Genomic DNA, 287,274 nt, shown 5'->3' with positions numbered 1-287,274 from the left:
TAACTCCTCACCCACAGAGCTGTCGAATAATAACTGTGAGTTGTTTTCAGCCCCTAAATGTGTGGTGATTTGCTACAGTGGCTACAGAAAACTAACACGGTAAGGAAGTGATCAGCTGGTCAAATCACAATCCAAGCCTCCGTATAATGAGAATAAAAATTTTCCAGTGGTTTGGGTGACACGGAGGTCACAGGGACTTCGATCAGATTAGTTCGCTGGGCATGAAGGGAGATTTAAGAGGACTGAGGAAAACATGGGAGGGGAGGAGTAAAACCTGGGGATAGGCCAATCTTGGGAGGAAACAGTCTAGAACAGGAAGCTGAGAAATGGGGTAGAGGTGAACGTGGCCTCAAGGGAGAGTTTCTGTTCTTATTCTTCAAAATGAGGAGAGATTGCCATGTGCTTGCATGCTGATAAGAATGGTCCCAGAGAGAAGCAGAAATGTGATGAAGCAAGTGAGTTGATTCATACATGGAGTTTGGTACCCCGTCCACCCCGAGGTCTCTGCAGCCAGGGGCAGAGGTGGAAGGTGACAGAAAATGCCTCAACGCAGCCTTTCGTGGGATACAGGATTCCTCCAACAACGGGGAGACAGGATCTCGTCTTGGGCCACTCCACTCTCTAGGTTGGATTCTGCAGTCCCTTGACCCATCCATCCCACATCTTATATTCTGGGAGCTGAAAGGTCTCTGTGGTTTCTGTGTGTAAGTTTTCCCGAGCAGCAAGACTGCATCTATCCCATGTTTTTGTGTCTCCCCAGCTAGCTCAGATACCAAACACAGAGGGCATTTAATACGTGTTTTACTGAAGGATGGTAACAGGCCACCTCGATGAGCGCTCACTACGGGCTAGGGGCTGTACCAACCACAGGTGTGATCTCACATAATCCTGACAGCAGCCCAATCACCCCCATTTCCCAGGCAGGTAAACTAAGGCTCAGGTAGATTAAATGACTTGTATAAAGTCACATGGCTGGCAAATGGCAGGGTTGGGACTTGAACCCAGGCAGCCTGACTCAAGAGACCCCTCTTATAACCAGGATACCACATCGTCTATCATCTAAAACAACTGAGTTGTGTCAACTCCAGGTGCTAGAGGGACACGGTGGAAGGGGACAGAGGCTTTCCTGGAAGTGACACCTGAGCAGGGCTTTGAAGGACAAGGAAGTCTTAGCCAGTGGAGAAAGGCAGGAAGAGAATTCTAAGAGAAGAGGAGAGTATGGCAGAAGGCACCAAGGCGGGAAGTGCGTGCTTGCTGACTAGAAGCTTCCCGAAGCTGGTTCCAGCTTCCGGTGGCATGAGAGCGAGGAGTGGGAGGGAGACGAGGGCGAGGGAGGCAGCGCCTGGTGCAGGGAAGCCTGGCAGGTGCAGCCAGGGAGCACAGGCTGAATCTGGCAGTCAAGGAAACCACCGCCCCTGTCCCCGTCCCACCCCCGAAGGAGCCTGGTATAACACTGTGCAGAAGGCCCGGCCCCCACCAATGGTGCTGCGGTCCGGAGTAGCCCACAGGCCCGGAGCAGAGAGCCGGCGGCAGCAGCATCCCAAACCGGACCCCAGTCCATCACCCGTACAGCTGCGTCTGGCCTCCAAGGCTGCTGAGCAGTCAAGTCCATTTCAGAAAAGCCTGTGGTCAGGGACCAAGGCCCAAAGGGGGCAGGGGCAATGTCAGAGAAGTGACCGGGGGCCAAGCCTCTGTGCTTCTGCAGACAAAGGAGGAAAGCAAGCCGAGGGATGGGGACAGCATGGACCACCTGGGCCGTTGGCCTGGGCTGCAGCCCGGGCAGCCGTGGGGATAATGGCTCCTTTTGTCCTGCACATAAATTCTCCAGAAAAGAAAGGAGTCCAGGGCCTGCTCCTCCTGCTTGCACAATGCTGGCCGCCCAGGTCCCGCAGTGGGGATCTGCCGTGATACGCGGGGAGCATTCTGGCTCCTTCCCTGTCTCGGTCCTGCCAGGAAGGCGGAGTGCGGGCCGGCCATTCTGCAGGGGTTGGGAGTCTGGGCTGAGGAGCAGCCTGTGTCAGGAACTTTGTTTCATAGCCTTGAGGAAACCAAAGGGCGGTGTGAAGCTCTGCGCTGGAGAGTCCCAGACAGCCGCTGTGCAGTGCCTCTCAGCGCCTCCCCCTCCCCCGCTCCCCCCACCACGTTCAGCAGACTACACAGGCTACAGAACATCTCTGCGGGCAGAGGACGCTGGGTTCCAATTCTGACATTGCCACTTAAAACGCCAAGGTATTTAACCTGGATGAGCCTCATTTTCCTACTTGTAAAATAAGTATAGTGATGCCTACTTCATAAGCTGTTAGTAGGCATAAGTGAGAAAACGTATGAAGTGTGCCTAGCTCAGGACACAGCCTTCCAGAAAGCCTCGGTGAAGGTGGACAGTACCGTGGGTTATCTGCTCTGTCCTTGCATTCCTCCAAGGATGAGACACTCACTGCCTGTATTCCATATTGGGACCAATGGAAAATCTATCTCTTTTATGCTCATTGATACTGAGGATAAACAGGAAGGGAGCCCATATTTATTAAGCATTGGTTCCATACCAGGTATTGTTATAGGTGACTCAGAAAGACTAGGGGTGTTGTCCAGCGCCATGCAGAAGAGTGACCAGGGCTTTAACCTGAGTGTGTCCCACACTCTGTGCCATGATACCACAAGAGAACTCCCACACGTGAAAACAGCTTGCATGCCTCCTTAACGTCTTCTCTTCTCCAGAACCCTTGACCTCTTTCCTCTGAGCATGTTCCAATTTGTCACTGTTCCTCTTGGAAAAGGCAGCCTCCAGACACAATATTCCTACTGTCTACTGACCAGTGCAGGATCAAAACACACTCTCACTTCCTTTATTCTAGGTGTTATGTTTATGCTACCAAACTTAAGAGGATGTGGTATTGGGACCATCCCATCATTCAGCCTATGAGAATAATATGTCCCTGTGTTCTGAACCCTTTGTAGGAGTGGCTGCAAATCTTCATTGCAGAGAATAGAACCATTCAACTAGTTTAAGCAGTCAAGCATGCTATGTTTGGTAGCTCACAGAATCTCTAGCAGGCTGACGATTCTGGCTTAGAAGGGACAGAGCCAAGAACGATTCACTCTCTAACTACCCTGACCTGGCTTCTCCACTGGCGACCCTGCTGCCGTTGAACAAGGAGGACCACGCTCACATCTCTGGTGCTGGCCTGGAGTGCTGCTGTTTCTAGAACATCTGGAACCCGGAGCTCTAACACTCAGCACCTCCTTCTTCCCCTCAGCTCCTTCTAACTGAGCCTCTGGGGCCTAACATTGTGGCAGTTAAATGAGTTAACACATGCATAACCAGTCTCCAAACGATTCTCACCCCCCCCCCCCAACCCCCAGTATCCTTGTCCTTGTGTAATCCCCCTGACACTGGAGAGGACTGACCTACACAACCTGGACAAATGATGGAGAATGACTTTGGGAACTAAGGTCATAGAAGGCATTGTAACTTTCTTGGAGCACTCGCCCTAGGGGAAGCCAGTTGCCCTGACCCAAGAACACACACAGCACTCTGAAGACGTCTACACGGCGAAGAGCTGAGACGTCCCACCAACAACCACAAACACCAGGCATCAGGGGTCACCTTCTTAGAAATGGGTCCTCCAGCCCCAGTCATGCCTTCAGATGACACAGCTCCAGCCGACCTCCTGGCTGCAAATCCATGTGTGATCCTGAGCCTGAACCAGCCAGCTAAGCTGTTCCCAGACACCTGATCCACAAAAACTGGAAGAGATATAAAATAAAACATTGTTTAATATCTGTTGCTTAAGTTTTGGAATCTGTTATGGAGCAATAGATAACTAACACAATACATGCAAAGACTTGGAACCTGCCTTGCCCTGGTCAGCCTTCCTTCAATGGTATCAGCATTTTTATCCTCATTCACATCTGTGCCAAATGTCAGAAGCCATCCCCTCACAGCCTGGGGAGTCTGGGAGATGGGAAACGATGATGATTTTATACTGAACCCTCTCAGCCACCCTGTGATTAGGCATATTCGAGTCTTCATCTTATGGATGATGAGAGGTTGAATCACTTACCTCGGGTTCCAGGAACAATGGCCCAGGATTTGAGCCCTGGCTGTGTAGCTCCAGCCCACCAACCGACGACGCACAGGGTAAGGCAGGCGCCAGGGGAAGCTGCATCGCACGGTGAGGAGCTCCCGACTTTGTGAATTGCCATTTCCGGTCTCTGTTGGGATGGCGTGTGGAAGCTGGGGACCAAGCAGAGGCAGGAGGAGAGAGAAGCCAGGAGTCATTACTAACTATTGGGGGCCCAAGGAGAAATGCTTTTGACGCCAGCACACACATCTCCTCACCGCCACCTACAGGGCAGAAATGTCACAAGGACTCAACATGCTTCAGCTGGTAGGAAGAATACGGAGCTGACCACCCCTTATAAAAGATTTTTCTGGATTAAGGTGCTGGCTATCTGGGTACTTCTCAGTTCTCCCAGGAAGCCTCTGGGGCTACCTTGAGGCTGGGCTGCCATCCTTACTCCCCAAGGCTCGGCCTGCGTTCTTTACCACATCTGAGCTGCCACTGTAGGCTCTGGTCTCGGGAGTGCCCTCTCCCCGTTCCAGTGCCGACCCTGGAGTGAAACTCCAGCCCCCCCCTGACTTCTGTGCCATCCTCCAAACTGCTACCTAAGGTCCTGATTGTAAGGCCTTCTTGCTCGTTGCTGTGAATGAGGGCGCAGTGAGAGTTACAGTGGAAAATTTCAGGAATTTACAGTGTGGAGTCAAGGAGAAAATAACAGTTTGAAGACAGACCACCTAGACCCAAATTCTGATAAATCACATCACTGATATGGCCTGAGGCAAGTGATACAGCTTCCCGAACCTTCCTTTAGTCACTCGAATATTAAAGAGGATCCTTTGGGAAGGGCCATTCAGCAAAAGCTATCAAAATGTAAAGGACACACACACTCTTCTACTACTAAGAAACTGCCCTACAGAAATACACTCACCAATTTTCATCCATCAGGAAATAGGTAAATAAATTATGGAGCTCCCACAAGATGGAATTTCTTGGCAGCTGTCAAAAAGAATGAAGGGAAAAGAATATCTTAACAGCTCATTTCTTCTCCTCCAGCGGGTTCCTGTGCAGTCCCGCCTTTGCCCCCCGCTGCCTTTCTTGTTGCCTGCAGTCGATTGTGCCTTCTCACTTCCACCCTCACAGCCAGCAGAGCACCCCCCAAACCAGTGGATGCTCCACAGGGAGCTGGCAATTCATGGAATGGCTCCGAGCTGGGGCCATGCTGTTCGAGAGAATGTCTCCTGACCTTTCTGAAAGCAGCGCTCTTTATAGACAAGCTGGTGGCAGAGTGGGCTGGGGAGCCCAGGTCTCGCAACTCCTAGCCCAGCCCTCTCCTCCGATCCCTGGCTCTTCCCACGCTCACCTTTGCTCTGCTATTGGAACAGCCTTAACTGAAGTTTCTGCTTCAGCCTCTTCCCCTCCAGTCTGTTCGTGCGGCTGCCAGAACCACCCTCCCGAAGCACGGCTCTGCCTAACCCTAGTTCCCTCCGGTTACAGGCGCGCCCACCCGCATCAGCGCTGCAGACACAGAGCTCTCCCAATCCCCCTAATCACCTTTAACAAGAGTCTTGGCTCCAGCCACCTTCATGCCAGCCTAAGGCTTCTATTGCTTTTGTTTAGAACATTTTTTCCTCCACTTATGAAGTTCCTCTCTCTCTCTCTCCCCCCCCTACCCACCCCCACCCCGCCCCCGCCCCTTCCTTGCTGGGATGCTTTGCCTATCTTTTCATACCCATATCACACTGACCCTCTAATGCCACCTCTGGGAAGACTTCCCAGATCACAGTCACTCCTCCTGCCATTCTGGGCTGGCTCAGAATTCCCGGGACACCATCCACAGGACCGATGTGCCTGTGAGACGTGGAAAGTAGTCACGACCATAGTGGATTTCCTTCCAAGTCCTGCCCCCAAACCCCCAGGGAACCTGGCACTTCATAGGTAGCAGATGCTCAATAACTACTTGAAAAAAAAAAGATCAATGAATAAACCAGGGCAAAGGATTATGGCAGGAATAATTTCCAGGTGGATGAAAGAGGAAAGGAATGAACTGTTGTGAATGCATGAAAGAAGGATTATAACTGAGCTCAGACTCTCATGGTCACCGGACCCTTTTCCCCAGACAATTGCAAGCCAACAGTGCCAGGACCCTGCCTTGGTCAAGATAATCCAGATAATTTCCCTGGGGTCCCATGAGTTCACGCCAGCAGAGAAACAATACAACAGTAGCTGCAGAAAAGGAAGTACAGAAAGCCAGGTACATAGCAATATGGTCAACCTCACTTGTGATTTTAAAGGATATAATTTAAAATAAGGCAATTTTTCTTATTAAATGTATAATCCTTAGCGGGCAGAGGAAGGGAACAGTCTCGATAGTGTGGGGGGGGGCTGTTACCATGCCCAACATTTATGGAGGTCAATCTTAACGTTTAACTTTTAAATATGTTTAGCCTTTGATGCAGCAACTTCACTTTTAAGAATTAATCCCAAAGAAATTATTAGGCAAAGAAGACAAAGACTTATGTACGAGAATTTTTCTTTTCACAAAGAATGACAAACGCAAAACAATATAAAAGTCTATAACAGTCTAGTTAAATAAATTATGCTTCATCTACACAATGCAACAATCAGACCTTGTACAGTTGTTAAATAGAACATCATTCTGTATAGGCAGAACATGATGCTCCCGTATCATAAAGAGGCAAAAGCTGAGGAATAATGATGTCTTTTTATTGATATATGTGCATATGTTATTTGTAAATAAAAGAACTATGGAAACCTATACACCAAATTGTGAAACGTATACACCAGGATAGTGAGAAGAACTGCTGCTTTTAATTTTACACACTTTTGCAGCTTTTGAAAAATAATCATTGATTACTTTTAGAATCAGAAAAACTTCTGGCGAGCCCAGGATGCAGCAGGAGGCATGTTGGCCTGGACCTCCAGCCCCGGCCCTGCTCCTGCGGCTCCGGCTGCTCCCGCGGCTCCGGTCCTCCGTGCGTCTCTGCCCAAGGACTCAGCCCCTGGGAAAGGCTGCCCAGCCCGCTTTCTGGAACAATTAAAACAATAGTGTTTTATACAGCAACGTCAGGAGCAACTTCCAGTATAAGCCCTGGGCTCACTTCAATCCCTGCTTGAGGTGGCAGAGTGTGGGAAGGCCCACACCTCGGGGAAAACCACACAGGGTGGGCCCTCAGGGACAGCTTCCTTTTCTGCGTCCTTGCCCAGCTTTGTTCCAAGGTCACAGTGCCTGTGGCTGCTGCCCTTGTAACTCACCAGCGTCATCCACCGCCCCAGGGTATGAACTAATAAGGCCCCGGCAGGGCTCCAAGTCAAACAGAAGAGAGAGGAGAGGAAAGAGTGTGCTTTTAACCCCCAAACTCCACAGGAAAGGAGGCAATGTAGTAAAAATCATTTGCTAATGTGTGATAATTGTTGTATGCCAGACACTGTGGAGGCTAAGCCTTGCAGTCAGGGGCTTTGAATGGAAACCTAACCCCTATGAACCTTAGTGTTTTGTTTTTTCATCTGTGAAATAATACAGTAATGCCTAGTTCTTAGGGTTGCTGTGCAGAATACATAGATTAGGCATGTAAAAGACTTACCTCCGCACCTGGTGGATAATAAGTGATCAATAAGTAGTCATTGTTATACTATTCTTGTGGTGGCTACACTTTGACATACAGAGGGGGACCTGCCTTTTTTACTTACCCTCTCATCACGCCAGCTGGTTCACTCCAATGGGGACAGTGGTTGGCACCACTGGGCTTTTCCTCAACACGCAAAGGACCCTTTCCGAGTACAGAGGAGCGCAGGCTAGTTAGGGTATCGGGCTGGGGCTCGCGCTCCAGGCTACCCCAGGCTCTCTCTGAAAGGCGGAAGAAGAGCTGGGCAAGGGTGATACCACAGCCTCAAAGGTAAGTCTTATGGGTCGAACTGTGTCCCCCAAAAGATGTTAAGTCCTAACCCTAGGACCTGTGAATGTGATCTTATTTGGAAATGGAGTCTTTGTAGATGATCAAGTTAAGATGAAGTCATTAGGGTAGATTCTACTCCAGTATGACTTGTGTCCTTATAAAAAGAGGAAATTTAGACACAGAGGCAGACACACACAGGGACAACACCAGGTGAAGGTAGAGGCAGAGGTTGAAGTGATGCATCTACAAGCCAAGGCAGAGCCAGGGTTGCGGGCAGCCAGCAGAAGCTAGGAGAGAGCACAGAACAAATCCTCCCTCCCAGCCCTCAGAAGTCCTCAGGTTCCAGAACTGTGAGACAATAAATTTCTGTTTTTAAGTTATACATTTGTGGTGCTTTATGGCGGCAGCCCTAGCAAATGGATACGGTGGGGTACAGGGAGAGAGAAAGGACCCCTGTCTCTTGCCTGCTGTGTGACCAGCTGTGTGACAAGTTACTCTCACTGAGACTAGTTCCTCTATTTGTGCAATGAAGTTAACACCAGTGCTACCTCATTGAGGCTGAGTGAGATAATGCCTGGAATATACCGATGTGCAAATTAGTCACCTTGGGGGATCGTAGGAAGGGGCCTTGAAATTCACTTAAAGTTGCTTCACAACTATCTTTTTCCTCCCATTTGAAATTCTAAACTCCTTGTGGGCAGGAAATGAGTAATCATGTAGACTCCCAGGAACATCAAAACAGCTCTGTCTCTGAATCCCATAAATGCTCAGCAAACACTAGTTACTCACTAAGGTGGGTTTTATATCAGGATTGTATTAGAGTAAGTTCTAGAGGAGATTTTGATGTTTTTGCACTCTCAGTCCTGGATGCCACACGTAAGGTATTCAATGAATATTGATTGATTGATTGATTAGGACTGAATGTATAAATAAATGAATAAAATTTATGGGGCACATGATTTTGTCTGTAGTACAATTGACTCTATTATAATTTAAAAATGTTTATTAAAATAATTAAAAATAAATAAAATAATAAAATAAAAATAAATAAATAAAATAATAAAATAAAAATAAATAAATAAAACAATTGAAATTGTTTATTAAGAAACAATTTTAGCCAGTGCTTGCTATGATCTCTGCACCATTAACAGATTAAAGAAATTAAAAAATAATAAGCTAAGGATTATTGAACACTACTGTGTCAGCTTCTGAGCTCCGTGCTGATTATCTCTCGCATTCCTTATGACATTATGGAGTAATTGCAATGCATAGCTTTCTTTTGCAAATCAAAAACCTGGCTTCAAAGTCACTGCAAGGAAAGGAGACTCAGAATTTAAACTCAGGAAGTCTGATCCCAGGCTCCACTGTTGATCACACGCTCAACTGTTGTGCTCACTCCCTTCCTCTTACTGAGAAAGTGGAACCCTGTCAGGCTTGAAATCTAGTTCTAGAGCCACTGTTAGGCCTGGCAGAAACCTTGAACAGCATCAATTAAATATATTTTAAGAAAAGAAACTGAGAACCAGGAAAAAAATGTGACCAGTCTTATAATAAGAAAATGGCGCAACGGGGACTCAAACCCAGGGCTTCTGACCCCAGACTAGGGCGCCTTGGTGGGAATGAGGAGTTGGGCTGCAACTGGCCATTCGCCAAGGTCCCTGATTCTCCATCCCACAAATGAGCAGGAAAAGTCGGGGAGGTGACCTTGGCCAGGTAGCTAAGTTAGTTGGAGCATCGTCCAGTACAGCAAAAGTTTACGGGTACGATTTCTGGTCAGGGCATATACCGAGGTTGCAGGTTCAGTCCCCAGTAATGGAGCATACGGAAGGCAACCGATCAATGTTTCTGTCACATTGCTGTTTTTTTTTTTCTCTCTCTCCTTCCCTCTCTTGTTAAAGTCAATAAACATATCCTTGGGAGAGGATAAAAAAAAGAAGAAAGAGAAGTAAGAGAAGTCAGGGAGGTGTGAAACACTGGCTGCCAACCTTCTCTTCCGTCCCTGGAGAAGACTTGGGACAGACTTGGGCTGGGAAGGCTTCCCAGCCCCACACACCTGACTTCCCCTCTTCAGGAAACGTACTCCTTCTCTTCCCGCCTCCTCTGAGTGGGAGTCTTGCCAGGCTGGGCCAGGTGCAAACAGCATCCTGTGAGCACAGGTAACTGGGCTTTATTCTGGGTGATGAGCTGGGACATGGACGTTACAGTCCATGGGCTCTAATGATGCAGAGAATCGTAAGGCATGTAACCCTGTTCCTAAAGGAGACAGACAAAATGATCCGTATTTACTTAGCCACAGCCAGAGGAGGCTGGAACCAATTCCACTGGAGCCCAGATGGCGCCTTTCGGAGCAGGGGAAGGACACTGATGAGGCTTCCTCATATTTCACCACGGGGTGTGTCTTGCACCTGACTTCTCCTCGTGCCCCACCCATGCCCCACGTGGCCGAGCCTTCTGCAGCCCCACAGTTACGGCTCTGGGTCAGGGGCTGGAGCTGGGGCTAGAGAGGTCTGGGCACAGTAACCTGACACCTGGTTCCCCTGAGAACCACCCATGGATGTCCTCCCAAAGACCTGGGGGTCCTCACAGAACTTTCTAGAAATAGCAACGGTCTCCTTAGAGTCCAAACAGCCCCTGAGCTTTCAGACAGCTGCCAGCATCTGGACTTAGTGTTCAGGGAAACACTTTGCAAGAGCAGCTGTTACATGGGAGCTTTGGTGGGTCACTTGGCATTACCTAGTTATTTTCCACTCACTAGAGAGGCAGTTTGGCTCTGACTGGTGGATGTGGTTTCAGTGCATCTAACAAGAGACAGAAAACGCTAGCACTGAAATGGATCCAGGGCACAAATGGCTGGGTTGTTGACACACTTTCTTCCATTTTATGTGTTGGGCTTCCACACACATAAGTGTATTTGCAAAGAGAGATCAGATACTTGCAAGTTAGTAATAAAAGTGTTTATCAATTGGTTCAACTACTCATTACAAAAAGAAACTGAGGCCTAGACAGAGAAAGGGGCTTGTCCAAAATCACGTAGCTGGTGTCTGAGGCAACAACGGAACTGATAGGACCCAGCCATACTGGGTCCCAATGAAAATGGATGCAACCTGTTTAGTGGTGTCTAAAATTTCAGCGTTAGGAATTGCTACATATTTTTTTCATACTGTTTGATAGCCTTATTTAGGTATTTAAATAGTAAAATATCTTTTTATTATAAAAATTTTTAAAGACCAAATTTGTTTATGAAGTCTTTAAAAGTTCCCTTTTGCACACCCTTATCCTCTCCCTAATAACTGTCCATCCCCCCGGCGTGTCCAGTGTTAACAAATGGCATCAAATTCTTCCAGGCTTTTTCAGTATAGTTAGTAATACATTTATAATATGTGATTGGGTTTTAAAATACATCATATACTTATATAACATGTTATAAATATAGCCATATATTTAAAAAACAATTTATATATCACCTCATTTAAAGGTACAAAATCAAATTATACTGTTTTGAGACTTCCCCTGTTCTCATAACCTTGTATCTTGGAACTCTTTCCATGTTGGTCCTTCTAGAATCTTGACGTCTGATCAGTGGCTCCATAGTGTCCACTGTGTGAATGTACCTTAATATAAATTTAGCCATTTCTCTATCTTCAGACATTTGGGTTGTTTCCTATATTTTCCTATTGTAGTCACAACTGCAATGAACTTCCTCGTATGTAAATCTCCAGGACAGGAGCCAATGTTTCTGCAAAATTGTTATGTAGAAGTGAAAAATGTGAGATAATTTGTCTAGAGAAGGTCTTACTTTAACTTATAATGAGTCACCTTAATGTTGTCCAGAGCTTTCTCTTCTGATCCTCCTTTGCGGGCCTTCAACAGCCATGAATTTTTCACCTAGAGTCGTCACGGCAACCCTGGGAAAACAAAGCGAGGTCATTTTACCAAACAAGACTGTGGCCAGGATTTATTAGCTAAATCCAGGGCCCAGCTCTTGTCCTCAGGCCAGATGAGCCCCCCCCCCCCATGATGTCCTCTGGCCCCAGCCGATCCCAGTTTTCATACCTGTGAGATGGGATTGGGGACCGCAGCTGCCCCCAGCGATATCACCAAGGCCCCATTGGAGAACGCCAGTAAAGCACAGCCGTCGCTGGGTATTCTGCCTATCCCCATCAGCCAAGAGAATTTTATCCTAATTGCTTTCTATCATTTGCATGACAAAACCAATAGGCTTATATTTTTCATTTCCAAATATAAAGCTATACCATAATATTGAATAGGCTCTATCACACCCAAGGGTTTGATATGTCCTCTCTCCATTACCCCTGTGACTGTCAGCTTTCCCAGACTGCCAAGTCTGAGAGACCCCAAGTCAAGAAAGGATCCTGTCCCATTCCTTCCTCTTTTTGCACCTGTTTCCAACAGAGGAAGAGCTACGGGTTTCCAGCTGCAAGGTTAAAATGGAAACAGGCAAAAGTGCAAGCAAAGGGTTCAATTTCCCAGTAGCTGCAGCTGTCTAGCACCCTGAGCTATTTTTAAAACCCTTTTCAGAAACCCCAGTGCTTGCAATGGATCTATTTTTCTTAACTGCCAAGAGATAATGCTTAAAAGGGATAACTTGAAAATATTCCACGGTCCTCATAAAAATGACTGAAATAGATGGTGTATAAGACAGCCTTTGTCCAGAGTGGCAGAGGAAAGTGAGATGAAGTCTTTTAGACCCCAGGGCAGCCCTGCCGCGGCATCTACCACTGACAACCGTGGCTTTGTGTCTTGAATGTGCACTATGATCAGAAAAGGCAAGAAAACCAAACAGTAATTGTAAAGAACATCAGAGACCTGACATTTAAACCAGCCATCCATTCCAGGAAACGAGGGACCCCAAAATAACTCCCGAAGAAGTCCCCTCAACTTGAGTGCTGCCTTATTGGTAAACCTGTCCAAACTGTCGAAAATTAAATGAATCTTATTTCTGCCCCTTGCTCCTGAATTTTCCCTGCCTCGTTTGGTGGAATCACCAGCCCTGCAATTACTGGTGTTATAAATTCAGGAATCGTCCCCAACTCTGCTTTCCTTCACCTCCTACGTCCAATAAAGTCTTGCTAATACTGTCTCCTAAATAGTTCTGAGGTCGTATTCCCTTTATATCCTCACAACCATTGCCCTGGTTCAAGCTTTTCACCATCTCTTTTCTGGATGCTTGCAAGAGCATCTTATCTAGTCTCCCTGCATCAATTTTTGTCCCTCTTCACCAATTGACATTGGGATTTTCTTTTTTTTTTAATTCCAAATCTCATTATGTCACCTCTTGCTTAGAATCTTTCAGTGTTTAATTGAACTCAGAAGACAGTCCATACTCTTTAGCGGGGCACACAAAGGCCTCATTTGCCCTGCCCACGGTAATGCCTTCCCTCAACCCTGCTATAATCTACCTCACGCTTTATGTTCTAGCACCATCGACCTGTGTAATTTTGCACATGCCATATTATTTATTCCTCATGCCTTTGCTAATGCCATCATCTCCCCTGCCTCAAATGTCATTCATCTTTGGTTTTTATCAGGCACTATTTTATAGACATATAGCATGAATATAACAAAGAAGGACACGTTCTAAATTTAGAGTTTGATGCATTTTTGCAGAATGGACATACCCAAGCAATGATTCTACAAATTAAGGATTAGAACACCATCAGCACCGCAGAAGCTGCCGCCTGCCAGCTCCCAGGCCCCTTTCCCTGAAAAGGAGCACATATTCTGACTTCATTCGAAACTGATTATTTTTGCCCAACTCTAAATTTTATTCAAATGGAATTATACACTGTATGCTCTTAAAAAATCTGGTTTCTTCCATTTAATATTATTTTGTGAGATTCACCCATGCTGTTGCATATGGCAGCAGTGTGTTCTTTTATTGCCTTATAATAGTCTGTTGTATAAATATACCACAATTTATCTATTCAGTCTAACATTGGCAGGAATATGCACGGTTTCGAGGTTTTAGCTATTATAGAAGTACTGCTATAAATATTTTTTACCTTTTTTTTTTTTTTTTTTTTTGGTGAACACATGGATGCATTTCTACTGGATAGAATTGCTGATTATATGATAAACACATATTTAGTTTTAATAGATATTGCCAACAAGTTCTCCAAAGCCATTGTACCACTTTACATCCCCACTAACAATATTGAGAGTTCTAGTGGCTCCATATATTTGTCTACACTTGGGATTGTCAGTTTTTAAATTGTACCCATTTTGCTAGATTTTTGAAACTGTGTCTGACAAATATCTGCCTTTGAATCAGAGTGTGTAGATCACTTACACTTAATGTAATTATTCATATAGTTGGTTTTAAGTCAACCATCTTGTTATTTGTATTTCATTTTTCCTATCTGTTCTTTGTTCCTGTTTTTCTCTTTTCCAGCCTTCTTTTGGATTATTGATTATATTTTAGGGTTTGCTCTAGGTTTTATATTATTCGTCTTTGAGTTAGCAATTCTATTTTTAAATAGTGTTATAAAACCTCATGTATAATGTAAGGACCTTTAAAAAGTATACAATCATTTCTCTTACTCCTGTTTTCTTTTTTAATTGTTGTTCTTTTATTGTTGTCATACTGATGCTTCTACATAAAATCTATGTTTTTGGCTTAAAAGCCAATTATCTTTTTTTAATTACACAGAAAAAAATTCATTTTTATTCACGTACATATTTATCATTTCTAAAGCTCCTTATTGCTTTGTATAACAAGTTTACAAATGATACCACTCAATAAATGTTTGCTGAGTGAATGAATGATTGCATTTTAAGTAAATGAAGGATGGCCCTAAGCCTCTTTGAGACTCCTGTTTCTTCATCTGTAAAATGGATAAATAAATATCTTTTGGCAGCTGTCACAAAATTGCTGTGAAGAGCAAATGGAAAAATGAACTACTGGAAGTAGTTTAGTACCCTGGGAAATCATTTAGCCTGTATATCTTCTAATATTTCTTTGCCCTATTTTCTCCCTTTTTGTTTTGGGACTTCAGTTGCTTGCATTTTAGACCTTTTCACAGTATTTTATATATTTCATTCTTTTTTTGTTTTGTATTTTATATAGTTTTACTTCTGTGTTTAAAGTTGGATATTTCTTATTCTCCTCTCTTCGTTTACTAATTATCTTCTATCATATCAAATTTGCTATTAAACTCACCTATTAAGTTTTTTTTAAGATTTTTTAAAAATTTATTTATTTTTAGAGAGAGGAAGGAAAGGAGAAGGAGAGGGAGAGAAACATCAATGTGTGGTTGCATTTCACACGGCCCTTACTGGGGACCAGGCCTGCAACCCAGGCATGTGCCCTGCATTGGGTATCGAACCAGCAACTCTTTGGTTTGCAGGCTGGCGCTCAATCCACTAAACCATAGCAGCTAGGGCTAAACCTACTTATTAAATTCTTAATCTCAAGTATTGGACTGTTTAGTTCTAGATTTTCTATTTGATTTTTTTCCTGTTGATCCAATTCTCCACCATGCCATCACTCTCTTGAAAAAAATTGGTAACAGTTATTTTAAAGACGATGTTAATCGCAAAGTCTGGATCATCTATGGGTCCAGACTTTCTGTTGTCTGATTTTTTTTTTCCTTTGTGTTTTAATCTTTGGGTTCCCTTTTATTAGGATATCTGGTAATTTTTAAAATGAAAAGCTGGGAATTCTCGTGAAAAATTGTAGAGAGTCTGGATGATGTTATAGTTCTCCAGAGAAGCTTTACTTTTCTCTTTTGGATACAATTAGTATAGGAACAGTCTCCCTTAATCCAGTCAGAAACTGAAATGGTTTGAGTGTGAATTTGCTTTTGTAAGGCCTGATCTAGTTCCAGTTGCCTTTACTCTTAGGACGTCGACATTCAGTGGTCTCATGCAAAGTCTGGTCTATTTACCAGGGCCTTTTCTTTCTGACAGAACGTGAATTCTCCCAATCCCTTGAGACTGACAAAAATTTTGCTTAGATATTAAGACTTCTAGCTGTCATCCTCTAATTGACTTTCCTGATGAACTGCCAGTACCTTCGGGGAAAGGTGGTGTACAAGATCACTCACTTCTCTACAGCTCCTCCCTGTCTACAATCCTGTTCTCTCAAGTCCTACTTACCTTGGTTGCTCTCAATCCTTTTAAACAGCTGTTTTTGTTTTTTGTTTGATCGATTGTTTGGTTCGTAATCTAGCCTTTCTAGTTGTTCTTGACAGGAGAATTGGTACATCATAAACCACTATCTAATGCACAGAAACAAATGTGTCCCCACCCTCTTCTCAACTTTAGTCTTAGATACCATTTCACCAGAAAATCTCCCTTCAATATTGTTCACCCAACTCCATCCTTCTCTTTTGATTCCTCACCCCCTTTATCTATAATCCCATAGTACTCTTGTGTGTGTCCCACACCGCATGTAAACCATTGTTTATAATTACCTGATTTTATTTCTCTCTCCTTCTTCCACACTAATCCATGAGCATCTCCAAGCCAGGGACTAGAGTTTATTCATCTCAGTATCCTCCGTGTCTAGTACAATGCCTAGCTTAGAAAATATATGCATTGATATGAACTGAGTTGGTTCTCCCTAGATATTCAGAAAAGTATCAAAAGCCAACCAAACCCACCAAAAATGGGATTTCCTTGACCCTAGAAGCTATGACCAGGATTTCCAGACTCATTCTCTTGGCCTCAGTCCCTTGGGTGTCCCCCCACTGGCCTTAAGCACATGTCACTAAAGCTCAGGCCGTACGCCCTATCATTCTGAGTCACCACCTTAGAAAGGTGGTAGTGATCCACCCAGACAAGTCGCCTTTCATCTCCAGACGCCTGTGCTGATATATGAGTCAGTTATACCTTTGTGCTTGAACACTCAGACTTTGAAGCTAGGTAGGCTGGGTGCCAGTCCTCCCTAAGCTACTCACAAGCTGTGTGATTCTGGCAAGTTAATTAGCCTCCCTGTGTTGATAAGGAATTAACATTCATAAAGGCCTTAGAGCAGTGTCTGTCACAGAGTAGCCATTAGTGTTCTGCAAGGGTCAGATGAACTGCAATGTAGGTAACCTATGAAATACCATGTTGTTCATTACCCTGATGTCTTAGTGGCATTATAATGAAGTCATTTTGCCTGGTGAAGAGCCATTTACCAGTCAGGTTTCAGTGGGTGCTACCAAATGACATGTTTAACTAAAATATGAAGATTCAACCTTATACTGTTGGCTTCTTCCGCTTGCTAAAAAAAAGAGAGAATGAGAGAGGTATTTTCCGCCCCAACATTTACTCTGAATGACTCATGTATGAGAATTGAGATTTTTCCCTGTAGTTCCTAAAATCTATTAATCAGAAACCTAGAGTATTAGCCTACAGCCGTACTACCCTGAACACGCCCGATCTCGTCTGATCTCGCAAACTAAGCAGGGTCGAGCCTGGTCAGTACTTGGATGGGAGAAACCTTAGAGCATTAGATGTTTCCCCAGCCACAGGCTGCGGGCAGACAGGGCCAGAGACAGCAAGGGAACAGCTGAGAAGGAGTGGAAGGCTCCAGATAGCACGGCATCCTCTGTGGCAGCTCTCGACCCCTGGGGCTCCACACCCAGGACAGGCTGCACTCTGAAGGTGTTGCAGAGGTGGGGACCAAGAGATTGGGTCTCTCTGGGACCAAGACGTTGACCAGCCCAGAGGGGACTTGGAATGAAGTTCAGAGGAGTTAGCAGGACAGGCAAGAGCAAGCTGGCCGAGGCCTGAGGGGTTTCAGAGTCGGACCTCACCAGAACGAGCGGCTCCCTGACTCAGCGCAGGACCACAACTGTGCCTGCTGCGCGGAGAGTCCCAGAGGGAAAACCAGGCTTCTGACTCTGGCAAGAACACCCCCCACATGTGGGAGGACCGAGAGGGCCACGGGAGGGTCAGTGGCAGAGCTAGGAGTTAACGTGGCATCAGGCAGGGGTTGGCTCAGAACCAGACCAGAGAAGTCAGCAGAAGATGCTGAAGAGAACTGCTAACACCTTAGCGGTCAGAGAAACACCCCTAGGGTATTTGTTAAAATGCAGATTTCCAGGTCCTGCCCTCAGAGAGTCTTTGTGTCCAGACGGGGTCCAGGGATCTGCTTTTTTAACAACCACCAAAATGATTTTAACATAGAGGGATCCTGGGCCACATTTTGAGAGAGCAGTAGGGTCTCTTTTGCTCCAAGGCTCAGGTTCTGGCCTCTGGGTAGGAGTCCTGCTGTGTGTCAGTGGCGTAGGCACACAGGGGTTGACAATAACTAGCAGGAAGTCAAAGACAGGCAGGGCAAGCAAACCAACAGCCCCCCTCTACCTTGGACAGCTGCGCATGTATTCTGTGCCTTTGTGTGAATCCAGAAAATACCTCCTGTGGGCAGAGGAACTTGATAAAAGTGACTGTTCTTCTGGGTGGAGAGGCCAAACTCAGGCTTGGGGAGCAGAGACAGGGTGGGATTCAGGGCCCACTTGTCCTCTTGGCTGGGCAGCCTCATAGGACCTGAGGCAGTAAGGCTGGGTGGCCCTTTGGTCCTCTTAGTCCCTGACAGGTGGCACACGCAGAAGCTCTGGAGGCCGAGAAGGAACACTGATAGGACCGGAGGAACCAGAGGCGAGGGTCCATGTTCAGGAATCAGTCAGGACTGAGCTCAAGTCTTTGCTATATTATTCACTGGTCACACGGCCAGGAATAAATTTCCTGTCCTCTTACTACCCCTCAGGAACTCAGTGTATAAAACAGAAGAGCATTGTTGCCCATCAGTGAAATGTGATCAAAGCCAAGGCAGCATTCAACCACTGTGGGGAGCTTTCAGTGAACATCCGTAGCGCCCAGTGACCGCAGGAGGTAGGCAGCCTATGCCTTTCCCCGCACAACCTCACCACCAGGAGGAATGCTACAAAGGAAGCAAGTAGAGACAGCGTTCTGCCACAAACACAACCAGTAGAGAGGCGCAAATACAGCTGCTCCGGAAGCTCGGCAAGGTCCCTGCTGTTTATCCTCAGACATTCCATCAAGTACGTGCTAGAAAGTTGTCTCCAAGGCCCATGAGGCCTGGTCTGGAGGTGCCCGAGGCAACAGCAGAAGCAGAGTCTGAAGTCCAACAGGTTCTAAACAGATCTCCCACCTACAATTACATTGAAGAAAATCCAAACTACTGTTATTGCTAGAACCTTTTCATTCTGCTTTAGTAATTTTGGTTTTAAGTAGTTTGATGGTATGTTAGGGGTACCAGTGGACTGGTCTGAAGTTCCCTCCAGAACAGGCATGGTTGTGCACAGCTGTGGGACGAGCTCATGTCTCCAGAATAAAAGGGACGCCTCAAACTCCACTGAGAATTTGCTTAAAGGTTTTGCTTAAAAAGAAAGAGTGGTGATGAACAGTGAATCTTTCAGACAGGGCCAGCTATGGAATTTGTGGGACTCATTGCAAGATGAAAATGTGAGGCCTCTTGCTCAGAAAGCAAAAAACAAAAGCTTTCACCTCCCATACCAGCCCTCTACCTGTCATGGTGTCTGAGTTCAGGCTGCTCTAACAAAATACTGCAGAGTGGGTGGCTTAAACAACAAAAGTCTATGTTTTCACAGTTTTGGAACTGGGAAATCCAAGATCAAAGTGTCAGCAGATTCAGTTCCTGGTGAGAGCCCTCCTCCTGGCTTCCGGACAGCCACCTCCTTGGCACGTGTGAACGCTGCTCACTTTTTCTTGACTTATAAGGATACTAATCACATCACGTAGGTCCCACCCTCATGACCTCACCTAAACCTAATCACACCCCAAAGGCCCCATTTCCAAACACCATCACAGTGGGAAATTAGGGCTTCGACATAGGAGTTATAGGGAGACAGAGATGTTCAACCCCTTTGGCTCGGGGAAACTTCTGGGCATTGCAGGCCCTCACAGGCGCCTGGAGCAGATGCACCCCACCCAACTGCACACCCTCTCTCAGCCCCTTCCAGGTCAAAGGGCAGCTGCAGTGACTGAGTCAGGGCAGAGGAGCGAGCTTCTGAGAACCCATGCCAGGCAGGTGGGAGGCAACGGGAGACTCCGGGCCCTGTGTCATTGTCCCTTCAGACTTGGCTATCAAAGCGCTGCAGAGCATTGGGCCCCAAGTGTGGGACCTCCTGCTGAGTGCGGGGCCCCGTGTGCACTGGTCACTTGCCCTGATGCTGGAACTCAGAGAACCCAGATGGAGGGAATTCAGCATCACTAAGTGAGTCTTTCTTTCACTCATTCAGTAATCCCAATAAGTCAATGGCATCTTACCCTTAGCTGGTGCTCAAAAATATTTAAACACTGGGATTTTGAAAGTTCAAACTATTGAAAATAGGCCTAGATATAGGGAATCCATGCAAAATCCATGCAAAGTCAAACACTCTAGATCAGGGTTTCTCGACCTCGGCCCTGGTGACATATGGGACAGGGTAATTCTTTGTGGTGGGGGTTGTTCTGTGTATTATGGGATGTTGGGCAGCATCCCTGATCCCGACCCGCTAGATGCCAGCAGCACACTCTCCCTCCCACCCCCTGTACCTTCATGACAACGAAAAATGCCTCCACTTTTTGCCCAATGTCTCCTGGGGGACAAACGTGCTCCTGGTAGAAAACCGCTAGTGTAGAAGTGGGCACTTTTTGGGTTCTTTCTCTTATGTTTGGTGAACAAATTATAGATTATATTCCCACATTTAAAAGTGAAATTCTGGTGGGCTATTTCTATGGCACTGAAATTTTTTTTTAACCTAAACGTCGTCTGTGCTAAAACTGCTGCGCCTTCTCTGTTATCCAAACACTGCGGCGGCATCCTATGTCAGCGGTTTACAGGAGTGGAGAGAAGCTATCATTTTGAGGAGGAAGTGCAGAGTACCTTTCAGGATATTCAACAAAGACCCACTGATGGAACTGCCATTTAATCAGCACTTGATTGCCAAGGTTTGGGGAGAAGCAGATGTGTCCATATCCAGGAAAAAAAAAAAAAAACAGTATGCAAAAATCATTTCTATTTGGCTTGAGGAAGCATGCTGTGTTTTTGTGTTGGTTTCTTTTTGCTGCAAATCAATGGAACTGGGTTTTGTTTAGGCCCATATGGAAATACAAGAGGAAGCCATCTGGTCTCATCAGAATCTGAAATTCAGCTAGAAGACAAAAGGTCAACAATTTGAATTTGACCAAAGAAACATTAGTGAACTAATTCTCTCCTCTCCTACTCTTTGAAGGCTCCTTGGAATAAAGAGAAGGTTATAAACCACTTCTTGGAATGAAGAGACAATTAATAGAGTTGAGATGGGACAGGCACAGCTGGCGTCCCGTTCAGACCTCCTGCCTCTCTGGGCGCCTGTCCCCACATCTGTTGGCTAACTGAGCACACCTGTAGCTTTCCTCCCAGCACTGCCCTCAGGTAATAGACAGAGGTGGGCATCTAGTTTCTTTGAGCTGAGCTGGGACAAACTGAGGTCTAATTTCTGTTCCAAATTCCCCACGTGATCGGGGTGAGGCTGGGATGTCCGCTGAAGTCACGCCCTGACCTACCTTTTTCCCCTTCCTCACCCTGCCACCTTCACGCGCTTACTTGCTTCTCCTGAGAGTTCTTTCCTGATGAATCAGTTACTCCCAAATCCTTGGCTCAGGGTCTGCTTCTGGAAGGAACTGGCCTAGGACACTTCCCTTTTACCCACAAGGCCGTGAGGGAAGTGTGGGCTGTCAGGGTCCCAGGTGGGCCTGAGCCACACGCCCAAACCAAGAAGACGTGGTTTAAGGTCAGGGCACCAAGAAGATCTTAGGGCTTTGAAATATTTTCCCATTTTTCAAGCACTCTCTGTGTAGGGCCAGAGCCAGAGAAGGAGCCTGAGCCGCACCACGGGGACTTCCCGCGGAAGGATGAAGAGGATTCTAGGGTCCAACGGAAGAGTGATTACTGAGGAAAGTTTAGTCTGAAACTCATGCCAGAGGAAGAAGACAAACCTTGAACACGGGGCCTGAAGCACAGAAGGTGGGCACCAGGGAAACCGCCCGACCTGCCCCGAACTGGGAAGGCCGGTGAGCGTCCGAGCCCGCGGCAGCCCCGATCGGCCAGCTCCAGGGTTCATGCCCCTCTTCTTATGGCCTGTCCTGTGCGCCGTGGGATGTTCAGGAGCATCTTTTGCGGGTTGACAAGAGCAATATGGCACTGCGGTGAAGAACACTGGTTGGAGTGTTGGGCACATGGTCTGAATGCAGACTCTGCTTGTATGACAACCGACGAGAAAGTTAGGCAAGCTACACACCTCATCACTCGGATGTGACCGTGGAGGCAGCAGCGGCACCTAGGTCATGGTCATTGGAAGAGCATGAGATCATACGTGCATAGTGCATAGCTCTGGATGACTGGCCCCAAACAAATAAATGTTGAATGAATAAATGAATGACAAAAAAAAAAAAAAGATGATGTGAATGGGCAATAACTGGGGGGGGGCGTAATGGGGTATATACATCTGTCACAGAATATCTGGGTTCAAAACAATGTGTGGCAGCTACTTCCCAATCCCCAGCCCACCTGGGGACTCCGGGAACTGGTGAATGCTATTCACCGACCACGTCACATCCATTTCTTGCTTCGTGTGTTGTGTGGGTCCAGAGAAAATGCAAGAAGTGGCCCTGGTGAGTCATCCCAGGATGGCAGGTAATGACACAGCATGGAAATGTGCTTCCTGGGCCCCTGTTTAAGCTGACTCTTGGACCCACGTGCTCTTCCAAGCCTGACCACCAGGCTGAGCTTCCATGTGAGGCAGCCTGCATGTCAGGGACACCTTCAAGGGGGTGACATAGGACATAAGTGTCAATATTGGGAGTCAGCATGACAGCCCCAGAGAGCCAGTTGGAGGGTCCAAGAGAGACCCTAAGCTGGGAGGAAAGTCCAGCTTCAGCCTGGCCCCCTGGGGGGCTCCCGGGCATGAACTGCTCCACAGACATGGTGTCTCCTTGGCTGCAGAGGGGCTGGGGGGAGGGGGGGATGGAGGAACCTCCCAGATAAAACGATTCCTGGTGGCTGAGGACAACTCTCCACAAAAGGGGACCGTGGGAGCATTAGCAGGCAACACTCACAGCAACTGCGCGATGATGGCTGCGTTGGCCTTGCTGAGGAGCGTGGGTGGGGCACCCACCACACCCACTACAAATGGTGATGCGTGCACTGAGTGGGAGTCACCACGAGAGGCTTCTTTCCTCCCACCGGTGAGGTCTGACAACTCAGGATTTCTAGAAGAAACCAGTCAAAGAAGGAGGGAACGTCTTTTCTCTTGTTGGGATTTTAATCAGACACAGCAAAAGCTTATGCGTCCAAGTCTCAAGGCAAGTGTGAGAGTCCTGGCCTTGGCTTCTCGTCTCAAGCCCAAAGCACTCGCTGGCATGGCCTCAGCACCCCCAGGAGCCCCCAGGCAGAAGATTCTGCCCCCACCAGCCTCTCTCTTCTCTGGAAGATGGGCTTCTCGCTCTCTCTCCCTCCCTGCCCCTCAGGTGCCCCACTCAGCGGTGGCCTGGCAGCCTTCATGGAAGAATGTCACTCTGGCCTGGGGCCCGGCCTCAGACAAAAGCCCTTTTGGAGCTAGGCCTGTATCCTTGGGCTGACAGGACCCTACTCGCCTTCCTGCTGCCGACTAGCGAGGGCAGCTCAGTTCAAGCCCCTTGAATGGATGGTCTCCGCAGGCCAAGGCCATTTCTCTGCTCAGGAAAGAAAATGTGTCTGAGCCTCTGCTGGCCTGTCCTTGGCTCTGGGACAAATAGCTGACTGCCTCACACTGAGGAAGGAAGGAAGATGAGATGTCCCACCAGCCAGAGACCAGAGGCCGGGAGGCCTGCAGATATGAGTTCACTGGGGGTTGCAGGAGGGGGCCCGGGGCCTGAAACAAAGCCAGAGCCAGAGCCCAAACAAGCCTTCACAGCCAACCCTGACTCTGTCCAGGGCTGGGAGTCAGAGCAACCTGAGTCTAAATTCTGGGCTCTGCTACTTGTTAATGGTGCAACCCTCAGCAGCTCATTCTAGAACCTTTGTTTCCAAGCTTCCAAATGTGGACATAAAAGGATTACTAAATAGATAGAAATACTCTGAGAACAGGTCCTAGTTTTCTGATTATGAGAAGAAATACACAGAGAGAATCAAGAAAACTAAAAAAAGTGTAAAGAAATGTATAAAACTAAAATGGTTGAAATGATACTAATAACTAACTGTATCATTTCTTTCCAGTCTTTTTTGCATTCATGCACGTAAGTGTGAATGTTGGGAATCAGAACATTGGAGCCCCTCAATGTGTTTTGTTTGTTCCTCACAGATTTCACATTTAATACATACATACATGCATAAGAAAACTAGCACTTACCTTGTAATTACTTGTTTTGACGAGTAAATGAAATAGCATAAGCTCCTAGTACAATGCCTAGCACTTCCTCAGCAAGCTGACCTTCTAAGGCTACGCCATCAAACTGCACATCTACAGCCTCTTTTTTTGGCAGGGGGGCAGCATTTAACCTGTTTGGAATCTTCCAGATGTACCCACATACCCTTCTCAACCAGGGTCACTTAATGCTGCTCATTCTTGTCCTTCTACTTCAGGACATTTAATGCTGCTCATTCTTGTCCTACTTCAATCTCTTTGTGATTCTAACTATTCCTTTTGAATCTTTCTCCTGGCTTATTTCTGGGAGACCATCAGCTGTGGTCTCATCCGGACCTGGAAGTACAGTTCCCACCCAACGCTGGTCAGATGTGGCCACTGAAGTACGGGCGTGGCACTGGGTGGGGGGAGGGCTGCTTGTTGATTGCAGGCTCATCTAGAGAGGGAGATGGGCCACTACGGGACTTTCTTGGAACATGGTCGTCCAGGCCACTGTGGCCCTTCGTGGCCGCCAGTCCCGCTTGCGTCCGCCCCTAGGACATGGGAGATGTTAGCGGTGGATGTGCCTCAAAGATCAACACCGTCATTTTAGGGGTGGAAAGATGGACACTCAGAGGGGTGAAGTGAGTACGGAACTGGGATGTTGCCCAGGCACAGAAGCAGAGAAGACGGATGATCCCCTCCTGACATCACCCGCTTCCTCGCTCTGCCCTCACCTTTTCCTTCTATACGTCTTGGATGAAATCTTCCAAATTTCTTGGATTGAAATTTGGGAGGTTCTACCAGGCGTAATTTTAATAGCATTTCCAGGAAACAAAATTCACATCCATCTGGAATGTCAGAACCTCATGTGACCTTATTTGGAAATAGAATCTTTGCAGATGTACTTAAGCAGAAGTTAAGCTGGATTGGAGGGGACTCTGGTGTAATGACTGGTGTTCTCATAAGAAAGGGGAAATTTAAACACAGATGCGCAGAGGGAAGACAGCCATGTGAAGACTGAAGCAGAGATTGGAGTTACGTGCCAAAAGCCAGGGAATGCCAAGGGTGGACAACAACCAAATTTCTGGAGGAGGCAGGAAAGACTCTTCCCCAGAGCCCTCCGGGAGAGTGTACCCCTGCCAGTGCCTTGATTTTGGACTTCTAGCCTCCAGAACTGTGAGAGAATAGTTTTCTGTTGTTTTAAGCCACCCAGGTTGTGATACGTTGTTACAACAGTCACAGGAAACAGAAACACCCTCTTAGCCTGGTGTCCTCTTCCATTCCTTGGTGAAGGAAGAACACAACTCTCAAGACACACTGATTTCCACAAACGTGTCATGAGCTGGGTCCACAGCTCCATCGGATTTACATTTTAAAACACAGCTTCCATGAGGATGATGAAGTTGCGTGAAACAGGATCAGATATCCTCACAAATGGAGTTCTAAGTCCAGCTCTGCACTCAGCCCCTACAAAGACTGCATCCTCACCTCCATTTGCTGGATGCCTGAACCAGGGCTCGAGGAGTCTAAGTGAGTGGGGCAGTGTTGCGCAGTGCCTGAGACCATGGGCTCTGGCCTCATAGATTCTTCTTCCTCCACTTCATCATTGGCCATATGACCTTAGCAAGCCTCTTAACCTATGCGCACTTTGGTTGCCTTGATTTTAAAATAGGGATGATAATAAAATCCATCTCCAATAATTTGCAATTTTATAAGTACGTTCATGGAAAATGCCCAGAACAGGGTCTAGCATCTAGGAAATACCCAGTTATTTTAGTCTTGTCACCAGTGCCGAAAATGATGTGTTTCTGAGGGACAGAGGCAACATTTGAACCCAGATCCATCGGGCTCCACAGAATGTGTTGGTTCCATGATTCTGCGCTGGGGAAGGAGCCAGAAAGCTCTGGGTGCCTCCTTCATCCACAGACTTCCTCTCAGCAGATGGCCCAAGGGGGGTTGTGCACATGATGCCCTGGCTTGATGGGGGTACCCCACCCAATCAAATGCTGCAAGCTGGATGGCGACAAAGTCTCCAATTGGAAGCTTTCTTTGGGAAATAGGACTGTTGGAGCTTGTGGAGAGGAAAGGATGTTCCAGCTCAAGCTGTAGCCCAGATGAGGCCGAGCCAAGTGAGGCCAGCTCTTCATTCCGGTCTTAGACAATGAGGTGTCTGTGCGTGTCTGTGCGCGTGCATATGTGTGTGTATGGTGAGAGGATGCGGAACCCCATGCCCCAGGCTCACGCCATCTTTGCGACAGCCACCGTGGCTGCAGGCTGCCGGCACATACCCGCCCTTGCCGCTTTGAAGAGCCCAAACAATGTCTGCCTGAGAAGTGATGTAGACAAGTGTTACCAGCTCGGGCTTTGGAACACAAAGACCAGAATTAAAATCTTTACTCTGCCACTTGCTGGTTTGGGAACATGAGCAAGACAACTGTGCTGAGCTTCTGTTTTCTTTTTTTGTAAGAAGGACATGATCATTGACCCAACGTCATGGAGCAGGGGTGAGGAGCAAACAAGGTCATGTCCAAAAAGCATCAAGCCCAGAAGCAATGGGTTGGCCAAAAGGTCTGTTATGGTTTTTCCATTCAATGAAACTAGTAGTGCTTAGTTGTCTTAACTTCATTCGAAACAATTTTGTTAGACTGTATTGTGACAGCTGTCATATCAGCATGCACTTAAAAAAGTGTATCAAAATGGGTGAAATTATGTGCAGACATTTTAGTGTTGAATACTGAATAAAATATGCAACATTTTCAAAGTATGATGCCCTATTATTTCAAGAAAGATAAAAATACAACTGAAACACAAAAAAGATTTGTGCGGTGTATGGAGGAGGTGCTGTGACTGATCAAACGTGTCAAAAGTGGTTTGCAAAATTTCTTGGTATTACTGCCATTTTGGCCAAATAATTCTTTGCTGGGGGGCTGTCTTATGAGCAGCACCCCTGGCCTCTACCCACTAGAAGCCAATAGTGGGAGATAGCTGACATACTCAAAATACCTAAATCAATAAAGTTATTGGCGAAAATAAAAATGTCTTTTATTTTAGGGAAAAAACTAAATGAACTTTTGGTCAGCCCAGTACCTGGATTCAACACATTGATGTTCCTCCGATAATGGTGTTGATGAACATGAAGGTGAGAGAAATAGGGGAGGCTGCTATTTCCACAACCACCCACATCTGGCCAGCCCCCGACCATGCACCCTTCCCATAGTCTGTGGGGGAAATCCGAATAACACACTCTAGCCCTTTAAGTTCCTTTGTAAATTCCTGCTTCTCTTGGGTGTTGGCAAACCCCTTCCATTTGGTTTCCCCTGGAAATGCTGTTAAAATCCCAGCTGGTAGAACTTCCCAATTGATACATAAAGACCTCCTTGGAGAAGGTTGATCCTAAAGCCGGCATCTCTGGTAAACACGGCCCTGTTGTGTGATGTGTGAACAATGACTGCATCTCTTTGTTCTGTGTCTTTTGGCTGACTTTCAATTCATGAGGAAGTATCTGTACTGAAGCCAATCTGAACTGATTTTTCAAGCGAAATTTCAGGGGACAATGTGCCAGGTGCCTCAGAGAGCTGGAGTCTGGTGGATTCTGTCATCTGCTCACAATAACCTGAACTCACGTTTGGATGGGGTGAGCGTTTCTGAAGCGCTGTAGGTTCACATTTGGTATTTAATTCCATCTTCCCAACAACCCTGGGAGTCTGATCTTGTTCTCACTTAATTTCCCACTTAACAGATGAAACAATAAGAGATCAAGGGATGTGCCCAGGCTATGTATGTTCTACCTGGGTGGTCTGGAAGTTGGACCCAGGATTTTACCTAAAAGCATTATTTCAATAGTTTAGTGAATATCTACTTTGTGTCAGGTATGCAGTATCACGCCCTGGGAATACAGAGATAACTTAGGCATAGTGAGTAGCCCGGGTAGGAGGGGAGACAGGTGTGGAAACCCCAGTGTGATATACATTGTAATATACACATGTACACGATTAATCACCCATTCCCTAGCCCTAATCTCTCTTCAACACTCTCTCAACAGGCTCTCAAACCCCTGAGACAACCCCCAACCCCAACCCTCTCAAAAAACCCTGCTCTTATCAAGATACCAACAACCTCAAGTTGCCAAATTCAAGGGTCAATTCTTCACTCTCATTGAACTCAAGTTCTCCAAAACAATTGACATGGCCGACTCCTCCTCTCTTTCTTCTTAGGCTCTTGTAACAGCAAACTGAGTTTTTACTTCACAGAAAGCCAAGATTCTTTTCAGTCTTCTTTGCTTTTGTGTTGATCTATTTGTAAACGCCAGAGCACCCGGGGCTCGGGTCGCCTCCCTTCTCCTGCCCACACCCGCTCTCTCCCTACATTCCCTTGGGGTCCGATGGCTACAAATGCTATCCCTGTGCTGATAACTCCAAGTGCTTATCTCCAGCTTCGATCACTCCCCCAAGTTCAAAGCCCACATATCCATTTAGCTCACTGATATCTCCACTTTGGATGTGTAATAATCATGTTAAAGTTCACTATAAAGTGAGCATGCTTAAAACAAACTCTTGACTTTCTCCTCTGTACCTGCTCCTCCATTCTTGCCTATCGTGGTTCATGGTGTCATCGTTCCCCCAGTGACTCAGGTCATGCTCGACTCCTCCTCATAAACCGCATCCACTCTATCAGCAAGTCCTGGTGGTACAGCCTGCAAACTGTCTTGAATCCACTCACTTTTCTCCATCTCTACTGCTACCACCCTGGTTCCACCATCGTTATCTCTCTGAGACCAAGGAAATGGACTCCCGGTTCCTATCTCTGTTCTTGCTTCCTGTTAACTCATGGAGCAGACAGATAGACCTTTTCAAAGATGTAATGTGAGCACCTCATTCTATTGCTTAACACCCTCTACTGGCTTCCATTGCTTTTATGAGATTCAAACTTCTCAGCGTGACTTACCAGGTTTTTCATGATTTCACTCATTTCTTCCTCATTGACACGCATCCTGGCTTCCTCACTACCCTCCGGCCACAGTGCCCCAGGGCCTTTGCACTCGCTCCCCCTTCTGCTTGAAATCATCTCCCACACATCTCTATTCTTACCATTCTTTCAGATCTCAACTTAGGAAAGGTCATGTTCTGCATCTTGGTCTGGGTGCTGAGCATATGGGTCTGTCACTTCATGACAATTCATGTAGCTGAACACAAAATTGTTGCACTTCCCTGTATTATGTTTTGCTTCAATAAGAAGTTTTAAAACAATCATAATGATTCCATCAGAACAATTCCTAAGAATGAATTTTCTCTATTAAGGCAAATTATAACTTTTTGGCAAATGGCACTCTTGTGGGTTTGGTTGAATTGTGTCCCCCTAAAGGATATGTTGACACCCTAACCCTAGGCACCTGTCAATGCCACCTTATTTAAAAATGTGGTCTTTGCAGATACACCCAAGTTAAATATGGTTACACTGGACTAGGGTGGTCCCTAAATCCCTAGACTGGAGTCCTTAAAGGGAGAGGGTGGCTTGGAGACATACAGACACAGAGGAAGAAAGACATGACACAGAGTCAGGGAGATTGAAGTGACACAGTGACAAAGCCAAGATATGCCCAGACTTGCCTGCAAACACCAGAGGCAAGGAGAAAAGCATTGTACAGACTCTCCCTCAAGCCTCTGGAAGAAACCGCCCTCAACAACTCTTGATTTCTTACTTCCTACCTCTCAAACTGTGAGACAAGAAATGGCCATTGTGTTAAGCCTCCTAGTTTGTGACCATTTGTTGTGGCAGTCCTATAATACAAGCACTGAATTCCAAGAAAGACTACTTTTTGATCCCCACTCAGCTTCTTGGTAGAAAAGGTAAAGAATGTTCCCAAGGGCTGGTCACGTTGGATCGTTTTTTGATAACCCTCTTGTTTCCAGCCAAGCCCAGGTCACCCTCCTGTCTTTCCACTGCAAATGACTCAATCAGTCCATTTCCTGGGCAGGTTAGTGCAGAACCTGGAGACAGAGGAGGGAGGAGAAGGTGAGCAAAGGGAAAAAACATGGCACAGATGTCTGTCCCAGCTCTCCTGGGCTACTAACGTTAGGCAAAGATCTTTCCCTTTTGGCTGCATTCCTTTGTCATTACATAATAATTGAGGATTAGTTTATAAAATGTAGACAATATAGGAAAACAAATAAAATAAATACTACTCAAAATCCACACCCAAAGATAACCATCATTCACATTTTGGGGTACTGCCTGCCAGAGCGTCTTCTTTGCATATTATTTTCTTTTTTATAAGAAAAATATCATCCTTCCCTAAGTGACTACATGTCTTCTTTATTCTTTTTCTTTCTTTCTTTTTTGATAAATACAGATTTTTAAAAATACTCTTGAGACCCATTCTACTGCCCCCACACACATTTCTGTTTTTGTTTTTCACTGTACAGCCCTTGCCCTGAGCCCCTTCCTGGGACCAACCCATGCATTCAACACAAGGAGCCCATTCTTTCTCCTACCCTGAGTTCACAACACAAACAGTACAAGGGGAAAAGGGTGTTTTCCAAAGGCTTCTTTGGTGTGGTTGTTGATTTTTCCCGCATGTATTATACTATTTGCTTTCTCTTTTAGACCTCAGGTGCTGAGAGTTGCATTCATTACACTGCTCCATTCAAGACATGATTAGTCTCAACATCACGCAACGAGCTTCTTGCTTTAGTATGTTCCTTTCCACGACAAGTCCCCCCACCGCCACCCCATTAACATCCATCCTAATATGTTTGATTTATGTCCTGGAATGGATGGCTTCCATTGGCACCTCCAGATCCACTCTCCATTTCTCTTGGCCCAGCTCCGGGTCCGGGTCCGGGGCTCATCTGTAGGGTGACCAGCAAATGCTTGCCCTATGGCTTCTGATTGCATCCGACCAATGGGTAGCACTGCCAGGAGATCGAGAAGGATCCTCTTTCCCCTCCCTGCCTGAGAGTAAGGTCCTCTGCTGGGGCGGGTATGGGCTGCAATCCCCACAGCTCCTAAGAGGCGACCTTCTCCAGGAAGCTCTCTCAACTGATTTAACCTCATGCCTACGGCACAGCTAGGTCAATGGCTATTTCTAGCTCCAGGCATGTTGCCATCACTGGTTGCTTTTCCTAACCCTGCCCATACCTTTGTAAATAGTCCTTTTATTAATTCTCCAATGATGCAATATGTGTGTGTCCATCTTTTCCTTGCCTAGAGCATGCCAGATAGTAACAGATAGGTATTTTTGTAAAATAAGGAATGTTCCTCTGTATGCACACTGTGTGTGTGTGTGTGTGTGTGTGTGTATTTAATGAATAGAATATTACTGTCCTCTGGATCTCATCCCATTTCATATTTATTTCTTGTACACTCTTTCTGTGGTCTGAATGACTGTAAATAACCCAAGTTTTTGCTTCTAACTGCAGCACAGCAATTCCTCCCTTCCCCCGCCCACCAAGCATGCTTTCTTTCATTTCCGCAGTCCCTAGCGAGGAAGTACCCCTAACTTTCTGCAACATGATGCTAAATGCAAATTTTTATACACTTCTCATCCAACATTTTTCAGTTCTTTCCCTGGTCTTGGTTTTGAATTTTATGAGCAAATCTCATTGCATAAACCTCAAGTCTATGTTCCTCAGTTAAAGTGACCCTAAATTCATAAAAGGTGCTTTAAAATGTTTTTTTCCTACAACAGTAATAAATTGTGTAATAGAATTAAATGACAGGAGTCACACAGGCTACCATTTATTGAGCACTTTGTATGTGCCAGGCTCCCCCAATGGCCTGATAGGAGCTTCCGCTCACCAGCAGCATGGGGGGCCAGCTCAGACTGCCTTTCAAGGGCCAACTGTTAATTTTCAAGAATTTTGCAAGCCAGTGACTAAACACAGCAATTATTAAAAATGGAATTATGTAAACTCATAATTACATACATTACATTAGAGACAAATGTAATAAAAACTCAACACTCATCAGTTCCTAATTATTTTACTACCTGTAACTATTATCTAGGCTCAAATCATGTCTATTGTATCTGTACAGTGTAAATATTACATAATGGTGCACATCTTTTTCCAATACCACGTTCAAAGGTGTTACCTTGGTATCTTGAAATCAGCTGTGGTGGGAGTACTTGTACGGTGGAAATCAGCAAACACTAAGGACCAGGAATAACCCGTCCCCAGAGCTGGTTGGTAAACACACACCAGCACATCACTGCACTTCACCCTCACGGCAGCCCAGTGACATTGTTATTGCTGTTTCAGTTTACAGATGAAAAAAAGTGAGGTTTAAAAGAGATAAATAACTACCCCAAATCCTGAATCTAGTGAAAGTTAGAGTTGAGCTTGGAAGGATAACTCATAAAACTGCAGGACGTGCCCACCAAGGTATTGTAGGAGGACAGGGAGCACATGGCAACCGAAAGGCAGGATTTTGTTGGGCAGCATCCTGCTCAGACGAGGAAGCTCTGCCTCCCCTCCTCTCTTGCCGCATGAGGACCTCTTTGTGTTTCTCCCTGCGCTGCTTTATTTTCTTCTCTCTGCTTCTGTGCACCCACTTCTGCCTCAGGGTTCCCAAGTTCTTGATTTAAGAACCTGTCCAGGCTGACTAGAATGGCTGTGCCAGAAAATACCATGTTCCTAAAACAGGATCTGATCGGTCCAGCCTGGGCCACGTAGCTGCCCCTGGTTCAATCTATGAGTCCAACAGGGCTGCTGGGCATAAGGGAAGTGATGTGGGGAGAGGTGGGCTGAGCAGACGCCAAAAGTGTATCTCCCGTCTTACTGGGACCCAGCCAGAGGGACCTCTGGGATGCCCCTCGCAGGCGAGCAGAGTAATAGGATAATATCTCTCACTCTTCTCATTCTTAGAATGTACTGACATTTAATACAATAGCCCAGTGAGGTGTTTGCTATTATTGACATCACTCTCACTTTACAGATGAGATAACTGAGGCACAGGAGCTTGAGAAGCTTGCCCAAGAGCAATCGTTAGTGAAGGGCAAGGCCAGGGGTCCAGTCCAGCTGTCTGTCTTCAGTGCCGCCACTCTTACCTGCTACGTCACACACTGAGCCAGCCGCTCAGATCACCCAGGCTGACCTTTCAGAGCCATTGGCAGGACCAAATTATATAATAATGCCTTGGAGAGCCGTCCAAGTTCTACAAAAACAGGTCCCTCCTCTGCTCCCGCGCTGTCCTTTACGCCGGAATCGAGGCAGAGATGGGGCACGTTACAGGTCAGCCGGCCCCCCGCTCTTCCCCACCATTCCCAGGGGGACAGTCACCCCTCTCCTTAAGCCATGTCTGCAGAAGGACCCTGATAAACTTGAAACACGCCACTTAAAAGAGGCAGTAAAGCTTTTATTAGACCAACGGCCAAACACCTCCGCTTTCTGCAGGGAGGGCTTTGAGGGAGCAGAAGGGGGGCGGGAAGCCCTGCTTTGTCCATGAGGGCCAGTGGGGGAGGCAGGGTCGGAGAGGGGTCTGGGGCGAAGGCAGAGGCTGCCTTGTGGGACAGGCACCCAACAGGAAGTGGCATCCCGTGCCAGCTGTGTCTTGTCAGAATCACCACGAGCGGAGGGAGCTTCCTGTTGTTCTGCTGGGGACCAGGCTGTTTTGGTCTCTTCTTTGGTTCACCAGGTGGCCTCCATCGACCCTTCAACAATACCCGGAACGTGTTCTTTCAGGACAGTTCACCTGCCTGCGGCAGCCACCAGGGAGCCGCCAGTGGGGATGCAGGTGTGCAGAGGGAACACAGGCAGACGCACACGCGGGACTCCCTGCCTGGGCTTCCTCAGGTGCCTTCACTTCCGTCTCTGTTCTTGCTCCATTGGAAGTTGTGCTGTTGTGGGAAGAGCCTTCCCTCCTGCACGTCACTTGACAAAATAAACTCCACACCCATCTGCCTGGTGGTCAGGACTCCCTCCTCCTCTACTTCTCAGCACCCCTGCCCTCTCCTTACCAACAGGGACATCGCCCCCTTCCCCGCTCCCAGAGCTGCATGCAGCGTGGCTGACGGCCCGCGTGTCATTTCCTGCCTTCACAGAGGGCGTGGAAGCCCGAGGAGGGCTCTCAGGTGAGTCTTTTCACGGATGCTCAGTGAGGCTTTTATTTATTCACTGTCAGATTCTTCTACCCTCCTCCTCAAAGTTATCTTTCAAACCTTCTCTATCCCTTTTACTCAGTCGAGCAACAGGGAGAGCGGCCCTAGGAACAGCCTCGAGCACGCCAGGCACTTTACTCACCATGTCTATGAAATCCCAGCAGGAGGGGGCATTATCTCCATTTTGCAGAAGAAGAACCTGAGGTTCAGGGCCACTAAGTGGCAGGTGGCAGGTGGCAGCTGGCAGGGGGTGAGCAGCAGATCAAGGTTCAAGTTTATGGCTGCCTGCCTCCAAAGCCCCTGCTACTTCCCATCTGCTCAACCTCCGCACACTCACTTTTGGTGGACTTCACCTCTTTCTTCAGCAAGAAAATTGAGACCGCCGGGTGTAAACCACCTCCACTTCCCGCTACCCACATCTCAAGGCTTCACCCGGCCCACTCACCCTCACCTCCCTTCCTGTTGCAGAGGATGAACGTCTCAGTGCCTCACTGAGTCCAGCCTCCCCGAGCTCTTGCTCAAGCCCACCTGCGCCAAGATCCCTGCTGCATAAATGACCTCCCTTCTCTGGTGCCTTCAGCCTCCTCTTTCCAGTGGATTTCCCTTCAGCCCATTAACGTGCTCAGGTCTCTTCTATTATTTTTCAAAAGAAAAGAAACAATCGAACAAACAAAAACTTGATCCTGGCTCCTCAAAAAAGTTAAAAACAGAATTACCATATGACCCAATGATTCCACTCCAAATATATACTCAAATGATTTGAAAGCAATTAAACGAACGCTTGAACAGGAATGTTTACAGCAGCACGCTTCACAATTGCCAAAAGGTGGGGGGGAAAAACATGCCCCCCCCCATACACGGATAAACAAAACGTGCTGTATCCATACAAAGCGTCTCCCTATCTCCAGTCTTGCCCCTCTCGATCCCACCCCCAACGCCGCTACTGGCACGCAAACACCATCATGTCATCCCCCTCCAAGCCCCCTTTGCCTTCAAATCCAAGTCCAAGTATGTGGGCAGTGCAGTTCTTCATGATTTGGTACCTACCTCTCTACTGACGCTCACGGTGTCCTTAAAATTTTGGAATATCCAAGTGCTGTCCTTAGTTATCTGCTTACCCAGTGGTTTTCTCGCCTCTGGGTTTTTGCATGACATGCCCTCCTCCATCCCTGCCCACCCTTCTCATCTGGCGAACTGGGATCACCCTGAAAGGTTCCATCCTAGCGTCATCTGCTCTAGGAAGGCTTCTCAGAACTCACCACCTCTGTGCACCTGGAGTTTCCCCTGCCTACCTGTGTCTTTGCACTTTGTGTAAATCACTGCCCCGCCTCCACCCACTGCCCGCTTTGACTGAGCAACAGGAAGGCAAAGACGGTTTCTTATTTGATTTGTTATCTCCAGCATCTAGAACAGGGTCTAGCACATAGGTCCTCAGTGTGAATTTATGGAAGTGAACGCTGAAAATTAATTTTAGTCACCACTGTGTCCTTACACATCTTCCCAGCTCAAGCTCTGCGACTTACAGATGCAGCAGGGGGTTATGAATGCTGCCTCATCCCTTCTGGGACAAGGATCATATTTTATACTCTCTGTACCCTCTGCAGCCAATGGCCCAGAACCTTGTACATAGTAGGGACCCAACAAGTATCATTAAAAGATCTAGGAATTGTTTTGTAAAATCATGGGTTTTCCTTTTGATTTTAAAATGAAAATATGCTTATTGTAGAAAATGTGTGAAAAATGCAAAAGTCTTAAGAAAAAGGTAAAAATCACTTATAATTCCTCAACCTACCTTAATGTGGGAATGGATTTCCTCCCTGTCTTTTCTGGCACAAGCTCATGGGGAGCAGGGGAGCGCAGGCGCACATACGTGTCAAAGTCCCGCTCTCCCATAGTTCTCCTGGTTAACTGACCTTTAGGGTGACTGCTTTGGCCAGACCTAACTTTTTAACCCTGTGGGAAAAGAGGAGAGATCAGAAATAGTGGATTCCCTTGATTTCTGAAAACTTAACCCTTCTATCCCCCTACGTTGTTACATTAGCAGGAAAACAAGCACAATGTAGCCTATATGCAGCTGAGAGCCTGCAGTTAAGAAGCTGAGGCTCTATCATCAGAAGCCTCTTGGTAAAGGAAGTGTACTCATTTGGGACAGGGCTTAAGGAAGTGCCCAGCAAGGTAAGGGCCCTGGAGGGCTGAGCTCAGGCCCATGTCTCTGAGGAAAGTGCCACAGAAGGCGGGAGCTACCTAAGAGAGGACACTGAAGGGGCAGAGTCAACATCACAGGGTGAGAAGTTTGTTTCTGGTGCAAAGCAACAGCTCCCATTTATTGAACACATGATGTGGAATGCGTTGAGATGAGAGCCAGCTTCTAAATGACACCCACCACCAACCTGATCTTTTCCCCACCCAGTTTTGAACCTTTGGAAATAATAGAGGGTCTGACTGGCAAAGATCAAAGGACAGACCGGTGCTGGAGAGCTGGGCTTGGGTTTAATGGCAACAGTAGATGTCCTTTCACCAACCCGACAGCTGGCCCTGGGCAGGGGTGGGAACATGCTGGCCTTCCCCTGTGCTAAGCTTCCCCCCAAAGACTTAAGGTAGGGAGGATCAAGGCAGAATGCGTGCTTCCAGCAGCAACTGCACCCCAAAGGAAAAGTGGATACGGGGCACAAGGACATACACCCATTTCCTCCACCCCAAAGTTGCCAGCCTGTTCATTCACTCCTCCTGCTCCAGCAGGGAGAAGGCTTCAGTGAGGGGCCATAAGGAAGCCAGGAGCGACACATACATTGTTGTCCCTCCATGTGGAAACATAGAACAAGGGGAAAGAAGTTCCAATAAGAGGGCTTTAATTATTGTAGCTCTGTTCCGAACATACCTGTAAGGAGGACATTAGTATCTCCATTTTCAGGTGAGGAAACCGAGAGGGGATAAGTAAGAGCACAATGTCATACAGCCAGCAGCCGGTGGAGCTGGGATTTGATGCCAGGTTTTCCACCCCAGGACCTTGATTCACTTCCACGTTCCATTAGGAACCCCGTCCATTCAAGCAGCCCCTTCCTGTCTGACAGCCCCTGCCGACAGGCGCGCAGGAACCATAAGCATGGCAGTAATAATATATTCCTTTAAAAACTTGGTTAAAAATTTAGAATAGGGAGGTGTTCTCGTTATTGTGATCAAGCAGGTGGAGGCCCTCGTTAAGCGGGACTTTGGAAAATAGATGGGATTCCCATGGATAGTTTCTTTTTTGCTTTTCATTATTCTGGTTTGCTGGGTCATAAGAATCAGGCCAGGCACCCATTTTCCTCTTGTCTCATGTGTAGATTTCTGAGTATTTCTTTAGTTTTGGTTCCAGGATCACTGATCTGGGGCAGGTTTCTTATACTTCCCGAGTTTAAGTACCGTCCTCTATAGAATGTGATCGTGGTAAAGACTAAATTACACGGAGTCTACGGAAGTGCTTGGGTGGCAGTCTTGCTCAACCCCTCTCCCTCCGTCTCTCCTGACTTTGAGTCAGTCATCACCCCTGACGCGGCTGCTGCCTGAGAGTGGTGCTGGCAGCTGCTGGCCCCCTGCCCAGAACCCGCATTTAAAGCCCCGCTGCCAGTCCCTGCACAAACATTACCTCGCCTCTTACAAGGGTGGAGACAAGCTGTTGTCTTGATGTGATTCTCCCATGAACACCTGCTGCTCTGCACAGTGAGGCATGAAGCATGTTTCTCTTCTTTGGAAAAGGAGAGCTGGTGACAGCGTGGAGCTGAGTCCCAGGAAGAAGATGCTCCTGGGTCTCCTGACTTCCCCACAAAGGACCATGTGGGCTCGCCAGTCCCTGGGCTGGAGGATGAAGCCGGCTGGCCGAGGCTTCTGGCCATCAGAGCTGGGCGTGTGTACGCATGTGCGCGTGTGTGAAAGTTTTGTGCTTGTTTGTGGGGTTTTATGGTGATCACAGGAGATTTTTGGACTGGATCAGATCTACCCAGGTTTTTGAATAGTTTCTCAATGTCCAAAAATGACCTCTGGAATTAATTCCACCTTCTAAGGTTGTTTGCCCCTTCTATATACAAATAGCTCCTCTTCCTTCCTTCCCTCCCACCTCTCAGCCCCCAGGCCATACTTGCTTTGACTACGGAGACAAGTTTCATTTTTATACCTTCTGCTTATCATCTGTCCACAGCCCTCAACACACACACATCCACTCTGCAATTGGCATTTTGACAAACACATAAAAGGTAGCCATTCAATAGGTAATGAATGAATGAAACCAGGGTAAACTTAGACGGTCTGATATCTTTCTGAAGCCAAGGAGCCCAGTGACAGTAGAAGATAAAATGGGAGTTGGGAGACCTTGTATCCGTAGCTCAGGCAATAGATGACGATGATGGTGATGTAATAAGAGCTAACCTTTATTCATCACTTTGTGTATTCCAGGTACCTGTAAGGCTCTTTCCAGCCACTTATAGCCTTAATCTTTACAACAACTCTTTAAATAATGATCCTTATCCCCATTTTACAGATGAAGGATCTGAGGCTTAGAGAGGTTAACTTGCCCAAGCTTCCCCAGCCAGTATATTGGACACAGCTCTGGCTCTCCTGGCACCCAAGCTTTTCCAAGTGTGCTACCGCCCCTGCCTCTCCTTGCCCTGCGTGACTATGGCCAAGTCTCTTCCCCTCTCTGGGCTTCACTGTCCTCAGCTGTGAAATGGAGGCAGGGGACAAGTGACGTGACAACTAAATTCCCTATTAGAACTCTGTTTCCACGAAATTAGCAGCAATACCAAAGTGTAATCCCTCCGGTGCCTGCAGCTTTTACAGCTCATAAAGCCCTCCTCATCCTTCTCATTAAGCAGATCGCCTTGGAAACGAGATTTGCCTACACAGTTAGACCAGCTCCCCAGAGTTGTTGCTCCAGGGAACTCTTCACGGCGGGCGGTTCCTGGAACGGGCCTGTCCCTGCTTCCCCTGAGGTCCTAGGAGGCGCCGCCTGTCTTCCTACTCGGCTTTCCTTCTCAGAGGTCCTGGCCCGGCCTCCAGCTTAGAGTGGTTAGACCAGTGAAGCCACCCGCTTGCACAATCCAGCCAGGGCAGGGCCAGGGCCTGGGCAGTGTAGGGCCCCTAGGAAACATCTAGTTCTGGACAGAAATGACGTCAGCAGTTCTGAGAGGCTGCACTCACCCATCCCTGGGGGCTGCCGGAAGGGATCCATCATTTGTTCTGTGTAGTTCACCCACCGTTCATTCACCAAACACGTACTGAACGTCCGTGACGAGGCCTCATTATGCTAGGCACTTAGGATGGTGCCCTTCTCTTAAAGGGCCCATCGCTGGGGAGAGAGTGGAGAGCCAGACACTCAGACAGAGGAATCCAACACAACGCAGCACTTTCTTTGGCCATGGGGCCCTCGAACATGGCATACCCTCTCTGAGCTTCAGTTTCCTGACCAGCTAAACGGGATTAATAATATCCCATCTTTTGCCTCACCTTCTGCATCTCCCCACATTCTATAGACCACTCCCTGCTTCCCAAATGCAGCAAACACTTACACTCCCATCTCTTTGGAGCACTGCCCCTCTCCCCTGCCTTCTCTCCGCCTGCGATAGCCTTTTCCCAAGAACACCTTAAAAATATGCACTCAGTCCCAGCACCTAGCACAGTCTCAGGTGTAGCAGAATATGAATAAATATTTGCTCAATGGATAAATCTCACAAGATCAAGTTTCTCCACTTCCCTTCTCTCTCTCCCTTAGCCCTGATTTCCCTGATCTCGCCCTGATTTCCAAAGGCAGAACAATGACTTATTCTCCCCATTAAACTATAACATTCACTATGAACAACACAGAACATGGGTGTTTAGTAAACATTAGTAAAAGTGAAAAACAAGTTAGTCAGGAAAAGTACTATTGTCTTCATTTCAATTATGAGTCTTAGGTTCTGAAAAATCACAAAGAACTTCATGAATCATCCTGGAAGGTTAAGCGACTTGCCCAACCGCACAGGCCCCGGGAAGCCTCCTTTCCTGACCTGAATCTGAGCTGTGGGACCACAGCTCCCCTAGGCATTGAAGAAAAGAGCATATTTTGTAACTTCTAAATACATGTTTTCCAAGCTGTCAGAAATGGGGATGCATTTTTCTTTCTTTAATGGTGCCTAGAATAATGGTGAGGTAGCTTACAGGCAATTTGTCCTTTGATTTGATAAACTACGTTATTAGTCATAACTGGAAAATCTGGAAGCAATCCACATTTGGCAGCTACTGATTAAATAAATGAAGGCGCTTTTATGCAGTTGAATAATACCAAATAATGATAAATGCTGTTAACAATTATGATTAATTATAAATCTTGTGTATGTTTGTGTATAGAGAGAAGCCATTTGTGACATGTTGCTTTACTAGTCAAACGTGGCTTCCATCTGATTCCATTTTTGTTTGAAAAACAATTCTGGATAGATAGCCACCATGGTATAGGTGGGAATCACGCAAAATAGTAGTGAGAACACAGGTGTTCTTTTTTCACAGCTGAGTTCTCATTACCTTGGAAGTAGCTAATTCCAACACTATTGATTTTGGGGGGATTTTTTTTAAAACCTTATTTTAAAATAATTTCTGACTTACAGGAAAATTGGAAAAATAGTACAAAGAATTCTTGTATACCTTTCTTGTGCATTCCTCTCTCTCTCTTGCTCTCGCTTACCTGTCTATATTTGTGTTGACATAGTTATTTTATATAAAACATCTGAGAACAGGTTACATATGCCATGTCCCCCTACCCCTTAGTATTTCAACGTGTTTTTAAGAACAAGGATGTTATCTTACATAGCCACAGACTCATTAGCAAATTCCAGAAACATAATATTGATATAATAGTTTTATCTAAGCTACTATTCACATTCCAACTTAATCAATTTTCCCCATTATGACCATTATAGGACTTTATTTTCTCTTTGTCTAGAGTCCACTTCAGGACAGTGCATTGCATTTAGTTGTCTCATTTTTTTCCCCCTTCTTTATCTGGACCAGTTCATCAGTCTTTTTTTTTGTCTTTCATGACATCAACAGTTTTTAAGAATAGAGGCCTATTATTATTTTAGATTGCCCCTCAATTTAGGTTGTTTGATATTTCCTTGTAATTTGATTCAAGTTATGCATTTGGGGTGGGATGTTATATAAGTGATGCTGTGTCCTTCTCAGGGTATCCCTTCTAGAGACATAAGATGACTGCTTGTTCCTTAATGGTGATACTGACTGTTACCACTTAGTTATTGCATGCCTTTTCTGCGGAATCGCTTCTATTTCTCCTGTTGTAACTAATAAATAATTTTTGGGAAGATAGTTTGAGACTCTGTAAATTTCCAGTTTCTTACTTTGTCCCAACTCCGAATTTAAAATCCATCAATGGCTCTTACTTGAGTCAATTTTTTACTATATAGTTGCAAAAATGATGATTTTTGTAGTGCAGTTGCACCTTCTACATTTATTAATTTACAAAGAGCTTCTCCTTTATTTATTTATTTGTTATCAAAATGAGCTATAGAGTCTCATTTTGTTCAATGGGTTACAGTGCATTCCTGTCCATACGTATCCTGATGCTCAAAACTATCCTAGGTTTGGCCAGCAGAAGCCCATTTGAACCAGCTCTTAAGTCTTTTTGACATGCTCCGTGATCTCTTTGTTTGTCTGAGCGCTTCCTTCTGGCCTTCCCCTCTGGCCCAGCAAGATGTTCCAGGCTTATCTTGTACCTTCTGTGACCCAGTCTTGGAATCAGCCATTTCTCCAAGGGGACTGCTTGCATTTAGTGGATAATGGCATTTAGAAATCAAGATCTGAGTGCATACAGCTGTTTCATTTTTCTTCTTTTCAGTTATTTGTATCTTCTATTTTATTTATTTCTTATTTTAAAAACATATTTTACTTATGTATTTTTAGAGAGAAGGGAAGGGAGGGAGAAAAAGAAGAAGAGAAACATCGATGCAAGAGAGAAACACGGATCGGTTGCCTCTCATACATGCCCCCCCTGAGGACCAAACACGCAACCCAGGCATGTGCCCTGACTCGGAATCAAATCAGCAACCTTTTGCTTTGCACGGCAACACCCAACCAACTGAGCCACGCTGATCAGTGCTGTATTTGAAAACACAAATAAACACATAATTCCTTACAATAAAAAAAATTGAAATTATTTCTACATCAATTTTAAAGAGAAGATAAAACAACTGAAAGATAGTGGGCTATTACCCTGACCAGCACAGCTCAGTTGGTTGGAGCATCGACCCATAAAAAAGGCGCCAGTTTCCATGCCCGGTCAGGGAACATACCTAGGTTGCAAATTCTGTCCTTGGTCAGACAACTGGTCAATTTTTCTTACATTGGTGTTTCTCTCTCTCTCTCTCCCTCCCTTCTCTCTAAAAAATCAATAAGCATGTCCTCAGGTAAGGATTAAAAAAAAAAAAAAGATAGTGGGCTGTTACAGATCCCTTTGGGAGCACAAATTCCTTGGACCCATGAGAACAATTTTTATCTGCCGACTTCGTCAAATGCCAAAGGAAGGAGCTCCGAAACAGAACCTGGCCCTGGAAGTGACAGTGTGGTGCTGTCTTCAAAGTGCAGGGAGACACACAGCAGTCCTCGATGGGGAGAACTGAAGGACCAACCCAGAGCAGAAAGTGGTGCGCTAGGCAGCAAGCAGAAGACACATTCATCCAAACCAACCACAGACAGGAGAAGAGGCTGTGCTCTCTTCTGACCCGGAACTTCTGCAGAAACCTGGCTGGCAGGCCGGCAGCTCACCACCCCCACCTCCCGACCTGCTGTACACTCGTCCCATCCCAGCTCTGGGACCAAGCAGAGCTTGAAGGAAGAAGGATTTGTTGTCCAGGGGCTGTGAATGGTCATGTCTGTTTAACTATTTTAATTAATTTTTGATATCCTGCCAACATGATCGACCCCTGCCTTTTGCCAAGAGCAACCAGCTGGGACCCTTTCTGTTCCCTCCCAAAGAAACCCTGCTTGACCCATGGGGACCTCTCGGCCTGAGGCCCAGCTGTGGCCCTGAGTGACTGCTCCACTTCGGTGTGATCCCTGGCTGGAATCCTGAAAGGATAAAGAGTGGTGGCAGCATCTAGGGACAGCCGTCCTCAGCCTGACGGACAGTTGTTAAGGACAGCATCCCCTCCCTGGGCCACTGCACTTCTTTCTACTGGGTCAGCCAAAAAGTATGTTGCCTTTTTTCCGTACGATGGCTCTAGAAGTGCGTATTTGTCTTTAACTTCATGCAAAACAATTTTGTTAGATTATATTGTGACAGCTGTCATATCAGCGTGCATTTAAGAAAACTTATCAAAATTGGTAGATTTTTGTGTAGCCATTTTAATATTGAAGATGGAAAAATATATGCAACATTTTCAGCATATTATGCTTTATTATTTTAAGAAAGGTAAAAATGCAACTGAAATGCATGAAACAGTTTGTGCAGTGTACGGAGGAGGTGTTGTGACTGACCAAACATGTCAAAAGTGGTTTACAAAGTTTCTTAGCACTATTGACATTTTGGCCAAATAATTCTTTGCTGTGGAGCTGTCTTATGAACCGGAAGATGCCTAGCAGCGCCCCTGGCCTCTACCCACTAGCAGCCAATAGCAGGAGATAGCCGGCATCCTCAAAATGTCCAAATCAATACAGTTATTGGTAAAAATGGAAACTGTGTCTTTTATTTTAGGGAAAAAACTAAACGACCTTTTTGGCCCACCCAACAGTTCTTTCGAGAAGGAACGCACGTCCTGGACACTCTCTTGCTGTTTCTTATCCGGGGAACTCTCATGCTTCAAGGGTCACGTCTCCTCCCATGAGAACCTGCGCTGCAGACTTACTCGCGCCCCCTACCTTGCACCCCATCACACTTTGCCTGGGCTCTTTATAGTGCTGTTCACATTGCTTTGTCATCGGGTGTCACCTTGACTCTCTGTAAGCTCAGGAGGGCAGAGGCTGTGTCTTTTTATTCTTGGAGCCTCAGCCTCACACAGTGTCGGATAATAGAGTTCAATAAACACTGCTGGGAATAAATGAGTGAGTGAGTGAATGAATGAATGAAGAGAAGTTGAGACACTACCACTGAGGCTGAGCAAGGCAGCTCAGGCAGAATGCATACTGGGATTCAGCGATTTGTTTTGAGACAAAGCTGAGGGACTGGCCACCCAGTTCTAGGGCACCCTCCTGGCTCCCTGCCCCAGGCAGTCTCCTTCACCGGGATTTGTTTTTCTCCACATCTTTCTATCTGCTACCCTGTTTATCATTTACTTGCTTATTCTCCGTCTCCCCAACATTGCCGCCTTCCCTCGGAGCCTGCTTCTTGGCTCGCAGCTCTACCCTGGCCCTGGCCCAGCGAGGGGCACGTACTATCGGCCCCGATGATCTGTGGTTTCTCTTTCCACGGTTTCAGTTACCCGCGGTCAACCAAGTTCTGAAAATATTTAATGAAAAATCCCAGAAATAAACAATTGATACATATTAAATCTCACACCGTCCTGAGCGGCGTGATGACATCGCGCGCCTTCCCGCTCCCTCCCACGCAGGACGTGAATCACCCCTTTGCTCAGCGTCGCCACATTGTACACACTCCCTTCCCGTTAGTCAGTTAACAGATTGACTGTCGCAAGGACCACGTTCACATAACTTTTATTAAAAGATATTGTTATAATTTTTCTATTTCATTATTAGTTATTATTGTTGTTAATCTCTCACTGTGTCTAATTTATAAATTAAACTTTGTCACAGTTATGCATCTATAGGGAGAAAGATAGTATATGTACGGTTCGGTACTACTCATGGTTTCAGGCATCTCCTGGGGGTCTTGGAATGTACCCCTCTCAGATAAGGAAGGACTAATATGATAGGAACCTTATAGCTATCTATCAAGTGATGAATGAGGGAATGAATGAATGAATGAATCCCTGCTCCTTCTGAAGACCTAGGTTCTTCCCTCAAGGCATTGTTTTTGCCCATGTTACAAATGGCATATTAAACTTAAGATGCATCCCTTCCTAGGGGCTTTTTAGAGGTGACAATGACTTCCAGGTCTCTCTCCCTTTCTCTTCTCACAGCTTTCCCCATTGTCTTCCTCCTTCTATCTTGGGTACAAACATTCCCTGAGCACCTACTGTGGGCTGTTCATTGTCCTGGCTCGCGTCTAGTCTCCTGATGAGATCGCTAATGGAGGGATGCCAGAAAGAAGGCTGGAGACACGTGGGCACGGGCAGGTAGGCTCCTTTACCATATGAGCTCGTCTGCCTTGACTCAAGACCAGGCAATTCTGTTTTCTGAAACTACCTGGGAGGCAGGTTAAACATTAAGTAGTGTTTATACAGTAGCATCAAGCATGGTAATGTCTAGCTTGGAATGTTCTATTCAGTGTGGAAAAATATAGGTATTTGAAATTCTTGCAGCAAAAGTGCTAAAGCTGTTTTAGATAAAAGACTGACAAATCTGTGTCACCCCCTCTGAGGTACATGGTGACAAATGGGGGGAAGAGAGAGGGTCCTCTTGACCCTCTTCTTCTTGAGAGTGAAGTAGAAAAATACTTCTCTGAGGATGGAGGGGAGAGGAAGGCTTGTATTTCACTGGTCAAGGGACATTTTTGGTCCATTATACATATTTTCATCACTTTATTCTGATTATAAATTAATATGTGCTAAGTTTGAAAAAACAGAAAAATATAAAGAATAAAAGTAATCTCTCTAATTACCCCCAAGAAAATAGACTGGCAATATTTTTGGCATATTCTCTTTTAGTCTCTTTTCTAAGCATGAGATCAGTTGTACATATTTGAGATCATGCTGTTGGTATAATCTCATCGCTTGCTTTTCTCAGTTGGTATGCCACAGGTTTCCCCTGCATAATTAAAAAACACATTAAACAGGAAGAAAGTAAGTTGCAGAATAATACATATAATCTGATACCAGAAAAAAAAAAACACAGTCCAAAATAAGAATATGTATATTCAATGCACATGCAGAAAGTGCTTTTGTAAATTTCTGAATGGACACGCTTCAAACTCAAAATATTTCTGGAGCGAGAGGGAGAAGAGACTGATGCAGGAAAAGAGGGGATATCAGTTTTACCTAAAATGATCAATCTGAAAAGGGAGAGGGAGATTCAAGTTTGCAAGTATTATGTATATAATGAAAATTATTTTTTAGTTAAACTTTATTATAGTCACTATTATATTGTTTAATCTTATATCATAAGGCTGTACCTTATTTTACTTAACCTTTCTTTTAAGATCTGACATCAGGATTGTTTCAAATTTTTAACTATTCTCAGTAATTTTGTGGTGAGCCTCTCTGGGTATGAATCTTTGTCTTAATTGCAGATGATTTCTTTTGCATGAATTTCTACAAGTGGAATTCTTGGACAGTGTTCATCCCTTTACGCTGCTCCGAGCGCTGCATGTTAGTGTGTACCTCCCCATGCCCTAACCAGCACTGAGGATTATCAATTTTTTTAAATATTTTTATTTTTAATTGTATTTATTGGGATGACATTGGTTAACAAAATTATAAAATCATGTAAGTCTCAGGTGTACAATTCTATACCCGAGGTGTACAATTCCATAACACATCATCTGTATACTGCATTGTGTGTTCATCACCCCAAGTCAAGTCTCCTTCTAACACCGATTATCCTCCCACATCTTCATAAGGATTATCAGTTTCTGAAATTATTATTAATTTGGTGCTGACTCAGTTAATTTTAATTAGTTTTCTCTCTTAATAGAGGATCTAAAACTTTTTAATACATTTATTAGTCATTTTCCCTGGGTAAGGATGTTTCTTTGTGGACTTGAAGGGAAGACAAAAGACAGAAACTCTTATAGGAGGGAGCAGTAGGGATACACATTGCACAGTGTTTGTTTTTATTCTTAGAGTTTTCTTCCTTTCACTGTTTGGGAGAAGAAGTAGCTGAGAAAAAGCAGCTTGGGGGCCAGAAGAGCAGGAGCGATGCCATCTATGAGTCAGCCTGAAGCTCATAAAGTTAATCTTCCTAAATTGTGGGTCTGGTTGCATCACTGACCAGCCCACGCCTTTATCTCCCTATCAGCTATCCCAAGAGAAGGGCCTTCTCAGTGGATCCCAACCCACCTTCTCAAGTATGTTTCCCCCATTTGAACAGAACATGTCCTCCATTTGATAAACATCCTTGAATCACACCACCCAAGTCCTGCCTCTCTCCTTCCCTCACGTTGGTATTCCCTTCAAGACAATGCTCCCTCTGCTTGACCCCCAAAGGCCACCTCTTCTTCAGTCGTGCTTTCATTCACCTCCTTAAACTCAAATGACGTTTCATTCTTTTGGACTTCTATTTGTTTTTGAGGCAAGAGTTAGAGCCAACTTTCATTCAATCCCTGACTTGTTGGGCTCTCTGGCTTCCTACAGGTGTGCCTCGGGCAAATTATTAAAGGAGTTAAGCCTCTGATTCCTTCTGCATAAAATCAGAAAATTAAATGACATCATGTGAGTATGTGAGTAAAGCATCCACTCTCACTGGCACATAGTATAATATAATGTTCAACAGAGATGAATTTCTACCTTATGTTGCCTTGCCTTTGAGTGATGAATGATACTTGCATACCATCCCCAGCCCCTTTCTAGAGTACATACATGGTCTTCGCAGGAAAAAGCCCAGTTCTTGTATGTCTATGTGCCCTCTACGCCATAGCATCCAGCACAAACTATTCAATAAACATATGTTGAATTTGTACAAGATTAAAGGCAAACCAATGGGAATTTCCCTCAGACTGAAATTTAATAGATACATGAAAGAAAACTGCATAGTTTCTGTAATAAACTACTTGAGAAAGTAAAGAGAAATGAATGAGTGTGAATTTGGGCTCCAAGTCTAGATTGTCCACTTTGGCTGTACGACTCTGGAAGAACCATTTACTTCATGTAAAAACCTTAGTTCTTGTATCTGTTCAGGGAGATATTAATAGAACTTACCCCACAGAGCTCCTTGAAAGGAGGAAATGAGGTCATACATAGAGTGGACAACACCAGGTTCTCAGCAAATGCTCAAGCAAAGCTAACACTTTATGGGTATAAAAGAGAAGAGATTGACACATGTATCTCATTAGTACATAATTTTTTAAAGTCCCTAAGAATGCTCTTTAATAATAGTATTTGTTTAAAACTAATGTTTTTAAGAGAAATATTTTTTAAACAAAGGAGGAAATGTTTTAGTTAACAATTGTCTGGCGTTGATGAGAGTGCCATAATGTCATCGTCTTAAGTTTACAGAAAGTCTGTATCATGCAGCTGGGATGGCAAGCCCACAGCACGATTTCATTGTCATTATTCATATACTGAGCATGCACGGTGTGCCAGGCATTTACCAAAGCATATGCAAAGTGCAAGGGCAATAAATAAGAAAGGTTTCAAATTAACTATTCCTTATTGTACAAAAATTGTAAAAGAAAAGTCCTGAGATTTTCAGATTTATAGTTCTTCAATATGGGAAAGAAATGGAATATTTCTCAATTGTGTGCATTCCAAGGAACTGGATAAAGTCGAGAGGGAAATTTGGCTCTGAATTTTTAAGAAGAGAGGATAGAGTACCCAACTTAACCATCCATTTAGAGGAAGGAAGGAAGGGAGGGGGGGCCATGTTGTCAGTAAGCAGGTTTCTGCTCAAAAATCCTTCAATGGCTTTCTGGTCACATTAGGAAAAATTCCAGCCTCTAATGTGATGTAATGGATAGTGTTGGTTGCCTACATAATATTCATTTTCCTGTTCCCCTTTCCCAACTACACCTCCATTTATACATGTGAACACTTTTCCCCGGTTTCAGAGAGAATTTGAACTGTCTAAACCCTCAGTACATAGCAAGCAATCTCTGATAATTGTCACTGGCCATCATTGGCAAAGAAATCTATTGCTCCAGCCGCTCTTGGCAGCCACCTTGTGAGCAAGAGGAGGACCAGGCTGAGAATGACAGGGCAATGAGCTAAAAGTTCTGGCTCCAATGAACCACCAACTCTGAAGCCACCCACCTTTGAACTTTTTGTAACGTTAGGTGAGAAATTTCTTTATTATTAAGTCAGTTTGAGACTAGGCTTTGCGTACCTGGCGTCAACCAAGAGCACTCTAACAGGAGCACATGCTTCAAGGCCTTCATACATGGTACCTCCTTGTCCTGCCATGTATCTTACCACTTGATCTCAATGCTTCCAAGCCGTCTTCTTCTTTCAGTTCCTCAAATGCGTCTGTCTTTCCTCCAAGCCTTTACATGTGTAAGTCCCGCTTTGGCTGGGTAATTCCTACCAGTCCTTAGGCCTTGGCCTAAATGTTACTTTCTTTGGGGACTCCCCTAACCTTTATGATCTTGAGTTGATTTAGATCTGGGAGATAATTACCTATTATTTATCCAACCTTTTCATTAACAGTATTAATTTTTTGAGGCAATGCTTCATGGTGAGTTAATTTACAGATTCTCAACCTGGGTTCAAATATAGGCTCTACTTCTTACCAGCTGGGTAACAGTATGCAAGTTACTCAACCCTGTGTTCCTTAGTTTCCTTATACATCAAGTGGGGATAATAGTACCTTCCCTGTACGTGTATGGGGACTAGGAGGGTTAAGTGGATTAATATGTCAAAAAAGCACACCAGCCTAGTACATAGTAATGATTGTCATTGTCATTGTTGCTAGTGGCAGCCTAGCAGGGAGGGAAAAGATAGAAAACCTAACCCAAGACCTGGATCATCAAACAAACAAGTTTGAGGCTTAATATCTGTCATGTTTCTCTGGGTTCATTTTCCCACCTGTGAAAGGAATAGTATAAACTCTGTTCTGTCAACTCTATTCATTTTTTTCATGAATATTTACTGAGTACTAGTCCTTTTATCATTATAAAAAGTCCCCATTTATTTCCGGTGATTTATTTGTTTTAAAGTCTATGTTGTCTGACATGAGTACAGCCACTTCAACTCTTTTATGGTTGTTTGCATTATCCATCTCTTCCCATCCTTTCACTTGCAATCTGTTTTTATCTTTGAACTTAAAGTCTGTCTCCTGTAGACCGCATACAGTTGGCTGCTTTTTTTTTTTTTTTCAGTCCAATCCAATAGTCTCTGACTTTTGATGGGATTGTTGGGGCTTGATTTTTAGACTCTGGAGATATTATAGTAAATCTGAATGTTGAGCAAAAGGACCCAGTGGAAGGAGAGGTGAGAGATGTAGGAAAGAAGAATGAATAATGGAGTAGGTCCTTGAGAGGGTAAACAAGGAGAAAATCCACAGCTCATGTGAAGCAAGTCGTCTCTCTTAGGAGCAATGAACTTCCTTCCTTTATGGTAACAGAAGGGAAATAGGAACAAACTGGTACAGATGCAGGGCCTTTTACAAGTGTAAAGATGGTAGGGAACTCAGAGCATTCACTTCTGGTGGTTTCTATATTCTCTTGTGGGAATCAACAAAGATAATCTAGATGGAAATACTTCAAAAGCATTAGAGAAGTACAAAGGGAAATTTTTACTTATTCAACCCTTATCACATAGCATAGCGTAGAGCTTTGCCTAAACGAGACCCCAGGACAGCTGGGTTTTGACAGGGTTGGACTCAGGAAATCAGAGGCAGGCAGGGAAGGTCTGGACCAGAGACCGTGGTCTGCCTGTGACTTGGACCAAAGCCAGGATGGAGAAGGCAGCGTGGAGAAGAGGCTACTGTGGATTTGTGCCTGATTCCGTTTTTTCTATGGGCCTAGTCCTGCTGGCAGTGTCTACTGGCTCTGATAAAGGGAGATTCTGGATTTGCCCCATCATTGCACAGGGTGCTGTCACATCCACAGCTAGATATTGCTGATCATCCAGGTAGAGTGACCCATGGCCATGAGAACTTGGAACGGACAAGCTAATAAGCAAGCCTCAAGCAGGCTGCATCATCTCATCATCCTGCCTGAACTATGCAATCCTGGGCAATCCTCACTGGCCCGAGGGGCTTCCCATTCACTCAGAGCCTGTCCCATACTCTGATTCACCGTGTCAGCCAGTGGGAAGACAGGAGTCTGTCTGTGCAGACAGGCTGAGCCGGAAGAACTCTGGCATAATGGGTCTGCATGAAAAATGTTGTTTTTCCTTCTGTCTATTTGAATTGTTTTGACAAAACACATACTTACGTTGAAAAGATAAAAATATATAATTTATTCATATGTACAATTTTATTTTATATGTTAAACTTATATACATAAAGTTATTAAGTATTGTCCTGTGAACACAAAGGCAGAAGGGGGAAATAGAGTTCAGGTGCTCTAAGGTCCTAGGATTTGGGGGGAGGTAGTAAAAGTACTTTATATGAAAGTACACTTTATATTAATAGTAATAAGTCAAGGATGCACATTGAAATATCTAGGGTAACCACTAAAAGAATGGTAAAAAGCATATGTAACTAACTAATAGAGGAAAAAATGAAGTAATAAAGAAAAAATAAAAACATAAGATAAATAGAAAACAAATCATGAAGATTTAAACATGAACACATCAGTAACTATATTAAATGGAAATGGATTAACTATTCCAAGCAAAACTTGAAGACTGTCCGATTGGATAAAAAGAAAAACAAAGCCCAACTTCATGCTGCTACTAGAGGTATATAAGAACACACTGAGCCCTGGCTGGTGTGGCTCAGTGGATTTAGTGCAGGCCCGTGAACTGAAGGGTCACCAGTTCAATTCCCAGTCAGGATACATGCCTGGGTTGCTGGTCAGGTCCCTGCGAGGCAACTGATTGATGGATCTCTCACACATGGATGTTTCTCTCCCTCTCTTTCTTCCTCCCTCCCACTCTCTCTAAAAATAAATAGATAAAATTTAAAAAAAGAAGATGAATATCCAAAAAAAGAAGACCACTGAAAGGCTTAAAGGAAATGGATTGGGGAAGACAGAAGACAGACTACATGAACACTAAATGTAAGAAATCTGGAACTCAGAAAGTGTTGTTAAAGAGAGAGATGGAAAGGACCTCTCATAATGGTGGAGTGGAGAGCACAGCCATCCCCTCTACAACTATAAGCAATTATAAAACAGGACAAAAATATTAAAACAAGTCAACCAAAGGCGCTTCAGGCGAGAATGGCCGAAGTCTATGCCTTCTTGTATCCAGTACATCTCCAGCTCATTTCTGAAGCTGGTCAAGGAAACCAGCAGCTTTGTTGCCATGAGAGTGTGGGCTTGACTAAGGAGGCAATGGGAGCAAAACCCGATGCTTTTCCAACACAAAGTGATGGGACTGGTTGGGAATGGACTGGGAAAGCTGCCGGCTTCGTTGTCCCAGTTCAGAACATAGGAACAAAAAGCAGATGGGAAGGACAGACAAACAAATACTAAAATAGTAGAAATAACTCTAAACATATAAATAATTACATTAAGTATTAATGGACTAAACATAATACTAAAAGTTTCAACCGATGTGCAAGGTACTACGAGGAAGATAGGGTTAGAGTTTTGGAGTGAGCCAGGCCTATATTTGGACCTCAAATCAATCACTTAATTTCCTCAAATGTAAAATGGACATACTTCTAGTACTTCCTTCATAGGATTAAGTGAGATTATCGGTGTAATATGTTTACTATAGTGCTGGGATCTAGTCCATTTCAATAAATATGGATTCCTTCTCTTATAACCTAACATAACAAGGAGACAATGGGCATCTCACTAGCTCCTGTTCGCATAGGAAAGCTGGGTTCATCTAGAACAGGGGTGGGCAAGCTACAGCCACATGTCATATCTAGACTGCGACCTGTTTTTGGAAATACAGTTTTTTGGAATACATCTATGTCCATTTATTTACAAGTTGTATATGGCTACTTTCATGTAATAACAGACTAGAAACCGTATGGTCCATAAAGCCTAAAATATTCACTATCTGGCCCTTTACAGAAAATTTGCTCATCCCTGATATGGAACATAATGATTAAACTTTGCTTCCAAAATCCCAATCTGGTTTTCATTATTGAGACATTTTATGCCAGATTTTTGCTATTAATACTTTTAATTCCATTTGTTTAGCATTAGATAAATCTACTTATCACAGAAAAAGTAGTGAGGATTATTTGCATGTTCACTTAATGACAACCACAATCTCCACTTGCTATCTGATATCTCTAAGCCTTCTGCCTTTCTTTGTAGCCTTTTATTTGTGGTATCTCTAAAAATTACAATAGAATTGTTTAAAGTCACTTAAATCTACCGTCTTGTTCATCATAATCCTTTTATATGCCTTACCTTTAGAACTCCTGCTTTCATATTCTTATTTAAATATTACTATATTGCATCCATTGTGCAGATGAGAAAACTGAAGTTCAAAGAAGTCCAGGCATTTGGCAAACAGTAGGCACCGAAGAGTGTGCTGACACATGGTCTTGTACTCCAACCATCGTTATCACTTCATAGACAATCTGTTCCCTAACACTTCTAGCTGTATTGAAGAAGAATTAAGGCACCAAGTGTAAAGGTAGTGCAAACTCTGACCTTAGTAAGTAAACAAAAAGTATGGAAGCTCTTAGAAATAGAGGCTCTATCATATTCTAAAAAAAAAAAGAAAAATAGAGAACTGGGTACTTAATTCTAGTTAAGTACTTTGAATGATTGGTGTGCAATGCTATAAAAATTTACAAAGCAGGAAGCATGCAATGCAAATCTACTAGCGTAACACAATAAACACCATCTGAGCAAACCTCCCTTGTCCAGAGAAAATTCTCTGCACTATACAAGCACCCAGCAAATTCAGCTGGTAATTGTAAAGGTCTGCAGAGTGCCAATCTGTGTCTGAAGCCTGGAGGGAAAAGAGCGGCCGAAAGACAGCCTGAGAGTGACTACGCCTTCAGAGAACTTGATCTAGGAGGGAGCTGGATAGACACCACACATACACACCTGCCTCAAAGAGGAGACAAGGGACTTGGTTAAAAATGGAGGGACAAGGGACATCTGTTCTGGGAGTTCAAAATATTTTATTCTGACTTGGGTAGGATCCAAAACAAACTTCCCAAAGGAAAGAGAATTGGAGTTCACCTCTTTGCTAGGTATTGCTCATTTCCCCTTCTAGATCTATCTCCACCCCTCTCCATTATGCTCTGTGCCCCAGGAGGCTGACCCTCGTGGATTGCATCAGTAGGTTCCCCGGCCCTTGGGTTAAGGTTAGGTTTGGACAATCGGTGGCTTTAGCAGAAGATAGGAGGGGAATAAGAAGACAGAGAGGTTGGGCTATTCAGTGCCCAGCTCCCATGCTTCAGACCTTGGGATGGCCTAGTCTGGATTCCTCTACCAAGCAGCACAGTCTCTCCTCAGGTGACTCATTCTCTCCAATTCAGGAAACTCTTCTTCCTCTGTGCCCTTGAGACCCAAAGGTGGCCATGGCTCCCTGCTGCGATGGCCCCATGGCTTCACTGGCCCTCCTTGGTTTCCCTAAACTCTGCCCACATAGATGAACTGATCCCTTGTTAAACTCCCTTCAATAACTCTTGTAGAGTGTGTCATCTGCTTCCTTCTGGGATCCTAGGATACATCCTTGAAGAAATCTTAATAGCTATACAATATACTGCTTAAGACTACGGACTTTGGAGCCAACCAAAACTGTGCTGGAATCCCAGTTTCACTTCCTACAGGAATTCTGCTCCATCAGGTCCCCACAGAATAGCATGCTCAATCCTGGGTGCCCCAGTTCCAGGAAGATACAGCCAATTGGTGTGTAGTCAGGGGGAAGGGGCCCCCTGACTGTGCCCCATGGGTAATGGCTTAAGGAACTGAGAGCGTCTGGTTCTAGGAGAGGGGACTCAGGGCACATGGTATGATGATGGTCAGCTACCTGAAAGGCTGCCAGCGCGACCTGTTTAATGGCTCCCAGAATCCAGAAGTTGCACAAATGAATGGAACCCACAAGCTGAGAGATGTCAATTCAGTCTAAGGAAGAACTGTTTAAGAGTCAGGACTGTTAATAAAAAAACCCAAAAGTTTCTAGAAGGAACACACAAAACTATTAGCAGTTGTTACCTCCCAGGAGGGGGACGAGGGGGATGTACCATTTGAAATTACCCTTGTGCACCCTTTGAAAATGTTTTTAAACCATGTGCGTGCATTACATTTATAATGAAGAAACAAATTTAATAATGCAATACAACGGAAAGAAAACACAGGTGGATTTTGTCAGCTAAGGTATTGTGGTTGCAAGCACCAAATTCCAATTACAGCTAATAAGCAGAACAAGTCAAAGAAGGATTTAATGGAAGGATGTGCTTGCTCACAGAATTGAGGGGAAGGCTGAGGAAGTTCAGGGGCCCTTGAGTGAGCTGCTTGAGGCTCTCATGGGTCATCTCTCTTTGCTGTCTCTTGGTTCTATCAATTTTCTGTCTTGGCGTCTCTAGGTACCAGACTCAGATTCCTCTGAGAGACAGATTGGCATAACTTGGGGTCATGTTCCCACCTCCTCACTGACTGACAGTCCCTAGTAGAATGACTTGAAATGGGTATAGGCAGTTGCCCAAAAGAAATCTGGGAGGCTATTATCAAACAAGATGGAAACGATGCTGGCAAAACCAAGATATCCATTACATGGGTTTATAATAAATGGAGTTAACTATCTCATAAGGTAGGGAGGTCCCTGTATCTGGACATATTCCAGACAGACTGGAGCACTTGGTGACAAGGTTGTAAAGGGATTTGGCATCTAATGAGGTTTGAATTGCACCACATCAATATCCCTACGGTTTGGGGAAATGCTGTCTTTTAGAAAGGACAGCTAGGGCCACGCTTCTATAGTCAATGTACATTTCAGACCCTCTTCATCCGGAGCCAAGCAGAGTAGAGTTATGTTCTCACCCATCTCGCATAGCGCATCTGTCTTTTGTCCTCTCTGTTTCAGCCCATTTCCTTGCACTTCTGATACTTCTCATTTGGTGACTTTGAGGATTCGATGAGAATATCAAAGAGGCCTGTTTTTGGGGGTCCCACTTCATATCACCGCCAGGACTCAACCTTCACAAACTGTGTGACCCTGAGAAAATTACTATTTCCTCCTCTGTAAAATGAAGATAATAATAGTACCTACCTCCTGGGGCTGTTGAGGGAATTAAGTGATAGAACGAAAATGATTGTTAGAGGGCCTGCCATGGAGAAAGGGCTCAAAGAACGCTGGCTCGTCCCCTTCCTCCTCCTTCTCCTGGTATCCTCATCAACAACATTATTATTATTAAAAAAGTTCCAGAATTTTGCCACACATTTGCCAAAAGTGACCTGGAAATACACTTTGCACTCTGTGAAGAAAGGGGTCACACATCCGATTCATTTTCTAAATTCTTGTCCCCAGCGGAGTTCCTGGTGCATGTGGGTGCTTAATAAACATATGTAACTGAGGGAGTAAATGAGAGAATGCATGACGCAATTAATGAAGTTTGGGGAGTAAGGATATTTCTAACGTGGGGCTCTGTTGAGGTTCCAGAAGAAGAAAAGGAAGTCAGAAAAAGAGAAATACCCTTGCCAATTGTTTGACGGGGTTAGTCAACAAGCGAGTCACTAACGGACTAAGTGGGAAAAGCAAAGTCCCTGGGACCACCCCATGACCCCTTGGGGGAAACTTGAAAGTTTATCCATCAGCAGGACCCCAAGGGACCATTTTGTCCTGATCTGGGTTTCAGGGTTGAAAGAACATGATGGAAGTTTACAGAGTGAGGCACTTGAGTGATCTATTTTGGAGGAATTGTCTGGAGAGAAGAAAATGAGAGCTGCCGGTAACCTTTGCACGATCGCGTTAGGCGGGGAGGGGGTGATTCTGGGACATCCTCATAGCCTGATTTTTCAGGCCCGGTGCGCTGCGGGGTCTCATGCGAATTAAGGTTGGAAATATAACAACGTGACGGTGTGTGAGACAGACTACCAAAGGAAGAAGAAGTGCTCATAGTAAAAAGACTCTATGTCCTGTATGGGAGGGGATTTTTATTTTATTTTATTTTTTTATCACAGTTTGCATGCAACACTTTTTTCTATTAGTGTTAAGTGTACAGCACTTCTGGTAAATTAAGTGCCCGCCTGGCGCCATAGGTAGTTATTACAATATTACTAGCTACGTTCCTTGTGCTGTGCTTTCCATCCCTGTGACCATTTTGTAACTACCAATTAGTACTTCTTAATCCCATCACCATTTTTATTACCAGGATGGCATTTTTCAAAGTAAACTTATCATTAAACTACACCAGATATAGAGAAAAGTGATAAATCAGAAACGTCTCAGTCCATGAACTTTTAAAAGTGAGCGCGCTCTGTTACCAGCACTTAGGTATGGAGGGGAGTGTTAAACGTAAATGTTCATAAGGACCACGTGGGGCAGTTGGCAGGGAAGTTGGTGTCCTGGCCCTACTGTCCGGGACTCTGATTCCATATTTTGTTGCCCAGGAATCTGCATTTCCATGTGCGCCACCAGATTCGGGACCATGCTCCTGGACATCCTGGGCTTTTGGATGAGAATCAGCTGCAGTGTCATGTAGTCCTGGAGCTGGAATCCCACCTTTTCCCCGAGTGAGCACTTGATCCTCTCACAAGGAAAGTGGGTCAGTGGTACTCACAGGTTTGTTTTGAGAATTAAACAAAAAAATGCAGGTATATCCATGGAAGCTCTTTAGCATGGTGCTGGGCACATAGTACACACTCAGTAAATGTACCAAAGCAAACCTGTGCACAAAAGAACGGAGTTGTCCCAAGGTCTTTGTGCCCAGCAGCTGCTAGTAAGGCGCGCCATAAAACAAGACTAAGGGGAGCTAAGAGTTAGCAACATAGGCTTGGTGGTCACACACCGTGGGGTGTGAGTTTGAGTCCTGGCTTCACCACTTACTAGCTGTGTGACCTTGAGCAGGTCGCTTAATGGCTCTGACTCAGTTTCCTCATCTGTGAAACAGGCATAACAGTTGGTTACTTCACAGGGTGACCAGTGGGGATAAAGTGAGATGACCGACTAAAGCCTTCATCCCTGAAGCCAAGTCCTGGCCCCTGAGAAGAGCTCGCTACAAGTTGGCTCCTGCTGTTATTGTAGCTGCAGCTGAGCATGTTCCATTCCTTGGTAATGGCAAGGTCCACCTCAGGAACAGCCCAAGGGCAAATAGCTACCTCCTGTGATAACAATGTAACATGACTCCGGGTTGAGCCGTGTAATAAAAAGGCTAAGGACTGGACATTTATTACTAGGCCAAAGTGTCACTATCCTGATTATGGGGCAGGTGGGGCTGCTCAGGAAGTTCTTCAGTGTTTATACCTTTCAGGTGGTGGAGGCAGGACCAGAGTGAGGGCGGAGGCCCAGCTCTGTGTGACAGCTCCTTTGACTTCCGCCAAACAGAGGCTGGAATTTGAATTCCTGAAGAGGATGGGGCATCTTACTATTTCCAACTACACTTTTCCAGCGCTCACATCTCGGGGCCTTGACTTTGAAAATTGCTTTTTGGGGGGTCACCACAATGTGTTCCATGGGGAACAAAATGACACTGGCCAATTCCCCAAGGGCTGGTGCAGAGACAGCTTACCAGGTCGAAGGTGGAGGTCTCCTGCCTGCCTGAGGTCACACCTAGGATCAGAGGTTACCTCGGGTCAACCAGGTCTCCTGGAGCAGGTCAGTCACCCTTCTTTAACACTCCTGAGCCCAGCTCTGTGTCAGGCAGTGGAAGCACAAACCAAAGTACAAGATGAGTTCCTCATTCTTGGGAGCAGAGCTGCCTTGCAGAGTTGTGCCGGTTGGATGCTGCCCAAAGCCATTTGACCAAGAAAGGGGAGGGGCTGACGTCCAGCCTGCCCTCTGACTACATGGGTCATGCCCGCTGCAGGAGAAAGGGTGCCTTATTAATAATTTGCACAAAGGCGCTATGTAGGCTCGTGATACCTTTCTTGAGTAGGTCATAGTGGCTGACACAGAGATATAAATAAAAGTGCATTTCTATTTAAGATGAAGAAAAATAATTCTACTTTTTCATTTCAAGAGTGGTTGAGAACACCAATGGGTTGAGAACACCAAATGTTATCTTGTTAACAATGCTCCGATAACAATGCTCCGAGATAACAATGCTCCGAGACTGTGTATACATCAGACTACAGCTCTGATGACGCCCTAGTATAACCTCCTTGCACTGCAAGCTAGCTGTGTGATCTTGGGGAAGTCGCTTTACTTCTCTGGGCTTCATTTTTCTCATGTGTAAGACGAATCACTATTGCGGGTAAAAATGATGCTCGTGTTCAGCAGACCTAGTGGATAAGCTTCCCCTTATTCCTTCCAGCTCCCACCTTCTCTGAGCCTGTGTCCCACCACGCTGCAGCAGGCAGAATTGGTTGAGCGTGAGGTGACCGTGAGGTCAGGGAATAACGTCGTGATTCCTAACCTGAATGCAATGGCATGGTAGAGGGGCGTGGCAGCAGTGGCTTGGCGCTCCTGTCCCAGGGCTGAACTGACTGGCCCTGGACACTTGCCAGTTATACACACAAGCTCACGGGGATAAGCGCTGACGCTGTCCTTTTTCCTCACTGAAAATTTGGACCAACTGACCCTAAGAGGTTTCCCCATGGTCAAGTCACTAAATGTCAATGTTAAAGTCAGTAAATGTCAAAGCCAGCCTCTAGCCAGCCTGGAAATTCTGTCATCAATAGGCTGTAAACGCCATTGGTTAGGATTTGCTGTTGGTGCAATGACCTACTTAGTAGGTGACTTCCTTCTCCCCTCACTCACTCTTCTAAAAGTCCGCTAAGCTCCGGCTCTATGTCAGGCGCTGTGCTGGGTGCTTGGGATATAGAAATGAATAATGGGATAGAGAATAGACCCCTCACATTCCCAAACATACCACTAATCACAAACAATTATCTGGAAACCAAGGGGAATTTCAGGCTGTGAATCTTTTTCAGGCTAGTAGCTTCCAAACGCGCCAAATGCCATCTTAAGCAGTGGCCTGCTATATAGGGAAAAACAAGCCCATTAAGGTAACTGGAAGCAGGCAAAGGAAACAAATAACTTACAAAAATGCAAAAATGCAACAGGAGTTCCCTGCCTTGGCTGGCATTGTTTTTCACAGACATGACTCAGAACATTTTGCAGCTACCCACGTACATTTCCTTCTGTTCCAACTGAAGTTTCAGCCTCACTGCCTGCAAGCTTGTCTGAAAGCCTAGTGTGGTCACCGGTGGTTGAAGCAGAACCGCAGAGGCTGGATTGCTTGGTCTGCGACTATCAGATCTCAACCATAATGTTGCTCTACGCCTAGGCAGGGTTTCTTTGTCCTAGATTCCTGATTACTTATATAGCAAACTTTAAGGTTCTCAAATGTCTCTTCCTCCCATGGGTGGGGCTGGGGGAGTGAAGGGCGCCCTTCCACGTTGGGATGGGCATGGGTGGAAATGGATTGGAGCTAACGTTTAGCCAACACCTACTATGTGCTCCACTCAACGGCCTTTTAAAGGAGAGACCCTTGCCCTAGATTCACAAATTAAAAAACTGCTGGCTTGGCAGATGTGTGTGAGTTGCCCAAGCTCACAGCCCCACTGATAAAAAAGAGCCGCCACATTAACAGCTAGCATTGCTGAGCACGTCCCATGAGTTAGGTCTGTGCTAAGTGCTTTTACAGACATTATTTCATTTTTTTTTTATTAACTCTACAAGGAGGGCAATGCTATTATTCCCACACTACAGATGAGGAAACTGATATCTATACAGGTTAAGTAACTAGTCCAGGGTCATATGCCAGTAAGTTTGGAGGAAGGATTTGAACTTCGGTCATGGAACAACAAGTCACAGATTCTAGACTTTTTTTTGTTTTGTTTTGCACAAGCTGGCCTTGAAACCCCCTGTCTTTACTTTGTGGGAAACAAATTTAATTGGATTAAAAAAATAGAAACAACAAACAAACGAAACACCTACTGCAGAAGGAAAACAACCAGTGTACCTAGTTAATACACTTCTCCCTCACTTCAGGCCTAGTCTTTCAAGATCTGGCCTAAAGCTCATGGGCCAATTAATGCAGATGGTCTAGTTGTGCTGCAAATCCATGAAGATCAGTACTGGTACATTCCTCATGGAACTCTCAAGTAAAAGGAAGTCAAAAGTGTATGGCCAAGAAAAAAAAAGTTGAGAGAATGAGCCCATTTGCATTTTTGTAAGTTATATGTTTCCCTTCTTTCATTGAAGTATGCTTCCAGTTACTTCAATGAGCTTGTTTCTTGTAGGTTGCAGGCAACTGCTTAAAATGGCAGGTGGCACTGACTGTGGGCTATAGTGTAGAAAGAAAAGATGTGAAATTGGATCTCGGCTCACATTTCCTAGTAAGGAAAACAGATTTTAGACAGGCAACTCTAACAGCAGTGATATAATTACTACTATATCAGCCATCAAATCCTGAAAGAACCCAGAAGAAGGAATCCTAATAGTCAATGGAAGAAATGGAAAGGTGTCACTAAAAGGGAACATTTTCCTAGACATCAAATACAATTTTCTTGTTTTAAAACAAGTAGCGAGCAGGCCTCCTGGCACCCATGCCCCTTCCCCACTGGGTCGCAGCTCTGTGCCCTGGATGGTGCTGACCCCACCCCTGTCTCTAGCCTTGTGTCCTGGCTACAGACCGGGGAGGTCCCCTCCTTCGCCTTGGGTTAGGCTGAGCGCGTGGTCTGAGTCAGTCTAACCACAATAAAGCTCAGGACTTCTGTTTGCTGGTTTCAAGCTAAGGCTCTTCTTCCTCTCTCTCTCTCCTGATGACACATGTCCATGAGGCCTGGAACCACCAGGGAGGCCAGGCCAACGGCAAAGCCGACATCATGAGGGCAACCCGGCGGAATGGGGCCGGAGCCCCGGTCTACAGTTTGCATGCTCCTGGGCACTTTCAAGAATGAGCCGTGAGGAGTTGGGCTTTCTATTTGTCACCCAAAGCGTTCCAAAGATACGCATAAAGTGTTCTACCTTTAATATAATCAAGAGCAAGTATCAGTTAGGGGAGAGGGTTACTGGTTTCAAGGAGAGAAAAACTAGCCCAAACCAACATGCCAAGATGGAATTTATTCGTTCCAGAACATGAACAGTTTGTGAGTGAATTGGGCAGCGGACATGGCTGATACAGAGTTCAGACACCACCACAGAACTCACTTTCTCCCCATCTCACCGCTCAGTTCTGCCCTCCTTCATGTGTGGGCCTTAGTCTCAGACCAACCCCCCTTCCCAGTTGCAGGATAGACCTTAGGACCTCTCACATTCAAGGCCAGTAGGGATTGGAAATCCCTTCTTCAGAGCTGTCCAAGCAACCCCCTGGGGTTTTCTGCTTGCGCCTGGCCTGAGTCCTGTTCCCCTTCCTGGACCAGGCACTGTGGCCGGGAGACTGGACTTCCCAGGTGACTGGGGCTTTAGTCCCATGATTCACCACTGGAACCAATGAAAAGGTCAGCTTCGTGCAAAGCACGTTACTGAAAGTGGGGGTGGGTATTTCCCCCCAAAACTAAATCAGGCAATGCGGAAATAGGCCACAAAACAACAGATGTCCCTGACAGCTCACTTGAAAATGCCTCTCAACCAACATTCCTAACATAACACAGATTTGCGACAGGTGGGCTTAACAGAAAAGTGTGTTGGTCATGGCTAAGAAGCCCTTTCCTGCGCTTGCCAACCTAAAACCCAGAGTAGTTTCCCTGAGATTTTTGTTTTTCTTCCATGACATGTATTCATTCTTTCAACGCATATTTTCTTTCTTTTTTATCCAAGACAATTTTTTCAACTAATATTCTCTGAGCACTCATGACAATAATGGTAATAGTTATCAGACTTGCTAATGACCTCACAGGTATTATACACACATTATCTCATCTAATCCTTACGCTGGCTCATCGGCTTTCAAACAGGATGATTTTACCTCCTTAGGGGACATTGGGCAATGTCTGGAGAGTTTTGGTTGTCACAATGCCAGCGGTGCTGCTGGCATTTCATGTGCAAAGGTCATGGTCACTGCTAAAAACCCTGGGATGCACAGGACAGTCCCTCATGGCAGAGCATTACCCAGTCCAAAATGTCAACAGTGCCGAGGCTGAGTACCCTGAACTGTAGCAGCTCATGATGCCATCTCCAGTGTCATGGATGCAAAAGAACAAAGCTCAGAAAAGCTACACGGCTCATCCAGGCTTACACACGGCAGGAAGAGGTGGGGCTGGGACTGACACCAAAAGACAGTGCTTTCATCTAGTGCTTGCCAAACTTGGGATGGAGCTCCCTGTCCCTCCACCCGACGCTTGCCCATTTTAAGTTCTGGTTCAGTGGGCCAGGGCCCCCAGGAATAGGTACAACAGAATCACAGGGGATGCTGATGCAAGCTGCCAAGAGACGAGCTTTTGGAGACCCCTGCAAGACACAGGGACTAGGGACACTGATGCGGCGCACGTGCAGCACCAGGCAGTGGGGAGGCGAAAACGCGGTCTCTGGAGGGAACAGACTTGCAGGCAGCTATGACACAGCTACCTTGGGATGGATGCATCATGATGGGCATCTCACTCCTGCAATCTTTGCACATGTTTCCGCTCTGCTCGGAAGTCCTTTCTCCCTCTCTGTTCAAGCTTCTTATTGTCTTGCTCGTCTAGAGAGCTTCTCTGACCTCCATCTCTACAGTCCGTTTTAGATGGCCCCCAGTCCTGTGGACAGAATTCTGCTTTTCCGCTCATCACACCACATGGTAATCTGTAATGCATTTGGCTGCCTCTGTCACTAGACGGTAAGCTGGCTGTGGACGGAACCCGCATCTGTGCACCCAGTGCTCGGCTGCTGGCTACTTCAGGAGCCAACAAACTCTTTCCATAAAGGGTGAGGTAATAAATATTTTAGGCTTCACAGGCCACGTCTCATCACAACTACTTAACTCTCGTGTTGTAGCACAAAAACAGCCATAGAAAATATGTAAGTAAATGTTTGGCTGTGTTCCAATGAAACTTCGCTCGCAAAATCTGGCGGTAGGACAGAATTGGCTGTAGATCGTAGTCTGCTGATCCCCAGGGTATTATCATGTCCTGTCATAGTAAGTCCTCAGTGTTAGCTGTGCATGTGGCTGCTCAGCAATCCCCAAAATACGTCTGCACTCCTCAGCCGCCCCTGCAGCCAGATGTGAGCAGGCGAGTAGATTCTAGCCAATGAAAAGTAAGTGGAAGAAATATTCCGGATTTCTTGGAAGGCTGTTTAAAAGGAGCCGGTTTGTTTGAGAAGAGCCTCTTTCTACCCTTCTGCTTTTCCATCTTCCCCCCGACCCCACCCATGGATGGCCCCAGCAGCCATCTTACACCATGTTCTGGTTTTGAGGAAGAGGCCACCACCTAGGAGAAAAGAGCAGAAAAATAGGAGCCTGAGCTCCTGATGACACCAAGGACCACCATACCTGCCCTGCACGGCCACACGTAGACTTTTAATGAGGAACGGATAAGCTTCTGCCTTATTTAAGCCGCCTTGTGTATTTGTGTTGTGATATGCAGGAGAGTCTAATTTTAACTATATGCCAGCACGTGGAAACGGCCAACAAATATTTGACCAGTGAAAGGAATGCCTGGGGTATAAGCGAGCGCTGCCCTGGAGGAAGTTAATTTTGCCGGGTGGGTGGGGAGTCAAGGAAACAAACAAACACCAGGGCCTCCACAAGCCTTTCTGCGGCTTAGCACCCAGGATGACTCAAGTCTCTGGTCTGTTCCTCCCGCTGCCTTTCTTCCTCCCCACAGGGGACTTTCCTTTTAGAGAGGCCAATGTCAACCACTTTATCTCTGGGGTACCCTCGCCACAAAGTTAATTGCTTGTGAAGAATTTAGTTTCCTGCAAAAGGACACACTGCTCCCCATTGTTTGAATGCGGGTTTACCACTATACACCAAGGGAACGCAGCCAGGAGAATTCCCAAAATAACAAAAAGTACTATATCTGATATAGGCTGAGGAAATGTAACAGGTCCTTATTGTCCTGGTCCCTGATTTGTCAGCACGTGGGTGGTGCATGCTGGGGACATAGAGGCAAGACCAGGCTATGGCGTCAGGCAACCTTGGATTTGAATGGCGAGATATTGGCCAAGTCATGTGATTTCCCTGAGCGTCAGTTTCCCCATCTACAAAAGAAGTCAATAGGAACTTTCTCACAGCAATCCTGTGAGAATTCAATAGTGAAAGGGAGTCTGGCACAGCAAAGGAGTCCAAATTACAGTTTGGAAACTTTGTCTGCCTGTTATCCTGATGATCAAGGTTGAGGTGTGGCGGGCTGATAATTTAGGATTTGGGTGGATCCTGCCCCTGCTTTGGAAGGGCAAAGTCTTCCAGCCTTCAAACTGAATGCTTCCTTCCCTTCCTCCTTTCTGAGCCTGTCCTCACACAATTGCACTTCCTTTTTATCCCCCCACCCTGCTTTAAAGTGATAGCAGAACAATTCCCAGAATCAGTAAAAAAAAAATCCCCAGCTTTTTCTTTTTCCGACATTATTTCAGCCAAGCTGGAGTCCTGCATGAGCATCCAGTGCCACTAGGACATTCACAATGTCACACTTACTGGCCAGGTGTGTTCACTTCTGATGAACGGGGGTGGCCTTGACATGTCTCCAACTAAGTAAGTGGTCACAGAACACTTCAAACCTGGAGCCCCTTTCCACAAAGGTGGCTTACAAATGCAAAATAGTCCACATCCCTGGAGATGTCTGAAAAAGCTATTAGTGCCATGCCTGGGAATGGAACAACCCAAAAAAAGCTGCCAGCAGCGAACAGGATCCTGCGGCATTCAGTGTGTGCGAATTGGGTTCACGGAGAGGCTGTAAACTTAGCACCGCTACCTGTAAATGGTGTCAAGGAGAAGTGCATGACATGAGCTCCAGAGAGAGGGAAGGGAAGGGGACCTGCCGGTGATGGCTCTTTGGAAGCATTCATGGCAGAGCCTCTTATTGGGGAATAAAAACAATATACCCAAAAAGAAAAGGGAGCCAATTATGGATATAGATCTGGGTGGGAAAGAAGCGAATGATCTCTTTTCTAGCACCTGTTGAAACAAATGGTCCTTGTCATTCTACAGGGCATCCAACTATAACAAAAGACACGTTAGACGTCAGGTAAATACGAATAAAAGTCTGATGGAGGCAGGGTAAACAAATGACTATTCGTACATAGGGAAACCTTCCTCTTTAGCTGTTAACAATAACTAGAGAGAAAACGGGGTAAATTCAATCAGGAACACTGATCCAATGTGTATGGGATGTTGTGTTAGGCTCCGTGCAGATTAGATAGAAGCCATTCATTCATTCACTCCACACATACCTGTTAGGCATGTATTCTGTATGAAGCAAGGAGACAAGTACATGGCCTCTGCCCTTATACAGCTGACAGTGCAGAGTGTGGAACTGGAGCAGTGAGCAGTCCAGGTTCAGTAGTCGAATCACCTTGTGTACAGTCCTAACACCACTACACCAGCTGCATGATCTTGGACAAATTACTGAAATGCTGCCACATCTCAGTTTCCCCACCTGCAAAAAGGGGGCGCCACTAGCACCTCCCTTGTGCGGGCAGGGAGAGGCTCAGATGAGACAATACTCAGGATGCGTTCAGAACAGAGCCTGCCATTCACTGCGTTTTAGTTGTGGCGATAGCTGCTGTTTGTCGCTATTACCGCAGGCCAGAGGGGGAAGAAGGGCCACCTTGAACAAGTAATGACAAATTCCCTGAAAACTGGGAAGGAGAAGAGCAGAGCTGCACCTGTGGGAAACACGCACCACGAGGAACTAATCTAAGGGCTAGATGGGTGGTTGGTGGCAGTTCTGGACTAGGACACAGCCCCCTGGGTTCTGATCTAGCTCTTTTCCTCAGCCTGGCGGAAATATACTCAAAATACAACTACAGAGGAACTTTTGCCCTCAAACTAAAGTGTAAAAGCCAGTGAGCCATTGTAATACACACACCAGCATTACCTATCAGATGGCCATGCAGAAGAGGGATTTCCAGAAGCTAATGCCAGCCCGAATGGAAGTCAAGCTCTGGAGTTCAGTGGACCAGGGCTTACACCCTAGTTTCACAAGTTCAGTAGTGTCGCGACGTTGAACAGTTATTTGATTTTTCCAAACCTGAGTTCCTTTCCCTGTTAAGTGGGGTTAATAACATACATTGTAGTGTTACTGTGAGGACTAGATGTTCAAGAAATAGAAGGCTTTGTGTTTATTGCTATTATTGTTTAATCTGATGCCCAGTTTACTGGGGGCACTTATTAATCATTCAGTTCTGTATTAGTATGTCTTAAAATTGGGGTCATATGCATACTGTTCTGCAGCTTTCTTTGACACTTAGCATTTTTCCAAGCTACTACTTACAGACAGTACTTTCTTCTCTTTAATGTAATAACATTTCAGGGACTCCACATAATAGGCATTGTGCATTTTAGATGGATTTGGGTTTTGCACATCCCAACAGCAGCTACAACTATTTGAAGAGAGTGTGAGGTGTATGAGTGAGCCGTACTGTAGCTCTGATTTATACTGTGGCAATAAGTGAGGACCCGCCAAGCGAGAAAAGCAAAGGCTCTTCATGCTGAGCTTGCCATAGCAAGGGAGTCTGCCACTGTCACTTGCATCATGGCAGAGACTCGAAGTCAGGCAGAGGAGTAGGAAAGCTTTATGAGGAAGGAACCGGGGGCTTTGGGTCCTGACTGGAGGCTGTTGACATCAGGAAGCTGGAGGCGGGCTCACTAGAAGCAGGACATCCTATTGGCTAGAGATACATGTTTGACTTTCTCTGAGCGATCCTACATTAGACCAGGGACAAAAATGAGGGAAGCTGTTAGTTGTTAATCCTGGCCATTTGGCAGCATTTTTTACTGAATTATTGTTTGGCTTCCTGGATCATCACGGAAGACAGCAGCCTGGCTTCCTACAAGTCTGACTGACAGCACACTGGTGGCCTGGGGGACTGCAGATAAGGAGTTCATTTCCGGGGCAGCCTGCGGGTCAAAGTTCTGGTTTTTAAAAAAAAATATGATCTGGCCCTTGCCCGTTGGTATATTCAGTCTCTCAGTACCCAAAGTTAGGTTGTTCTTAAGGGTGGTGTATGGAGCCCTTGCAAGAAATTCCATGAAGGTCTCTCTCTTCACAGCCCACAGAAAGGAACCCACTGCTTTAAAATAAAAACAATGCTGGCATGTATCCTGGGACTTAAAGGCTTTGGGGGATAGCAATCTTGCTTGGACATCTGTACCCCCAAAGGCCAGATTATTGCCAGGCATGGAGCTGAGTATTCGGTGGGTAACGCCCTTCTTTCCTAAGTCAGAATAATTCAACAAAATGGACTTAGCTGTGATGCTCTGGAGAGACGGTGTGCCGTGCTGTGGAGGGAGATTTTGAATTAGAAGTCCTGGATTCTGGTGCTACTCTGCTACTTCCCCGCCATGTGCCTTTGGGAAGCTGAAGAACCCCCAGCCTGCTTCCACTTCTGGAACACAGGTCCAGCTTAGCCCTTTCATATCCATCTGTCTGGGGGACAAGCTTTGTGGAAATGCTTCATAAACTGTGTCGAGCTATGCAAATGTAAATGAATATTATCAGGGTGATAGAAATGTTACTGCCTGGAATCATGCATCCAGTATTTCATAGAATCCATGGATGGGATTCTCCTAAAAACCATTCCCCCTCCGGCATTGTTCTCAGCCAGGCTTCTGCGTGGGCTCTTACTCGGTCAGCTATTAGGTCTTTGAAGCAGCACACAATTTTCAAGTAAGTTATTCAATTAATCATTTCTGTCATAACTACGTTGTCCCTTTGGATTAGCTGCTGCTAGAAAGCCATCGCAGCTGGTGGAGCGGCCCTAACTCTCTGCTCACCCGACAGATCAAATGGCCTCAGGGGCCGGGGGATGGAGGAGCCCAATTAATGGCCAAATGAATAGTAAGTGGGGAAAAAAGAGAGAGCCAAACGGTTTGTTACTGTCACTGTTTACCTCCCCTTGCATGGCAAGGTGGTCCAGTAATGCCGCCGCCGAATGGGATTGCTACAGATTGAATCAAAACGCTGTTGATTGCTATTTAAAGGCCCCCGGGGGAAATTATTCAATAAAGGACCTTTCCATTTTCATGAATGAGTCCCCTGATAGGACTGCTTTGTCTAAATTTGAATTTTTACAATCTAGTTTTCAAATTATTATGCATTATAATATATACTAAACTACAAACATAAATTATATTATCAAATAGCATATATACATATGTGTAGAATACATAGAATGTAATTTCTATAGTAATCATAGTCACTGAAACGCAGTGGCTAAGAAGTACATGAGTCATGTGGCTGTTTAAGTTTCTCCTCTGAGACACAATGTTTAAAGAAACATGGTTCTTTGACTATAAATCCTTAAGAAAGTTCCCCTCAACAAGGGAAAAAGATATCAGCTCAGGATAACCAAAGTATTTCAAATAAATAGTTAGGACCAATGAGGAAATGAGTTGCTGTTTGAAGTGCTAAGCTGCTTGTCATAAAAATTTAGATTGTGGGGAACCACTTTGTGGAAATCCATTTTCATTTCATGATTGGGCTTGAATTTTTCAGAAAATACAAGCCTATTGGAGGTGTGAGATGGATAGGCCTCCTATTTCAACAAGTTTAGGTTAAAATAGCTTAAGAGTGAAGCAAATATAAACAAGTTTTGGGGCAATGCAGTATTCATGTGGCAGATGGTAACAAGCTAATGGGCACTGTATGCCCTGCTTTGTTTAGCGACGGGGGTTCCCGCTGTCTGTGTTTGTATGTACAGTTGACCCCTGAACAACATGAGTTTAAACTGCCAAGCTCCACTTACACATTGATTTTTTAAAAACTTATGGTATCGATAAATACAGTACAGTACTGGAAATGTATTTTCTCTTATGATTTTCTTAATAACATTTTCTTTTCTCTAGTTTGCTTTATTCTAAGAATGCCATAGAAATACACCAACCATACAAAATATGTGTTCATTGTCCGTTTGCGTTTTCCTTAAAGCCTCTGGTCAGGAGTGGACTATTGGTAGTTAAGGTCCAGGGGAGTCAGAGTTATGTCTGGATTTCTGACTAGGCGGAGGGTCAGTGCCCTACACCCAGTTTTCAAGGGGAGGCAGTAAGCATCCCCCGAGGGGACTTTCTACACTCACGGCACCCGCCCCCTCGAGCAAATAGCACCAGTCCTTTCCCTCCTCTCTTTTTCCAGGGGTTTCCAGTGCATGAACATACACATACCGACAGAGGCAGACGCACACACCTCTATATCTAAAGCCAACAGGGAATCCCTCAAATCAGAGAGCCTCAAATCAGGCCTGGAGGTTAGCCGGAGCCACATCGAAGCCACCTTTAACATCCTTGGGAAGGGACTAACCCTCTCATTTTACAGATGAGGCAAGTGAGGTCCTGTGAGGATCTGCGACTCCCCTGGGATCACACAGCCATTTAAGCTCAGGTGTAGATGTTGTTTCTTCTTCCTCCATCTCCTGACGGCCATCGGGCATCGGTGGGGGAGATGACTAGGTAGTATCGTCCCTGCCCTGGGGACAGGGAGCCAGGGGGTGTTATGTTCATCAGTTGGGTAATGCTTACCATTACCTTTGAAGCTGCGGCATAGGATTGCAGGTAAATATCATTAGCCTCTGCAAAGTAATGTCTCCCTGCACAAAACCTGTTTTCACTTGTCGCCGGCTGCTGGCAGCTTGTAGCCGTGAAGATTGCTCCTGAGCTCCCGCTCACAAGCACCATTTACTCACAAGCTTCAGACAGTAGGAGGGCTGGGCCCGATTCCTATTATTAAAGACAAACAGACCCATTATTAAAAGTAAACAGGTAGAACTGCTTTGAAACAATTGATTAAATGTCTCCTGGCTCAGAGGCTTAAATTCATCCCAGCGACCCCCAACAACACCCCCCTTACTGAAATCTAAAGAGGGAATGCCAGCAATATCTTAAGAACAGCCCCCTAAGTGCCTGTTATAGGTTAGGCTTGGTGACCACATACTCCCTATTCCTTGGCATTTGTAAGTGGGCTTTATAGTTAGCATTTTACCAGCAATGGCATCGGCTGGTCAGGTAATTGCTCATGGAAACATTAAGATTTGAACTTGAATCTATGACTTCCAAAACCCACCCCCATTCCACCCTAGCACATTGCCTCCATTAAAGACAGGATTCCCATGCCCCTGTCTCTGCTGTTGATTTCAAAGAGAAGCTCAAGGCCCAGGAGAAAGTAGCGTAGAACTGCCCTGGTAAAACCTCCCGAAATTGCAGGCATCCTTGTGGGGCTGCTAGGGAGAGAAAAGCCCTTAAGCCACCTAAGCGATTAAAGTGTAAAGTAGGCAGACTATAGACGCCAAATTGCTGGCATTCAGCACCTTGCCCTAGTGCCTGCCTAAGTCTTATGCCATGTTCTATACTCTGCTTTCCGATAAGCCAGAACGCAGCTTTGCAGGTCCAGAATCTCAGCCCTGCCAGTGAATCTAGGGTTAACCGACCCTGAGTGACAGGCTCCTGCTAGCCAAATTTATAAGAGACAAATGTGTAGACAGAGTGTTACTTGGCTATTGTAGAATTTTGTTGACCTGGGAGTCTTAGCGCTAGAAACATCTAAACAATGACATTGTTCTAAAATGAGATTTTTAAATGTCTAATGTCATGCTATTGTTAGAATCAAGAAGCGATCTGCTATGGCAGCTGTGCTAGGTAACAGAGAGATTTACTGCACCACCAGTGACTAGTTGGGGATGACAAAGCAGCCAAAACTCTTGAGGCAGATAGGTGATGTCACCGTTATGAATAGATTGACAAAGACTCCATCAGAACGACTTCATGCTGTGAAAAACCCCATGAATTACATGGAATTTTATTAAAAGATCCATTTACTGGAAAACAGCGTGACGGTTTCTCCGAAGGTGACAAATAGTTTTTCCACATGACCCAGCAATTCCACGATAGGTAGATAAAAAAGAGACTTGACAACATATGACCATGCAAAAGCGCATACACCAATGTTCACAGCACCTTTGTTTGTAATAGCCAAAAAGTGGAAACAACTCCAATGTCTATCAATGGATGAATGGAGAAGCAAAATGTGGTGTAGTCATACAACGGAAAATTATTCAGCCGTGAAAAAGGACAACGTACCGATGCAGGCTCTTACATGGATGAACCTTGAAAACATTATAATAAGAGAAGGAAAGCAGACATCAAAGCCCACATATTGTAGGACTCCATTTATATGAAGTGTCAGACAGGTAAATCGATAGCGCTGAAAGCAGGCCAGTGGTTGCCTAGGCCTGGGATGGGGGTGCCAGGCGAGGAATGGGGGTCACTGCTAATGGGTGAGGAGCGGCTTTGCAGGCTGATGCTCTAACGTGAAAATGTTCTAAAATTAGTTGTGGTGATGGTTGCACAATTCTGTGAATAGCTAAATATTACTAAATTGTGTTCTTTAAAGAGGTACATTTTATGGTATGGGAATTATATTTCAATAAAGTTATAAAGCTGCTTTTTATTAAAAAAAAAACAACCTATGTACAACTGAGCAGGAGGTGATTGTCTTGGATATTTTCCATTACTTTTCCCACCCCCCGTCCATTCTCCAGTCTTTGCTTTGCTCCCCAAAAGCGGATCCTATAGACTGTTTACCCACAGGCTCTGTTGTGCAAGTGATCAAATAATTTATTGTCCAACCCGGGAAACTTTTGAGAATGAACAAAGGAGGTCAACAAACTCTCCTGTGCCAGCCAGGGGCCCTGGTTCTGTTGGGGTTCGGTCCCTGCGCTACGGAGGGCCCTGCGCTTGGAGGCGGGCCTGCCCGGGCAGCTGCCTCTCTGGGTTCCTGCCCCGCCCCTGACCTTGTCCTTCAGGCCCAGGGGTGGTGATGGCTTTCCACCTCGGCCCCAGGAACTGCACTGTCCCCCTGGTTTCCCTAGACCCTGCCCATGTCCTTGCAGAGAGTTTCTGTCTTAAATTTCCTCCATTTTCAGTTGCAATGAACCATCTGTTTCCTGCTCATACCCTCCTGACACAAAACTCCAGATAAACAGCCTGAAAGAGAAATTTGAAAAGAAAAGTGTGGTCAACACAGTGACACTGCTGGATCCGACCTTCCGTCAGTCCCTGTGGATGTCTGTTAGTTCTGGATAACAAGCCCTGATAATAAGCGACTTCACTGCACCCCCCCTTTAAGGACGCTCCAGGAAATGCAGTTAAAAATAATATATTGCAAAGGGTCTGTTTTGCTACTTTGTAGGAAACATGTGTTTAGTACGAATTACAATTTTCACTCATAACCATGAACCGAATGCAGAATTTAGAATATCTGCCTAAATGTGTGTATTTTCCTGTGTATTTCCACTTCAGTAGAATTTATCTCACCTTCCAAGTTAACAAAAAAAGATGTTTTATGTCCATTTATTTTATGATGTTCAGAAGCATCAAATTAATAAAAGTTTAAAAACTGGAAAAAAACCCCACCCAATTTTCAGTATGAGAATTCAGGATGAAAACATATAGTCTTTGGATTTATCCTGTTCAGAATGGGCTGTGCCACCTCATGTCTGAGGATTCGTGTATTTCATCAACTCGGGAAAGTTCTCCGCCCATGTCTCTTGGCACCGCTGCCCTCCTCTCCCTGCTCTCTCACAGTGTGCTTTATCCTTATCCTATCCTTCGTGTCTTCTAACCTACTTTTTCTATTTTCTACCTTATTTATAGGTGCTTTCTTCTGATCAAGAATTTTCTTTTCCCCTCTGTGTTGATTCAGCTCCCTAACCTGTCCCTGTAGAGTCCCAATATACAAAGTGACTTCAGTGACTGTGTTTTTCATTGCTAGTCCGTCTATTTAATTCTTTTTTCACAATGCTTCCCCACCTTTCAGTGTCCCGTGTTTCTGCATCCTTCTTTGATATTTTAATCATTCACAATATATTTATCCCTACCAGACTATTGGATTAGCTTTAGTTCTTGCGTGTTAAATCATGATGTTAGTTGCGTCTGCTGACACTTGACCATGATGAGTAGACTGTTCCTTGTACAATTTATAATTGTGAATTGTGAGCCCATTTCAGGGGCCTTTATCTGTGGGAAACTTATGAGGACTTGACTGAGGGTGTGTCCCCTCAAAGCCATTTCATGTTTGCTTCTGCCAGGCTCCCCAGGATTATTTAGGCCAGGGACAAGCTTTCGCATCAGTCTTCACCGTGGGCATTTGGGATCCAGTCAAGGTTGGGCAAATTCATACCCCAAGCAAAGGTGTGGCGCGGGTCTCTGGTTAGAAATTCTCAGCAGATAATTTAGACCCAACCCAGAGCCCAGGTCAAGACGGTTACTCTTCTGTGTCAGCTACCAGTGCTGGTGGGCACATTGCTTCCTGCTCCACCTGCCCTTGCAACTGTGCGACCGTGGGTCCTGACTCTGCTCCCCGTTGCTCTTCCCTCCTTACATGGGCCCAGGGCCTCTGTTTTCGGGTTCTCCTTCGAACATCAGCTTTCGCACATTCTCTTCTGGTTTTTAGCTTCCTCTTTGTTTCTGGCCCCTAAGGATTTCCCTTCTTTCTTGCTAGTCCTGCCATGGAATTAACAGGGTTCTGATTATATTTTACCCAGCATGTCTACATGGCTGTAGCAGGAGGGAGTTTCAGAGTATAGAATCTGCATCACTACAGAAACTGGAAGTCTCCTTTCCATTGTGTCTACATTGCAAAATGTTGGGTTTTGTGTACGTGTAATATTTTCCATTTTTAGTTGAGCTCCGAGGCCTCTGATTGATTAGAAATAACTAGGTGTTTTTCAATTGCTTCGCATGGTATGTTAAAGGTTTTCTAAAATAATGTTTTTTCATACTCTCTTATTGCTACTCTAACCAGAACTCACATCGTACTTACAAATGTCCCTTTTTCTCATTGTGCTGGTATGGAACAGAAAGAGTTGAGTTCCAGAGGAAGGTGAGATCGGATCCTGGGCTGCTTGTTCCATAATTTGCAGGGGGGATGTCTGCTCCTCTCCGAGTGCCCTTCGCAATATCAAGGTAACTCAGGAGCTAAGTGAGCAGTCAGCAGGCAGCTTAGGAGAATGTAGAGGAGGAGAAGGAAACTCGATGTTCCTGGGGGACGGGAGCAGCTTGGCACAGGGTAGGTGCTCAAGAAACATCTCAGGAGCGGAACTGAGCCACCCCTACCCTCCTACAGAGCAGCCGCATTTTCCTGATGGCCTGGATCCATCAGACAGGCTCCCAGAGAAACAAATTCTTCTGTCTTCTTTCTCTCTTTCATATCTTCCCTGTGAACCAAACCCCACACTTAGGTCTTGCGATCACAGGCTGCTTGCGGCTTGTTTGCAGAGGAGTTTTTAAACATTTAGAAATTTTAAAATATTTTGGTTTGGGGGAAACTTCACACCAAGATTCAAAGTTTCAGTTCCTCTGGAAAGACTGGAACATGTGGTAACTGAGGGCCCCCGTTCCCACTTGGCCTGGGACTGGGGAGCAGGTAAAGAACTTGTCTCCAGATCATTATGGTTCCTCCACTGCCGATGAACTCACGCCTGACCTGCTTCGCACAGGTACGCTGTCCGACGCCCGTGGGCACAGGCTCATGGCCCTGCTGTTCCAGCACCACTTTGCCCCCAGCAACCAGTCTGTTCGTGAGGACACGCCTCCTTTCATCAGTTTCCTGACCCAGACACACTCTGCGCCCTGAAGTTACACCTGGCGTATCCTAGGCCACCGTCCACAAACATGTGCAAAACACGAGTCACTGTGGCAGATATTATCTATCGATTCATGCTAGTTTCATTTTCAAAAGGGGATTCCGTTGCTAAATTTGTAATACTTTATGTATACTGACAACTCATCGGTTTTTCTAAGAGATCTAGTGGCTCTGAGCTCATAAGGAATTTTGCTTCTAGAGTAAGCGTAATTCAATTTTATTTCATAGATGAGCCATGGTAACGATCAATACATATTAGTAGCTAACTTTTATTGAGCCGTACTGTGTGCCAAGGACTAGACTAAGTAATCTCATTTAGTCCTCGCACAGCCTTTGGAGTTAGCACTTCTGTTATCCATCTTACAGGTGAAGAAACCGAGGCACCGAAAGCTGGGAAGTGAAGGGGCCAGAATTCAGACCTCGGCAGCCTGACCCTGAGCCTCCCCTCTTAACCTCTCGGAAGGCTCCTCTAAAGCAAAGTCCCTCCCTAGGTGCGGGAGTTTCATAGACAGCACCTGAAGTCTCATAGCAACTCTGGGGGCGTGGCGGGGGGGGGGGGGGCTGCTCACATAGCAACCTGGCCTCACATCGAAGTCACCTGAGGGGCTTCGAGAGCGTTCCGAAGCATGAAGCAAATATAATGAGTTAACATTTGGGGAAGCTAATGGAGGGGGAATGAGAAATCTCTGCCCTACTCTAGCAGTGTTTCCACAGGTCTGAAATTACGTCCAAGTTAAAAAATTAGAAGAAAAAAAGAGGGATAAAATAATATTAGTTGATTTGGGACAATTTTTACAGAAGTCATTGATAGCAAGAAGTGTTAACAGGATGTGTAATAGCAAGATCCAGAAAAGGGAGTGTGTGATCCCTATTTTGTAAAACAAATAATGACAAAACACACACATATCCTCCATCGCCTTATGGGAGGATGGAATAAAATGTGTGTGATACATTAAAAAAAGGTCTGGGGCCCAGTCTTTAATTGTTTAGGGTTTGAATGTGTGGGTACTTCTTCTAAAGTTCCTTAGATAAGGATTCTTAAAATTGCTTCTTGTTGGAATCATCTGGAAAGCTTTAAAATGTCTTGACACCCAGGGCACAGCCCAGATCAACTAAATCAGCCTCCCTGGGAGGGGAGCCAGGCAGGGTTGATTTAAAATTCCCCCAGCGGATTCCAATTGCTGCCACGTTTGGGGACCAGGCAGGGTGCTCGATGCAGCCAGGGCTGAGAATCACTTCTGGGAAGGAAGGGAACTTACGTGTGTAGCCCTCCTATGTGATAGGCATTTGATATCGATTTCAGTCCTGGGGACAGCCCATCATTTAGGAACCACGGCAGAAACAGAGGCTGGCTCCGGACACCGAGCAGCCTGCAAGAAGTCGGGGAGCGAGGACACGGCGATGGACATCTTGACCCACTGTCCTGCTTTAGGAAGACATCGTTGCCTCCCACTCCTTCTCAGGATCGCAGGGGGTGAAATTCCTCTGGTAGAGATTCATTCCTTTGGATTCCTCCTTCTCGGAGCTATTAAAAAATAAAAACAAAACAAAGCAAAACAAAGTAAAAACTTCTGGGAGAAATTACATGTTAATCGGGTCTCACCGTCTGCCCAGGGGGTGCTGGGTGTTCCAGACAAACAAGAAAGTTAGAGGAACGCTCAGACATGGGGAAAGAATGTGTGTAAGGGGTGTAAATCAGATCTTGTCATTTTTCTGCTCGCAGTCTCTCCGTTCACCAGCCTGACCCCAGGCTTACTTGAAACGCCAAGTGTTGTCCCACCTCTGGGCCTTTCCTGCCTGGTGGAACTTTCCTAGGTCCCTTCTCAAGATGGTTCGGGATGCTTCACTTTCCTGTGGAAGAGAGGCGTCCGCTCCTCAGTCCTCGGCCAGCAAAGGCCCTAGGGAAAAGGAGACAGGAGGGGTGTGCTTTGCCAACACTGCTAAGGTTGGGTGTTCGGGGCCTTTGAACTTAGGTGCGTGGCAGGAAAGCTGAACACCGTGTCCTTTGGGCTAAGGGAACCAGGTGGGCAGGAGGCTGAGTAGGAGTGAGCCCTCGGGCACGAGAGTCAGGAAACCAAGGCTGAAGTCCTGCCTGCCACTTTCCAATAGTAAAATGAGGGCCAGTATGACAACCTCCTTCTTAAGGTTGTGGTGAGCATCAAGCATCGTATACTTAAAGGGCCTACGTTGTACACGGCAGGCCCTCGGCACTGTCGGAGGGGCGGCATACCCACATTAGAGGTTACCACGTGCCCTCAGGGACCAGCCCCGGGATGAGCCATGCCCTGGCCTCTCCTCCTTCTTTTTAAAAATTTATTTCATTGTGGTAAGACCACAACATGAGATCTACCCTCTTAACACATTTTAAAGTGTACAATTGTAAGTACACGTTGTACAGCATAACTCTAGAACTTGTCTTACGTAATTGAGACTTCATGCCCATTGATTAACACCCACCCGAACCTCTTGGCAACCACTGTTCTACTCTTTGATTCTGAGTTTGACTTCTTATTAAATATTTCATGAAAGCAGAATCATGCAGTATTTGTCCTGTGACTGACTTATTTCACTTAGCATAACGTCCTCAAAGTTCATCCACGCTGTTCCGTATTGCAGTATTTTCTTCCTTTCTAAGGCTAACAATATCCCATTGTATGTATATACCACACTTTCTTTACCCACTCATCTGTCATGAACACAAGCTGTTCCCACATCTTGACTATTGTGAGGAGTGCTGCAAAGACTCCGTTCATAAGATTTGTTGAGTGCTTATTTACTCTATGCCACTAACTGCTTTAAATGCTTTCCATAGTCTAGGTGAAACTCGGAACAGCCCTATGAAGTAGATGCTATCTTTATCCCCATTTACAAATGAGGAAACTGAGGCCCCGTTAGTATGGCCCAAGGCCAGGCAGTTAAGATTATAAACTGGAGTTTGAACCCAGGCAACCTGGCTCTAAAAGCAGCGATCTTGATCACTACAACATCTATAGTGCTAAAGTCGTAATGACGACAATGATTGAGAACAAACTAAGCATCAGGCACTGGTACTGGCAAGGGGAAGATGAGACTTACGCATCCAAGTGATCTTGGGGATAGGATCTAGCATCAGCTAATTCTAGAAGTGACACACCTCTTAATGATTTTTGGGAGAGAGGTAGAGAAGGGGGGTTGTGGTTAAGAGCTGGGCAGAGTGGCCCAGGGGAAAATGATGTTCTGAGCTATAGTATATATCTCTGTGTGTTCCTTGGATTCATGCAGTTTTTCAAAGCCAGAACTTTTCCTATCACTGAGTCTGACACAAAGTCTATAACATTTTACTTATGGTTTCTTTTGTATTGTCCTTTTGTTGTATTTTGTGCTTCAAAGGGTCAGCTCAGGAGTCAAGGGAACAGCTCAGAGTTAGGTGTTTATGTTTTAAGGTCTTTTAAAAGCTGCTCATTGGGCTCCCCGCCTTCTTGACTATTTGATGTTGATCTAAATGAGGGAGCTTGTCTGTGCAGTTCGGTGGAGCTGCAAAAATGAACCACCAGCTCCCAAGTCAACTTGGTCACATTTGCTCTCTTTCTAGGTTAAACCTCCCGACAGGGCTCTCTGCAGTTATACCAGCACCAATGACCTCAGTGGACCTGAAAAACAACCGTCCGAGCCAAGGGCAGTCAGCAATAATGCTCTAAAGCATTTTATTTCGCAGTGGCAAACCAATCCACTTTTCCAGCCTCCTGCAACTTTATTGAACTCCGCATCCCGAAGGAGGACACGCCCCGAACTCTCCTTAAATGACATATTTGGCTCTTTGCAGTCGTGACTTGGCATTGCAGTCCTGATATCACAGACCAGGCCTATTGTGAGAAGGTTGCGGCTGCAGCGGCGGCAGCAGGAGCAGCAGCAGAAGAAGCAGTTTTCTCTCCCTACTAAGCGTTCATTACACGTTGGGCACTGCGCTAAGCTGGCCAATGTGATCCCCGGGAAGCGTCGGGTGCACCCTCCGTTCGGGGCGCTCGCAGCCATTGTGGTGTGGATGTTCGCCTAGCCGCGTGCTGACACGCCCTCTCCGCGCTGCGACCGGCGGGCTGGGAAGAGGAAGGTGCCTGGTGCGTGCTTGGAGGAGGAAGCTCCAGCCAGGTTGGGATCCCCGCTGCACCGCCCGCCGGCTCCTCTCTGCGGCCCGCGCCCCACACGCCTCCAGGGCACGCGCTCCCAGCCCCGCCCGCATGCGCGCGCTCTCCCCGCGCCCCCGCGGCGGACGCACGGCCACGAGCGCGCGTGCGCCTCTTGGAACGTCCCCGGGAGCCGAGCCAGACAGAGCGCCTGGGCCGGGAGCGCAGGAGTGAAAAGGAGGCGTCGGCAGCGGCTGCGAGCAACAGATCCGTCCGGGCGCTGAGAGCTAACCCGCTCCGCTGTTGGGCGATTTATTTTTGGTTTCCGAAAATTTTATTAATTTAGAAAACCTTGCATTTTTAAATGGCGCTGGCCCCGGGTCAGCGGGCGTTTTTCTCTGTTTCAAGATGGGCTTTGCCGTTTCCGTCTTGGGCACCAGTAGTGGTCTGATTGTCAGCCTTCTCCGGGCATTTTTAAGGCCAGGAGCCGAGCGCTGCATGTAGGAGAATCACCCTACGGAGCGTTTTGGCTTTTAAAATTATTGTTATTATTTTGGACAGAGAACAGTCGATCTCAGGCACTTAGTCCTCTCTGCAGGAGAGGCTGCGAGTCTGAGGTGGGTCGCTCGGAGGGTGAAATTCCTCCCGGGGTGAGCGAGCTACGGTCCCGCGCACAGTCCAGGCGGCCCAGAGTGTGTGTCCTGTCCCTGCCGGCGCCGGGAAAATGGAGGCTGTGATTGAGAAGGAATGCAGCGCGCTCGGAGGCCTCTTCCAGACCATCATCAGCGACATGAAGGTAGGTCTCCGGCCGCCGCGCGCTGACCTGGCCGCCGTGCTTCGCCTCCGCCCCGGGCCAGCCGCCCGGTCCTTGTCTGCGCTGTGGCCGGTAGCCACCTGCGGGAGCGCTGCGGCCCGGGTGTCACCTGCTCACCCTTTGCGCCGTTTCGTGCTCTGCTGGGTCACTGGGCGGGCGGCTTCTATGGAGGTGTTTATTGCCCCCTGCCCTCTCCCCGCTCATTGTCCCAGGGGGCGACCCACCCCCCCGCCTCGTTTTCCCGGAGGGCTCAGGGCCTCGGCTCCAAGTTTTCCATTGTCTGTTGCTGGACAGAGTGTGTTGCGACCCGCGTAGGCTGGATGCCTGGGCGGACACCTGATTCCCTGGGGTACTACGGGGAGGGGGCGCCTGGCGCGGTGGTGGGGGCTCTGCCCAGCCTCGGAAAGGAGCTCTTGGCCTAAGAGCCTAGTAGGGAAGCTTCCATTTCCCTCTTTGGCTTTCAGATCCACCTGGGGGGATCTGAGCAAATTAGGTATTAATTAGGCTGTTCCAAAGCTTGTGAGAGTGTGCGTGCCTTCCCTCGGCCCTCCCCCGGGGCGCGGAGCAGAAGTTCCCAGAGCAGCCTTGGAGGGGCCCCTCATTTCCCTAGCTGAGACTCCCAGCCTGAAGGCAAGATCGGGGTCCGACAAACAACTGTGTCTTTCCCCCTACGTACCCAGCACACACAGACTCCCGGTTTTTTCTTGAAAGGATTGTGAAAATTGTGTGTTTGTGCGCGCGTGTGTGCGCGCGCGCGCACGCACACGCGTGTGTTGGGGGCGGAGAACAACACCCTGGCTTTTTCCTGTGAAGGGTGGGACTGAGGATAACCTGATCCTTGGATGTGAATATACTGGTGCAGACAGACAGACCAGGGCTCCGTGTTACTCATCCAAAGGAAATATATTCAGCTTTGCGAGCTGGCTGGAGGTGGAATTTGGGGGCGGTGGGAGGATTTTTTTTTTCCATGTATATTTAGGGAGCTTCTCTTTGGCTCTAGCCCAGCCTCAGTTTGCCTCAACAGATCCGGGGAGGTGGTGTTTAATTAAAAGCTCAGCTTCCAAAAGGAGTGGGCAGGTTTGGAAGCTGTGCAGCGAGTGGGTGTGGACAGCCCCTCTTCAGCCGCTGCTTGGGTGCAGGGAGGAGCTTTTGTCTGATGAAGTGTAAGGTTTGGAGAGGATTTGGCCTTGGAGATAGACTTTGGGAAGGAATGTTCAGCTGTCACAGGCTGCTTCCCCCTTTTAGAACCAACTGCCACCTTGCCCAGGGTGAACTTTTCCAAAGGTGCCTCTGTCCTGGTCTTGTCTATTTTGAAATCCTTCTACAGAGCCTGTGCCTTTTGTTAGAAATTGACATTCGTGTAGCATTATCTTCAAAGATGCCCCTCTTGTCCAGGAATGCCTCTAATCCAGCCACTTGGAATTAGATTATTCCCTGTTCAAAGGCAGCCCCTTGCATTCCTCTGCCCCCAATCCACCACTGAAGCGCTCTTTCAAGACAAAGATTGGTTGCCTCCTTGGACTCTTAAGAGAGTATTTCTGGTTAGTTTAAATTCTACACGCCTTATAATCAGACAAGATTTGGTTTGAGGCACATTATTCTTATCACTGGGGGAAGAATTTGAGGTGGGTTGGTAAAGTTGAACCCAGTGACCTAGTAGATCTGCCCGCTGCAGTCCCAGAGTGTTTGCATCCGGAGTTCTTTCTCTTTGTTCCTTAATCCAGAATCTCGGCTTGGTTCTTCCCATTTACCGGTTTGAGCCCAAAGCCCTTCTGAAGGTAACCCAGCAGAGGGCGGGCCCTTCTGCTTTCCACCTGCCGGCCCATGGCTGCCCTGCGGCATTGTGGCCCTGGGGGATCTGTGGGGCTGAGTTGGCAAGCTTTTTCCCTCCGCAAGATTCCAGTTCAAGATAAAGGCTTATTTAGTGCCTCTTCCGTGCTAGATCTATAGTTTGTGGTTCCTGAGTTCTTTCCCTTTCAATGTAGTAGCATTTGTTCAGCATTCTGTGGGAAGACACTTATTTTAAAGGTTTTTGTTTGTTTTGTTTTGGCAGTCAAAGATTTTTAAAGGGAAGCAGAGTGGAAGACTTAAATATATGCCTCGGGTCTGCGGAATTTCCGACTTCTGGGGAGTAGAGAGATAAGGAAAAGGGGGGGGGGTCTGATTTCCAGGATTGTTTATTCATCAGACAGTTGCTGAATATTTTCAGAGTTTTCTTCTTAAAAGAATTCTTCATGGGTTAGATAGTGACATTTTAAAAGGGACTTTTAAAATTTGGGCATATAGGATAAGCAATGTCTAGTATGCATATGCATGAAGTTGCCAGCAATTAAAGTCAGTTTTTAATATCTGCAATCAGCTGATTTTCTAATGACCTGCTTATCTGCTTTTTTCTCTTCTTTGAACTCCCATGATGGGTTTGTAAAGCCTTTGGTCCTCTTTCCGTTTGCTTTGAAGGACAAGTGTAAATGTTGGAAACCCATTTGGAATGCCACCTTGTGGAAATTTTTAGGTTATTTTCTAGGAAGTGTTGTTGGACACGGGTGAGTAAAGGTAAGGAAAATGGCTTTTCTAGTAGCATTTGATTCTCCAAAATGAACAGTAGCACAGGAAAGGGTCCCTTTCCTCTTTGGAGGACAACACACACACACACACACACACACACGCACACGCACACGAAACGGAGTAACGTCAAGGCCTGCTGGCATCCATCTTCCGAAGCCAAAGAACCTCAAGACATCGAAAAGCTAGATAGGATTCTTTCTGCTTCCTTGGAACGATCCTTCATCTGGTTAAGTCCTCTGCTGTCAGGATGTGCATTTCATCCTTTTCGGGGGAGAGAGGGGTGTAGAGGCAGCCCTCACTTTTCTCCCAGCGGGATGCAGCTGTTAAATAACTTATTGATTCCTTGACGAGAGGAAACCTTGTGTTTTTCCCCTTCCTTCCACCCCACTGTGGTGGTGGTCAGTAATGAATGGTGGTGTGCAAAATCGCTTACCGGCTGCCTTTCCGCCCATCCACATAAATCAAGTCATCTGGCGTGAGTTGATCCCAAAGGAGAAAGGGGAGGCCAGAGATTCATGTGGCTGGAGGCGAGGGCCCATCGCCTGCTTGCCTCGGGGAGCAGCAGGCTGGAAGCGAGTGTGTGTGGGAAGTCAGCTGACTGACCTCTGATGTTTAGGTGCTGCTGGCTGCACTAAGGGGGCCCTGGGGTCTTTTTGAAGTTTCCGTCCAAGTCCTGGGAAGAGACAGGCTAACGGTTGCCAACAGCTGATGATACTTTTTTTGAATTGCGATAGAATTGACAAAGAACTTTATATCACTTTCAGGTGCACACCGTACTGATTGGATGTTTGTATTTGTTGAATTGAGTATTTTTTCAAAATGTAAATACTTGAATCAGCAGAGAAATCGGTGATGATTGGGGGAGCTCTCAGGCCCCGGAGACACCTGCCAAACTTGGGGGCAGCTCACCCTTTGGCTGCCTTTCTTCTTTTAATAATTAACTTTGTTTAAAAAAAACACTTGGATGCTAAAATCAAATATTTTTCTTAGCCTTGTTGCTCAAGAATCAGCATGTTGAGAGCAGAATTGGGCCTGATGTGGGAGAACTTAGTACTAGGTCGGAGAGTGTGTTTGGGGTTATATAATGTGACTGGGAGTGAAAAAAAACACCCAACCACACCTTGAATTCCCCACCCCAGGTCTCACTTAGCGGTGTCCTGTTACCAGCACCTGCGCTGAGCAGAATAGGGGCCTTGTTCAGTTCCCCTCCGCTGCCTCCACCTCTGTTTGCCGCCAGTATCCTCTCGCCTAAGTTCTGCCTAAAATTAGAACTGCTAAAGGGGCTTCTTGAATTCCATGGAAATCTTTTTGTGGTTCAAAGGCACGTCATGATATTTTCCCTCACTTATCATTAGATCAAGAATGTGGGTAGTGGGTCCAACGCTGGATAATGATTTCAGGGTTGTTTTTTCCTCCCAGCTTCTTTGGGTTCCTATCAGAAGAAACGTTTACTTTCTCAGTGTTCATCGAGGGCCTGCTGTGCGGAAGCCTTTTGCTGGGCCCCCGGGAGCCAATGATCCACAGGGCCTGCCCTGGGAGAGGTGCTTGACCTGTGGGCCGTTAGGAGCGGACATTAGATCCAGTGTGGTGGCCGCAAAAGGCTTGGAGTCCAGTCGGGGGAAGGGCATTGGTTGGAAGTCCCTGCAGGACTTCCGAGGACTCTTCACCAAAAATATTTTCTTTAGGAAGATATTGAGAACCCAGCCAAGGCCTCGGCCAGTGGCCTGGTGCTCTGAGAGGTGGGCCGCTCTGTAAATGGTGACCCACAAACGCAGGACAAGCAAAGCCCTTGTAAAGCACACATGGGCCCTATGTTGGCTTTCCCTTAGCTAATGTCTGTGCTTGTCCAGGGTTTTACAGCTTCCTCAGTTTGAAGAAAAGATGTCATAAAATCCACAGCAAGGAACTGCCCGGAATGGGTGCCTGTTCAGAGATTTAGGGCCTATTCTATGTAGATCGATCTTTTTGGCTTTTAAGACACAAATCTTGTTGTCCAGGTTTGGAAGGAAATCGTTTTTTTGATCTTGGCTTGAGTGTTTCTGTGGAAAAAATCCCTCGTACATCATATTTAACCAAATAGTTTAGAATTGAGTTGCTCTGTGTTCTGAAATTCCTCAGTCAGTAATGCCCCAAATGCAGAAAGGTCAGTCCTAGGTCATCGTTTGTATGGAAGGTAAGCTGAATTTGAATTTTGCCTGAACTGAGCTGTCACTCAGTTCTTAAGTGAGGATCATGTACCCCAAATTCTGTAGTATTTATTAAGCATCAGTAGAGCTGCAAGTAGCAAGTTCCATGCTATGATTTCAGCAAGTAAAGATACAGAATTCCCAGTTAACATTTGAATTTCAGATCAATATTGAACAGTTTTTAGTATAAGTATGTCCCACGCATATTATGTCTTCTCAGCTGCTGACCTCTTGGCCTCTGAACTCCCGTTTTGCATCTTGGGGATAGGGAAAAGGAAAAAGCTAAAATGATATCTGTCAACTTGGCTAGCTCCTTTGAGGTTATTAAAATGCATGGAGGGTGAAAAGGTTGAAACTATTGATCTATTATCTGTGATGTTCATCTAGGCTTTTTCCATCTTCCCAGAGATGGGTGAGAGCTGGCAAGGTTGCTTCTGTAGCAAGACCTTTAGATGTTAAACACTGGGTGTGAAAAAATGAGATCATTTCAAGTTCACCATTATTTCTCGGAACTGCCTTCAGGATACTTTCCCCTAAAACCCATGCCTCTACAAAAACAAAGAAATACCCCTCCCCAAACCAAACAAGAGTCAATGGACCGATTTAGCTGCCTAAGACATCAGACAAATAGTATTTGGGGCCCCTTCCCTGATGCCTTAATCAGTTTAACTGAGATTCACAGATTGCACTGCTGATAAGGTCTTATTAAGTAGCAAACCAGAAGACAAATGGAATAAATTAATTGGCTGAGCACTGAGGAAGCCCATTGTATTTGATTGCCGATGTTCTCCCTCGAATGAGCTGGAGACTGCAGAAGGCTTCATCTGAGTATGTGCCCCCCGCCCCCCACACGCACAAAACGCCAAAGAACAAAACCCAAACCCACCCAGTGTAGATTCCAGAGCAGCCTGCCCCTCATCAGTGTCTCCCGCCCCTCAGCCTGTGTTATCTCTGCTGCTTCCCAATTTAAGGTGCTCTGGCGTGTGCATGATAAGGGGGTGCTCAGTATTCTCTGCATGTAGTGAACGGGGGCAGCAAGGAACTGTGCCGGGCACCGTGCTCAGTGCTTGGTGTTTATGGATTCATGTCATCCTCACGTCAGCCCCACTTTACAGATGAGAAAACTGAGGCTTGGAGAGAGAGTCAGTAACTTGTCTAAGGCCATGGTGAGGTAGAGTGGTGTTTGGACCTCGGCCTATTTGATTCTAAGCTGGAACTCTTTAGAACATGCCTAGGGTAGAGAGAGGGCTGTGGATGTATCTCTAGAAGACAGCATTTCACTTGCCTGCTTCCTAAAAGAGGCTCAAGAAAGAAGCGAGGTCTTATCTCTGTGCCTCTAGCCCAGACCCACCCTGGAGGTGTGAGCTGGAGCTGAGACGCTGTCTGGATGCTTGGGGGGCAGGCGGCTCCCAGATGGCTGTCGCTTCTGTGGAAATCATTCAGTTTATTGTGGCTCCCCTCCTCCTTCTACTTACCAGTCTTGTCTAACAGATAACCTGGCATTCTCCATTCCTCTTCTTTCCCTGGGTGTGTAGAGGGGAAAGAATTCTTTGGGCCAGGTTCTGGCGGTCGCCCTTGGCTCCCGTCCTTGTCCCCAAAGCACCTCCATGATGGGTCAGAGGGCCACATTTATACATCAGTCCCTGAGGCAGGGCCGCTGTGCAAGCCTGACAGCCCCTCCTAATTATAGGAATGGAATAAGTTCACCCGAAGTTCAAATGGCTCCTCAAAGATAACTCCTTACCTTGAACTCATTTTGTGTCCAGCCCTGGAACTCCCTTGTAAAGAAGCTTTCTGTATTTAATTATGTGCCCGGTAGCCCTCCAGATTGGGTTGAGTTGGTAGAGCCATTATGGGTCTGTGTTTGAAGAACTTGATGGGATTGCCAAAAAAAAAAAAAAAAAAAAATTCCTTCCTCTCTGGACTCTTGGCACATACGGCCTTGGTCATAGTTTCTAAGTGGTTTTTCTTTTCCTGTCTAGTTTAAGTGGGTGAAAAAAAAATCAATTGAGTGCCTTTTGAGCTGTGTGTCTTTTTATTTGCTTTCTTTCCCTTAAAGAATTTGGCCAGCAGTACAGTATTAGCTTGTGCAGCATCAGCAGCCTCCTGGAGGCGGATGGCAGGTTTTGCCCGGGACTCCCTTTCCTGCCCCCGCCCACGTGTCAGGTGTGTCCGGGGCGGGAGGAGTGGGTCTGGCTAGAGACGCTGGCTCTGGGCAGGTGCGCCCCGTTTGGTAGAATGGGCGTGGTTGCCGGGACAGGTGCATTGGGTTCCCCGAAGCTGTACAATACTGATGCCTGGACCCTGCTCCTCAGAGGTTCTGGTTCCGTGCCTCCGTGGTGCCTTCCTGGGCATTGTGATTTTTAAAAGCACCCCCAGGCAATTCTCCTGTCAGGCTGAGTGAAAGTGTTTTTAGATGGTTGTACAACAATGCGAATACGCTTACTAGTATTGAACTGTACACTTTATGGTGGGGATGGTAGGTTTTATGTTAGGGTGTGTGTTACGTGCCCCTGAGTCAGCACTGATTCCTGGTGACCCCAGGAATGGGGGTGTCCTGTCCTCCCAGCTTGCTTGGCTCCTGTGGACGCACCCCTGTGGCTTCTTTTCTGGAGTCACTCCATTTCATACTTGGTCCTCCTCTTCCTGCTCCCTTTGATTTTTCCCAGCATTATTGTCCTTTCCACAGAGCCCTGCCTTCTCAAGGTATGTCGGAAGTAGGACAGCATCAGCATTGTCATTTTTGCCTCTAGTGATATTTCAGGCTTCGTTTGCTCTAGGACCCACTTTTTCGTCTTTCTGGCGGTAGGGTGTGTGTATTGTATTACAAATTAAAATAAGAATAAATTTATTGTGAAATGACATTAAAGTAAATGAGTTGACATAAAAATCACAGAAAAAGCACCTTTAGAATACCTGGGCTGTTTTTAATTGGTATGTGAATAGTCCCGTCCAGTACGATGTTTTGCAGTAATGGCAGTCATCAAATACAGTAGCCAGTCATCACGTGGAACTCTTGAGCACTTGCAGTGTGGCTGGTGTGACTGATTTTTCAATTTTAATTTGTTTAAATTTAAGTAGCCCTATATGGTTCGTGGCCACTGTATTGGGCAGTGCGGATCTATAATATACCATCTAAGTAAAAATAGGTGTTTGCTTTCTCCTTCCTCCCGGCCACGTCATTGCCTCTAAACCCCTCCTGGAGAAATTGTAGAGCTGCTGCTGGCCTTGGAGTCAAAGCGATAACAGGTTTTAAGTCCTGTGGGCAAGTCGCTGAGTCTCTCTGAGCCTCATTTTCCTGTTCAGTCAAATGGGTCTGGCACAGTTACCCACCTCGGGGGGGTTGTCACAGGGGCTCTGAAATGGGATAGTGCTTCCGAAGGGGCTCAGCTGTTAGCTGCTGCTCCTCTTCCGTCTAGTAAGACGAGGATTGAAGAATTCTGACTTCCTCAAATCAGTGTAGTAACTGTCTCCACCACTTCTTCGAGCAAACACTACCCCACCCACCCCTCACACTGCTTGTACCGAGAACTTGCAACGAAGCTACAGGAAATGGAGAACTTGAGCTTTTTTTCTTGCTAAGTAAATTACTCCTGAGTTCATTATAACCTCATCTGGCTCAGCGAGGCCTCCTATTTGCATTTCTGTATTTGCAAACCCACCTCCAGAATAGAAGGGGAAGGGAGGACTGGATGCCTGCCTGAAGTCCCTGGGGCAGTTAATTTAAGGCTTAAAAAATACATATTTTTAAAGAGATGTTTACACCGGGGTAAGGAGAGAGAGAGCCGTTGCTTGGGAGGGCCAGCATTTTCTGTCTTCATTTTTTGACTCTCTCTTCTTTTCCTGGAGTGACCCCAGGAAAGTGGCCTCGTTTGTCTCCCCCCGCCCTGTTGTGGCACCTTCCTACCGGAACTTCTGTCTCTTCCCCAGAGTGGGCCTTATTTGGGTTCTTCCCGGCTGCCTACCTGGTGAATGTGGCCCAGCCGCCTCAGCCTGGCCTTCAGGGACCCTGTGGCTTGGCCCTGGCTTCTTAGATCACACCTGCGCTCTGCCTCCTTGCTGTGTGCCCAGTGCTCCCCAACCCGAATTCCCTGGCTTTTTAGATCACACCTGCGCTCTGCCTCCTTGCTGTGTGCCCCATTTGGAAGACCCTCTTGGCCATTGTTGCCTAATGAAATCTTTCTCCTCCTTCAAGGCCTCACCAGAAAGTTGTATCATCTCTGGTCCCTCTTCTTTTCACCAAGACAGATAAGATACCCTTAAGGACTTTTCATATTCTGTGGTGATTTTACGTTTAGCGGTTGCCCGTGACCTTTGACATCTGGCTCTGACACTTCTGTGACTCTCTACAAGTTACTCCATCTCCCTGAGCCTTGAGTATCTTATCTGTAGAATGAGTGCGATAATACCTCTGCTCTGAAAGTTGTTGAGGCGAAAATGAGAAAGTCTAGGTAAAAGGCTTAGCATGAAATAATTGCTACATACAACACTCTGTGTGTCTGCCTCAGGTACCCTCGTAGTTTCTAGCAGGGTACCCTGCTGATAGCAGCACTCAGGTGTCTCAGAAAATGCAAGAAGCTTATGTCTCCAGTAGAGACAAGACTGAAATGATTTTTAAACCTGTCAGTAACTTGAGGGAACACATTACATGTATTCAGCTAATTGATGACGTGCCTGCCACACACCAGGCACCGCTGGGTGGTGGGGATGCACCTGTGGACAAGGCACGCACAGCCCTGACCCGGAAGCTGCATAGTCTAGAAAAGGAACGACAAGGAATTAGCAATCAGTGTGGTCAGCACCATGACAGGTGTCAGCCTAACATTTGCTGGGAGAGTTGGGGAGGCCGTTGGTACAGGTAACACCCAAGCTGAGAGCTGAGTTTTATTTTCCTTATTTCACAAGCATTTTAATGGCACAACTAGGCATATTCTAGGGCTTTACTCATAAAAACCCTTCATCCCACAGCCCAGGGAGTTAGTTATTTACTGCTTCATTACCATTTCACAGAGGAGGAAACTGCGGTGCAGAGAGGCTAAGCCATTTGCTCACTTTATAAAACCAGTAAGAGGGGTAGCTGGGATTTGAACCCAGGCAGTCCAGCTCCAGAATCTGTGCTCTTATCCACCAGACTGTTGGACGGTCTCTCATGGCATATGCAATATTTTAGGATTTCGTTTTCAGATCCTGTAATGGATGTGTTTCATTGATCTCTTTGATAACTATTCTGTCTATACCATTAGGACTCTGGATGAACCAGATACAGCTTAAAAAATCTAGGCTCTTCTCTGATTAGCTACAAGAAGCTCAGGGGGCCTCCCTCTATTTGAAGAGGACTTTGATCCAGCCAATGACATGAAATTGTTGGGCAGTCGACTCACCTGACCAGTGCCTCTAACTTGTCCGCAGAGGGGAGTGGGTGGGGTGTGAGACCTAAGGGCCTAACATGGTGTCCAAGGTGACAGCCACATGCCACATGTTTGTTTTGCAGGAGAAACCCCCTCCCTCAGCATCATCCCAGTAACCGGCTGTGCACCCACATGACTGAGTGCTAAACAGGAAGGGGGATATTTGCAGCAGGAGGCTGACCTGCTTCGAGATTATTCCCAGGGAGAAAGACCTCAGTTGCCCAAGGAGGCCTGACTTGCTTGAGCCTGGATCCTGCAGCTGCAGCAGGCGTTAAGGAAGTCTTTGAGTTTGGTTTAATGGTCGCTCTTTGTTTTGAAGTGATTGTTTACCGAACCTTCAAAGCCAGCTCTCCAGCAGGATGTGATCCGGGCCTGAATAATTGGATGAGGCACCCCAATAGGAAGCAAGTAGCAGGGAGCAGAGCCAGGAGTAGCTCCTCGATGGCCAGGCGTTTGGCATCCGAGCACTGGGAGGCGGGGCCGCTCCTGGAGGGCCTGAGGTCATCTTGCAGCCAGAAGTAGACCTGGAGCAGGGGTCCCCTGGAACCTGGCCCCTTTGATGTCGGGCTGGCCTTAATTAGGGACACCCTAATTAAGTCACTGAGGAGGAAGCTTTTTCCTTAAAATAAATTAGCAAATGTTTTGAGAGCATTTCATGAGGGATTACTTCTCAAAGATTATGCAAGTAATAGAAAGTTAATGGAAGACAAACTAAGAAACCTCAGCTCAGTAAAAAATCAAAGTCACCCTTAGCTACTTGATCACAAAGTGGGTTATGTGCACACATTTTAGATGAAGGTTCACGCGGCCTATGCTGTGCCAGAAATTTCTTTGTTCGCTTAGTTTTTCACTATACTGCCTTTCCATATATGTAATTAAAAGCTATGTCAGTTTTAATGGCTGTGTGGTGTTGCATTGTTTGGTATGCCTGTAGTTAATTCATTTAGTCGACATGTGTTTGAGGACCCACTGTGTGCCAGGTTCTCAGTTACATGCAGGGGATACAGCAGTAAATAAAATAGATGCAAATCCTTGCCCCTCTGGAACTTACATTCAAGAGGAGTGGGGACAGACAGACTGAGTAAGTCACTTTTCTTGCAGATTAGAAGGACTGCATGCATTGGGGGAAGAGAAAGCAGGGACTGTGTTGTTGCTTTTAAATAGGGTGGTTAGGGAAGGCCTCACAGAGCTTATGAAGCATGTAGATATCAAAGGAAGAATGTTCCAGGCTAGGAAGACCATGTGCCAAGGTCCTGGAGTGGGAGCCAGTTTTGTGCTAATTCGTGTTTAGGCCGTGGCCAGATTTTGATGAATTATAAGCAATGCTGCCATGAACATATCCTTGTAGTTACACGTTGCTAGAGTTTCAGGATGGGGCAGTGTGATCAACTTGTCACATCAGCTCCGGGGAGCAATGGCCTTACAGCACTGGGCACAGTTGATGCGCCCTGCCGCCTCCCAGGGCTTCCTGAACACCCCCAAGTCCCACGCCGGGCAGCTGCGAGTGACACCAAAAAGGGCACTAACTGTGTGTTCCTTCCATATTCATTGCCATCTGCTGACTTCTGTAGTCAGGTCTCACCTGAAGGATTTATCCGGGGTCAAACATATGTGCTTTTCATGGCCTTTTGGAACCCACTGCCAGCGCCTTTGAGAAAAAGTGCGTTGCAGCTCACAGCCCCATGTGTGAGTGCTCATCGCCAGGGATGGCGTCTCTCGGAGCACTAGGACTGATAAGCGGCCGAGGCCACAGCTTCCAAGGCCCCCGAGGGACGTGGTGTTTCATCGAGTGCGAGGACGCTCTCAGTTCTTGCTGCCTGTGGCCTTAGAGAGCGGAGCATGAATGTGCCCTGGCGAGTAAAATGCCGATTCCCGGGCCCACCTGTGGAGATGTGTGTTGAACAGAGCTGGGGTGGGTTCAGATATCTATACTCTAGTTTTAGCATGCATTCCCTGTGAGTGTCTGGTAGGTGTGCTGGGATTTTACCATGAAGAGGTAGAAGAAGGGGTGGCTCTTGGGCCACCCTGAGCCACCAAGAGCCTCCTGCAGCTCCTGAAGTGAGGAGGGGGGATCTCCCTGCTCTCAGATCGCACCTGCGTGGAGTGTGTTTTAGGTGAACAAACTGACTCCTGTGCCTAAATGTTGCCTGACCTCTGAACCTGCTTTTCTTTGTTAATCTTGTTTCTTTTGCAGGAATCCTTCCTTCCCCCCTTCTTTGCTTCCTTCTTCTTGGCCAGGAAAATTCTCTTTTATCCATTAAGACCTAGGGGAGGCGTCCCCCCCACTCCTAGAAGCTTGCACCAACCCCACCTCCCAGTACCTCATTGAAGGCTTTGGGATTCGCGGCCGACATGTCCGTGTTTGCTGGTCTGTGGATGGCCTACACCCTGCTTGATGCTTGTGCATAGTAGGTGCTCATTAAATGTCTCAGTCAGGGTGGCAGGCATTGTATGCCGACTCTTTAAAACAGCCATCGCCAGTATTTATGGAGTGCTTGTCACCCTTATAAGCACTCGGATGGTTTCACATACTCTCATTGTCATCCTTTGAGGTGCAGACTAACCATGGGCATCATCTACAGAAGGAGACAGGGCAGCACCGGCTGACGAAGTGCCTCAGCCATCCAGTGGGTAGAGCTGACGTGGGCAGGCTGACTCTAGAGCCACGTGCTAAGTCCTAGACCCCACTGGTCCTTTGGGACTGTGGAATGTGGCTGCCCTTGGGGTCCTGTCTCCAGGAGAAGGAGAAGGACGGTCAGTGGAAAGACGTCAGAAACAGAGCAGTGACTGCTGAAGCAGCAAACACCCTCATTGCCCATTTTCTTGACGGCTGCCTGGGAGTCATTTCCAGCATTGGGGGGGGGGGGGTGCGGAGGAGGCTCTGTGTGGCCGAAGGTGGCAGAGCACACAGGTATGCGCAGGGCAACACGGCCGTGCTCGTGCAGGATCCCCTCCAGGGTTTCGGGTGCTGGTGTATCTGCTCAGGGTGCTGGAGGGATTGCCTCCATGAAGAACTGATGCCTCCGAGGCAGAAGCAGCTGTGGAACTGGGTGGAGGCGAATCTTGAGTGCGGCACGCGAACGTGGACTAAGGGTAACAATACTTGACCTTTTTATAGGGTGTGCAGGTCACCAGTAATTGGCTTAGTGGACATTCATAAACAGGAGTAAGCAAATGCAGCAGAAGCTTTGGGCTCTAGAGTGGGACAGAGGTTAGAGGATGATAGATATTTTTCATTCCAGAGCGCGTGAACTGGACATAGATGTTACTGACTAGCATGTGGGTGAGAGAGCAGCCAGACCCTGTGCTGGGTGCTTAGATAGTGAGTCCCCAAGATTCCAGTTGTGGAGAAGCAGCAAGTTTTAGGTGAATCTGGGGAACAATTTTATTTTCAAAAGTTCTGGGCAGCCCTGGCTGGTGTGGCTCCGCGGGTTGGGCACGGTCCTGTGAACCAAAAAGTCACTGGTTCAATTCCCAGTCGGGGCACACGCCTGGGTTGCCGGCCAGATCCCCATTTGGAGAAGCAACCAAGCGATGTTTCTCTCCCTCTCTTCTTCTCTCTCTAAAAACAAATAAATAAAATCTTTTTTAAAAAAAGTACTGGACAATCTTAGGGAGCAGTTCATGAAGTAAGTGAGGTGTGAAGGCAAACCCTTCGCTGATCTTTGGGAAATTATTTAAGCTCTCTGTGCCTTAGTTGCCCAGGGAGAAAGGGGAGTGTTTAATGCCCTGCCCTGCCGCCTGCCCTTCCTGGGTGGTTTTGTACCCTCTCCAGTACGTGTGAGGTGAGATGGTGTGCTTAACGATGATCGCGAAACACGTGAACTCCTAGATGGCTCCAGATGGCTCTCTGAAATACTAGAGGAAATATCACGGCAGTAAAGATGGAGGCAGGGGTGAGGGTGGGGTGGGGTAAGATGAATTAGGAGAATGGAAAAGAACAGGGGTTTCATTTTCAAAGAAATGGAGATCGTGGCACACACACCAGTTTTGCAGAAGTTAAAAGACAGAACCAGAAACCTTGCTGCAGCCGGAATACCCCAGGGAAGCCCAGGCGACTTGGTCGCGTTCAGGCCGGCGCCTCCCCGGAGACTTTGCTGCAGGGATGGAAGTGTTTTATGTCTGCACTGTCCAGCACTGGAGCCGCTAGTTGTGCGCAGCTATTGAGCACAAGAGTGAGGAGCTGAATGTGTAGTTTTATTTAATTGTAACTAGTTTAAATTTATGTAAAAGTCCACCTGGCTAGGGGCCCTGTTATTGGAAGGCTTGGGGTAGATGAAGGGAATGTTCCTTGGGAGGAAACTTAAGAAGTAAATACTACTTCAAAGGTACGGTTGATATATTCGTTCATTGTTTGAAAATTTTATTTCACGTGGAGACCTACCCCTACGTGAGAAAACAGGCGTTCTGGGCCTGGAACCGCAGCACCGGGAGGAAGAACGAAGCTTGATGTCCTTGTCTTAATGAGGGTGTCACTGTTACAAATGGGGCAGTTTGCGAGGGGCGGATGGATGGAGGGAGCACCTTTTGTGGTTCAGTCTTCCTTTTTATAGGCGTATTTACTGCTGGTGAGCTTGGGCAAGTGGGTGAGGGTGGGCGTGCAAGGAAGCAACCATTGATTATCTCCAAGGCTGTCATCCACTTGATGGACAGGGATAATTAGTGGATTAGGCAAGCTCCAATCAGAGAATAAAAGCCCAGGAATGGCTTTTATGATGGATGGGCTTACACAGTGCCTTTTATCAGAGGATCTTGGGAATCCTGCGTCTTGCAGGATGGGGTGGGGAAGGGTGGTTTTGGGGACAAAGCTGAGACAGGCATTCAGGGGCCCTGTCCTTCACCGTGCACACCCACTTCTGGGAGCCGCAGGTCCCTGCCTGGCAGTAACAGACGCAGGGCGTCCTGAGGAGCTTCTGTTTAGGTCAGACGCTTCCTCCTGAAGCTTAGCTTTTTCATTTCCCCAGAGTCTGAGCTCACCAAAGGGTGTGCCCAGCGGAGAAAGGGGAGGGAGGCCGTGGGCCACGTTCTCCATGCTCTCCCAGGGGGTCTCCCGCAGACCCACGGAGGGACCTGGGTGCAGCAGCAGCCCACAGAGAAGCCCCAGACAGGCTGTCCCGTCTCCTGGCAGAAGCAGACTGGTTCCAGTGTCTACAGAAAACCCAAAAATGTGATAAAATTACCCATAATCACAGCACTAAGGATGGCACTTGTGAACATTTCCAGTGCATTCCTATGGGGCCTTTTTCTGCACGGAGGGCTTTTCTTTGTTTTGTGTTTTCTTCTTCACTTGGTCGACATTCCTGGGGTGACATTCCAGCTCCCTCAGGCCACTGCAGTTGTAATCGGGGGTTGTGTGTTTAGGGGGTCCCCTCCTGAACAGTCTACACTGTCTGGGCTCCTGCGGGACCCCAGGGGGAAGCTGGACCCAGCCTGCCCGCCGAGCAGCTGTCTGTGGCCCTGGGGCTGGACTAGGAGCTGGGGCTGTTCATCGTGCTGCTTGCATGTCCCAGAATCAGGGTAGCACTTGAGTCACCAAGTCGGGCAGATCTGGGGTCAAATTTCAGCCTAGGCCACTGCATGCAGCCTCTGTGGTCCTCAGTTTCCTCGGCTTGGAAATAATAGCAGTACTTGCCTCAGGGAGCGGCTGTGAGCCTGTAATAAGAGCGCACATCAGCCTGTGCTCCTCAGAGTGAGGCTGGGGCCGCGGCGTCGCTCCAGTTAAACAAGGCACATCCAGGCCCCGCCTCAGACCCGGGGAGTCGGAACCTGTGTTTTTACCAGAGCCCCAGGTTTGAGAAGTGCTGATGCAAGTACCTGGCACCCAGCCACCGCCTAGAAAATGGTGACGCTTGATGATGGTGGTGACAGTGATGCTTGTCACGGTGGAAAGAGGAGCTTCAGGGGTTACCTGTCCTGTCGGATACCCAAGCCTTGCGTTCCCGTCAGCCGTAGCCGTGGGTGAGCCAGCCTTTGTCTGGAACCCGTGGACAGCACAGAGGACGGGATTGGATTCTCTCTAGCTTATCCCCCGCTGAACCTAATTCTCCTCCTCCTGGGGGGCTTCTCCAGCCCTTGGACCCCTCCGAAATTGCCCCTCCTCCAGCTCCCGGCCCTCCGTGTTCCCTGTGGGGCTGCGCGGGTGTCTGATTCCCTCAGCTGTCCTCGGTCGTTCCGCTGTCACAGCGGGCTGGCCTGGGAGAGGCAGGTCCTGCATTATTTATGGGGCACGTTAACCAGCCATGCCGATGAGTTACACAGTTTATTCTTCTGCTCCGTGTGTGGGATGCCATCCGGGGTTTCTGTTTGATCCAGAACAAAACAAAGCAAAGCAAAGCAAACAAAACAGAACCCCAAGCCAGAAGGCCACTGGCTCAGTCCTGTGCCCTGCATAAGGCAAGGGGCCTGCTCGGCCTTCTGGCCATGGGCGAAGTGGAGGAAGAGGAGAAAGACCCAGGGGTGTGCTCAGAGCTCAACATTCAGGGTGGCGGTGGGGACTCCAACTCACAAGTTTGTTTAGGTGGCCACCAAACTCTTGAGGAGTTGGAAGTAAGACAGGCCCTTTTCCTCAGAAGTAAGAAAATGGCTTCATTTTCTTCCCCACTACCCAAGGGACCAGCTTGCTGTCAGCTGCGGGACCCTGTAGCCAGGTCCTCTTGTCACCTGGCTGGTTTGGGACTTTTGTCACTCAGCATGTGGACGAAGGCCCTACGGTCTTCCTCTGCGGCCCCATCTGTAGTACGCTCTGGACCTTGGCCTTGAAGGCTGCTTGCGGTCACCCTGCCCACCCCACGCATCCCCCGCTGCTCCCAGCATAAACGCTCCACTCCGGGGGTGGCCTTTGGATGGAACCCGCTTGGGTCCTCTCTGCCCCCCTGTCCCCAGTCCTCAAGCCCACAGTTCAGTGCGGGGAGACTCAGGCTCATAGATGGTGAACTGCGTGATGCAAGAGAAGCAGGTGCATCCGAGAATGCTCTGGAAGAGGTGACACTTGAGCTGCCTTGTGACAGCTGAGTAGAAGCTTTCAAGACTGTTGAATCTCCGTGGAGGTTAGAAGAGAGGACGGCCAACAGGGGTGGCGTGTGTGGTGTGGGGCGCATGGGGCCCCAGGTGGCTGCAGGGGCGTGAGATAGAGCCTATCTTCAGGGAAGCTCATCTCTCTCTCCTTGTGGGACATGGGGACCGTCACACCGCCTGATTCAGGGAGTCCTCTCCCTGCTTGTCAACAAACCTGCTTTCTCTTCCCGTTTCTATAACGGGGGCTTTTCCTTTCTCTCAGAACCCAGTGTGATCTGAGTTCTGTTTTCAACAGCTGCCGAGGGTTCGACACCCGCCTCCTTTCCTCTGCAGAGAAACTCAGTGGCCCCAGCGGGAGGGGAGAGTTTTCTCCCCTTTGCCTGTGACTTTGGCCTTGGCCGAACCCACGTGCTCGGTGGGAGTCTCATTTCCTTAGTTTGGGGTCTGTCTGAAAAATGGTGGAACCTTGGTGTGTTCTGTGGTGAACCCCATGGTGGGGTCTGTGTTGAGACTTTTTCACAGCTCTGGGCCTGCCTTCCTAGAGAGTTCCTCCAATGTGAACCCAGTCAGAAACGGCGGCCCAGGAGGCGACTTTCTGGGACTTCTTGGGGGGCGGGGGTGCAGGCTGGAGGATGAAGGACGGCATTGGAATGGCTTCCTGTGGGAGCCCCTCAGGGCCTGCAGAGCAGTGTCTTGACTGGCAAATTTCTTTTAAAATGTAGCTGTGATTTCCTTCACTGAGCCTGGCAGTCCAGAAGAACCCCTGGTTTTCTCTCTGTGACCTTTTCTCCAAGTTCCTTTTCCCTCCTTTCTCCCGCCCTCCAAGCTTTCGGATTTTTGTAGTAAAACTGATTTCAGGTGGGTAGAAACTTTGAGAGAAACTTTAAAAAAAAAAAAAAAATCTGGAGCAACCCAAATCATCTTGCCTTTACATTTTCATAAGATTTACACACTTAAAACCTTTTTTTTCCCCTTAAACAAGGAGGTTTTTGTCTTCTGTTCTTAGAAGTTCTTTTTTTTTTGTAAAAAAAAAAATCCATTAAATTATAGATTGCTTAAAAGAGGTAGGCCTGACACTTTGAAAGACTGTCAAATATCGTTAAGGCAGGAGAGAGCTGCTTTTGGCAGGCTTCTCCTGGCTGAGTGGGCGTTCGTGGGCGGAGAGCGTGTGCTGCGCCCCTTGACTGGAGAGGGGACCCTCCTTTGGCTGCTAATTTGGTAAAGACTGAAATGAGGCTCCAAGTGGGGGCAGGTAAGTCGCTTCTGAAGTGGTTTGAGCAGTCGTTTTCGGGCACATTCACCCCGGGTAGGAGTACTCTACCCATCATCTCCTCAGGAGTGGCAGCGACGTCGCCTGACACTGTGCACCCAGCTGCCTCCGTCTGTTGTGGCTGTCGCCGCGGTTAGCTTACGGTGGGACGCGCACAGCGCACCTGCGTACAGTTGGTTCTGTCCTTAGGACCAAGAATGAGGGATCCCAGCCTGGATGGACGGTCTGTCTTAGGGAGTTTTTAACTTCTCTCCCGACAGCCTGAGAAACGCTTGGATTAATCCTCTCAAATGTGTCCTGAACACCCACTGAGCACTTTTATGTCTGACCTCGTCTATTCCTCATACCAACCCTGCAAAGTAGGGACTGGCCCCTGTGCGGAGGTCGAGCAACTTGCCCGATGTCGCATTGTAAACAGGAGAGTTAAGATTCAATTGAGGAGACTGAACTCTGGAGAGAGTGTGTGAGTGTGTGTGTGTGTGTGTGTGTGTGTGTGTTTAAATCTTCACCTAAGGGTATATTTATTGATTTTAGAGAGAAAGGAAGTAGTGGGGGGTGAGAGAGAAACGTTGATCGGTTGCCTCTCAGCTGTGCCCCAACTGGGATCCAACTTGCACCCAAGGGATGTGCCCTGGCTGGGAATCGAACCCTCAAGATTTTAGTGTGTGGGGGATGACTTTCCAACCAACGGAGCCACCTGGCCAGGGCCTGATTTTGTGTTCTTTTTCCTTCGTATGTTCTTGCAGTGTTCTGTGATGTCAGTGTTCAATAATGGTGATGGAATGGTTTTTCATTAGTGTTTATCGTTGTAAGGAACAGGCCCTGAGAGGGAAAGTGACCTTACCGAGTCATTTACTGGTAGGACCCTGGCTAGAATTCAGGGCTCAGGGCTTCCTGCAAAGGCCTCTCAGTGACTGTGCCTGACCGTTTTCTTAAGAAACATGGAACCTCTCGGTGACCTTCTTTTGGGGGGTCCCTGGGTGGGAGCGGTCGGTGTTGGGAGAGGAGGAGGTAGCTCTCACGTCCTTTGTGTAGATGTGGGGTGATGGTGCTTTTGGCCAGAAACTGGTGGCCGCTGCATCTGAACATGGGCTTTTCTAAAAGCTTCTCACACTGTCTTGTGGATCAGAAGGAGGAGGAATGGCTAGATGGGGCTGTCATTGGTTGGATGAGCTCTTGTGCTCTTAAGGATGCTCACTGATGCCCGTCTGTCTAGACAGAGATCCCCCTGGCTAGCGGACTCTGATCTCAGCCTTTACCTCTTTCATTATTTGGGGGTAGATGTAGAAGGGCTGTTCATACCTGGACTTGGTTGGCAAATGGTAAATATATCAGATGTCAAAATTGGAGCTTCTCACAATGTCTTGATGGGCCTGGAATGGTGGTAGCCTGAGCTCTTGCAAGGTTTCATTCCACATGAGTTAAAGTTATGCTCTTGGGTTGAAGAACTGCCCCAAGGGCACAAAGATGGGATGGAGGCTATGTGGCTTAGCAGCAGGGTGACAAGATCTGCGCCTGGGCGTTGGTGTCAGTAGCTCAGGTGTGGCTGCCTACGGGCCTCCGCCAGGAACCAGTCAGACGGGATCCCTGACCTGGGGAGCTCAGCATCCCGTGGGAGCAGATTGCAGCTGGAGGAGTAAAGCTGAAGGCTGGCAGTGGCCAAGCACGTCTCAGATGCACGGGTGCGGAGCTGGTGGTTGTGATCTAGCAGCTTGTGTGCCAGAGAATTCAGGGTTTGGATGGGATGTAAGTTCATGGGGCTGTTGTTGCCAGAACCTACCGCTAATTTGATCTTAAATTTTGTTTATGTAACGACTTTTAGTGCTTTTATTAAAATGATACATGATCTTATAAAAAAAACAACAAAACAAACAAGCTATGCCAGAGAGGAAAGTACAAAGAAGAAAGTGGTACATTGGTCCAAATCTTAACTCCCAGAAATAATCTATTTTAATACTTGGTTGACAATTTCCTCGATATCTCTCTGCACATTTTCAGACAGACTTGAGAGCTAGAGATACATATATACAAAGGACTTTTGTAACAGAGTCCTTTGTATTGTATTATATTTTCAAAATAAAAATGTATTTAATTTTACTTTCATTTAACAGAAGGATTGAAACTGAAGTGAAGTAATACCAAAGATATTGCTAAACTTCCTAGAACTGTTTCTGCACTGAAAGAAATGAGTTTCTCAAGACATTCCTCTAAAGCAGTGGTTCTTAACCGGGAATGATTTTGCCCGCAAGGGAACAGCGGGCCATGTCTGAAGACACTTTTTGTGGTCACCGCCAGTGGCATTTGTGAATGTCATGGGCAGCTAGTGAATACAGGCCAAGGATGCTGCTAAACATCCTACGGATAGCCCCTTAAGAAAAGAATGATCTGGCCCAAAATGTAAGCAGGGGCAGGGGTGAGAAGCTGCTCTAAGGGTAAGAAAAGACGATTAACATTAGGAAGGTGAAATTAGTACGTTTGAGCTCAGCTGCAGTTTTAGACTTTTGATTGGGCTTCCGTAATGAAAGACGAGATGACTGACTTCATTATATAGTTTTTGCCTCTTGTTCATAACAGAAACCAAGAGGTGGCCCATGTTGTTTTTACCATGTCAAGGTTCGTAGCATTTTCATTCTGTCCTGCAACTCTTCACTCCCCAGGTGTTTAGTCGTAATTCTATATTTAAATGATTCGGCACCAAACATAACTTCCGTAACCATGGTTTCTGCTTCTCTGGGTTTGTTTTGCATTGCCACTTGGTTGGTTGGCTACTGGATCTTAACATGAATGTAATGTGTATGTGCAGGGAGGTGTCAGACCCCACCCTGGTTTGGCCCTGGCAAAATTGCAACTGCAGGTTTGGGTTCGTGTCTGAGCACCAAGCTTAGCAGAAGAGCAGAGAGACATGATGCAGTGTTCCCAGGTCTCGGTGGGGATGTGAAGCAGGGTCCTGGGTAGAAATGGAATTGAACTTGAGGGGACTGAAAGAAGGAAAGCTGTAGGTGAATGTGCTGGTTATCCTCCGTTCTTTGAAAAGCCTTGCACGTGGAAGCAGGATTGGTCTGACCTCTGAAGTTGCCCAAAAGGTTAGAACTAGGACCGCATGGATATGTATAGAACAGGACACCAGATACGGGCTGCTGTGGGAGGGAGCTGAGTTCACTGTTAGCTGAACTGTGCTGGGGAACCATCTGCTGCCATGTTGTAGGCAGGGGCTGGGTTCGAGCCGACAGCGGAGCAGCTATATTTGGGTAACTTCCCAACCTTGAGATTCTGAGAGTCTAATGATGCTTCCCAGCGGTCCCTTGTCCTGGGGTGGAGCCCCAGGCACTCTGGTTCCTTCGTCCCTGCTGTTTGGGATTAGAGGGAGAACAGCCAGGGCCATGATTGGGTGCTCAAGGCATTCTGCACATCTAAAATTTGGGCCCACCCTCTATTGACTCGAAAAGTGATGCATCAACATACATATTAGATTCTGTCCAACTTAATCCAGGTGGTGTCTGTAGTGTTTACTGGATTACAGGGACGGAGCCCATTGTACACCCATTCCTGAGCCAGTGCATTTATATGTAACCTGGGCAGCACACAGTAGACTGCAAAGGAAGAGAGCATGCAGATTGTTCCTGCATCATTGGCATTGGGTGTTGTGTTATTCTCTTAATCAGATATCTACCACAGTGTCACTTACTGATTGATGGCTTTGTTTTGTTGTAGGGGAGCTATCCAGTTTGGGAAGATTTCATAAACAAAGCAGGAAAACTACAGTCCCAGCTTCGGTAAGTAGCAGTATGTCATCCCTGGGGAAATGGTAACGTCTTTAGACAAAGGATGGAATAGGATGACCCCAAGATGCAGATGGGGGTTAATTTTGGGAGTGTCACAGATATAGAAGTGTGTAGTGAGTTCTAATTTGAGCATTGTCATTTACTAGCCATATGTCCTGGCCTCTGATTCCCCATGTATGGAATTGAACTCATCTGCTCTGTCTCCTTCCACAGGAATTTTGAGAGTGAAATGGGGTATTATATGTAAAGTAGTCTGGGCAGCATTTATACAGCACTCGCTGTGTACCAGGCATATGTTAACTTAATTAAATCTCCCAAACCCAAGAGCTAAGTACAGTCTCCTTCCCCATTTTACTGATGAGGAAACTGAGGCACAGATAAGCTAAATAACTTATCCAAAGGCACACAGCTGGTAAATAACAGGGATTTGAATTTAGGGAGTTTGGTTCCAGAGTCCATTCTTACAAAGAGTTTAAAACGTGGTGTTGACCGTTGTAGAATCTTATTTACATGAAATGTATAGAAAAAGCAAATTTGTGGAGGTGGATATAGATTGGTGGTGGGCGGAGGCGGACAGGAGACAGGCTGTCGGTGGGCCCGGGGGGTCTTTTTGGGGTGATGGAAATGTTCTGAAATTGGACAGTTGTGGTGGTTGCGTAACTCTAAATTTACTAAAGAACTGTTGAATTATGTACCTGAAAAGGGTGAATTTTTATGGTATACAAATTATGCCCCGATAAAGCTTCTTAAAAAAATACGACTTAGTGCTATCCGCCCCCAAGGGGCGATTATTATTGTCTTGTGCTTGTTCATGTGTCACTTGTTAAGAAATAGAAAATATACCTACATCTTCTTGTTAAAACGATATGCTCGAAAATCAGTGGGAAGAAGGGGTGCTTTTGCACTTTGTGGGTGTTCCACGAGGGATGGGACATTGACAAAAGCAATCAGTTTCATGTCCCTCGATCATGGGATATGGCGATGACCTATATTGGTGGGAGATACGAGGATGATTTTCCAGAGAGCAAAGCAGGTAAGTACTTGTTAGGATCCAAAGCTCTGCGGGTGCCAGAGAGGACAGAAGGATGGCATGATGCTCTTAGGCCTTCGCTTATGGACGCCGAGGGTTACGGATCAGAGTCATGGCCGTAGGACTGGATGTAGGATGGCTCCCCTGGAGATTAGGAGCGAAGAACTGGGGAGCGGTGGACCTTTTCCCTTTCAGTCCTGCACCTTCCGGCGGCCTGGGGTTTCCATCCGCGCACCTGGGATTTCCAGAGCTGTGAGCGGGCCTCCCGTTGGACCGGGGGCTCTGGAATATGGCTCCTTCTCCGCTTGTCAAGTCCTTTACCATTTCTTTGCTTAAGAACTTGTGATTACTTGATGCCAAATTGGATTCAGACTCCTGGATTCAGAATGCAAGGCCCTTCACCTTCTTTATTAGTTACGGCTGCACCCCCACCTCTGCCACTATTATTGTTTATTTCAAATAGGTTAGCCTCCCTCCTGTAAGTAAAACAATAAACACTTAAGTTTTCCACACCCCTCCCCTCACCCCCATACTTTTTCTTATCTGGCCTCATTTAATTGTTTGGCAAGCTTTCAGGGTTGAACCAAGGAAAAGATTCCCTCCTCTTTTTACTAATGAAGAAGCCAAAGCTTAAAGCAATGAACTGATTACACATATTGATACAGAGGAAGACTTAGAGCAGTGTTTCTTAGCCCCGTGGGTCCAAAATAGAATACATTTTATGTTTTTAACAACATTTAGGCCTCCTGCGCACAGGGACCATTTCTTTATTTTGTCAAAGGACTAGTACGCGGCCAAGGGCCCTTCAGGGGCCTCACACACGTGGGGCAGTCTTCTGTGTTTGAGGAAGGATAAAGAGAAGACTGTGGAGGAGGCATGTGAGCCCAGGAGTGTTTAAGCTGATTCACTCCTTCCTGCTGCCTGTGGCTGCTTGTTTATTCTGTCCCGTTGGAGAGGGCTAAGATGGCTTGTGACAACAGCAGACAGTGAAATATGACTCATTGGGAGGCAGTGTTTAAAAGCTCGTAATTCGTCACACTTGACCACCGTCCTCCTTTTCAGTGGAGCCCTGGTGACGCGTGACGCGCAAGGCACCCCTACAGCGGGCTCATTAAATGTGGATGATCGGCGTTGACTTGAATGAGAATAATTCCAGCCACTGTGTCAGATAGTAATTATAAATCAGAATGAGCTCTTTGTAGGTCCTAGGATGTCTGATAAAGCCAACCTTCCCCAGGGTTTGCTTGTGATGTCAGGTCTTTTAAAAATGCGCTTCACGGGGCTATTTTTTATTTTGGTTTTGCTTTGGTTTTTAAGTCATTTTTTAAAATAACGTGGGCAGAATGCCTTCTTGCTCTGCCGGAAAAGATTCGGGCCTGGTTTGGAAGTTTGGCTCTAAGGGGTGACTGACTGCCCAGGTGTTCCCAGAGGCCTCACCCTGAACCTCCAGGAACCTTTCGTTTCATAGCCACTGTTGCTTACATTTAAAGGCCATTTCTTTTCTTTTTCTCCTTTTTGAACTCTTTCCTTGATAATCCTTGTTCTTCTCTTCTTCCTTCAGCACCTTCGCTTTTTTTTTTTTTTTTTTTTTTTTTTAAAGGAACACTCAATAAAGACAGGGTTCATGTGTGAAGTACTTGGAAATCAGCATCAGCATCAGGCTCCAAGCTCAACTGTCAAGTGCAGATCTGGGGCTGGCTTGCTTGTTTGGGGTATCACAGCCCTGCCATGGAGCTGGAGCGGTGCCCGCTCTTCGCTGAGGGACACCTTGGAGCACAGTTCCAAGAACCAGTAGACCACAGAGCACTCAGGACCTCTCATAGTGCCCAAGAGCTTGTGAAGAATTCAAACTTATTTCTAGGCCACCAAATGAGTATCGTAACTTCTCCCTGTTCTCAGCTTTTAGGAATTCAGAAGATGGCAGTTGAGATAAGGTTCTAAGGTTGCAAAAACAGTATCTCAGTTTCGTAGTAATTATGATTTAGGGTGAAAAGTCACATAGCGAGGATCTTGACTTGTGAGACGAGCACAGGATTGTGAGTCATGCTGGGCTACTAGTCCCAGCTCTGGAACAAACTAGGGATCTTGAAACAGCAACCTTAGAGTTGTAGTCTCAGTTTTCCCATCTCTAAAATGAGTTATTTAAACTAGATAATTTCTCGCTACGATTCCTTCTCTAAATCTATGTATGTATTGTTTTCCTACTGTAAAATTAATTTTACCAGTACCATTTGTACTTTTCAGTGTTTTTGTGTTTGGTAGAAACACCCGTCTTTTCCTCCTTTGTGAAACTTTACCTGGTAATACTGTATTTTGCCATGTATAATGCGCACTTTTTGGCCCACATATTTGAGGGAAAAATAAGGATGTGTATTATACATGGGTATTATGATTATGTACCATGGGTATAAAATAATGGGCATAATAATCCCATGTATAATGCACACAAAAACGTGGGTGCACCATATACATGGCAAAATACAGGTCATTGTGTACTACCAGGTGAAACGGGATGGGAAGAATTGCTAGCACTTATTGACTGGCACCAAGTGAGGTGGATGTTATTGGGGTGAGATGCTCATACCATGAGGAGAAATGCTTCTTAAGAAAACAGTGGGTCCACCAAGCGAAGGCTTGTCCTTGTCCAGTTGGGTTGTTTCCCCAGAAGATAATGTTCAGTCCTCAGCAGAGGGTTTAGCCCCTGAGCTGTAATGAATTTGCGAGTGTGAGACATTCCTCATGCTTCTGTCATCTGTTTGTATTTCAGGACAACAGTAGTAGCAGCAGCTGCCTTCTTGGACGCCTTTCAAAAAGTGGCTGACATGGCGACCAACACACGTGGTAAGCAGATGGCAGGGTGGCTTCCAGCCCAAGTCGGATCGAGCATGTGGGCCCTTTCTCTTGGGGTGGCTTTATGAGAAGATAACATAAATTATCAGAGCTTAGCTGGCTCATATTTAAAAAATTTTTTGTTTTTTACTCTTTGGGATTCCACATACTGGGAGCCGCAGAGTTCTCCAGATGATAAAGTGCAAGAGAAGAAGAATGGAAAATCAAGGGAAAGAACCACCACTTAGGCATGAGGTGGCTTGATGTGTTTTCTAGTCACTTTCTATGACAAGCTGGTTGCAGAACCTTGAGCTGTGCATTTGGTTGTAATTTGTTTTTCCCTTTTCACAAGGGCTGCCCTAAGGTTCTCTCTGCTCCCTTGTGGGCTGGGAAGCAGAGAGGATGATTGGATAGACCCTTCTTCTGGGTTCTCTAAAACGAGGAGCCCTTGTGTACGTAGTGTCCTACTGTGCTGTGTCTCCCACTGCAAAGCCCTGGAGGTCCAGATTAATGACTTCTTCATGTCTGAACCCCCCAAAACATCATGCCTAGAACATCATAAATGGTTACAGTATGTATATTAAATCAATGGAAAAAGAAAAATCCTTTGAAATATTGTAATGGTTTCAGTCACTACTGAAACCCACAAAAGACGAATAATGACATGCGGAAGATGTCAAGAAGAAAACAGATACCCCTGTATCCACCACCATTGTAGAAGCCCAGCGTCAGCTGCACCGTGGAAACCGCTGTTCCCAGCAGTGTGCTTTCCTTTCCACTCCCAGGCAATCCCTGCTTCTTTGGTTGCTGTATGTTTCAGGGTTTGCTTGTGCACTGACAGCTGCGTGTTTCTTCTTGTCATTTTCATGGTGACATTGGGAAGACATGGGTGTTGGGGGGTTGCTCCCAGTCTCGGGGGAGTTTGACTTTTTTGAAGTACGCGATGGGCCCCTCCGGGGGGTTTCAGTGAACACCCATTTACCATAGGGCTCAGTTAAATGTTTGAGTTTGTGGCGCGCACACTTCTCATTCATTCACGCAACTTGAAAACTGCTGATATGTCAGGCACTGTCATGGGGCCACAGAAATCCACATGTTACTCTCCTGGCCCTGGAAGAGCTTGCCATTGAATAGGGGGAAATACAGATGTGCAAATCAAGACTTTCAGTGTAGAAATCCCACGTTTGCTCTCATACCAGTGGTGGAACAGAGTGTGGGGAAAAGGGAGCCATTGACTTGGCTCAGGGAGATGGGGGAGGGCTCCTGGGGAGGCCATATTTCTCTTCATTTCCAGGATGCCAACAGTATTCCAGAAGGTTCTCTAGAGAAATGTGCTTTCATCTGGTTTGCCCACATGATATGGATCTTACCGACTCTCGTTTTTAAGCCCTTTAAAGAAATTCTGACATAGTTTATATGTATCCACTTTTGAAACAGTGGAAAACTCAAGTATAAAGAAGATATCATTGAAGCCAGTCTTCACCATTGTTAGTGTTATTGGGTCTGTTTTATAATATTTCCTTCTACTTCACTAGTATCCAGAACTGGACTCGTTATATCGATGTCTTTCTAGAACAGCCGTCTGGATGTATCTTCTAAAAAAAAAAGTTGCTGTATTATTTAAAGGAATTTAGATATCTGGCATCGTGTTTCTGAGGCTGTGATTCAGAACAAGTTTTGATATTGTAATGTTTAATAATTGGCTGGGTCCAAAAGGATGGACTAGAAAGACACCCCCCGATTGTCCATAACATCCTGTAGTGGGAACCGGGGTGTTGGCAGAGGCAGCTCCCAGAGTGGCTTCGGTGGGAAATGGGAGATCCTGCCAGTTCTCGTGGTCAAAGGGAGGAAACACAGAGCAATTATTGGTGGGAAAAGAAACCAGCATCGCTTCTCTGGGGTGATGATGGAGAATAGAGTAGGAGCTTGGAGGTGATGTATTGGACAGAAAACAAATAATGTCACAGTGAACAGACCCGGCTTTCATATATTTTTAAAGTATTTGATTTCTGGTCATTTTTAATGATTCCGGAATCTCACATTTTGCCATGTCTAGAACCTGTGCACACAGGGGGGGAATAGCTCTCTGTGGCATGTGGGAGGGTGAAGACTCTTCACGTGACCTAAAGTGTCTGCTTGGTGGAAAGGGGATATAGTTTATGGCAATAACATGAGGAACTTGAATGCACGCACTTCTCGTATGTTCAATAAGCATCAGAAGTGATTTTTACTAAGTTAATTTTTACTTAAAAGTTGAAAAATATAGGACATACTCTCAAACTTAAAAAATTCATGTAACAAAATATATAAAATTAAACCCACCCTCCCAGTGTCCTTTGCAGGGATTGGGTTTAGTGTCATGTATAGACTTTTTTTGCATACATGAACAAACACATCTGGGAGGAAAAATCTAGTTGCAAAACAATATGTAGAATGATATATAAAACAAAGTCTATCTGTATGATCTCTTTCAAAAGGTAGCCTGTAAGAAACATCATTTCTATACTTTTACCCCACAGTGCGTTACATGACAGTACCTATAGCTTTACCTCGTTGGTTCTAGCGGCCAAATGGAATTTCACTGTCTGGATATAGCACAGTGTAATCATTCTTTTATTGGGGGATATGAAGATTATCTTCATTTATTTGTTATTACAAGCTATGCTGCAATTAATGCTTATGTTTACATCAACCAAGGAAACAATGAATCTATAGAAAATACATCGAGCTGTTTTGATCAGCAATAAATATATGACATCTGTCTGGAAGAAGTCCAACCATTATCAATATACCGAGAACAGTTTGCACAACACTGATGTAACCTTGCAGGCAAGGAGAGTGGACTGGGATGCACATGCATGAACAATAACAGGTTCACTGTACTGGTCAGTGGGGGTGGTAGATTCAAAATGACTGAGCAAGCAGAGCAATGAATTTGCATCAGATTTTGCATCAAGCTTGGATATTCCTCGATGGAAACTATTAGGATGATTCAGAAGGCTGAAGCTATGGACAACTGGTGATGGGCAGCTTCATCAAAACAGTGCATCCGCTCATGCATCATGTCTTGTACAGAGGTTTTTGACAAAACATCAGATCACCCAGGTGATTCAGCCCCAACCCCTAAAGCCCAGATTTGGTGTCCTGCAACTTCTGACTTTTCCTAAAACTGAAATCACCTTTGAAAGGGCAGAGATTTCAGACTGTTGATGAGATTCAGGAAAATACAACAGGACAGCTGATGGCGACTGGGAGGACTGTGTGAGGTCCCAAGGTGCCTACCTTGAAGGGGACTGAGGCGTCATTGTCCTATGTACAATGTTTCTTGTATCTTCTTCAATAAATGCTGCTGTTTTTCATAGTACATGGCTGGATACTTTCTGGACAGACCTCATATCTTTGGGCTTAAGGTCATGACAGGTTATAGCTCTCATACGGTTTGCAGTTGGAGATCTACCCTGTACAGGAAGTCCAGTGTCCTTTGCTTAGAGCCTGTGGATGTGTTTTTCAAGCCCTTCTTGCTCGAGGTGACAGAAAGATTAGCAGTTATTCTCAAGTGCATCTCATTTGGGCAAGTGTCCAGAATTTCAAGCTAGCAGATCTCTGGTTTCCAAAATATTAGCATTCCATATTGTTTCCCAAAAGAAACGGCTGTGAAAGGTCTTTGTCCTTTTTAGCTAATAGTTTACACTAGTTGCTAATACAATTTATTTAGAAACAAGTTTTAAAGCTAGTCACTATAAGAGCAAAACAATTTGTCTTTATATAACTATTGTTGATCAGAATGTAGAAATATGTCAGAAGTCTATCTTCTGTTTTTTAAATGGTGAGTACAATTTGCCCTTGCAATGTGTGTATTTAGGTTAATATTTAAACTAGAATGGAACTTAGTTTATTAGCACCATAATACCTGGCACAGTTTATATTTTATTGATTTTTCAACTTGTGTTTAATATGAAAATACACTTTTTTTTTTTCTATTTTATCAGCCACAAAGATTAGTGTCTAGGCATTCAGTATACTTAGAAAGCCAGACTTTTAGGGCAGAAACTACTTTCTTCTCATCCTTGATGGACCAGCACTCAGGCTGTTGTGGGAGTTGAGAAATGTTTGAACTGACTGGCATGCCGTTGTCTGGGCTACTTTAAAAAAGAAAAATAAGGTAATGAACTCAGGTGGGGCGTGACGTCTCTGCCCCTGCAGTGGAGGTGCCCCGTCTTGGGGACCAGCATCCCTACACCTATAAGCACACACCCTTGTATGCCAGGTCCCGGCTGTCCCTTTCAGTGGAAGGCAAGGGTATTGAGCTGATGCCACGCCCTGTCCTGCTCAACGCTGGCCCACTGTGGCCACTGCATCATTGCTTAGGTCAGCAAGGGCCTTTGAAGAGCACGATGCTGTGTGACTGTCAAGCTGGGCTGCCTCTGTGTGCCTCTGTAATTACTTTCAAGCTTTGAAGCACCATCTCAGGGATGTTTAGATGATGATACACCAAACTCATAGTAAGGAGCTGAAGGTTATAAGAAAGAAGGAAATAGATTGCTAGTCAACCAGATCATCTTTAATGTCCAAAACCCTTTGTACATCACTTTTTAAAATGGGCGTGGTTTTAATCTTGAGAGTAATGGCATACCTTTATTGAATACATTCACAGGCTGGACTCTGTCCTGTGTGTTTTATATATGTTGAGTCTTTTTATTTTAACAACAGCCCCAAGAGGTCGGTGCTCATGATCTTCATTTAAGTGATGAAATCAGACAAGAGAGTTTACCTAAACTGACCAAGGTCACGTGGCCGGCAAGCGGTGAAGCTGGAGTCTGGCCCTGAGCCTAGACTTTAACCGTTAAGTCATGATTCCTTATGTAAGGAGCTCCTGGATTTAGCATAGGCTTATTATTTGCTAAAAGTCACTGCTCCTGAATGGATTAATAAAACAATCTGTGTAGTACCTTGGAGGAATAACTACATTGGGAGCTGATATCTGTGTTTGTCTTCTGGCGGCACTGGCTGTGTGACCTCAAGTAATTTTATTTTGCTTCTCTGGGCTTTCATTTTTTTTTTTTTTTACCTGCAACAGAGAATTTTCCAGGACGTAGGGCCCTAGAGGGCCCCCAGTAAACTTTTCCGGTCACTTCTAGTATTCTGTGATTTTAAATCTGGATTTGGCCCCATTAAAGCCATAAAGCGAAGTTGGGCAGTCTGCATTTTCTTTCCAGTATCATCTTTAGAGTTTGCTCCAGAGATAAAGGGAGTGGAAGAAGCTAAGTTAAGCAGAGAATAATGGAAGGGGAGAGGGTTAGAAAAGAAAAATAAAAATGGAAACTGCACACAGGTATTTGGGTTGATTTGAGCTATAAAAAGGCCCCTCTGAGACATGGGCATGAGGAGCGTGGCGGATGGGAGCTAGAACTTTCTAAGGCAGCTATCAAGGCCCAGACGGTCAGATGTGTGCTGTAACCAGTGACTGCCATGGCTCTGTGCGTTGGTGAAGAAAATCTCTGTGGCTGATGTTGGATAAAGTGGTCTTGGTCCTTAAGAACACGTGATATGTTTTTAGTGTGATTTTGCTAAATGCTGTGGTCTTCAGATATGGCCATATGCATTATAATCACTCAGGAAATTTGTTTTAAAGTACAGATTTCAGGGCCCTGCCTCATATCTATGGAGTCAGAATAATGGGGTGAGAGGACCTGGGAATCTCAGATTTCTGTAAGCCTCCCGGGAGAGTAAGGCCTCTGGTAAGCATCTTGCCACAACCCACCCATCCAATGACATCTCCGCCCGTGGCCGGCAGTTCCACCCACAAAGAAATGCACAGTGTTCCCTGAAACCCTGAAAACCTTTCATCTCTTCCTGTTTGCACATGTGCATTCCAGACCTGGAATGACCTTCCAAGTCCACCCCCTTCCCGCCCCGTTGAGCTGCTTAAGGATCTGTGCTTGTCTTTGCTCTCTCCCAAGGTAAAGCCGGTCCCAGGCCTCAGGGCCTCTGTGACAGGTGGTTTTTCTCACCAGTCTGCGTTGTTGCCATCTTTCCCCACTAGACTGAAGCCATGTCCAGGACAGGAACTGTGCTGCTCCCCTCTGAGGAACCCACATACCCAAATGCTAAGTAGCTGGCATTTGGCAGGGGACTGGAGGCTGCTGGGAGGGAGTCTATGGCCAGAATCCATTTGGGAGTTTAGAATTTGACTCTTGGCGACTCTTCCCAGAGAACGAGTCTCTGGAAGAATGTGTGACTTCATATTTCATGTACCTAAGGAGGGCTCAGCAAATCCCTGACGAGGCCATGGGAAGGGGGCAGGTGGTAGAAGGTGCTACCCTGCTGTGGCTGGGGTGGGGGGCAGGGCGGAAAGACAGGAAACCTTCCCTTCTAGGGGAGGAGGTGCTGGGAAGTGGTTTCCAAGAGGCAACTGGACTGGTTTGTTTGCCCCTGGGTTTTATTTTAACCAGGTTGTTTAACTGAGACTTCACTGGCCCTTAACTTCTGGATTGACTTTGATGTTCAAGTTCCGAACTCTTTCATGGAATCGGAGCCTTATTATTCCTACCAAGGAAGCTCCTTAGCCACAACCGAGGAAAAAAATTAATTATTAAAAAAAAAATCTTTAAAAAGCTCCTCTTCGCAGGCCTGGAACGGAATATTCTTTGACTATGACCTTAAAGGAATGTGAACACATTCATTCATGAGATTAAAAATAAAAAGGCATAAAAGTGCAATCTGTGAATCTATGGATGTGGCTATAGGTCATAAATTGGTTTCGTACTCTTACAGGCCAATTCGAGTTCCTTAGTTATTTTTGGTTATTGTCCTGAGAATTCTTATATAAGGAAGAGAGAGAACTTATGAGTGTTTGAGAAATAAGTTCAGTCGTAAGTTTTAAGAGCTGAGCTGATTGTTTTGAAAGATTGAAGGATAGTGCATTAATTTTTCCAATGACCTTATTGTAACTGAGGCTTTGTAGGTAACAGGAGAGGAGGGAATCCAGCATAAGGCATCTCCAGCAGCCCCAAGAAGTTTTATGGAAAACTGCCTGAGGTTAGTTGTACTCAGAGCCTGAATGTAGTTGTTGGAGAGGCTCTGACACCTTAGCCCTGATTTCCGGGAGCTCAGTACCTCTTCAAGGCCCAGGACACAGCTGCCGGTTTGTGAAAAACTTTGTGAACTGAAGCACTTCCTAGCTTGCTTGCAGAGTAGATGGACCAGCAGCTGTATTTTCTCATATTTTAAAACAGGAATCTCGGTGTGCTGTTTTCATAATGACCTTCTTGATTGCCTTTCATTTGGGGGTTTTGAACATGACCTCTTGATTTCATTCACAGGAATGATGCTGGGGGAGCCCTCAGCAAATTTTGCCCTGTTGGTTGTTCCAGTTTGAAAATTCTCATTGCTCTGTGTAGGTGGATGTGGGGAGCAAGAACAAAGCTATCAAAAATAAAACATTTGTAGTTGGTTAAATGGGAAATTGCCTGGGCCAAGATGAAGTTATCTTCCTTCCAACCTTTTTGGTTTTTGCCCCTCTACCTTCAGGCGTTACATCAGGCCTTGACAGGCCCTGTGTGTGCTGTGGCCAATGACCCCGATGCAGTCCTGACCTCGTGGGGCTTTTAGGCTGGGCCAGGGTCGTTCTGTGTGATAGGGAAATGTTACACATTTTTGGCACCTAATAGGGTAGCCACTAGCCACATGCAGGGATCTTGAGCACTTGAAGTATGACTCATGTGACTGAGGAACTGAATTTCTAAATTTTTAAATCTTATTTTTAATTACTTGTAATTTAAACAGTCACATATGCCTCGTGGCTACCATATTACACAGCGCAGGTGTAGGGAATGCAATGATTTCTACAAAGAAAGGCTTATTCTGCTTTAACGATAAGCGTAGTATTTTATGAGTCACCTCATTTATTCTCTTTTCTGTCAGAAGGCTTTCTTGAGGGCTTCCCCTGCACCTGGGGCTCCGGGGGTGCAGCAGTCGGTTAGGAAGGGCTGTGTCTGGGATACTGGGTCAGCGGGTGGCAGTGGGTTTAAGCAGGCAGGTGGAGGGGGGCTGGGTAGAGGAAGAGGTACAGGTAAACAGTCATCATAATTTCAAACAATGAATGCATCCCCGTTCTTTTTAGAGCATGTCCCTTTCATACATTCTCAAAAGACAAGATAACTACTCCAAAGAGGGCAAAGATTGGTTCTTGAGGAGGGGAGGGAATCTTACAATTTTATATACCGGGCACAGAGATGCATACAATACAAAAACAGACATATATGTATGTCTGCGGAATTAAAAGTTGTATGAGGAAAGAGGTAATTAGGGGGGAAAAAAGCCCAAAAAGGCTCCTTATGGGAATGATAATGGGGAAAAGCTTGAGAAAATTGTTTTGTGGTGAAGACTTAGCTTTTAAGACAGGTCAGCCTTTTGCCAATTTCCCCATTCAAGGTGCATTTAAGGAATTTTCATGATCCTGATGAGGGCGTTTGCTGCTAGATCCTTTCTTTGAACTAACGAAATTGGCAGTCCACAGTACCGAGCTCCATGGGCTTGTCAAAAGTGTTGCCCGGTGTTGACCAGAAGGTGGATCCTGAGGCATCCAAGGCCGGCTTCCCTCCTCATGGTCAGGTACTTACCATTTTTAAAGATTCTTTAACCACGCGTGAATGTGAAGAAAGACTTTAGTGCTGGGTTATGTCCAATAGCCCTTCCTTAATTGGATTTTATAGCTATTATCCTTTCAATGAGGACCTAATAGTATGTTGTGTGTATGTGTTTATGTTTAATCAGCGTAACAACATATTTAACAACGTGTGTGTGTGTGTGTGTGTGTGTGTGTGTTCGTTCCAGGAGTTGGATCGAACCAAGCATCAACTTGTAATGAAATGCAATCCCTTCTTTCTGATCCCACCGATCTTTTCTTGGGTTGGAACCAATGCCGACAGCACCATTTCCCCGCTTCTGAGTGGCCTCCTCTTACCAGTCATCGGTTGGGTAGCACCAGTTGCCAGAGAAGGGCTGTTCCACTGTGGTCAGCTAGTGTCCTGCCTGGGTGGCGTTTGGCTTTTCACTGTGTCCTCCGGAATGGACACATGAAAGGGCCAAGTCTTGTGGCTTGGCCTGGAAGGATCTAACCCGGGTCCCACATTTACGCAAGGGGTTCCGGAGCAGCATGTCACCAGAATTCTAAAATCCTATACCAGAGAGAGCTAGGAATACCCAGATTCCACATGCGAGCCCCCGCGTGTCCCATTAAGGCTCGTCCCACCACGGACTGGGGAAAAGCATTTGCTTCGGCTCGCTTCAGTGGCATCTGTCACCTGGTTTGCTTTGGTGTATTTTCCCAGGTGATGCTTGAACCAGAATGTGTCCTGTTTCCTGTCTGACCTTGGCAGCCTTCATAGATGCTGGCGCCTTATGCGGTGGTGGTGGTGGTGGCTGTGGCCGCAGCGTGGAGGGAGGTCCAGACATGCGGGGGCGGGGGGGGGCTTGGGCATGTGTTTTTATGGGGGAGTGGGCTGGAGTGTGCGCAGCGCGGCTGTTTGGGTTGTTGGGCAGTTTCCATACTGGAGTGATGTTCTCAGCGCATCATCCTTTCGGGGTTGTGCTTCTGTCCACGGGCGCTGAGGGTTCGCCCCTTTCCCATCCTAGTCCTTTCCTTCTTTCCTTTTTATTTTGGCTTAATAACTAATACTCCTCCACCCCCTCCTGCTGTCACTCGCACAAACAAGTCAGAGTCACTTTTTGTCAAATATTGATTAGCATTCATGAAAGAATGCAATTATTCTAGTTCTTTCCAATGAGACAGAACTTTTTTTTCCCCCTCCCTACAGTGTTTTCTTGTGAGAGATCATTTGCCATAGAGTCATGAACTTGGTTTGGTCTGCCCACCTCAGATAAAAATAACTGTATGAAATGTAAATGTGAACTTGAAGACACTCAAAGTTGTCAAACTAGTATTTTTCTAGGATGAGCCCATACCTCATTGCGTAGCTGCCTCCTCCCTGCTCCCTCTGAGAAAGCCCCAGCCAGAAAACATGTTCGAAATGTGAAAACTGCGTTGCAGTAACAATTTCACTGTTGCCGTGCCCTTGCACGCTGCTGGAGGAAAAAGGCAAAATCGGCAAGTAAATCAGGGAATAAAGAATATTTGCAAGGTCTTCCATCACCAAGAAGCTGACAGCTAATTCTCCCAGTACATTTTACAGAAACTTGATTTTTCTGTGTTTAGAAATATGTATGTTGGCTTACGTGAGAATTACTTGGAGTTTTTTTGTTTTGTTGTACCTTTTCTTTTTTCTCCCTCAATATCATTCTCTGGTCTTTCAAGTTTTAGAAAGTACATGTTTTTGGGGTTTTTTTTTAAAAGACCATCTAGTATCTAGTGCAGCCTTTTTATTTTTACAGGGCAAACTGACTCTCAGCGAGGTGCAGTCATTTGTCCAAGGCCGCTCAGCTAGTAAGGGGACCGTGGGGATGCCCATTCTAGCCCAGGGCTTTCAATCTCACGGTTCCCCCTGCAAACCGCATGGTGAGCCGCTTGTTCACGCGCCGCTTGGCTTAATGGTGAGGGTGTTCGGGTAGGGAGGAACACGGGCTGTGCAGACAAATCTCTGTCCTGTGCTCTCGGTCAATTCGTGTTTGTAAAGATTTGTGTTTGCTTGTTTGTTTATGTGGACTCCCTGGTCACATGGTTTTCCCCAAGCTGTTTTCCACTTCTGTGCCAGGTCCTTTTTCTGTGGAAGATGTTTTTGTTTTCTTGTAGCTCTGTGAGTGGGTGGGTTGTTTTGTTTATATTTTAATCAGTGTTATATTTGACAGAAGAATATTCATCTGTAAGAATAATGAGGCTCTTTCATCTACATTGGCTTAGTTTTGTGAATGTATCTCTACCTGCGCACCCGCATGTGACCACACACACACACACACACACACACACACACACACACAATGTGTTTTTGGATTCCCAAATGTTTAACATTGCCACGGGACTCTTATTTCTAGTAAAAGACACTGCTGTGGAAATCTTCAGCATTTCCTGCTGTGTGTGCCAGGACCCAGGGACCCTGGTTACCATGGAAACTAACATCCAGCCACTGGGTGGTACTTTCCTTTAGAGCCGCATTTGAGCGCATTTCACAGTTCAGTACAATGCTGCCTCTTTGCCCTTTGAAATAAGGAAAGAGGGGGAAAGATGAGGGATGACAAACGTAAAAAACACTTTCTGCTAAGGTAGAACGAGACCTTTAGCATGCATCCTTCCGTAGTGACTGTCAGGAGTGGGTCAGTCCAGTCACCCGAGGGTGGGCAAAGGCACCTTAAAAATACAAAAGCAGGGTGGAGGGGACAGTGAAAATGGGACTTTTGTGCTGTGCTGCTGACCTGTAGTCTTCTCTTTGGGAATAAATAGTGTGTGTGCAAGGCTGACACCAGCTTTATTCCACTGATTCCGGTTGAGTCCTTTTTTTGTTTGAAGGGCCTGGCTGCCGCCAAGGCCTGCCGCTCTCTGTGGGTGCCCACTGTCCTGCATTCCCTAACCCTGCTCTCTCAGAACCGCCCAGAGAGCTGGCTCTCAGAGCCTGGGCAGACCTGCCTGCGTTTTAGCCCTTGAGTCACCATGGAAACATGCGATCACCACCTGTGCCTACTGAAAGGCAGATGCTGATTATGACAATGATACTCTGTTTGGATACTACGATTTCAAGCGAATTGCAAGATGTGTTGCTTGTACTGGAACTGAAGAAAATAATGAGGCTTGTAAATGCACCCCTGACCTCCCATGGTGTCGGTGGTCCTGTTGGGCCCTGGCCGCAGCTGGGCTCACAGCATGTCTGTGCTCCGGTGTTTGGTTTTCCAAATGCGTTTGTGTCAAGCGGGTGCTGAGAGTGTGTGTTATCTGGAAACAGTGAGGTGCCCAGGAGCCTTTGCCTGTCGCAGGTGGCGGGGGTCTTAGTCTAGCCTTGGCCTTGAGGACTCTAAGGGCTGTCTACCTGTCGGAGCCCTCAGCTGGCCCCTCAGCTCCTTGGTCTCCCTGAGGACTGTGGTAGGAGCCCCATTCTGCAAACCAGGAAAACCAGTGTGGCGACTCGAAGTGACTTGGTTTAAATGCCACACAACTTCGAAGCAGCAGAGCCTGGAGTGTATGTGACTGACCCTTCAGTCTCCCCACCTTTCCATCTCCGCGATCACATCTAAATTCCACCTAGGAATTTAGACCAGGGTTTCTCAGCCTCAGCACTATTGACATCTTGGGCTGGATAATTCTTTGTTGGGAGGGGCTGTCCTGTGCCTTTTGGGGTGTTTAGCAACATCCCTGTTTTCTAGGCCACCCTCCCAATGCGAAAACCAAAAATGTCTCCAAATGCTGCCAAACGAGGGGCAAAATGGCCCCAGCTGAGCACCACTGAGCTAGACCTTTTCAGAGGTTTTATGTGGCAGTTTAATGGAACTGTGGCCGTGTCTCTTCTGAGGCAGCTCTGGACAGCTTGGCTCAGTTAAGCTAGGTTTTAAATCATTCATAACTAAGTTATGATTTTGGAAATGTGACTGTGCCTGCATTGTTTCATCTGAGTGTGTGTGTATAAATCTTTGCAGAGTCCGCGTCTTACCGAGAAGAACTGCTCCCCTTTCTCTAGGTGGTCACTCCCAGTGCAGAAATGTGCACAGCTCTTTTTCAAGAGGCTGAGTTGCGGAAGGACCGTGGTGGAGTTCAGCAGTCCTGGAGAGGTGGGGCCTGGTCAGGAGGCCGACTCCAGACCCGCAGGCCCGCGCTGCCCGGTCCCTGCTGTGTGGCCTGGGGGGACACATCTATGAGATGATAGTTGGGTCTGCCGCACCTGCTTTTCAGGGTGACCGCGGAGTGCAAATGAGGTTGTGGCCGTGAAAGCCCCAAAGAGCTGGAACACAAGATCACGTGCTCTGGGATCACGTGACTTCTGGGGTTCCCTGCTCACAGCAGATCCGGTGGCTCTCCTAGGCAACAGCCCTCATTTCTGATTCCACCTTTTCTTGCCTGGCTCCTCCCACCTCTCTGCCCTCAGCTTCTGCTTGCACCCCAGACCTCTTACAGCACTGTTTTCCCCCGAAAGACTTCTTCTGACATCCTAAGAGTCCCCAGCCTCAGCTGCCCTGCCAGGACTTCCTGTTCATCACTGTACCCCCAGTCCCTACATAAATAAATAACACTGATGAATGAATAAAATGAGCCTTTACTTTAACACCGATTTGTCTTGGTATGTCTCTTCAATAGCGACATGATGAGAAAAGTTATCTTTAAGGAAGTGTCTGTGTAATGTTTCACTAGTATTTAAAGGGTTTCTACTTCTGTACCGATGTGGACACAGAAATGCCTCTTAGACCAAAGCTAATTCTATAGTTTATTTGCTCATCTGGGTTATTTTTAGTTGACCCTTTGGGCCAATAATGGTTCTTGGGACCTGGTGCTGTCTGTCTGGCAAAGAGTTACTGAGTCTTTCAAACACATTTAATGATGGCCAACTGTATACCTTTTCTTAGAATATTAAAATTTTTGATTACTTACTCTTTCTTTTATGGAGGAGAAAGAAAATGTAACCATCCTTTCAGAAATTAATGTTTTTTTTAACCAGATTTCTTCCTTGAATATGGAGGAGAAAGAAAATGTAACCATCCTTTCAGAAATTAATGCTTTTTAACCAGATTTATTCCTTGAAATATGGCTGCCTTGTTTGCCTTTTCTTTCTGCTCACAACTCACAAAATCTTGTTTTTCCCTGTTACTCTATAATTTATAAAAATTGTATTGCAGTTGGCTTGTGTAGAATTTACTTAAGCATAGTCGAGCCTTTATATTTTCCTTCTGGCATGGACAAAAGCGTCATCAATTATGAATATGGATCCCTTTTGCAAAATGACAAGATTGAACATTTCCCCTGCCAGCACCCCAGCTGTCTCATTTTGAGGCTCAACAAAGACTTTTTACAGATTGTTTTTAATGGCCATGGTATCAGAACCTAAAAAAAAAAAGAAGCTAAAAGGAATGCAAAGTAGCTTACAGTTCATTATTCTGGAAAAACATAATGAAAGGGTTTTGTTTTCCTGTAGCCATTTCTGTCTACCCTTGTGATGCATTTGTGGTCTCAGAGTTTTGGCCGTGGCTGTGAACCAAAGGATCATTTCTTTTCTTTCAAAGGTTCAGCTGTTGACAGAAACAAAACTCCAGTTGTTTAGATGATTATTCTTGAGCCTCCTAAGCCACCTTCTCGCTCTCCTGGGAATCAAAGTCCACCCTTGGCTTGGTGACGGAGCCGTGAGTGGTATCAGTAGCCACTGTGCCCTCATGGGGTGCGGTCGCTGATGTGCTATGGCCTCACCATATCTGCGGGGTAGTTTCTGTCACAACCCCTGCAGGACGTGAGCTGGGGGTCTGATTCCAGGGCCCGGAGGCTTTGAACCACCGTGTGCTCTTGCTTTCATCCTGAGTATGTACGCTCAGCCATCGGTTGACACCCTAGTTAAGCTAGCTTCTGGTGTTCGCGCTCGCCCTGGAGCCTCCAGGATTTGCTGCTGGAGAAGTCGACCCAAACATGGCAGGTGGTTCCCTTGTGCTGGGCCCTGGGGAGGCGGTGGTCCCGCCTCTGGTCTCCAGCTGGGGTTTTCTAGCCTGGAGATGGGCCTGTGCTGTCCGTCCCTTCCCAGGCTGTCGGAGAAGCCAGCCTCCTGGGGAGCTCCCTCCTGAGTGCAGAGCCCAGGGACCTGTGAGCGCGCGTGTGTGTATGCTAGTGTTTGGTATTATTACATCCGTACTTTGCAGTATTTGGTTTCTGCTCTCACTTTCATGGGTGGAGATGTTTAGGGTCACCCTTGCCCTTCCATTTTTTAATTCATTTTTTTAAAAAATTCGCACGATTTCCTTTTAAACCAAAGGCATTTGGTGCAAGTAAGCTTATGTATTTTTTGCTTACTCTAAATGGCAGTCCTGCGACATCAAACATGAACACATCAGCCTTAACGCTGCAGGGAAGGAAAATGGGACTAGACCGTTCCATGTGCTGTTGCCTCGCTACTTCAGAAACATCAGGATAGTAATGAAGATGGTCTGGAAAGGTCACAGGTTGGAGAAGGAATGGCTGCAACGACCATTTGTCGGTGTTAAGAAGACCATACAAAGCACTTGTCTGTATTTCAAAGCTTTTATTTTCTTCAAGAACATGTGATTTGGCTTCAGGCCCCCCTCCTGCGTTTTGTGTTTAGTATAAATCTGGCTCGCCATGCCATTTCATATGACTATCTAATCACGTGCTGTCTGTGTGCCCATATAGAGGGCGTTCCTCCTGTGTCCCTGCTGCTCCTCCCTACTTTGTTCCTGTCCTCTGGCGTAGGGACTGCTGTTGCCGTCAGCTGCCCTGAGCCGGCCTTGCAGTTAGCCACTGGCCCAGGCAGCTGGCCTCCCTTGCCTGACCCCGGGCTCCCTTCTGCCTCACCTGGGCCAGACTGGCCACCCCAGCCTCCTTCCTGCCGTAGTCTTGTCCCCCAGGAATTGAGGCAACAGCCTGAGCCTTCCTGTTCCTGAATCTCAGAAGCAAATGTGTGTCCTGGGATGGTGCCTCTCCCCGCCTCTGTGCTGCTCCTGGAACCTGCGGAGGGATTATTTGCCCTGAGTGAAGGTGCAGAATTGAAGGGTCGCCATGTTAGTCCTGGGTTCCAGCTGCGGTCCCGCCGATGCCCGTGTCCCCTCCAGGGAGCCGCCAGTCAGCCGAGCCCAGCGTGAGGAAGGCCGCTTCAGAGCGGGCACACAGGCTGACACACAGCCTCCTCCCTGCTCTCACTCTGCGCACAACCACCGTGGAAAGCATCGCAGCGTGAAGTGCAAATGAGGGGGAAGGATTCGGGCGCAAATGCTACCCTGTTGTTAGAGTTAAGAAGTTGTGCAGTGTGCTGGTTCAGAACCTTCAATTTGGACGGAATCCTGGCCTGCACTTGACCTTTGGCAAGTTGCTCTAACCTCTGTGCCCCTCAGTTTCCTCATCTGTAAATTGGACTTAGTCATAGCACCTATTGTAGGACTGCAGGGAGCGCCTTTGAGAATGTGTGTTAAGGGCATAGTTCTGTGCCTGATCCAGAGTAGCTTTCAGATGTTAGCTGTTAGAGCGAATAAGGAAAGCTACCACATACCAGTCCACGTGACTGTGCCAGGCACTACGCTGTGTACTTGGTACGGGTTACAGTAGTTAATCTTTATAGAAAGCAGCTCTGAGACGGGGCGGTGGTGATTTAAACTAAACAGCGGCCAGGTTCCCTCTGTCTCTGAGACAGTTTGAAATATTTTGAGGATGGGTACATTTTCAGTGTGGATATTTAAAAAATTGACCAAACATACACAGACACACCAACCAACCAACCACAACTGAGACTGATATAAAAGCAAAACCTTTCATGCCTGAAATAGCTCCTTTGACATAAAGCGCATGTAGGACTCCATTTCTCTCTGCGGAGAGATGATTGGTGATGCTGAGTGGAAGATTAGTTACTTGAGTTCATCTTTTCTTTTAAAAGCATGCCGCAGCTTCCCTGTGTTGTTTCGGACGCAACACGTTTGTGTAAGGTTTCTAAAGTCCAGCTTTTTGCCTGGGAGGAGGTTGAGCATAATAATTTTTTTTTTTTTTTTTTTTTTTTTTTTTTTTTGCTTATAACACTGTCTGCTGGCACCTACTCCACGCGGGGAAAACCTTTCTACTCTGTGCTCTGCCACTTAATCTCCAGGGGGCCTTGAATAGATTATTAACTTGCCGAAATGTGATTAAGGAGCTCCTTTCCTGTGGTCTAAAGAAACCACCTCTCTGACCATGAGGGTCTCTGTGGCCTGGCTCAGCCTCCTCCCTGGGAATAGAGGCTGGGGTAAAATCAATGCCCAGCAGCCACGGCCTGCGGCAGCATGGGCGGGTGTGCGCACCCCTTGCGGCCTCAGCTGCTTTGCGGAGGGGGTGTGCCCTTCCTTCAAACTGTAGAAACACAGTACCTGGCACTGATCAGTGTTCTCCAACACATGTAACGGGTTGTTGAATTTCTCCATTAAGATTACATTGGTGGTCAGGTCCTGGGTGTTCTTTCAAAGAGGTGAATATAATAGAAGATTGTAATAATACACTGTTAGTGTAAAAATAGATACCATGAAGGCAATAGAAGTGTTACACTGGATTCTGGAAGCTAAGAGCCCTGACCGTGGCATGTAAATAACCTGCTTTCTGTTACAAAGCCCCTCCCCACCTTTACCTTGGCTCAACTCCTGGGGCCTCCTTTCTTCATCACTTTTAGCAGAGGGGGGAGGCAGAGCCTGGCGGTCAGTAGTCCCTGAACATTTGATACCTCAAGGAATGAGGCCTCCTTCAGGTGATTCATCCCCATCCCTGCCTGGGGCTGCCTGACTCTTGGCCTTGCCCAGTACCCTGTCTCAACCCCTGATTCCTGAGCCAGAGATCTGAGCTGTCCTGCTTGGGAGAAGCCCTCTGTTCCCGATGCGATGGTCTGATTGAGCGGCAGAGAGGCTGCCATTTTTAACAGCCTCTTCCCAGGGACCATTCTGTCTTGCACGCTGTATGTACTGAAAGCAGACGCTGTGATGCGACTTGTTTTTTTCTGCGTTGTCCCCCAGGACTTAATGCACACACCCTGGTCAGGAGGGCCCGACTCACTGTTTCGCTCACCCTAGATACGAAAAAACAAAAGTTCTGGAGAGGACAAGAAAGACTTCAGTTCAAAAATGTCTTGGCAATGGTTAGAGGACATTTTAATTAAACCCCAAACTGGAGTACGTGAGACTATTTCCCTCTCTGAGGGTGACCGTTGGGTTAAGTCCTGGTTAAATCCTGTGCAAAGTGTTGTGTGAATTTTCTCCCACCAGGGAGTTAGGCAGCTTTCCAAGCTCTTTGTCCTTGACCTTGTTGCAAACATGTGGGAAGTTTTGAGATTCTCACAGTCTATATGTCTTCCCATTTCTGAAGTTCATTTTGAGTCTGGATATGTCAGTTACGACTTGGCCGGTATAGATATTGCGTGTTTCTACACCGCGTGCGTGTTTTCCATTGCAACCAAATGGCACCTGGTTCCTGGGTGCAGTCAACATACTCTGAGCACGTTCCACAGTTAGTGGACTGGGCCAGCCTCTGGGAAAGGCTTCTGAAGCAGATCAGGCAAGGATTTTGGCCTGATAGGGCTAATTGTCCATAATGGGAGAGGATGCGTGTACTTTAATATTTGTCTCTCAAAGGAAAAAGGGACCATTTTTATGAAAATTGAGGTATTCTTGAATGTTTTTTGGAGGGGAAGGGATGAACCTGATCTTTTAAAGGACGAGGTGCACATTCATTGTGCAGAGATCTACTCCCAAAGCCAGTAGGTGGTTTGTCAGACAGAGTCTATTGTCACGCTGGTTAAACCTCTCACTTGTAGCAGAAACAGAGGGGGAGGCAAGAATTGAGGGAAGGAGAGAGAGGGAACACACAACTCATGTAGTTTGGCTTTAGAAGTAAAGAATTTGAATCTGTTTCATTAGGCCCCAGATGAATCAATTTTTTAGCACATGTAATGGCTAGACAGGGTTCAGACATGGCGCCTAAGGAACTGGGCAGGTCACTTAAATAAAAGGATGGAGTCAGGTGCCAACGGTACAGCATGTGCCCTAAGGCAGGTGGATGGCACTCTGGCTGGTGTTTGTCTTGTTGGACCGTGGGCCTGGATTCTTGAATTTTTGAAACAGTGCTCTCTGATAGAGGGCTCCGTGATGGCAGAAATGTTCAACATCTGTGTTGTCCAGTGGCTGCTGAGCATTTGAAATGTGGCTAGTATGACTGAGGAACTGCATTTCTAACTTTATTTTAATTGAATTTATTTAAATAGCCACCTGGGACTCATGGGTACAATATTGGGCAGTACAGTTGTAGATGCAACCAGAATCCAGGCATTATGTGAAATCTGATTTTAGAAGTTTGCAGGTTAAATTTAGTTCATGGACTTTCACTTTACAACCTCTGCCCAAAGATTCTGAGGAACCTTTAAAAAATTCTAGCACTTGGGCTTCGCTCCCGGGTGGTCTGATTTCCCATATCTGAAGCGGGGCCCGGGCATCAGCATTTTCTGAGGCTCCCAGGTTGATTCTAAGTGCAGCCAGAGTCAGGAACCACTGCTTGGACCCTAAATGTTGGAGGGTGACAGCTGAAGGGACTTGTGGATTTTCCAGTGGCTCAGAAGCCACCGCAGTGTGCAGTTACCTTCAGATTCTACACGTGTCCAGTGAGGATGCTGATCTCGACCCCTTGTTCTAAGGGGTTAAATGAAACCTCCTGGTAAGAGACAAGAACGAGCTTGACTTGAGACGTAGGATCCGGGCCTGGCTTCCTCCTTAGCTAAAGGACTGGCCCTCACAAACCAATCTTGCCTCTGTAGGGGAGGGGACACTTTTTCCTGTTAGCCTTCTAGGTCTTCCAGGTGGGGCCTGGTAAATCTGGACTGATGAAAGACAGACTAAGAAGAGTAAAGCATACAAATTTATTTAATATAAGTTTTATATGCCTTAGGAGCTTTCATTAGGAAGTGAAGACCCTAAGAAACGGTTAAACCTGAGCATTTTCATGCAAGGTTTGACGAAGAGCAGAAAGTCAGCCGTGAAAACACAGGATAGAACAAAAGAGGCCGAGCTAAGGGTAGTTCCTGGGGGAAGGGTAGCAAGGCCCGTTCAGCTGGATCTCTCTTTCTTCAGACATAAGGATGTTCCTGTCTTCCTGGTCTGGGGAGGGCACTTGGTGCCCAAGGTCCTTAGGACCTGCTCCAGGCAGATAAGGGAAGCCAGAGAGTCCTTTCTGCACCTGCCATTTCTCAACTGCCTTCACTTTGAAATATTTCTTAGGTTAAAGTAGCATGTTTTTGGGGCGGTGTATCCTGATTCCCGTTACTGCCTGTGGGATTCAAACCTTGCCTGGGCAAAGCCATAAATTAGCACTTGGCCCTGGACTGTAGATTTCCTAAGAATAGTCTCCATCCGGTATGTTTTAAACCGTCAAATGCCGACGGTCTCCTGCAGTCATGCTCTGGGGCCGAAATGGCAGGCACACGACAGACATTCTGTGTGGATCTGGGTCTCGAAGAGCCCAACGCTGGTGGCAGGTTGAAGTGGCATTAAAAGTAGAGAAAGCAAAGGAGGATGGCGTTTTCTAGTTTAAGGTGTATGCGTGCGTGAAAAAAGCCAACAAGCTGCACTGGGTCCTTAAGTTCCCTGAAGGAGGAGACGGGGTCTGCCTTCTTCACCGCGATTCTGGGGCCCCGTGCATTGCAGGAGCTCGCTGAGCCTGTGTAGATTGAGAGGATGAATTAGCGCCTACCAGGCCCTGCACTCAAGTGTCAGGACTATTTGAGAAAGATGTTTTTATGCTGGTCCTTACAGCGGATTTGGAGAGGCTAATTAGTTCTCCCGAGGTCAGAGAACTAAAGGGCAGAATTAGGATTTTAAAGTCTGGAATTGTTCCTATGAGAACATGCTGCTTGCTTTATTGCCATAATATATACATGAACCCCTGGCTAAAAATCGCCTCTGAAATGCATGCAATGGATCAAAGAGGGATCAGCGGGGATCATGGTTTAGGAAGCACCGGCCCCAATCCATCACCTCCATACCGAAAGCTCTCGGGGATCAAAGACCTTGAAGGAAGATGATATATTTGGTCTGCTTTCTATCCAGCAGTGTGACGCGCTGGGCACAGAGGCATCTAATGAGTACCTACCGATCAGATTCAGAAAATTTAACTATTCTTGTATTTCTCTTTCGAAGAGAAGGGAGTAGAACCTTTAACTTTTAGAGGAAAACAGGCACGTTTTAAAATTTGTAGTCCTCTGCCAAGAAGTGATTAAAGGGGTTTTTAAACTTGCTTGGAATTCATATAACAGAGGTAGGTGCTTTCTGCCTGAAATATACTATTGTAACATTGCCCTTGTCTGGTTCAGTTCTTGTTTACACAACCTCTCTACCTCCCTCTCCCATTAAAAAAAAAAAAGAAAGGAAAAAACCCCTACATGCACTGTGCCCCCCAAAAGTTAGCATCAATAAATTGAAACAGGGTTGTCAGCTGTAGTCTGTGTGCCAGCTGCAGCCCGCTGCTGGCCCAGGAGCTAAGAATAGTTTTTTAAATAGTTGGAAAAAAATGAAGAGTAATATTTCATGACATGTAAAAGTTAATGTGAAATTCACACTTGAGTCCATTTATAAAGTTTTATTGGAACATGGCCAGCCCATTGTTCAGGTTTGGTCTATGGCTAGTTTTGTGCAAAGGCCGTGTTGAGTGGCTGTAACAGAGAGCGAATGGCCCACAAAGCCTAGGACATTTACCGCATAACCCTTTACAGAAAAAGTTTGCTGCCCCTGATTTAAGCAGAGTATCTTGGGAGGAGGGAGGAGGGATGGAGATAAGGTGGAAATATGTTTTCCCTTCAATTTAAAAAATTTAAATGTTTCAGATGAATCTGTCTTGTAAGAAGCCCCCCCCCCCCCGCCCTTCCTGATTTGTATATCCCTAAACTGAGTCTTGATTGGGGAAGACGATGGAAAAATTTGACAACCGGTGCTAATGAAGAGGGCCAGCGAAAAGGCTGGTTCTTCACCCTGAGAGCCTTTCACATTTTGATTCGTCGGTGTTTTCCTTTGCATCACATGGGAGCCCAGTATGAGAACATTCATCTGACTGACCACCATGTACGCAGCGAGGAGGGCCTGTCCTGCCACACTGAGGGGCGCCCGTGGCTGGCGGAGTCGTAGGGACGGTGCTGGTGGCCCCTTCCCGAGGGCGCGGTTGCATTTGGCCCTTTCAAGGAGGCTGTTGTGATTGGGTTCATTTTATACTTCAGATTAAAAAAGAATTCAAGGGAACTGAGGCTGTTTTTTTTTTGTTTGTTTGTTTTGTTTTTTTCTTTGACAACTTAAGACTCTTCACACCTACAGGGAGTTGGGTCTCTTTGTTTTGGTGGGGAGCGTGGTCTTGGAAGCGAGACAATGTCTGTGTTAACGATGACAGTATTAGCCTTTCCATCGCCAACGCTTGGACTGGAGCATGTTGTCCTTCCGTTGGGCCCGACCTGTACAGATGCGATGGACGGTCTGTGAGGTCGCCCGCCTTGCTGGAGGTTCGGAGTTGCACGTCTCAGGACAGGAGTGGAAGTGTCAGCTTGATGACAGTGGTTCCCTACAGAGGAGGGTCGGGGGTCCTGAGTTGCTGAGTTAGCTTGCTTTCGCTCTCTCCTGTATTTCATTTCTCTCTCCACATTCCTATAGAGTCTTTACTTTGGAGAGAATTTTCTTACAGCCTTTACATTGTCAACGCATGTTAGGAATAATACCCAATTTTGTGAAAGTTCTGTTACACATTCTCAGTTATGATTGATTTTTAAAAATCACACAGCGCCCTGGCTGGTGTGGCTCAGTTTGTTGGAGAGTTGTCCTGTTCACCAAAAGGTTGGGGGTTCGATTCCTGGTCAGGGCACATACCTAGGTTGTGGGTTCTGTCCCCCGTTGGGGCATGAATGGGAGGCAACCAATTGATGTTGCCTGTCTCTCTCAAATCAATAAACACATTTAAAAAATTAACAGATAAATGAATAAAGATCGTATGAGGAATAAACACCTTCTCATTCCTTTCTTCACAAAGTCTTCATGTGTCTGATGTGGCCTTGGAACTTCTTGGCCAGTTTTAAAAAACTAGGGGGGGATTTTAATGTGATGAATTAAGGAAGAAGGCAGCACACCCCGAATATCATTCCTGTGATCAGGGTCTACTTCACATACTTGTTAGAATTGAATATAAAAGCCCTCTAAGAGATACAACCTTGTACATGAGTGTTTGTTACAGCACTCTTCACGATAGGCCAAAGGTGGAAACGGCCCAGCTGTCCATCCTGGGATGAACGAAGAGACAAGCTGTGGTATTGGCATGTAATGGAATATTAGTTACCCATAAAAGGGAGTGAAGTACTGGTATCTGCTACAGTTTGGATGAACCACAAACATTATGCTACATGGAAGTCAGGCACAAACTCATATAGTATGATTCCAGTTACTTGAAATGGTCAGAATAGGTGAACCTAAACAGACAAGCAGATTCAGGGCGGCTAGGGGCTGCTGGGTGTGCAGAGTGGGGACTGTGAGTGCTGCGTGGCCAAGGGAGTTTTGGGGTGACAAAGGTGCTCTGGAACTAGATTGAGCACTGCAAGTGTACTAAATGCCACTGAAATGCTCACGTTAAAGTGGTTAATTGTATCTTGTGCCAATCGAAATACACACGTCAATTTAAAGATACACCCTCATACATATACACATACAACCTGCCTCAATGCTACATATGTGGTGCGCCTACCAGTTTTCCAAGAGTTGTCAGTTCTTGATGTGCCTGGTCTCCAAACCGAAATGGATGGAGAACTAAACTCCCCTTTGCACATGGGGAGCCCGAGGCTCAGGAGCAGTGGAACTTGCTCAAGGTCACATCACTAGGAAGCAGCAGTTGTAGGAATGGCTCCTGGGTTTTTCTGCTTTTCATACATCTTCATTATTCCCATATGCTGTTTGTTGGCATGGTGACGGGAGAAACTGACAGATTGGATGGACTAGTGAAAGATCAGTATTCCCCTAGGAACTTCAGGTCTGCCTTTCTACATAAAAGGCAGAGTTTCTTGACAGCATGCACCAGGAGATTGGGTTTCACTCTGGTTCTTACCAGCTGTGTATTTTTGACCTGGTTATTTCTTTACCTCTTTGAGTTAGTTTTCAGTCTTTTAAAATAGAAAATAATAAGAATTGTACGAGGATTGCTAAGATTTTCAATCATACGTGCAGCGCCAAGGAGAGGTTTAATAAACAAAATTTATTGTATGCCTGTCCCTTATCCATTCTGGTTCATTACGTTTCTTGGGAAGGTGCAAGGAAAAGCCTGTGCCTCCAGAGACGTAGTTGCCTAATGAGACTCTGTGCGGGAGCCCCAGTCCGCCTCAAGCTGCGGTCCCGCCTGATCGTTGGCATTTTCCCTTCTCTGTTGACAAGGATGAGCCTTCTGGTGTCTGGAGTGGCTAGAACTGCTCTCTCCGTGGTTGACAGTGACCAAACCGAGAAGGCTTAACTACTTTACCAGCACTTGACCTTGTGCCATTTTTCAGGCGGATCTGGAGTTTGGGTCCATGAAATGTGGCAATGTTTGTGAAATGCTCTGTGGCTTTCGAAAAGAGAAGAAGCAGAGCTTCCAGCCGCTTCCCACGTCACAGGCCCCGCTTCCCGACGCCCTCACAGGAGGCCAGAGAAGTCAGCTGCTTCGGATCTGGGTCTCCTTATCTTCCCGGGGTAACATAAATTGATGCGGCCCGTCTGTGCGGCTTCAGAACAAGCAGGAATGAAGTCATGGTGCTTGAAATAGCGCGGGGGTGGATGGCCGAGAGCAGCCCTTTCTCTCCACTCTCCCTCCGGGACCTTCACACGGGGTTTAGGGATCTTGGCCTTGTGTTAGGTTCACTTGGCATGCCCGCGTCTGGGCCACGTGTGTGCTTGTGACCAATTTTATGTGCAGCCCTGGTGAGATGTATTTCTTAGAGAGGAACATGCACTGTGAAAATGTGTGTGGTCTCCTTTTTGGCGTAGTGTTTCATTTTATGTGACTTTCCGCCTCCCTACTGTGCTGTTATGTATTTTGGTATTACTTTCAAACACGGCACACCTTATGACCTAACACACCGGTCCAGGGCAGAACATACGCAGTAACTTCATTTTCCAGCTCGGGGAGACCCCGAAGGAAACCCTGACTGCTCTGTCCAGGGCTGAGTGCACGGATTTGGTTCTTGAGGTGTACCTCCCCCTCCCGAGGAAAGGAAGAAGTAGTCAGCTTGATTCTCTGTCCCAGATAATAAATGAAAGGCCACACTTCTGCATGATGCCTTTCTACATGTTGTTAAGTGGACAAAAATAGTTCATCCTATCTTTGTGCCCCTTAGAGTCTGGATGCATCTTACTATTTCACTCCATACATGTTAAGATGCCCATCCTTAAATAGCATTCCTTGAGAAAATTATGAAGTGTGTATTTGAGTTGACATTCCAAAAGATAATGTATGGATGTGGCTGCCTGATTCCCTTAAAACTTCTGCAAATTAGTGCTTACTGTGTGTGGAGACACACACCCTTGGTGTGTGTTGAGCTTTTGTTTGCCTTACTGCCGTATATAAATATTACTGATCATGATGTTTATGACTGGAGGATTTAAATCTCTTCTTCCGAAGTTATGTTTACAAAAGAGATGCATGTTGATCATGGCAGGTATTTCTTGGGGCAGGGTGCTGTTTGTAACTAAAGTGGTGGTTAGAGAAGAGGTGCCTGGTGTTTGTCCTCTTAAGAGCTGCTCTCCAGGGGAGGCCAGGTGTCCATGGCCACAACATCTCAAACTTGTGCCTGGGACACCTTGAACTAGTTGGCTCCTGCCATGAAGCCTTCTCGAGTTTGAGCCACCCTGAGGAGATGGGAATGTCTTAGAATATTCTGTCCCTACATCGGTCACCTTCTGAAAGTTATCTTTCCTCTGTGGAAAGTCTGAGTGGCGTTTCAGAAGAGAAGCAGCCAGCGAGGGCAGAAGAGTAAAGGAAGACTTCGTGAAACCAGTGTCAGTTTTCTGGTCCTGGGGGACTGAGTGAGTCTGGGTAGAAAGAGGGGGAACAGCCTCTCTTTCTACCCCCAAAAATGACAACATCTGAGGGTTACTGTCCAGCTTGGCACTAGGGGGAGACGTGTGGACACACGACTCTGGAAAGGGAAGTAGGTGCGTCAGAAACAATGAGAGAAGAGGGGCTGCCACAGGTCAGAGAGGCCAGGAGGGACTTTGGTTCTGGGGGAGGACTCTGGGGGCGGGGGGGTGGGGTTTGAGCCCAGAAGCGCTGTGTGGAGAGAAGCGCGCACCTGAGGAAGACAAGCCTGACACAATGGACCTGGAAGGGAGACCCGTTCAGGAGGACGGTGGTCGCGGCCACTCAGACCTGGTAAGCTTTGCAGCAGCAGGGACGCAGAGGCAATTCAGAAAATAAAGTAAGGGGAAAGCGCCCAAAGGCAGTCGCTCCCGCAGGTCTGATCTGAACTGGTCACGGTGGCAAATGAAGGGTGCCCGTGTCTCGCACCGGCAGTGGCAGCTGTGTGTTTCTCCTGAGGGCCTCCGGCACGCGTGGGTTCACGTGCCAGGCTGTGCTAAAGAGGCAGCTTGAGGTCTGCAGAAGGAGAAGAGCCCTGAAGCTACCTCCGTTCAACATCCACAGTCTCCGGAGTTTTCTTTAACTGCTGTAGAGATGGGATGAATTGGTCCCCTAGTAATGAGGAGCTAGGGGTTCTTCTTACTGCTTGTCCTTAAGTTCCGATGCTGGCTGCTCCGACATAACCGTCCAAATGAGATGATGTGGTGAATGCTCTCCAAGGCCCTAGGGCGCCATACGAATGGTATTTATCATAAGCCCACTTCCTTATTTCTATCCCCTCACGCGATCAATTCTAAGTGCATTAACGATTGCTAAGCTCCTCTGTCCATTTGTATTTAAAGTGGTAGCTCCTTGTTGATTTCTGAGACGCCTGTGCAGGTAAGACATACTGCTCAGTTCCTCACCACGGCCTGTGGTGCTGCCCGGGGTGCCCCTGCCTGACCTCGCACCCCCTCCGCCCCCACCTGTCCCCCTAGCTTGCTACTATCAGCAGTGCTGGCACATTCCTTTCCACCCCATGATCACTGACTCTCCTTGCAGTTTCCTCTGCCTGGAATGTTCTTCCCCAGGCTTCCGGTGCTTTCAGCTCACATGTAACCTCAGAAAGGCCTTCTCTGACTGTATCTTACCCCAGGCAAAACAGCCGCATCCTCCTTTGTATTCCCCGTTCCCTCTCCCTTCCGCTGCCTTGTTTTGTGGCGCTTGGAATTATATGAAAGTCTTGCTTGTTTGTGGGACTTCTTTTGTCTGTTTCCTTTCCACTGACGTGTACTCCCCCTGAGGGCAGAGCTTGATGTGCCTGTGTATCTGCAGCACCTGGCACTCAGTAAAGATTTGTTGAATGAACGACTGAGAGTTTTTAATGAATGCATTTAAAAGCAGCCTGTGCTGCAGACACATCCTTCTGTGGCGATGATATTTGGATACTATTAGTAGAGCCAGAGCGAGATGCTTGTACCATCTGCCTTTCTGTAGTGTAGGGAGACACTGGTGTTATAACTATCCATTTTCTTTTACCAGGACTAAACCAAGGAGAGCAAATATTAACTGTGCTTAGTCGAGTGAAACCAACAGATTCTGGCACAGAAGCTAGTTGCATAAAGGTTATTGCCTTGTATCTCTGAACATGTGTAAAGAGAAATGCTGAACATTAGTAGAATCAAACAAAAATATGTGGCTCATTGTCTCTGACTTCATTTATGATGGGACCTTTTGCAGTACTGTAGCATCCTCTAGAACAAACAAAACATAAATAAAGCTGCCTTGAATGTATTCACTAGCCAGCTCTTTTTTTTCCGTAGTCCAAGAAATCTAGGCTTGATCTAAAGGAACTGTTTGTTCATTTAGGATGTCTAGCATTAACTGTGTGTATATTTCAAGTTGGGAGCAAGCTGTAGTGTAAAAGCCGGCCTGTGTGTGGTTATCGCGGCTTCTGCAAACATTCGGAGCCGAACAAGTTTTATTCACCCCTTGGCTTGCGCCATTTGTCACAGTGTCTCAGTATAGTAAGATGGCGACGCCTACGCAGCTTCTCAGGCTGTGCTTTCTACTAATTGTTTGTTTAATTAGAAAATGAGCAAGTATTTATAGAGAAAATAGAATCTAAAACTGTGAGGATGAAACCTTTCTTAATTGTACCATGTTATCACGATCTCTAAGGTTTATCCTTGTGGGGTGGGTAGGTGGCAGGGGGTCTTATTTTGCTGCTGGTGTTTACTGAGAGATTCATTTTTTGCTCATTGTTTCAAGTAGAACACAATAAAATCCAGCTGCAGCAAACTCACTTTGCAACAAGGGTTTAAAGGGCAGATAAAAGAACAATGCCTGTCTAAACGATGAGGCTTATGTTTATTCACCAGCTTCAAACCAGGTACAGCTGTATGAGAAAGGGCCCATGGGAACCAAAAGGTGTTTCTTTTTATGTCACAGACACAAAGGGAGTCAAACCTTGATAAGGTTTGTAGAATTTGCTAGATGAAAGCTCGTGTCAGGTGAGATCCTCCAGCTCCAGCTAAGAATGGAATTTGAGTTCTGGGGAGAGGAGTTATTTTCAGCATGGTGGTCAGCTTTGAATAGCTGACCAAATACAACTGAAAGCTTGATTTCAACTAAACTACTTTAGGCATCTTCACATTTCTGTTTTCCGGTCACATGCAGAGGTATTGATTTTTTTTCCCCCTGATTGCCACATCTGGCATGCTGTTGAAGGGCGTCATATGTGAAGTTGACCTTGTAGGCCCGTTTGCCATCCTGAAGCAAGATGGAAGTTTTTAGCCGGCTGCAAACACATGAGTGAGGCATCCGCTGGCAGACTCCCTGGGGTAGGAAAGAAAAAGGGAGGCTTGAGAATGGAGAAGAGACGGGATGAATTCCTGCTGTCGCTGGGCACTGAGGCGTGGCAGCCCAGCTCTGTGTCTCTCGGATCAAGCAGATCCGGCGACACCTCCCGTCTACAACCTCATTCTCCATGAAGACATTTTCAGGTTTAAGGCCAGAGTAAAACATGCCTGACAAGGCGCAGCATGCGGAACTGATTGTGCCTGTAAGAAAACACAGATGGGGAGGGTAGAAATGCTCCCCAGACCCCTTGGCGGCTTTGTGGGAACACGCCTGGTACCCACCTGCCGCCGTCTTGGCCTTGGGGCCTAGCCAGTGGGGGTGGAAAAAAGCCCTGGCCACTTTGGATCTTAGCTCTGCAGCTTAGCAGCAGAACTTGTCCTAATTATGGGACCTCTAAAGGCTCAGTTTCCTCACTGGTCTGAAACGATACCATACGTACCTTGCAGGGTTATTATTTTTTGATCATGGTAAAATACACCCAACATAAGATTGACCATTCTAACCATTGTTAGGTGTACAGTTCAGTGACATTTAGTACATTCGCATTGTCACACACTTCTCACCACCATCCATCTCCAGGACGTCTCATCTTTCCACACCGAAACTCTACCCATTAAACAGAATGGGGATGGAGACAAAGTATGCAAGAGCCCAAAGGTGAGAGTGAGTGACGAACTTTGGATGGAATTTTATGAACTGAAGTCTGTAATGATAGGAAGATGGAGGAAGGCAATGTGCATTCAATAGATTGAGAGGAAAAGTCGAATTAGCCACTGAACAGATTGTTAAATTGAGCAAAGGCATCTTTAGAGAGTCCCAGAGAGAAACGTGTTAGGCACTGTAGGACTAATTTGGGTTTTCAGTGTTGGAAGGCAGCGCTGTTCCTCGGATGTGTACATGTTCAAGTAATGTAAGTGCTGCTAAAAGGCACCCAGCAGATTACCTGGTATACACATTTGCGTTAGGGCGAGTTATCCACTCTCTCCATGCTTAGTGTCCATAAAATAAAAATAGATTATTTCCTCAAATCCAAGATGCTGTCAATTAAGCAGCAACTTTAATTTTGTTTTTATATCACTGAGGAAAAAAATCCTTTCAGGGAAACATTGGTAGGCTTTTCAGAGATGTTAAGATATGGGGAGAAAGCCCTGGCAGGGTGGCTCAGTTGGCTGGAGCATCATTTAATGCACCAAAAGTTTGGGGGTTCAAGTCCCAGTCAGGGCACATACCTAGGTTGCAGGTTTGATCCCCAGCTGGAGCACATATGGAAGGCAATCAATCCATATTTCTCTTACATTGATGTTGCTCTCTCTCTCTCTCTCTCCCTTCTTCTCTAAAATCAGTAAACATTTTTTAAAAAATTTAAAATATGGGGAGAAACAAGATTGGCCACAGAGCTGAGTCTAGGATTGGTCCTCAAATCAATGAAATATGATCACTACTTCACAAGGTTCTTGTGACAGTGCCGGACATGCAGTGATTACTCAGTACATGTTAATGATGGTGGCAGCGGCGGTGGCGGTGTTTATACAGAAAAGGAAACAGGCCCGGAGGCTGAAAGGACTAATGACTTGCTGTAAGCAAAAGCCAACAGGAAAGAGCCCTCTCTGCAGATTTTGTAAATTTCAGACTGGCCGGCTCTCCTGACGAGTGAGACCCCCTTGTTGCCTGTAATTCCATGTTACGACAGGGTTGTGAGTGTGTGTGCTTTTAGGTATGACACAACCCAGTGGTCATCCAAACCCCTGGGGGAAGACAGGGCTCAATTTTAGAGCATGGCCTCTAATCTCGCGCACCCCCGAACTCTGATCTGCACGCTCCCGGCCATTAGAGAGCCGTTTTGTAACTGTAAATGGTCGGGTTCTGACTAGAATGCCTGAGTGCTACCAAATTAAAGGCCGGGGCAAGCTTGGAGAGCCCAGCCCCCGGCGTTTGTGGCGGAGGAGTCTGTATCTGCAGACAGGCCTTGCTGGAAGGAGGAGGCCACGCCCGTGTCTCAGGAGATGTTAATTAGAGCTGTCGACTTGGTTGCCCTGTGATGACAGGTTGAAGTCAGGCCTGTGGGTCTGTGTCCTGAAACCACTCCTGGGAAAAGCCCAGCAAAACTGTGGGTGGCACCCCGAGGACTCGGGAGGGGGGTGCCCGCAGATACTGACCTCCGTCTGCCGGTTCCTCACCTGTACTTTACCTGCTTGTCACACTCAAGTGTATGTGGTTTCTTCCCACCGACCCAGGCAAGGGGTTACTTCTGTGCTTGGCTCATGGTCTCTTCTTTGCAAATACCACGTGGCCATCGTCAACCCCTCCTTGCTTCCCGAGAAGGCCTCCCATGACCCTGGCTCATCTTCTGCATTCCCATGATGCCCTAGCTTTTCTCTTTTGTTGTGTTTTCTGTTAGAATTTTCTGTGTGTCTTTGCCCTCCTTGAAAAATAGGACTGCATCTCATTTATCTTTGCATCTACTGGGCTCTGCACACAGTAGGCCTTTTACAAAAGGGCACTGGAATGGATGAAGGCAAAATAGCAAAAGGTGATGCTCTGAAGGTCCTTGGAGGAGGAGGAAGAAGAAGACAGCCTTTGTGGGGAGATGAAGAAGGGGTCACACAGGTGGGGAACCCAGAAAGGGAAATAACTCACAAATCTGCCACATTAAGGAGTGGGGGGCGGGGGGAGGAGTGGGGGCAGTCCTACTCTTGACTTTGGCAGGGGCACAGATTGGGCAGGTGAGCGATTCGGGGCTGATTGTGCCCACGTGAGCCTGGGTTTCCTACCGGCCTTCTGAGTCCCCTGCCCTGCTCTCCAAGGCTTTGGGGAGGAAGGCAGTCCAACAAACACTGGGTGCTGGGAGTTTCCCTTCCCTGCAAGGGACAAGTGTCCTTGGCTTTACATGTAGCTCTTTGCCAAGGCCTTTGTGGGAAGCCTCCTTGGGCAAGGGCACCTGAGGCTATGACTTTCTCAGTAGACACGAGTGTTGTCCACTTAGTAAGAAATTTCACCAAGTGGTTTAAGGAAGAACTCAGCTCAGTGTGCTGATTCCAGAAGGGAGTTTCTGGCTGTGCTGCAGGTGCTGCTGCTTGTCCAAAGAGACCTGTTTGCAGGTCGGCACAGGACACTTGTTTCTGAGCCATCCAGGCAGCTCCTGACACAGCGGCCCTGAGTGGGAAGTGTCCGGGTGGGGGCGTCGTCCCTACATCTGGCCGTCATCGGGCTAAAGAAGAGTGCTGTCCCTCGGATCAGAAATGGCTCAGGGCCACATCTCCCCATCACTTGGACCCTTCGGGAGCCCCCCTTCATTGCCTACTTTGTCTCACTGCATCGTACTGAAGGCTGGGGGTGGGGAGGGAAGTCGTGATGCGTACACATTAAAAACAATTCCTGATTCTCTTCTCTCCCCCTTCTTACCCCCGATATTGTGATTGTGATAACAGTTTTACTTTACTGTCTGCAGCAGGTATTCTTAGCGGTGTGCCAGGATCACTCGATAGCTATTTAAGTACGTGTGCCAGTCCCTATACCCAGAGGTGATTTGGAAGGTATGGGGCAGAGGTTGACTTCTGGGCACTTGAGAAAGGCTGTCTGCCTCCAGGTAGTTGTGATGGGTGCTCGCGATGGAGAGCCACTGCGCTGCGTGGAAAAGCTTCTTGGTGACAAGAGACTGAGGCCTGTGTCTCTTCCTGTCCCCTGCGGTACCGGCCTGTAGTACTTTTTATATTCATGCAGAAATGTTTATTGAACCCTGGTCCAGGAAGTAAGCCTTGCGTCCCTCAGCTGGGCTGGGAAGGCTCTGGTTTGTGTTCTCTCCCAGGGGTGTCTGTACCTGTGACTTTGCAGGGATCCTGCTGCCTGACCACTGGCCTGCCCGGTTTACATACATGATGGTCACTTGCGTATCCCCAGCTGCCAGGTTCTTTCTGAGTTATTAGCCTGAGACAGTCATAGCTGAAGCTCGCCCTTTGGCTCAATCCTGTAATAAGCTTGTGCGAACATGGCCTGTTTGCAAGTATCCATGTTTCCAGGACAAAAAAGAAGGAAATAAGCTGACATCTATAATTTTGAAGTTGTTTCTGGGTGGTGGGTTTTAAAGGTGATGTTTTCCTAGCTATTTTTTTTTTTTACTTTCCTGGATTACTCTTCACTTTGGGAAAAGCTGGCCAACTTTAATTTTTAAAACATAGATATGTTAGTGGGTTTTTCTTACTGAAACTCTTTCCTCCAAGGATGGAGGTTCTGAGTGGTAAACTTTCTAATGACCAAACTCTCCTTCTGCCCTCTGGCATCTGGTCTGGTTGCCTGGACGCTGGGCCTGGTTTCTGCTCTTTACTCGTTGTTCTCTCCCTCTGCCTTTGCCTCTGTAGATTGCATGTGGCCTCGGGATCCAAAGGCGACTACATTCAGAGGGTAGAGCATGTGATCCAAATTAATTGTGTGTGTGTGTGTGTACGTATCTGTGTGCGTGCGTGTATGCACATGAGTTTAACCCCTCCTTGAAGGCATCCTTTTGCCCTGGGTGAGGGCAAAACTCTGAAACAAGCTCCGTAACAGGGCAGAACCAGAATATCACTGTGGGGAGAACCCGGAGGAAGGCTAAATGGAAGAGCTTTGGGGATTTCCAGTCCTGAACCGGCACGGACCTGCACCACGCAGAAACCACGCAGAAACTCCGAACCATTCGTATCGTGTGCACTTGTAGCACATACTTCATAGAAACAGCGACTGCTTGGATTTCCTCACTAAGCCAGAGCCTCATCTGTAGTTCTCAGCGGGAGGCATCTCAGCCCAGGAAGTGGGAGGGGGTTAAGCTCTAGCCCAGGAAGTTTATTTTATTTGGAGGAGTGGGGTAGTGAGCTGTACTGTTGTGGGGGAGGCTGTGCCGATTTACTGCCTTGATCTTACCCCCTTGCCCTGCCATTTGAGGATGTGCGTGTGCACTTCTTTCTAAAAACCAAAATACACTTTCTAATTATAAATTTGTTTCCTTGGTTTCTTGCCCCCTCCTGCCCCTGTTGACTTTCTTTTGGTTAACATGCCGCTGTGTTCCAGGGCTCGTGTTTCTGGGGGACAGCCGATCCCAAATCGCTCCAACGGTTGCTTGTGCTTTTTTTGAAACCTAACTCTAGGCTGGTATGTGCCTTTCACCCACAGTTGAGCGCAGAGCCAGAGCAGGGCTTTTCAAAATTCTTTTCTGAAATGCGCATGTGTAGACTGTGCTGAAGTCCAGGGATGTCTTTGGGAGCAGCCATGTGGCTTTGAGAACTACCTGCGGAGAATGGCTGCCCCACCCACCACATTGTCGGGGAGTGGCGGTTGGGGTGATACCTTTGCGTAGGTGAAAGTAGAGACTGTTTCTAATACTCTGTGGCTTTTGTTATTCAGGTCCCATGGGAAATGGATCACAAGGTCTGGTTTTAACAGTCAAGAGTCAGAATCAGGAGGGAGGTGTATCCATGCACTTGGCTATTTCAGTTCAGTTTTATTCCACATGGATTCTCATTTAATTCCATGTTACAGGAACCTCTCACCGCCTGCAGTCAATTTAGTTGTTCCTTATATAAATATTCATTCCTTTATTGTTTTCACTCTACTTTAGTACATTCTACTTCTTCTGTATACATGTATTTCACTAATTCCTCAGAATGAGAGGTTCTCCACTCATCCATCCATCATCCACTTTCCGCTTACTCAGCAGGCATTTCAGGGCCAGTCATGTGCCAGGTGGTGGTGGATGCTACTGATTGAAGATGTGTGAGTCACCGTCTTTTCCTTCAGGGACTGGGTCTAGCTGGATGTATCCCTGGGAAAATGTGACCCAGGGGCTGGGACAGGTGTCTGTAAAGAGGGCACAGAGCGCCCCCAGCTGGGAGTGGAGTGGCCCAGGTGTTGTCCCATCATGTTGCTTAGGGAGAGGATCCAGAAGATGAGCAGGTACTTTTTCATGGTCTCCTTTGATGCTATGACAATTGTATGTACCTTGTTTGTTTCCCCAGGAATTTCTGTGGACTTTAAACTTGAACCAATGGGAACAGTATGGTTTAAGTGTATTGGCTCTTTGCTTCTGGAGTCAGATCATAATTCTCAGCCTTTAATCTCCTGAGAAATGAGCTGAGCAGCCCCACGTGACTTTTTGGAAGCTTTTCTGGAGTGAGCCCAAGTGTGGTGATCCATGTGTTGTGATCCATTTCTCATGATCCAAGTTGTTTGCTTTATTTAAAGGGAAACTTTCCTGATCTTATCAGATAAAGACACATGAGGTACACGATAATTCTTGAGATGCGAGTCACTGAAATGGGTCAGGAGTCATGGGCGAAGCGTAATAAACTGTGGCTCTCAGGGACTCAGAGCCTGAGCTCTTAAGTCAGTGTGATCGTCGATACCATTTGGGTATTATTTGTTTAAAGTTATGCTAATATCAGAAATAACTGTCCTGAGCAGGGCTGAAAGGTAATTTTTAGAACAGAATACTTGTTTCACATCTGGTCAGCTACAATTGTAGTTGCATCGGGTTCTTACCTAGTTCTCGTAAAATTATTTGTTATTTATTATAATTGTTTATTAAATTGGTAGATTGGTAGCATCACATATAACAAAGTTAAAAATAGCTGGGGTTTGTGCAGATTTATTTGAAATACTGCAAAGATGGTATCTTAGTCTTGGCTGCTGTGACAAAAATACCATAGACTGGGTGCTTAAACAACAGAAATTTATGTCTCACCATTCTGGAGGCTGGGAAGTCCAAGGTGACAATGGTGCTGTGCAGTTTGGTTCCTTGGGAGGGCTCTCTTCCTGATTTGCAGATGGCTCCCTTCTTACTGTGTCCTTATGTACTGAAGAGATGATATCTCATAGTGTCTCTCTTAGAAGGGCACTAATCCCATTTGTGAGGGCTTCACCCTCATGACCTAATCACCTCCCAAAACTCCACCTTCAAATACCATCACATTGGGAATTGGGGCTTCAGTATTTGAATTTTGATGGAACACAGTCCATTAGCAGGTAGAGAGGGACTCTACTTCATAAGGCTTTCAATTTGACAATTCAAAATGGGTCAATAGTGAGATTACCAGGCAGGTCCCAACTCATCTGTGGGGTGGGTGTAGGGAGGTAGGTACCTGGGGGCCCTATGTGTCATCAGAAGGCTCTTGTCTCCTAGTTAAATTTGGACTGCGAGGGGCTATGTGTACCCGCCTTGTCCATAATGTCTGTGCGGTGGGCTTGGGGCCGACGCTGGACCCCTCTTTGGCCGAGTGGCTGCTGAGCTTTTGTGTCTTCGAGGTCGTTTTTGCTCAGTGCAGTGGGTGCTAGCCTCTCCTCATACCCAGTCCATCTGTGACTGTATGACTGACTGTATCCTTTTGTTGTTGTTGCTGTTAAGCTAACGCTGCCCTTAATGATGTATCGAAAAGAAGGAAGAAACATCTTTCTGTTCTAATTTTTATGGCTTTGTTTTTAAAATGTTTTAGTATGGAAAAACGTAAAACACGTATAAAAGGAGACAGAATACTATAATAAACCCCCGTTAACCATTACCATCAGCTTTTTGCTGTTCTTATTTTCAGATGTGCGTGCCCTTCTTTTTTTTGTACTCCAGTGTCTTCAAGCAAAAGGCAGGCATTCTATTAGTTTACCCACCTGCATTTGTACAGGAACCACTAACAGATTAGGCCTAAAAAAACCCGTAACCGCAATACTGTTATCACTTCCAACAGTTAACAGTAATTTCTCAACATCATTAGCTCGAATTCAGTTTTCCCCAATTGACTCAAATGCCTTTTACATTAGTTTGTTTGACTCAAAATATAAAATGCTATCAACTGTCTTTGGTTGATATGTGCTTAAGTCTCTTTCAATCTAATCTAACCATAACATCCCATTTATTTAAATGCCATTTACTTGCTGAGGAACTGGCTATCTCCTTCACTCTTGCTCTTGCCCACATTTTCCCTCTTGGAATGTGTCCCGTCTGATTTCTGTCTCATGCTTCAGCGCCCAGCGGAGATGCAAACCTTTCCCAAAGCCCTCAGGCCCCTCCCTCCATCCCCAGTCAGTAGTCTGTCCCTTGGGTTTTATTGGTCCCATTTTGCTTTATTTCGTATCATTATCATAGCACATGTCCCTCTCCAAATGTACGATGTGTGGTTGTAGGAGTCTCTCTGACTCTTTTGCAATCTAGTGGTAAATTCTAGGAAGGCACAAGGCTTTGTTCGTCGTCTCTGACTTTCGCGAAGCACGGCCAGGCACCAGCACGCCATGTAGCGCTGAGTGTTTGCGGGATTTCACGGACTCTGGTGGCTCTCCCCTGCATTGAGACCCCTCCCAGTTCTGCTGAGATGAGGAAGGAGGCACCTGGCTGTATACTCTTGGGAATCCCATGGACCTCCAGGTCCAGCTAGGGGACGTCAAAAGCCTAGAAATGCTGTTCTCCTTGTCCATTTGGCTGTCGCAGAAGAGTTGGCATCTAACTTTGCCTTCAAGAACCATTTGCAGTGACTTTGGGAACAGACGTTTCCGAGAAGCGGGCAGTGGACCCGGTTTGCTTGCTGGGCAGGGCCACGCAGACCCTCCCGGCAGGTCCTGGGGCTGGGCCGAGCCCCCCCAGCAGTTAAGGCCTCAGCACGGGGGCGGTTCACACCCCTCTCCCGTGGTCACCTCGCTTTATCTAGTCCTCGCGCTGCTGCGCTGCCGGGGGCAGCTAGGCAGAAAAGGGAGGATGCAGAAGCTCCTCGCCTGGGGTGTGGTTTTATGATGGAGTCTTCAGGTTGAGAGCCTCATTGATCGTTAAACCTTATTATTAGACTAGTAGAAGTTTTAGCATCAGAAAACTGGAGCCCAACACCCTGTTCTGTTACTTTGTAACATTGTGGACTTCAGTAAGTTTTTAAAGTTTTTTGGGGCCTCAGGTTATTCTTGTCTAAAATAGGCAAAAGATACTTCATGGGGTTGATGGGAAGTGTGCATAAAACTGTCAAGAGCTGTTCTCACGTTGGCTGATAGATACATCTCTTTATGTGTACCACGGCACGGTCGTATGAATTTCATACCCCCTTTATTAGTAAGGCCCCTGAGACCTAGAAAGGTGCCCAGCTGGCCAAGGTCACCTTGCATGCAGTGGCCGAGCTGGGCTAGGGTAAAAGTTCTTGACCTGTGGTATATTTGGCGTCAAAGAATATATGTACTTTGTGTGGCTTAATGTGAACCTTTGAGTGTTTATACTTTATGAAACTCTGGCGTTACTTAAAATTTCCCAGGATTTTGATTTGTCATTTCTTCTGATCTATGGGGAGGGATGAAGAACTTCTCTGCTACATAATTCATCCCTGCGCCTGCCGTTTGCAGATGCTATTATTATCTCCATGGAAGGCGTCAGAGACTGCGAGAGTGGACTGGAACGCTGGCTTGCCATATTTCTCAAGACAGTGAATTTTTTCTTTGCTAATGACATGTTTCTTTAAAGTGAAAACTGGGCAGGGGAAGAGGGTGAAACATTTACAAACAGGTTAGTAATTCATTTGGCAAAGATCCTCACCTTTAGGATTTTATTGGCAGCTGCCTGCAGGACCGCTTCGGGTCTGTCCTTCCTTCCGTTGGAGTTCAGGCCCCTCCATTACCCGTAGGTCATTGCCGACAGTCCGCCTCATTACCCTCACGTGGGGTAGCAGTAAGATATTTCCGGAAGCATCCATGCAGCAGTGGGAGCTCTGGAGTGTAAATGACCCCGGAGGACGCTTCTCGGCCTGAGAGCCTGTGATAGGAAAGATGCCCTTTCCTGCTGCCACGTCATCCAGCTGCCTCCTGATGGGCACTCGGGACCAGGAGTTAAGGTTTTTTAAGTTTTCAGCATCCTTTGGGTGAAAGTAGCTGCTCGTGGCTCTGTGGACAATAGACCACCCCAGCATCCTCACAGAAAGTCCCACATGTCGTCTCATCTCCTCAAAGGGGTACTTTTATGCAAAGTAAATGTTACAAAGGCCTGTTTGCTTTTTTTTTTTTTAAGATAGCACAGATGTCCTTTTTTCCTGATGTTTGACCAACATAGTTGGAATGAATAAAAACTGACAAAAAACATAGCATGTCGAGCGTTAGGAGATGGTAGCCTAAGCCACACACTGTACGAGGCTCACTGGTGAGCTGATGCCTTTCTGGACTGTCCCCCGCCGGCTGCCATTCCACAGAGGACTGCTGGCCGCCCTCCAGGTGACGCGGGAGTTGGCCTCGACTTCCCTGTCAGATCCCCCTTCCTCCCCCACTGCTTCGCTCATCCCCCCCAGCACAGGCGTCCCCCCCCCCCCCCCCCCCGTCCCCAGGCATTCCAGCCCTGTGGGTCTCGGCAGAGAACTCAATATGTTTTGGGCTTAAATCAGTCAAATCCTTTTGAAAGGTACCCTGAAACAGCCAGCTAACTCAGAATACAGGTGATCACGGCGAGGCAAGTGTGCATGGGAATCAATACCTAGAAGCACCTTTGATGGCAGTTCTTACAGGTGACTCTCCATTTGTGACAGACTCAGGCTCGCTGGGTTCCGGTGCGCTCAAGGCAGGTGGGAGGAGGAGATGGGTGTGTCTGACAGGCCTTCTTTTGTCCTTCACTCCATATTGAGAGGCCTGCCCTGGCGGGCCTGGGGTTGTCCTCCTTTTGGTTTTCTTGTGCTGTTCCTTACACCCCAGTTAGGGATGGGAGGGGGAGCTGAATTACTAACAAAACTGTTTAATTTTTTAAAATAAATGTATTGGGGTGACATTGGTTAATAAAATTATATAGATTTCAAGGGTACAATTCTATGACCCATCATCTGTGTATTGCATTGCGTGCCTACCACCCAAAGTCAAACCTTCTTCCAGAGGGAAGGGGCGTGGGAGGGGGCCTAGAGGGTAAAGAGGGTCAAATATATGGTGATGGGAAATATTTTAATTTTTAAGTGATTAAGTGTTTGAAATTCAATGTGTATTTTCCTAGGATTGGACTGAATTGGTGAGATGCTATTAAATTTTCTAGACTTCAGCCATTTGGGACTTATTAGGGGAAGTAGAGTTGTGCCACCTTCTAAAACAGTTTTGATCTTAAATTATGCATTGGCTACAGACGGTGGTAACCAAATACAAGAGATATATGGGTGTGTGTGTGTGTGTGTGTGTGTGTGTGTGTGTGTGACTTAATATTTGATGAACCTTTGACTAGACATGTCCAGTCAGATTTTAGGCCTCTTTCTCCTACTGCTACTTACTTATGTGATTTCAGATCATTTGCATAAGTTTTCTGGGTCTCAGGTTCCTCATCTGTACAGTTGGACCTTGAAATCTCTAAAGTCCCTTCCCTTTTTTTTTTTTTTTTTTTTTGTGAATTAACAGAGAAATCCTGGGTCTTCTCCCTACACCTTGTATTTCTTAGCCAAGGTAGCTTTGCCAGGTGATACACTAATGTGTCAGAAGGAACTGTGCTTTTCCTGTGTGGTGTTGGAAGGGCTCACTCCCTGCGCTGGAAGAACACCGACCTTCAGTGGTATAGAACCCCCTGTTCCATACTGTACTCACTGGCCACATGTGGCTGTTCAAAATCTCGCCACTCAAAATGTGACTGAGCTGACTTGAAATGGATTTCTACACATTGGATTTTGAAGGCTTAATTTTAAAAAAATAAAATATTTTGTTAATTTATTCATTGGTGTTATGTTGAAATGACAATATTGTGGATGTGTTGAGTTAAATAAAAGACATTATTAAAATTATTTTATCCTGTTCCTTTTTATGTTAATGTGGCCCCTAGAAATTTAAAAATTACTCATGTGGTTCGTACTGTATTTCTCTTGGCTATTGCTAATGTGTAGAAGAAATTCCTGTTCTAGCCAGGAAATGGGAATAGATGTTCTCTGGGTCCTATCTAATTAAGAAGGAATTTGCAATTCTTCATAATTAGACTGGGTGGGATGAAAAGAAAAAGGGAACCCCTGAGGCTGTTGAAACTAGTCAGGAGAGGGCTTCGAGGGGTGGTGACTTCCGAACTGAATTTTGATGTTGGGGAGTGGAAATCCTTTAAGGAACATAACATGGACAGGATTGGAATCTCTAACAGAAAAACAGTGGCCCACGCCTGCCCCCTAAGAAAGGGGGTCTGGGAGAATACCACCAGGGAGCTTTCCCTCAAGGACGGAGCGGATGACAGCAGCTCTGAGATTGTTTCGAAAGGGTGAAACCAGCAAACAGGAAGTCACTGAGTCCCCTAATCCAGGATCAGGGTGGCCCATGCTCCGTGCATTTTCCTGTCACTAAACCCCTTGGGTAATTTAGCAAGCTCTTCCTGAGCGAGGGTGTTTTTTCTGCTGGGTGTCAGCTGGGGCTGTGTGACCCAGTGGAGACTCAACGTGCCAGAGCTGTTGAAGCAACTGCTTTTCTTGTGAAAGCTTTCCCATTGTTCTTTATCTGGTCTGTGGTTTCGGGGAAGGGCCCCTCTGCAGTCAGGAATCGGCAGCAGCCTTCATGGAGAGGGCAGAGCTCGAGAGAAATGCTTGTACTGTAACACGTTCCCAGCTGTGGTCATCGCTGGAACAAAGTGGCCGTAGGGACTGTGTTTGGTTGCTAGAGGCAGGGAGAGCAGCTCAATAGAATGTGTATTATGTACAGTGTATAACAGCAAAGCGTGCGTTAGAGAAATGCTCTTTGAGGGGCATGTCAAACTCAGGTTCTCATTTTAGCCTCCCACATGTGACCAACTGGTGCTATCCGCTTACTTTGTGGCATGTTATCAGCTTAAGCCAGGCGTCCTTTTGAAAAAGCCTCTTGTTGCCGGGGGCTTTCAGACTGACATCCTAGGAGGTGGCCTTTCTCAGGTTATAATTTTAAAAATTGCTCTGTGCATGTTCGGGGAATGACTGAGCCAATAAGGAGCAAAAAGTGATCCAAAGATATGGCTTGAAGTCGGGCAGATTCAACTCAGCAGATAATAGTAGCCTCCGTGTATGAACAGTTAGTGCAGATGCTGTGTGAGGCACTTTACATGTATCAGCCTATTCAGGCCTCACAGCAACCCTACATGATGGGTGACTGTTACTTCCATTTCACAGATGAATGAACTTGGGCAGAGAAGGTCCATCCCCCAGGTCAATGGCCCGTGGATGGACGAGTCGGAATTTGGATGTAATCTCTGAACAGTTGTTAACCAAGCACCTGTATTAACTACCAAGTACATGCTGGGCTCTCGGGGTGGATAGAGAGTGGCCGGTAAGTCAGATAGCGGTGACCTTCCTACCAGACCACACTTCCTTTCCGAACCTCAGTTACCCCAACTATAAAACTGACACTCAGACCCTGTCCTGCCCACGCCATGGGATTTGTTTTTCAGGATCAGTTGCCCTAAGGCAGGGAAATATAATGTTAATATCCAGGGGAAGCTTGGGGTGATTGAAGGCTGTGCATGGTTTTGGTTTGCAAATGTCAGAGAAGAAGGGGGGTTTGGGGTTGAGGAGACAGGCTGCCCTGGCGTAGGACATTGTCATAAGGTTAATCATGTCTGTCACCTGCCCTGTACCGTGTTCTGACGGTCTGGTTCCTTGTCGTGGCCGTGTGCTCTGGCTGGAGTCACCCCATCTATCAGCACGGAGCAACAGGAGCATAATTTCACAGCCCTTTAAACATAATCTCTTTATAACCCTGGCTGGTCCGTGGCGTGGTCTGGTCATTTTGCTGTCTGTTAGTGAGTTTAAACACGCAATGTTCAAAATCAGCCTCTGGGTGGTTTAGTCCTGGGTCTTTTCCATATCCAGGAGGTGGCCTTAAATTCGATATTGAAAGATTACATCCTGAAACAGGTCGCAGTATTTTTTTCCCGAGGCTCAAGAACATAAAATCCTGCGCCTTAACTTTCTGTGAACTCAAAGATAGAGCTTGCAGCCTTTTTTTGGATCTTGGTGCCGTGAGCCTTTGGAGATCCTGGCGATAGGCGCCTTAATGACTGAAGGTGAGTGTCTCGATGATTCATTTTAGTGCTGAATTCTTCCTCAGGTGACCACGGCTGGTGAGGGGTAGGTGGTGGGTCATTAGCGCAAAGGGCCACGTTGAGGAACACCAGGCTCGGTGCCGGAGGGCGTTAAGGATGCCTTCTTGTCCGATGCCCACGACAGCCTTGTGACGTGGGCATGGACGCCCCAGTTGTGTAGCCAGGGGAGCTGAGGCCTGCCAGGTCGTGGTGTTGTCGTGAAAGCTACTGAGAAGCACAGCCCCGTCTTGAAGCCCGTCCCCTCTGTCCATTGTACCACGTGAAACCATTGTTTAGGTCAAGGGCTGCTTCCTGCTGATAATGTTACATACCTCCTTGAGGTTTAAATGCTTTGTGCTGGTTTCGGGCAGACATTTTCTGTTTAGGCCACAGAGTAAATACTTGAGACTTTGAGAGCCATGGTGTCTTTGTTGCGGCTGCTCAATGCTGCTGTCGTGGAGTGAAAGCAGCCACGCAAAGAACTGGATGGGCTTGGCTCTGTTCCAATAAAACTTTATTATAGTGGATTTCATTTCGGTGTATATGACCTAAAGCCATTGTTCTGTGTTCTGTTATCAAATATGTGTCTGTTTAGTCATGTTTCAGAAAACTTGGGAAATTGCCTCATTTTTAGAGCTGATCAGCTGAACAATATGAAGAAGTGAGAAACTGTTTATCTCTTAATACTTTTGAAATTAGCTAATACTTGATAGTGAGGATAGCAGGAATGGTATCACTTCAACCCCCCGCCCGCCATGCACACATATACACCTTTCTTTCTATATTAGAACCTACTTTATTGAGGGTAAAACCGGTAAACCCAGAAACTTTGATATCTAATAAAGGCCAAAACATCCTGTTCCATAAGAAACTCCAAATCTAGATGTATTCAAATATAAATCACATAACACATACATCAAACATAAATGGTATGAAAATATATAGTTTGAGGTAGTTCTTGAAAATGCACGTAAATTCCTTTTATTTAAAGAAGGTATATGTAATGGTGCAGATTTTTTTAACATGTTGAAAATAGCTATTAGCTATAATCCAGTAGATTATAAAACATGTGTGGTGTCTTGATAATACTAGGGGTTAGCAATGTTTTTTTCACTCTGCCAGTTTTACTGATCAAAGATCCTTCCCCCACCTTTTTTTTTTTTTTTTTTTTCCTTTTTGGTAATTCTATAGAGCAGAAGGATGTTAGCAGCTCCCTTGCGTTGAGGAGTTACTGTACAGGATACACTGAGTCTGTTATGTATCTTCAGTTCTCACAACAGCGGACTGAAATGGGTTCTTCTGTATCCCCATTTCACCGATGAGCAAACAGAGGCTTAGAGAAACAGGCCATTGACGGGGCTCACAGTGTCTTGAAAGAGCGCCAGGAAAGTGCGACTGTCTTAAGAGACTCATATTTCCAGGTTGGGCGAGCTAATGCTTATGTTACCAGCTGAGGGTATGCCTGGAGGTCTAATAGTTTCAAAGCTTAGTTGGACACTGTCGTCGCGTGCTGCCACCGCCCCCGCAACCCCCCAAGGCAGGCAGGTTGTTGGGAGGGAGATGGGAATCGGCTTGAACTGTCTGAGAAGGCTGAATTGGCTTTGGGCTCTGCTCTCGAATGGAGATGCTTTTCTTCCCAGAATCCAGGGTCCCCTCCTGAGGTTTTGGGCGTGTCTTCTTAGCACTTAGAGCTTCTGTAAACAAAATAAGATCTACAGAGTGAGGGAAAGCTTCATCTGCTGTGATTGATTCATTAAAAAAAGAATCGGAGATGTGCTGAGCTTTCTGTTTCCGTCGGTTTCCTTTCCTGGCATTGCCCCCACTGAAAGCGCTTGTTCCGCACCCGTTTCACGGCAGCGTTTAAACGTCTTTCCAGTTAACTGCGCATTTTAGGAAATGCTAAGTACTCAAAACCAAACACGTGGTTGTCCTTCTGGAGCTACTTCCTGTTTAACTTTTTGAGACTTGCTGTTTATTTAAAACTAAATGTAAATAATCTACCTGTTTTGTTGGATTTAGCTGGCTACCCATTCCTCTGCGCCGTGAAAAAACATCACACTCAAGCTAACGTAGCCTCGTTCTCAATGACAACAATTGGAAGGAAGAGGGAAGGAAAAAAAGATTTATCCACCAATGAGGCAGTTGTTCTGTTTAACACTTGGGACCAATACTTTAATTTTCTTCTTCCTGCCTTTTTCCTTTTATCCCAACTCTGGTCTCTCCATGCTTGTTGGTGGAATCGGAGTTCATTCATCTTGGGGTAGAGAAACTCTGATTCAGGATACAGGTTTTTGATTTACTTACTTGGGCCACTTGAGCCAAGCAAGTTACTAAACTGAGGTGTGTTTAGAGTTCTGCCACCAGCCCAGTTCATTCATCCCTCCCTCTGTCTATCCATCCATCTTCAGGGCTTTCAACTTTGGTGGGTGTTGCCAGACATTGTGGGAAGAAGGTGCATCAGTCAGAGAAGGAACTCATTGAACAGTTGTCCTGAGGCTGGGACTAGGTGTTTTCTTTATATTCTTATTGAATTTTTGCAGCAGCTGCCTAAGGAACAGCTCTAACTGTTCATGATAGGAATTGATGTTCAGAGAGATCCAGAACTTGCTAAGGTCAGGGTTCTTTGAACTCATGTTTGTTGGGTTTCACCTTTGCTTCTACTCTCACACGGCTCTGCTTTCTGATGGGAACCCTGTGTGTTTGCCCCCAAGGTGCTCCCAGGTGCGTGTGAGAGAGGCTCTCCTAACTGGCCTCCAGTGGGCCCGCCGGCCAGAATGACTGTGGCTCTCTGTCCCCTCCCTCTTCTGCTTCATGAGCGCTGTACTTACTGATCCGTTGCTTATTTTTCCTCCAGAACTTCTTTTTGCAAGATATGGTATTTGAGAATGAAGAGAGAAGTTGTTTTTCTGAAACCTACATTAGGTGTTTCAGAAAGACTTGACAAACGAAGTATTAAAAAAATTCCTATTGTTTTACGTGTGGTTGAGATACATCAGAGTAAACAAAGGGGGGTGATTAAACTCTAGGGGGATTCTTCTCTTTGCAAGTAGTGAAACTCTCCTTGAAAGAACCTGAAACTGGACATTGTGGGGTGTGGTTTTTGCTAGAAAGACCACAGAACTCCCATCAGCACATCCGTAATCCAAAAAAACGGCCTTGGCTCTTCCTCATAAGATTGAGGAAGGAATGTTTTAAGTTAAAGTAAATTGGCTGAGGCGTGTGTATATAATTTCTGAGTCCTCTCCTGCTCTGACTTCTTAAAATAATTAAACCACCATCACGTCAGACAGGATATTCTTTCTAGTGAACCAGAGTGACCGCATTTCATAGTCTCCCGTCCTGCTACTTGGTGGGAAATAGGCGGGAGAGTGATAGGACAGTGGGTGGGCTGGGGGGCGCTGTCAAGAGATGGGGGTCCCTATCCCAGCTTGACCCACCTACCAGCTGTGAGCCCAAGGGAAACCACGCATTTTTCTCCTCTGTAAAACAGGATGAACAGCTCCTGTCCGGCGCTACAGCAGGGGAGAGTCCAGCTAGTAAACAATATCGGTTTCACATAGTAGATGCTCATTAAAGTCATCTGCATGTGATCGGCTCATCATATTGGGCAGGCTTTATAATGCTTATCTGATTTGCTATTATGATTATTAGTTATTGGGGCAAGACGTTTACTGAAACTCTTTATTAGATGAGGCTTTCCAGGTTCCAAGTTTATGAGCATTTAGACTGTCACAGACTCAACGCTTTACAGAAAAGAAATCTAAGGATGTTAACGCTCTCAGGGAGCTTGTCAGTGTAATAGTGGGTATATGCTTTCACCGTGGTTTAAAGGTGCTGTTTACACACTTTCGTAGTGAGAATTTTATATCATTAAAGCGGGTGTCCCAGGACATCAGCTTGCTGACGCCTTTCTAGCCTGGCTCATTACTATAATGTCCATGCACTGAAAACTGGAAGTCCGTTTTCTTTCTCTTGTGAGAATACATAGTTCATAGTTGCCAGTGTAGCCTTTTGATGAATGCAAACTGGCCTTCCACAGTTAACAACAGTTCTTTACTTCGTGGGGACTGTTCCTGTATTTCCAAAATGACCATATCATTTGTTCGCTTGGAACATTATAGCAATAATTACTAGTGATTACCAAAAGCACCCTCCTCTGCTACCCATTCTTTTGTGGCCTCAGGCTCCTTGTCACCCTCCCGGGTCCTGACCAAAGTGATAGGAGATATGTATGCCTGTAACGGGTGTTAATTTTAAACTCTTAGGTTATTAGAAGGGAAGCATTTCAGGCATATATCAGCTTCATGCTTGAGTGGCGGTAATTAGCTCTGTGGCCCTGTCTCCTTTTGGAGATCCGGGGAGACGGACCCGCTCTGAGGACGTGAGGGGAGCAGGTGTCTGCTGATCCCAGCACGGACCCCGCAGTCTCCTGACTGTTCCGGAGGGCACGCAGGCATCTCTGCCCAGGAAGGAACTTTCGAAGTGGAATGTCCAAGCATGATACTCTTTCCTGTTTCAGATGTGACTCTTCTCCTTCCAAGCTTATTTTTGGATGACTTGGGCCATCCTTTGAAGCCCCGCTCAGCAGCATTACTGAGTTCTAAGATGGGGCCAGGCTGGGGTAGTGGGTTTGGTCACAGACGCTTGTGTGAGATACCTTTTTATCTACATCTTCTCCATTGGTTGAAGAGAAAAACCCTTAAAATCTGGAAGCATTGTTCAAGCTTTAAACTTTTTGTAGTCATCATAAAATTTGAAATATCCTTGGATCTTTCTGATAAGTGAAAAGAATTATGATTAACATCTTTATTAGATTTATTGTGAAAGGCTACATTCTCCGACTTAAAGGGTAATACCATAAAAGGGAGTCAGTATCATCTGTCCTAAAAAGATAGAGGAATCATGGAATTTTATGAGATAAAAGAAACCCCAAAGGAAAAGATTCTTAGGTGATTCTTACTACGTACAGTAAAATTTGGGACGTGCTATCCTACTCCCAACTGGAAGTGATCTATCTCCTGTAAACTCCCAAACCAGTGTCGCCTTAGTTTATCTAACTTGTGTGTACGTCTTCTATGAGAGTGGACTTTAAGGGCAAGTTCAGACTGATTTGGCTTTATGTTCTCATACCTCTTGCCCACCTGGGTTCCACAGGCGTTTGGATGAAATCAACAAAGAGGCAAGCGCATACGTCAGAAATGTCGCTATGAAACCAGCCCTTTCACTTTTAGGGGCGGATCACCCCTTCACTGAAAAGACCCATCAGAAGAAAGTGGCTTTGGGTGAAGACTCAGAGGCCCAAGTTCTATCCCTGCCAGGATGTGAATGGAGGTGACCACCTGTCTCCTGCAGGCCCCAGCACCAAACAGCAGCTGGGCCAAGGCCAAGTGTGTGCAAGCGGCCTAACCCCGCCGCCTCCTGCAATTCTGCAAGTGGCGAGCTCTCCTCTTCTGGTGCCAGAGCGCCCGCCGGCGCCATCAGAGCCTAGTGCTCTGCTCTTCCCTTCCGGTGGCCAGAGGCCGCCTCGCGGTTACATCCCCCGCCCCAGCCCATTCAGGTGCCTCACTGGGTATGTCCCTTGCTCAGGACTCGCTGTGAGTGTATGTATTCTTTAATGTCACCCTCTGAAACCGCCCTTGATTCTGTTCCTCCTCTAGTCACCCCCCCCCCACCCTTTTCCCTGTTCCCTTCCACAGAATATATCCTTGGGAGGGACTGGATTGATAGGTAAATTCATTAAAAAATCTAGCCATCTTATCTGAACTCCTCGGAGGGAGCGGGGCAGCTCTTTAGAAAATCACAAACAAGTGCGCTTGTTTCGCAAGGGACAGCTCTTTGACCTTAGCAGGGCCACGGGTTCCTGATCTTTGGGGGAAAAGGTTTCACTTGCTGAGTTGGTGTGATATGAGTGCGGGGTGTCATATAAGATACAGGGCACACAGCAGAAGATTGAAAAAATCATTCCTTCTTTTGTCATGTCCATGGACCGTGGAGGAGAGTCCCATCTTAGTTCAGAGTTTCATATTTTTGAATTTTAAATGATGTGGGCAAGGAAGGCCTGAAGGATGATGAAGCCCGCTGAGTCACTTGCTGTTGGCTACCTGCCTGTAGCAAATGCTGACCGTTGGTCCCTCTAAAGAAGCTCGAAGGTCATTGTGCAAGGTTGTGTCATGACAAAGAGCTCTACGCGCCAGGGGGTGGAGCAGCCCCCTCTGCAGGGCACCCTCTCCCTTGCTGGTGCTTTCTGAAGTCTTGGAGGCTTGATCTGCGAGATCTGATGGACAGCTGAGTGCATTTGCAGAGCGAGGCTCACAAGGCCTCGGTGATCACAGCTAAATGAATGGGGAGGGCTCTCGGGCACGTGAAGCGGAATGTGTCATAGCTGTCAGATTGATTGTGTCACATGGGCTGCCCTTTGCAAAACTCTTTGAATGGAAGCTGCCTGAGTTAATAACCTTTGTTACATTGTCCTAGTGTTGGGAGTCTCCAAACATGTTTAATAAAAAAAGCAAGCAAGCAAGCAAACTGGCAGTAGCTGCGATTAAACCCAGGAACCTCGGTCTGAGGCTGCTGTGGACTCGTGCTCGCAGTCCTCGGAGTCTGGCACAGAGACCCCACCTCTGTGCTTTAACCTTAGCGTGTTCATGGTCTTCCTGAGAGACTCATGCGGGTAGTACTTGGTGTCTGTAACAGGGCATTTTTTGGCCTAGATGAGAATGTTGAGACAATGTAATTTTCATTTTACTTAGCAACCAGATGGAAAGCGTGATAGCATTCTAATGAAGTAGAAATCAGCCCCGGACATCCATGTAATGGCATTCAGTGGCTGTGCACCCCCCCCCCCCACATCCATGCAACAGCAATCAATGGCTTGGTACCCCCCCCCCACATCCATGCAACAGCTATCAGTGGCTTGGTACCCCCCACCATCCATGCACCAGCAATCAGTGGCTTGGTACCCCCCCCCACATCCATGCAACAGCAGTCAATGGCTGAGCAACCTCTCCCCCCTGCCCCCCACACACTAGCTCTGGCAGAGCTGCAGAGGATGTGAAGAGACTAAGCCGTCCTCTTAGCCTGAAGCCGCTAAGTGTGGCAGAGGGGGGTAACCTGAAGGCTGCGCCTAGAGGAGCGAGATGGCCGTGGCCAGGATACTCAGTGCTCTGGGTGGGGGAGGGGAACAGAATGTGGGGTTTTTATGGGAATAGAGGTGTTCGGGCATTTGGCTGGGGTAGTGGAGCATTACTCAGTCCTCTGTTGACATGTAAATTTACAGCTGGGCCTTGGAGTGAAGAAGTCCCAAGTCATCTTAAACGTCAAGGGTCACGGCCTTGTTCCAGGACTGAGTGTAGCCCACCTGCTCTCTGGAAGGGGGTCCACGCCAGCCATCTCTCTGTGTGCGTCCTCACCTCCTAGAGCAGCCCTGTCCTATGTGACTTGTTCTCTGTGTGTGTCTGTTTTCTTCTTTTCTCTCAAGTGCTAAGAAAAAGAAGTTCTTAGTCTTCTTTTGTCTCTTTCAACCTCCAAGGGAGGTTTGCTTATGGGAAGAAAGAAGAGAGAAGTGATGTTTGCAGGGCAAATAAGTGGGCCGGTTGAGCACCTTTTCTGTCCCAGGCTGCGAGGGCGAGGCATCCAGGTGTTAACTTAGAAAACCCCCAAGAAGGTGTGGTGACCCCTTCCCATAGGGGAGGGAGCGGTCCAAGGAGGATGCATTATTATGTAGAAACGAAAAAACTCACCAAGGGCTTTTAAAAATCATTTGCAGTCTTTTTGTTACCACACGGTCTTGTCAACTCTCATACTGTCAACTCTCATACGCATTGGGACCACTTGGGACTTTGTAAAATGCAGATTCCGGTCGAGCAAGTCTTGTTGGGGGCGGGGAGGCCAGATGCTGCTCTTGTTGATCCAGGGACCATGATTTGAATACCAAGGGCGTGGACTGTACATCTGCTGGTTGTTTTTAGCGGCAGCGAGAAAAGGGATTTAGATCCAGGAAATTGAAAGGTGTGCTGCTCTGGTCAGCTGATCCAAATCAGGCTGGTGCCTGGCATCTTCCAAGTGTCGTTAACCACTGCGGTGTAAGGGGTTTGCTCTTAGTGACAGATCGCCATCTCTTTGTGTTTCTAAATAATGCTGTGTGCTTTGAGAAGATGATGAAGGAAAGTACAAAGCAATAGGGGAGAGGGGGCGTTGGGGCTCTTTATATCTCATTGAAAATAGGCTTTTTACCATAGTCCCCCTTTATCTTGAGGGGTATGTTTCAAGACCCCCTGTGGATGCCTGACCCAGTGGATAGTATTGAACCCTATGTATACTCTGCTTTTTTATACATACATACCTATGGTAAAGCTTAATTTATACAAGAAGAAATTAACAACAATAACTAATGATAGAATAATTAGAGCAATACACTATAATAAAAGTTACGTGACTGCGACCTCTTAGAGTATCTCCTTGTACTGTCTGTCCTCAACCTTCCTGTGATGATGCGAGGTGAGGCGGTGCCGGCCTGGCAGGATGCGGTGAGGTGAGCGATGTGAGCGTGGAACGTGGCATCAGGCTCCCATAAGGTCTATCAAACACAAGCACTGTGATCGCGGCACTCAGTACGACAACTGAGACGGCTACTGAGTGACTACGGGGCGGGGAATGTGTATGGTGTGGATACGCTCGACAAACTGAAACTGGAAAAGCTGGCGTTTGCGCTGCCTGCCACCCCTGGAACCTGTGAGTAGAGACAAGGGTTGAATCTTCACGGGCGTTGTATTCAGATGCTGGCCAGCTGAGAAAATGATGCGTTATGTACCCTACAATCTGTCTGAACATCTCACCTGAAGCTGACCTTTTTATAAGAGAAGCAAAGTGCAGGTAAGGGATTTGGAAAAAAGGTTAATCAGATAAGAGTTACAGTCTGGTGGCAATTCTCCTAGTACTTCTCTGTCTGCATCAGCCACAGTCACTCGCAGACCCCCTGGGGCACAGAGGTCAAATTGCTTGTCAGCCTCCTGGAGTCATGCAGGTCTCGGATCCCAGTTCCTGGACTAGCAGCTCTCTCCACAGGCATCAGTCACCTAAGCCTATCAACTAGGACTGAAGCTAAAATCTTTAACTCTCGAGGTCCCTTGTCACATCCTAAGCAGGACGGAGCTGGACAGCCCAAGATTTCATCACGATAGTCAGAAACGGTGTATGGTTTAAAACTTAGGAATTGTTTATTTCCGGAATTTACCATTTCATATTTTCGGACTGCAGTTGACTGTGGAGAACAGAAACGGTGGATACAGAAGGCCTATGTGTGTTGTCCTTCTTGCTTCAAGGGAAGCTCCCTAGAGAAAGTTATTGTCATTTGGTCATTTTGATTGATTTATAGTTTCATGTATAAATTTGGATCTGGATCACAGCTTGACGTGTGAGAGAAGTAATTGTATTAACTAATTTTGGAGGCTAATTCCACTTGCTCCACCAGATCTTGTGGGGAAGTCTCTTTTAGAGCACCATCCGAACCTTACACAGTGTTGAGTTAGAATCAACAAAACTATTTTTAAAACCATATATTGTGGGAAATTTGTGCCCACTGAGAGTGGACCTAATTTTTCCTTTCAGAAATAGGCATTGGAGCCAAGTCCTGGGACCAGGGTGGGTGGCAAAGCTGTTCAGTACTGTTTATAATCAGAAAAAAGCATTTGATCCTGAAGTAGTCACAGAAACTGCTTGTCTTCAGTTACTTATAAACCAATTTCTAGATAACTGTTCTTACACAGGAGTTCTCAAAAGGTTTTGACCAACAATAGTTTCATTAAAGTATTGGCTCCTAAGACAACCGTTTGGTTGGAGAAATTTCCAGTTTGTAGCAAGATGCATCTTATTTGCGGTTATGTGTGTGCGAATAAAAGGCAGCGTGGAGGGTCTTGCTCCTTACCTCTTCTGTTCTGTTTGCTTTCTGTTAAAACCAAACCAGACAGACCATCACCAGCCAACGCCAGATCTCTGTTATCCTAGTGGGTACAGCGGAAGCCTGGGAGGGTGCAGTGATGGGAGCCTCCACTTTGCTGCCCCCACTTTTGGACAACCAGGGGTTTTATTCTATAAGCGGTAGAGAAGGGTCACAGCGAAGTTAGATCTGCTCTCGGTGGTTGACTAAGGCAGTGGCCCCGATGTGTGAACTGTGGAGCGACAGAAACCGGCAGGCCTGAGGGCTCTCATGATAAGAACCCGAACAGTGGCTTTGGGAGTAAAGTGGACAGTACGGGCCAGAGACATCTTAGGACGGCTGTGAACCTTGGGGACGAGTGAGGGACAGGAACGGCCGACCAGGCCTCGGGGCCAGGTGCGTGGTGGGGCACAGAGGGAAAGCAGGGTTATGAAAGGCTAGTGGCAGGCCCTGCCGGGACACCGACCTTTGCAGGGGTGCTGGGCCCCTGGGAGGGAGACCCTGCCTGTACGTTGCCCATGTCCGCAAGGTCTCGCTGGTTGTGAAATCAGTGTGCTCCCTTTGCTCATCGTGGACGGAAAGTACATTTTGTATCGTTGGGAGATGCTTGGGTCAAGGTAGTGACTTTTGGTCTGTGCTGTTTGTTCTCAGGGACCTTCCACTCAGGGAGTCTGCCTGAAATCAGGGTCCAGAAGAACTGGCTTGCCCTCGTCCCCAGCCTCCTTGACTTCAGCACCCGGAGTGTGCGCGGCGCCATGGAATGCTGAAGGGCGCAGCCTTAGGGAGCTGGCTGGTGAAATGCTGGAGGGGCCCCATTAGTCACTCTTTTCCTTTTGTCACAGATGTGAGTCCTTGGCTCTGAGCGTGGTTGGCGGCTTCCTCCTGGTGACGATGCACTGTTAAATTGTGTATTTAAGGCCACAGTGGTGGGTGGCGAGCATTGCAACACACCCAGCAGGCTCTGGAGTGTTGTGGCCACAGGTCTCCAGGATGGTGACAGTAATGAAAGGTGGGACCTGAGACTTGCGTTCTAGCTTTAAATGTTGACGAGAGCAGAGCTAACTGGTAACCCACCTACCTTCCTTTCTTTTTGGCACCAGATTTTATGCTACATGCTTTATGTGCATTATTTTATTTACTTCTTAAAACTACCCTGTCAATAAGTACCACTTTGCAGATGAGAGTGTCCAGACCTGGTGGGCCACACCGCTTGCTCCAGGTCACGTAGGAAGAAAGAACTAGATTTTTCTGACCTCCAAACCTATGCACTAGGCCAGTGCTTGTCGAACTTGAACTTGAAAGTGTCCGTGACTCCCCTGGGGTCCTACTGAAATGCAGGAGGTCTGGAGGGGGACTCCCGGGACTTGCTGCTGGTCTGTGGGCCCCGCTGCGTAGCAAGTGTCCACACCATCTGGTATATGGCTTCCTTTCTTTGGATCTCACTTCCAGGGTTTGTAAACCAAGGAGAGCACTTACTCTTTGCCCCCTCCCTTCCGTAGAGTTGCTGTGAGAATGGAGATCATATGTTTGAAATCTTCGTAAATCAAAACAATGAAAAAATACCAGTGGCCTCTGTTGTCTTCTTTTCACCCCAGACCTTTCTCCTCCTCCTCTTTCAATTCTTTCCCTCTGTCCCTGCTCCAGCCTATGTCACTTTTACCCCTGTGTCAGGACACCCATGTGTGTCACGTGGGCTCACACGTCTGCTGAAGGCTTTGTTGAAGGATGACTCACCTACACCTTTGGGTGGAATTTGAGTAGGGCCTTGGGGTCCACGGCCTCTTTGGGCCCCGGAGGTAAACGGCTCACCTCTGAAGGTGGTCTCTTCCCTGGCCATCATTCCTGGGATGTTCCTTAAAGGTGTTTGATCTAGCAGTTTTAAGCAGTGAGAGGAGGAGTCGTGTTCCTTGGAGCAGATGAGGTATTTCAGGCAGGCCTCAGACAGGGCTCCGCAAGCAGGCGCCGAGGCAGCGAGCGTGGCCCTCCTGCGCCTGTCCTCGCCCAGTCAGTTCTGGGAAGTGTGACTTCACACCCACAGGGCAGGAGGCTCTATTTCAGAAGGCATAATGTGTAAGGTGTTTTAGAAGATTACAGATAAAGATGATGATGAAAACTGGGACTGCTTAGAGGGGGTGTTTCAGTTACTTGGATAATTTGCTTAGGGAGACCCCTCATTTTTCCTGGGTGTAGGGGAGGCCTTGCTGCCTGGTGTCTGAGAGAAAGGTCCCTCTCATCTGGCGGGCTGAGGTGAGGGCTGCGGTCTCTCTGCTGGGGTGGAGCCAGGGCCTGCTTAGCCTCTGCCAGGGCAGGAGGCCGTGCAGTGGAGGCCCTTGGCGTCTCAGCTGCCAGCAGTGCCTGCACTTCTGCTTGACACAAAACCCAGCTAGAGTGCAGTTCAGTGTTCAGACCTTAGGTGTCAAATTCATGTTCCCTTAGAGCTAAGTATGCAGGTCTACACCCCTGAGTCTCAGTTTCCTTGTCTGTAAAATGGGGGTGATGACAGGGGTACCGGAAGATTTAAAACACATTAATGTGTGTGCAGAGCATAGCTCTGGGCCTGGCTCGTGAATGCTTAGTGGGGGAGCTCTCATTGCTAGCTCATTGCCCGGCTTCCCCCAGGGATCTTGGGGAATGAAATTTTCCTGTAGATGGTCTAGGATTACATGAAACCTACGCATGTTACTTTCTGAGTGGCGTAATGACACTTAAGGTACAGACTTTGGAGCTAGACACCATTTGGGGCTGGATCCTAGATTTACCTACTTGGGGAAAATCTCTCCATCTTTACAATGGGAGTAGGTGGGTAACAAGACTTGACTCAGAGGGTTGCTGTAAAAATTAAATGGAATTACATAGAGCATTTCTCACAGTTTCTTGCCCACTGTAGACATTCGATCAATGGAAGCTGTTAGCAATTAAATGCCTGTGACTTGGATTTTCTGTATAGTGCTCTCACCAATGGGGAAAGAACCCCCTTTGGGGTTGGTACCATTGGCTTCAGTGTCCCACAAGCCTTGTTGCACAGGACATCAGACTTGAAGGGGAACGAGCCATGGCTTTTCCGGATACTGCCATCCACCTCTTCCTGCCCTTTTCCAGAGCGCCTGTCGTGGCAGCCTCCAGGGCACGGAGGCAGAAGCTCCTGCTGGGCTCACCAGCAGTTTCAGGTTCTTTAGACAAGTTTGCTGTGAGGAGCAGGAGACGGAGCCTTCCTGCTAATCAGGGTCATAAATGCCAGCCTGGGGCTGGGTGGGCACCCTGCTGCTGGCTTATGTCATGGGGCTTCCTATCCCCTGGCGGTGGTTTAATTGGAAGAGATAATTGGCGCCGTGTTCTGGGGAACAGGATCTGAGAGTGAGAAGACCTGGAGCAGCTAGACTGACGCCTTGAGGCTCAGACTTGCAGACTGTGATGGAAGCCCCTCCCCTCCCCCTGCCAAGCCTTTAGCTTCTGCTCCTTTGAGTTTGCCGTTCTGCACTTTTCATCATAGCGCGTGTTCTCGCGGTAGGAGGGGTCTATCCGTAGGAAATGGCAATGCCAGTTTCCTTTCCAAAGTGAGATCCTATTGCTTTCCTGTGCGTATTTCCCTGACTCCCTATCTATTGCCTGTGGAAGTTTAGACACCACAGGCTGGCACCTGGGTCCGTTTGCCCTCCTACCTGACCCTGACCTGCCCCTCCTCGTCTCACACCCCATGCGATGGTCCCGGGGGGACCCATGGTGCTGCTCAGTCTCTGATCCCAGCCTTCCCTCTTCATGAAGTTTTCCTGGGGTCCCCCTCTGTTTTCCGGGTCCCGTGCCACCTCTTCCTCTTGGCTATGGCTCTCTGTTATGGAGGAGGAGTTGAGAACGGGGGCTGATAGTCCTGCTTTGACTCCCGCCCCCAATACCTTCTCCTTTCGTCACCTTGAATAAGTGGCTTAACCTCCATGAGCCTCAGTCTCCTCCTTTATAAAGTTGAGGTACCTGCCTAAGGGGGTTGTAGAAAAGGGAAGGCTCAGGTGTCCGAGGCACGCAGTGGAGCTTAGTAAATGTTATTGATGTAGTGATGAAGCTCTTGACTTCTCCCTGACAGCCAACCCTCATCTTTTAAGTGCCAACTAAATAACTTAATAGATCCAGTTTCAGGTAGATGAGGTGGCTCCAGGTCTTTAGACAGCCCAAGGGCACTGCCAAGACACCAAGAGCAGAGGTGCTGGGACAGGGACAGTGCGGGAGAGTTTAAGCATGGCCTCACTTTCTCTTTTGAGAACCAGGTGGCAGCCTTTTGAGGCCCTGGGAGTTTGTCTCTGTGCACATCCTGGCATGGACCCTGCAGCTGCTTCCTGGTAATTGGGAATGTGCAGAGGACTCCGGATGAAGCAACATCCTCTGACAGGCTGCCTTCCAGCCCGTGGGTGCGGGCTGGGCAGGGCTGGGAGCAGACTGCTGGCTCATCAGCCGCAGTGACCGGGAGATGCCTCCGGAGATCTGTCTCAGCGCCAGGGCTCAGTGGACGTCAGTCCCTGCGACCGTCACCCCAGCAGTGCGACCCCTGCTTGCTTCCTCTCCTGTCTCCTGGAGCAAAAGCTGGGGTCACGTCCAGGGAAAGAAACTTGCAACCAGGTGTCTCTGACAGAGCTTGCTGGGGCCCTCTGATCTGTCCTTGCTGAGCTCTCGTCATTTCTAACCACATCCCGTGACTAGGAACATCTCATTGCCTCCTGTCCAAGGGCGGGGGGCATACCTTCCAGCCAACTGCCTATGGGAAAAAATGTCACTAGGTCCCCAGCCCCCTGCTCTGAGATTGCTAATTTTTGGACTTAGTACTTCTCAAGGTCCTTCTGACTGGGGCTACCTTGACTAGGGGGTTGTTTTTTAGCTTAGGCATCTGGCACAAAAGGCACCTGAAAAGCTGTTGGTGGGCAGGACCAGCCCAAGAGAGGAACCACTGAAACACCGGAAGGGCTGTGTCGTGAGAAAGAATTCTGTGCCTGGGAGGCCCACGCAAACACAGCTTCCTCCCCCCGTAGCCCTTCAGATTCGCTGTGGTCTTGCTTTTGTCTGGTCCCTTCATTCGTGGGCATCGTCATCCTCCTCGTTAGCACGGTGCTGAGCTTCGCAGACCTGGCCCTGGAGTCCCACTGTCGTCAGCCTCTCTCTTCCTGTCGTTACCAGGCTCTGTGCCTAGTAGGTGCGTATTAGGCCTAAGCTAAAGTCACAGACTGCAGAGTTGCTCCTGTAAGCCAACTGGGAGGTGCAGGGAGGCAATGAGGACATTGCACGGATATAATCCTGCCATCTGGATTTTTTGGAGGGATGCATTGCTGTGCGCGAGGGTTTGCTTATGAAAAGGGATGTGTAGCCTACCCAGTTCGCAGTGCCTGGAGGCAGTTCATCAAGAAATAAAAGGAATGAGCTGTGTTTAAAGAAGGCAGTGTAGCTGAATCTGCAGCTGGAGCTGCACCAGGACCTCAAAGCTGCAGTGTGTGTGTGTGTGTGTGTGTGTGTGTGTGTGTGTGTGTTGGCGTGCGAGGGGGTGGGATGCGTTAACTGGCCTTCGTCTCCCAGGGCCAACACTGGGCTGCCTCGGGGCAGGGGGAGTGAGGGGTGCGTCACTGGCAGATGGTCGATGCCATCGGACTCTGCCACGAAAGCCTGTGCCCGAAAGTGCTGGCCTGTGTCATGTTTCAGCTTCTGTTATCCTTAGGTCCTCAGCCGTGCGTTTCTCTGGACGGGAATCCTGCTGGTAAGAATCACTCAGAGTTGTTGCGAAAGGTTCTGTGCAAAGACTAGAAAGATTCTGGAAGCCCTGGCTCTTGTGGAGGGCTTTACCTTTGGTAATGTATTGTCCTGTGATCCTTAGGTTTTTAAACTAGAATCTTCTGAGGCAAGAGGAAAGGCCCACTCTACAGATTGAGCACACTGAGGCTCAGAAAACTCCTTTCCAGGGTCGCATAATGAGCAGGAGGCAGAGCTGGGATATGAGTCTCATTCTGCCCCACAAAGATGACACCCATTTACACACAGTGCCTTCTCATCCACTCTTCCTCTGGCTCCCACGCAGCCCAAAGCCTTGTCCAGAAAACCATCTCCCTGGTAAGGGATGATTTGCATATTTGGGTCTGAACTCCACCCATCCAGGCCCTGACAGACTGGGGGCCACGTGCTGCTGAGGTCTGTAGCTGGGGAAACGTGGGCACATCGTTTACAGCATTTATCTGTGAAGCGCACATAATGAGCTGAGCATCGGGACATTTCCAGGCACTGGCCAGGCATCTGCCGTTTGCAGTGTGGAGGGCAGGGATGAGCTTTGTGTGCAGGCCTCCTTCATTCCCGTGCCCACGCCTCCCCACTGTGGGCGAACCCACCTCTTTGGATCAGCTTCCAGGCTCGTCCTCCCATCGTCTGCTAGTTGGTCCCCATTCACCTGAACAGACATTTATTTCAGCACCATCAACGTCCCGAGTACATTACAGGGATATTTGTTCTTCCCGATGTCACTTGAGACTCGGCCAAACCAAACCACCTCCTCTTGATTTACATGTTTGTTCACGAAGCCCCCGGTGAAGCCCCTGGTGGAGGTCACCTGCACCTCGAATGTCAGACTAACCTTTGATTCCTAGCCCTGCTTCATTCATCTTTCTCAGGCTGTCAGCTGAATAGACTCTGCTTTCTGCTGTCCTCCTGTACCCCTTCCTTTCTTTTCTCTTTCTCTGTCACATTGCCACCTGAGTCTAGGCTGCTTTGGGTCACCTCTTCTCTGAACTATGGCCCATGTCCTTGCTGTCCCTCTTTTTACAAACTGGGCAGAAAATCTTCCAGTAATGTCCCCACCCGGCTCAAAAAGATGCCGCTCTCTTTTTTGCCACCTGCACACAGTGCAGTTCAGAGCCTTTTATGGCTCCTGGTGAATACTGTGCACATGCACCCTGCACTTCCGCTCTGGGATTCAGGCCTTGAGGGCAGGGCCTCGCTTGTTCTTCTTCTTTCGTTGAGGTGCCAGATTTATTTATGTTTGGTAAAAAGAAAATGGAGTGTTCACAAAACTGAGCCTAATCACATTTTCCAGTAATTGTAGCCTTTCAACATCGCTAACAAAGGTGATCGATCAATACCTTAATGGTTGCTATCTGGGGATAGAACAAGTTAAATGTGTACACTTGAACACGAAGGCACGTTCGCTAGCCCCCTGTGGTTTTTGTAAGAAAGAGAAGCATTTGTGTGAATTCAGAGGACAACACAAGAAATTGCAGTTACACATTTTCAATAGGGTAACCATACTCTGCAACAGCTAAATCGAACAGTTTGGGAAATCGTTCATGGTTGGAATCCTTCAGTGGAAACGGTTCTCCGGATTAGGTGTCACTCGAATGCTTCCTTTAGTCCTCACGACTTCCACTTCTGGAAGGATTGATAGGTTGTTTTGTTCCTCGTCTTCTACAGGGATAGGGCTGTCTGTACCCTGACCTTTTTCTTAGGCTTCCTCCCCTTATTTTCTTCTAACCTGGAGGGTCTTCTTACTAAGAGAGTAAAGCCAGAGAAACAAAGCCCAACCCAAACCTGAAACCTACACTTTGGTGCCAAGGACCCAGCGGCTTGCGGATCTTTGTGACTCTCCAAGGTTAATGAGGGTTTTTCTGGGAGGGGTGATAAGGGCTAGTCTGTAAGAGGCCATGGCCTCTGTCCCTGTGTGATCAGAAAGACAAAGCCCTAGTGCTGTGATGTGCGTCTCCCTGCACCTGGTTTTCCAGCCCCAGGTTTAGTGCCTGCCCTGCCCCCAACTCCTTTTCCTCCTGGGGGGCCCTGACCCTCCTTCACTCAGGAGGCCTCGGCCTGCTGCGCTGACAAGGCCTGCTCGTCAACAGGGCCTCAAACTAACCGAGGGCCGTTAAATATTTAATTGAATTATTTCACTGTGGGGATATTGTGATTCATGTTGAAAATTAATCGCCCGCCTATTTATCTGGCCCTTAAAAAATAGATCCCTGGTTAGACATTTAAAGGTCAGAGTCATCGTGGTTACAGTAGTCTCATTGTTTTCTCTCCTTGTGGGTTTGGGTGGGGAATGGGAAGAAAGGGATGTGTTTGAAGGAAGATAGTTTGTTAGAAGTTTCCTTTATGGGCAAAGGGATTCCAGGTGATCAAGAGGAGCTATAGTCTTTATTTCTTTGACCTTCCCTTGTTTTGATTCTCCAGAGGGATGCCGGGAAGGGCTGGAAAGTGGGCGAGGACGGCCTTTGACCTAGACAGCCGTGCTCAATAGGTGAAACCGTATTCCCTGGCCAGTCGGTCAAGATGAAGTTCCCCTTGTGCCGGCACAGGGAGGCGAGGCGTCGCCGGTCCGTTGCTGTCGGCTAACTTGTTGTGTAGGAAGAAAAGATGTAAAGATGTTTGCAGATTCTCATGACTTTTTCCTTCTTCACCGTGTTGTTGCTGTAAGCGCAAGGTAGTCATTCTTGCCCTTGGAATGACCGCCTTCCCACGATGGTCAGACTCTAGCTTTATGACTCTAGTAATAAAAATTGTTGACTTAAGTAGTTTTGTAGGTGACTTCCAAAAAACACATCATCCTGTTCCATCTGATGGGAATCTCAGGGGAAGGAGCTGAGGCCTAGAAAGTGAGGCTGACACTGGGTTTATGTTGGTAAAAGACCAATTCTGAAATATTTTGAGAGTCCACTGTGTGTCAAGGCCTTGCTAGACACCCTCGGGAGTTGGAGGTAGTCCAATGCCCTCTCTGAAGGCCTTATCCAGAAGGGAGGGACGAAAGCTGTGCCTTTCAGAAGACGACACATTCCGCTTCCCCAAGGACAAAAATGCTCAGCTTTGGGTTGGAAGCCCCAGCTCCCCCGTTTCTTTGCGTCTCTTGGGGATGATGAGTGGGAGAGAGTTGAAGCAGTGGAAGGAAAACATTTCTGCTGTAATTTGTGTACTGTTATCCTCCAGCAGAAAAACAGGCATGCGGTTGGTTTATGACTCTTGCGGGAAAGACGTCTGCCAGGATAAGCGATGGGTTTGACTCAGTGCAAGGCAGATGCATGTTTCCTGCGTTGTACGGAAGTTGGGCCACGTGACCAGATTCAGGAGTCTGAATTCTCTGATCCTTGTATATCTAGCCAGGTAGAGATTTCAAAAACCTTTTCTATTCACAAGTCTGGAAAGATAAATTGTCTGTTTTGTGTGACTTTATGTGCATTCCCATTGTTATTAATGACACACACACACACACACACACACACAACCCCCCGTCCCCCCCCACCATATACTTCTTCCTTCCCATTTTCCATCATTCAGCCAATTTTTTTGATTGCGGCCTATGCCGGACACTGTGACAGCAGAGGGGAGCCCCATCCGGGTGGAGGAGACAAGCAGTAAAGAAACAATGGCTGGACAGTGTGACCATCCAGAGAGGGTGGGGCTCGGGGGGCTGGCTCCGCGGAGGAGACCCCTTCGGAGGCCGAGCTCTGGGAGAGCTGCCAGCCCGGGCGGGTTACGAGGACGCATAGAAGCCAGGAGGAAGGGCAATGCCCTGAGGAGGTTAACAGCCTGCACAGAAGCCACGAGACAAACGGAAGGGAGGACAGTGCGTTCGGGAACCGCCAGGACGCCTGTCACCTGGAGCGCATGTGTTGGCAGTTGGTGTCAATTTTGTTTCCCGCAAAGACTCTCAGGTGCCAGTTTAAAAGAACATTTGCAGCTCTGCCTGTCTGTCTGTTAACTTTAATAGATGTCAGCTGTAGGGGAGTCAGGTGAAATCCGCCTCCAGCGAACACTAATTCCCTCCCATTAACCGTGCGCAAGAATATTTGAGGTAAACAGACTCAGCAAACATCTGTCCAGATCGTTTGGAGCGAAGTACTCCATCCTTCCATTTTCCAGCCCTCTCACCCCCATGTGATACAGATCTGTTACCATCAAATGATTTGGGGGGTGTGCAGAAGTCATTGTTTAGTCTGAAACTGTATTGCATCTGTTCCCTTCCCTTTGTTCCTTAGACCCATATTTCAGCACACTCATTAGCTGACACTTTTTACATTTGCTTTCTTCTCTCTTTTTCCCTGTGTCAGGGAAAAGCTCTTCTTCTCACCCCGTGTCTGGGGCGCTCTCGACCAGTGGGCCGTCACAGAGCCAGTCTGGGGGAGGCACGTGCAGGGACCCCCATAGCTGGGGTCCCATTGGAAGGAAAGGGATGGCCTTGGGCTCTGGCCCCTCTTTCCATCCTCCAGCCTAGTCACAACACGTAAAAGGCACGTGTGGTTTTAGTAGTAGGGCCACCTGCGCTGGCCATCCAAGCATTGGTGTTGTTGACAGTGGATCAGAGATGAAAAACTGCCCTGTTGACATCATCTCTGGAAACCTGTCTTGTGATAATGTGAGGTGATGCAACGGCTGCTGACTCTTCGCGTGACCGAAGGCCAGAACCGTTGTGAAACAGAGGATGTGCTGTGGGCCCTTGTCCATTCGCTTGTGAAAAGTTGGTCCATGGTCGGGGGGTGGGGGCGGTGGTGACCAGTCCCTCAGCGTCCCCTGAGACGTGGGCGGCAGCGTGCGGACGTAGGTTAGGGGGCCCTGAGGCCTGCTGGAGGGTGCATGGGCATTGGAGGCACACAGCCCGGTCTGAAGCATGGCTCCCGTGCATGTTAGCTGCGTGACGTATGGCAGGTTACTCACCCTCTCTGGTCACAGGCAGTTGGACAATATTGTTATAAAGAGCATTTAGGGAGTACTCTGGAAGGAGTGCTTTGACATACTACTTTACACAAGACTGAGAAACACATGCACAGCCCACATAAAGAATCCCCCTTCCAAAAGAGCCAGGGAGGCGGGTGGGGGTGCTACCAAGCCAGGCCACCGCTTGGAATGACTACATTTTCTCTGCTTGGTTTTCCTCCTCTGGGCTGGGAGTGAGGGCAATATGAACACACGCTGCCTGGACCTGTCTTAACTGTTAGAAACAAAGTACAGACAGTGCCTAATACAAGATTGCCGCCCCAAACAAATGTAAAATGCAATGTAGAGCTTTGCCCACTGACTTCTGATCTCTGAGGCTCCCAATATTAGGGTGCGCTCTGATCTTGAGTGGCATGTTCGGAGGGGATGGCTCCGGGGTGGTGCTCGGGCTGGAGGTGGAGAAGGGTCTGTACAAGACCCTTGCACTCGCCCACCTGCTCCAGCCAGAGCTGGGCCTCTTTGAGAAACACCTCAAATCAAAGTAGAGTTTTGCTACCTGAAAAAAAAATTACTCTTTTGCAAATCTCTGATTTCGGTGAGGTTCCTTCTGAAGTACCTGGTGATTTTTCACGGACCCTCCCAGCTGCCCTGCTTCTCTTACTCATAAGGAATGGGGGACTGACTTTTAGGTCTTTTCTCATTGGCTGGCTTGGAAAATGCAGGCAAAGCAGTTCGTGGCCTGTGGGCCCAAATGTCTGCTCCGGACCTGAATGGGGACTCCCGGGGACCCGGCTGGCCCTCTGGTGAGTGCTCGTTTTGGAAACGGAAGAGAGAGGCGTGGAGCCCCTGCCTCCTGAAGCAGCCGCTGGCTCTCTGATGGCTGCGGGCTGCCTGGTGGCCACATCTCCACCCCTTACAGCAAGGCGGAAGCCTTCGCGGGACGGCAAAGAAGAGACGCCCAGCCTGCCTGAAAATCATCATCCCCCAGCGTTCTGGGAGGGAGGGAATCCTGGGAAGAACACTGGGCACGGATGTCAAGCCTGACCCACTCTGTGTGCTCGAGAGGGAGAGCCTGGCCTCGCTTTCCGAGCGGAGAGCGTTCCCAGCTGCAGGCTCCCTGCTTACATAATCCCAATGGAAAAAACAGTGGGATTTGTTGCCGGCCAGAGAGCAGATACAGCGCTAGTCCTGAGGTGTGCATTTCTGCTGGCTAATCTGATTGTTTAGTCATCAATCCCTATTTTCCAAAAGGAACTCCAAATTTGAAATGAAACAGCGGTCACGGTTTCAACACTAAGTGCCTCGTTGCTCAAGGGGTGAGTTAAGAAGGGCTCCGTTCTTTCTCATGGATCCTGTCAGTCAAGGGTCTGCTTTATAGCAGCAGAAATCATTTCAGACTCAGAAAGGGAATTTGTTGGGGGACTGTTCCCCGCCTATTCTTCCTTTTGTGTCCCCTACTCTACCATAATACCTGTGATGTGTAGGGCTCCCATTCGCTTATGTGTCCAACTCCCTCATGAGACCAGAGGTATTCATGGCAGGGCTGGTCTAATTTGCTGTTGTCTCTCCCGTGTCCCACCTGGCATTTGGGGATTGAGTCACGTCATCGAGCTGCAGGCCGTACATCGGGCACATTGGGGGGCCAACATCACGGAACAGAGCAACGTGATTGAGTGTCTTTCCGCCTGAAACAGGCACACCTGTGGCGGCAGCAGCATAAACGTTTGAGGAGGTGGCCGGGCCAGCGTTCTTACCCTCGCCAGCTTCCCAGCGGCCCCAGGGGCCCTCGCTGTGTCTGGCAGCGCATTGCACACTCAAGCCTGGGCTGGAGCCTCCTGACACAGTCCCGGGGTCCCGGCAGGGCTCTGCACGTTCCTTGGCGTGTTCGTGTTGAGTGTCCTCGTGTTCCGCCCACTCTGTCTGTGCCCTGCAGCTGGAAGCAGGGCAGTGCATTCCTGGGTAGAGGCAGGCGTGACCCAGAGCTGGGAGGGCCTGTGGTACTGTCACCTCTGATGGGGGCAAATGGGAAAACGATGCTGGAGAGCACAGGAGGACCGTGAAAGCCGAAGGCCCCAGGGCCTAGGGAGCCAGTGTCTGCAGAGCTGAGCAGTGTCTGGAGTGCGAGACTCAGCAGCAGATCCCAGGGCTGTGAGTGACTGTCTGAGGGCCTTCCGGGCGGAACCCGCTCAGGGCAGGAGCCACATTTTTCTTTTGTCCTCAGTTTCTCCTCTAGAAGAGAGCAGAAACCAAGGTTGTGTTGAGATCATTGAGAGCCATTGAGGGTTTGTTTTCTTTTTAAATTTTTAATTGTGGCAAAATACACGTACTATCTACCCACCCAGAAAGCAGAGCGCCTGGTGTTGTGTTCTCATTCTCAGTTGAGTAACACCATCTGACAATTTAATGTTTGATTTTTTAAAATTTTCTATTTATTTATTTTTAGAGAGGAAGGGAGGGAGAAAAAGAGGGAGGGAGACATCCATGCAAGAGAGAAACAGGGATTGGCTGCCTCTACCCGTGCCCTGACCAGCGGCTGAACCCACAACCCAGGCATGTGCCCCCACCGCAAATCCAACAGACAACCCCTCGCCCTGCGAGGTGACGCCCAACCAACTGAGCCACACGGGTCAGCGCTTAATGTTTGATTTTTACACTAAATGTGGTGGGCCATCGATATTGGCACCTGGGCTCCATTTAAACTAGGTTTCAGTGGCAGATAATCACCCAGTTCTCTCCTCCAGCTGTCTCCGGGAAAGGAGCTGTTCCTTTCCTGAGAGTGAATTAGTCTATTTTAAAGGTTTGCCAACAGACAGAATGAAATGGGGGGGGGGGGGAGTGCACAGAGCTGGTGGAGCTGTGACTCAGATTCCCCTGAAACCGCGTTCTGGATTTGGCGGGGGTAGAAACCAGACTTCAGGTTGCCCACGGCGTGTCACCAGAGGGGACGGTCTCCCCTGGAGCCCTGCCATGCGCAACCTGTGCAGCCGTGCGCAGCAGCCCCAGGACCCTGGAAGGGACTTTGTGTGGCTGTCTCGGAAGGCAGGGGCCGCTCCTCCTAATTGATCATTACACACATTTTTGCTGCAGGTGAGGTACTAGTAGAAAGTGCAAATACATTTGGGAATGAAGTGGGACGTAAATCCCAAAGCAGATTCAGTAGAGAGCCTCAGGTGAGGCCGTGCACAGAGAGGCAGTGGAGACGTCTGGAATCAGAATGCTCAGAGCACGGTGGCAGCAAGCGTCTGCCGAGTACTGACGCCGTCTGCACAGCACCTGGTCTTCAGCATCCCATTTGCATTATCTCACTTAATCCTCAATAGCTCTGTGGAGGAAGTGGTATCAGATGAGGAAACTGAGGTTCAGAGTGGATGCCACCCACGGTTATACCATTGGTTGGTGGGAGGGCTGGACAGTGACTATGGATGTCCAGCCAGAACCCTGAGCGGTGGTGTGGGCAGGTCACCGTGAGCTGGCCGAGAGGCGGTGTAGCCGGGGCCTGGGTGTGGATGTATAACCAGCATGGCCTCTTAACTGCCCATCTCGGTGTTCAGGAATCAGGCCAGCCTTCGGGGCTGGAGAAACGCCCCGAGGGCCCCCTTCCTGTACGAGCACCCAGTCCAGCTTTCTGAGGAATGGAGTTGGGGGAACGGCCTATGTAAGGGATTTGTCTGCTTGTCCACCGGGCATTCACGACTGGATGGTAGCTGTCAGGGGTTTGCTCCCTCTGCTTGATGGGTCTCAGTCTTTTGAACTTAAAAATAGGAAGAAAATTGGGTTTACACTTTCCAACAGTTACTGATCAGCTTTGAGTGCCTGTCTGTGGGCTGAATTCAATCCATTATTAATCTAGTGGCCTAGTGCTGTCTCCGCTGTGAGTTCACTTGTGTCTCTCTGTGCCTCGTGTGTGCACTCTCTCGCTCTCTCTCTCTCTCTCTCTCTCAAAACTTGAAGTCATTCAAATGTCATTGATTTTCCTGTTTTCTTGCTTGGGATCAGGTAATCCCTGATGAATAAATTTCTATCAGAAAGGTCAGTTTCAGCTTTGTAATAACTGGCAGCGCATTGCACACTCAAGCCTGGGTTGGAGCCTCCTGATACAGTCCCAGGGTCCCGGCAGGGCTCCGCATGTTCCTTGGCGTGTTCGTGTTGAGTGTTGAGGGCCACGGACAGGATGGACGTCAACTCCCAGGAGAGCACCCTGGGCACCTGTTGCCATGGGATGTCCCCGTCATGGGGAGGTGTCGGGACTGTTGGAGGCCGTCTGATCAGGTGGCTGGGTCTGGAAGGCTCCTCTGCAGGTGGGGCCACCCTGCGCAGCAGCACACACAATAACAGGTGGGGGTCCCCCTTCAGCAAGGCTTGCGCTCACTTTCACGACACTCAGTACTTGCCCAGCAATGCCTCGGGCTCACCCCTTCTCCCAGGCCTGGTCCATCCACGTCGTTCCCTGGGAGTTGCCTAGGAACCCACATACACTCATCTCAGTGTCGTGTGATGACCAGGACCCGGGGGGGGAGCCAGTGTGTGTGTTTGTACACATGTGCGCTGGTTATATGGCATGTGGGTGCAAGGCATGCGGTTATGGTTCTGCCACCTGCAGCCTCCCATGTGGTTCACCTAATACCACCAGGGGCCTTCATGCTGTTTCTGTGTAGGGTAATGGTGAAGTAGTGACAATCATGAATTTCCAGGTGGCATTTAGTGGCTAGAATTAGAGATCAGTTCTGTACTGAAGTCCTGGGAGAAGCTGCCTCCCTTGGCTGTGTTTTTGGTTCATTCAATCTCATCAAGCTCATGGTAGGCGTTGCCAAAAAAGTCAGAATGCTTTAGCCAAACCTCCTGCTTGGAAAGGGAAAGGTACCCCAGGTAAGAACTCCCACCTCTCCTTTCCTGGACCTACACTCACTTTAAAGGTGACAGAGGACAGCTCCTGCCTTCTTCCTCCGAGTGGAGAAAGTTCTCTGGTCCTGGAGCCTGTTCGCTTGAGTCTGGGTGACCATTTGACAGGGGTGACAAAGAAAAAAATTCCAACAGCATTCTACAGCTAGGTTACCCTAAGGTCTCATTTGGGCTTGTAGATTCTCTAACACACAGATGCTGAAGATTCTTTGGAGAAAGTCCCTTAAGAAATCCCAGGGCTTACTGTTGGGGACACCATTCGGTAGGTCCCTGGTCCTTCTTTATAACACAGCCAGATGATTGTCGTCATGGCAACAGAACTGCACCAGCAAAGGCTTTTCTCATAGCATATAAGGGAACCTGATGCTGCCTGAGATTGTTAGTAATTATCTCTGAAAAAAATATGTTCTAAATATTGTGAATATTTTCATGGCCCTGTTCTGTCCTTATGGGGACTTTCGAGGTCTGGGTCAGTCCCATTTCTTAAAATAAAAAGGCTTCTTTGTTTTGCATTAATTTTATTTTGAGTGTGTTCATACAGGGAAGAAGAATTGTGCTTTTCTTGTTACATAATGCCTTGCACATAGTAGGTGCTCAGATATGTAGTTTGAGTTGGAAGGCTGGCAGACTCACTGAACATTGATCTAAATATTCTTTACTAGATTAGCACTTAGGTGTGTTCTTTCCCTATGTGACCTTGAACCTCAAACCAGGCAGACCTCCCAGAGCTCACAGCTTGAGGACCCTTTGTGTGTGCACCCCACAGAACAGAGTGGACCCACGGGTGAGCCTCACGCTGATGAAAACCTCTCACCACCCTCCTCTGGGAGCTCTGATCTGTCTTACCTGCTAAAACATTAGGAATATCTGTTCCTCACAATAGGAGATTGTCTGATGTTTTTTTTAACTCGCCCCCCCCCGACCCCTTTTTGTTCCCATTATCTACAAATATCTAGTGAGCCTATTTTCTGGATCAGGTATCTCAGAGTTCAGGGTTGACTCAGATGTGGTCGCTTTATCTAATGAAGAACCCCGGCCCATGAGGCAGTAAGCCTGGGACAGGGTTACCAATATGGCGAATGCATGTGTGTGTATGGAAGGAATGCAGGTGAGCTAGCGACTGCCTGGTCCCCGGCGCCTCCCCTCCCCCCGCTCCTCCATTATCTCATCTTTAATGGCAAGTGCTGGGGGCCTCTGTGCTGCTAATCCTGCGAGAGGCAGAAGAGAAAGCTTCCTCTATGCCCACCTTTATACTCAGCCACTCTGAGGGCTTCTCAAACATCTCAGTCACGGGGAGGGACAGAGGCCAGGGGCAGGGAACCAAGGGCCACTTTGCAACTCACTCTTAGCTTTTGTTGAGCCATTGTGCCCCCAAACATTATCTGTTGTTCCCAGGCTTTCTCGTTCACTAGACCCAGAGGTGTAGCTTCCCTCTTTGACTCATTGGCTGTAGACATCTAGTGAGGGGTGGGGAACCCCATCAGCAGGGGTTCGCCCTGGCAGCAGACCCCAGTGCTTTATGGGGGTAGACTCCCGGGGAACAGTCACGTTCTCCATGTGGCTCCTCCAAGTGCAGGTCATCTGGTCCACCTGACACCCAGGGTCTCTGTGTGTTGGTGGAGTTCTCAGGGATTCGGGGAAAGGTGTGTTGGCTGAGCCTCCGACTCAGAGCCTGGCTGGTGGTCTAGCAGCAAGTCAGCATCACCCATGAGCTTGTTAGAAATGCAGAGTCTCGGGCTCACTCCAGACTGGCCGAACCAGAATCTGTGCGTTTTAGCATAATTTCCAGAAGTTTGCTGCTCTAGTTCTTTTGAGACCTTAGGGCCAGGGTAGCAAATAGAAGGCGTGCACCCTCCACTCCTCCCACAGCTGCTTGCTGATCTGGCCACTGTGTTTCCCATTAAGTCCAGATCCAGCCTCAGAATTCTTCTCAACACAGCGCTCCAGGCCTCTCTTATCACTGGTCAGAATTAGCCCAGGAGATTTGCCATCTCTGCTTGTGTCTGTACAAACTCTTCCAAAAAAGCAAAAACAAACAAGGAAACAGCGTATTGCCTAGACAGTAAGGGTTGAAAATTACTCCCCTAATTGTTTTCCCAGGGCAGGAAGGAACAGGAGGATCCACTGAATGAACAGCTGTTGGCAGCTGGAACCTACACAGCACAGTGGCAAAAAATCAGACCCAGCTGGTTTTGTGCAGTTGGGCAATGAACTTGACAGAGCAAGGAAAGCCACTGTGTTACCCCAGCTCCTTAGGACACAGGGCCAGCTCCTCTGCCCCCACTGCCTTCTGGCAACTTCCTCGGGTGTATTTGATGACGGAGCAAGTAGGGTTGAAACCACTCATGAGTGGCCATTTTCCGCAAGAAAAAGTGCTGGCAGTCTGTTCGAGGAACATGGTTACTAGAGCGGGCGTGGGGCAGAGAAGAAAGGGGAGCAGGAGGAGGACCCGAGCGGCTCTGATCGCCATGTAGAAAGGTCGCACTGCATCATGTGACGGCTCTCAGGGGCATCACATCCAACAGGCCAATTTAGTTTAACCCTGAAGGGTCATCAGGCTGCTGGAATTGTCCTATTTTAGTAGAAATTGAGCAGGACTGGGATTTGTAGTAGAAGCATCTGTCCACTGAGCCCTGCTTGTCTTTTTCCAAGGACCGACCTCAGACTTTATATAACATCTTACTTACCAAACCAATTACAATTTTAAGTAACATTGAAGTCCCTCCTCCCTCCACCTTTTCTTTAGAGAAATATAATTACTGTTAATCTGGAGTCATTTCCACCAGATTCAATACAATTCCAGCGCAGAGCAAAGGACTGTGCGTGGTTGAGTTAGCCTGAGCAGTAAAGAGACTTTCAGAAATACTGAGAATGGTTTTGGGGGCCGCCATACTACTTCTTGACCCTGAGACTCCACTGGGGAACTAGTAACTGAAACCAGTTACACCCTCGCTTTAACAAGTGGAAGGTGGAGGACGGGGTGGCCCTGCTCAGAGGGTCCTGGGGACACTTGGCTCGTGCCATGGTGCTGCTTTCTTGCCTGCCTGAGCCTCATTTATAACGTTTTGTTTGGTTGGTAGAGTCAGCTTCCCGTTTGCTGATTCAGGGTTAGCGTTTCAGTTATTTTTAGATCAGAAAGCATCCCAACATTCATTCAGAAACTGCTTGGTGAAGGTACAACAACTTGAGATAGAAATTGAGAGGAAGAAAAGAATAAGATCGTAGATAAGTTTGTTCATATCATCTTAGATGAATTTGGCTAGAAAATTGGCTACAAAATGGAACTCTGTGAGTCCGTTCCTAAGTGCTGCTGTGGAGTCTTGGCCTAATTGTGCCATGTTTCCTTTGGAACCTTAAATCTTACTTTCTCTTGATTAATTCCTTGTCACAGTGAGAGGTGGCATGTGCAGAAGGGATGAAGGAAAGAGGGGAGGAGGGAGATGGATTAAGAATTGGGAACGACAAGTGTTCTAGGCCTAGATATTTGGCATATCTGCCACTTCTGACTTATTCAGGTTGGTCGAGCACCTACTATATTAAAAAATGTGCGCACATCCCATTATGTGCTGTTTGAGGAGACGTCAGTGTTTCTAGAACATGAAGAGATCCTGAGTTTGGCTAAGCAGGGTTGGCCATTCCTGGGAAACTGTATGGCAGCAGCCCCTCCTGGGATATGTCAGTACCTGAAAAGGTGATTTTGGGGAGAGTTCTCCCAGCAAGCAGAGAAGAGTCCTCTGCATGAATGAACAGCACCGCAGGCCAAAGGACAGCGGTAGGAGGTGACACGTGCTGAGGTGGTCCATGTCCACCCTCATCCCAGGCCGTGGCAGGCAGACCAGCCAGCCCGCACAGGCTCAGCGTGGAAGTGGAGACGGCATGGGTGGAACCTGGATGATGAAGGAGATGGGGGCGCGCAGAGGAAACCGTAACTTCTTAGCCCGCCAAAGAGTTTGGTGCCTAACCGGCAACCAGTGAGATGCCCTTAAGAATGCTTAAAAGTTTGAATTATGAACTCAGCCCTGGATGCAAATCCTGGACTCGACTGTGTGCCCTTGACAAATTTCTTAACCTCCTCTGAGCCCCCTTGTCCTCATCTGTAAAACGAGGGTAATAATACCTACGCTATAATGGTATCTATATGAAAAATATAATGAGATTTAAAGAGTCCTAGTGTGGTGTGCTTGCACGTGCCTGAAAGATTGAAAGCCCTCAGCAAATGGGAGTGATTCTTAACCACTTGGAAGCAGCAAGATCGCTTCCTGACATCTGATAAAGCCAACCCATCCTGGCATAGTTCAGGGATATACAGAAGCCCCTTAAAGGAACAGAGTAGTTCTTAGGTCAGCAATGCCTGAGGGTGACCTGATCTAGATACTTCAGGTTTTAGGGGTAAACTGTTCGTCACAAAGAGGTCTGGTCATCAGCAGCAGCAGAGCCAGAAGGCTCCGTCTCTGGGGTCCCGTCCCTTTATGTGTACCGCCTCTTACTCCCATCCCTAAAGCATGAACTGCCCTGTTCCGCTTCATGTTCATCAGGCCACTTTCTGTCTTCTCTGACCTTCCCTGGAGGCTGCCTGGGAGCTGATGCCCCAATCCGTGTCTGTGAGCATTTTATCTGCCCAGCAGTTCAATTTCCTGTGCTAAGACATGAGGTTCTGCACATCAGCCTACATCTGCTTCGCTGGCACAGGTTGGCGCCCTCGAGTCGCTCTCGTCTGGCTCCAGAAGGAGCATCTCTCTGCACCCGTGTGGCAGAGGAAGACCCTAGAGGTGGGCGTTCACGGTGGCAGATGTTGGGGAGCCAGCGGCATTTCTCGGGTGACACCCCCACGGAGCTTTCCAACCAGGCACCGTTCCATCACAAACGAAGGCGGGGAAGAAGGGCTGTCGCAATGCGCTTGCTCCCGCGATAGTTTCCCCAGAGTGTGAGCGTGTCCGTGTTTTTGTGTTTCCACATTACCCTTCTCACTTTGCTTTTAAAACAGCAACAAAGGAAGAGGAGTATCGGTCTGCGTGGCTGCCAGGACCGTGCACGCCAGAATCTCGTGCTTGCTGGTCTGAAGCTGCCAGATGGTGCCAGGACTGTGTGTGGGGTTTTTATTTTCCTCTGCTTTTTGAAAAGTCGTGAAGTGGGAGAGGCTAGGACATGTGAGATTGGCCGAGAGACTGTCAGCTGATCACAGTTTGCAGTAGCTTCCCACCTGCGTGTGGGCACAGGGGTGTCTTCCCAAAACAGATCGACCTTCTCCAGCACTTGCTGAGCACACAGTATTAGCGGTCCCCAGAAACACCAGCTGGACCGCCCGTCACACCTCAGCCACATACAGTAGCTGCTAACACCGTTTTGTGAACAGGAAACTCCATGTGCTTTTCTCTTCCTGCAATACTGAAGCAGGCTGTGGGGCTTGGCACGGCAGCAGAAGGGAAGTTATGCTTCCTTTGTTGTTATTTTTGAAAAATGCTTTAAGTTTGAGGGGTTTTTTTGTTTTTTTTTTTGGCTTTTGTCCTACAAAATCCCATGAGGACAAAGGGACAGATCTTTCCACTGCTTAAAATACTACTCGCGGGCCTCATCTGTCATTTTCCTTGAAATTAAATTGTCTTTGTTGCAAGAACAGTTAGGTGATCTAACTAGCGCATACAAAAACGCTGGGGCAGTTTGAAGCCATTTTCAAGGCTGCCAGAAGGTATTTGGATGCTGTTCAGTGATGTAAGCATCGCCAGTGTCTCCACTGAGCGGCGTGAGGCTACACGGCTGGTGTGTATGGTGAATGGTCTCTGTATGGTAACCGTAATACCAGGAACTCCCCTCCTCTCCCCTTCACTCCTCTCCCCCTCCCTGTAGTTAAATGAATGAAGGGCGCCCTAGGATGCCACCTTCTCCCAGTTGTCCATCTCTGCAGGCCCAAGGACAAAAATGAAATGCTGATGAAGCCAGAAGAAATGCGGTTTGTTAATTTGATGTTCTTAATATCCTGAGCGCCTTCTCTGACCTTTAATGACAACGTCAGTGCCCCTGACGGGGACCAGCTGCCGCACAAATGCAGCAGAGAACAGGGATGCTTCTCCTTGAACAAGAGGACTGCCAGCGAGCACGGGGCTCCTGAGAAATAGTCAGGAGCTTCTCTGCTAATTCAAGGCAGAACTGTGACACCGAACAGCAAGGAACTGCGTGTTGGTTGCCGGCATGGGTTTTCTAAGGCACCTTCCCGCTCTATGGTCACCCGAAAAGCCCGTGGCTTTCAAGTTTAGATGAAACGTCGTATGAAGGCAAGGGCTGTCTCCTCCGTTCAGAGCCCAGTAATTAGACTGCAGTTGCGTTTTTTCAGTGTTTGTTGCATGTAGGAATGCTGTCCCGTCTCTTCTCCAGCATCTCAACTGAGATTCATAAAGGAGGAAGAAGGCCATTTAGTCCAGCCTTAGGTCACCTGGAAGATCCACTTCATGGAGCCTAAAGTGGGTATACCCCCCTCCAGCAGAGGACAAACTGGCACCTCTGCCTGATGTGCCCAAGTGGTCCTTACTGGCCCATCCACTCACTGGTCTGGCTATAGTGGTCCACCTAGTGGCCTTTTGGACTAGGCCCCTTGGACCAAGTACTTGTTAGCTAGGGCATCATGGTTAATAAGCTTTTTGAGGTATACAAATTGAGCTCCTCCCTTTCTTATTAGAATTGAGGCTGCCATTCCGGTGGCATTTTGAGATACTTTTATTTTCCCTTTGGAGGTCCGTGTATCATCACTCAACGCTGTAAAATAAACGCATCCTGAAACACGCCAGAGAGATGGCAAAGGAGGGCGCTAGCCTCCTGGTCAAGCGTGACGCTGGCATGTGTGTGGCACGTTAGCCATGTGGAGCGCCGGCCGCAGGCATCCCCGGGCGGCAGATGGCCTGGCCAGAATGGCAGCTGACACACGCCGGCAGTTTCTGCGAGGCCACGCCGGGGCATCCTCCGGCCCACCTCAAGGTGAGGGGACACCTGCCATTTCAAAACTGATGAGCTCTCGGAGAGCAGGGGCTCGAGAGGAAGGAGAGAGGCACTCTTTCCTCATAGCAAACCTGCAGTATGACAGCCTGCTGCAGGCTGTGACAGATGTGACCCTGAGGGGCCCCTGATGGTCCTCAACACCGGATGCCACAGAGCCTTTCCTTTCTGGTCTTTGCTGGAGGAGGTTGGTGGCACAAGTGCCCTGAGCTTTGCAATATAAATATAGACAAGAGAGTCTAGAACTGTGGGGACACCCTTCAAAACTGGCTGGCTAGTGCCAGCTGCCTACCTGCTTTGAAGGGCACCAAGAGATCGAGGCCCCCTTAGCAGCTTGGCCATGAACCTCTCGGTGCTACAGCACTGGGTCCCGTCCGATGACCGCTCTGTTGATGCATAACTTCAAGTACAAGCACATTCTCCCTGGGCATGCCCTCTACACGCCCCTTCTTGGCCTTCGGTTTTCTGAAATGTTCGGGAAGAAGGAACAGTTCTGTCCTTCACAGAGGCTGCCCTTTGCACGGTTAACTTTCCTTCCGTGTACTCATTAGCCAGCTCCTCAGAGAAGGGCGTTGCTAGATGTGGGAGAAGTGTGGGCTGATACACGGTGGCTAGCGCATCGGTGTGGACAGATGCCCCAGCCGGGCCTGAGTTAATTACTCGGGGCTCTGCCTTCTTGTAGGGCTTGGCTGATTACTGCTGCATCAAAGCCCTACCTAATTGGCCCATTGATAGAACCAGTGCTCCCGATACTGTTCTCTAAGATGTACCGACCCTTGCCTTCGGTGAGCTCGCAGCTAGTGGGCGTCTCTGCATGTCCACACACTTCTTCCACCTGAGTTGCATGTCCTTCCACCTGAGTTGCAGGCTTAATCTAGAGTCAGTTGTGTGAACTCCCAGACTTGCCCGTGCTAGTTGTGTGGCCCATCATAGAGCCACTGAAGTGTAAGGTATGTAAACCTTTGGAATATGAGCGTGAAAAACCAAGGTTGATAATTTCTACAGAATAGGTGGAATGGGTAGAAAGACAAGATAGAAGCCAGTTGCTTTTTAAAAATTGCCATCAAAGTATGGATGAGGCAATTGTAAAGGATGGGGGACAATTATTAAAAAATCTAGAATGCTCAGATTGTTTCGCAGGAAGCCCAAACTCGCTATTATGGATCATGCCTGTTGAGTGTAATGTATGCAACAAAGAGGAATAAAATGCCAGTCAACATTCCCATTTGTTTAGAGTGCAGTCATTAACATCTGAGTCAAATAAGACTCAAGGTCACACAGCTGCAAAAGGGGGAGCTGAGCTGTGAGTCCACACAGTCTGACTTCAGAGTCAAGCTCGTGACCCTTTGACTCCGCTGCTTTTCTTCCTGTCATCGTGCTAATTCGGGAGGTGGTCAGGAGCGTATGCCAAGACTCCAGGGTAGCCACAGTGAGCGTGCTGCCGCTTGGGGTATCCCCAAGTATATGTCAAGGAGGAGAGAAGATGGGTACAGTGGCGAAGGAGCCCCCAGGACTCTTGCAGGCCAACGGGGAGCGGGGGAGGTTGCTTACTGCAGCAGGTGAGATTTGGTGTGGATAAAACATACATTTTGGAAAAAGATTCCTGATAAAAACAGAGCATGGGGGCACCCACTGGCATATTTGATAGGTTCCGTAGAACTGCACATGGGCACCTGAGATCTTTCAAACGTATAACCGAAGTGGCGCAGTAAGCAGTTTATGCATCCACGTGCAGTGAGGAGAGGACGCCTGCTGGGGTCACCTTTGCATGGCTCCTGGTTAGCGTCCATGTCACAGGTCTTCAGAGACACTTTGGGGCTGGTGGGCATTGTTGGCTGGTGTCCAGATAGAAGTCACAAGTGGTTGAGTAACCTCAAGTTGCTTCCTGATTCCACTGTCACTTGTCCCTCCAGCCTCCCATTGGGCTCATGAACGTGTTCTTCCTGAAGACACAGATGGCGGGTCCTCTGTGCCGGAGACCCGGCCTGCCGAGGGTCTCTCGGGCTCCCCCTCCTAGGCGTTTGGATAGTTCCGATATTTGGGACTTGAACCTAAGCTGCCCCTAGTCGCATTAATGTGCCCCTGAGGCTGTAGGGAGGGAGTTACTGCCTGATGACTTTGTGGGGAATGTCACTCGTGTGTTTTGAAATTAATGTTTCTTTAATGGCAAGTGGAATATTTGCCTCATTAGATGAACAGGAGTTGCTGGTTACCTCTGTGCTTATGAAGCTGGGGGCGGGCGGCAAGCTTGGTAGCTTCTCATAGGGGCTGCGAGGTGTGTGCACGGGCCGCTGCTGTTACGACTGAGTGCGTGGTGTGGCTTCCCACGGCCTGGGGCCAGAATCAGCAACCCCTGCTGATGGGACAGCTGCGTGTTCTCCTAGGCGAAGGTTCTCAAAAAGGGTGATTTTACACCTAGAGGACTTTCAACGATGTCTGGAAACATTTCTGGCCCTCACGACTTGGGGTGTGCTACTGGCATCCCATGGGTAGAGGCTGTGAACGCCCCCCCACATTGCATAGGGCGGCCCCCACAACAGAGTGGTCTGGTCCAAAACATCAGCCACACTGAGGTCGAGAGAGCCTGCTGTAGGCGAGCTGCCCTGTCCCTTTGGACTCATCTCCCACAGAGGTTCCCGAGAGTGTGCTCCGGGCCAGCGGGCCGTCTGACTCCTAATTAGCCTTCCAGCCGCATTAGCCCTCAGAGGGGCTGCCCAGAGGCACAGCGGGTTATTGTAGCTGTGCGCTTCGACCCAGGCACTTCTGAAGTCTCGCTTCCTCCAGCCCTTCCCCCTCTGCCGCAGAGGCCGGCCTGACAGATCCTTTTTTCAGTCTTCATTCGCCACCTGCCACACTGTGGACCCTGTGAGGGCCTGTCCCTTAGTCCCCCACTGTGAGGGGAGAGAGGGGCCGCCTGCAAACGAGGCAGCGTGGAGGGATGGGACAAGGCCACTAGCTGGATGCCACTGTCCCACCTCTTTCTGCAGAGTCACTGTGGCAAGTGGCAGTTTGAGGGATATGACCATGTCAGACTTGGCGGGGGGAAGGATCGGTGGCTCTACTCATCTTATTATTCCCCTCCCCCATTGGCCCCCAGTTAGGCATTAAACAGTTTGTATTTTGCCTATGACTTTAATTTGCCTTGTTGTCCTTGGTTAGGGACATCTCCAGCTTGTCATAGAGGGAAGGGGCATTTCAGATTTCGTAAAATCAGGGCTGGGGTCTTAGCTCCGCCACCTGTTAGCCCTGTGGCCCTCGGCAAGTCTTCCCATCTATGAAGTGGGGACAAGAATTCCTACCTCGTGGTCCCTGCGTATGGGACAGACGCATGTTCTCCTTCATAGGTGTCCCCCAGCCCATAGCGAGCCCCTCAGGGTCAGGCCCTTGTCCTCATCATCTTTGGAGTCACTTTAATCTTTGCTCCAAGATAGATACTCATCCCAGGGTACATTGTGTTCCCCAAAAAAGACATGTTAAAGTCCTCAGCCCTGGTACCTGTGAATGTGACCTTATTTGGACATAAGGTCTTTGCAGATGTAATCAAGTGAAGATGAGGTCATTAGGGTTGTCCCTAATTGAGCATGACTGGTATTTATAAGGAGAGAGACATTTGGACACAGACACATGTGTGTTGGGAGGACAGACACAGGGGATTGCCACATGAAGACGGAGGCAGAGCCTGGCGTGATGCGTCCCCAAGCCCGGGGTTGTTGGTAGCCACCGGAGCTAGGAAAAGGCAAGGTGGGGGGCTCTTCAGGTGTGGCTTTCAGAGGAGGCGCGCCCTGCATGCCCTTGATTTCAGCTGCCACAGCTGTGAGACCACACAGTTTTGGTTGTTTTCAGCCAATTGGATTGGAGTACTTCATTATGGCAGCCCTAGGAACCTAATACACTCTTCGACAAACCGTTGTGAAATTTATGTTTCTTATGCCCCAGTGTTCACACTGTGAGCGTCAAGCCTCTGGACTCTTACTTTGCAGATCCTCCAGTTTAGATTGCCATGATTTTGTGCTACTTTTGTGTGTGTGTGTGTGTGTGTGTGTGTGTGTGTGTGTGTGTGTGTATCTATCTTTGCTTGTTATGGAAGAAAGTGCTTACATACACTACAGTGAGAAGAATTAAGATTTCTGCTATAAAGTATTTGTGCATCCCTCAGCAGCAAGGGATGGATTTAGATTTCTTGTAGTGACAAAGTGACCCCTGGTGCCAGGAGGAAGCCTGAGAGGTCATTGCACCCTTCCTTCCTCCTCCTTCCTCATTGAACTGGCAAGAAACAGAACCAGAGCAAAGCAGCTTAAAAAAGAAGGAAATGTATGTTCTTGCAAAACAGGAGCCCCAGATCCAGGGGGAAGAGCAGGCTGTGGGTGTGTTTACTTGGGGGCTCAGTATGGTCACCGGGGACCCAGGCTCCATCTGTCTTTTGTCCACAGGGTGAGCCTCATCCTAAGGCAGGTGTCCCCATGACCATGACGATGGCTGACTGCAGCATCTGGGCAGCCTGCTTCCTGTTCACATCCTCTGGCGTCTCTCCTAAGATCAGGGACATTTTCTCTGGAGGCCTCTCCAACAACTTATTCTCCATCTTTGTCCCATCCCTGAACCAGCCACTGCCAAAAGGGATGGAATTAGATCGTTGGTCCAGGCTAACCATCAGAGGATGGATGGATGCTGGAGATTCGACCGCTGTGCCCCTCTGCACTCTCCAAATTAGCAACTTCTACTCATCTTTGGTAGGAGAATAATGGCCCCCCCCACCAGGTGTCCACATCCTCATTCCCAAGACCTGTGACTATGATACCTCACATGGCAAAGGAACTTTGCAGATGTGATTTAGTTACGGATCTTGAGGTGGGGAGATTATCCTGGTGGGTCCCGTACAATCATGAGGAGGAGGAAGAAGGATCAGAGTCAAAGAGAGAAGATGTGAAGTTAGAGAAGAGAAAAGATGCCATACTCCTGGCTTTGAAGATCAAGGGAGGGGCCAGGAGCCAAGGAGTGCAGGCAGCTTTGGAAGCTGGAAACAGTCAGGGAGCAGGTTCACCTCCAGGAGGAACAGAGCCTTTCCAACCTCTTGATTCTAGCCTGGTAAAGCTGATTTTGGACTTCTGACTTCCAGAACTATAAGATAATAAAAGTGTGCTTCTTCAGGCCACTGAGTCAGTGATAATTTATTGTAGCTGCAGTCAGAAACGAATACACCATTGTTTCTCTAGGCTGACCTTGGATCAACATAAACCTTTTCTAATACAATAAGAATCTCATATTTATTTGTTACTTATTTTGAACCTTCTGTAGTGTGCACGTAGAAGATGCACAAGTATTTATGGGTTAAACGAAAGATAAACCCAGTCCCTTGTCCCACCTCCAGGTATAGCCAGCCTGGTGATTTGCTCTTAAAATGATTATGTTGATTCCTTCAGCCCTACTGCTGGATGCGGGGTGTATGGAAACAAGTACAATCTTGTCCTCACTCACAAAGTGCTGAGTGTATCTCAACCAGCCATTTGATTGCCACAAGTATTCTCACTGTCAAATCGGAGCTCTTCCAGATGTCTGCTTTGTCTTTGCAGCTAAAGCCTGTTTCCTCTAAAGCTTTTTCAAACCTGCTGATTTATTTTTTTTAAGTTTTAGCAAGGGTCAGGAAGAACACAAGACGTTGTTAAGCTTATCCACAGAGAGAGCTATTTTTAGGGTGCTCTGTGGTGCTCAGATCAGCAGTAATGCTAAGGGATGGGTCCCGGGGGCCATGGGGTATGTCATCTGCCTTTCTCCTGCCCGCGTGCCCAGCTGGACAGAGACACTGCTGTTGGGAAGTTTTCTTTGTGGTTCTTTGTTTCCGCCTCTCCCAGAGTTCCCCAGGCTGTGGAGGCCCGGCAGTGGCGCACACGCAGCACCTTTAGAAACTGCTTGCTCTCGTGCCATACAGTTCAGCTGTTCCTGCGAAGCCATGGGCTTTCCTGGGGATGATAAATAACTGGTGACCATCGGTGGAAAATATCTTAGGAGGCCGCAGCAATAACGGAGCAGGGAAGTGGGATGAGGGAACTGAGCTTCAAGGTGATCTCTTCCGATTGCAGAATTCTGTCTCGAGCAAACTGAAGCTTGGGTGATCCATATAGCAACGGCCCATCACTCAGCTGTCTAGAGTAGCTTAGCAAGGATTGGGGTGGGGCCCCCTGGTGCCAGCCGGATAATTCTAGGCTCAAGAACCAAGAATGTGAGAGGAGGGCTGTAAAGCTCTAACACCCAAAATAGTGTGTAGGTCCTTCAATTCAGTGGCGTGTTCTAGGCTCTCGGCTCTGCCCCTTCCCAGCTCCCTTTGTCTGTACCAAGTGCTGGGTGCTGAGCGGTGAAATGCACAGGCTCTGGAAGTGCAGCTTGGGTCAGAGTCCCGCGTACTAGGATGGTGACCTTGAACAAATCACATAAGGCACTTTCCCTGTACGTAAAATGGGGATGATGATAATACCTGCACAACTGAGAGAGTTGTGAGAATTAAACCCGTTTTGCCCTGCAAAGGGCGTATCCCAGGGCCCCATGCGTCCTCAGCTACCAGTGACTCACCTTCCAGGACCTTTCACATTGCCCTGCAGCATTTAGCTGTTCCATCCCTCCCGTGGGGCGGTGGTGTATGGTTTACTTAACCCGCCCCCTCTAATGGGATTTTGTTTCCAGTTTTTACTGGTGTGAACGACGTTTCAATGACTCGCTGCACAGGTGAGGATTTGCTTTCGTCCTGGATTATCTCCCACGTTCAATTTCTCAGAGCAGAATTGCTGGGTCAAGGATGGTGCTGCCACATTTTCCTCCAGAAAAGAACTAGTTTACCAGCAGTGAATGAGTGTGCCAATTTCCTTGCATGGCCAGGTTATTAACTTTTAATCAAATGAAGGTCCAGGAAAACGAGGAGATATTTCCCTGGGGAGAAAGTGTGCCTTGTCCTGGCTTACAAGCAATAAAAGCTTAGGAGAACCTGAAGGGAGCCAGAGAGGCCAGCGGCTCGTGAGAAAGCAGCGCCCTCTGCTGGTTTCCCCGGGTGCAGAGGCATGAGTGGCCATAGGTGGCGACGCTGAGGTGGGGACCCAAGGCCTGAGAGTGGCTGCAAGTGCCCAGGAGCGAGAGGGCTCCATTTTCTGGACTTCTAGCCATTTTTTAAAGAGTCAGCCTCAGGGGACATTCAGTTCTTGTTCAGGTTGATTTAGAGCAATGTTTCGCAGCTCAGAGTTGGGGGGTTGCTTTTATTCCCCCAAAGAACACATTTGGGGTATTCCCAGTTGGTGGGCTGCTACTGACTTCTAGTAGCTAGAGGCCAGGGGTTCTGCTAGACATCCTACGGTGCACAGGACACACCTGGCACCTGGCCCAGAGAGGCACCTGGCCCATAGATCAGCAGTGTTAAGGTGGAGAAACCCTGTTTTAGAGAATCGCTGAGAAGGTTTCTCTTTTCAGATTAAGATAATAGAAATATTAATATGTAACACCACTATTATTCCTAATATTTTTTTTTCCAGTTCTGGAAGCCTTTTAGTTTGGCAGAATAAAATGGAAAATAGTTGGAACATAAACAGAGCCTTGGCCTTTCTAGAATGTGGAGGGGAACGTGTAACCCATAATAATGTCATGAGTACTAATAAGGGAGGGGATTTTTTTTCCTGTTACTTCGACTTGGTTAAACCTGCCATAAATTCCTGCGGCTCTCCCTCGAAGGCCTTGTCTGTTAAAAATAGTGCTTTATTTGACATTTCCCCCCGGATTTCACGAGCCCCAGTGTTTTCATAACATTTATAATTAATTGTGCTTTCCAGTGTCGGGTGCAGAATTACCATCTGTAGTTATAACTTGCTCCTCCCTCCCCCACGCCCAGGCAAATGCTGATTCAAGCATTGTTTCTAAGAGGGGGAAGGAAGGGGCCTTCAGGAGTAATCTTAGGCCAGGGTGTGCCTGAAGGGAAAAGTATGACAGGAATTTCGCGGAAATCATACTGCATTGCAGTTTACTTCAACATTTGCTACGTGTGAGGACGGACCTCTTGCACCAGTGTAACCCAAACCCATGAAAAATACCCTATTATTTCATTTTCTTTTAGCCTCGCTGGTCTCTGAAATACTTGTATGTGTCTTGAAACAGCTGGGGTGGCCTTATTAGTTGTTCTGAAGAATGCTAAGAGGGTTATTTTGTCAGAAAAGGAGAAGAAAAAGAAACTACAGCTTTTTCCTAAGTATCTGATGCTATTTTGGTCATCTTCCTTGGAAAGTATTTTTTCAAATTGTAGGTCATTGATGCATGAAGTGCATTGTAAAATCGATTTCTGAGCCATGATAAGCATTTAAAAAAAACAGAATAGAAAATATTAGAGGGTATGGTGTGTAGTAAAGGTAGCTTTTGGTGGTTTTATAAAAACGTCATTAACCGTAAATATTTACGTGGGTGTGTCAGCGTGAGCACGTGTGTGTGCACAGTGAGCAGCCTGCAAGGCAGTGGCTTAGGTTTTATAACATGATGAAGTCTGGCTTGTATTTCAATTCCTTCGTCTCTTTTCAATGTTTTGATGATTGTGACTGGTCTGCCGTCCTCAGTTGTTGCCTCTGTTGCTTTCCCAGGCGGCACCAGGGAGATCGGCTCCGCCCTCACCAGGATGTGCATGCGGCACAGAAGCATTGAGGCCAAGCTGAGGCAGTTTTCGAGGTGAGCAGCCCAGTGCGCCTGAGGTCACACGCCGTCGCTGATTTCGGGTTCAGAAGTGGTGATGTGTAGCCTAACTCGCCATAAGCAGCACCAGTTTCCCTGTAGCATTTAAATCTCCACAACCCACCTCTCATCACGGCCCATCACTCCGCTCATTCACAGAACATGCGTTGGTCACGCAGCTGGGCTCCGAGGATACAGCGGACAATCGGCAGTCTAGGGCCCTGCCCCCGTGGAGCCTGCAGACCCCCTTTAGGATCTGCTCTGTGCTCCTCCTCACCCCTTAGGCCCCCACCCCTGCAGGAATCTCTTGGAGAGGAGCGGTGGCACTGGAGCCTGAGGGGTGCCCTGTTGCCCAGGTACGGTGTGCACCCTCTTGACCTGCTGCCGAAGACAGTGGACACTCAGAGCCCTGCATGCCGTCAGCCTCTTGTCTGTGGGGAGAACCAGCAATGACTGGCACGGATATTCGGAGTCACTGGTGTTCAAATGAGAATGGCCATTCTTCCGAGGCAGATCAGCATAACTCGGCAGTTTTGCACAGTTCCGCGTTGTGGGTAGCCAGTTGTGCCAGTGGCTGCTAACGCGAAATGCCACTGACCCTCTTGGCATTGGCAGGACCAAGAGAGGGGACAGGACATAGCAGGAAGCATCCAGGTTCAGATCCTCGGCTGGCTGCTGGATCTCAGCCCTTGTAAAATGGGGATTAACAATTTCTGAAGGGTTTTTGTAAAAATTAGTGAAATCTCCACATGCCTATAGCAGAAAGCACGTGGTGCAGCTGGTGATGAAATCTAGGCCCTTTCCCTCCTCCTCACGTCTAGGCAGTGCTCCCCAAATCACATGGTGCCTCTTCTCACATCCATCATCTTGGTTTATTCTCTGGCCAGGCCTGTGGCACCTCACCCTATCTTAGTGATGAGGAGACGCCACTCCTATAGCCGCTGTTTATTGAGCAGCTACTATGTGCCAGGTGCCGCCTTAGGTATGTGGGCATAGCAGTGAATAGGACCACAGAGCTTATACACTAGACACTAAAGAAACCTCATATGACATCAGGTGGGGTAAGTGACACAAGATGAAATACATGGGGTGAGGGGTGGGTGGCCACCATTTGACACAGGGTGCTTCATTAGGGAGCAGCTCTATTCAGAAGAAAGATTTGAGCAGAGGCCTAGGGAAAGTGAGGGTATGAGCTGTGCTGATGGCTGGAGAAGGTGTGCAAGGGAGCGAATGGCAAGTTGACTCTGGTCTGAAAGGGGGAGGATCGTGCCAAGAACTTGGAAATTTTCAGGAGGCCCAACTTTGAAAAGCAGACTGAGAACACCTTCCGAGTCATTCTCTCCAGTGCCATTCAAGCCATTTATGGGCATTTGCCGATTTTTCTCCAACGGCTCTGTAACACAGGAATGGGCAGTTTTTCTTCCATTGTAGTCGAACGGCTTGGGTAGCCTGGCTCACGTGATTCCTCCGTGTGGGGCGCCACCTCTCCACGGGCTTACGTGCTCTGTCTGGGAGAGGGCGCCGAACACAGGGCTGTACCTGGAGATGCCTTCCCGCTCCGATCCCGGGGCTGGCCTCCGCTTCTCTCTCTCAAGCTGCCCACTCTTAGCCCACGTCCATGACCTAGAATCCTGCATGCGCATCAGAATCCTGCAGGTCTTTTTAAAAATAGCAATGTGGGGCCTCACCCTCCAGGTTCCATGAGCTGCAGGGTGAGGCCCGGGCAGCTTCGGTGAACTTTTTAAAGCTCCCCAGGTGCTCCTGTGGTGCGGTCCCCGCTTGCACGCCGTGCTGCTTGTTAATCAAAGCACTGGCTGAAACGGGAATGAGAGGAGCGGCTGCTTCAGTCGGTTGTGCCTACGGCTTCTTAACAGTCGCTGAAAAGCGTCCTGAAAGTATGGTGGTTCCAACACTGGGGAGTTGGATGTGAACTTGGGCTTCGTCTGCTGCCGCGTCTTGCTTCAGAGCGTCGTGATTTTGGTATGTTTTAACAACCAAGGGTAAATCTTGACAACACAAACGTATCTGTTTAATTTCTCCTTTTTTTCCCCTCTTTCGGTAAAAGTGCTTTAATCGACTGTCTGATAAACCCGCTTCAAGAACAGATGGAAGAATGGAAGAAGGTGGCCAACCAACTGGATAAAGACCATGCAAAAGGTATGCCTGTGCCCTGGAAGAGCTGTGAGCGGTGCCTGGGGCCTCTGCCTGCTTTACTGCGTCCCCCAGGACCCGCGCTGCCCCAGCTTCTCCTGCAGGCCTTTCACTGTCGGAGGATAAGGAGTCACCAGTGACCCGCAGCAGCACTCAGGGCCGGTGTTGTGGTCTGACTGCTCGCGGGTGTTAATTGTGATCAGCTGAATCAAAAGTGAGCCTAGTGCCAGGCTTCACTGCCAGAGCTTCATACTGAAGGCATTGCAGCACATTTTGAAAACCAAACCTTTGGTGATGTGAGCTCATCCTTGGGTCTCCCACCCAGAAATGACCGTGTCGGTGCCTCCTGTTGCCGGGGGCTCTGAGGGCAGCGTGGTCCAGACAGACGCTACCCCTGCTGGTCTTCCCAGAGCCAAAGGGCGGGGGTGCTGGCGGTGTGGAAGGGACAGGGCATGTTGCTCCAAGGATCCCACGACCTGCAGTAAGTTCTGGGGAAGGAAAGCGTGTGGGGAGATCTGAGGGCAGAAATCTGGAAAGGAAGGATTGGCTGACAGGTGGTTTTTTAAGAGCATTTAAATGAGAGCTCTGTGGCTTAGGGCAGGGAAGGGAGACGGTGGGAATGACTGTGAGGAAATGGGCCGAGTTGGCGGTTAACCAGATGCAAGGGCAGCAGAGGAGAAAAGTGCCAGGGGTGACAGTCATTTCAGATGTCCACGTCTGGGTGATGGCGATACTGGCCACAGAAATGGGGAAGCTTGGGAGCGGGCGTGGACTGGTAGGACAGAGGAGGTCGTTGGCGGGGGGGCGGGCCCTTGGGGACATGGCGCATGCGGGCTGCCCTCCCAGGAGTCTGCAGGGTCTGGCCTTGGTATTTGTGTGAGAGAGAGGCAGCTGGGTCTCCCCATTTTTCCCCCCATGGTCTCCTTTCGCCTGCTGTTGTCTGAGGTTTTTCTTCCCTGAATTTGAAATATCTGGCCAGCGTCTTGCCACGTGGGTCCCTTTTCAGGAAATGTGAACCTTAGGAAAGTAGAACACATTGAAAATATCTCCTGATACTGAAGCTGAGAAATTGTGACTTTTTCATTTTTAGTAAATATTCCCAAATGGCATCTTTCCTTGAAGTTGGTCTGAGTGAATACTGTTGGGAAAAACCACAGTGCATGTGGTTGTTTGTCATGTGAATAACACCTCTGCTCGAAAATTGTCATATTTATTAGGTGTCATAGTTTTTGGTTTCTGTAATGAAAATAATTGTTGTTCCAAAAATATTTTCTGTTGAGCAAAATGGCAAATGATTCAATATTTTGCTTTCCCTTAGAGTATAAAAAAGCTCGTCAAGAGATAAAAAAGAAGTCCTCAGATACACTGAAACTGCAGAAGAAAGCAAAAAAAGGTAACTCTACAAATTCTGTAGTTAATAGCGATACTTTGGGGAAAAGAGTACGTGCTTGATTTGTCTTTGAAGGAGACAGTGTGTGATTCCGACTTCCTTACATACCATGGCCCTGAAGAGCAGATAGGAGCAAATAGAATCCATCTGAGTTAAGTTCTCTTTGCAAGCTGTCTGTTAATTTGAGGCTCTTGCAAAGTTGCACTTGACTTGTCCCCTCCCCCCACCTTTGTCTCCAAGATTTGACAGTTGTCATGCCTATTGTACGTTATAATGAAACCTATAAATTTCCTGGAAGCCTTGGGATCATGCACAAAAGCCTTTATGCAAATGTTCTATTGCAATTATTACAGAAATTATGTCATTTTCTCCATCTTTCACAGCCTATAATCTCCGAAACCCTTTATTAAGTCTTGTGAGAGTATTAGAAATGGCTGCTGCGGGAGCCAGGCGTCATTGCTAATAGGGAGATTTTTCACAGTGTTCACGAGGGTGGGAGCTCCAGAAGGAAGAGCAGACCCGTGCGAGGGCCCGCCTCCCGCCTCCCTGCCTCCCATCGTCCACACGCCAGGTCACTGTCGGACCCGTGACCCGGCGTTGCTCTTCCCGCAGGGGCTGGCGGGTTGAGGAGGAGGAGCTAGCTACCTCCACTTGGCGAGCATTTGGAACGTTTTACCACGACCTAAAATGCAGGGACTCTCTCTTGAACTTGAGAGGGTGACTATTCGTAACACCAAGTTTTTCAGTTTGCCACTGCACAGCTGAGGAAAGGTATCTTTTCCCAGTCGGCCTGCTCTGTGGGTCAGGTTTAGCCTTTGTCTGGGACAGTCATCTTTTGAGGTAGAAATCCCCAAAACTAATTTCCTTTTTCTTAAACAAGCAGGGGTTTTCGTTGTTGTTGTTTTGTTTTGTTTTTTGTTTTTGAAAGAAAATACAATTGGAGAGGTGGAACGGTTTGGTGGAAGAGGGGTGAGGACAGTGTTGTGATATTTCTAAAAAATCTCCTCCTAGTTCTTCTAAAAACCGTAAGACCATTTCAAGATAAAGGCAGCAAAATTGTCACCCACAGTCAGATTTTCTGTTAGTGTTCGCCCCAGTTGTTTCTTTTAGATCTGTTTTCCTGGCCTTGGCGCTTCTCAGAATTACCTTCAATCCAATGAGGGCACCTGGGAGCAAGCGTTGGACAAGTCAAACGGCCTGTGGCCAGTAGCATTTTATATAGCGAGTCTGGAGGTGAATGTTTGTAAACAGTACTGCCGCGCTGTTCCACTGAGTCTGCGGTTTCGTGGACAGGCAGGCTGGTAAAAATTTGGAGCTGGCCTCCACCTAATCACAGCTTGGCAGCTTTGAGATAAGAGAGATTATGGGTTTAGTGGGAGGGTCCAGGGATGATGTTTATGGCTTGAAAAAGGTTTGGTGAGAAGGACGAGGTAAGAAAAAGTAGCTACTTTCCCTTTGCTCTTCCAGACCTCTCTTTTCACGGGCCTTACGTTCTTGGCTTCAGCGAGAATCCTTTTATCTGAATTCTGCGTGGAGGTTGAAACAGTCCTCATCTGTCACTCAAAGTCACTGGCATTGTCCAATTAGTGGAATTTGGACCTCCGGGGGAAGCCTGATAGGTGGATGGCAGCACAGCACGACACGAAGTTTCTGGCAATTAGATGCACCCAGCGCTGGCTCAGGCTGCCTAGGGAGGAGATCTAGCTTCCTGCCCAGGCTCTAGACAGAGAGATTCAAGATGCAGAGGGGTGCTGGGCTGCGCAGCACAAGGAGGGGCTCTGGTCCTGAGAATAATTTAGGTATGACCGGCATTTAGCTGTGAGACATCTCGGGGCGCTTGGGCCTGAAGTCTGAGACAGTGGAGGCTGTGATCTGAAGTGTCTGCCTTTTTGGTCCCAACCACACACCTGGAGGTCTCAGGCTCCATATCCTTTCCAGACCAGATGGCCGTGACAGTGTACTTATTAGGTCTATCAGCCACGTCAGTTGCTCGGAATGTTCTGGATGGTTTTCTGGTTATCCCAGAAAACATTTTTTTATGCCTTTCCTTTATAAAACAAACACTCTTTTCTTCCTAAAATATGTAAGTGCATTTTTTACCAAGTGTTCTTGTTTGTGTATCTCTGGGGTGAATGGAGCTTTCTGGAAGGGACCAGAGTCGTCATTCTGAGTGAATGTTTGTGACCGCGTGCCCTGGATGGCCCGAGAATGGGCTACAACTGCTGCATAAGGGTCAGCAGAAATCTGGTTATTTGAGGCTTCCAGCACATTGGGTTCTGGTCGGCTGAGGTGTCCCTTTTTGCTAGAAGCCTCTCCATCTGTTAATCTCCTTCAAGTGGTAGCTTCCAGGACTGTTGACTTATAAAGGGTCAGTAGTTCCTCTGAGATTTACACATGTACTGGGACGGACAAATGCTTGGATACGTTCTTTTTTTATCCTGATGGAACTGAATCTGAGTTATACAGCCACGGAATCACTCCATTTTAGTACCTTTTCAGGAGACTGTCAAGCAGCTTTCTGCCTTGCCTTTTTCAAAAACTAGGATCTTTGATCTAAAAATTCTTCTTTCTCCTTTTCCAAGTTCCAGGTGCCTTGTGCCCCGAGGCGTGGCCTGAGCACCGCCCTTGACAGAGGCAGGCATGCGTGGGTGTAATTCTTGTGTCTAATTCACCTTAATTCTCACTCTGCAGATAACACCTTTGGTCTCTCTTTATTTGACCTTTTTTTCCTGTAATATAGAGTGGTCATTTTTAATGTATAGATACTTAAATATTACCATCAAAAAGACTTTTAACTTTTGTTTTTGGTTAGACTTGATCTCAAAATCATTTTGAAACAACTTGGCATGTGCTCCAGCTGTGGGTGAATGGACCTATTTTTGTGGACAGCAGGTGTATTGAATATCTGCTAGGAGTAAATACTAGGTAGAGGGTTGGGGGCTAGAATGTCCGTCTTCACCTTCTGAGAAGTTTCAGGCTAGTGCCCGGGGTCAGGGGCACTGGGCAGAGCTGGCCGGCTGACAGGGGAGGGGACAAGACAGGCCGCAGGCAGGTGGACAGTGGTGTGGAGCAGCTGGCCCAGTCACCCCAATCCCCTCATCTCTTGAGCCCTCTCCCTGCTGCTTGATGTCAGCTGATGGCCTTTAGGGCCCTGGAGTTGGCCATAACCCGCTGGGGGAAAGAAGAGGGGGGTGGATGCGGGGACCATTTTATGTTGATTTTCTGCTTTTGCCACTGTACTGAACAAAGTCAGCATCTTATTTCTCACTTACCTCCCATTTTATTGTTAAATTTAAAAAATTAATTATGATGAAGCCTCTGTTTCAGTCTGTAATGACTAAAATTTTATCAGGGACTTTCTTTGAAAGACCTGGAACATTTTAATACATTAACCCTTGGGCCTGACATTTAAAGAGGTGAACCTATCATTGTCCACCAAAGGCTACAAAGTTAATCATTAAAAACCTACTAAACATACTCACAGAGTTCCAGACTAGCATATTATTGGCTTTTATACTAAAACTTTAAATTCTTTAATTATTTTTTTCATTTCTACCCCAGCTTAAACTTTGTATCCTAGGTTATCCTACTATAGTATGGTTTTCAAATGTACAATAAGTTACGTTTGAAAGGATTTCTTGGTAAAGCATCTATATTGACTTCTTTCAGGAGTGTATCCTTCATCTCTCTTTAAAAAAACACCTTGCTGTATTGTCTAGGGGTGATGATTACTAACTAGGAAGATTTAGATGAGAGAATGTTAGTGAGTCAGGAAGGGAGCGTGGCTGGGCAGCTTTTGGGAGGTGTGGGTTTAACCGCCCTACTGTAAAATTCCGTGGCTGCCAAGGACTGTGTCACCTGAGAAAGAAAGGTAAGACTGCTGCTCGAATACCAGTTTGACTTTATTGTTTTCCTTTTTGTGTCAATTGTGTATCCTGCACTTTCTCACGACGCGTCCCCCGCCAGTGGAGGCTCTCGGTAAGTCTACCATCCGAATCTCTGGTGGCTGGTCACGGTGTGGTCCTGCTGTGGGCTTTCCGTGGTTGTCCAGACCTGTGTTAGCAGCAGGTTCCCCTGCCAGCTCAGAACAATCAATGGTGCCTACTTAACTTTCCATAACTTTAAAAAAATTCTATGTGTGCGTGTATTTCAATCACTTTCTTTGATGTTGGGCGCTTTGATGGGTTAGCACGATACTCTGGGAGCCTTTGCCTCATCATAATCCAGTATTTGACTCACGGAAAGAAGAAATACAGAGTGATTTAAGGCCTCCCTTTCCCAGGAAATTTATGCATACATATATACCTGAGGCTATATATGTGTGTCTGTGTTTATACAACAAATAAGACCTGTTAGAGCTACACTAAATAACTCCTCCCAAATAATTCCCAAATCAAATTTGGTTGTATTAAGCTTGCAAAGAATCTAACTTTTTGAAAAGGACCATAGAGTTCTTTCCAAAACCAAGAATTCATTAAAATAAAAAATCAAAATCAAAGTATTTCTTATTTCAACAGAGTTTGTGAAATGGTTCACTTTATAAGTATTAGATCTTCAAATTCAATAATCAGAATGATTCTTCTGGACTGAATGTTGAACCTCATTCTGTGGGTGATTTTGCTACTAAATCTCCAAGTTGCTTTTGGCGTTTTGTGACTGTCCCCGTCTTGGAGAGGCCTGTCCGCGAGGTGTCGTGTGGTTGACTTGCCTGGGTGTGCCCGAGCGTTTCTGAGCATTCGTGCTGAGTGGCTCCAAAGGGATGTTTGAATTGGCTTCTGTCATCGACAGTGAACCCACGCCACATAGGTCTCCCCTGACAGGTGGGGCCAGGGTGGCTGCTGTTGCGGGGACACAGCTCGGCCCCAATTCCCCTTACGGTGATGTCGGGCTAGTTAGTTGTTCCCCAACTTTAAAAATGACAATCCTTTCCAATCCGCAGTGTTGTGTTATGCACAGCTTGAACAGTGTTTAGTTTACCTTTGGAAAAGTTAGCCACTTTTTTTGCCTGTTGGGATAAAATTCATACAATATACCACTCACCATTTTGGAGTGTATTTGTCACTGTTTTTAGTGCATTCACGGTGTTGTGCAGCCATTACCGCCATCTAATCTCAGCGCATTTGTGTCAGTCCCGAAAGACACCCCCTGCCTTTTAAGCAGTTGCTCCCCGTCCTTCCCTGTCCCCAGCCCCCTTGCCGAAGGCAGTTCCAGACCCAGCACAGGTGCACATGGCTTTTATATTCCCCCAGGTGCGGACTAGGCAGAGGTGAGTAAGGACCTGCTCGTGGCCTTTCTGTCACGTTAAAGACGACTTTTAGGACTGGGTTGAAGCCCTTGAAGACTTCTTGGCTTCTAGGAAATCCTGCAGTGACAGTGTATATTTGGATTCGATTGTGGCCTGGCTGGACACCTTGTTAGCAAGTGGCTTTTTTTTTTTCAGGCAAGAGATGACAGTGGCCAGGGCACAGGGGTGGGGAGGTGAATGGGATCAAGAGCCGTTGAGGAGAAAAGCAAGTGACAGAAGGAGTTGAAGGGGCTGCAGGCTGCTGGGTCAGGCGATCTGGCGGAGGGTGGCAGAATGTTTCTTTAACCGCAGAGGACAAGAAGACAAATCGCCTTGGTGACGCGAAGTTTCTCTGTTTGAGACGCAGAGTGGCAGGCCCCAGGCCGGCACAGGGTGGCTTCTGGCTGTCCTCTGTGCTGTCTCGTCTTGCTCTTTGCTTTGGTGAACAGCTGATTGCTCAGAACCAGCAAATCTTGATGATGAAACCCCCTCCTTTAGTGAAAGGATTATGGGATCTTTCAAATTTCTGTACATCAAAGAAGAGCTCAAACTGAATACTCACTTAAAAAAAAAAAACAACAACAACCCCACTGCGCCCTGTACAGTGTTCCTGGCTGAAGCACCCAGTGTAAGAAGGACAACTTCAGGGAGGCTGTGTGGCTGCCGATGGCACCTGACGCTCACCCAGTGCTTGCCATGTGCTGGGCGCTGTGCGGAATGCTTCATATGAGTGAGTTCATGTGGCCTCACAACAGCCGTGTGAGCTGGGGACTAGCCATTACTCACGTCTCACAGATGAGTGGAAACTGAGGCATAGGATGCTGACAGAATAACAGAAATTGAATTTGAAAATTTTTAAGTCAAAGAGCCTTCACTCTATGTTCCTTTTGATTTCTGGTTGTTTTCACTTTAGGGAATCCATTAAGAACGGTCGCAGGACAATAGAGTAGGAAGAGATACATAGAGGGATAAGGAGACCTGCCTTTTGGTTGGAAAGGGGAGTCTTTTCACTCCAAATTCTTATCTCCAGTTTCCCCTTGCGTGTCCATTTCCACCTTTGTACCCTGTATGGCATATTTATATCCTGTATTTCGCTGACTCTGGGATGCCATCAATCATAAGGTGCACCGTTATTTTCTAAACCCTGAAGAAAGGAAACCCTGCTGACTAAACTATGATGACACACCATTGATTGTCGCCATTGATTGGAGGACATTTCTTGATTTTTGAGGTGCAAAAATGTGAAAAAGTGGGCATGTTAGAGTGACATACAGTATTTGTATCGGGGCAGATGGAAGTCATTTTGATGGAAGTCATTCATTCCAGCAGCTTCCTCATACATCTGTCTCCGGAATAGAAATGACTTTGGATGTTTTTCTGACAGTGATCTTGGCCCAGAGTGTCCTGGGTTTGTCCTGCGCTGGGAAGCCCTTAGCCTGTGCGTGGCATCCAGCACGGTCCGGCCCGGTCCAGCACGGGACTCGGGTGTAGGCTGCGGAGTGTGGAGGAAGGGGCTGGGAGGTTCCGGATCCCACTCATGGCGCCTGACTGGCTTTTTAATTGGGCTGTTGTGAGCAGACTTAGAACCTTTAGCTCCTGACAGCTCGTTCCCAGGGTTTATGTTTGCTCTGAACATGAAGGGGGGCTTCTGAACAAAAAAGAGCTACCGTCGGAGTCTGGCCGTGCCTGTTCCTAGCTCAGTGGCCCTGTGCAAGCCACTTTGCCTCCTGCAGTCTCAGTTTCCCCCTCTGTCCAAAGGGGGCATAACTGCTGCCATGAACATTTATATAAAGATGAAAGGAAATCAAGTGTAAATGTTGAGAAGATACAGCATCTTCATTTCATTCCAGAAAGTTTTGCAAACCCTCCCCTACAAAACACAATTTCAAAAAAAAAAAAAAAAAAAAAATCAAATCTTTTTCTTTTAAGGGAGCCACTATGGCCCATGACATGGTGCCCACTGATACCCCAGGAACCTTTTCTGTAAAAAAAGAATAACCATATGATTTTCCCTGGGGGAGCAAAGGGCCTCTGGCTTTTGTTCATCGCAATTCTCTGGAGAGAGTACAACCGAGACCTGGAAACTGGCAGAGGAAAAGAAATGCTCAAGACCGAGATGCCTTAGACTGTACAAAAAAGGTTACAAGCAATTCTTTGCTCAGGAATTTTATCTGGAAAGCCCATTTAAGGCCCCCCTCCCTCCTTTTGGCTGCTTGGCTGTCCTGGAATTTGCTAGTTTTATGGTGTAAGGCCATTTAAGGCCACAGTGGTTGGAGGCAAGTGAACAAACACAGTTGAAGCGATTCTATCAGTGCCTCATCCATGAGCAGATACCTGCGCACCTATGTCCTGGGCAGGCGTGCTGGGCGAGGAGGCTCAGTGCTGGGCAGGCTCACCCGTGGGGTTTCCACTCAGTGGGGGAGACTGACGTCACTCAGAGAAGTAGAGAAATAAAGATGAAATTCGTACTGGAGAGTGTCATGAAGGGTACATGTAGGGAACATCTGAGCTCAAGTAACAGGATCCTAATCTCGTGAGAGTTTGAGAAGGGCCTGCCTGAAGGATGGACAGCTGCAGGAGGAACAGGCTAGGCAGGTGGGGGTGGGGGAGGGAAAGGGACTAGGAAGGTGGGGCAGGCAGAGGAGGGGAGGGGAGGGGAGGGAGAGGTCCAACAAGCTTGAGGCTGTGAGCGGTCTGGCTGACCCATGCATGCCTTGCAGGGCAGGCCAGGTGAAGGGCACTGGACTGTGCTGGAAAGAAACAGGAGCTATTGACAAGATGTGATGATACTTGCATTTTGAAAGCAATTTGGGGCTGCTGATCTAAATGCAATTCGTACGGCGTATTAGGGGCCCTTACAGCTGTCCAGGTGAGAGATCAAGGTGGCCCAGTGAGAGTGGCGATAGCAGAGGTGAAACGAGAGGACAGAGTAGAGTCACGTGGGAGGGAGCTAGAGTAGCCGGGACGGGTGCGTAGGTGTCGTTGACCGCTGTCTTCATGACATCGCACACAGGAGGAAAATGAACAGGCGTCTGTGTGATACAGCTCTGGCTTTGTGGGCCTACGAGACTGGCGCATCTTAAAGCCAGTGCATCCAACTGGGACATGGGATAATTTTCTCCACAGTTGTGTTGGTTTCTTTTTTTAATAAATATAATTATATGCTGTATTAGCGAATTTAAGAAATAAACATTGTGTTTTTTGATTATGATATATCCTTCGTGGTAATGTACTCACTGTGACTATAATTATAGCAATCTTTACAGAGTATACTTATTTTAGAATACCACAATTTGAAAGTTCTTTAATTATAACACAGTATCTATTTAAAATAAGTTGGCTATAATTATAGATTTAAATTTGTGTTTATGAGATTAGATTACAATCGGTTCTAGTCACTTCGCTTTTCTGTGTAAGTATATTTTTAAAAGTCCATGTTATTAATTACAGATGGACATGTGCCTTATAACTTGTGAAAGGAAGATACACATTCTTTGTACCTTCCTATAGTTACAGTCTGATAATAAGAGAAATTGCTGCTATAATCAAAGTGCGTCTGAGCTGGTTTTGTCAAGCATTATGCATTTTAATCTGCTGTCTCCCCCAACTGCCCTCCACCGTCCTCCACTAAAGTTAAGGGCTTTCAGACTTGGTCTGCAGCGCCCCGTATATCGTAGGCGGGAACATCGCAGACGAGGCCGAGGGACCTACAGAAGGCCCGAGATGGGCCACGCTGCTCTGCAGGTTGAACAAGACCAGGGCCTGTGTCATGTACACACTTGGTGTGCATGGAGTCAGGTGTACAAGCCACGGTTCTAGGCCAGACAGACCTAGGCGCTCTGTCTGTATGAGGGTGTGGGTCCTCAAGAGGTAGCCCAGGCCCCCCCAGCAAGACCCCAGAGGGGCAAATGCTCGTTGTCTAGGCTTCCTGTCCACTAAAAACCCGTGAAACCTATGGTCTGGTGGCCGGGTGTGTGTGGGGATGGCTCCCCTGCCTGCCTCCTGGTGGCCGGGTGTGTGCGGGGATGGCTCCCCTGCCTGCCTCCTGGTGGCCAGGTGTGTGCAGGGATGGCTCCCCTGCCTCCTGGTGGCCTGGTGTGTGTGGGGATGGCTCCCCTGCCTGCCTCCTGGTGGCCGGGTGTGTGCGGGGATGGCTCCCCTGCCTGCCTCCTGGTGGCCGGGTGTGTGCGGGGATGGCTCCCCTGCCTGCCTCCTGGTGGCCGGGTGTGTGCAGGGATGGCTCCCCTGCCTCCTGGTGGCCTGGTGTGTGTGGGGATGGCTCCCCTGCCTGCCTCCTGGTGGCCGGGTGTGTGCGGGGATGGCTCCCCTGCCTGCCTCCTGGTGGCCGGGTGTGTGCAGGGATGGCTCCCCTGCCTGCTGGTGGCCGGGTGTGTGTGGGGATGGCTCCCCTGCCTGCCTCCTGGTGGCCGGGTGTGTGCGGGGATGGCTCCCCTGCCTGCCTCCTGGTGGCCGGGTGTGTGCAGGGATGGCTCCCCTGCCTGCCTCCTGGTGGCCGGGTGTGTGCGGGGATGGCTCCCCTGCCTCCTGGTGGCCTGGTGTGTGCGGGGATGGCTCCCCTGCCTCCTGGTGGCCTGGTGTGTGCGGGGATGGCTCCCCTGCCTGCCTCCTGGTGGGGGGAATTGAAGCAATGGTGGAGACGCTGCAAGAACTGATGGAATTATCCTGAGAGGGGTAGACAGTGATAATTGGAGGAATGGCGAGTGGGTCACCTTGAAAATATATACAAACTTCTCAACCAGCAGATGCTTACGAGATGTCTTTGTGGGATAGATGCCCTCCCTGGGATTCAGTACTGCAGATTGTTGCACCCACCCTGTGTGGGTGCCCACTTGACAAGTGAGAGTCACGTGCACACAGCGTTTGCTGTCCTTTACGGGCCAGCTGAGGCATTTCCAAGGGTGACTTCTGATGGCATGTGACTCTCCCTTTATGCTGACTCAGAACTCAACTGCTGCCCCACAAGTGACTTAATAAAATCCAATGACCTTTTCTGTTGGGACGTTCTTGAAGCCTGACCTCTTGCTCCAAATTAAGGCTTCTCATCTACTTATGAGAGAAAATACAGGCTATTTTCCTCCATTCAAGGCAATTTTCCCTGGCCCTTTCATTTTTTTCAAACCAAATGGTGGAGTACATTTAAAGTTCTCTCTGTCATTCTTAAGAGGGGTACCTGGTGACTGGTCAGGAGCCCTCCTAGGAGGCTAGTGGCTTTCATCCCTGGGCCTGAGGCAGTGGGCTGAGGACACTGAGTCCAGTGACAGGGATCAGGCCATGCGGGCCCTGCCCTGGCTCTCTGCCTGTTCCCTGAATGACCCGGGACAAGTCCCTCACCTTCTCTAGGCCGCAGCCTCCACTGAAACACCAGCAGGGACGCTTGGATCACCCCTAGGGGCACCTCCTTCTCTGATAATCTGTGTTCAAAACGATTATGCATTTGTTGAGCACCTATATGCATACACGGCGTTAGGAGAGCCTGAGAGCCTGCCCTGAGGAGTTTTTATTTTTCTTTTTTATTGACTTCATTGGGGTGGCCATTGGTTAGTACAAGTACATAGGTTTCAGGTATACAATTTTATAATATGTCATCTGTGTATTGTATGGTGTGCTCACCGCCCCCAGTTGAGTCTCCTTCTGGCACCGTGAAGAAATTTGGAAATCCGTTCTCTGGTTTGGAAGATAGGGGAAGCTCCTGCAGGGGGCGCCCAGCGTGGCAGCGCGTGCGCTTATCTCCCAGCCGGTTGCCCTCCTCTTCCCACCTACAGATCTGATTCCAGTAGCCCCTCCCCCGACACGGGCCTGTTGGTCCCTGTTCATCTTCTAGAGCAGCAGACTTTTTCTTTTAAAGGGTCAGATTGTAAATTCTTTGTCACAGAGATTCTACCCTGTAGTTGTAGCAAGAGTGGGCACAGTCAGTATGTAAATCATGGGGCGTGGCTGTGTTGATAAAACTTTTATTTATAAAGACAGTTTGCCGACCAGGCTGTAGAATTGCTTAAAAGGTTAACACCCCCTCTTAAACTCTACAAATGGTTACCTCTGCGTTGGGGTCTGTGGACCAGGCTGGACACGGGGCCCTGCTCAGCAGTGACACCCCCCACTTTAGTTTTTCCTCAGCAGAGACCTGGCTTTAGGTCTTTTTATTTCTGGGCTTGTTTGACAGGAAGGGCATTTGGGACTCTCCGCTGGGGAGTTCAGCTCACTGCCAGGGAGTCCCAGGGGCCCCCAGGGCCAGGATAGAGCTGTTGCCTGCCGCTGTTGCCTTCTGGGAGAGAACTTCTGTGCAAACAGAGGCTCTTTGATGGAGGCGGGCCCAACAGAGCCAGCTTTTGCCCATTTTTGGAGACATCCACAGGCCCTCACCTGTTCACCCCTGAGCCTCCCTTTTCAGAATGCTTTTAAGAGGAAAGAATACCGTCTGGCTGCCATGTCCCAGGGAGTTGTTGGCAGAAGGCTCTGTGGGGTCGCCCCAGGTGAGAAGGCAAGTCAGGAGGGGTCCCCTGGGAAATCTGCCACGGCAGGAGCAAGCCAGTGTGCCCTTTCAGCATTGCACATTGGGAATGGCTGGTCCTAGAAAAACAGCCACCTTCCGTCCTTTCTGGGTATGACTAAATAACTTTTCTACGTCTTGGAAAATTGTGGTTTCCACTCCTGCACCCAGGGGGAGAGGGGCTGTTGTCCTAGGAGCTGGTATTTCAGCAAGCCACGCTTGGGCTTCATTTTGTTTGCAGGGAGAGGCGACATCCAGCCGCAGTTGGACAGTGCTCTCCAAGATGTCAATGATAAATATCTCCTGTTGGAAGAAACAGAAAAGCAGGCGGTCCGGAAGGCTTTGATTGAGGAACGCGGCCGGTTCTGCACCTTTATCTCTATGCTGCGGCCCGTGATTGTAAGTTACTGGAAAGTTCCAGAAGGCCAAATGCCAGTTGGGAGGAGGTTCTCCTTTCTCCACCCATCATCGAGTCATGGGAATCTGCTGTTTGTCAGAGAACCCTAGCAAAGTGCCCGAACGCGAGTTGTTCCTCTGGGCGTAGAACTTCCCAGGGATCATCTTGCCTAGGTCCACGGCCCCAGTGTGGCACTTTGGGAAAGTGAGTAGCTGTTTCTTCCATAGTCCTGTGTTCCTGCATCATCACCATTCGTTAAGTTTGTAGTAGAAACAAGAAGAGGGGGCGGGCACGTAACCTCTATTGAACACATAAGTGTTGGCACAGAGATCTATAAGCTCTAGACCAAAATATCTGTGACTTGTCAGCATTGAAGCTGAGTGACTTCACCGGAGCTCCTCACCCTGTGGAGGGGGCCAGGCTGCAGGGCCTGTGAGAGAGGAGGGCCTGCCAGCTGCGGGCACGTGAGGAGGCCCGCGGGCCCGCTTCGGCTGTGGTTCGCCGCTGTCCGCAGCACCCAGGCCACTCTGGTGATGACGGAGCTTTTCTTCCCTCCCAGCTCCCCAAAGAAGGGGCTGGTGGTGCCTCCAGCAGAGAAGTTCTAGTCCCCGGGCACCCTTTTCTGAAAAGTCCAAAGGGTTAGACAGGGACCCTAATAAAAGCAGTGGGACCAGGACGATGAAGTCGGTCACTCACAATAATACATTGTGAATTGCTGTCCTTCAGGAAGAAGAAATCTCAATGCTGGGGGAAATAACTCACCTTCAGACCATCTCGGAAGACCTGAAAAGCCTGACCATGGACCCTCACAAACTGCCCTCCTCAAGTGAACAGGTAGGAGGGTTGGTTAAGCACTCAGGAGAGCAAAGCAAAGAGAAGAGTTTCAAGGTCCTGAGGGTTCCCTAAGGCATTAACCCTTTGTGTGCTACACAGTGATCGTCATTGCTAGCCATTGCAGAGCACCTGCCATCTGCACTATAGCCTAGATTTTCTCAGCAAATCCTCACAGAGAGCACTGGGTAAAGTCACTGAGCCAGGTTCACCTAGCTAATTAGAGGGAGAATCGAGGTTTGAACCAAGCAGTCAGTTTCCAGAGCCTGTGCTCTTAACCGTTGTGAACCATTCTAATTAAGTAATGCATGAGGTTCTCTTTATGAGAAAGGTGACATTTTTCTGTGCTTATTATTTGCGTCATGTGACATTCACACTGTATCAAGTGGAAGAGAAATATCTGGAGAAACGGTTGATGAATCGCAGGTCGGCTTTTGCCCTTTGCATAAAATTCCTATCTCCCCCTTGGAGCACCAACCCAGGAGAGAAATTGGAGAGCTTCTATTTCCCATTCTGTGAAATTGCTCTTAGAGACCATGGCATGCAGGCCTTCACTCAATAAACAGGTATTTATTGAGCACCTACCATATGAATAAAAGGTAGACCTTACACTCAAGTAGTTCTTTATCAAGCGAGGGAGACGGATGTAGAAATAACTGTGAATCAATTGGTTTGCTCTTGATTCTGTCCGGTTTTACAATATCGGACCCTGGTCAAATAGGGCACAAGTGACCATTGAAGATCAAATGGCTAACATGCAAGATCAACAAATCCTGAAACCATTGTTGTCTTGGTGGTGCTATCAGACAAAAATCCTGTGGATTCTAGCCTTGGGTATAAACGGCTCTTGTAAATTGTTTATCAGTCACTGTAAGTCTCTCTCTCTCTCTCTCTTTCTCTCTCTCTCTCTCTCTCTCTCCATGCCCTCCCCTCCAATTAAGTCTCGTTTTATTTGTCTCAGAAAAAGAATTACCACATTAATGGATTAATAATGTGGTTCTTTAATTTAAAAAACAAACAAACCAACCCGTAACATTTTTTTCTTTAATCCCCACCCTTGATGATGACAGAATTTTGATGTTACGGGTTTAAGATTTGATGGATAATGTTTCCTTTCTTAGCACCTCGCTTACCCACCTGGCTCTGTCCCCTTAGGTGATTTTGGACTTGAAAGGTTCTGATTACAGTTGGTCCTACCAGACGCCACCCTCTTCCCCCAGCACCACCATGTCCCGCAAGTCAAGTGTCTGCAGGTAAGTGAAGCCAGACCCCGCCCCTGCTCTTAGGACGACTCTTCTTTCTGCTCCTGTGAGCAGCACAGCAGTCTTTGCCTCTTAAAAATGCTCGCTTTAAACAGGAAGCGGTGAGGTCATCGGCCGAAAGAATGCCACATGATTTTGGTCTCACTCTTTAGTCTCCGGGTTCATTTCAGATCAGAAGGGAAACCCCAACAGGCCGTAGAGGAGTGGACGTAGCTTCCTGTCTTTCATTTGTGTGTTGTAGAGATTTTCCCATTTTCTGCATTCGCATTTGATTCCCTTATTCCCGTACAGTCTGACCTCGCCATTGTCAGAACCACCAGAGAAGTCACAGTGGTTTGTGCCTTCACTTTTCCCCTAGTTTTTATCTCAGGGTTTCAGAAAGTAAATGGAATCCTTGCTCTGTTAACTACTACCCACCACCACCACCACCCTTAACTAGTACTGCTACTGACACACAATGAGAACCAACTGGAATAGTTCCACCATCTGCAAAACTGGTTTCTAGCAGTTTCCTGTTAGAAAACCATTCTTGGCTTGCTGATCACAAAGTCTGTTCTGTTCTTGAAGGATGGAAACTTGATCACGCATCACCTATCTCTCTTGGTACACTCCACCTACTCTTCTTCTTTGATATTTCAAAGCCAAGTGAATTCCACTTCCTGTGAAGTAGCATTGATGGGAAGGAGCGGGAGGGGTCTGCCGAATCTGTGTGTGGTTATGTCTCTGTACATACTTGTGTGTTTCATTTCATATCTGAGCTCGTACAGCAGACACCGAGCAGGAAGTTCAAACTTAAGATGCTACCTCCTAGTATTCTGCATCCTGAAAGTATTGGTTGGTTTCATGCCATCTTTTGTGTCTGTGCATGTCTGGGTGACAAATCTACTGTTTCCGTTTGTTTTTTGGTAACCAAGAAAGCTGTATCTCATCTGTATAAAGCAAAGCTGCATGAGGATCTTTTCTTCCTTACAGCATTAGTTTCAATAGAAAGTCGCAATGCGCTGACAACAGCTGGGGGCTGGCTGGAGGGGAGTGTGTGGCTTCCCTGTCAGTCCCCAAATGCCCTTGTCTAACTGATTGGAGAGGAAAGCAGGAATCGTGGTAATTATTTCCAGCAGCAGTGGTTCCTCCCAGCACACACCAATGTATCTGTCAGAACTTTGGCACCAAGTTGTCGTAGTGTAGACAGGCGCACTGGTCCTTGACCACCTTCTCAGCCGTCAGAGTTCACGGAATTTGACAGGACTCTCCTTCAGGGTTAGGAGCAGAAACCACAGACTTTGGAATGCCAGGCTGGGTTGTTTCTTTCATCCCTTCAGATGCTTCTAGAGCTGCCCTTTGAACGTCGGCTCCGCTGGTGCGGACCAGGACTGGGTTCAGTTTTCTGGTTTTTGTAATCTGACTTATCGTAGAGACTGTGGAGCATATTTCTTATGACTGGAAATGGAATGCAGACAGAACACCCTTGCGGGACGTGTGTGTGATTTTTCGACATCCTGTTTGCTGTTTATTCTCAGAAGTTAAAGGCTTCACATAGATTGCCTTTAATCACTGAAAGCTGCTCGCTTCTTGCCAGGGGTAGTGCTAATGCCAGGCCTGCAGGTATTTTAACAGAGAAACACACGTGATCAGGGTAAGCCGTTCACTAAAGTATCAGCTTTGTTAATAAAACACCAACACAAACACGGTGAGTCGATTTGCTGATGTTCTTTTCTGATGGCCTCGAACCCGGCTCATGTAGGACAAAATGATCCTGAGATGTCCTTTGGCACCTGCGTCACCAGAGCAATGGTTAGCTGGATGACCTTGGCCTCCTGGACCCAGATGGTCCAACCAAGGGTGGCCCTTGCATATTCCATCCAGGTCACACTGATGCCTTCGTGGTTTTTGCTGTAGGGCCATGGTTTCTGCTCACAGTCAGCAGATAAGATCAGCCCATCTCTTACATGCCACAGATATCGGGCCCCCTACCTAGCTTTGGTGGTCGATGACGTGGCAGAATGGGGAAGGACATGGTTTTTCAGCCTCACAGGCCTCCATGCTAAAGACGCCTCATCACACCGGCAAACTGAGTCCTGACGGCTGATTTTTCCCTTTTGGCTCACATGGAAAAAAAGACAACTTGTTTCCTAGCTTAATGATGTGGAAACGCATCTTACCACTCGCGCTGCTTCTCCAAGGCCAAGAGCTGATTCCATTATATGGTTGCCCCTCCTCTGCCCCCTTGTTTCCTGTCGCCTCCCTGCTCTTACCCCCTGCCCGCCACCCCTCTGCTTGCCCCTGCAGCAGCCTGAACAGCGTGAACAGCAGCGACTCGCGGTCCAGCGGCTCCCACTCGCACTCTCCCAGCTCCCACTACCGCTGCCGCAGCTCCAACCTGGCCCAGCAGGCGCCCGTGCGGCTGTCCAGCGTGTCCTCCCACGACTCAGGCTTCATATCCCAGGACGCCTTCCAGTCCAAGTCCCCATCCCCCATGCCGCCAGAGGCCCCCAACCAGGTAAGGGTGCTCGTGGCTCTGGGAGCAGCCGTCACGCCCGGTGCCCAGACCACCGTCAAGGGCTAGACCCAGGGAAGGATCTTGGCTTGGACAAGAGAACAGTCTGGTTTCATTTCTTATCTTCAGCTGTGTTGTCCCCCTAAAGGGAGAGACTATTAGTTGGGCTCGCAGCCTGTGTTCATGGTGGTGATGCCCGTGTTACCATGTTAATTTGGGGAGTTCTCATATGTGAGTAGATCCACTCAGAGGGGTTTGGCTACTCTCCGGCATCCTTGTAAGTGGCCGGCTTAGCACGGTCCTGTAGGCAATGGGTGTTTGCACAATGGGACTCCCCTCCTTCCATCTCTGGTTCTCTCTGAGATGCCGTCATGGGGCAGTGCCTCGGGACCCTTCTTTGTAGCTCTTGGGTTCCTTTTATCGGTTTATGTTGAGGATGAGAATAAATCATCACAGCCCCAACAGCTAATTCTGTTGGCCCTTTGCCCCTAGGAGAAGAGGAGGTGTTGAATCTCTTCAGCCACAGCGGGTTACACGGGGCTAGACCCAGCCCTGCCCAGGCTGGCTGGTCCAGTTGGAGCACAAGGCAGGAGCGGGGTGTGGCATTGCAGCACCCTCCCTGCGCCCCTCGGCCCTTGCTCCCCTGGTGCCGGTGTTGGGCCTCGCACTTAGTAAGCACCACAGCACAGATACTGGGAAACGCACACAGCCAGGGTGCCCCACAGTGCCATCTGCGGGGCATGGTGGCTTCGAGCTCATCACGTACATTTTGAGGCAGAACCATACCCAGCCTTTGGTCCAAGATCGTGTGGCCAGAAAGTTGCACGCTTGTCTTGTTTATCCAAGAATCCAGTTTGCCTGACAGTCATTGAATATGTCTGGTGTGCCCGGCAGCGTCCCGGGCCCCCTACACATATTTTCTGTGTAGGCCTCCCAATGACCACGTGGTCCGTTACCCCTGCTGTGCTGTGGAAACAAGGCGCGGAGCTGTAAGGGAGCCGCCTGAGTGGCACGCTTCTGTGGCCCGCAGGTTGAGGACCTGGAAAAGGGTCCCCTGCCACCCGGTCCAGAGCCTTCCTGCTGCACCTCAGCCGTGAGGCGGCCCTGGGAGTGTTTGGGGAGCGCTCTGTATCGAGGAAGCAGCCGAGGTATCCTGGGAACCCAGGCCAGGGGGCTATTTGCCTGACGTGTCCAACATTGGTGAACCTGCGCTCTCAGGGCCCCACTCAACTCCCTTTGGCATTTTTTTCAGCTGTCCCTGGAGGCTGTGGCCTCTGTCTTCCTGGGAGAGAGACTCAATTTCAAACAAACGCTCTAGGTCAAGATCTGTGGCTTTAAGCTCTAATGTGCTTGTCCCAGCTGGGGTGCTTTGGCTTGGTCTCTGAGGTGCCACCCACCTGCCCTGTACCCGTCTCCACCACATGTGGCAAAGAACCCTACCTGTGTGTCTCCCAAGCAGAGTGTGAATGATGTGCAGGGAAGCGGGATTTTGCAGTTCCTCCACGGCTATTCTAATGTGCAGCATAATTCTGTATGTTTTTAATCAACTGATAAATTAACCGAGTCTTGTGCCCTGATAGCCCTTTCTAAAACAGAGGGGCCATGTGCTTTAGCTTTGTTGTCAAAGACTGTGTGTGCGGGTCGGGCTGACGTGAGGGTTTCTGCCTCTAGCGGTGCCGCGGGGAGGTGGCGTGCTGGGTTTACTTCCACCTCAGAGCCGGTGCCCAAGGTACATTTGACTAGAAACTCTGGTTTCAGTAAGCAAAATTTAATAGAAAAATCTGATTTTTTTTAAAAAGGCACTACTGCCACTTATATAAAGTAGAGGGGAAATTTAGGGAAATTGTACAAACGACATAGGGCAGAGGACGCAGTCTCCTGATGGCTGTAGTGTTCTTTATTTAGGGTGGGATGAAGGGAACACATGGTTATGGGGGTGAGAGCCCTTCATTTCTCTACGCAGTCACATGGGCAGAAACAAATGCCACGTGGCAGAACATGCTCAGGATTCTCCCATGTTCCTCCACTCAAGTTGTGCCTTCCCCCGAGTGTGCCCAGGAGTGCGCCCTGCTTTTGGTGAGGGTGTTGTCCTGGAGCTGCTGACTATCAAAACAAGAGGTGCTTTAGAAAGAATGAGCACAAGTCAAAAGAAACCTGAACCTCCAGCCCTAGGCTGGTTCACTGGTCCTTTTATCAAGGTGAGCATACTTGGATTAGAGGAACCAAAATAAACAGTCCTTGAAAATTATAGTGATAACCAACTTTCTTTACACTTGGTCAAGCACTGTACACATAGACACACATGTACATATAAAATCTTGTTTTAGCTTCATCTGTTAGATATTATTGATCTTCATGTTAAAGATGAAAATTGAGGTTTGGAGAGGTTAAGTGCATGATTCCTTGGCTGACAAGTGGCAGCAATGTAACTTAACTCCAGACCTTAAGACTCTGACACTGGACTGCTAACCAGTCACTGAGCTTGGGGAGCGGCAGGGCATCTACCATGAAGCCTGTGCTTGCTTTGGCTCCACCGAGCCCCGCAGCGTTTTGCGGGGTGTCTTCTGGGTCCTTTGCCGTTGCAGGATGGGAAAGCTAGTGCCCTGTCCCTTTGCAGGAACCTTTCTTTCTTTGACGGGCGGAAGACGTGGACAGAAACATGAGTCCTGCCTCCTAGACCGTGAATACAGGAACACTTCTGGGGAAATAACAGCAGACCCCAATGGGGCTGGGCTTATTTAAACAACTGGGATGAGCCAGAGATGGCAGTTAACAGTGGAAAAAACCTAAAGCAAATACCTGGGTGGGCCCAATGCACAAGAGGACCCAGTTTACACAGAAAAGATGATTGTTGTCACTCACCCATTAGTGATTTCGAGCACCTGCCATGAGCCAGTACAGGACTAGATGCACACAAATCAGGGTCCTGGGGGCTTACAGTCTGGTGGTCCAGACCTCACTGGGTCTCACACCTCTTTTCAAGGGCTTGAAAGTCTCTGTGTATGCAGCTTTGGGGAGAAAATAACCCTAACGCTCTGCTTCTCTCATCCTTCCCTCTTCTGTGTATATGTCTGTCTCTCTCTGTGCGTGCTCTTCCCCGCCCCCATCATTTTTTTTTAAATTTATGGTTACTTTTTGCTGGCGTGTGGTTTGGATTCTGTTGGCCCCCTCGTGTGGTCCCCCCACCCCGCTGCAGAACTCGTCCAGCTCAGCCTCCTCGGAAGCCTCCGAAACCTGCCAGTCAGTAAGCGAGTGCAGCTCACCCACCTCGGTCAGCTCAGGCTCCACCATGGGCGCCTGGGCCTCCACAGAGAAGGTGACCGACCGGGGTCCCAGTCACCACGGCCCCCCTTCTCCCTGTCCCCCGCCCCTGCCTGCTGCTCGTGTCTCAGGCACAGGAACCTGGAAACTCACAGTCTCCGCCAAGAGCTTGGGGACAAGAGGGATGAGGTTGAGGGCTTTTTCTTAAGTGGGTGCCTGGAGCAATGACCACGAGGTCCCAAGAGAGAGGCAGGGCTATGGGGAACTTGGAGGTGTGGCTTCTTCATTGAACAGCCTTGTGTTCTCATCCATCTCCTCTCCCCGCAACCAAGCACCCACCTACCGACACCTCCTTGCCACCAGACCGTTGGACGTGACATTTCACTGCATCAGAGGCTGTGTGCTTTTCCACCTTTTAGTTTGCAAACTGCTCCCGTTCATCCTGATTTGGAACCCTGAACAGTGTGATGATTTCGGAAACCTGAAACGAACAGATTCAATTGACGCTTTAGAATTTTTAAACTTGCATAAGACGAGCAAATCACTATCGCCATGAAAAGATATTTTGTTAAATACTCAAAGCATTGGGAACGCCACAGATGAAGGACACTGATCGATTTCCAAACTATTGTCAGATTATAGATGAACTGTTTCCTCAACTCAATGCCGTATACCGTATTTTGCCATGTATAATGCGCACCCATATTTTTGTGCACATCATACGTGGGATTATTATACTCATTATTATACCAGTGGTGTGTGATCATTATACCCATATTTAATGAGCACCCTTATTTTTCCCTCAAAGACTTGTACAAAAAAAGTGTGCATTATACATGGCAAAATACAGTACTTTCTTGGTGTCAAGTAAATCGGTTGTGCGTTCTTTACACCCCAGCTCCTTTCTCCCGCATCCTGGATCATCCACGAACGGCAGAGCCTCGATATTTGTTTATAACTGTTCAGGTCTTCCCCTCCATTGAATGTCAATGCCATCTTGTATCTCCACACTCATCCTGTTATATTAATTTTTTTTTTCCTTTTTCCCCCTTTTTTGTTTTGTTTTCAGTTGTCTAACGGGTTTTCTCACTATAGTTTATCAAGTGAGACCCATGGGGGGCCCATGGGGGCAAGCCTTTTCCCTCATTGCCTGCCTGCCTCCCGCCTGCTCCCTCGGGTCACCTCTGTCCACCTTCCAGACTACGCTCATTATTACACCATTGGGCCCGGCATGTTCCCGTCATCTCAGATCCCTAGCTGGAAGGTTTGTGTCTCTCCTCCCGCCTCCCCTCCTCTCTCCCCTCTCATTGCCTCTGTGCTCGCCCCCTTCTGTCCCACCAGCCTCACCCTGATTACCCCTCTCCCCCTTCCTTTCACACTCTGCCTTCTTCCCCATAACACCTCTCCCTAACTAAACTCCCACCAGGAGAGTGAAAAAGCAGCAGGCAGCTCCGAGATAGAAATTTCCACGAGGAGCTGAGATTGGACAACCTCCTGTTACTAAACATTAGTTAATTCCCGTGAGAGAGTAGCTGCAGGTGGGACCTTGCAGGGAAGTTAGTTCTAATTTCAAAGCCCCAGTTCTGCCCTCCGAGGGACCACCTGAGGGTGTCGCTATTATTACCAGGGGCTGGAAGGGACTGTCTTCCTTGCCCTGTTCCCCAAGCTTTCCCCCTGAGGCCCTTACTGGGTCTGGATCATTTCCTAGCAAGTCCAGTTGATGCCGAGGAAGATACTCTGCTTTATTTTGGGAAGAGGTCCTTAATTTGAATAATAGCCCCCTAGGCTGTCAGCATTTTGAGCAAATCTTAACTTTGCCCTTCACAAGTGGTGTGGACCCTCAGACTCCTCAAAAATCTTCCAACTGACCCCAGGGGCCTTCCCTTTCTGTGTGAGGACCTCAGAGGACACTTCCTGAAGTGTCCCTTTGGGCCCAGGTTTTGGAAAGTGGAGCTTCCACCTCAGGGAGTGGCTGCAGTTCCTTTACCGCCCCCTGGTGGCCACTCCACTCCAGCAAAGACGTGGGGGAGAGGGTGCTGCCTGGTCCCTGGGGACACCTTCAGACACCAGCTGGTCAGCTACTAAGAGTCTCCACAGGCCACTGGCCTAGTCATTGAGGATTTTTAATCTGTGGGCAGACAGGAGGAAGTGGGAGGTAACCGGGGTTCCCCCAAGGGTTTTCCGCTGCCTTTAGAGGTGGGTGAGGGACTAGAAGGGGCCTGCTGTCCTGTCCCAGCCCAAGCTTACCCCAAGGGCCTAGATGCCCTCTGCGGGCAGCTGTCTGCAGAGCCCGCAGCCCTCCCAGGGGAGGCGAGGCCCTGGCGCCTGACCGCGCTGTTCTGCTCAGGACTGGGCCAAGCCGGGACCTTACGATCAGCCTCTGGTGAACACCCTACAGCGCCGCAAAGAGAAGCGGGAGGCGGACCCCAGCGGAGGAGTACCCACTGCTGCGGGTGGCGCGCCTGCAGCTGCCGAGGAGGCTCAGAGACCACGGAGCATGACGGTGTCAGCTGCCGCCAGGGTGACGTGCTTGTTCTCTATAGCTGGTTGGGCCTCTATAGACCTGGCGGGTGGCCACAGGCTAACCGAGTCAGCCTTGCAACTGGAGAGACCTAAGCCCAAACCCCCCCGCCCCTCCCCCGCTCTCCATGTTTTTAGAAGGCTCCCGGGGGAAAGCCATGTGTGGGAATCAGGCTTGTAGAACTTTCTAGAACCGAGGTAGGACCCAAGCAAGTTCATAGCCCTGGGCCCACAGACAGGTGTGTGCCCTGGGGCAGACTAGGAGTAACATCCAGGTTCCCCCTCGGAGAGGTGTGCACAAAGGCCCTGGAGACATCGGACAGGGGGCTCATGGCCCTGGTGGCTTGTCTCTGCCTCTTTCCTGCAACCTGCAGCCTGGTGAAGAGATGGAGGCTTGTGAGGAACTGGCCCTGGCCCTGTCGCGGGGCCTCCAGCTGGACACCCAGAGGAGCAGCCGGGACTCGCTGCAGTGTTCCAGCGGCTACAGCACCCAGACGACCACCCCATGCTGCTCGGAGGACACCATTCCCTCCCAAGGTACGAGGCAGCAGGGCTTTCCAGCTGGGCTCCCCAAGCAGTGCCAGGTGAGGGGAAGGGGTGGCCCTTCTCGCTGGGCGGACGCGGGAGGCCAGGGAGTCCACTGAACCACAGCGGAAGCCCTGGCTGCCAAGCCAGTGTCAGTGCCCTCTCCCTCACCTTGGAATGGCTTTGGAGAGCTGCTCTGTCATTGTTGGGTAGCGCCTAACCCTTTAAGGACATGACTGGATTGTTACAACTTCTGTTTTTTTGCCATCAGGGTACAGGGTAGTTCCCAATTTGAATGCAGTCAACTGCCGTCAATAACATCACTTGTGTTTTAGCACTTCATTTTCCCACTTGTTGTTCACAACCTCTTATGTAATAAGTACTTTCATTCCTGTTTTATATACATGGAAATTGAGTCTCCAAAAGTTGCCCAAATTCACACAACCAATAAGGAGTAGAGCTGCAGTTTGCCCCTAAGTTCTCTTAGAGTCCGAAGCCCACGTTCGTAATCCACATCCTCTATCAGCCAGGCATACCTCTCCCACCCCCGTCTGCATGGCACACACAGGCCAACAAGATGGCAATACAGCAACAGCTAGAAGAGATCTGTGATAATTGATCAAGCCTATTTGCAGTCCCTCAGTCAAAGCCTCTAGGGCAGGGGATTTGCTGCCCAAGGGACATTTAGCACTGTCTGGAGGCATTTTTGGTTGTCACAGCTGGAGGGGGTGCTACAGGCCACTGGTAGACGGCCAGGCATGCTGCCAAACATCCTGTACCACACAGCACACCCCCCTCACCCACCTGCAGCAAGGAATTTATCTGGTCTACAATGTCAGTAGTGGTGTCATTCAGAAACCTGCTCTCATCTGTAAGCTTCCCTCTCCCACGTGATACCATTTTTTGAGAAGGTGAACACACTTCATTGATGGAACCTAATTCGTACCTGTTTCCAGGGATTCACTGCCAGTAGCTCACACCTAACAAGCTTGTCATGAGGGAGATAGGGTCTGAGATAGTCGGTTTGAGGTTTATTTCTCATGTTGAATTCTGGACTGGAGGGTTTGTGGGATTTCTCTCCACCCCCTCATTCCTCCCAGAGATGCCGGGAGGAGCTGTGCCTCAGCCTGGCAGTTTTACATTTGTCACCTCTCCACAATATTTTAGTGTGTGCCTACCACGTCCAGCACCGTTCTAGGGGCCCGGGGTTACATTAGTGAACAGAACGAAGGTTCCTGCCAAGGAGTTCTTACACATCCAGTTGCTAAGGACAGCCCAGCAGCTTGGGGGAGGCCTGGGACTGGTGGCTCCCTGCCTCCTGGGCCTTCTGTCCTCCCAACACAAAAGAATCAGAAAGCAAAGCCTGCCGCCTTGGAGATTTCTAATCAAACTCTATCATCAGTTTCAGATTACGATTACTTCTCTGTAAGCGGTGACCAGGAGGCAGACCAGCAGGAGTTTGACAAGTCCTCCACCATTCCGAGAAACAGTGACATCAGCCAGTCCTACCGACGGATGTTCCAAGCCAAGCGCCCGGCCTCGACAGCCGGGCTCCCCACCACCCTCGGACCCGCCATGGTCACCCCGGGGGTTGCGACCATCCGACGGACCCCTTCTACCAAGCCTTCTGTCCGCCGGGGGACCATTGGAGCCGGTCCTATCCCCATCAAGACACCTGTGATCCCTGTGAAGACCCCAACTGTCCCAGACCTCCCTGGGGTGTTGCCAGCCCCCCCGGATGGGCCAGAGGAGCGGGGTGAGCACAGCCCCGAGTCGCCGTCTGGGGGTGAGGGTCCCCAGGGTGTCACCAGCGTTCCCTCCTCGCTGTGGAGTGGCCAAGCCTCCGTCAACCCTCCTCTTCCAGGCCCGAAGCCAAGTATCCCGGAGGAGCACAGACAGGCGATTCCAGAAAGCGAGGCTGAAGACCAGGAACGGGATCCCGCCAGTGCCGCTGCCTCCCCAGGCCAGGCTCCAGAGAGCGACCCCGCAGACCTGAGCCCGAGAGAGGTCCCGCAAGGAGAAGACATGCTGAACGCCATCCGGAGGGGCGTGAAGCTGAAGAAGACCATGACAAATGACCGCTCGGCCCCTCGCTTCTCTTAGGTGCATCAGAAATGCTGCCAGTGGGGGATGAACTGTTTAATTAATGAAACCTAATTTGTCTTGATCCATTCCAATCTATAATCAAACAGATTTTGTAGGCAACTCAGAATACAGCTCTTTTGAACGTACTCGACACCTTTAGATAAGAATTAAAAGCAACATATGTAACTGACATGATCTTTTAATTTGTAAATATTGACAATTTTGTTTCTGCACATTTTAATCTTAGCTTCCCTTTTGATTTTTCTGAAGGTGCCAAATTCCATTTAACTTTTTTACAAGTCTTTGTAAAATTTTAAATGCATAAGGGGGGGGTAGGGTGGTCAGGGCAGGGGAACCACTAAGTAGTTAACTTCAGAAAAAAGGGGTAACTTTTTCTTTTTTTTTTTTCTCCTGCAAGCTTTTGTAGATGCATTGTAGTTAGTAGTCTGGCTTAGAAGCAAATTCAAGTTATTTTAATGTACAAACAAAATGGTAAGGGGTAAAATCTTCATTTAAATATACTATGTTCCGAATGAGCAAGCAGTAGTACGAGTTGATGAGCAATATTCAGAGTGAAGTGAATCTGGAGATGGTGGACTGTTGGGATTGGGGGGAGGGCCATGGGAGGGGCACACTTTCAACATAGCCGATCCTGTCACATTTAAGAGTAGCCTTGTAGGTTGAATTTCTAGTAGCTTCATGGTTAATGCATCCGAATAAGCCATACTGGATTGCGGTGTTTGTTTCTGTAGGGTGTTTAAGGAATTCCTTTCTCCCACGGTTCCTCTTGACTGCACACAGCACCCACCTCCAGTCCCGTGCATGCTGCTGCCACCGGATAGACATAGAGTCCCCCACTTTAGTTACTCGTCTGTACACCCATTTTCATCGAATCCAGTACATCCAAAAGGGTAAGGCAGTTTCGAAAATGTGAAAATATTTAAACATGATAGCAGGGAATTCTTAGATAATAGCAAATGCCTTTTACTTAACTGTGCCCAGCAGGCTGGGCACATTGGAAAGCCCAAATATTTTGAAAAAACTTGAGTGGATTTAACAAGAGTAACCAGCTTAGAGTCCAGCAACTTGCCTGTGTGTTTACCAATCGGGGGGCTTGTTTTTCGTAATTGGCTTCATACTAAACAAGGAAGAGAGGAAGATTCATTTATTGTCACTGGGCATCTGACCACTAGACTGTCCCTTTTTTTTGTATTCTAGATAATGTTTTTTGGAATGGATTTATGTCTTTTCTTCTTTAAGTGACAGTTAAATTTGTTATAATGCCTATTCCCTAGAGCCAACAGGGATTTGTAGATTTAGAGGGATCATGTTTGGAGAATATAAACATGAAAAAGAAAGCAATCCCCTTAGCAGCTGGGTCAGTTGAAAAGTGCTCCTTTTTGATGGAAGCTGTCACGAGGCAGGAGGAGCTTGGTGGTGGGTCCCACAGACCCTGCAGGTTTCTGTTGGCTTGTATCTTCAATGACATAATCTTATGCTTTAATACATATCTGCATTGGATGTGAGAGTAACATACCTGTATAGTCATTGTTCTATATATTAACATTTAACACTGCTGTGATTGCTCAAGGACATTTTATGTTATGGCTTTAAAGCAAAGGCATGATTATTAGAAACTATTTAAGCTTTTTTTCTTTTCCTTTGAAAAACAAGCTCCTTTTACAGACTGTAAGCAACAGTAGTGCCTGTGGTTTAGCCCACCAATCTTGACGACTAAAAGTAGCTGATGCATTGTGCATATGATGCTTGAGATGGTTTTTGCACAAGCAGAAATCACTACAAGGTAATTACAATAGATAAAAGTGGTATTTTAAACCTTTGAAATAAATGGATGTAACTGTACCTTGGTACAGCTTTTCACTTGTTTAGTTTTTAAACGTTAGTATAATCTGAGGAAATTTAATATAAAACGTTGCCAAATTCAATGTAGAAAGAATGTGACAAAACACCTTGGGTAGTCCTGTTTGTGTTTTTGCATATTGTAAAAGCAGTGTCACAGCTAAAGATAAAGAAATCGTTTCTAAGGTAAATTATTGGTGTTTAGTTGCTAGTTTGTACTGAGAGTTGACCTCTCCCTGTGCAGTTTTTTTGTTCTAAACTTGTATAAATAACAATTGTGTAATGTGTTTCCCTTCTACCTTGTAACAATTGCTTCAGTCTACATTATAAATAAAGAACCACTAGAAAAAAAAGTCCTGTATTTCAAGTCTTATTAAAATTCAGTTGGTCTTCGTCGAATGTTAGAAGATGGACTAAGACCCTGACTAAGCTTACTTAGAAAACAGGCAAAACATTATTTTTGTTATGATTATGAGCCTGAAGAACACTAGGAGCCTGAACTGATTATTTCAATGCAGTTCTAAAGAGCTGTCAAGAACTAAAGGTAGCTGGGTTTGGTTGACCATTTTTAGAGTGGCTTTTACCTTTGAAAGAAACTTCTTCAAATGTGTAGAATCCTGCTGTACCCTTACCTTTGAGTCTGCAGACAATCCAAGCAATGGTAGCAGAAGCAAAGTTGGAAAACTGCCTCTAAACTGTCACAAAAAAAAATTGCATCCCAGCTCAGACCCTTTAACCCCGCCCATCAAACTTCCACTCCCGAGAGGACCCCATAAACTCCAGGCTTGCTTGTTGAATGTGTGATTCTTAGAGAAAATTGTCTTTTAATTAAAACCAAAATTCCATCCGTAGAATCTTTAAAAAACCAAGACAGTATCTTAAGTCCTTAATAGTAGCCTACCTTCTCTTCTCGGCTTCATGTTCTTTCTAGACACAATAGCTAAGAAAGCCTTCAACTAGTTTGTTCAACTCAACCTTCACAGTAAATCATGTAGGTGGTTCTGCCACAGTTTTCCCTCATTGACAGCATGTCCTATCTATCAATATGACTTCATGGGGAAGAAGAGAACACATTAGACTGCATTTCACCTACTTTTCTATATATGCACAACTGGCAAGACAGTGGCACAGTGGCCTCATGCTACCCCTCAGACAGAAGAACACATCAGCCATACCTTGCTATTTTTATTAGGGCAAGTGTGTATATTTTCTGTAAAGTATTTCACTTGCAATCACGACTGGTGAGGTGTTTTCCTCTCTCTATGTGGGCCGCTCCCGGGGCCTGGTCACAATATGCCACCACAGCGGGGGCAAATCACCTTCCTTCCGGGCTGGGGGCAAAGCTTCAGTGTTGAGACCACCAACCGCAGTTTCCTCCTGCAGCTGCTTAACCTGGAAGGAGTCAAGGAAGGAACAATTAGAGAAAGAGCTGAAATGACGATAAGAGTCCACTGCAGTGAGGTGTCAGCGTTGTTCCTACTATCTGTCACATTACACACTTACTTATCCTCACTACTGAAAATAGTTTTTAATATATCACTTCCTTATTTTTATATCCACAGCTTAACTCAGAAACTGCATTCTCAAAGCTTTTCCCATTCTTAAACCAGCAAAGCTAAGAAAACGACCCCTCCATCCCACCGTATTCATTAACCAAAACCACGACAATCACTATTCCAATTCCCCTTATTATTGTTCCCCCCACCAACCTGTATCCCTCTCCCAACAAAAATGAATTTTTGTGTCTCAGCTAAGTGTTCTCCAAAAGCACCATTAAGAAATCTCAATTTCATATATATTAAGGATGTTAATTTTAAACCCTCCCTCCCTCCCCCTGCCCCCACAGTGACCAGGACAAGAAGTAACATGAAATCACATGTAAAAATGTGCCTAGTTCTGCCTGATGTTGCCCAACTACCCCCAGTTTCAGGGGTCTCCAAGACTATCATGGTCCTAATAGCAGAGGAAGCCTAGAGATCCACTTTCCAGAAAAATCAATTCTCGAATCAATTCAAATCACTTGTGGTTAACCTGAGCCTCCAGCACATGTTGTTTAATGATGTGGAAGAGACAACAGCAAAGGAGGCAAGTTTTTGTGGAGAAGAAGTTATAATAGTGATCAACTGCAGTATGAACCTACTGCTCTCCTTGAAAGGACACACCTCCAGTTTCCAAATGCTGACGCCAAGGCCTCTGTGCAGGCTTGGGATCCCATGCCTCCTCGGAAAGACTTCCTCCTCCACCTAGTCCACCTCTTGTTAACATTATCAGCTTCTCCCTCACCCCATATCTTCTTATCAGCATATACGCATCATTATTTCTCATCTTAGGAAATAATCCCTTGGCCTCCAGTTACTGTTGTCGGCAAAACTTCTCAAGAATTACTTCTCCATCCTGTCTTCCTTTTACTTTCTGCTCACTATTGTCAGTATGATTAATTCTCCAGAAGAGGCTCCAGTCTAGCCCACTGATGCCCTTCCTGTATCCAAACTCCTTGCACATTATCTCCAGTCCTCACTCTATTCCCCCTTTCAGCAACTTTCAGCCAAGGCGACTTGATCCGGCATCCCGGAAACACTCTCCTGACTGCCCCCTCCCCTGCTGGATGCGCTGCAGCCTCCTTCTCCTGACCTTCACAAGTGGGAGCGCCTGTACCTGTTCTTCTACCTCTAGTCTCCCCATAAGGTTCTCATCCATTTCCGTGGCTTTGAAAACAACAGTTGGCTCACAAATTTCTATTTCAAGCTCAAATCTCTCCTTTGAGGTCCAGATTCCTACATCCAAAGTCACCTACTGACACTGCACTTGATGTCTCACAGGATTCTCAAGTTTACATTCTGAAATTTAACACACTTGGCACTGAACATTTGTCCTCACACCTGCCTCCCCCATCTTCTCTGTCTCAGTCAACACCATCACCAAACTCCAGAGGTTAAAGCTTAAAGCCTGAAAATCATTCGAGTCCTCACTGTCCCTCACCCCACCCCCCACATCTAATCAATCTCCATATCCCTCCCAACCATCTCCTGAATCTATTTCCCTCCATATTCACTGCATCTACCTTAGTGCTGGCTGTCATAATCTTTTGACTAAACTGTAATAACCTCAAACTGGCCTCTCCACTCCTCATCGGACCTTCTCCGATACATCCTTCACCCTAGAGCAAGACTGAGCTTTATAAAATGGAAAGCAGACATCACAAGATGACTGAAAAGCGTTCAAGGCACTGGTGGAGAGGAATGGTAAGTGATGAGAGGGCATAGCAAGGAGGCCAGGTAAAGGACTAAAAAGGAGAAGGAGGGCAGAAGCAAAATTCAAGACCAAGAAACCCAAAAGACCAGGCAACACAGTGTAACCTGTTCAAAAGACGGTTGTAAATGTTGCATTTAACTTACTTAGAAATGACGTATATGTGAGGGGCAAGGGGCCAGAGTAACTGTCATAACTGGACTCTGGACCTCCTCAGCAGAGAAGAAAACCGGAGCCCCTTCCAGGTGTTGACCACGTAGGCCAAACGATACGGTAAAATGCAGGGAAGACTCACCTCTCGCTCCCAGCTTTCCCTCTGCAGTTTCTTCCACTGCTCTCTCTTGGCAAAGTAATCAGGATACATTGCCTTCTCAGAAGGATGCCAGTGATCTAAGCACCACTCAGGAACCTGTCAAGAAAATGTAAGATATATTTACATACCACTGATAGGTCCCGCACAAAAGACAAAACTCAAGGTGCATGGGTTATAACCATTGCAATTATCAGACTGTTTCTGACACCAAGCAATGAACAACAGAAGACAAGCAGGAACCTACATAAAGAGAACGTTTGCAGGGGTGTCCGACCTGCGACCTGTGGGCCACGGGTCGCGTGCGGCCCAACACAAAATCACAAATTTACTTAAAACATTATGAGATTTTTTTTGTGATTACGCGATACAGTGTATTTAGTGTGTGGCTCAAGACAACTCTCCTTCTTCCAGTGTGGCCCAGAGACGCCAAAAGGTTGGACCTCCCTGCTTAGAGTGAAACAGCCTGGGGCTGAAAAACACGGTCAGGCCAGAAAGAACGGGCCTCGTCCCTCCCCCACCTGCGTTCTCTAAATATCCAGAGTGGATCTATGTTCTTTGGAAGTATTACCTAGAATTTCTCAGAAATAAGCAGCACCAATCCAAGTTGGTTTACCTTCAGGTCCCAAAACGAGTTACTAAGTAATTCAGCACTCTGCTTTGCCAAAAACAGACACTACAAGCTGAATTTAGAAAGAAAAGTCTTAATGTCATCTGGGAGAGAGGAAACTGACACCTGAAGAAAATTATCTACAACCGTCAGGAATGCAATCTAGCGGCCCCTAAAAGGGAAACTGCGGAACTGGAGCAACGAAGTCCACCTCTCAGAGGGCAGGCGCCAGTGCCCTCCTCACCCACCTTGTAACACTCATATCTCTCATAGGAGGTGCCGCCAGGAGAGTCAGGGAAGATGTATGGCTGAGGATGCTGGTTGTGCCAGAATTCCTTCTCCGCCTCTCTCAGCAGCTGGGTGGCCTTCACCATATCCTTTTCATTTTTATGTTCTTCAAACCGAGCTCTCATCAAACATGCAAAGTACCGGTATTTGTCCCTTAAACCAAAATGATTTTGGAGATTAGCAACGTTACCTACTCTTCCAGACCTTGTCCATCATTTTGAGGTTTCTCCCCCCAGAAGCTCTTTAACTGGGATGAGGTCTTGGGATTCTGATAAGGGAGTGGAGTCCTGGCATTCACACATTTGGGTTGTCACCTCACCTTGTACTACATCTAGATCACGGGAAACAAAAAATTCTATGTTTTATGACTACGTTCTCAGCCTAGTCTCAGGTGGATAGAGAACACGAAATTGTGTGGGAGGGGAAGAAGTCTGTGGGATGTGAAGGTAGTGACCGGTGGGATGAAGCTAAAAAGAGGAAAGCTGATGGGAAGCTGGGAGATATGATTCTCTGGACTTAGACACTGGAGTTTTAATCCTGGTTTGGCCACTTACTAGCTACAATGCCTTGAGCAAGTTACTCTCTATGCCTCTAGTTCCTCATCTGTAAAGTAAGGCTATTTATAGTCCCTATCTCCTAGAGTTGCTGTGAAAACCGAAGGAAATAAAGGACATGTTATTACTATTAATATCAGGAACGAGGTCATGAAGACAGCTATTCTTCGGTGAACGCCGGAGGCGTGACAATTGCAGTTGGACACTTTCCTTTATTTCACTGAACGGTCACGTAACCCTCCGTGCTGCATCCTGCGCCCGGGCCAGAGAAGCAACTCTTCAAGGTCTTGCAGCCCCGGACGACGAGGTGTGAACTTGAACAAGGGCTACAGGCGGACCCTGTGGGGCGAAGGGCCGCCTTCCCAGTCCGTCCCCTACGTCCTTGGGCCGCCTTCCCAGTCCGGTCCCTCTAAGACTCGGCCTCTGTGGGGGTCCCCGGAGTCAGCTTCCCACGCCCTGGGTCCCCGTCCCCCACCTGTAGATGCACCAGGACTCCAGGTGTCGCAGCGCTCGTTTATAAAGCCGCAACACCTTCTGCTGGTGGGTCAGGTAAGCCGCCGGCGCCGAAAACGACATGACGGCCGCTCACCTTCAGCGGCCGCTGGGGCTCCCGGGAAACGGAAGGCCGGCGGCTAGGGGGCAGGCCGGCTGGCGTCACTTCCGCTTCCGCCGGGGAGAGCCTGGCTCCGCAGTCATGAGTCGCTTCAAGTTTGTGGGTAAGTTATTTTTCCGGTGCTTGGGCTGTGTTGACTACACCCGGGCGTCGCTCGCAGCGGCCAGAAGGCCCAGGACGAGATTTCAGAGGGTTGCCAGGGCTCTCGGCGGAAAAGGCCGCCAGAAACTTCTGGGTGCAGACTCCGGTTCTGGTTGTTACTGTAGGTGCTCGCTTCAAGGTGTGCTTATTTGTGAGAGTTCACGAGTGGTACGGTTGTGATTTGTGCTCCTTATAAGGTGTGTCTTGTGTTCAATAAAAAGGAAAAAGGAAGCTAAACTACTAAAAAACAAGAGGCCAGTCGCTATATTCCCGTCTGTCCCCCGTGCACCTCCCGCCACTTCCGCTCTTCGTGGCCTCAGGAACCGAAAGGGCTAGAAGAGTTACTGCCAGGCACTTGGGAAAACCTGGGGGACGTTGTGAGAGCTATGGTCGGGAGTCCATTGTTTTGCCGAGCTTAGCTTTACTGTGTATAGAGTGGAGCGTCTTGGCAGTTGTCTTGTGGATTTGTCTGCCTGCTATGTGTCTAGCTTGGTCTCGAGTCCTGCATTTCCTGTAAACTTGGGAGTTGTATCTAAAAGGCAAAGCAAATCTAAAACAATTTAAAAATATCCTATTTGCTGTCCTTTTGTATATCTACAGTACAGGTGAGAGTGATATGACATCACTCACTGAGCCTGAACAGTGAGGTGTTGTTAGGTGGGATAGATATTAAACCAAGGCAAGAAGGAGGAAGGAGACATGTCTTACCCACTAACTCAGCAGTCTCGAGCCTCATCTGATAATATTCCAGAATCACAAGAAGCACCATGTTAGCTCTGGAGAAGGGGAGCCCTTGAAATTCTGTGTATCAGTTCCACTTTCCGGGAAAGAAAGCCTTTGAAACTGTATTTGTCCCAAGGCCTGGTGGAGGGTGGGAGGAGGTGCACAGTGCCCAAAGAAAAAGCCCATAGAATGACTTTGGTCACTATCTGTTTTACAAGGGAGGCCCTAATGCTTACAGAAAGAGCCCATAAATAATTTTGGGTAAGTGCCTCAACTTTAATTAATTGCCTCTTGTTCCGTATCTGTTTTACAACAAGATGGCCAAATGTGGTCTAGAACAAGATAAGGGTTCAGGCTAACAGACTCTCACACATACCTATGTTCAGGTAGTCAGCTGCTGCCAGGGAAGTTAGCACCACCTCTATCCATCAATCAACATGTAACTTCTTCACCCCCACCCTGCCAGCTTTGTAAGTCCTCAGAACAAAGGACCTGATGCTCTTGCCGCCTTTACCTTGCTTTGTCCCGAACCTATGCCTTTCACCCCCGCCTCAGCAAGGCCTGTTCTCTTCTGTGAGAAGGTACGGCTAATAAACCCTGCTTACATGCTAATTGACTTGCTCATCTGTAATTCTTTACTGCGTCGGCAAGAACCAAGTTTCTCGTGGAATACTATCAGTTTAGAGATGTGGTTTTCTTTTGGTTGCAAACATTTTTTTGTTCTTACATTGTTTTTGAAAAATAAAATTCATTAATACCAGCCAGTCTAAAAACAAAATCAATGGAAAAGATCTGTATAAGTAAGGTGACATGCCATTAAATATGTGAACCCCTCAATTGCACCTCTCTTCCCCAAATCAGAAGTAGTAATTTTCCAATTTTTTTTTTTCATTTAAGTCATTCTCACCCCTCTCTGTCATTTTCTTAGTTTTTCAAGTTGTTTATTGTCTTTGGCTGGAACTGGATAGAAATTTATTTTCATACAGTATTTCTGTACTGTTTTTGAGTTGTGGAAGAAAAGGAGCCACCCATTAACCAGGGGGTGGTCTGAAATTAAAACTTTTTAAGTAACAGTGGTTCCTGGCAGGTAGTCACATCCTAAGGCAGTATTTTTCCCTAACAAGGGTTGATCCTTAACAAAGCCTCCCTGATGTCTTTCGGGTATACAATAACATACCTCATAAACGTGCCTTTGCAATAGGACGTAATTTCCCTTTTTCTGGACCCCTGCACCTGCTATTTCCCAAGTGCGTTCAGCTCAAAATAACCAACATGCCAAAGCTGCATGTTTTCTAATGGCATGTTCTGAATGCAGTCACCAAACCTGAGGTGCTGGAGCGTATTTGTCAAAGCAGAGAGCAGCTCTAATAACCAGATGAGGACTATACTTCAGACAAACCATATGTCAGAAAGAAAAAGTTTTGGGGCTATAGGTCGTAGGAGTTTCCTGCAGGAAAGGGAAGAAACTGGTGGCTGTGCCAGCCGAAGGCTCAGGTGGGTCCAATGCTGAATATAGATCTAGAAGTACCTTGTGACCCAGGGCCTGAAAGACTGACCCTATGTGGTGAAGAGTCAGGTTGTAAGAGGAAGTGGGATCACCTGGAATTGGTTTCAGGATAAGCATTGAAGGATTTAGCATCCATTCCTGTGGGGGATGAGACAGACTTAGAGGCATGATAATTGAGCCTCCAAGCTAATCTTCAATTCACCTTTAAAATTAATATCACAAAAGTTTACTTGTTAAATTGGTTTGCTGTTTGTTTTCATTTGTGTTTCACTTCATTTTCCGGAAAAAGATTGCTTTGGAAAAATTCTTTCTTTGCTGCACAAAGGGGAAATGGGCACAAGAGATGCAGACCTGTTCTGTGCTCCTAATAATCATCAATGGTGGACGACTACACTGACCCCTATGAAAGATGATTCTAGGCAGAAAGGACTCTTCTCTCTTCCCTGGGTTTCCTTTCCTAGCCTGCCCCTTCCCTATCTTATGTCCCATCCCTATGGGAAGAAAGTAGATACTGGTTTCTTGTGATCTGGGCTGTTCCACTGAATTTGTCCTCATGGTATTGGATGATAATTGTGTGTTAACAGCCTTTTAAGTCACTGAAGACATGCTTATTGATTTTTAGAGAAAGGGGAAGGGAGGGAGAGAAACATAGATCAGTTGCTCCTCCCATATGTCCCAACTGGGGACCGAACCTGCAACTTAGGTATGTGCCCTGACCAGGAATTAAACCCACCCCCTAACATTTTACAGGACAATGCTCCAGTCAGCTGGGTCATATCGGCCAGGACCATTAACCGCCCTTTAGAGGGTACCTGTTGTGAACTGAGCTCCCACCCTCCATTGACAGATATGTTGTATGTCTTTGAAGTTTTCTGCATTGTGCCTTTTTCTTAATTCAAATGCCTGGAACACCCTACCATCTCTTGAATTACCCAACTCCCATTCATCTTGCAAGGTCTGTCTTCCTGTTGAAGCAGCAGAGCTCACTGAGGGCCAGCTTGGCAGAAGCAGAGTGAGATATACCAAGAAAAAGCTGAAGCTCAGCAAAAATAATGTAGGGGTCTTTTGGTAGGTAGCTGCTCCCTACCCCACCACCACAACTTGGAGATTCTCCGAGTGCTTTCAAATAAGGATGGCATTTTTATTGCCCATGGCCATGGCAGTCTGACTTCATGTCTTGCTCTTCCCCTGTTCTCTTATACTTCACAGCAGGATTTATCGAGGATGGCACTTGGCAGTCTGGGTTGGATAAATCTTTGTTGTGAGAGGCTATCCTATCTCTGCATTGTAAGATATCTGTGGCCTCAGGCCTAGGTTATAGTAGCACTCCCTGTTTTGTGACAACTAAAAATGAATATGCATTGTCTATACATTGCTAGATGTTGGGGACAAGGGATTTAAAAGAAGAGAGGGGTCGCAACATCACTCTCCATTGAGAACCACTGCTCTGTAGGCTCAGTGAGTTTCTTCCGGTCTTGTGCCTACACATATCTGTATGCAGAATGCCCTTTCCATTAGTTTTAGCTTCAAGATTACCTCTCTTGTGAAGCTTTTCTCATCACACTGCGAAAACTGTTACCGCCCCTTTTTTGTGCTCCCATGCTAACTATGTGCTAATTATGTTCTTTAAAATGAAAAGCCAAAGTGAGAGGCAACAGGCATGCATTTGACACCAAGAAGAATTGCGCTTCTGGGAAGCACTGATTCAGGCAGATAACCTAAATAGCATTCCAATTATGGGGTAAAGGCAAGGAGTACTTGTGAGAAGGAGAAGGGGCTAGAATAGAAAAAGGAATTTCTGTTGGTGTCAGTGAGCCAGGGAAGGAATTTCTGTTGTGCACATAAGCTGGTTATTCTTCAGCTACACGTGGTGGTGCTAATTCTAAAGATGTCAGTATTTCTACTTTCCTGTTAGCTTTTTAAACAGTTGTTTGGCCCAGCCTAAAGGTTATTTTGTCCAGTTAAAACATTCCAAACATTTGAGAAATAAGATGTGCAAGGCACTTCCTCTGGGTGGCAGCTCTGACTCCATTTTAAAGTGGCTCAATTTATATTATTTTCACAAAACCATTATGCTAGGTTCTAGGGATACAACAATGAAGATAAACATTTTGTGCCTTGTGTTGCTCACTGTGTGCTTAGTATATCACAAATTATATTTGTAGTTCCTATATGGACTATAAATTTCTGGAGGGCAGGGACCAAGTGTTGGGTCTTGCTTGTTTCTGTGTTCCCTAACCCCTTATCACAGTATTTGGCACAGAGTTGTTCTTTATAAATATTTGACGACTAAAGGAAATTAATAGTTTATCCTTCTTTCTGCATCTTTACTTGTATTACCTTAATCCAGGTTCTCTTCCCTCCATATGTGAGCTTGTGCCTTTTCCAAAGGAGATATCCTGACTCCAGTTGCTCTCTTCAAATTCTGCCCTCCTTAAAAACTCCAGAATGAGATGTCCAGAATGCAAATCTTACTCCTCTGCTTAAAAGCCATCAGTGCTTCTTTTTGCATCTAATATTTTGAAGACTGGTCACTGTAACACAATGGAGTCTGGCCTTTTCTGACCACTCCTTCCCTTCACTTTTCTCCAGCAGCTAGAATGGCCTGCAATTCTCCATAATCATTGTGCTATTTCACACCACCTGTGCTTTGCTCCTGCTGCTGCTTCTGTCTGTAATTTCCCCTCTTCTGGGTAACTGACTCAGCCGTTAAAATTAAGTTCAGGGACCCCTTTTTTCTGGAAGTGTCCTGTTGGCCAGCTACCAGACTAGGCTGGGTGTTCCTCTTTTGTGTCCCACAGTAGCAGTGTCTGTTGGGAACTGTCCTGACTGGTTTCAGGGACTGTAGCCTTGCCAACAGGTGAGAGGGCCCCAACGCTGGAGCGAAGCAAGGAGGCCTTGGGAAAATAGGCCACTGAGGAGACAAAACCTGTCACCTGGCAGGGGTGCAGGGTGTTCCCTGCCTCCCTCACATCACACTGCTTGGTCCCAGAGGATGGGTGGTTAGTCAATGATGGGTAAGACCTCTCGATGGCAGGGGCAACCTAAGACAGGCACAGTCATATAGGGGCCATCAGGGAAGTACTTGGGGGACATGGAGAAAGGGCAAAAGACCTTTACCCCTCATCTTTGTTATGGCTGGAGTCATCCTTCTATCTGAAAGAAGCCTCCTTATCTGTTGGCTGCTCTGCTTCCTCCTCCCCGCCCCCACCTCAGGCTTGAAACAATAACTAGAGACAGCCCTAAACTGGATCCGGTAGTTCCCCGGGGGAAATCAGGCCTAGAAGTAAATTCCTTGAAGCATGCTTTGTTTTTTTCCCTCAAAGCTGTGATAAATGGCTCATGCCGGGAAGGAAATTCACATTATTCACAGACCCTGACCCTAAACCATTTGACTCTCTTATGTTTATGCTCTATGTTTACTCATCTCATCTTGGAGTCTCAGACCCATGTAAATCAGTGTGTTCCTGCCGTTTGTCTTCTTCAAAACATCATCTATTTTCTGTAAACATTAACATACTGATGTAATAAGATCAACTGTACATTCCTACTACCTGGCCCCCATTGGTAACCCTTTCAATAAAAGCCATTGAACATGGTCTTGGGGCATTCTCCACTGGAGGGAATCATCACCCCCCTCTCCTGGCAGGCCGAGAAAAGTGGGATGGCTTATTTTTATTTTCCCATCCGCGACGACTCGGAGCAGTTCTGCGGGACCAGAACCTGCCTCCGCCTCAAGCGTTTACTTTTAATATTTCTTAATTTTCTTAATTGTCTGTTAATGGGTCTGCCTTCCCAGTTCCTACTTTCTTGACAGCAGGAATTCTCTTTTACTTATTTTTGTATCCCAGGTGTCCAGCACAGTAATGGACAAGCTTTAGGCACTCAGGTTTTGTTTAAGTGAATGAATGTGAGGATGTGAAGTTTAGTAATGAGCTTTTGTTTAAGGAAAAAGTTTCATGTAGAGGCTCTTCATGATTAATCATTTATTTTATTTTTGCTTCCCACAGATATTGGTATCAACCTGACAGATCCTATGTTCAGAGGAATTTATAGGGGGGTTCAAAAGCATCAAGGTAAATGTTGTACTAATGCGAATAGTTTCTCTATGAAGATAAATTGTGTTCCTTCAAGGAGATCTGGAACAGCGTGATCCACTCTTAAAACTGAAATATTAAAGGACTTATGCATCTTGGATAAAACTGTAAACAAAGTGAAACACCTGTCTGCTATGTTGATTAACCGTGATAATGAACACTTATAACGCACCTATTATAAAAAAGTTGTTAATCAAGTATTATCTGTAGAAGTTTATAATTTGGAATATAGGACTTTAACCATATACACAAAAGCCAAACATTAGTTGGTGTTTAGTCTTTCAAGCAATTGAATGGTAGAGCACATAATGTAAAAATTGTGTACTGTTGAACATCAGTATAATGTGTGGTTTTCTTGTAACATTTTGGCTGGATGACTTAAGTGGCGATGTGACTTAGGGGGGTGGTGCACTGCATTCTACCTTCCCTGTCTTGCCTCTTCCCCCTTCCATCCAAGTCCTGTTAGGTCCTAGACACCTACAGTCCAGGTAGGAAGAGTAGTACCTGCAATATAGATGGACAACTTAGCCAAAAGCAAAGTGGTTTCTGTTTATTCGCATCAAGTTCATTTTAAAGGCTTGTTTTGTCAGCCAGATGACTAAGCAGGAAATAATGATGACAAGTTTTTGAAAGCAGAATTTCTCCAATAAACTAGTCTGTGAATATTGTCTCAGAAAGTTACTATATTATAATGTAAGAGAAAACAGGAAAATTCGGTTTTGTGGTTTTGGATGATCTGGAATTGTACCTATCAATAGCTGAGTCAGAAGTTAGTCTTACTGTGCTTCTGGGTGATACTAAGTGAAAGCATTAAGTATGGGGAATGTTAGGTGTTACTAGAAAGGACAAAGATAAGTATTAGCTCTCCTAACCCTTATCTCAAAACTTACCTTTTCTGCTTCATTTAGACATTTAGATGACATTACTTATATAGTACAGTTAGAATACTGAATAAATTACATTCTGCTTTTCTTGCCTTTTAGCACTAGATTTCATGCTTCATACTCTGTGTGTATGAATGTTTGTATATGTATGTTTATGAAGTAAGTTTCATAGTGATCAGTATCAGTATTACTCTACTTAAAATAACCAGCAAGACTGGCTGTCCTACTTAGATAGAACGTTCACTAAGTTGATATTCTTTGTCTAAAATAAATATTATAGCTACTCTAGAATAGTAATGAATTCCAATCACATTTACTCTGATGCTTAAATACGAAAATAAGAAATCAATTTTTATGACATAACTGTTTAATTTTGCTGTCCATTTATCTCAGGCCTCTTAGAGCCTAGTAATTACTATTGATCTCTCCAAAAAGTTTGTTAGTTAACAATAAATTATAGGAAAAAAGCAAAAAAAACCCCAAAACAACTGTCAGAGAAAATAAAAAATTAACCTTCCTCAATGTGAATGGTAATTATAGAAATACAGCATTAACTAAATTTTAAAAATAGATGTTATATTTTGGGAGACATTGCAGGTGTACTCTGAAAAGCCATAATAAAAATAATCTTAACGATTGTCTATTTTATTTTTATTTTAAAAAATTTACCAAGAACTTTGAAATTCAAGGCCAATTTTATAAAATGTAGGGAATAAATCCATCTTTTTTTTTAACCTTCTGAGTTTTGTCACTTTTCCCCCTTTTGGCCAACAGGATAAAAATACAATTAAATGGATAATTTCATCTAGTTTGCCTTATACAGGTTTCCTGGGTTTTTTTAAAGAATATTACTAACTCTATTATTATAGGATGAATACTCGTCGAATAGTATTGATTTGATTTTGATTTAATAAATGTGATTATATAGATAAATGGATATTTATTTAACAGGCTTTCTTTATTTGGGGCTCATCTTTTACAGATGACTTACAAGATGTAATACAGAGAGCTGTCCAAATTGGTGTTAAAAAGGTAACATCTAGTTTTTAATACTCTTAAGATTTGTTTAAAAACTAAATTTTCATTAAAATACTGCAGAATAGAAGGGGGAAAGCCAATGCTACACTTAGCCTTTTTTTTTTTTTTTTTTTTTTTTAAATCCTCATCTAAGGACATGTTTCTATTGATTTTTAGAGAGAGAGAAGGGTAGGGGTGAGGAGAGAGAGAGAAACATTGATGCAAAAGAGACACATCGACTGGTTGCCTCCTGAATGCACCCCAACCGGGGATCAAACTTGCAACCTAGGTATGTTCCCTGACGAGGAATTGAACTGGCAACCTTTTGTTGCATGGAAGGACACTCCAACCAGCTGGGCCAGGGCCACACTTGGCATTTTTAAGTATATCTTGTTAACATGTAATATTAGCAAGTTAATGACATAAAATATATCAGCATATTCTGTTCACATCAGTTGAAATGACACAAACCTCATGGGTAGTTAGTTCTTCCATACGATCAGAAATGTGGTAAATAGCAAAGTCTCTCTGAAATTTTTTTTAAACCCATCTCAATTGCCAGGCTTCTGAAGAGGCAACTTTAAGTACGTTTTATGACATACTTTAACATTTATTAAAAAGATGTATATGTCACCAAGTTTGGTTTTTACAGTCTAGGTATACCATTTCAAATAACTAAGAGGACATTCTTACTTTTTAGCCATTTGATTATCAGGAAAATTCTTAACTACTTTTTTAGAGAGTTCTCACAAATGAACTCAATGTCAAATTCTTTGCATAGGTATTTTTAAAGGTATTTAAAAAAAAAAAAATAGAAAGCTAGCCCAGCCATGTACACAAGAAATGAGGTTAAATTCCATAGTTTGGTATTAGCACACTTGGTGACTACTGCTTCGAAGTTAAATAACTTCCATTTTAAAAAGCATCACTGCTGACTAAATGAGTTCTGCAGTCTTTAGCTCTAAAAGTGTATGCTATTCACAAGTAATAAGAAAAGATAAAAGTTACAACACTTCTTTCTCAGTGTGTGGTCCTTTTACCTAATGAAATGCTTTTTCTGCACGCTTTTCCTGCTCTTGAATTTTTATGTCAGCCACAAGTAATTGAATCTTAAAATTTCTAATCACGCACACTTGGGCTTAGGAATGACAGGACGTCACAGACCTGGCTTCCACCCTCAGCTTTATTCATAACTTTGTAACCCAGGTGCTTCATCTATCTGGACTTCAGTTTTCTCTTCCATACATGGAGAACGATAATAGTAACCTAAATGCAAAGTACTTGGTATTATATTAGGCATAATGTAAACAATCTTTATTACATTTATGATGGAAGTCACCATCTTATCATCATCATCATCATCAACTGGGAGAGGCTATATTATGTCCTCTAGTCTTGCCCTAACTTTTTTTATCTATTGGGAAACGTTACAGATAAAATAAAAGGTAGATTTGATTAGGAGCTATTTTATATCATTGAAGTACTGAATGTGGGCACCTGGTCTTACATTAAATAATTAGGTAGTGTTAGTAAAATTTTCCAGTATTTTTGTTAATATCTTAATCCTGTACAATATCTTATATCCTATACAAGTAGTTGAGGATTTAACTATAGCTATGCATCCCCTGAATGAATGCTCAGTGTCTTATCATATTAGAAGTTTAAGCTGCTAGGTAAAAATGCCTGTCATTTGTGCTTCCTCCGGTGTTCCGTATGTTTTCTCTTTAGGTGTGTATCTAGAATGAATTCTTCATTTAAGCTCAGTGAGACTCTTCAAGTATGCTTTTAAAAATAATACACATTTGTACTTAAATGACTTCTTTAGAAGAATGTCACTTAAGCAGCATGTCCTCAGTAGTCACCATCAACACGTAGCTCTTTAGTGGCATTTTCCTTTTAACAAATCAGCAACGATGGTGCTCTAAATGCCTCTACTGGCTGTCTCTGTAGAAGTGCGCCTCTTTGCCAGGAGCCATAAATTTCCCTACGGAGAATCCATCAATACATATTAACCCAGTATTTCTTAAACTTTTGGCCTCACCACCCCTTCTGTTTGCTAGTATTATTGAGGATCCCAAAGAGCTTTGGTTTATGTGGGTTTATCTGTTGCTATATACTGTATTAGAAATTAAAACAAAATTTAAATATTCATTCATTTAAAAATAATACCATTATATAACAAATAGCATATTTTTATGAAAAATATATTTTCAAAACCAAAAAATTTAGTGACATGAGTGGAATTATTTTGCATTTTTTTAATGTCTCAGAAGACCGCTGAACTTCACATCTGTTTCTGCAGTCTGTCATGATATTACACACTATGTAGCCTCTGGAATACCTCATTGCACGCTTGTGACAGAATGCGGGTGAAAAAGGCAAAGAGCTTCTTAAGAAGTACTATTAAGAAAATGGTTTGATTTCATGTATCCCATCAGGGTTCTGGGATGATACTTGGGAGAACTGTTGAATTCATCAACACTATGGAATCACTGAGTTAGATGAAGAGAATTCTAAAATCGGAGATCTTTAGTTAGCTGTTCAGTCTTTTGCAGAGTCTCACAACTTGATCTCTGCCGTCAATGAGCTCATGGTCTAATCGGAAAGACAGACGTGCATACATTTCCATAAATAAGGGTGCTGAATTCTGCGTATCGTTGTGTCTGTGCATGCATTAGAGAGACGTAGACAGGGACCATCTGCATAGGAGGTGATCTTTCAGCAGAATTTTAAAGGATGGGTAGGCGTGTGACAGTCTAAGAGAGAAAAGCATTCTGGAAAAAAAGCTTTAGCAGGAAGGCATGTGTGTGGACTGTTGCTGGTACCTTGTTAAAGAGGACTTAATTTATTTCTGTTTCAGTTTATGATTACAGGTGGAAATTTACAAGACAGTAAAGATGCACTGGATTTGGCACAAACAAATGGTATCCTCATATTACTTTTACCAAAACAAATAATGAATTAAGCTATTTTGAAGAAGTCTTTCTGAGAACTGCTTCAGGTACAATGCAGTGGATCATGATGGTAGAAACAGCAGGAAAATAGACTGATTTCAATGGGACATGAGTAGGGTGAAAACACCCAGAGTGCCCATTAGGGTAGCAGAGCTTGATAAAACCCTCTCATTGTACGTAAGATTTCAGTTAATGAGGATTCAGGTCACAAGGTATATAATTTAACCTCAGATATTTCTGATGTAGGATTTTGTGTGTGTGTTATAATGTGTTTAAGGTATGAGTTGCTTTTTATTCGCTCTTTTTTTAACTTAAGCTATGAAAAATCATTTATTAAATGTTTATTATGCAGACCAGACACTGCCCCAAGAATGCAAGTAATAATGAACTACATTCTCTCTCATATGCTTACTCTATTTTCATACATTCTACATTTATTTAAAATCTTTGAAGTTTTGGAACCAATTCCAAAGGAATCCTAATTATATAAAATACCTCCTTTATCTGGCATTCATTTTCTTATTAACCTTTCGTTTTTGGGGGGTATTTCTTTTTTGAAGGGGCATGCTTCATTTACTGGACACTGAAAAAGTAGACATTCTGTATTATTTTTCAAAAAATGGCTTATTAAAAGCCATGTTTATGGAAGTCTTCTCTTCAGGATCCACTGATCCTTTTTCTTAGTGACTAAGGTCATGAAAGGAATCACCTCCCCAGAGCTTTCAGGTGTAAGAGAATATTGTCTTCCCTATTTTATATCCCCAGGAAGTTTTTAGAAGTTCTCAGTCTCTGGTGGCAGCCCTCTGCCAGCCCTCCCCATGCCCCTGTGTCCTCCAGGCTTTCAGCGCTCTGCCTCCCTTTATCTGTAAACATCTGCATGAGAGCCCAAGGTGACTCCACACCTCCTCCTGGGTTCAGGCACAGGTAGTGCCTTAAGCTGCTCAAAGCCCTTTTTGACTTAACATTTATGTTCCATACAATTAAAACTATCAGACAGTATGGCCTCCAAATAAGTGAGCTTTATTTTTTATTAGAAAAACAAGTTCCCCCTTCCACTTCTTTAGGTCACCCTTTTTAAGGGGAAAGAATATACATTTTAACTGCTTAAGTAAATACATAAAATAACACAGCCATATGAATAGTGACTATAAATGTTAAAAGTAGCTATTGACATTTAATTATACAAGAAATTGTTTCGTTTTCCATTCTGTAAGGCTCAGTAAATGCCAAGCTTTGGAAAGAGTTGCATAAATTATTTTTACCAATATGTTCAGGCAAATGTTTCATCTTCATGCCCTACTATGTTAAAGTATTCCAAAAATTATATGATTAACCTACTGCAATTCTGGCAGTTTGAATAGTTTATGGCTGCTGTTAAAAATTAACCACTTGAAATTAACTGATATTCTCTTATTTATGCATATTAAATATAAATATGAAAAATATTTTGAAAATAATCCTTCAACATTATTTTGTGCTAGATATGTTTTTCAGTACAGTTGGATGTCACCCTACAAGATGTGATGATTTTGAAAAGAATAACCCTGATCTTTACTTCATGGAATTGCTAAATCTTGCTGAAAACAACAAGGGGAAAGTTGTAGCAATAGGGGAATGTGGACTTGGTAAGTGCCAACCTAGACCAGGTAGAGTGATTTTGAAAATAACTGATTTGTTCTGTACAAGTCACAAGTAATTATTGGTTCTTTTTTGTCTTTTGAAGATTTTGACCGACTGCAGTTTTGTCCCAGACATACGCAGCTCAAGTAAGGAAATTTGTTGACTTTAGAAATTATTATAAAGTCTTAAGAGTGTTTTTTTAAATCGCTTTTATCAAATACAAAGTTGGATTCAGCATTAGGATTTTTTGTTTTTTCCCATTGTATATCAAAAGTTAAGTGAAATCAGTTCTATGCATGTAATTACTAAGGGATGGAAGAATAGTTCCCTGATTGATTGACCATCTAATTTGATTTTAATGCTAGAGATAAGGGATGAGTTTTATACAGTAGAGACTTTTTGTTCCTTTTTATCGCCTTAATAATTGCATTCATACATGAACCGTTCCAATGAAGTGAATTAAATTCATTTGTGGGATATGATTTAAGAGGACAGGATATCAAAAAGAGACAGGACCAATCACCAAAGCTAAAAAAACTTATTTTACTCTTGTTGGGCATTGGATATTGTCACTTTGGACAGGAGAGTCCTTTCATGAGAGCCATGTTGAGAGGGGTGGCTCTTAGGAACCAACAAAACTTAGGAGCCCGGGGGACTTCCTCTGTCCCGTTGCCTGCAGTGTTTATTTGGAGCCCCTGTCATACTGATGGGTAGTAGTATAGGCTGAAAAGAAAAATTAGGTCATGGGCTTAATTGAAGACATGTACATTTTGTTGAATTTCAGAAACAGTGTCTTAATTATCAAGATGATAAAACATTAGAATGAGCTGCTAAAGGAAGTTAATTTATTTAGCCATTCAGCAAACATTTATAGGTAACATGTACCAGGTAACATGTATAGGTAACCTCTAGGAACTCAGTAGACAAAAATATGAATGAGAGATAGTATCTGTCCCTCGAGCCTTTTCAGAGCAAACAGCCCCTCCATCTGCTTAGTTGCCCATACATGAATGAGAAGTCTGGATCAAACAAAGTCTTTCTTAAGACAGTGTCTAGCTCTATCATAATTTTTTTTGAAAGATTTTTGTTTGTTTATTTTTAGAGGGGAAGGGAAGAAGAGAGGGAGAAAAACATTGATGTGTGAGAGAAACATCGATTGGTTGGTTGCCTATCGCATGTACCCCAACGAGGGACCTGGCCGACAACCCAGGAATGTGCCCTGACCAGAATCAAACCTGTGACCTTTTGCTTTTCAGGACTGTGCCTAACCAACTGAGCTACACGTGTCAGGGCATCTATCATAATATTTAATAATTAACCACTTTTTCATATAGTCATTATTAATCCAGTGACCTGATGGCCTGAACAGATTTTTAAAATGACACATGCCAAAAGTATGCTTTCTCCCCCTCCTGCCTTTCCCTGCCACAAGCAGCCCTGTAAGTCCAGCCCAGTTGAAAATGCCTGTAGTGAAAAACAGATTGACTAGTGAGTCTGTCACACCCTATACATCAAGCTCCAAAATTTCTGAAGCATGAGAGTCCATAACTAAGTGACATAGGATGGGTTAGAGTAATAGTCTATGAAGTCATTCCTTCAGTCCTCACTTTTGTAGCTCTGTCCAAGCTGTTTAGCTAGTGATGTAATGTTTGCTGTGTTTTTCAAGGTTGTTCATGTGATTGCCCAGGGGTTCAGAGATCCCGTTCTCTCTCTTGATTGTCATGGAAGTCAGCTCACAACCTTAGAAGCTCACATATTCACATTTAAATAGGAAAAAAACAGTTGTCTGTAGTAGTTTCTCAGGTTAAGCCCACAGATCACCATTCCTCCACTTCAGTGTTTGTTTCCGGCCCAGGTGAGCCTGGTGAGGCAGAGGCTGCAGTGTGACAGTCGAGGGCGGTGACAGAGTCACCTGAGAGTTCCTGCCCATGTGGCTTTTCATCTGTGAGTTAAAACTGATTTCCAAGTGCAACATAAATAACTTGAAACTCAATTTTTTGCATTAAAAAAAACATTAATAATATCAGTTCTGTTTTATTACTCTGAGGGTACTTCATCATCGTCAGATCAGAACTTAAAACAATATGTATAGCAGGCTGTACTCTGTTTTAACACACACACCAACTGCCCAGATGTTAATCTGGAATGGAGAGTTCAAACTCCACGCAGTAAATGGTTACCCAGTGCCTCCAGTATGATACAAGGAAGAATAAGACTTTAGAACTACTATGAATTACGGATGATCATTTAAGGAAAGACACATTGATTTTAATGTTCTTCGGAAGCTCTAGCAGTGATAAGTAGGACACCCGACTGGAACCTGTGCTAAGTGTCATCATACAAACTCTATTTTCTTACTTGAGCAGCCGCTTTATTGAGACTGCTTATGGACACAAGAGGAGCCCATCACTTCAGTTACACAACTTTTTGTAATGAAAAAACTCACCTTTTTGTAGTTCCTATTCCACATTTAATTTAAAGTAACTTTATAAACACTAAAATGCCTGGCAAAGGCTTTATTCCAGACCTGTAAGGAAATTCTTAGTTTTTTATGAAAAATGTCTTTGCTGCTTCTGGCCCTAATAGCACGACTGGACAACACTGCAACCACATGGAAACATATTTTTGGAAGCAACACTTTAATTTTATACAACATATGCTATGGAGAGTGAAGAAAATTTAAGGATTACTTGTTTTTCCTTTTTTTTTTTGACAGAATGGAATCCACTGTGATGAGGACTCTTGATATTATGTGATTTTTCTAAGCATTTTTTTAATACATTGGAATAAAATATGATGTGATCATGGTCATTATATGGATTTGTTTGGAAAGCTACATTTATGAATTTTTTAATAAGAGAACATTAATAATTAAATAGGTTTGAAAATTGCTATCAAAAGGGTGTGTGGACAGCAGAGGGAAGACTGACTGCGGAAGTCAGAGGCGGGTTTCCAGAGGGGCCGGATGTGAGCCAGCCCTCTTCCAGAGTGGGCAGGCCTAAGGATAGGCTACAGGGCAAATTTTGAAGAGATGGGAGTTCAGTATGAGATTTGTTATAACTATAAAATACCAAATGACTTAGTAAAAAAAATGACATGCCAATAATAATCACATTTGGACTGTTGTTAAAGAAGCAAATACACACGATTCTGTTTTGGCTCTCTCCCTTTCTGCTAGCATATCCCAGCAGCACGCAGTCCCTGTTCTTGGCACACACAGCACTCTTCTTGTTTCAGCATTTCTCACATTGTACTGAGATGTTTGTTACCCCTTCCCCTCCGACAGTAAGCTAGTGTGCCTGAGTTCTTCAAAGGCACATACCAAGTCCTACTCATATGGTTGTTCCCATACGTAGCACAGTACTTTTAGTACATGGTAGGTACTCAGACACTTGTTGAATTTTTAATAAGGAAAGTGTCTTAATTGATTATTGTACCACATTATGGATTAAAAGCCTATAATTCACCTTTTTCTGTTGGGTCTGTTTTTGGAAGAGTTTACATTTTAGTCTCTGCTTTTATGCCATTTGAAACAACCCATGTAAGATTTGTTAGTTGTGTGGTTGTTTTTTTTTAAGTAAAAATGTAATCTGGAAAAAGATATATGAGAAATGAAAGATAGAAAATAGTGTAATAGATTAGGAAGCAGGACCAAAATACCTATGTGCAGTAGACATACTGTCTGAAAAATAATGATAGGTAAAGGCAGCATTGTGTTAAAATGAAAAGATCTTTGGAATCAACAAAGCTTTGGATTTGATTCATAATTGCCATTTGGTGGCTGTATATCCCTGTATAGATCTGAATTTCCTAAAATGGTGGTAACACCTCCTATCTTTTCATTTGGTGGTGGAGCATATAGTGCTGTGACTGGCATAGTGCTCAATAAATTGTGGCTAGTACCTTTTTTTTTTTAAAGAAATACTGACATGCTAAAGGAAAATACTGGCTATAGTTCCTGTTTGGGATTTTGAAAAATATTTCTTAAAGATCAAGAAGCAAAGCAAAGCATAAAAACCAGGAAAAGGCCTGAGTTAGTTACAGGAAGGCTGTCGTTTAAGCATACCCAGTATTTTCTCTTTCTTTGCCTTGTGCTACACTCCTTAACCTGTTGCAAGTTAGCACTCTGTTCACTTGAGTGGAAGGAATTTGCTTCCAGGGGCATTTTTCTTGGGGTTTTAAAATGTTAATACTGTGTGGGGCTTTTTTCTTTTTAAATTAAAAATTCAAAGTAATCTTTAGGGGACCTCAGTGATGAGAGATTGAAGCCATCCTTGCCATCAACCATTTTAGAGGAGGGATTATTCTGCACTTCAGGAAACAAGATACAGGAAAATACTGCCACAGAGATTTAAGTTAAACACAGAAATTATTCCCCAAGATCAAGGGGCCTAGAAGAGATAAACCCCTTAGGATATAGTAAGACGCCTACTGTCGGTAATTCCTGGTTTCATTTAAAACTACTTGACCATTAAGGAGAATGAGAACAAGAGAGAGCGCTGTGCTAAAAACAAAAACAAAACAATAACAAAATACCCTCCCGCTCCCATCCCCGATTATATCTTCTGGATATTATTATACTCTAGGACCAGGAAGAGGCTTCTTTGAAACTCCATAACTTTTGGTCATTTTGGCTGGGACTTGGGACTGGAGCATGAAGTTCTGGTTCCAGGTTTGCCACATTGTGTATCTGTTGTGATCTTGGACAAGGTCTTGCCACCTGGCTCTTTGCTAGGGTTGTTTGGAGGATCAAATAAGATAATGGTACGTGGCACTTGAAAAACCTTTTCATAAAAGTGTTCTGAAATAGGGCTACTACTTCATTGTGTGATTTTCATTTTGCTGAAAATGGAGTATTTTGTGCTCTTTAACAGTTCCTTGTATTTAGTTTTTATGAAATCCTTCTTTTTGTTCAGTAGCAGTGATTTCTTAGACAACAGCACACAGAAAACAGAGTACAAAGCTCTGCCTGGCTTCTCACGAGTGAGTTGACTCCTGCTGATGGTGCTCAGCCAGCTTGCAGAGCAAGGGGCCAACCGTGGATCTGCCACCACCAACACATTGTGCAGGGACGGGACCCCACAGGTTATAGGAGGGTGGCTGCTTCATTTGCTGAGGTTTGGTTGGAAAGCTAGTTAAAAGGAATTATTTGGGGGAATATCCCCCATACCTCTAAATTTGAACTTTATATTTGTTAACTTCTAGAAGTCAATAGTAAAGTGCTACCTACTGTACCCATTAGTTATAATTATTTCTGAAAATAATTTTGTAATCCCAGAAAATGAAGTGTCCATTTCCAGAAGATGTGTATTGTAAAAGCCTTTGGCTAAGCCTGGGCCAAGCCTGATGCATTTTAAATGTCTGAATTTACTATTTCTGTTCTGTAATTTCTAGGGAAATTCCTTTAACTAAAAAAGATCATTTGACAGTTATTTTTCTCATGCTAAAACAATATTTTTAACAAGAAGATCTTTTGCATTGTGCAGATATTTTGAAAAACAATTTGAATTGTCAGAACAGACAAAATTACCAATGTTTCTTCACTGTCGAAACTCACATGCTGAATTTTTGGGTGAGTTAAAGCTAAAATATTTGGAATTTAAGTTTTGCAGAAATCCAGCTATATGCTAAAAGTTCTGTTTTTAATTCACAGATATAATGAAGAGAAATAGAGATCGGTGTGTAGGTGGAGTAGTAAGTATAAGAGGTGTTTTTAATAGATGCTGCACTAACACTTCTTGGTTATTAAGACTGGCCTCTAAAGTAATTTCAAATGTCAGCAATAAAAGTATTAAGACTATTCTTTATTTGTAGGACATGTAAATTTATTTATTTTTTAAGTAAGTAGATTTTATTGATTATGCTATTACAGTTGTCCCATTTTTTCTCCCCTTTATTCCCCTCCGCCCTGCACTCCCCCTCCCACCGGCATTCACCAACCACCCCCCGCCCCCACCTTAGTTCATGTCCATGGGTCGTACATATAAGTTCTTTGGCTTCTCTATTTCCTATACTATTCTTAACCTCCCCCTGTCTATTTTATACCTACCATTTATGCTTCTTATTCCCTGTACCTTTTCCCCCATTCTCCCCCACCCACTCCCTTCTCCATTTCTGTGATTTTGTTCCTGTTCCAGTTGTTTGCTTAGTTTGATTTTGTTTTATAGGTTCAACTGTTGATAGTTGTGAGTTTGTAGTCATTTTACTGTTAATAGTTTTTGATCTTTTCTTAGATAAGTCCCTTTAACATTTCATATAATAAGGGCTTGGTGATGATGAACTCCTTTAACTTGACCTTATCTGAGAAGCACTTTTTCTGCCCTTCCATTCTAAATGTTAGCTTTGCTGGATAGAGTAATCTTGGATGTAGGTCCTTGCCTTTCATAACTTTGAATGCTTCTTTCCAGCCCCTTCTTGCCTGCAAGGCTTCTTTTGAGAAATCGGCTGATAGTCTTATGGGCACTCCTTTGTAGGTAACTGTCTCCTTTTCCCTTGCTGCTTTTAAGATTCTCTCCTTATCTTTAATCTTGGGTAATATAATTATGATGTGCCTTGGTGTGTGCTTCCTTGGGTCCAACTTGTTTGGGACTCTGAGCTTCCTGAATCTCCGGGAAGTCTGTTTCCTTGGCCAGATTGGGGAAGTTCTCCTTCATTATTTTTTAAAATAAATTTTCAGTTTCTTACTCTTCCTCTTTTCCTTCTGGCACCCCTATGATTCAGATGTTGGAATGGTTAAAGTCTCAGAGGTTCCTAAGCTGCTCATTTTTTTTGAATTCTTGTTTCTTCATTCTGGTTGAATGTTTTCTCTCTTCCTTCTCCAAATCGTTGATTTAAGTCCGGTTTCCTTCCGTTTACTGATGGTTCCCTGTATATTTTTCTTTATTTCACTTTGCATAGCCTTCACTTTTTCCTCCATTTTGCGATCATACTCAATCATTTCTGTGAGCATCCTGATTACCAGTGTTTTAAACTGTGCAACGGATAGGTTGGCTGTCTCTTCATCGCTTAGTTCTGTTTTTGGAGCTTTGATCTGTTCTTTCATTTGGGCCATATATTTTTTGTCTCTGCACGCCTATTCCTTTGGAAGGGGCGGGACCTTAGGTATTTGCTAGGGTAGGGCCACCCAGGTCACTGTGCTTTGACAGTGTGTGTCGGGGAGGGGTCTGAGAGGGATCAATGCTGCTTGCTTGGCTTTTCGGCGGGCTTTCAGTCACTTCCCCCACTACCCACAAGTAAATTGGGCCCTTCTGTTGCTTGTTCCTGGGTGGGTGGGTTTGTGTACATTCTAGGGCCCTGTGGGTCTCTCCAACAGACTCTCCTGTGAGTCTGGGAGTTTCTCCTGCTGCTGTATCCCCAGCAGGTTTTTACAGCCAGAGGTTTTGAGGCTTTCTTTTCCCTCACTAGAACCCTGGATTGCACGGTCTGTCTCGCTTCCCAGCTGTTCCTCACGATTTATTCACACGCAAGTGTGGGACCACCTGTTCCACCAGCGCTGCCTCACCCACCTGGTCCTCCAGCCACAGCCTTGCCATGCATCGTCTCTGCTCTTCCTGCCAGCCTGGATGAATGTTTCTTCTTTAACTCCTGGGTTGTCGGACTTCCATATACTTCAATGTTTTGGCAGTTCTGGTTATTTTTTGTTTTTAAATTTGTTACCCTTCTTTTGGTTGTGTGAGGAGGCAAAATTTATCTACCTCCACCTCCATCTTAGCTGGAAGTGTTGTAGGGCGTGTAAACTTAGTTACTTTGTTCAAAGTACAATAAGGATAGAATTCTGTTGACAAGAAAACCCCTGACTGTGCTCATTATAACGGTGTGATATTTTTTCTCTGCCTCTTCTATCAGCCATTCTTCAATTTGAGCAAAATAATACTCGAAAATAATGACATTCATTTCAGGTTTGCCTTTCTAATTTCTTGTCAACTGTATTCGTTGATTATTCCCACTCTTAGAGACTCATTCTCTCTTCTGTAATTTGCTTCTACTGTAAACACTTCTCCCATGTGGTCATTTCAAGCATTAATCTTGAGACATTTCCCTTAAATATTATCTGTCACTGAACTCCAATATCCATCTGTATCAGCGATTTTTAATGTTTTTGGGGTCATGGACTTCTTTGAAATCTGCCTCAGAAAAATGCTCAGATACATAAATTTTCATACATAATTTCAGGAGAGACTCTGGTCTCCAGCCAAAAAAAAACAAAACACCTGTTATCTGGGTATATGAAATCACATATCTATACTTTGCCAATTAAAGAAAGAAGAAATAGCGCTCACTGCACACTAATTATATACCCACATTGCTTTGCTCTGACAGTTTGATATTTATTCTCAAGGTCTTAGCCTCATTTCACATGTACTAGTGATATGCATGACTTTAGAATTTCTGTAGTGTTAAGTATTACTGTGCACATTTTTATCTGTAGTTTACTGACCCTATAACTTATCCTTTGGGAACAGTACGGAGAAATTGAGAAAGGCATTCGTTAACGCTCTTGGTATTACTGGTGGCACCTACAACCTTCAGGCTCTACCTCTTAGCCTTACTTAGAAATATGCATTATTTCTAAATAAGAACTACTTGGATGATTCTATAGTAATTAAAAAAAATTAACAGCAACAACAAATCGAACTTAAATATTTGACTTTTATTGAAGAGATTGGCAAATAAAGAATAATTTAATTTTCTGAAATGGTTCATGAGGAGTCACATTTAAGATTATTTTGATATTGTTGGAAGCTGTGTTTTCTAGTCAGCTGGAAATGCTGAGGACAAAAATAAACCCTTTTGGGCAGTTGTATAATAGTTTTTGTTGTTGATAAATATGTTATCCTTTGTGCATTCAGACTCTAGGTTCAGTATTAATGTGGTATCACTGGTTAGGTGTGTTTAAAGGAGTGTAATTGTTACTTACTGGTTTTGATCACATAAATACATCCGAACTATGAAAACTAAGCCTTAACCCCTATACCTTTGAAAGAGAAAAACACCACAATTTTTTCTTTTTTTTTTTTTTTGGCCTACTGAGCTGGTAGTATTGACTGTACAACAATTTACATTTTAGCAAGGTTCTTACAACCTCTTTATGAACCATCTTAAAACTTGCCTCTCAAAAGTCATTTCTAGTAAAAAGTATCCTCTAACAGAAAAATTGGAATATTTAAAAATATTTTTAAAGTAACTTTATAGCATTTCTAACTTATGCTTTTGCCTAAGAGTATGGCTCCCTAGGGCAGTCCACCTTCCTGGAGGTGCATACTGTGATGTATACATGTACTTAAGCTGGTGGAGAGGTGTCCACACAGCCACAAAGACAGAAATTTTAGGTGACCAACTAACCTTTTTGCCTCATGTCATTGGAGATGATGATAGGTTATAATGGTGAGCATTGATTTGAAAACAAAATTACAGGGGCCACCACATATGAAGTCTGTGGTCCAAAACTCCTAATGCATCTATAGTTTTGCTTAGAAAAGCTTATAAATTTTATTTAGAATTTTAAAGGGAGTCATTAATTATAATAATAAAATTATACTGGTTTGTCTTTAGGTGCATTCATTTGATGGTACCAAGGAAGCAGCAGCTGCTTTGATTGACTTGGATCTCTATATAGGATTTAATGGTTGGTAGGTTCTTGTTTTCTGTTTTTTTAACTTTTGTATTAAACAGATTCCTTAACTTGTTTTATTGCTGATAATGATATAAATTTATTAAAGTTATTTTGCATTGATCTTGGCCTGAGAATTTCAGTAATTATGTAAAAAATTAAACAGTACTGTTACATTAAAGTTGGACATTAAAAACTACTACTCTGTGTTCCAGTAATGTAAAATTACTTTGTGTTGAGCTCAGCAGCTAGCCTTCTCTAGCAATGCAGTTTATTTTCAGGTTATTTTGCCCCAAACATACTTGTTCACAGCATTGTGCATGTGTGCACACATATGCATGTATATACACACATGATGTCTGACCCTGGGGGAAAGGTCATACCATGACATAATCACCTTGATCTCTGTAGGGCAAGTAACTGGTATAAAGCTAAGAAATGGGTATAAAGTACAGTAGCTCAAAGTATGAGGACCTGTGTCCTCTGGCTTTTCACTCAGTGACCTTTCTGCTGTTACACCAAACTAAAACCTCATGCACCCAATACAGGTTCATTTTCTTCCAAATTTGGTGAACCTCAACTGGTGCTTTTTTACCAGATGTCAGTGTAGCTCATTAAATAAATTGCAAAATAGTATAAGATTGCTTTCCCTCATTAATGTTTCATTTCCTTAATATTATTTTCCTGGTATTACTTTTTACTAAAATTTTAGGAAATAAAATCATGAAATTACCTGTTTGCTGTAGAGTTGAGACTTACCTAAATATCCTAGGTGTGCCTTCCATATGTTAAATTACTTAATTTGTCAATATGCAAAGGAATACATGCATATGGAATAAAATGTTCAGTAGTACAAAGAGGCTTTAAACAATCTCTCTAGCATGTCCTCTACCCCTTTTCCGGAGGCAACCACATTACTGTTTATCACCTTATTTCTAAATACTATGCACTGCTGTTACTCCCTTCATTAACTGTCATGAAGGTGTATCAGCACAGAAAACCATAGCCCATGCTGTCCCCCCACATGCATTGTCCTCCAGAGTCCTCTCAATGTAGTTATTTCAGAATTTTTTGGTTATATTCACATTCACTGTTTTATGTCTGTATATTGTTGACTGCTGAACTGTGTGGTGTATCCCTTTTTGATTCTCCTGGAATAAATTTCCTCATACTTTTATTTTATTTGACTGTCTTCAGAACTTTAAGCCTTCTCACACTTTCCAACTACTCTGTAAAATGCCCATATCTATTTTGGCACATGAGGAAACCTGCCTAGATAACGTGATAGTTCCATTCCTTCCAGGCCCTTACATCTTTGTTTGGACTAGTATCTTTTTTGTGAAACTATTTCACAAAAATAGTTCCACTTTTTTGTGAAACTATTTTTATATCCCATGTATTTGTTTTGATGGAACACGTGTGTGAAAAGGAACATACTCTATTCTTCCCTCTTGAAAGTATGCCTAGATAGTGCATTTAAAAACAAAAAACACTTCCATCTGATATTTTCTGCATCATCTCATCTCTTTAAAGAATTAGGGTTCTTTAAAGCTATTTTCTGTATACTGAAAAAGGCTCTGAGTTCCTTTTTCTGGTCTCTCTCACAGTGGAGGCTTTCTTTAAATGTCAGGCCGTTCTTCCCTGTATACTGTAAAAGTTAAAAAAAGAAAAAGTGCTGATTGGAATCTGTGGTGAGATAGCCCATCAACTGGCAGGCCAGTCAGGTGGCCCTCTGACGTTCTCACCAGCGATCCCTAAATGTCAGCGTGTTGAGATCTTCCTCTGGGTTGGTTCAGTTTCTCAAGAGGGATATAGTCTGATCCCTGAGGAAAAGTGGGGTGGAGATGCATCAGTGTGCCTGCTTTCTGAAGCCGGGTAGGGTGGAGAGGCTCTCCCGGTGCAGCCAGCCTCCACGTTCACTTCCATGCCCCAGCCCTGCACGCCCCTGTACTTGCTCTCCAGTCCAGTTTCTGATTTAGGTTTTCCAGACTGTACACTTCTCTCTCTCTCTCACCTCCTCTCCCTTTCTTTTCCCTCTTTCCCCCGTGGGTGGGGACAAAAGTAATCTCTGCACCAATTCATAGGAGGTAATCTAGGAGTCCCATCTTCTCTTTACCCTGCCTTTTCAAACAATCCCCCTTTTCAGTCCCTTGCCTCATCCCAGACTTTACCCAGTTTTTCCAGTGCTTAGAACTTTATTGGGTGAATTGGTTTACTTATCTTCAGTATCTCTTACTGCAGGCACATAGCACTTAAGTCGCTTAGCAGGTAAACATAGCTTATTTATCATTTCTCCATCCACTTTCTGTTTTGTGTGTTTTAATTAGGGGTTAGAAATGTCTCCTAGTTTCATCAAAAAATGCTGTTTTCTTTTTTTCCTTGTTATTTTGGATGGCTTTCAAAAGGAAGAGGGGTAGAAGGCCTTTATTCTACCCCTTTGAACCATAAGTCTGTTTCAGATGTTTCTAACTTATCTTGAAGTTATAAAGTCTTGGCTTTTCCTTCTCCCCTACATTAACATAGAATTAATGGATTAGTCATTTACCTAATCAAAGTTACTATTTCTGTTCTTATTTTGAAATTTATTATAATCTTAACCTGAGTCTCTGTGTAATGGCAGTACACAGAGGATACTTGTAAGGATATTACAAGGTCTTTGGTTTCTAATGATTAAAATATTAACTTTCCCTCCCTAAGAAAAGGGGCAAGCTTAAAGGTTAATACAGAATCATAGTTCTTTAAATGGGAAACCTTTTAAATAAGAATACTGGCTTCAATTAAAAATATTTTTTCTGGTACGATTTATTTTGGTATTTATATCAGTTTTTACAGGCTGCCAGGACTGTATAATCAAATTAACATGAGACTAATTAAAAGGCAAAAATGTTCAAACTTACTACATAGGTATATATCAGAGTTCCAAAGAATATGGGACTGAGGCTAATGGCCATCTTGAGCTAAGGAGAAGGGGGGAATTGCGTTTTGGGATTTCAAAGGGGAGGAAGGCAATCCACATGAAAATGACAGGCAAATGTCTGGTTAACAAATGTTTGTTGGGCCATCTTTAACAATGGGACACTGAAGACATTGATCAAATGGGCCTTGTGCTTAGGTTCATCTCTATCACAGTTCAAACTGTAGTTATTTATGATGATACATCCCTCACTAGAGCAGGTCCTCTCTCAAATTCTCTTCAGCAGTTAGGGGGAAGGTCAGAAGTTTTTCCTGTTTTTCTTAAAAATATAACGAGCTTAAAATAATATCCCGAAAGGCATATTTTGGGGTGGCATGTCAATATATTTTAGAGAATATTTATATTCACAAAATATATTAAGATGGCTGAAAATGAGGATTTTGCTTTTTTCTAGAAAACACTGAGGCTAGTACTTATGACAGACTAGACAGACATTTCACTCCCACCCCTCCTAAAATCCTACTAAAATAAAATTACAGATATTAAAAAGGAAAACCTATAAAAACCAAAAAAAAGTGAGTTTTGCTAATAGAGAAATGTTGCTGTGGATTTCTAAAAGACAGACAAAACTGGAAGAGGAAGCTTAGATTATACCACTCTGTTATGTAAATTACTCAGAGGAAGTGAATTCTTTTAAAAAGTTGTTTTACTTAGATTCATAGAAAGTTATTGCATCCCCCCACATGTGGTTAGAATAGATCTTAACCTGGATTCTGGAGGGATAGGGACGAGAGAAAACTCTGAGATGTCCTAAATTAAATGACAGCAGGCCAGAGGGTAGAAGGAAGGGACAGGAAGGGGTTAATCAGTTAACAACTACAGGGTCAGCTAACAAGACTGTTCACATTCCCATTTGTTGTCTGGTGGAATTTTGGATTCACTGCTTGGTGGCTTTTTCCATGATTATCTAAAGAGACTAGCCAGGCGACATAGAACCTCAGCAGCCTCTGCTTGAACTTTCCAATGTGTTGCCCACAGCCAGTCCCAGGACCGGATTTTTTCCTGGCAGACTCAAAGCCTATCCCACAGCTGGCCCTGCTTCACCTCCTCCCACCCCTTATCAATAATGAAAATTCTTTCAAAACAACTCTCACTCCCCCGATCCCAGCTTGATGTATAAAAATGCTCAGCAAGCACAGGATAGCTAAATTGCCTTTCCACCTGGCATTGTTGGTCCTCATACCCCAGGACCTGGTCTTTTTCTTGCCAGCATGGGCCTAACAGCTCTTTGTTTAAAAAGACTTTTAGCCTCGGGTTAAACTTTTTTGTTTAACAATAGGAATGTATAAATACAGTGGTATGCTGCCCCTATAGCCAACCAAAGTTTGTTTTTGGGATTTTGGGATAGTTTCGTGACCTATTTCAGAAAAGTTTATAGGATGGAAAGAGTTGTTCTTCATTAAATGCACCCTTTAATTTTATACATTATCTTTTTTTAAGCTCACTGAAAACTGAGGCTAATTTGGAGGTTTTGAAGTCAATACCTAGTGAAAAACTAATGATTGAGACTGGTAAGTTTGTTTTAGAACTTTCATATTAAAATATGCCAAAGAAAATTGAACAAATATTTTATTTTAAAATGGCATACTTAGCCTCCACAGTGACACTCTAGAAAACCTTTGGGTGTTGGTAATAATTGATGGAAAAATACTTACGCAAGTGATGTTTAGAAGTTTGACAAAGCCTAAGTATCTAAAAGATGTCAGTAACTAAGGTAGTAGTTATGAATATTTTATTTAAAAAGGAGCCTTAACTAAGGATTTTATGTCAGCGTTTCAAAAACTGGTCAGAATTTTTTTTTTTTTTTACACAGTGCCTTCTTTAAAATGGCCTAATTTTACAGTACTCTTAGTTAAAGGGGAGAAATTTAATTCAATTTGGTTTAATCCAATAATTTCTGATAATAATATTGCCTCTTAAAAAAGAGTTAGGAGCTAAAATTTTTATCTGTACCCTGGAACTCAAGGGTCTCCTTACACATGTGGACTTTTTTGTAAAGGCAAGGCTGACCCATTCTGGAGAAATCAGGTTTATTTCCCTGGGGAGTAATGAAAACTAAATGAGCTCATTAAAAGTACAATGTTTATAGAATGCTATAATCCTGTGAGCTATTGTAATTCTTAATTAAGGAAATAGGTTAGTGAATAATCCCAGTATTCAAAACCAGTTTGATATTCAGTAGAGGCTATACAGGAATTTGTTTAACCTAAATGTTTTCATGTTACAGTTGTATTTGTTTTAGCTTTAGGTCTTTTTTTAAAGCATGTCATACACCAGCAATAATGTTAGCCAGGGTTGGGGGGTATAATTATATGTGAGTCTTACAAAAACATTTAAGAATTTGTACAGTCCTCAAGGTTTTATTTTGTGCTTTTTTTAGAATTTTTTCTGTTGCTTTATGCCATGTTTGAAGCTCAATCATGGCTTGTATTTTAGAGGTTATATATTAGTTTAGTTATGTCCATTTAAAAAAATAATTCTAAAAGTTAAAAGACTTCTTCTTGCTAACTTTAGATGCACCTTGGTGTGGAGTCAAAAGTACACATGCTGGTTCAAAATATATAAAAACTTCATTTCCTACCAAAAAGAAATGGGAAAATGGGCACTGTTTGAAAGATAGAAATGAACCCTGCCATATAATGTAAGTATTTTTTGTGGTCTTCAAAAAACATTAAAACCAACCACCAAATAGCACCTACCAAAATGAAATCGGGATAGAAAGTTAGGTGAAGTCTAGATGAAGTCCAGATCAAACACCATTTTAATTATTTTAATGCAGTGATTTGGAGGAATTTGCACCTGAATTGTGTATTTCAGCCTCTCTTTTATATCCTCTATCTCAAGTGGTTTTATTGCTGCAGTGAGAACTTAATGTGATCTTGGTCATTTGTCATTTTGTTGGAGGGGAAAGATCTTAATGTTTTCATATAAAGAAGAAACCCCTTAACTGATTTAAGTTCTGTTCTCATGCAGCTTCCCTGCTGAAGTTATAAAAATGCAGCCTTAGCAGACCTTCTGAATAATATCTGCATTTGAAATGATTTGATAACCTGAAATAACATGAGGATTTCCTTTTCCAATAAAAAAAAGAGATAGAATTTCATTACCTAAAAAAACTAACTTAGAACCACCTTTTTAAAATTAGAGAGTATATATAGCACATATGAAAAGACGGCCCTGTTACTCATCTAACTGTCAGGGAGCTGGAGAGCATACTTTAACTTACAGGAAAAACTTGTTGTATCATTTTAGTGAGGATACAATCTAATTTGTTTGCCCAAGCCCATAATTTAAATCTAGAATGCATCAATTTAGTATGGTTTACCAATTTAGGCAGTTGGGTGTATGTGTAACACATTCATGTAAATTACTACTGAATTTTACTTTTAAACTGTAATAATTCCTTCCATATGCATCATCTACTACTTTTCAATCGTTTTTAAACAGGTGAGAATATTAAGCAAGCCAGATCTAAATTCAGCAGGCAGAAAGTGAATAAAAACATTTTGGAAAGATTTTTTTTCTTTTATTAAACATGCTGGTGTTGGCAAAGATTTTAAAACTTGATGTTTTAAAACCTAGGGGTGAAGAACATTTGTAAATTCTGCTTAGTAAAGAATCATTTGTAATTTTATGAAATATATGTACTTGCAAATTCAGTCAGGATACAGTATTTCTGAATAATTCTTTGGAGATTTAAGAGGACACTAGAGACAAAAAAACTGGTATTTTTCCAGCGGCCAGCTTAGAGAGGAAATAGTTGCCAACAGTGTCTCCAAGCCCATTTTCTATACTGCCTTAATATCAAGCTGTTGACTTTAGCTACACATTTGCAGGACAGAATTTTAAGGTGTTCCTTAATGTAGACAGTTAAGAGCTAAAAATGCTTGATTACCAACTACAATCATGAATACCAATTCTGAGTAGGTAGAGCTGGGGAAAATCAACATTTGAAAACTGAAAAGGCTAAACCACACTTCAGAAATATACATGCCATAGTCTAATTACTAATTAGCAAGTTAAAATTCCTACAAAGTCATTTTAATCTACCACCATCTATTAACAGTTCAGTTTTATTTGTATAGAAATCTTCCTTCTAAATAAATTTCTTGAAATACATTTTGGAGCTCTTTTCCTGTCATTTTACTGAGGCTGTGCAGAAGAATCAAGACAATCTCTGCCCTCATCCATCCACCAATGAGTAGGTACATTGTGCTAGGCACTTTGGATAAGGCATTGAGTCAGTCAGACAAGGATTCCTTCCTTCTGGAACAAACGAGTGCGTAAAAAGTATAATTCCAGATGGTAGTGCTGTTATAGAGGTATGGATTTGTGACTGGGGCCACAGGACATTAGCAACTGCCTGCCTTGAAGGGAAATAAGAGAACTAAGGTGACATTTCAACTGTTAACTAACTGGGAGTTATGCCAGACTAAGACAAAACACTCTGAGCAAACGCAGACTGCAGGAGGGTGTGGCTGTTCCAGGGGAACAGTGAATTTAGTGTGGCAGAAAGTAGGATGCACAGCTAAGTAATCAAATTTGGGAAGGTAGTGAGGCCAGATTGTGAGGGCTCTTGTATGCCAACCTTAGTGGTTTAGATTTTATCAGGACCCAAAGGATTTTAAGGAGGAAAATGGCAGGTTTTTTATTTTTGTTTTCTTTAAAGTTGTAACTGGTCTGGGTGAGGAGAAAGAACTGGAAAGGAGAGGAGTGCCAGGAATCATTGATTTTGCACAATATTATACATGTAAGTTCCAAGTCCGAGTAGTTACATAGAGAAAGATTCTGTAGTTTATGAAGAAAATTGAATCTTTAGTGTCAATTTAAATGTTAACAGATTTGCTTTTAAGCATATCTTAACTGTTGGACAACTAAAATTAGTAGTCAGTTCATTTAGTTATGCAGATTAACCAAGCCTTTTAGTGTTACTTTTATGGAGTAAAAAGTTCCAGTTAATCTTGAATTTCCGTTCCTAATATCTATAGGTGTTTTATATAAAGAAACTGATAAAGGGAACAAAAAGCTTAAGACAAAATTATTTAAATGTTTAATTTTGACTTTAGAACTTTCCAATTCATGTATAAAAGTATTCTATGAAGAATGCTAGAAAATATTACTGATAATTACCATTCTAGACAGAGAAACTGAAAGATCAGCACATGGGTTATCCTTTCTATTGTGCAGGAGAGTGTAGGGGGAGGCAGGAGTACAGGAAAAGAAAGTCTGCCCCACCCCACTCTGCCTCCCCATAACACATATTGTTCCAAGTACATAACTTCTAAGTTCCTTTGCTGTCATTGTGCTGGTGATTACATCACAATTTCTTGCTATCCTTTAGTAGTAGTTCTCTAAGCAGTGGCTTTCAGACTTTGATGCATTACACATGTACATAAATAAATAAAACCCAAACAAATGAAACAGTTCCCTACATATGCAGTGTACTTTTCTAACTTTCAATTTTTTAAAAGCTCATCGTGACCCAGTAATGAATATGTAACGACTCAGTTTTAAGGGCTCATTTCCACTGGGTTAATTCTCTAATTGTGGTACACATAATATAGGCTGGTTTTATAATTTATTTGCAACTGTGTTTTTTTTTTTGCTCTAGTTAATATGCAAGACTGCCCCAGAAATGTCTAATTACTGTATTTTGAATATCTCAGCAGTTAAACTTTTTGATAATGCTGAAAATTTTAATACCCGCTGAAGCTTATTGAAGGTGCTAGTGTCATCCTTTATGTGGAAAAAGACAAATACCTTTAAAATAGAGTTTGTATTTGGCAATTTAAACCATCTATTTTCTTTTGTTTTAGTCAAATACTGGAGATAATGTCAGCAGTAAGAGATGAGGATCCCCTGGAATTAGCCAACACACTATATAACAATACCATTAAAGTATTTTTTTCCTGACATGTAATTGGTATGTCTCCCATTTTCCATCATGTATGTAAAATTTCATGGTAAACTCTAAAGTTTCAATAAAGGAATTCTCTGGAAGTTGTCCATAAAGAGGTATTATGTATCACTGTATACCATCCCCTTATTTTTATCCATAAAGTCAGGATTTTTCTTAGTTTAAAAGAATGAACGCCACCAAGTATTTCATTTTATAATTTCTTTCAAAATCCACAAGGACAATTTTTATGTCAATGCTGCAAACACAGAATGGCTAACAAATATACTGATTTTTACATCAAAATTAAACACATTCTGGGTCATGCCGGATATAAGTTGATATAAGCCTATTTTCTCAACTCTCACAATCTCCAAATCTGGACTTTCAAACTCAGCTCAACTACAGTGCTACACTAAAATTTCAGAAAGTCTCAATCACTTCTGGCAGCCTACTTTTTTCCTTAGCTTATAAAACATTCTACATATATCCTTTATACTCTGGTCCAAATTATTTTATTTCCTTGATTTTGTAGTTTCCTCTGATTAGCATTTTTACTCTCCCACCCATCTTAAAGAAACACTAGGGGCCAGAATTAGATGAATTACACACTTTCATTGAGGAATCTTTGGCACAGTTGGCACACCATATTATCATTACATCTATTAAAAAGCTATTTGTTCAAATTTTGTCATAAAAACGTGAAAAGATTTTATTCTATGTACAATAATGTACACAAATTTAAATAGGTCACCAAAGAGACCAGAAGTAATTAAAGAGGTATATTTACAGTAGCACATCACAGTAAACGGAAAACCATTCACAGATTCGACACTGATAACTGTTTTTTGTGCTTGGTTACACACTGATGTGAAGCATATTAACTCCATTTTGGATGAACTGAAATTTAACAACCTCAATGATTAGTAAATGCTATTTTAATCAGTCAGTGTACTCATTAGATTCTTCAGCTGCTGTACCTGTGGGCTGAATCACTCCATTTCTTTCTCTTTGAACATCATCATCACAATCTGTACTGTCATCTTCATTCAATTCCCTGTCAGACTCAACAGCAGCCTCTCTTACAGCTTCCTCTGGATTTTCATTGGGTGCAATAAATCCACTGTTGTCAGGTATATTTGAATTATCCTTGATACTATCTTCGATATATACTTTTTGATGGCACATTGGACAAGTATCTTGAATGTACAGCCATTTCCGAAGGCAAAGTGCATGGAAATAGTGATTACATGGTGTGACACGAGCAGATGTTGAAAACTCATGATAGCAGATTGCACAGACATCACCTATTTCTTGTAAGTGGCTCCCTTTTACTTCAGGAAGTGAATTAATTTTCTTAACAGCAGTCCTACGATTCATAAATGTCTTCCAACCATTTTTTGCTTGTAAGTAGATGTTAAAATATGCATGGAGACACATCATACAAGCCCGAATTTTACTTCCTGATTCAAACATCATAGTATAAGCCCCATTTCCAAACATTACTACTCCAAATATAAATTCAATAATATTGCCTGTTGAACGAACATAGTAGACATAATCATCAAGCTTTTCCCAAAGGACATTATAGTAGCCATCAATCATGAATAGCGTATAAACAGTGAGAGAAACAATTACTTTTAAGCAGAGTTCCACACAAAAGGCTGTAACCGCAAACAACCATGTGTTTAGCGCATAACGATGCCAAAGAACATAACTGAGTAAAACAGGAAGAATAAATAGGCAAGCAGAGACAAAGAGCACAGGGAAATGTCTACGAAAAGATGACACATGAGAGGCACTGAGAGACATTAATACAGGGTCTGTCATTCCATGGATGAAATGCAGGACTGCAGTTAATAAAAGGCACATGTTCCTACTTAAGCGAATAAGTCTCTCTTCTGGTCTTAGCCCACTTAAACCAGTCTGAAGAGCCAAAATAAAAAATAAAACAGGTGCTACAAAGCCAAGCCGCCTGTCATCTTCGTCTGTTGATCCAATAAAGGCCAATATTCCAAGGCCCACATAATGGGCTATTGAGGAAATTACAGCACTCATGCCCAGTACAGTTAGTGTAGAATCACATCCACTAATGATAAGATTGCAAATGAGGTCCCAGAAATCATCCCAAGAAATAAAGAAGGAATCAGTTTCATTTGCCATCCTTAAAATGTATATTAACACTGTCGCCTGAGCTGTGAGTCTTGTTAGCCAAAAGACTCTCAGTACATCTGGGAAACGAATCCTCTTCCATGTGTCCTCCATTAATAACTGTAATCCATAAATTCGATACATGTGCCTCACTAAAAGATAAACATACCGTGTAGAATAATAAAACCACTTAAGTTTCATTGCCAAGACAAGCACTGTGTTTAATGTAAGAATCAAGAAAGAAATAAAAACTAGACGCTCCCGGACGTGTAATGGTAGCTCTGTGATTAAGCCTATTACAGGAACCAAGAGATCCAAAATAATTAATTGTGAATAGAAGGAATGAATTTGGAGTAGCGAGATGTATCCAATTCCAAATGTTAGCTGTAGAACAATGAGTGCCATCCATAGTGAGGGCCCCTTCCGAGGAAGCAGCTCAATTCCAAAAGCTGAGGTGTTGTAGGCACCATAGAAGTCAATGTGCAAAGCAGCATAATAATTTACCAACACTGAAGTTGCAGCTAACAGAAAGGCTGCGCTGTACATGTAAAACTTGAAAAGTGATCGCTGTGACAGTATCAGGACAATACTGGATAAAAATACACCTGAAAAAAAGAAATAAAACGGTCATTTGAATGAAACATTTTTAAGAATACCCACTAAGAGTTATAATTCTCCTATAATTAGGATATGTGAACATTTTCAAAACTATGAACAATAAGCCTCAAGACAATTAGGGCTTACAGGCCATAAAAGGTTTTATAATAAGTCAGTTCAATGGGACAGACAAAACATTATTTCTTAAAATCTTATCAGAATTCTAGTTTACAAAGTAATTCAAGTAGTGCCATATACCCATGCACCAAATTATTACTAAATTACCTTGAAGGTAAGTTTCGAGTGACATACACATTTTAACAAGTTTTAAAATCTTTAAATAACATGTCCATAATTCCATTACAAAAACATTAGAATTAAAAGTAACCAAAATGGAAAACATTTATGCCTATTAAACCTTAGAACAGTTTTCTTAAAAGTGTTCTTTAGGAAATCAAGTTTTAAGTTTTATACTTAACACCTAATTCCTCCTTTTCCACAAAATGAACTCCCCTTCTGGCTCTTATTTTCCCTGTTCCTTAAATTTGAGCATTCTCCCCGGGTCCAAATTCAATTTTGTTTTTTTCCTCACTTCTACACCATTCCTTGCAAATCTAAAAAAATGTCCTCCAAGTTCCCCTTTTCCTATACATTTTTTAATCTTTTTCTTCAGATAGCCCTTTTTATTGTTCTTCAAATTACAAAAGTAACATTCAGAAAACCAAAACATTTTAAAAATGGTAATAAATCCTCCCCCTCCCCACTCCATACTCAACCAATGTGTGGTCTGAGGTGTACCTAGCATGATTTTTCTTTGTGCTCTGACAAATTTTTAAATAAGATTACAATAAACATTGTCAAAGGTTTCTATATGGAAATGACATCCAAATATCCATCTAATACACTTCTACATTACAACTGCAACACTCAAAATTTCTAAAACCTACCTCGCCTCAAATGGCCCTTCCTTGTGATTTCCAATTTCAGTTAAAGGTACCATCCATTACTGTTCTCTTAATGACACCTCCCAGCCCTGCACCCTCAAGCCTCACACTTGACAATCAGTCACCAAATTCTAACACCTATTATCTCCCTTTTCTCAGTGACACCAACCTATTTATTAGTTCGTCTCTAAAAGTTCAACTTGTCCAAATCCAACTACAAGCTATCACCAACATGCCTTTCTTCATCTCTCTGCTCAAAATACTGCAGCGGCTCTGAAATTACTATGAACTAAAGTCTACATTTCTTGTCCTAGCAGTCAAGGATCCAACTGGTCTTAGAGTAATACTCCTCTCTCAAGGCACATACCAAAGCCCCAGACTTCTTTCCCAAACACAGCCCTTCTGTGCCATAAATGCAGCGATGTTTACACTTTTCTCTGCTTGGCATGATGGCCCCACCAATTTCCCAAGTCTCTGACTGCTGAAATTCTATTCATCATATAAACCCACTTTCTCTGATAGTGACTGTTCCATCAGCATACCTGCAGAACCTGGTGAAACACCTAATACTCATATACTACCTGCTATTGTAGTTACCTGAGTAGGTTTCATCTACCCTGTTAGATAGTATCCTTGATAGCAAGCAGGAATCCTACATTGTACATCTATGGATCCCAAAATATTTTGTAGGAAATAAATAAATCGTAATTGGGGAAGTAAATGTTTTCTGTTGAATTCTGGATTATGTATTTAAAGGCAACTAGAAAATACAGCCCACTTGGAAATTGAAATTTATGAACAAGTAAGACAAAGCTAAGAAACCAGAGTTTGGATTATAGAAAAAGTGACAAACACCAAATTAAATATCCATCCATCCACCTTATTTCAGCATGTAATCAAGAAAGGCCATATTACAGTGGAGGCATTTCATAATCCATTGCATGTAAAAAGGCTAGTTCCTCTAAATAATGACTGTGCCCACGAACTTAAAATTCACCCTGTGCCAATGTGGCAGGTCATTTGTGAAAAAGAGAACAAAGGACAGTCACCTAGAAGATACATAAATTTCTGCATAAAAACCACCTGACAGATTTTCAGAGCAAGCTGGCCACTAATAATCTCCCAAAAGCTGATAGCTGGTTATAGGTCCTTTTGATAGAAAATGGACTTTTTTTTGAGCAGGACTAGAAACCTTTTCCATGGAAGGTAAGAGGAAATGGAATTAACTCAGCACATGCATGCATGTATTTTTTTTTTCTTTGTCTATATAGAAAAACAGTATTTTTCCTGCAACAAAACTTAATCTCCTAAAAGGAGTCAAAATAAAACCAAAATAACTTCAATTTTAGTTTATACCAATTAAAAGGGAGAAAGTCAAGCACGGACTGTAAATTATCTTTGTCAACTTGCTATTCACAAAATGGCAAGTTAATCTTTATTTGTGAGTATTCATGTACTTTGTTGTAACTTATAACCAGTCCTTTTTCTTTTAATAGCTCCCCCCGAAGCTTATTTTGACACACAAATGAAAGAATGGATGATTTGGGTTTTAGAAGTATGTCTGGAGAAAAAGTGCCATTTTGCTTTATGCACATGTACCAAGGGAAGAAAAGAGGAGGATACGATAGGCAAATAATGTAGTAAGACTACAGTCACAAAGTCCAAATGTGTTCTAGCAAGTAATAACCTGATACTACTCTTTCTTGACTAAAATCATACCCTCAAGATGGTATGATTAAACGACCAAATATTTTAAGACTAATATAAAATTGTTTAATTTTTACCCAAAGTTTGCATGTACATAAGGTTCTTAAATTTTTCTTTTAAACTCATGGTCCTACATATGGAACGTAGAAAGAATCAGCTCTCATTTTACAGGGGGAAAAAAAAGTAAACATCCCAAATAACAAGTCTCAACATTCCCTGTCATGGCCTTTACAGACTGTTGGCTTAGGAAAATTAAGCCTAGGGGTAGTGTTTCTTATTAGCATTTAAGAGTTACCTGCATAAGTAATCAAAGCTATATATAAATGATGTTTTATTTAAAAACAAAAAAACAAATAAAACCATCTTGGGACACTGGAGAATAGAATTAACTGAAATCACAACTCAGGGATCCAATTTTCCAGTGATTAAGAGTTTCACTTAAGTTTCTGAGGTAAGAAAAGAAACAGGTGTCAAAAATCAATTCAGGAGCTTTGAAGCTGTATCAGGGCCTTTACAATTTGGATTACCAAAAATAAATGAACAAAAACAAACAAAAAAACCCATAACATATTACACAACAAAGTGTTTAAGCTCTTTTATGTGGAAAGTCCATTCATACCCTAACCTTTTCTGGAAACTTAGAACTAAAGTTAGAAGAAAACATGACAGAATATTTACAACTCTCCAGCTACCTTAAATACACCTTTAAAACATAATCTAAAGCAAGCTGTGGAAAAATATTTTAGTGCTGTACAGAATAAAGATGAAGCACAGAAATAAATGTTAGGACTACCTTTCTTCCAAGGGAGCCCCAACCAATGAAATGCAAGACAAGGTAAAATACCTTGAAATGGTAATCTGTAGATGTACTTGATAAAATATAGCATAAAGAAAAGTTCTTCTATCAAACTCACTTTAGGTTAAAAAAGGGTATATTAAGTTTCTTAGTAAAACTAAAATCTTGCCTGTAAACTAAGGTTTTAAACATGTTTTTATTTTTAAAAAAATATGTGAACATGATTTTTGAAGAGTCAAACCCCACTGGTAGATGAAGGATAGCTTTGCATAAACAAACATATTTATAAACTCATACTCTTTTTTTACTTTTTACTCAGAGGATCCTCCTACTTAATGAGTTTTCATGTTGCTTTACCTTTAAAAATTTTGCATTTCTGATTACTTACCAAAGAGGGCATCTTCCGAATTACTGACCATTCATGTTTTTTTGCCCATTTAAGGAGTTGGTTTTCCTTAATGAATTATATTTAGAAAAATATTCTAACTACAAATTCTTTGTCAGTTATCTGTAATGCAGACATCTTTTACAGATGTGTGGCTGGTCTTTTAACTTTTCTGATGCTTTCTGATTAATAGAGGTTTTTAATTTTAGTATTGTTGAATTTACCGATATTTTACTCATTTGCTTTTATATATTTAAAAAAAAATTTCCCTTACTCTAAAGTTAAAAAAAAAAAAAATGCTACTTTTTTCTAAAAATTTTAAAGTTCTTCTTTTCACATCTTGGTATTAATTCACTTAAAACTGTTTACATAGTGACATGAGGTAGAGAGCCAGTATCATTTTTTATTTTTTTCCTATACGGATAACTAAATGACCACCAATTGAATACTCTATATTTACCTCAATGTACTTCAGTTCTACCTCTAGTTTCTATACATGTGTGGGTAGCCTATTTCTGGGCTCTATTCTATTTTCCCTCTCCCCCGAGGAGTCATCTGGCAATATCTAGAGACCTTGCTGGCAATTTCAGCTGGAGGAAATGGGGTGCTACTTGTATCTAAAGGGGCAGCAAACAGGGATGCTGTTAAAAATCCTACAATTCACCCTGGCCAGGCAGCTCAGTTGGTTGGAGCATCATCCCATACACCAAAAACTTGAGAACTCAATACCTGTGCGGGAGGCAACCAACTGACGTTTCTCTCTCCCTTCCTCTCTCTCTAAAAGCAATAAAAACATATCCTCAAGTAAGGAGGGGGAAAAAAATTCTACAGTTCACAGAACGGCCCCACCGAAACCCCCAACAAAGAGTTACCTTTGTCCAAATGTCAATAGTGTTACTGCTTAGAATACTTAGCCTATCCTTATGCAGTCACAGTTAGTTCTGCTTCATTTTGTTTTTTCACATCATAGGTTTTCTTAGTTCTTTCTATTGTGCTAAAATTAACTATCTCATTCTTTTCAACAACTTTATTGTATGGCTAAACAATACAATGAACAGATTCCCTTTTAATAGATATGTATATTAACAATTTGTTTTTTTGTCATTACCAACAATGCTGCAATCAATATCCTTGCCCACAGTCTTTGTGCAACTATATCTTTAGGTCAAACTCTTAGAAATGAAGTGTGTCAAAAGGAGTATGATGAATTTCAGTTGATAGCGCCAGAGGGCTTTACGTAGAAGTGACAGCCTACCAAAACTGTATAACTTGAACTATTTCCCTATAGTTTCACCAAACTAGTTTCTATTCAGACTTTGAACTCCTCACCAATCTAAGAGGTTTTGTTGTGACTGTATTTATTTAATTATAAGTGAGGCTGACTGACCATTTACATTTCATTTATTGTGAACTGCCTACCCATTTGTCTCTGGCCGTATAAGTTTTTCTTTTTGGCAGAGTAAAACTTCCACAATCTCATATGATGCAGATATTTTTCTCCCAGTGTGCTATTTTTTAAGAATTTTTTAATAAGGAATATATCCCGTGTAATTTCTGGATTTTCTTTTATGTTTAAAAAGGACTTTCCACTTCAATGAATTATCAATCTATGAGTAATACTATTAATACAAACTCCTATGCTTGCATTTTCTGCCTTGGAATTAGATTTGCTAACTCAGCATTATGCTGCAGTGGACTGCATTTCATTTGGCATTTAACACCTCCTAAGAGTAGCTTAACATTCTTAAATATTCTATACATTGTGATATCATTTTATTTGGATCTCCAAAATAAGGTGCTTTATTTTCTAACCTGTTGAAATTCTCTTATTAGTTTGATATCAAATGAAAGTACATTTTGCTTACTGTAGCAAAAGGGAATTGTATTCTTCAGATGCCTAATTTTTATATCATTTTAAAGAAAGAGGTCAGACTGCCAAGTTTACAACAGTATATGAATGATAAAGAAAGGTCTACAATTACTAAAAACAATAACCACACAGGACACTTAATTTTAACTATCCTTTGGTATCTTTTACACAAAATCTGTCATTTTAAAAAACAGATGATGCCTCACTGAATGGGTCTTAAATACTTAAGACACTTGCTTTTACTCAGGATGAATTTTTTTAGCACCAAAGCCAGTTTCTTAAAAACTTTCACTTACAGATGTGAAAAATTAATAATTACACTGGCATAATGTAAGGAATAGCCAGGTGACAGTTTGAAAATTTTTTGTATTTCTGATAAAGTCTGACCCAGAAAATATTTTGAGAGCAAAATTTTCAAATAGCACCAACATTTCACTGATGCCTTCAAAAGACCAAAACATCTGTAACAGTATGGTTTTAACTGAAGTATTGAAATTTTTTTTAAAAAGCTAACAGGCTTACTATAGCTAACACTTAAATAGCCCTTACTAGGTCCCAGGGACTAAAAGGCTTACATCCTATCTCATTTACTGTCCTTAATACCCTATGAGAGAGATATTATTATTGTCCATCTTTCAAAAGGTACAGATCCCTAACCAGTGTGGCTGAGTTCGCTGGGTGGCATTCTATAAAGTGAAAGGTCGTGGGTTCGATTCCTGGTCAGGTCACCTGCCTGGGTTGCCAGTTCAGTTCCCAGTCCACCTTCTACAAGAAGCAACCAGTCGATGCTTCTCTCTCACAAAGATGGTTCTTTCCCTCTTTATCCCTCCCTTTCCCTCTCTAAAAATAAGTAAATAAAATATTTAAAAAAAATAAAAAGGTACAGATAAGGTCCTGGCTGGTGTGGCTCAGGTGGTTAAAACATCATCCTGTAGGCCTAGACCAAAAGGTCACGTGTTTGATTCCCAGTCAGAGCATGTACGTGAATGCAACCAACTGATGTTTCTCTTTCTCTTTCTCCCCCTCCCCTCTTCCTCTCTCTCTAAAATCAATAAACATTTTTTTAAAAAAGCATGGAGAGAGCATGCACACACACACACAAATAATAGATGACTTTGTTCTGTGTTCTTAAACCACAAATTATTTCATTAAGGAAAATACTCCTTTTCCTTAAAGCTCCCTAGTGTGAAGCTCAACTCTGAGAGCACAGCATTTAAAAGATTGTTACCTTCTGTTTTTTCTTTTATTTTCGGGGGGGGGGGGGGGGGGCAGGGGGTGGACGGCAGTCTGTTAGTGTAACTTATGATCATGAGTGACTTTTTTTATAAAGATTTTATTTATTTATTTTTAGAGAGAGAGGAAGGGAGGGAGAAAGAGTGAGAGAAACATCAGTCTGCACCCCTCGTAACTGCCAACCCGCCAACCGGGGCCTCTGCCTGCAACCCAGGCATGTGCCCGGACCAGGAATCGAACCAGCGACCCTTCACTCTGAGGGATCATGCCCAAACCATTGAGCCATACCAGTCACTGCAGATGACTTCTGTCGTGAATAAAATGCCCTCCCAACAGCTCTCCTACTCTTTTTTTATTATTATAAAGAGTGATCTACATTATTTATTTTTGTAACCACATGTTATTTGGAAACATTTGTCCAAGGCAACAAAATACAATAGGTAGGGTGTTTCAAGTGAGGTTCCAAATCGAAGTCATACCACTGAGTAATCAAAAAGCAGCAGGTGGCTTGTTCAGCCAACAGCCCCATTCTAACTAATTTCATTTTAACATTAACCCATGACTGTCAGAATAAAATGTTAAGTATGAAATATTAAAGCTAGCTAATGCTTTTTTAATCGATGTATAATTGACTATGACATAATATATTAGGTGTGCAACACATTAGTTTCAGGTGTTTGATATTTGTATACATTACAAAACTGTAGCTCCATTTTTGCCACCGATGAGGACACTAATCTTTTGCAGAGGTATGCAGGAATGGCTGGTGTTAAGCAACTGGCGGGTTACTGATAAGCCCTGTGCTAAAGAACAGCATGTACACATCTGTTAGTTTTAAGATCTAGCATGTGATCATTACTATACCATTCTGTATCTGGATTGCAGCTGTACTGAGGAGGAAAATGGACCACCACTGATGTCAGAAGATTTTTAAACCTGGGCTCTGGCAACCACTTATTTGCTGTGTATCTATCAAAAGCAAAAACACAGCCTCTAAGACCCTCAGTTTTCTCACTTGCAAAATGAGAATACCACCACCCACCTCTGAGGGATTTCTGAAGGTTAACTATTAGGTTAGATAATACTAGTAAAAATGCTTTGAAAAAATAAAGTACCAAACAAATGTAAAATATTGCTATTTATTGCTAAGAACAAAACTCAACATTACCATGATTTTGTCAGACTGAAGACGCAACAGATGGCTCATAATTCAGAAAGGCTTGGGTAAGGACCTCAGTATCACTTTAGCAACACTTCAAAGCATTACCCTATTAAAACCTTAGCACAATTACTTCATCAGCAAAATCTGCCAAGCTTCAATCACTTAAAAAATTACTTTATACATAAATGTTTCTCATTCGGCGATGCGATTGAAGATGGGGAATGAAACATAAGATGCTTTCAACACTATATTCACATGCAACAAAAACACTGATTTTCAGAAGTCTCTCTGGGAAAAGTCTCATCACTTTCTGGCCACGTTTTTTCTTTGAATACCTCTACTTCATTCATGGAAAACTTTAGGACCTGGTATAAATATCGTCTTCTTTATGAAGATTTTGAGTAATGGGTTCGGGGTCTGGGAAATAGAAACCCTGTCTCTCTCTCGTTCTTTGGATGTCATTTACCGCGGACACTTGACCATCTTGTGGGCCCCGTGGGTACATAAGTGACAACGCACAAGAGCTCTGCATTTTGGAAAGGAGGAAACTGAGGCCCAGGCCAGAGCACGACAAGGCCAAGGTCACACACAGCGAGAAGGGGGCAAAAAGAGTGGCTGTTCCCGCAAGGCTGCCGCATGGGACGGGTAAGCCCGCACTCGCTGCCCCAGAGAAGAGCAGGCAGAGCCGCACGCTCCCACAGGCAGGCGCTCTCCCGTCCGTCCCTCCCTCCCTCAGGTGCAGAAAGGACCGGGGGGCTGACTCGCGGCGAGCGCGGCGCTGCGGCGAACTCGGATGCTGGTGTCACATCCTCCCTCCCGCAGCCCGCAAGGGCGCCCCTGCGGGGGTCGAACCCGGCTCTCCCGCACGCGCACACTCAGGCGCAGCCTCTCGCAATCACACACGCTCTCACACACACAGCTCTCTCACAGTCTCTCTCATTCTCACACACCCCCCCCCACTGTCACACGCCCTGTCACACACACACACAAACACAATCTCACACATTCTCACACACTGACATACGCCCGCACCCACACAACCCACAACCTGCGCGCGGCTGCCCTGAAGCACTCTCTGAGGCACGTCTCGGCCCACACAGCCGTCCGAGGCTGCAGGCTACCCCCTCGCCCTTACCGAGAAGCCGGAGGAAGATCTGGAACCCGATGCAGAACCGGCTTTGGCTGGAATCATAGTAGGAGTTGAAGATGGCGTCGACGATGTAGAGACAGGGCACGCGGAGCGCCACTTCGAGCGCCGCCCAGACCTGCCGACGGGCCATCCGCACCTGCTGCTGCGGGGGCCCCACCGCCGCCATAAGCCGCTGCCACACCGGGGCTGGGCGGGCCCTGGAGGGCCGCGCGGGGCAGGGCCCGGGACGGCGGCCAGGGGCGGGGGCTGAGGCGGGCAACTCCGCCCCTCCCTCCTCTCCTGTCTCTCTCACGGCCCGCCCCGCCGCCCGCTCGCGTCTCCAGCAGGAGCAGGCGGCGGCGGCGGCGGCTGAGGAGGCAGCGGCTTCCGGGAGGCCCCTGGGAGTCGGTGTTTTCAGCTGACTAAGGTTTGGCTCCGCTTCCCTCCACCGTTTCCCCCGCCCGTGGAGCCACCATCTTGACCTCGCCCGCCGGCTCGGCCGTTGCTGCTGTTGCAAGGCTCAGAGGCTGCGCTCGCGGTCACGCGAGATCGCGGAGACCGCGCTGTCGCCGCGTCACAATCGGAGGTAGGGCGCTCCCCATGTCGTCATCACGTACGGCGTAGCAAACGTCTCACAGCGTTGCCATGGTTTCCGCTAGGCTTCGCGACTTGGGTGCCACCCCGTGGCGCAGGCGCTCTGCAGCAGCCGCGCCTTCCAGCCTCAGGAGGGCCCAGCTCCCTTACGGCGGCTTGGACTCAGTGAGGAACTCCCTACTTCCACGGGCGGCAGCGATTTGTTGTTTTATTAAGGCCCATTTACCGTCCCATAAACATAGTTCAAAGATGCTTGAGCAGAGGAAAGCCAAAGGGCGCCGCCCGCAGACCTCCCCCATCGCACCGGGAGGCCGGGCCTGAAAGACGCCTGACATTCCAGGGAAGATACCTGTGAGGAGACGTAGCAGCCGCCGTTTGTGGCTCTGGACGAGGTATCGTAGGCGCTACCAAGAAAAACATAACCTCTTATCCCTTTGCCCATCACCCTAACCACCTCCTCCCAAACTGGACAGAACTGAGGACACTCATCGGCCACATTTTACTGATACCAAGGGCTGCTGTGACTTGAGGGTAAGAACCCACCTCCGTCTCTGATTTCAAGTCTTTGAGGTAACCACGCCCAGGCAATCCCTTCTTTCCTCCGGGGCTTAAGAAGCCAAACTTTTATTGTGTTTTTTTGTAGGTGGATCAGAACATGCTACCCCAAAGTATGTCACTTTGACACGATTATTTTGAGCTGAAGACAAGAGCTGAAGTCCCTTCCCCCAACACACACACACACACACAAAAGCTCTCTTGCCTCCACCGCCCCCAAACACATTTGCCTAAAAAGTAGGACATAGATGTGCATCTGCAAAGGTATCTCCCTCTCCCTCACCTGTAAGAGGACTCCTCTACTTTGAATCACCCACTAACCTTACTAATCCTCTTCCACTAGTTTCCCCTATATATTTATTTACCTTCCCACAGTTGCCACCCTCTAGAAGCCTAAATCCCTTTTTGTCTTGTCACTTTTCTATAAATGTATTGCTCTTTCTTAAAATGCTATGTGAACCCCCGGTTGTAGCCATCCCGTTTGAGATACTACTCATCAGTGAGTTTATCCCAGGTGTGTATGCACCTCATGAGTTAGTAAAACTGTTTTTCTCTTGTTAATAATCTCTTTTATCAGTTTAATTACCTGGGGCTCAGCCTCAGAACCTAGGACGGTAAAGGAAAGGTTCCCCACCCCCCGCCCGCCCCTTTTTCTTGCCTATCCATATAATTAATACACTAATCTGGTCATCTTTGTCTTCCTCTTCCTTCACCAGCAAGTAAGAATGGACATTAGGTCTGAGTCTGCACTGTAGACCTCGCCATCTCAGAATAAGGAGGATCAAATGGTAAGCAAGAACCTGGCTCACTTGGGTTCCTAACCCAAATCGTACTCTGCAATCCACTTTGTATCAGGGCTCTAGATGGGTGATTATCCTGTATCAGATAAGAACTCTCCGTAACGGTGGAGGATTACAGAACTCCAGGACCTCTTCCTCTGGATGTTGGTAGATGTGGTAGAATGACTGAACCCACACCCAAACTCCTTACTCCAGTCTCATGTTTTTAACCTTGTATTGTTATCCCCCACTAATAATGATTGCCATCTGTGCTTATTATGTACTAGGCACTATGCTAAGGGATTTACATTTTACTTAAATTTTTTTATCAGCCTTATTTTGATAGTTTTTTTTTAATCCTCATCTGAAGACATGCTTATTGATTTTAGAAAGCGGGGGAGAGAGAGAGAACCATCGATGGGTAGCCTCCTGTATGTGCCCAGACTGGGGACCAAACACCCCAACCCAGGTATGTGCCCTGACCAGGAATCGAACCTGCAATTTATGGATTCGCTTTTGCTCTGTGGGAAGACATTCCAACCAACAATACTGGCCAGGGCTTGATAGGTATTATTATTTGGTTCAGAGAGGAGGAAACTGAGGCTTAGATAAGTTATCAAGATCGAAAAGTTAGGTGGCCAATATGGCCAAAGCTACTTAAGAGTAAAATGCAGTATTTGATCTCAAGGCTACCTGGAGCCTAGGATTTCAGGCATCTTGGACTCCTTCCTTTTTTCACCCATAGCCAATCTGCAATCAAATCTTACCTTTTTTTGGGGGGAGGGGGGCAGGCTCTTGAATCTGTTTCCTTACAATTGTCACTGGCAGTATCTTAACCCACTGGCAGTATCCTAACCTAAAATCCTACTGCAGCTTGCCTGTTTATTGCGACATCAACATGATCACAATTTTTCCAATCTGGTCTATTTACTTCTGGGGGTTAATCTACCTAAACTGGGCATCTGGGGAATAACCTTGCGGTTTTGACAAAATTCCCAAAGGAAAGCAAGCTTAGTAAGATGAGAGGACTAAGGACGCTTAGGTAGAAACCTCAGAGATGTAAATTAACTACTCAATCCACCTGTTATTCTGCCCTAATTGCAATTTAAAGCAAAAAGAGAAAGGCCATAATGGAGAAAGGGGTCCACAAGGACTAATCTAAAAGAGAAGTATGGTAAGGAGACTGGAGGTAAGTACCATTATATTATGACCATGCAAAATGGAATATAAAAGTTTATGGGCTTTACTCCAATTTTTATTTAAAAAGTTAAATGTAGTAAATATTAAAAGCTTTTAAACATGAGGAAATACTTATTAATCTTTTAACAGTTTCCTATCTTAATTTGATGCACAAATTTTATTAGTGTCAGGATTTCTAATTCAAACTAAATTCCATCTTGGGCCAAGAACTCTCAGGAGTGGTAACGTTCTTATCTTTCTCATCTATGACTTCAAGCAAGTCTCTTTAAACTTTTTACATTTCACTCTCACCATCCATAAAATGAAGACTAAGACAAGTACTTTAAAATACTACTTTAAAATTAAATTTATATCAGTGAGGTAGCTTTTAGATGGTTAGGAATTTTTAAAATAAAAGATAAGCTTTCAAAGAAATAACTACAACTCACTGAATGTAATCTTTGTTTGGTTTCTACATTGATTTGAATGTTGCACAACTCAGGTGTATATTTACATCGAGTCTATCCAGAACAGTATGGGGAGGGGGGGTACACATGCATGCACAACACACTTCATATATATAAATTACCCACGGTCAAAAATAACAATCTGTTCATTCGGCTTTAATGATTCAGACGCCTTTTAGGTGTTGTAAAAAAGCCTTTCAATAATAGGTTGTGTAAAAACTAGTTTGAATTTTGTCAACATTTTCATCAGCCAAGCCTTTGTTCCAAGCAACAGAAACTGATTCTGGGCTATCATTATATGTCAAGACTTCACGTTCCAAGAGTGACCATGCAATTGGTTAAGTTTATTGGACCATGTATATCTTACCTTACCCTATACCAGAGGACAAGTACAAGCAGTTTCCTTAGTAGGAAGAAGCAGTAGGTAACAGGCACTTATAATTACCCATCCCACCCCTCCCCGCCTAAATACTATGTGTTTCCTTCAAATGGAATATGGGGGTGCTGATAGGAAGGCAGAGAGTAATAGCCCCCAAAGGGACAAATACTCAGCTTAACTTGGGTAGAATAAAAGGGTAGAATTCTACTTCTACTCTTTCATTCACAGACCTGACTTTTCTATATATAAAGGGACATGACACTACATAATCACTTTTTATTTAGAGTATATTTTGTGTCTTAGTGGGGCTATCATTAGTTTCAAAAGGTTTTTCCATCACTGCATCAGACCAACATTTTCTAGGCTGTGTAGTATGTGATAGGACCAGTGAATCCCACGGCCATGTGCCTACTAAAATGCCTCCCTTGCTGTAAAGTAGGTCCCTAGGTCAAAGGCAGTATTACATAGGATACATATTAATGGATCAAACACTTGTAAACCCTTGGATAGTAGTGCTGGCCAACGTTTTGTGCATAGGAAAGGCAAGCTCATACCTGAAGATAGTAATATCCTAGTAAAGGTGAATCACTGTCCTTCGAGCCTAGAAGTCCAATATAGTCAACTTACTACCAAGCATCTGCTTGGTTTCCTTAAGGGATGGTGGTGTATCAAGGGTTCAATGTTGAACCTGAGGAGTGGCTACTTGGTGAGTGGTAGCCATGCTGTTGTCCTCTTGCTCACCTGCCTCTCTGCAACTACTTTGTTCATGAGCCCATTATAACATTACTGGGTTTGCTGATGATTATAGTTGCTTAAGTTAACTAGTCAAGTCTTTTGGTTTACATGATTGTTGAGTACCTCCTTGCATGGTAGATTGTCCCTGGTAGGCACCGTTACACAATACAAAATTCTTCACATGTATGCCCTAGCCTACAGATTTCTCCACTGCTTTTTTCCCAGGGTTTCCTAGGGTTCCCAGGGAAAGATCTCCTAATTTTTCCCATTTCAGGCTCCTGAACAACTAGCCAACCTATCTGCCAATGCCACAAAGGTATAGTCTTACTTCAGGCCACTTTTCTTTCCACACATAGTGGATGACCAGAATATTCCCCAAAATTCTGCCTTAAAAGATAGCCCTCACTGGTGTTTTTTTTAAGACCACCGCTAAGTAGGGCTGTAGGGCAGCAGCAGATTTTTGTTTTGAACCCCTATTCCAAGAAAACAAATCAATGAACGTAGCTCTGGCTTTTGTTGTCCTCCTTCAATTAGACATAACAGCCTCTCAAGTAGCCAAAATTGTGAGCTGAGGAGGGGACATTGGTGCAAGAATGTAAGTATGACATGGGAGTCTGCGCCACCTGCCTGTGCACCTGTTCGTTTACTCTGACTCAGCTTGTCATCAATTCCAGATGTACCACTTCCATCTTATGATGGATTGACATGGTAGGTCTGACAAAACCCAGCCCATAATTGGACAATCTGGCTACAGGGTCATTTGATGTCTCCTGAGATGCTTAGTTCCTACCAAGGCCCACCAGGAGCCATCAGGAGCCACTTTTGAATGCCTTGCTACAGAACCCTAAGAGACTACCTTGTGATTCTTCTGTTGGAACTTGCTGTTAATTATCATGGCTGTTCTGCTTGTCATAGATACTATTGCCCCACAGAATCTCCTGGAATGAATGGCCCATCCAACATGACTAATTGCACAGCAGGCTGTACCTGCTACAGTTTTAATGCTCTGGATCCCACTGAAAACTGGCAGCCTTGTGTCATTCAGTATATAAGTCAGAGCAGCATTCCCAAGTTCTAAATTTCCACAAAGCCTAAAGAGCTTAGTGTGTTTCTTTGGAAGCAGAATAATATTGATAAAGAGTGAGTAAGATGCAAGAATTTCTTCTTTACTGTGAATAAGGTACCTTGACATTTAAGCAGATCACTGGCCCCTAAAAATTTCAGAACCATGTCAGTCTTCTTTCACCAGTGAACACTCAGGGTCTGATGCATACATCAGGGTGAATGAATTCATTCAGGTGTTGCCTATCCACAGCTAATGGCAGGAAGGTAATTCCTCAGCCCCTGGACATGTGGCTGTCTGACTCATCTTCCTCACTGTGTGTCCCCTGCCTTCCTCCCCATTTTGGCTCAACCCCCAACTTGGCATCTTTACTTTGAGACAAGAAAGCCACAGGTACACACGTGAGAACAAACTCAAAATGTACCAGAGGAGATGATTAAGGCAAACATAGAAAGGCCACTTTCATGATGGGATCACATGATAGTTAACACTTTCTGGGGGCTTACTGTGTACAAGACCCTGGTTCTTTTTTAATTCTTATAACAGACCCTGCCTTCAACACATTTTTCACTGCTTCCATTGTTCCAAATTGATCTAATGGCAACATTCCGGACATTTTCTGAGCATTCAAACTTCTGTACCTGTTATTCTCTTCAACTAGAATGTTTTCACCCTGACTCCACTTACTTAAATTTTACCCAGGTTTTAAGAGCCAAATCAAACACTACCTCTCTGAAGACTTCACCATTCATTTCTCAGAACTTTTCTTCACCTTTGCACTCCTACAACATGCTACCACCCATATGGCACTTATATCATTGTATTCCAATTCTTTTGAGTATTTGTGTTGTTTCTGCTGCTAGGGTGTGAGCTCCTCAGACAGGAACAGTTTCTAATGAGTGTATTTCCTGTGGCTCATGTATATAGTAGACACTTAATATTTGTGGAATAACACAAACAGCACCATTCATGTCTTTAGTGCCACTGTTGCAAGGAGAACAGGCAGCCCAGCCCAGCCCAGCCCCAGCCAGCTAAATGCCTGGTACAATCATAATCCTGATAAAGCCACACACTTTTATTTCCTTCATCAGGGAAGCAAGCCCAGATCGTTTCAAAGTGCACCAAAAATAAAGCTCTGAGAAGCGATTCTTTACAATAGTTATCCCAAAGGTAAACAAGAGTGACTCTCTACAATTAGTCATCCGAAAGACAGAGTAGTGATTCTTTATAATTAGTCATCCTAAGGGTGAACAATGGTGGTGGCTGACAGCCATAAAATAAGGTGAGGCTTGAAAAACTCTACAGAACACCTCACATTCTCTTACAGCTCCTCATCTTGTCTTGATGTTGGCCAGGGAAGGCAGATGAAAAGAGCCTGAAGCCTTTAAAAATCTGAAGATTTATTTATTTTAAAAATATATTTGGCTTTGCCAGTCTTTTTTTTTAAGATTTTATTTATTTTTAGAGGGGGAGGGAGGGAAACATCCATGTGTGGTTGCCTCTCACGCGCCCCCTACTGGGGACCTGGCCTGCAACCCAGACATGTGCCCTGACTGGGAATCGAACCAGTGAAACTTTGGTTTGCAGGCCAGCACCCAACCCACTGAGCCACACCAGCCATGGCTAAAAATCTGAGGTTTTAATTTGAACTTTTAAAATAACTAGCAATTGGCAGCTACTGCACAAGCTTAATACTGAAAAGCTAGTTTTCCTATGACATAAAGCAATCATTTTACCCCCTTTTTTTTTTTTACCACAATAAACCCAATATTTAAGACATGCCCCCCTCCACTCTCATTTATGAATGCCAAAGTAGGGGTATAGAGTTAATACACTAAAGTAATTTTTGTCCCCTTCCCTCCATATTTTGTCAGCGATAATAAAGCAGCACCATTTTAATGCCTTGATATGGGCTCCATTGCTTAGTTCCATCGATTTTCTATCATCACTGCCACCACCCTAGCCCAAGCCACCATCACCTGGACCACCAGAGAAACCTCCTCACTGGTCTTCCATCCTGGCCACCCAACAGTTGATTTCCCATATTGTAACAAGAGTGATTTGAAAAGAGCAATGCATTTCACTCTGAAATAACCAATGCACTGTGTACAACTACTTATTAAATAAAAGTCACGTGAAGCAGTTCAAAGCAACCCTCATATGCGAATAAGAAAATCCAAGGCCAAAAGAATATTGAAACCCTGTACCCACGGTCAGACAGAACTGAGGTGAAAATTTGGAATTCACTGATTGCATAGATAGGCCTCATTTCAGTGAGCCGTACTACTTCTCCCAGATACGTAGCTCATTCTCAGTGTGATCAATGGAACACAAATGAAGTGATCTGGGTTGGTCTAGAGGCTACTTTCAGGGCCACAAAATATTAAATGAGATCACCCAGAGACAAGAGGGGTGAGAACCCGGCCTGAGCTGATGCATTAAGGGTCACTCACACATAGATCCTCATGTCTCTGGATCCACCTTTTCTAGCCAACCAGAGGACATGGGCGGCATTCCAGGTCCAAGACTATGTGATCTACATGGGGAGCATAGGATTTCACTTGTTGGATGTGCAAGATTTTTGTCTTCCACGGTTTCCCGTGCACCTGCTGAAGAAGAGTGACAATACGAGATTCTGCAGATTCTGCCCACCTGTGCCATTCTGGCTTGATGGCTGCTGACAGCACTTTTCTCCTAGAATCCCTGGTAGCTTCATTTTCCAAATGGTTGGTGATAATGTGCTGAGGACAAGGCCAATGCTCCTCCTTAATTTCACTGCTTCCAGAAGGCTGGAGCTTCCTCCCTGGAAAAGATTCCACATTTTGGTGGATATGCAAAATGCCCCCAGCATCCTTTCGTAGCACTTGGCAGGCAATGGGCCAGCCTTCTTCAGAGCTGGGAATGAGCCCCAGGTTCACCCGATCTGCAATGTTTGAGAGCTTCAATTTTCTATTATCCCCAAAGTGTATTTGGCACCGATCTGCTACTCCATTAATCTCAAGGTTATTTCTCAGAGCAACTACAGCATGGGGGTTCCACTCACAGGCGTGGACGAAGGCAGCACCAGCATGAACTAGGAAGGGCAAAGTAAAATAACCAATCCCTGCAAAGAGATCCACCAGCACTTGTCCAGCACAGGGCAGTGACGCCACTCGAAGCTTCTCAGTGATATTTCCGAAGGAGAACATGCACTGGGTTATGTCAAACTTATATCGGATCCCATTATCCACATGCTCAACCCAGCCATCGTCGCCCAGCAACAGCGTCACTGCTGGAGTTCGAGCGCCATCCGGTGATATCCGTCCTTGTTTGGCCAAACGCTGGACACCAAGTGCCGAGGCAACAATCTCCCAGAGTTCTGGTTCCAGATTTTCCCACTGCTTGGCTTGGAAACTGTCTTCACTCAGCAGCAAGAGGTTACCGTGCCGTTGCCAAGACCGGGGCAAATCAGCCTCCAATTCAGCTGACCATGTCACTCCCCGGGCCTCTACCCAGCGTCTCACCTCAAGACCCAGCCTTCGGGCAGGTGAACAACTTTGGGCCTTCTTTGAAGGAACCGGATCCAGGAGCTGTGTTACCGTACAGGTGCTACCTGGAGCCACACGATTCCTCAGCTCCTGCAGGTGCTGTTCAGGGAGCGTCTTTCCCAGCACGGGTAGCGCCACAGAGCCATCCGGCATCTTTTCCACGCGGTGCTGTCTATCCAAGAGTTTTTCTTTCTGGAGATATTCCCTGTATCGCTGCGTAAACCGAGGCTCAGTCAAAACTGCGACAATAGCCGCGGGTTTCCCGCCTCCCCTTTCCATATTCCTGGCCTCTCATTATTTCGGATTCCCTCTGCGAGACTTTCCCTCTGCTCAGAGTCCACTCACTTCCCGGGATCCATTCACGGCTGCTGCAGGAAAAGAGAGATGCCGTGCGCTGCGCCGGGAACGGAAGTGACGTTAAACTGGCAGGCCGGAACTAAATTATATTGGTGAACCTGTCGACGATTGGCGTCATCGTTGCCGTGGTGAAGTCGCGGCTGCCATTTTCATTGTGATCGCCAGTTACTTGCTTCACCGTAATAGGAAGTTAATAATAACGAATTGTGTGAACTTAAAAATTTCAAATTAGAGGGAACCCTGCAGAACCCTCATGCACTCTCTTCAATGCTGCTCATGAAACCAAAGGGGAAAGTGAACCTGGAATGATGGGCTGAATTTGCAGAAAGGATTCCCATAGCCTCCTGCTGTTCTCTCAGGTTAGCATCAACCGCCGCCGCCTTTGCTGAGTGAAGAGTCCGATGCAGCGTCCTCATTCCCTTTCATTGCAAAGATAGTTGTCACCATCTCACTCTCCTGCAGTATATAGAAACGAGTGTTTGGAATTCAGAAGGATCTGAGTTCAGAGAAATCATATCACCTCTCAGAACCAGAATCTTCACCTATAATGAGAATCATGTTAACTCCCTCAAATCAATGCTATAGCGGTTAAATATATATAAAATGCTTTGAACCTTGACCTGTAAAGGGTAGATACTCAAAGGAGGTATAACAAGTTGAAGTGGTAGATGGCAGATATATATCCCTTGAAATGTTTTGATATATCTAATGAGGGAGGACAATGGCGAATTCCTCTACCGATAACTTAAAATAATTGAAAACAAGAATTGTAAAGAAGATATATATGTATATACACATGCACATATATGTATATATACGTATGTATATGTGTGTGTGCATACATATATTTTTTATTTATTTATTGTTTTTTTTTACTTTCTGCCCACCCTTCTACAGATTGGGTAACTGAAAGCAAGGGAAGTTAACAACTGCAGTTCCCAAATCAGGTCTCTGTATGGGAGGCACAGCTATAGCTAAAATACTTTTTGTATCTTCATTCCTGTTTATTATCAGTCAGAGTTGTTCTTGTTTTCAGTTTCTATGTTAAAGGCTCAGAAATGGAGAAAACATCAACCAGGACAGAGTAGAAGACCCTCTTGGTGCCCCATATACCCTTGGTAGTCACCATTCCTGTAATATGTCAACTCGATGGCTTCTAACTGCAAGCTTTTAGGAGTCTTTGCCTGATGGCTTTCTCTGCTCACCAGAACTGTTTTATCTCAAGTCCAGAATAGACTAGAAAATGCTGGGGAATTAATGCCCCCCATCACCCGTCAAACAGTGAGTGATGTGAGTTGGTAAATAAATTTCCCACCTTCCACATGCCTTAGCTGGAATACCTCTGAGGCATGTTCTATACTGTCTCCCAGAGTTATCTCAGAACTTTAGTTTTTCAGTAATCCTCCCTATATCCTATGCTTTCAATTTCTCTCTCTCCTAGATTATTCCCATTAGTATATAAACATGCTTCCACTTGCTATCTGTAACAACCTCTCCCTTGACTCTTTATTCCTACTGATATTCCCAAGTTTATATTTCCCACCACTCCATATCTCCCACTCCCATCTCCAATACCATTTGCGTCTTTGATATCTCAATTTGGTGTCTAATAGGCAACTCATACCTAATATGTCTAAAACAGATGTATCTTTGCCACTGCCCCCATCTATCTGATGAAGTGTACCATGTTGTCCAGCATTCACTCATTTTCTCATGCACACAATTTAGAAAATATCTTCAATCACCTCCCCGCCCCCTTTTCCTCAACTTCCTATAACTATTTTATAGTTAGCTGCCATGAGCTTATATCTTCCATATACTCCTAAGTATATACCAAGTTAGTTTACCTCTCTTAATCTCCTCAGACACCCGCTGACACTTAGACTACAGTAGCTGCTCCACACTGGTCTCTCCATTAGGACTCTTACCTTTTTTTTAAATTCTCCACATAGTAATCAGGATGAGAGTTTTCAAAACATAGGTTCTGATCCTATCCCTCCCTACTGGAAAATAATTCCTGCCTACCCTTTGTCCAACGAATAAGCTCCTCACCCTGGCCCACCATTTTATGCATGATCTGACTCCTAAATCTCATCCTGAAGTGGAAATGGTCCCCAGGCTAAATACACTCTAGGGACACCAGCCTCCTTTCACTTTCCAAATTAGGCCAAGTGTTTTTACCTTTGCACTTGCTGTTCCCTTTGTCGGAAATGCCCTCCTCTAGATGGTGCAATGGCTGGGGATTTGTCTTGAGGTCGTCTTCTTGTGGGGTCTTTATTTCACACTCTCTCTGAAAGTGTCACTCTCTTCTACTGTTATGTCTATTTAACACTTTAATTTCTTCTTTAGCCCTTGCTTGCTATTTATTTTTTTACTCTTAAATAGCTATCTCCCCAGTAGCAAATATTCTCCTCATAAAAAGAAAATGTTCTTTTCTGTTTACTGCCATATCCCCAGAATCTTGTATAGTTCCCAGTCATAAGTCCCTGCTTGACAGATGCTATACCTATTAAGAAACTGACTACTCTGAGGCACAACACATTCACATCTATTGAAAGATCACTCCATTGCATGAACACAGAAATGATCCAAAATTCAGACTAAGACTGATAAACTAAAATACTCTTCCTTTTTTACTTAAAGCTGTATATGAAAAGTTAAATAAATTATGATACATTCTTTAGATGGGAGTATCATATAATTATTATGATAATCATAAGAAATTGTTATGACATGAGAGGTTACTTCTTACGCAGTACTAAACTGCAAAATATACAATCATGGCCTAGATGGTGGCATATTTTTATTTATGTATTTAAACAAGTTTATTAGGGCAAGTTCCAAAATGTGAACATTGATTCACAGTGATTTCCTGTATGTGATATAATTACAGGTGATTCCATTTCTTTTGTACATTTTTTCCTCTAGTGACAAATTGCATATAATGAAGAAATGTTATTTTTGTGCTAGAAAAATCTTTAGAAAATCTGTGGTACAGTGAGAAAGTTATTTTCTGGGTCCCAAACAAATGGAAACTCCCTTTAGTTTTATTTGTAGTGGGAGATGGGAGAAGTTTTCTGTTACAGTGAGGTTTTTCCCTCTAGATTATCTTCTATTTCAAGGTCAGTCTGACACCTTGAAGAATAATTGATGCACTCAGCTTGTGATCTCCCTATTCCTCTTTAGTTTGTAAAATGCCCCTGCCACTCTCCTAGATGCTCATGCCAGACCTGGGACTTTTATTTTACTTAGGCCCTCCCTTGTCCTCAGTGCTCACAACAAAGCCATCTTCATTTTTAGTGGACTTTGCCTGTTGCATAGTTTCCAGAGAATCCCTTCTCTCTGTCCCAGTGACAGTCCCCTTGTTTTTAACTTTTCTTACAGATTCCCAAGTGGACTTTCTGCCTCTGTTTATTACTATATTTTATTATCATTTCTATTTATATAGTCATTTCTAAGGAGACACACATATTTCTGTAGAAAACTATGTTATGAAGAGTGAAACCATTGTAAACTACTCTGTTTGTAATTTGGGATTTTCTTATACATCTTTTAAATTTTTAAAGACATGCCACTGAACTTTGTATGTTCCAGATAATCTGTGATCGACAAATGGGAGGAATGAAAAACACATGATCCCTGCCTTCAAGGAATTGATAGAAAAGTGGGAATTTGATATGTACTTACTGATTTATGATGCATTGACCTTTGAGGCCTGAATAACCTACTTACACAATGTCACACCTTCCTGATATTCTATAGACGCCCAAAGGGCAATGATTTCAAAGGTACCTAATTAACAACAAAAGACTACTGCAGACACTGGCAGAATATGGGGTTCAATTAAATACAATATAATCATTAAGACAATAATATTTTATGTGCACACTTTCTGGAAAAATACCTTATCACTTTATTCTAATCTTAATCACCTTCTCAGTTATAAATTTTATTTGAACTTATGCACCAAAGGTTACTCTAAAGGAAGGGAGCAATGTTATTAACAGAAACAATAAATTATTACCCAAAGCTATTCAGAACATTCTAGTCAAAACTGGAATGAGGTTTCAAACACACTGTCAGTATTTAAATATTTCAAGGTCAAAGTCACATTAAGCAACTAGTCTTTAACAGTAGCTACAATTAAAATTACAATTATGGTCAGTTCTAGAAAATATCATACACTGGTTATTTATGATCTTGAAATTCATTAAGAAATCCATGACAGACCATATGCTTAGCCATAAAACAGGCCTTGATGAATTTAAAAGGACTGAAATCAAAGTATATTCTTTGACCACAGTGGAAGGAAATTAGGAATTAATTACAACAAAATTCTGGGCATTCCAAGTATGTAGAAATTAAATAACACATTCCTAAATAACCAGTGGTTAAAGAAGAAAAGCTATAGACAGCCTGTCTTCACGGCTGAGCTGAGGAAGGATGGCCCCGGTGGCAGGGAGGCACAAAGAGAAGAGATGCTTTCTGGTTACAGCCCATGAGTTTTGAGTATTCATTTTGCTGTTTACATTTAAAACATTACAAATCAAAAAGTAAAAACACAATCATCACTGTATAATAATAAGTCACATTGGGATTTTACTGACAGGGGGGTCCAACCTTTCGGCATCTCTGGGTCACACTGGAAGAAAAGGAGTTGTCTGGGGCCACGTATTAAATACACAAACACTAACTGATGAGCAAAAAAAGGTTTTAAGTAAATTTACAACTTTGTGTTGGGCCATATTCATAGCCTTCCTGGGCCACATGCAGCCCACAGGCCATGGGTTAGACACCCCTGCAAGTGTAGAACAAATAATTCAGTAGTAGTATCTACTAATAAATTAAAATGAAAACTTTTCATATAGGATATTTTATTAAAACTTGCTATTTTAAAGTTTTTATAAATTTAAATATTACAAAGTTTCAAGTTCTAGCTATCATAATATGAATTATTTGAAGACAATGTATAACACTGGATTATTCAATTATGATATGTGTACTCTGCTGTTGTTGAGTGTTCTATAGATATCTGTTAGCTGCTATCTTTGCAGCCCATTCTCAAGGTAAAATAATTCTACAGCCACAATAATTCACAACCATATTCTCAATTCAGAAACTAGAACGCCTACTCTCAAGTACTAATCTGAACACATAGCGTTCTCTTATTCCCTTGGGTACAACACGCTCCCTCCCCTCACTGCAGCTCACTTTCATGCCTTATCATTGTTCAGAAAATTCCCTAACTGCTTATTCCTGAGACCCCAATAAGTCAAATCTCTAACGTTGATTCTCATAGCACCATATTCTCTTGTAGCCCTTTCATGTCATAGTTTTTCATTTTTTAATTTGGTTAATGGCTGTCTTCCCCCAAGTGTGTAAATTTGAAGGGGCACAGAGCTCGATTCCCTCCTAATTATAATTATTGTATTTCCTTTTTGCTCTTATGAGAAACCGCCACACATAGTAGAACAACACACGAGTGAATGAAACAAAGAGAGGTGGAAGAAGAAAGAGCTGCAGGAAAAACAATTCATGACCAGAAAGTGTTTTAGATCTAAAGCCTTGCCACTAGATGGCGGCAAAACCAGCAACAAAGTAGTGGAAGCTTTGGAGGAAAGTTCTTGGGTTTGGATGCCCTGGGCTAGTCAAGGGGCTAGAAAGACTGCCCCACCAGTCTTTCTTCATTCATTTCTATTAGCCCTTACTGACACAAGTAATTCAGAGGTGTGAGTGTGTTTGGCAACAAATAATGGAAAAACCCAACAAACAGCAGCTCAACAATAGGTGGGCGGTATATATTTTTAGTATAAAAATCCAGTACTAGTGTAGTTGTCCAGGGAAATCAGTTAACCAGGGCCCCTTCTCACCCTCAGAATGACCCTTTCATCCTTGTGGTTGCAAGGTGGCCACAACACTTCTAGGCTCTGTGAGCATATCAAGACAAGAAGACTAGAGCAGGGCAAAAGAAATGAGAACCTGCCCTAAGGACCTCTGCCTATACTCCTCTGGAACAGAAAGGGTCCCATCAGCACCCAAGACTGATAAGGAGGCTGGGGGCAGAACAGTCCAGCTAGTGGGAATAACAGGGGCTCCATCCTGGTGCAGCAACCTGCCTGGGCAGCCAACGAACAGGGAGTGGTAGGGATTGGGAGCAGGTGGAGTAGTCAGGAGTCAGACCATACAAGAGATTGAGGCAGGGATAATAGGTCTGGATTTTCTGTTGAGCACAATGGGAAACACTGGGAATTTTAAAATACAAGAATAGTGTGCTTATAAGCTTTTACAGTTTCTTAGAATCATGAATCTTCAGAACTCAAAAGGATTTTAGAAATGACCTGGTATAGTTTTACTTACGTATGAAAAACAAATCTCAGAGGCAGTAGAGGATGTATCTAAGGCCATACAGATAGTGCAGGTAGAACTAGGGACTTGTCACAATTCTGGCTCCAGAACCAGAGTTCTCTCTATTCTAATACTTGGTAAGCCAGTACTGATGAGGAAGAATTTAGAGGCTTCTTTTGAAACTTTGAGAAACAGTTCCTAAGCTACAAAACAATCTAGTAACAGAAACATACAGTCATTAAGCTTGAAAACCAATTAGTGCAAAGTTCTTGATAATGCTCTGGGAAAAGCCAATACTAAACTGGGGTGTCAATTGCACCAGTGTCCTATGAACCCAATTACTTGTCAGTGAGCACGTACACCTGCTATTCCAAATGCCTCACATATAATCCTGGAATCGGAATTTTACAACTTATGAGAACTTTGGGTTCATTGAGTCTAATCTTTTTAACAAGGAAATTGACTTACCTGTGTTCCTCTCTGAGGACTCTTACAGTGGGGTTTTCTTTTTTTATAAAATACCATCTACTTATTTATATTGCAAATTTGAATTTGAGGTTTTCAGGATGTTTGTTGATGGTGGTAGGTATGCTTTGTTTGAATTGTTATTAAACTTGACCGAGTCATTTCAAAAAATTTAATGAGCATGTAATATGTGCTAACAGTCAAACCCTAAGGGATACAGTGGTGAAAGAGAATGTTCCTATCATTATGAAGCCTGTGTTCTTTTCCATTGTGTTTGTCAGTTAAAGAAACCCATAGTATAAAGAGAAGGGGAATATAAGTGTCAGAAGCTTTCACAGTCATTTGAATTAACATCCAATTGTCAGGAACCCAAACATGCCATAGTTGTAGCCAGCATGATGGCTGCTATGAGCTTAAAGCTAGATTCCAAGTGTTTTGACTATGGGCTGTAACAAAAAAGTAAACTTTGCAATTT

The 287,274-nt window shown here is 45.7% G+C and overlaps 5 protein-coding genes across 14 annotated transcripts; 2 read left to right on the top strand and 3 right to left on the bottom strand.

The window, feature by feature from the left end:
* Window positions 1-80,415: 80,415 nt before the first annotated feature.
* On the top strand, window positions 80,416-220,065 carry MTSS1 (MTSS I-BAR domain containing 1). Of its 8 annotated transcripts, XM_054590466.1 has the most exons (16): window positions 80,416-80,993; window positions 103,166-103,227; window positions 107,034-107,107; window positions 190,678-190,762; window positions 192,831-192,922; window positions 194,235-194,309; window positions 198,273-198,284; window positions 206,340-206,497; window positions 207,222-207,329; window positions 208,482-208,579; window positions 210,875-211,085; window positions 215,413-215,607; window positions 216,691-216,864; window positions 217,238-217,400; window positions 218,791-219,144; window positions 219,253-220,065. In XM_054590466.1, the coding sequence occupies exons 1-16, from the start codon at window positions 80,922-80,924 to the stop codon at window positions 219,489-219,491; spliced, it is 2,172 nt and encodes a 723-aa protein (XP_054446441.1). In that variant the 5' UTR covers window positions 80,416-80,921; the 3' UTR covers window positions 219,492-220,065. The 8 variants fall into 8 exon arrangements, with proteins under 8 accessions (XP_054446441.1, XP_054446437.1, XP_054446439.1 ...); XM_054590462.1 differs by having other exon boundaries at window positions 218,791-220,065; XM_054590464.1 differs by lacking the exon at window positions 215,413-215,607 and adding an exon at window positions 214,279-214,398 and having other exon boundaries at window positions 218,791-220,065.
* A 2,440-nt stretch (window positions 220,066-222,505) lies between these two features.
* Window positions 222,506-226,992, bottom strand: NDUFB9 (NADH:ubiquinone oxidoreductase subunit B9). The gene is made up of 4 exons (XM_054590476.1): window positions 226,820-226,992; window positions 225,751-225,943; window positions 224,878-224,991; window positions 222,506-222,725 (listed from the first exon to the last, which is right to left on the bottom strand). Exons 1-4 carry the CDS (start codon window positions 226,918-226,920, stop codon window positions 222,594-222,596), a joined length of 540 nt encoding a protein of 179 aa, XP_054446451.1. The 5' UTR covers window positions 226,921-226,992; the 3' UTR covers window positions 222,506-222,593.
* A 4-nt stretch (window positions 226,993-226,996) lies between these two features.
* TATDN1 (TatD DNase domain containing 1) lies at window positions 226,997-269,195 on the top strand. Of its 3 annotated transcripts, none has more exons than XM_054590473.1 (12): window positions 226,997-227,060; window positions 233,339-233,404; window positions 235,292-235,341; window positions 238,187-238,250; window positions 239,762-239,905; window positions 240,004-240,046; window positions 245,387-245,472; window positions 245,554-245,594; window positions 249,453-249,529; window positions 253,925-253,995; window positions 254,999-255,125; window positions 268,949-269,195. In XM_054590473.1, the coding sequence occupies exons 1-12, from the start codon at window positions 227,039-227,041 to the stop codon at window positions 268,995-268,997; spliced, it is 840 nt and encodes a 279-aa protein (XP_054446448.1). In that variant the 5' UTR covers window positions 226,997-227,038; the 3' UTR covers window positions 268,998-269,195. The 3 variants fall into 3 exon arrangements, with proteins under 3 accessions (XP_054446448.1, XP_054446447.1, XP_054446449.1); XM_054590472.1 differs by lacking the exon at window positions 268,949-269,195 and adding an exon at window positions 258,301-258,496; XM_054590474.1 differs by lacking the exon at window positions 268,949-269,195 and adding an exon at window positions 257,154-257,287.
* RNF139 (ring finger protein 139) lies at window positions 258,577-270,906 on the bottom strand. The gene is made up of 2 exons (XM_054590470.1): window positions 270,361-270,906; window positions 258,577-261,136 (listed from the first exon to the last, which is right to left on the bottom strand). The coding sequence occupies exons 1-2, from the start codon at window positions 270,539-270,541 to the stop codon at window positions 259,323-259,325; spliced, it is 1,995 nt and encodes a 664-aa protein (XP_054446445.1). The 5' UTR covers window positions 270,542-270,906; the 3' UTR covers window positions 258,577-259,322.
* A 6,714-nt stretch (window positions 270,907-277,620) lies between these two features.
* Window positions 277,621-280,162, bottom strand: TRMT12 (tRNA methyltransferase 12 homolog). Its single transcript, XM_054590471.1, has one exon. The coding sequence runs from the start codon at window positions 279,909-279,911 to the stop codon at window positions 278,592-278,594; it is 1,320 nt and encodes a 439-aa protein (XP_054446446.1). The 5' UTR covers window positions 279,912-280,162; the 3' UTR covers window positions 277,621-278,591.
* Between the last annotated feature and the right edge of the window lie 7,112 nt (window positions 280,163-287,274).

This window comes from Pteronotus mesoamericanus, unplaced genomic scaffold, assembly GCF_021234165.1.
Source record: "Pteronotus mesoamericanus isolate MK-2021 breed Mesoamerican mustached bat unplaced genomic scaffold, CSHL_Meso_final scaffold_174, whole genome shotgun sequence".
In the NCBI taxonomy this organism is placed as follows: Eukaryota; Metazoa; Chordata; class Mammalia; order Chiroptera; family Mormoopidae; genus Pteronotus; species Pteronotus mesoamericanus.
The sequence above is the reverse complement of the archived record's forward strand: the minus strand, read 5'-3'. Positions and strand labels throughout refer to the sequence as shown.

Excerpts from the sequence above, each read along its gene's own strand:
- MTSS1 (XM_054590462.1), top strand. The coding sequence starts at position 80,922 with ATGGAGGCTGTGATTGAGAAGGAATGCAGCGCGCTCGGAGGCCTCTTC. Across the intron at positions 192,923-194,234 it reads GGATAAAGACCATGCAAAAG|AGTATAAAAAAGCTCGTCAA; the intron begins GTATGCCTGTGC and ends GCTTTCCCTTAG. Across the intron at positions 215,608-216,690 it reads CTCAGATCCCTAGCTGGAAG|GACTGGGCCAAGCCGGGACC; the intron begins GTTTGTGTCTCT and ends TGTTCTGCTCAG.
- NDUFB9 (XM_054590476.1), bottom strand. The coding sequence starts at position 226,920 with ATGTCGTTTTCGGCGCCGGCGGCTTACCTGACCCACCAGCAGAAGGTG. Across the intron at positions 225,944-226,819 it reads GAGTCCTGGTGCATCTACAG|GGACAAATACCGGTACTTTG; the intron begins GTGGGGGACGGG and ends TTTTGGTTTAAG. Across the intron at positions 224,992-225,750 it reads AGAGATATGAGTGTTACAAG|GTTCCTGAGTGGTGCTTAGA; the intron begins GTGGGTGAGGAG and ends TTTTCTTGACAG.
- TATDN1 (XM_054590472.1), top strand. The coding sequence starts at position 227,039 with ATGAGTCGCTTCAAGTTTGTGG. Across the intron at positions 239,906-240,003 it reads AATAGGGGAATGTGGACTTG|ATTTTGACCGACTGCAGTTT; the intron begins GTAAGTGCCAAC and ends TGTCTTTTGAAG. Across the intron at positions 249,530-253,924 it reads TATATAGGATTTAATGGTTG|CTCACTGAAAACTGAGGCTA; the intron begins GTAGGTTCTTGT and ends TCTTTTTTTAAG.
- RNF139 (XM_054590470.1), bottom strand. The coding sequence starts at position 270,541 with ATGGCGGCGGTGGGGCCCCCGCAGCAGCAGGTGCGGATGGCCCGTCGG. Across the intron at positions 261,137-270,360 it reads GATCTTCCTCCGGCTTCTCG|GTGTATTTTTATCCAGTATT; the intron begins GTAAGGGCGAGG and ends TCTTTTTTTCAG.
- TRMT12 (XM_054590471.1), bottom strand. The coding sequence starts at position 279,911 with ATGGAAAGGGGAGGCGGGAAACCCGCGGCTATTGTCGCAGTTTTGACT.